At 51.2% G+C, this 213,416-nt stretch overlaps 11 protein-coding genes across 22 annotated transcripts; 3 read left to right on the top strand and 8 right to left on the bottom strand.

The window, feature by feature from the left end:
* Window positions 1–11,420: 11,420 nt before the first annotated feature.
* GALR3 (galanin receptor 3) lies at window positions 11,421–15,707 on the bottom strand. The gene is made up of 2 exons (XM_030553696.1): window positions 15,082–15,707; window positions 11,421–14,142 (listed from the first exon to the last, which is right to left on the bottom strand). Exons 1-2 carry the CDS (start codon window positions 15,429–15,431, stop codon window positions 13,845–13,847), a joined length of 648 nt encoding a protein of 215 aa, XP_030409556.1. The 5' UTR covers window positions 15,432–15,707; the 3' UTR covers window positions 11,421–13,844.
* Window positions 15,708–21,569: 5,862 nt separating this feature from the next.
* Window positions 21,570–23,061, top strand: LOC115647038 (noggin-like). Its single transcript, XM_030553682.1, has one exon. The coding sequence runs from the start codon at window positions 21,818–21,820 to the stop codon at window positions 22,625–22,627; it is 810 nt and encodes a 269-aa protein (XP_030409542.1). The 5' UTR covers window positions 21,570–21,817; the 3' UTR covers window positions 22,628–23,061.
* Window positions 23,062–27,207: 4,146 nt separating this feature from the next.
* GCAT (glycine C-acetyltransferase) lies at window positions 27,208–41,549 on the bottom strand. 3 transcript variants are annotated; one of them, XM_030545968.1, is made up of 9 exons: window positions 41,303–41,549; window positions 33,138–33,268; window positions 31,780–31,881; window positions 30,738–30,935; window positions 30,219–30,373; window positions 29,276–29,358; window positions 28,714–28,885; window positions 28,090–28,211; window positions 27,208–27,624 (listed from the first exon to the last, which is right to left on the bottom strand). In XM_030545968.1, the coding sequence occupies exons 1-9, from the start codon at window positions 41,499–41,501 to the stop codon at window positions 27,473–27,475; spliced, it is 1,314 nt and encodes a 437-aa protein (XP_030401828.1). In that variant the 5' UTR covers window positions 41,502–41,549; the 3' UTR covers window positions 27,208–27,472. The 3 variants fall into 3 exon arrangements, with proteins under 3 accessions (XP_030401828.1, XP_030401836.1, XP_030401847.1); XM_030545976.1 differs by having other exon boundaries at window positions 30,738–30,884; window positions 41,303–41,548; XM_030545987.1 differs by lacking the exon at window positions 30,738–30,935 and having other exon boundaries at window positions 30,219–30,393; window positions 31,791–31,881.
* Window positions 41,550–51,518: 9,969 nt separating this feature from the next.
* Window positions 51,519–53,908, bottom strand: LOC115642450 (histone H1.0). Its single transcript, XM_030545954.1, has one exon. It carries the CDS (start codon window positions 53,485–53,487, stop codon window positions 52,906–52,908), a length of 582 nt encoding a protein of 193 aa, XP_030401814.1. The 5' UTR covers window positions 53,488–53,908; the 3' UTR covers window positions 51,519–52,905.
* Window positions 53,909–64,529: 10,621 nt separating this feature from the next.
* TRIOBP (TRIO and F-actin binding protein) lies at window positions 64,530–101,517 on the bottom strand. 8 transcript variants are annotated; one of them, XM_030545863.1, is made up of 22 exons: window positions 101,499–101,517; window positions 100,117–100,285; window positions 97,884–98,026; window positions 97,281–97,404; window positions 96,476–96,668; window positions 95,529–95,925; window positions 94,630–94,762; window positions 92,676–93,719; window positions 92,065–92,160; window positions 79,595–79,651; window positions 79,064–79,132; window positions 78,595–78,684; window positions 76,654–76,763; window positions 75,289–75,847; window positions 74,391–74,501; window positions 70,248–70,395; window positions 68,775–68,886; window positions 68,012–68,171; window positions 67,622–67,735; window positions 67,273–67,359; window positions 66,125–66,288; window positions 64,530–65,292 (listed from the first exon to the last, which is right to left on the bottom strand). In XM_030545863.1, exons 2-21 carry the CDS (start codon window positions 100,231–100,233, stop codon window positions 66,127–66,129), a joined length of 4,026 nt encoding a protein of 1,341 aa, XP_030401723.1. In that variant the 5' UTR covers window positions 100,234–100,285; window positions 101,499–101,517; the 3' UTR covers window positions 64,530–65,292; window positions 66,125–66,126. The 8 variants fall into 8 exon arrangements, with proteins under 8 accessions (XP_030401723.1, XP_030401742.1, XP_030401733.1 ...); XM_030545882.1 differs by having other exon boundaries at window positions 64,530–65,032; XM_030545873.1 differs by having other exon boundaries at window positions 64,530–65,029.
* Window positions 101,518–105,426: 3,909 nt separating this feature from the next.
* NOL12 (nucleolar protein 12) lies at window positions 105,427–112,263 on the bottom strand. Its single transcript, XM_030545943.1, has 6 exons — window positions 112,129–112,263; window positions 111,465–111,570; window positions 110,610–110,658; window positions 109,859–110,001; window positions 108,463–108,554; window positions 105,427–107,418 (listed from the first exon to the last, which is right to left on the bottom strand). The coding sequence occupies exons 1-6, from the start codon at window positions 112,200–112,202 to the stop codon at window positions 107,247–107,249; spliced, it is 636 nt and encodes a 211-aa protein (XP_030401803.1). The 5' UTR covers window positions 112,203–112,263; the 3' UTR covers window positions 105,427–107,246.
* Window positions 112,264–118,352: 6,089 nt separating this feature from the next.
* Window positions 118,353–129,972, top strand: LOC115642410 (arf-GAP with dual PH domain-containing protein 1-like). The gene is made up of 11 exons (XM_030545851.1): window positions 118,353–120,528; window positions 121,706–121,836; window positions 122,798–122,889; window positions 122,973–123,055; window positions 123,559–123,671; window positions 124,149–124,295; window positions 124,676–124,759; window positions 125,785–125,847; window positions 127,770–127,841; window positions 128,609–128,840; window positions 128,963–129,972. Exons 1-11 carry the CDS (start codon window positions 120,438–120,440, stop codon window positions 128,989–128,991), a joined length of 1,137 nt encoding a protein of 378 aa, XP_030401711.1. The 5' UTR covers window positions 118,353–120,437; the 3' UTR covers window positions 128,992–129,972.
* Window positions 129,973–132,238: 2,266 nt separating this feature from the next.
* On the top strand, window positions 132,239–133,895 carry LOC115647037 (urotensin-2 receptor-like). Its single transcript, XM_030553668.1, has one exon. It carries the CDS (start codon window positions 132,681–132,683, stop codon window positions 133,893–133,895), a length of 1,215 nt encoding a protein of 404 aa, XP_030409528.1. The 5' UTR covers window positions 132,239–132,680.
* A 3,739-nt stretch (window positions 133,896–137,634) lies between these two features.
* Window positions 137,635–142,393, bottom strand: LGALS1 (galectin 1). Its single transcript, XM_030553652.1, has 4 exons — window positions 142,287–142,393; window positions 140,023–140,102; window positions 138,176–138,347; window positions 137,635–137,859 (listed from the first exon to the last, which is right to left on the bottom strand). Exons 1-4 carry the CDS (start codon window positions 142,293–142,295, stop codon window positions 137,713–137,715), a joined length of 408 nt encoding a protein of 135 aa, XP_030409512.1. The 5' UTR covers window positions 142,296–142,393; the 3' UTR covers window positions 137,635–137,712.
* A 10,670-nt stretch (window positions 142,394–153,063) lies between these two features.
* Window positions 153,064–183,178, bottom strand: SH3BP1 (SH3 domain binding protein 1). Its single transcript, XM_030549295.1, has 20 exons — window positions 181,987–183,178; window positions 179,504–179,546; window positions 176,618–176,722; window positions 175,507–175,583; window positions 175,070–175,181; window positions 174,764–174,840; window positions 174,007–174,142; window positions 172,927–172,995; window positions 172,546–172,636; window positions 171,884–172,026; window positions 171,690–171,801; window positions 171,225–171,306; window positions 165,206–165,286; window positions 164,623–164,739; window positions 163,523–163,620; window positions 161,720–161,852; window positions 160,692–160,792; window positions 159,102–159,508; window positions 155,036–155,786; window positions 153,064–154,194 (listed from the first exon to the last, which is right to left on the bottom strand). The coding sequence occupies exons 1-20, from the start codon at window positions 182,046–182,048 to the stop codon at window positions 153,869–153,871; spliced, it is 3,123 nt and encodes a 1,040-aa protein (XP_030405155.1). The 5' UTR covers window positions 182,049–183,178; the 3' UTR covers window positions 153,064–153,868.
* A 3,433-nt stretch (window positions 183,179–186,611) lies between these two features.
* GGA1 (golgi associated, gamma adaptin ear containing, ARF binding protein 1) lies at window positions 186,612–206,475 on the bottom strand. Of its 3 annotated transcripts, none has more exons than XM_030545790.1 (17): window positions 206,341–206,475; window positions 202,238–202,322; window positions 199,254–199,329; window positions 198,437–198,535; window positions 197,746–197,869; window positions 197,049–197,149; window positions 195,310–195,390; window positions 194,598–194,735; window positions 194,343–194,424; window positions 193,771–193,878; window positions 193,261–193,416; window positions 192,108–192,163; window positions 190,532–190,704; window positions 190,119–190,408; window positions 189,743–189,912; window positions 188,980–189,090; window positions 186,612–188,760 (listed from the first exon to the last, which is right to left on the bottom strand). In XM_030545790.1, the coding sequence occupies exons 1-17, from the start codon at window positions 206,369–206,371 to the stop codon at window positions 188,650–188,652; spliced, it is 1,992 nt and encodes a 663-aa protein (XP_030401650.1). In that variant the 5' UTR covers window positions 206,372–206,475; the 3' UTR covers window positions 186,612–188,649. The 3 variants fall into 3 exon arrangements, with proteins under 3 accessions (XP_030401650.1, XP_030401651.1, XP_030401652.1); XM_030545791.1 differs by having other exon boundaries at window positions 193,771–193,875; XM_030545792.1 differs by lacking the exon at window positions 188,980–189,090.
* Between the last annotated feature and the right edge of the window lie 6,941 nt (window positions 206,476–213,416).

Raw genomic sequence — 213,416 nt, 5'->3', positions numbered from 1 at the left:
AGGGAAGTTCAAAGACACTAGCCCTGGGGAGGTGTCAAGCCTAGCCAAGGACTCTCCTAACTCCTCCTACCACAAGGTCACCTCCACTGCTTCCCCACAGACCCTCAATTCCCTTCCTCAGGACTTGCCTCTCCAGACAAAGCACAAGCCCCTCCTTAGGGTTAATTCGCTGGGTGTCTTGTTTACGGTTTCTTCCTGGACCCGTTCCACTGTTTCTTTGAAAGCTCTCTCAGGCTCTTCCAGGGTCTTGCACTCATAAGCTCTTGTCCTTTCCTCTCTCTCTCTCTCTGTGTGTCTGTCTGTCTGTTTTCATAGAGATGCCCAGCAAGTCTTGCGCCTTCCCCAACCTCTCCCGCTTTGAAGGCAAGGCTGCTCCCCTAGCACTTATACCCTGCAGCCCTTGCCATCTCTGGGATTCCCAAACAAGTTTCAAACACCACCACTCTCTTCCGCTTCTTCTTCTTGAGCTACCCAGCTCTTTCCCTGGCTTTTTCAGCTGCTACCTCCCAGGGTCCTTGCTAGGCCAACAGATCCTGGGCCTCCCTGTCCAGACCTTCTTTTTCTGGCTAAAGAAACCCACCAGTTGCCCCTGCTAGAAGCAGGAGAGAGTCACGACCATTTCCCCTCACTGAATGGGGGAAAGAGTGCTTCTATACAACTGGCCCAGTTCCCAGGATGCCCCCATTTCCTTTTGGCCTACCAGGGAGTTAGCCCCCATGTTCTCTAGCCTAATTTCATTCTGCTCATTACATTCTGTCCATAAAGTTTCATTTTCAATTGAGTAGGGGATTCCCCTCTTCCTGTCCTGTTGTGCAATGTTCCTGTATGCTCTGGAACAGCCTTCACCGCAGAAATGGCTGCATTTCTGAGTTATAAAGCGTTCGCTATGGATTGGTATTCTGTAAAGCCAGCAGGGTGCATTGGGATCCTCGGAGGGCAGGCACTGTAGAAATCAGTCATTACTGTGGAGTGAGTATTGTGTGTAACCCCTGTTAGAATCTCTTCGCTGTGGCCTCCTGCTGCAGCCCCAAGGGCAGGTGCTCTCTGTGGGCAAAGACCCCTGCTGTTGGCGGAGAGTGTTCACTGATCTCACTCCCAGGCCTTTGATCAAAGGCTCTCTTGCTTTGGGAAGTTTTCTGGTCTCGGAATTCTCTGCTGTGCTGATCAAGGCCAGTTGTGCTGATCTGGGGCCTGAAACATCAGAGAAAGCTGGCTTAGGGCAGGGTGCTCCTGGGGCCTTGGCCATTCAAAAGGCCCTTTGCAAGAGCATGACCCCATGTGAAGGGGAGTGGGTGGGACTAAGGTTCCTGTCAGAATGTACAGCTTTCTATATGCAGGGTTTCTCCTATCTTTGATTTTCTCCTCCACTCCCTAGCCAGCTCCGCTTCCTCTCTCTCAGTGCATCCCATCGCTTGTCAGTGTGAATTAAAGCAAACTCCTCCATCCTCTAGTCTCTTTGTTGCTTTGCCTAGGAACTGCATCAAATGATTTATTTCACTCTCCCTCACCCCTCCATCAAGCCCTTGCCTCTCGCTCAGTGGTTTCCCCAGGAATTGAAATTAGGGGGGGTGTTCGAATTTACAGGGGGGGTTTCAGGTCCAATGAGAGATATAAAAGAGATATGAATAAAGTAAATGTTTTGTTAGGATTATGCAAATTTAACATAAGGAAAATGCAAGTTACACCAAAACACATAACAGATCTAGATTTCTAAAAAAAAAAAAAATTTTTTTAAATTTATTTAATTTAAATTGACTTTTGAAAAGTAAGCCATCATGGGATAAGAGGGCAGTCCTCTCATGGATCAGTAACTGGTTAAAAGATGGGAAACAAAGGGTAGGAATAAATTATCAGTTTTCAGAATGGAGAGAGATAAATAGTGGTATCCTTGAGGGGTCAGTACTGGGACCAGTACTGTTCAACATATTCATCTGGAAAAATGGGTAAACAGTGAGGTGGCAAAATTTGCAGATGATACAAAACTATTCAAGACAGTTAAGACCCAGGCAGACTGCGAAGAGCTACAAAGGGATCTCACAAAACTGGGTGACTGGGCAACAAAATGGCAAATGAAATTCAATGTTGATAAATGCAAAGTAATGCACATGGGAAAGCAATCTCCACTATACATACAAAATGATGGCATTTGAATTAGCTGTTAACACTCATGAAAGATCTTGGAGTCATTGTGGATAGTTCTCTGAAAACATCCACTCAATGTGCAGCAGCAGTCACAAAAGCAAACAATGTTGGGAATCATTAAGAAAGGGACAGATAATAAGACAGAAAATATCACATTGCCTCTATATAAATCCATGGTACGTGCACGCCTTGAATAGTGTGTGCAGATCTGGTCACCTCATCCTAAAAATATATATTTGAATTGGAAAAGGTACAGAGATGGGCAACTAAAATGATCAGGGGTATGAAACAGGAGGAGAGATTAAAATGACTGGGAATTTTCAGCTTAGAAAAGAGACGACTAATGGGGATATGATAGAGGTCTACAAAATCTTGACTGGTGCGAAGAAAGTGAATAAGGAAATTTTATTTAATCTTTCACATAACAGAAGAACTAGCAGTCACCCAATGAAATTAATAGGCAGCAGGACAAAAACAAAAGGAAGTACTTCTTCACACAATATGAAGTCAACCCAGGGAACTCTTTGCCAGGGGATGCTGTGAAGACCAAAACTATAACAGGATTATAAAAAGAACTAGATAAATTCCTGGAGAACAGGTCCACCTGTGGCTATCAGCCAGGATGGGGAGGGATGCAATACCATGCTCTGAGTGTCCCTAGCCTGTTTGCCAGAAGCTGGGAATGGGCAACAGAGGATGGTCACTTGATGATTACCTTTTCTGTTCATTCCCTCTGAAGCACCTGGCCTTGACCACTGTTGTATGGACCATTGGTCTGACCCAGTATGACCATTCTTATGTAAAAATTAATTATAATAATAAAAATGTTTAGTGCAGAAACTCCCCAATATAATGACCTCCCAAGATAGCAATAATGTGAGATAACAACCTTGGCAAATAATGCATTTTAAAAAGCTTGGCCTACTAGGAAACATATTTATATACGTTTCCATTCCCAGTCACAAATCTAGCATTCTGGAGCAAAGTGACTAAAATATAGTCCAACAAACAAATGTTTATTTAACATTGTCATAAACAGATAGCTAAGGGTTAATGTCTCTTTCACCTGTAAAGGGTTAACAAACAGTGACCTGCAACACCTGACCAAAGGACCAATCAGGAGACAAGACACTTTCAAATCTCGTGTGGAGGGAAGCCTTTGTTTGTGGCTTTGGGTTTGTGCGTTGTTCTCTCTGGGTCCTGGACGAGACTAGAGGTGCAACCAGGTTTCTGCCAATCTCCCAGCTATAGTCTCTTATCTATTCAGAATAGTAAGTACAAAGGCGGTCATAGTCTTTTAACTTGTTTTTCTTTATTTGCAGATGTGTACTTGCTGGAAGTAGCTTAAATTGTGTTTCTGCTGGAGAAAGCTTCTTTCTATTGTCTATAAGCTAAAAAACCCTGTATATTTACCATCTTGATTACAGAGACAGTTTTTATGTTTTTTCCTTCTTTATTAAAGTTTTCCTCTTTTTTTTAGAATCTAATTGATTTTTTGGTTATCTTTTGTAAGACTCCAGGGACGGGAGTCTGCACTCCCCAGGGAATTGGTGGGAGAAAGGAAAGGGAGGAGGGAAGAAAAACCTGCTCTCTGCGTTTATCTCTGTGTCTCTCTCCGGGAGAGAGGGAAGGGAGGGGAGAAGGGTGGAATCCCTTTGTTTAGATTCACGAAGCTGGAATCTGTCTCTCTCTCCTAGAGTACCCAGGGCAGGGAGAATCTGGGAGGAGGAAAGGAGGGAGAAAGGAAATGGTTATTTCCTCTCTGTTGTGAGACTCAAGGAATCTGGGTCTTGGGGGTCCCCAGGGAAGGTTTTGGGGGGACCAGAGGTTATCAGGCCCTGGAATTCCTGATTGGTGGCAGCGCTACAGAATCTAAACTGGTAATTAAGCTTAGAGGACTTTATGCTAGTACCCATATCCTGGACGCTAAGGTCCAGATTTGGGAATTATACTATGACAAACATGCCCCTCACTTTTCCCTCCACTGCACTCCACTCACCGGTGTTGTCCTTGGTCAGTGGAGACTCAGAGTTCAGAGGTGCTTTCACATGAGTACACCACATGAGTACACCTTCCAGGTGGGGGACAAGAAGGCACTTTGCTTGTTCCTCCAGCTGCTCACTGTTCGCTCTGGCCACGTCTGTTCGTTATGCCACCATTCACTCCACCACTCTGTTGCCAATGGCCCTGCACAGTGACCTCTGGCTGCCACCTGCCACTGTGACCTCTGCGAGTTGGTCTTTGAGGTTCCATCAGCTCTCAGGGTATGTCTACACCTACAATTTTGCAGCGCTGGTTGTTACAGCTGTGTTAGTACAGCTGTATAGGGCCAGCGCTGCAGAGTGGCCACACTTACAGCAACCAGCGCTGCAAGTGGTGTTAAATGTGGCCACACTGCAGCGCTGTTGGGAGTGGTGCATTGTGGGCGGCTATCCCACAGAGCACCTCGTCCCATTTCGGCGCTGTGGCTTGTGGGAAGGGGAAGGAAGTGTGATTGTCTTTCCGCTTCCTGTTCCAATGCCCCGTGGTGCTTTGGTACACATTCCGAGCAGTGTGGCAGCATTGTGATTGTACAGCGCTTTTTCTGCAATTTTTTTTATAAATGGATCCTGAGCAGCTGACGACCTTATTGATGAATGTTGCCAGCACATCGCGTTTGGCAGTGGAGCTATTCCTTCAGTTGCAAAATGAGAGCGACAGTGAGAGTGACAGTGAGAGTGAGGAGTCAGACGATGATATTGAATCGCCACATTGTGAAGACAGTAAATTGCTTGTAGCAGTAACAGACGTGCTCAGCTCTGTGGACCCGCGCGTTTGGGCTCGGGAAACCAGCACTCAGTGGTGGGATCAAATCGTCCTGCAATCCTGGGATGACAAGCAATGGCTGCAGAACTTTCGGATGAGAAAAGCCACTTTCATGGCACTGTGTGCTGAGCTCGCCCAGGGACACGAGATTTAGAGCTGCCCTGCCTGTGGAGAAGTGGGTGGCTATTGCAATCTGGAAGCTGGCAACTCCAGACTGCTTCAGATCGGTGGCGAACCAGTTTGGAGTGGGAAAGTCTACCGTTGGAATGGTGCTGATGCAAGTTTGCACAGCCATTAATCACACCCTGCTAAGAAGAACCGTGACTCTTGGGAACGTGCAGGACATTGTAGATGGCTTTGCAGAAATGGGGTTCCCTAACTAGGGAGGGGCAATAGATGGGACGCATATTCCTATTCTGTCACCACCCCACCTGGCATCAGAGTATGTTAATCGCAAGGGGTGGTTCTGCAAGCGCTTGTGGATCACCGTGGGCGTTTCACTGACATTTACTCAGGATGGCCTGGAAAGGTGCACGATGCACGCATATTTCGGAACAGTGCCCTGTTCAGGAGGCTGAGGGCCGGGACTTTTTTCCCAGACCGCAAGATCACAGTAGGGGACGTCGAAATGCCCACTGTGATCCTTGGAGACACTGCTTACCCCTTAATGCCATGGCTCATGAAACCATATACAGGGAAGTTTGACAGGAGCAAGGACCGGTTCAACTACAGGCTGAGCCGGTGCAGAATGATTGTGGAGTGTGCTTTTGGCCGTTTGAAAGCTCGCTGGCGCTGTCTTTATGGGAAGCTAGATTTGGTGGAAAGCAGCATCACCGCTGTTATATCCGCGTGCTGCACCCTCCATAATATTTGTGAAGGGAAGGGTGAAAGATTCAGTGAGGAATGGACCTCCAAGGTTCAACGCCTGGAGGATGAGTTTGCTCAGCCAGAGAGCAGGGCTAATAGGGAGGCTCAGGAAAGGGCTTCAAGGATTAGGGATGCTTTAAGGGAGCAATTTGATGCTGAGAGCCAATAATAATGTTTGATGCATTTGATGTGCTTTGCTTTACCTTGCTGTGTAATATTTACCACTTCCAGCAACAATAAAACGTAGTGAAAGAAATAGAAAAAAAAAACTTTACTCAACATATAGTACATAACAGGCAAGGGGGTAGGGGTGGTGAACTGTACATTTACAGGTTTTAATATGTCCTATTTTGATCAATATTCACTGTCTGCTGCACTTCAGGATTACTATGCTGCAGAATAATGTGGGTGGAGTGAACAGGGTAAGAATTATAGTTATCAGGGCTGGTAGGTGATCTTATAGGTGTTGGGGGAAGCTGGGGATAATACGGAACTGGCTGCTGGAGAAAGTTGTTTTGTGGAAATACTGGGGAACAAGGAAGAGGGCTTTGGGAGGGCTGTGGGTTACCACGGTACATATTTGTCTGCATGGCTACAAGAGACTCGAAAGACTCAGTTTGGCGAGACAGGAGGCTTATCATCTGCTTTGTGGTTTTTTTGGCAGACAATTCCTTTCTCCTGCTTTCTGTTTGCCTCCATTCATGTACACTCTTTCTCCATTCATGTACAGTCTTTCTCCACTCATGTTCACTGCTTCTCCATTCATAGGTCTTCTCTCTCCATTCCTCTGTCTTCCTACTTTCTCTGTTGTAGTGGCTCATTACAGACTTGATCAATTCCTCTTTTGATTTCCTAGGATTCCGTCTCAAGTTCTGCAATCTACGTGAGGCCGGTGATACGGCTGCAGTAGTCAAGGTCCCTAGAAAACAGAGAGATAGAACCACGTAATACACAGAGGCATCATTGTTCATTATCACAGTCTGAAGGACTTTTTAGACTTTTGGTAGCATCCTTCTCACATACCTCACATAACACAGGGAGGGCAGGCAAGCTAAGTCATGGCGAGCAATGGGGTGAGTGGTTTTGCCCCGATTTCCCCTTGGGAGTGGTAATTGACCGGGGGGGGGGGGGGGGAAAACGCGGTGCTGGATGCCTGCTCGGAGGGTGGGTGGGGAACACCAGAGCACACCGCGGGGCAGCATGCCTGCTTGGAGTGGGGGATCGGGAACACCTGAGCACACCGCGGGGCTGCCTACGTGCTGGGAGGGGGGGTGGGAAACACGGGAGCACACCGTGGGGCTGGATGCCTGCTTGGAGTGGGGGTCGGGGAACACCAGAGCACACCGCGGGGCTGGATGCCTGCTTGGAGGGGGGGTCGGGGAACACCAGAGCACACCACGGGGAAGGATACCTGCTTGGAGGGGGGGTCGGGGAACACCGGAGCACACCGCGTGGCTGCCTACGTGCTGGGAAGAGGGGGGTAAAAACAGAGCGCCATGGGCTGGGAAACCGCGAATCTGGCGCCCTGCACTCAATTATCCCTAAACTCTCAACAGGGTTTCCTACTGCCAGACATATCATTGCTGCGTGTTACCTGGGAAGAGAAGGAGGGTCTTCTACAGGAATGTGGATACCGCCCTGGCCCCTATGCAGCTTGCCTGTGTGCAGCCATGGTCCCCCCACCCCTCGCTGCACAGTGGATCGGACGAGTTAGCCTGACCGGGACAGGGACCACGGTGGCTCTCCCAATCAATTTGAGAAAGCAAATTGCAAACGCTCTTGCAGCAACATTTCAAGAGATTACCGAGGCAGATTACAGAGACGTTATAGATCAAATCAATGGGCTATTCCACGTTTAGGCATGCATGCAGGCAGCCATAACCAAAATCCTCCTCTCCCAAAACATTGAAATCTACTTACCACGAGCACGATCCTCAGCTTCCTCCTCAACATCAGCTTCCAGCTGCTGCGACTGGCTAGCCTCCTCCGGCCTTGAGAAGAGCTCCTGGCTGCATGTGTCCTGGGACTCCGGGGTGTCTCCCTCCACGCCAGTAGCCTCACTGTCTCCGTCCTCTACAACATCCCCCACTTCTCCCTGCTCTGAACTCTCCATCGTGCTCCTAGGATTTGCAGTGGGGTCACATCCAAGTATGGCATCCAGCTCCTTGTAAAACCGGCAGGTTGTGGGGGCAGCTCCTGAGCAGCGATTTCCCTCACGGGCTTCGCAGTACGCACTCCTCAGCTCTTTAATTTTTACCCTGCACTGCAAGGCGTCCCGTTCATGGCCCCTTCTCATCAAGGACTGCGATATCTGCCCATACGTATCATAATTTCTCCTTCTGGAGCGCAGCTGTGTTTGCACAGCCTCCTCTCCCCAAACACTAATGAGGTCCTGCAGCTCTGCATTGGTCCATGCTGGGGCTCGTTTGGTGCGTGGAGGCATGGTCGCTGAGTGATTGATAGATTAATTGCACTCCACACCTGGCTGAGCAAACAGGAAGGGGATTTTTAAAATTCCCGGGGCATTTAAAGGAGGGGTCAGGTGAGCACAGGGCAATGGAGTTTGCTTGATTACCAGAGAGGCTTCTTCAGGTATGCTGGGATACCTGCTTATGCCACGGAGGTCAACAAAACCGCTGGTGAGTGTCTACACCTGATGACCAGCGCTGTGATCCAGCGCTGGATCCTCTACACCCGAGGCTCGACCGGGTATATGGCCAGCGCTGCAAACAGGGAGTTGCAGCGCTGGTAGTGCCGTGCAGGTGTGTACACATCCTAAGTTGCAGCGCTGTAACCCCCTCACCAGCGCTGCAACTCTGTAGTGTAGACAAGCCCTCAGTTATTTCAGCTGAGCTCTCAGTGCGGGAACCTCGCTCGCTGCTAGTGCAGTCTGGGCTGTCTCTTACACAAAAACACTGTCCCCACAGGAACACTGTCCCCACAACAGGACTAAGCACTTAGACCTGATTGTCAGTGATTTCAGCTGCAGTGGTCACTTAACAGAACAAAAGATTCTCTATGGAGCCTAATCAGCTCTGTCTTTAAACAGTGGAGAGGGACAGGTCCCCACCCTATCTCTTGATGTCTTCAAATCATCACAGGCTACAGTTCTACTGCCCTTTACTCATACAATAAGAACAACATTTCATCCCCCATTCCCCCCACATTCAAGTGGTTTGTGACCCAACCCCAGCCAAAATCTATCACTTGGCCAAAACAGCTCTGTTTGCTGAATACCTAGGCAGATTAGGTGTGAAGGTAAATATAATCTGGCCCTGAAGCCTTTCCCCGCAGCCCCAGCTCATCACTAGCTGTCAGGGAGAGCTCATTTAGACTTTGCTTACAAATCATCATTTGAAATTATTAGGTTGGCCAACATCACCTAAATGAATGCACTGACATCATAAAAAACAGCTGTATAAGGAAGCAAGGAAGCTAGTCTATGTTCATACTTTTCAAATCTATTACACTTTTTCAGATACACATATTTTATCATACACTGTATAAGATTTTAAAGTGTGTATTAATGTTTCAGTTTAAATTCAGATTTCCAAACAGTCACTGAATTGGTATGTAACTAGCTCATAAAACTGGGGGGGAGGTGTTGGGGAAATTCAGGGGGGGTGCAGGGAAATCACTGCCCTCGCTCTCGTTTCTTGCATCTGGGCACAAGCAAACAATACATATTTTTATACAGCTAAATGTAAATATATACAACTAGGAACAAAGAATGCAGGCCATACTTACAGAATGGGGGTGGGGGTGGAGCTCTATCCCGGGAAGCAGTGACTGAAAAAGAGTTGGGGGTTGTGATGGATAAACAGCTGAACACGAGTTCCCTGTGTGATGCTGTGGCCAAGAGGGCTAATGCGAACCTGGGATGCATAAACACAGGAGTCTCGAGTTAGAGTAGAGATGTTATTTTACCTCTATATTTGGCACATATGTGACTGCTGCTGGAATACTGTATCCAGTTCTGGGTCCACGATTCAAGAAGGATGTTGATCATTGGAGAGGGTTCAGAAAAGAACAAGAATGATTAAAGATTTAGAAAGCATGCCTTGTAGTGAAAAACTCAAGGAGCTCAATCTACTTAGCTTAACAAAGGGTAGGTTAAGGGTTGACTTGATGTCCATCTATAAATATCTATGCGGGGAATAAATATTTGATAATGGGCTCCTCAGTCAAGCAGAGAAAGGTGTGACATGATCCAATGGCTGGAAGCTGAAGCTAGACAAATTCAGCTGGAAATAAGGTATAATTTTTTAATGGTGAGAGTAATTAATCATTGGAACAATTTACCAAGGGTCACGGTGGATTCTCCATCAGTGACCATTTTAAAATCAAGATTGGCTGTTTTTCTAAAAGATCTGCTCTAGAGGAATTATTCTAGGGAATTTTGGGGGACTTATTATTCAGGAGATCAGCTAGATGATCACAATGGTCCCTTCTGGCCTTGGACTTCATGAATCTGTCTTTCCCGTGACTCCCTATTGAATTCCAATGATGCTTTCAGCTCTTTCCTGAAATGCTCAGACCTGCCCCCTACATATAATTATGCAGTATGGGTTGGGTCAATTTTTTCACTCCCAGTTAGTAATCCAGTCTCATCAGAAAGAGGGTCAGGAAGCTCACATAATCCCTGATTGCTCCTCCCCCCTGTCCCAAATAGAGAAATAATCCCCACTGTGTTAAATGATTGTGGCTGGAACATGGAGAATAAGGAAGAACACAGACCAGGCAAAGAAGCTCACCAAGGTTTATTAATCTCACACAGGAGAGAAATCCCAGCAGCTCCTCGAAAGCAATCATCCCCTTTGCCTCAGGCCCTGCAGGTTACATCCCACCCGCACTGTGTTCTCCCTCATGGAGTCAGCACTGAGGGATGTCAGCCACTCTCTTGTCAGGGGCTAGGCAGCACTGTATGAATGGGAGTGGTCCAGCTAACTTAATGAAACATTCCATTGGGACTGCAGGACCAGGTGGGAATGCAGGGGAACAGTTGCAGGAACAAGGGAGGGTTCCAAGGTGACTGCCCTGAGGACACGGGGCTCATGCAATGGAACAGCTCTAACTTTGGATACAGTGCCAGTGATTATCAAACAAAGGGGCCCATTTCTTAAGACAGATCTTCCCTATGATTCCACCCCACTAACCAGTCCTGTTCCCATATCCGTCTTGCAGCCAATCGAGATTTCCATGAAGACAAAGACGCATTAAGACACTATTGAGGAGTAAAGATTAAACTAAACCTGCTTTGCTGCCATGGGTGCAGTTGCTTGCTGTCTTCTCCCCAGAGACTGGTCAGGACCAAGTCACCCTTTGATGCCTGTAGCCTCGTTTCACCAGCTGACTTTGCAACCTGGTTCAGTCCTCTGGTGTTGACTACTCCTACCGTGGTGTCTTCCACAAATTTGATCATAGTTATAGTTACACCAAAGAAACATCTGACAAAGAAAGACATTAAGCCGTGCATATGGGGCAGAGAGCGGCTTGGGGTACGTTAGATTAGCTGGCCAGAAGAGCCTCTGGAAACTAAAAAAAACTTCCAGACTGGCCTATAACCAGCAAATAATATCACTGAGGAGTGACGGATGCTTCATCTTTATGCCAGAAGCCGCTCCACAAAGCCTCTACATGCTTGCAAAGAGAACAGTGAGAGTACTACTCTAGAAAGGTAGGGACCCATCCTGCCCTCTGCCTTGGCTGGCTGTGGGAGGTGGACACCACCATCCAAAAGATCTTTTCCAATCTGTTACAGAGATCACATCACAGGGCAGGGAAGTGACAGTCCTCCTTATGTCAGGCACTGGCAAGATCGAACCTGAAACACTGCACTGAATTCTGGGAATCACAGTGCCCGTGAGATATTGACAGATTGGATGCAGGTCAGAGAAGGCCTGCAGCGAATGATTTATGAGAGGATATTGAAAGAATTAAATTACATATATCTTAGCTATACAGCAATCCAGGGGAGTGGAACACAATAGACTCTTAGCTATTTGAATGGTGTAAACACCAAGGAAGGAGGGGGATTATTTAGGGTGGAATAAAGGGGTGTAGCTAGGAATAATGGGATGAATTTGGAAAGGAACCAAAGACAAATATCAGGATACACTGATGGAAAGATGTATTAGCCTTAGGAAGAGTCCCAAGAGAAGTGGTGGAAGCTCCATTGCTTGGGACATGTAAAGCTAGAGTGGACAAAGCACTAGGAAGTGACCCATAGGGAATAATCCTGCTTTGCCAGGGTGGAGGGAAGAGACCGACTTAATAAACTAACAGCTTTTCCATCTGAAGCTTCTATGGGTCTATCAGCATACGTGGGAGGCTACACTGAGATGTAATAATACCAGGTTTTCCATTTTTACTTGCTGTATAATAAATAATTTTAATAACAGTGATGGTGGTAGAATTAGTATAATAAGCCATTGATATGAGCTGCTGACTTCCTTGCAATTGGGGTTTTGTGCTAGGATTGTAAACAAGGCCCTCTCTGATACAGAGCAGAGTAGCTGGGGGTGGAGGATTTGCACTGGAGCAAGGCCTAAACTTGCTGGGAATTACTAAAGAGGAGAAGACACACAGGTGTGGAACAGAATTCTGCTGACTGGGACATTAGAGACATTGCCCCCGTTTTTCCAGCAATGGAAATTTTGAACTGCCCCATTCTCACATACACACACAGAGATCCTATTCCCATCCCTAGTCCAAACAAAATGACTAACTCTCTTCACACATAGCTACACACACACACATTCTTCCAACCACTCCCCACAGTATCCTGATACCCACACTACAGCCTGTGTTTTCAAACAGGGTACGTTAATTTTGCTCGTCTCAATTTTCCAGTACCCAAGATACCATGCAAAATTAGTGGGCATTGATGAAAATGTAGGCCTAAATGTGTAGGGGGAATACCCCCTGGGTGATTGTGAGCAGTAGACACAGGCACAGGGCTTATCGAGGGTCTAGTTAATCTGGTTAACCTCAAGAGGTAAGTTCAGATCCTTGAACTCCAATGTGTGGGCAACGCCTTATACTAGATCACACAGTTAATTGTATGGCGTCATATCATACATGGTAGTAAAACTCCTTCCCCTTCTCCTCACCAGAGACTTTCAGTATAGCGCCCAGGGCACTGGGAGTCCAGTCCTTTCCCCAGTGATCATGCTGTGTCTAGTTCTCCATGTCTCTCGTTTTTATGTTAGCATGCTCCTACTTTCTGAATTTCCACTGATGGATTCCACTGCTCCCACAAGAATGGTAGAGACAAATGGGTAGGGGTGAAACAATCATAAAGAAGCCATAGCTGACACTGTTAAGATTAGCCATCACTGCAATGCAATTTCCCAGGGACTACATCGTTCCATCTGCTCGCATACTGAAGGGTGGAAGGGTGACTCCCTCACTGGTTTATGCATTTCTCCTCTTGCTTTATATTATCAGTGGACGATCAGCAGGCCCTGAGGTCTCCCTGGTGAGGTCACAGCCAGTGGATTGCCAGTTGTTACCGAACTTTCTTCAGCCAGCAGTCTTCTCTGAGCAGAGACAGTGGCATCCTGTAGCTGATGAGTCCATGCCTCAGGGAGATGGGTGTCTTCAGCGTCTTTCCGCAGCCAGCCCTGGCAGCACCTGGCATTTTCCTCCTGGATCTGGGTGACCTCGGTGTTACCTCCATACACACCAGCAGCATTGTTGGCCACATTGGTTACGTGGACTTTATTGCCAGCTCTCTTCTTCTTCCTGCTCTTGTTCTGGAAGAGGAGGCAAGTGAAGACTTGCTTGAACTTCTTGCGGAAATGCTTAGAGATGAGGGCATAGATGATGGGGTTGAGGCAGGAGTTGGCATACGATAGGCAATGGGAGGCCAGGCGGCAGGCATAGGTGGCTCGGTTGAAGGGGAAGTAGCCAAACCAAAAGCAAAGGATGACCAGGTGGTGGGGCAGCCAGCAGAGGCAGAAGATTATGGCCACAGCCACAATCATCTTGGTGACCTTGCACTTGGCCTTACGGGACTCTGAGATTCTCTAGATGGGGTCTAGGGAGGTCCACAGGAACTTGATGGTCCTGGCATAGGCCAAGCTCACAACAACCACGGGCAGGAGGTACCCAAACACAAAGGTGAGGATGTCCAGGATCTTCCGGCGTTGGTCCTCCCAGATGGGGACACAGATGGGCAGCCCATGGTAGTGGACAATCTGGTAGTAGCTGAGGTAGGGCCCTGCAAAAAGCAGTGACAGGGTCCAGATCACTATGATGGCAACCGCTGCATTCCGGGAGGTCCGGAGATCCCGGGATTTCAGTGGGTAACGAATGGCCAGGTATCTGCAGGAGGGATGGGTGAGGTGGGGTTTAAACAGCAAAACAAATGAGTCAGCAAAGGAACTTCACTGTCACTGTCCTGCTATTCCATGCAGCCCCCTCCCAGGTGCTGTCTCCAGTGAGGCCTCTCATCTTCCCTCCTCCACCCCTTGGAAGGGAGGATTAAGCAGAACCCTCTGGGCAATTTGATCTTTCTTTCTTCCACCACCCAAGCATTCTTCCCCCCAATCCCTCCTCCACCCAATAGACTCTGCTCCTCCTCAGCCAGCCACGGGAGAGATTCTAGTTTCCTCACTGGCACCCTGCTGCATTGGGCATGGAGGACTGATGGGTTTGGAGAGCAGAAATCCAGCCTCAATCCACTCCTGTCTGGACGAACAAACCAACCTCTCCCCAACGAGGAAGAGGAAGGGCTGGGTAAGCAGACTGTTGGAGAGCTTGTTTTGGGTGCTGAGAGGAGGAGATGAGGAGCAACAGAGAAGAGAGGGAAGAGAGGAAAGAGAAATGGGGGAGAGGGATGAGGAGAGAGGTTTATGGGGGGAAGGGAGAATGGAGGGAGCTGGGAGGGGAAAGCTGTGGGTTGGCTGAGAAGGGAGATTTGTGGAATGAATCAAGGTAGGGGATGGCGGTGGAAGATGAGGGAGCTCTGTGGAATGGGTCAGGGTGGATCTGCTAGGATTGTGGTTGAGGGTAACAGCACATGCATGGCCCTGTGCAACAGCCTGCCACTGGATTAGAAATGGATAGCAGTGACAAGTGACCACACACAGGGGATCAAACCCGACACAGTGAGTGACCCTGTCCTGGGTGGGTTGTGCCTGTTCCTGACAGACACAGGTGGGGTCTGCCTTTCTCCTACACTTACCTCGCCATGCCAATCCAGTCTCTTGAACTGAAGCGAGAGACGCAAAGCGTGAGTGGGGACGGGTTGGGGAGGCTCACCTGTCAACAGAGACGGCTGCCAGGGTGAAGCTGCTGGCGTACATGGTGAGGTAGATGAGGAAGTGCACAGCCTTGCAGGCAAAGGGGCCAAAGAGCCACCCATCCAGTGTGTAGATGGTGGCTTGGAAAGGGACGCAGCAGATGATAAAGCAGAGGTCTGCCATGGCCAGGTTGAGGATGAACAGGTTGGTGGTGTTGTACTTCACCTGGCCATTGCGCAGCAGCACAGCCAGCACCAGCCCATTCCCCACTGTGCCCAGGAGGAAGATGAGGAAGAAGACCACGGGCACGATGATGCCCGCAGCACGCACCTCCAGGCTGTTGGAGGAGGCATTCCAGCTCTCCGGCATCTCCCCATCAGACAGTGGGCCTGGCAAAGGAAGAGAAAAACAGCAGGTTCTCTGTGTCCACTGTGCATCTCCAGTGTGTCCGTTGGGTGTCAGCAACACAAGAATGCCTCTCAGTGGAGAACACAGCAGCTACTATCAGCCCTGCTCCTACTTAATCCGCCCAGCTGGAGCTCCGCCTTTGTGGCCCCTTTGTGGTGTCTTAGCAAGGCAAACTCATTAGTCTCTCAGTGAGAGGCTCTAGTGTGCATCTTGGCTATGCTAGTGTAAAGGAGCGGTAGTGGCTTTAGGCCTATAAAGCTGCATAGATCCCTGCCCTTCCAGGGTATCACTTCACACTCCCTGGTTCCCTGTCCGTGATCCCATTTGAGTCTGGTGCCCAAGGGCTATGGCAAGGGGTGAATTTCATAACAGCTCTTCCTACCCCCGCTTAGAAAGCTGTACTTTGGCTCCATCTCCTGGCCTGGATGAGGGAGGGTCTCCAGAAGTCACAGAGCCTCTCTTCAAGGTGAGAGGGATTTGTTACAGCCTGAGGGGATCAAAGGCAGGGAGGAGACTGGGGGTGTTGTGGATACAGGGAGGTGGGGCTTGAACCTGAGTGGGGCGGGAGCTGTCTCTTCACATAGGGCCCCACAAAACCAAGGGCCAGTTCTGGCCAGAGCAAACACATGCACAGTGAAACCCCAGTGAGGTGACTGAGGGACAGTGGCACTTGGGGTGAGACTGCAGTACATTTGCTGGGCGCTAGGAGTCGAAACCTGGCTTGCTGTCACATCAGAGCACAGCGGTGGGTTATAGCCTTTGACACCCTGCTAAACTAAGAACAAGGCCTTTCGCTGATGCCTTTGTAGCCCCTGAGGTCCAATCTCACATGAGACGTCAGCATCCAATAAGCTGATTTAACGATGACATCAAGAGATGCAGAGTCCCTTCATCAACTGTAACATAATTGGCTGGACTTCTATTGGGATCAGCCAATCAGGATTTGCTTGGCTTTAGGTCATCACAGGGACCCTAGCAGTGCTAAATCCAAGACATCTTCCTGTACCAGCCAACACTGCATGGGTGCAAGTACCAATGGTGACACCGGCCTCTGGTGGGGGGGGCCTCTGCCAGGCACCACTTGACCCTCTTTACTCCATTACATTCCCAAAGCCATTAAACCTCTTGGGATTTCGTGTTTTAGTGAGTTTTAATCTCAGCTTTCCTTTGACAGGGGATAAGCAGAGGCCCCCAGGGAAGGAGGAGGAAGCCCTTGGGGGTGGGGAGAGGGACCCTGCACCTTCTATCCCCACAGCATCACCTAACCAGCTCTGATAGCAGGGAGGTCTCCTAGGCTGAGAGGTTCTAACATCTAATTTGAAAGTGACACAGTCAGCCCTACCTTACAAGAGCAAACCAGCATGCATGGCCCCAGCGCCCCTCCAGCCCAGCTCCCTCTGCTCTGTCCCACACCAAAAAGAGGTTAGCACTCTCTCTTTCAACCCAGCGTTCCCGCTGTTCTATACAGGGGTGGGGCCAGCACCTAGAGATCACTTGGTTTCCCACACCAGGGGATGGCTGCCTCTTGCCATGTTTGAAGTAATAAGAGATCCAGGGATGAATTAGAAAAATGACCAGTTTTGTATAAGCAGAGGCAGTTTTGTCCAGTGGACGCAGCCCAGGCCTGGGCATCAGGAGACCTGGATTCTACTCTTGTCTCTGTGACAGGGCCAGCTCCAGGGTTTTTGCTGCCCCAAGAAGCAAAAAATAAATAAATAAATAAATAAATAAATAAAATAAAAAATAAATAAAAAAAAAGTGTGATCAGCTCTACCACTGCCGCTTCAGTCTTCAGCGGCAATTCGGCAGCTGGTCCTTTTGGCGGCTGGTCCTTTGCTTCGAGAGGGACCCGCCGCCAAATTGCTGCCGCAGACCCGGACGTGCTGCTCCTCTCCATTGGCTGCCCCAAGCACCTGCTTGCTGGGCTGGTGCCTGGAGCCGGCCCTGCTCTGTGACCTCAAGCAAGTCACTGTCCCACTCTGCACCCATTTCTCTTCCTCCCACCCTTTGTCTGGCCTGTCAGTTTAGATTGTGAGCTATCTGGGGCAGGGACTGTTTCTCTCTGTTTGTATAGCACATAGCAGAATGGGGTGCTGGTCTCGGCTGGCTCCTAGGCACTACCATCAGATAAAGTAATAATCATTAAGAGGCTAAGATCAACTACATGAGCAGGGAACTGGAGCATTCTGGTTAATTCCAGGACTTCGTGCACACAATGGCCTCAATCAGAGCACTGCGTGACAGCGCACGTCACCAATGAGACACGAGCATCGTAACCTATATTAGATGATCTTATTATTATTACTACAGCAGCAGAATAAATTGTCATTGGTTGATCAGTAATCGTAAGGGAAGGACACTGTTACCGAGCAACATCTGATCAACTATTTATGGATGCTATGAGCCCCTGGAGTCTCTTCTGTCTTACTTCAGCAGGGACCAGGGCTTTCCCTCTCATTCATAGAACTTCACTCCAGCAGGTTGTCTCTGCCCTCCTGGCTCTCGAGGGGCTGACTCTGTATCTCTAGGCCACAAGAGGGGAGGCCTGTCTCCACAGCTCTCCCGCCCAGCGTCCTCTCTTTCTCATGCGGAGAGGCCTGTTCCCATAGCTCTGACCCATGAGTAAACTTTGCACCACATGGAAAAACCTGTCCCCATACATCTCTCCCCCTTGAATCTTCTCTGCCCTACACAGAGAGATCTGTCCCCATAGCTCTTCAGAAACCCCTCTATCCACTATGCTCATAGATTCCTCCCCACCCCAGAGTCCCCTCTGCCCCACACGGAGCGAGCTGTCCCCATAGGTCTTCCTCCCCTGAATCTCCTCTGCCCCAAACAGAGAAACGTGTCCCTATAGCTCTCAGAATCCACTCTGCCCCACATGGAGAAATCTGTCCCCACAGCTTTCCCTCCCAGATTCCCCTCTGGCCCCCACAGAGAGATCTGTCCCTATAGATCTTCCCCCCAGCATCCCCTCTGCCCCACGCAGACACCTGTTCCCCCAGCTCCCCACCCCCAGAAGCCCCTCTGCCCCACACTGACACCTGTCCTCCCAGCTCCCCACCCCCAGAAGCCCCTCTGCCCCACACTGACACCTGTCCTCCCAGCTCCCCACCGTCAGCATCCCCTTTGTCCCACACAGACATCTATCCCCACAGCTCTCCCCCAGCCTCCCCTCTGCCCCACATCGACACCTGTTCCCCCATCTCCCCACTCTCAGCATCCCCTCTGCCCCATATCGACACCTGTTCCCCCAACTCCCCTCCCTGTATCCCCTCTGCCCCACACCAACACCTGTTCCCCTAGCACCCCACCCCCACCACCCCCTCTGCCCCACACCGACACCTGTTCCCCCAGCTCCCCACCCCCAGCACCCCCTCTGCCCCACACTGACACCTGTCCTCCCAGCTCCCCACCCCCAGCAGCCCCTCTGCCCCACACTGACACCTGTCCTCCCAGCTCCCCACTGCCAGCATCCCCTCTGCCCCACACTGACACCTGTCCCCTAATTCCCCCCCATCCCCAGCATCCCCTCTGCTCCACACAGACAGACACCTGTCCTCCCAGCTCCCCACCCCCAGAATCCCCTCTGCCCCACACTGACACCTGTCCTCCCAGCTCCCCACCCCCAGCAGCCCCTCTGCCCCACACTGACACCTGTTCTCCCCAGCTCCCCACCCCCAGCAGCCCCTCTGCCCCACATGCACATCTGTTCCCCCAGCTCCCCACCCCCAGCATCCCCTCTGCCCCACACTGACATCTGTCCTGCCAGCTCCCCACCCCCAGCATCCCGTCTGCCGGACACTGACACCTGTCCTCCCAGCTCCCCACCCCCAGCAGCCCCTCTGCCCCACACTGACACCTGTCCTCCCAGCTCCCCACCCCCAGCAGTCCCTCTGCCCCACATGCACATCTGTTCCCCCAGCTCCCCACCCCCAGCATCCCCTCTGCCCCACACTGACACCTGTCCTCCCAGCTCCCGACTCCCAGCAGCCCCTCTGCCCCACATGCACATCTGTTCCCCCAGCTCCCCGTCCCCAGCATCCCCTCTGCCCCACACTGACATCTGTCTTCCCAGCTCCCCACCCCCAGCATCCCGTCTGCCCCACACTGACACCTGTCCTCCCAGCTCCCCACCCCCAGCAGCCCCTCTGCCCCACACGGACCTGTCCCCCGGAGCCGCACGGCAGCGGACGGGCTCTGTAGCTCTCCCCGTCGAGGCCCCGGGCTCTGGCAGCGGGGGGGAGCGAGCGCGCTGCCTCCGCCAGCCCTGCCTTGCTCCGGGCGCTGCGATCCCGCTCTCGCTCCCTCCCCGCGGGCCAGAGGGATCAGGAGTTTGCCCGAGCTGCGCCTCTCCCACGTGGCGCGGGGCCCCCCGGCTCCCTCCTTCCCGGCGCTCCGCAGCGCCGCTCCGCTCTCCCAGTTAACCCCTGCGCGCCCGGCCCCCGCCCCATGCAAAGGCCGGAAGCTGCCTCGGCACAGGAGGCTGGTGGCTCACAAGAGCCAGAGCAGAAATCCTCCCGGAGCCCGCAGCTCTGCGGAGACCCACTGCTCTGGCCCGGCCCGGCCCCGCCGATCTACCCCTGGGCCCTGCACCCCGCCCTAGGGTACCGAGACTGAGCGCCCCCAGGCCAGCACCCGTCCCAGGAGCCCCGGGCACAGCCCAGCTCCCCACTCGGCCCCAATGGCCCCAGGGGAGGCCAGAGCTGCAGCACGGGTCACCTCTGCTGCTCAGCTGCCCCAGCAGGGGGCGCTGCGAGTCCTCTGTGGGACACCGCGGGTGGAGGACACCCCGCAGGCAGCCAGACACACTGGGGCTAGTGTTGGACGCTGGGACACCTGGGGAGGGGAGGTGTTGGGGTGGCACTGGAGCGAGGGGGGCGCAGGCAGAGCCAGTTGTGATCTCTGCGGGGACACTAACACACAGGCCAAAGTGCAAAGGGCATCGTGAGCCCAGCTCAGCCATGGCGCTATCCCATCAGAGGGAATGGGGTGTGCAAGGACTCCAGCCCCCTGGGGCCTGCGGCTGGGTAGGTTAGTTAAACACACAGGCTTAAACTCTAAAGCAGCAAAGGAGGGAGATGAAGGGCCCCAAAGCCTGTGTCTGGCTGACCCCAGTACTCCTGTCACCATGAGAACAGGCCACTTGGAGGCAAGTGGCCTTGTCAAGGCGCAGCTCAAGTGGGGAGTTCCTGGCTCCCCTGCTCCCCAAGGGATTTTAGATGAGAGAGATCCAAAGTCTCTCAATCGCGGCTTCTCCCCATCCCACTGTGGAACACACAATTGCTGCTGGGAGAGGCACGTGCCAGGAAGGATGAGCAACTAACTCTTGCCACCCCCCATCCACTTCTCTCCCTTCGCCAAGGGTTCAGTCCTATCCTTTAGTGCTGGACTAATGGATGCAGCGCAGCTTCATAGAGGAGGGAGCTTTCCCAGGTGGCTGGGATGCTTAACTTGTGGCAGGGCTGAGCTCCAGCACCTCTGGGCTTACCGCGTCAGTTATTAAAATTAAAAAACTGCTTGATCCCCAGCACCTATTTGCTTGAGCCCTGGCACCTGTTTCATTACAAATTAAGCAGTGCTGGGATCAGTCCTGCATAGAGGCAAGCAGCCATTCAAATTCACTCTGCATGGCTAGCGGTCCTACACTCACACACCCCTTGGAGCTGCCTGCTCTGGTAACTCTGCTCAACAGGGCTTAGCCATGAGATTTCCCCCAACACCCAGCAACAGATGGTGCCTCCAGCAGCATCTCCCTACACCCTCAGCAGCACCCATCACACCTCTACAACCAGCAGCACGTCTACATCCTCAGCCACACCCTGCCACAGCCCCACTTCCCCAGCAACCCTCATTGTCCCTCCTTGCCAAGCAGGACATAGTGCACCCCAACGGGCAGGAACATCTTTACAACCCCACTAATCCCCCCCCCCCGCCACCAAGCAGCTTCTCTACACTGCCAGCAGCACCTGTGGGACCAGCAGCATCCACAAAACCATGCAACCCCAGCAGCACCTACTGTTGCTCTACAGTCAGCAAAACTCACTCTAATCCTACCCCCCGGCACCACTCGTACTCCTGCAGCTGCACCCACTGCACTTGGCATCACCCACTGCCTCTACACCCACTCATCCATTTTGTGTGTGTGTGTGTCCCTGTGAATAGCTGGTTGTGTCTCTGTGACAGCAGCAGTGTCTGGTATCAGACTCTGTAACTAGGGGAAAGGGGAAGGATTTCTCTCAGCCAAAGGGATCCACTGATAACCAGAGAGGTAGAGGGAGGGAACTCAGAGTGCCAGCCTGCAGCAAGACACACACAAGGGGAGCCCTGAAGGAGCTGCACCCATCATGGAGATGGCCAGAGCAGGTTTCATTTGCCTGTTGCTGCTGGGGAGCTGGGCCCAGGGGCCTCTTCCCTCTGGATCGTCTCTCCTCTCCCAGGATGGAGACCTTCCCCTAAGTGAGGACCTTCTGCTGCCTGAGAAGATCAGTGAGACCACCCCACCCAATCCTGACATCCACCTCATCCGGAGCAAGCCATCTACCCATGTGAGGCCATATAGCCTGTCCCGCTCTCCCAGTGACTACCACTACTCCCCCAAGCCTAAGCATCTCAGGGCCCCTCGGTTGTTGAAGCTTCTGGGCCCCTCCTACGACCCCTTCTGGATGTCCCCGCAGGATCCACGAAGCCGCAACACCAGCCTGGAGCAGCTGGGCACCCTGAGCCAGGACCTGGCTGATGGCACCAGCCGTTACCGGAAGAAGCTGCTGCAGGAGGCTGAAAATGTGGAGCTCCCTGTCCTGCTGCCCCCTGAGGAGGGGATGGCCAGCAACCTAAGCCAAGCTGTCGCCCACCGCCTCCGTCAGTGGCTGGTGGACAGCGCCACCTGCCATCTGACCTCATCCTGGGTGGATCTGGGGCCTGTCTTCTGGCCACGCTGGGTTCGCCACACAGAGTGCGACACCTCCCACACTGGCTGCTCCTGGCCTCCTGGCATGACCTGCCGTCCTGCCCAGTTCACCCACATCAAGCTCCTGGTCTGGCACTGCTGGATAAGCAAAGATCCAGCCATAGACACGGGCAGGACTCTCCAGCAATGCACCTGGAGGCAGATCCCCTACCCAGTAGTGTCTGCTTGCAAGTGCTCCTGTCGGTAATAGGACAGTGAGGGGCAGGGGACTCTTCCCCCACTGGAGGGGTGGGGTACGGGTGCATTGCCACCTCGGTGCTCCTTCAGGGGTTTGCTATCACGTTGCAGCAGTTTGAAATCACCTGCGCAGCCAAGGCTCGAGAGGCTGAGCGAAGGATGGCATGATCCCACCCACGTTCCCTGCTGCAGATAGAGCTGGGAGTCCTCTCCAGATGTTCTCATCTCCACCTGGACCAGCAAGATATCACAGAGAGATACTCATTTGATCTCTCCACCCACTACAGCCAGGATCCAGCATCCTCCTGGTGGAAGTCCTGAGGTTGTGGAAAGCTGGGGATCCCTAGAAAATTACAGAAGAGGGGGAGTCAGAACTTGGGCTCCCCTCCCATATCCAAGGGAATAAAGCCAGAAACAGAGTGCCATGGGAACTGGGGGCACCAATAGTCATCTCAGGTTTATATTCATAATTCTATGGCTTTGGGATCCATGGGGGGAATGTGCTACCGAAACCCTGGCGACGATTATTACCAAAAGGAAGCCCTGCTGTGTGTGCAGAAATAAAGCTACAGAATAAGAACTTGTAGGAGTCTGTGGGGTTTAATATATAAATGGAGCCAAACTGATCCCTTTGCTATCCACAGTTGCTTGGCTACGTGGCACAGGCTGCTGGGCCTTTGCTTATGGGTCATAGGTTCGAATCCCCACTTCAGGACATTGGCTTGTCCCCAGCGCTACCACAGCAAGGGTAATCCCAAAGGGAAGGAAGTGCTGTGCTGCTCTGTTAAACCAAGGTCTCCGACCCCTGGTGCTGGAGGGTTCCCTGTGGTGGCAGAGCAGGCCAGTGCTGGGTCAGGAGGAGGTGGGTTCTGTACTATGGGCCTGAAACAGCCCACTGCAATCATGGGAGCCTTCCCATTAAGCTTACTAGGCACTGTCATGGACTCTCGGCAGTGGGGTCACTTCTGCTCCCCCTATCCCTTAGCCAGAGGCAAGGTGGCTAGTGCCAGGAGGAAGGGCAGTGGTTAGCTGTTTACACAGGGAGTCCTTGTGCCTGCCTGTTGTTTGAGCGATTTATCTGCTGTGAAGGACTTGGGACAGGGTCGGCTCCGTTTCCTGACACAGCCCAAACAAATGAACCCAAAGTGGGCCGGTGCTTCTCATCTCCGGGCCTGCAGCAGCCTCCGCGGCTACCTTGATTCAAGCCCTGCTCTCCCTCAGGGCTTGGTCTGTGTCTACTGACCTATACTGATTACGGTGAAATGCTTGCCTGCAGCTCAGTACTTCTTTGTGTAGAGCAGAGTTAATGGGGCTCTGGACGACTGTTCAACTGCTGCCTTGGCGTCAGTAATGAAACGAGCTCGGTGGACACTAGCCCAGTGCAGAGCACCAATGCCCTGCGAACAGTGTCTTTGCCTCTGCGCAGGATGGGAAGAGCAGGGGGGAAGCTGCAGATTCAGAGTGAGATACGCTAGCTGCACGTGTGTGCATTGCAAACAGCAGCAGGTCAGGCTCAAGGTGCACTGGTGTGGGTTGCGAGGGGTTAGACTGCATAGGAGGGAGGTAGCGGCTGATCAGCATTGAGGTGCATCAGCAGAACTGTGGAGAGCCCTAGACTAGAATAGCAGGGGATGCATGGCCTTGGCTTTGTGTAGTCTGCTGAGCAGCAAGCACCCTCTGATTTCTGTGGGGCACAGGGCAGAAGGAACGCTGTGAGAAGCTGCAGCATCTGCAGCAGTGTGACATACACCAGGAAACCATGAGAACCAGAGCTTTGCAGTGAATTAAATACTAACACAAATCCCACACTTGACGGGGCATTATTCATTTTCATTTCTCCAAACCCTTGCTTGCTCAAGAGCTCCCCATTTTGCTTACGCTGCTGCAGAAACTGCACAGTTGGGTCTTGAACCAGAGCAGCTGTTGGAAAAGACCTGGATGGAGACAAAGGGTTTGACAGCTAAAGGGGAGCGGGAGGATGGAGGGGACAGAGGAGGCAGCAAGATTGGGGAGGTTTGGGCAGCAAGCAGTAAAGTCGAGCTTTTCTCCCTGGGGCAGGTCTGGCAGCTGGGTAGTGGGGGGTTGGAGAGGCTGGCCCCTTCAGGAGGGGGTTGGTAGTTGAGGGGGAGGAGGGAAACTGGGCCACTTGGGGAAGGAGGCACAAGGATTTTGTTACTAGGGGAGAGTTTGGCAGGAGCAAAAGGGGCCCTGCCTCTCTCCTCTCCTCTCACTGGTCTGATTCTTCTTTCCACCATCAACCTGTGCACCCTGGCTCAGCAACACTCCTGGCTGATGTGGGTGTTGAATTAGAATAGCAGGGAGAGCTGCAGACCAGGACGGAGGGGCACTGGGAGAGCAGGTCTGGAGTAGTAGGGGGCTGCAAACAAGAATGGGGTACATTAGTATTTGTTAGAGCTGTGTGGGAACCCAGGACTGGAACAGAAGAGTTGCTGCAGGTTCACTCAAGTGCACCAGATGCAGGGGCAAGCCTAAGAGGAGGTGTCCCAACCATACCGGAGAGAAAAGGGCATCAGTAGATACAGGCTGTGAGAAGATAAAACTGGCTTAGATGACAAAAAATGGTGGAAGCTTTGCTCAGGGGCTCAAAGCACCCCCTGCACACCCAAGGCTTGGCCCCTCCCTGCTTATGTAATGCTACAATGGAGACCTTAAGTGGCAGGCAGCTTCCCATCATTTTCTGTGGCCATGAGACACAGCTGGCTTGTTCTGCGTATGCTGGCAGTGACACAGCTGTCCTTCTCTCAGCTAGGGGTGCCCCATGGCAGAGGGCTTGCTCTGAGTCAGCTAGTGCCAGTGCTAGCAGGCTCTGACGACTGAAGATCTTCACAAGGCTGGAACTTACCAGATGGGAAGCACTCACACAGGAGCCCTTTGGGAACTGGAGCAAGTGTTCTCCTGATCCTTTAGCCCCCTATCATTTAAAAAACAGGGCAAGTCCCATTTGTTTTCATGGTGGAGACCAAATCTGAACAGAAATTGTCTCCTGGATAGATCTCTTCCCAGGCCCCCAATCACTTCTCATCCCACCCCCGAGTGCCCAGTGGCAACTGCGCTGATTGCTTACATGGAAAAGTAACAGGAAAAAAATGACTGTTCTTGTTCCTGGTCCTGTGGTGGCTCTGCTGCCCAAGTGCTTTCTCCTGGTGCCTCTTGTTGGCAGGCAGCTACCAGTGGAGACAAACCGGGCTAGTTCTGCCTCCCTGTTCCAGCTGCTTGTTACAGGTGGCTTGGTGGCAGTTCGACAAGCACAGCCAACTAATTTTCAAGCCGCATCACTGGATAAAGAACTGCCAAGAGAGATGCCTGAGCTCTCTCTTAATAAAGACCATCTTAGAGGCTTCACCGGGGGCAAAACACAGCTGCTCAGTTCCTAAGCGAGGTGGGCTGCCTTGAGCATGCACCATCTGGCCTCCTGTTTGCTGATGGGGCTGGGGCAAATCTTATAGGCCTTGTGTAGGCCAGCACCTCCTTAACTTGGGGGCTGCCTCTTGCTCTCTAGAGGGGCAATAACACTTCCCACCTCTGCTCCCAGGGATGCAGGGAGGATTGGCTACCAACTCATGTTAGTGCTGCCCTGCCCTGCAGAGCGGTGCCAACACACGGCACCCACATGCATGCACACAAGCGGGAGGTTTCTGATTTAGAGCAGAGATGATGCCAAAAATTCTCCCGTGTGGTGTCTCGGGTTCATTTCTGGTTCCTGCAAAGTGAATCGCTCACAAAGAGTTTGAACCAACAAGTTCCAGCGCCCAGCCTCACTCCATGTTTTCTGGCATGTTATAATTGCAACAAATGAATCCAACTGCGATCATCTCCTCAACCCCTGGAGACAACACAGCCTCTGTGAACTCCCTCCCTCCCTCCTCAGCCTTCCTCTATGAACAGGCGTTGGGCAGCAGCGCCCTCTACTGGATGGTGATCGTTGTTTGTAGACTTGGTAAGAATGGTACCAAGAACCAACCCAGCTCATCTTACCTGAGGAGACACCAGAAGGCCACGAGGTACAATGCTGCTGGTCTACCTACTGAGCTGCATGTCCTCTGCCTCCTACGGAGGAACTGCAGAGACAAACACGGGAGGCGAAGTGTTCTGAAGACCGGGGCAGCAACTTGAGCATAAGGGCTTAAAATGGCCAATGCAGCATGGAAACTATTAACAGAGGGGAGAGTGGCCCCAACCCCCTAGCGACAGTGGCACCAACTTCCCAGTCAGGGCTAATGGGCCCTTTGCAGCAGTTAGAGTGAGGTGGTGCACTAATGGGGATGGCATAGAGCATGCCATCCCTGTCCCCTAGGGAATTCCCCCCCTCTGCACTGGGGGAATTCCCTAGGGAACAGATCTACTGGCTTTCCAGCCCTTTTATGCCACTGGAACTGTTCAGAGGGGCTAAGATGAACCATGCCTTTTAAGTGTACAGTGGTTACTAACAGCAGGCTCTAACCCCCCACCCTCCACAGCAGTCTTCAGGGGGAAACACCATTTCCCCACCCCTCTGGGCTCCTCAAGTCTGCAGGCAGCAGCAGGAAAGAGGGGAAGAACAGACTTGCGGGCCTCGGATGGGAGAATCACACCAAGATGCTTGTTTGTGCCATTTTGTCTCTTGTCTGAATCTTTAATGCGTGTTGTAACATGAAGAACCATTCCCAAACCATCGCCCCCACCACTGTGAATGCTACCGTGGCTAACGCCTCCCAGAGGCCAGGATCCCTTTATCTTCAACACCCTACTATCTTCTGGGCATCACTCTGGTTATGGTTCTTCCCAGGTTAGGCACGGTCTTGCTTGTGGAAAGACTGAGAAAGGCCCCATCACATCCCATGTGCTAGCTGGCTAGTCAGGGCAACGCTCCATGTTTACGCCCCACCTCTGTGAAGGCTTCCACGCAGCGGTCGATGTCATCCTCGCTGTGGACGGCTGAGATCTGCACCCGGATCCGCGCCTTTCCTTTGGGGACCACGGGGTAGCTGAAGCCGATGACATAAATGCCTGGTAATGAGAGTCATGTGTAAGGGGGAGGCAAACATTAATACTGGGGCTCGATTACTGGTGGGAGAGGGTCTTCAGAGGTTTTAGCTCCTTTTTTCTCTCCTCCCCTCCCGGTAAGCAGGGATCAGACAGCAGCACACAACTCCATGCTGGTACTGGAAGGGCGCCCCCTACAGAGCTGCAAGGGAAGCAATGGGAAGAGCGAATGGTGTATGTGCTGCCCGGCAGAGTGGCGGGATGGGGAAAATTTCTTCTCCAAAGCTCCATAGCAAAGCAGAGGCAGTGTGAAAGGGAATAACTAGAGCGGGGCGCTTCCCCATTGCTGGAGGGGCTGAGGAGGTACAGAAAATCCCCTACAGCTACCAGACATGGAGTAAGATAGCTACAGGGAAAGAGGATCAGAGGCCATCCCTTCATCTGCACATGACACTACCACCTGACAGCCCCCGCCCCCTCTGGGTTTACCTCTCTCCAGCATGTCATCAGCCATCACTGACGCTAGCCGGGCCTCACCCAGCATCACAGGGCAAATGGGGTGATCATTCCCCGAGATGCTGAATCCAGCTGCAGCCATCTTGCTTCGGAACCTGCCCGGAGGGGAGAGAGAAGAGGAGCACATCATCCCTGCTTGGGGAAGCCCTTCCCCTCAGCCACCAGCCCACTGCTCTGGCACCTGTGTGGCTTTGCACCGTGCTGGCTCCTCCATGGCCAGGACCCAACCTGCGTGCGGAAGGGGCCATTCCTCCAAGATTCCCTCCCATTTTCTGCACACCTCAAAGGCTCCATGGCAGGTTCTGCTGTGCCATTCTGGCTATCATGGCGCCTTCCGCATCCAGACTGGTGCCTGGCATGTGGGGTCATGCTGGAGCTCGCACTAGGTAATTCCACAGCTGTGATATCACAGCCATCTCTATGGAAGCCACAGGTGGTCCTATCAGCAGAGGATGGAAAATGAACCAGACAACTCACTCCTGAGCAGAAAGGAGTCTACTGGCCAAGGGGGTGAGACGGGCAGGGAAGTGACTGCATGGAGAAGGGGCTTGTTGAGGGTCTCCCCCTGAGAAAGGATCCCAGGTCCTCAGCCCTCACCGCTTGGTCTTGGCCACCATGGACTGTGTGATGGCGTTGCTCTCCATGAGCAGGTCTAGGGCCTTGGAGGCGCAGCCCACGACGGCAGGAGGCAGGCTGTTGGAGAAGAGGTATGGGCGGGAGCGCTGGCGCAGCAGGTCGATAAGGGCCTTGGGGCCGGTTGTGTAGCCACCTGCAGAGGGAACAGACAGAAAGAGAGCATCATTCAGGACAGAGGGAGGAACAGCCAACAACAGGACCCCAGGAACACCCCCCACACACACACCCGGTAACACAGGCAGCAGCGCCTGGGATCCCAGCTGGTTAGTTTCACTAATGGGTGCCCAGGTGTAACGTCTCCAAAGGGAGGTCACAGGAGGGTGCACCTGGCAGGGCTCGCTAGGCCCCCTTCACCCTTGCTGTAGTGACCCTTGTTGGGTCCAGGCCCTTTGGCTCCTGTCCACGTCTTGGTGTTCCCCATTGGTTCTGTACTGTTAAAGGGAGGGGGCAGAAAAGTTTTGGGGAGCTCTCGGGTACAGGGCCACGTAGAAAGACAAGGCCTCAGAAAGGGGAATTTCTGAACCTGCTGCTCCTCCAAGTGCTTTCCCCAGCGTTGAGTTGACAATGTCCACCTGGTCCATCACTCCCAGCAGTTCATCAGTACCCCTGCGAGGAGAGAACACGACCCCATCAGCCCCAGCAGCTCCAACCTGGGGAGCTGGGCCGTGGCAGCTGGGCAGTGGCACCACTTCATTGCCACTTTCTCTCCAGCATGGCTCTGATGTCTTCCCAGTCCTGATGGAGTAGCCACGCCTCCAGTGTCAGGTTAACCCAATGGGCACCACCACCCATTTGCATCCCCACCACCAGTTTTGTGCTAAAACAAAGGATACACAGAACCAGGACAGTAGTTATGGATGCAGGCTGTGAAATCCCAATGTGCCATGCAGTCGGAGGGGAAGGCCTTGTCCAGCCAGCGGCAGCGTAAAGCAGCAGGGAGCAGGCCAGGGAAGCATGCCTAGCCAGCCTGGCTGGCCTCCTCAGGAGAATTATCTCTCCAGATGGGGCGAGGTCACCTCCTGTAGGAGGGAGCCAGCCCTTTTAGCAATGGCAGCACTGGGGGCTCGGCACGTGGGCTCCTCATCCCTCCCCAGTGCAGGCTGCTCTTACTTCCTGCACACAGCAAACTGGTGGTTTCATAAGTCAGAGCAGAGACACGGCTCCTCTGAGTATGCTTTGAACAGGCCCCCGCCCACCCATGCCCCAAGACTGAGAATGCTACCCACAAAATCTGAGCCCACCCCCATTATGCCACTCCCTGACACAAAGACAGGTGTAGAAAGGAGGGTGCTACCATCTCGTAAAAGGGGCTGGGGGGGAGGTCAATGGCCAGGTGCGGATGCCTTCAAGGACTAGTGGCTCTAAGGATCCACAGCCCCACAAGAAGAAACCCCATATTCAAACCCATGGCTGGTCTAGTCCCAGAGAGTGAGACATGGGACTAGCAAGAAGGTCTGGTCTCGTACCGCCCATTGGGCCCAAGGAAGCCAGTGGCGTGGCACTCATCGATGAAGACGAGGGCCTGGTATTTCTGGGCCAGGCTGCAGATCTCCTTCAATGGGGCAACGTCACCATCCATGGAAAAGGCACCATCAGTAGCCACCAACCTTAGGCGGTGTTTCTGTGAAAGAGTGTGGCAGGCTGCAAAGGATCATGGGTAAAGACAACTGCTTGAGCAAATGTGTTTGGGAAGTGGGAGGAAATGGAGACTGGGGTCTAGTACTCCCGGTACATGAATATATGACCCCCACCCACCATCTCCCCTCCATCCATCCTTGAGCTCACATTCTGGCAGGCTTCCTCCCACCAATGAGCAAAGGATTGGATTCTCCCTAGAGTCTAGCAAGGCTGCTTCGAATGCTGGCCAAAGGAGGTTACTCCTCTAGGAGATGCAAGGTTATTCTCTGGGAGATGGGCACCTTGCTCCTAGACTGGCAGTGGGTCACAGACTGAGTGCACTCCCATGGGAGAGCGAGTCTTTGTACCTGTGCGTCCTGCAGCTTGGCCTCCAGGTCCTGCATGTCCATGTGCTTGTAGCGGTATTTATTGGCCTTGCACAGGCGGATCCCGTCAATGATGGAGGCGTGATTCAGCTCATCTGACAGCACTGCATCTTCTGGGGTCAGCAGTGCCTGCAGACAGCAAAACAACGGGCTGCGGTGGGTACGGGGGGAGCGGCCTTGCTAGATACATAAGCAAAATTCTGTGTCACCACAGTACTCCTGGCTTGGCAGCCTCACTAGCCTGCCACCAGAACCCTCTGCATCCTATTGGTGGTCAAGCCACTCATGGGGCAGTGCCAGGGCATCACATCTCTCCTCATCTCATGGCATACAGCACTAAGGCTTCTCAGCTCCTTTTCCCCACCATGTGGTTCCTCTCCCTTTGCATGGTTTGTTCCATAAGCCACGTTTCTGCCAACCCTATAGGATGCAATTACTTCCTCTACCAGGGCTAGGCCTAGGTTGGGGACAGTCACCTCTTGCCCCACACTTTTGGGATCCTCACCATTACCATGCTCCCACAAGGGACTACCCATCCTCCCCTGCAGGCCTCAGCCACCCTTGCCAGTATGCATGAGCCGCCTCCCCTACTTTTTAGGTGGAATGGCTGCATCCGTTTTGAATTCTCATGTGAGAGGGTCCCGAGAGCTCAGGTTGGGGATGATGGGGGCTTGCAGAAGGTGGCCAACAGTGATGGGTCGCTCTGAGGAGACAGCTGGATGAGTTCCACTGCAACGGCCCACCCAAAACCTAGGATTCATTGTGATGGTCAGTCTACTAGGAAGAAGGAGATGAAGGCTGACTAGAAAGCTCCATGGCATCTCAGCCCCCCACCCCAACAGCACACAGAGACATTGGGCCTTCTCTCTATCCTTATCCCATCTCCCTTAACTTCAGCTTGCAATCTGCTGAGGAAAATGTGATCATCAGCAGAAGTAACTGCTTTGGGAGCTTGGCTTGTTGCCTATGTAGCCCTTCCCCTTGCTGCCCCCCACAGACAAGGCACAACACATGCACTATGAACCTCAAAGATACCAGCATTGGCATCAAAGCAGCTGGCATAGAGGATAGCGTCTTCTCTCTGGTGGAAACGAGAGATCTTCTCCTCCAGGTTCTTGTGTATATTCTAGAGAGAGCCAAGACAGAGAGTGAGGGATTTCCATTAACATGGCTGAGTGGTCCAGCTAGAGTTCCCTGCTTGCCATGGTTTTCTGTGTGGGATGCCTATTTTTTTTCCAGATGAGTTTTCTCTCAAAGGAACCTAAATTGTGGTTAGAATTTTTGGTCCCATAAACTAATCACTATAACCACAAGACTCCAAACTAACACAGACAGGCAGGGCTTTGGAGCTGTGCTCCGGCTCTGCTCCAGCTCCAGGCAAAAATCTGCAGTTCCACAGCTTTGGAGCTGCTCCGTGCTCCAGCCCCGGGCTCTGCTCCAAAGCCCTGCGGACAGGGCACTTGCGCTGAGGCACTTACCATTTTTAACTGAGACGTTGCCCCAAAAAGTTTAAGTGCCACACAAAGGGCCCAGATCCTCAGCTGATGCAATACCTCAAGTTATTGTAGCTGCAGGTCTGGCCCTGGGAAATTTGGGGTGTTTATTTTATAACTAGAGATCCTCAGGGTTTGTTTGTTTGTTTGTTTTTTTACAACCTTGGGGTTTTTTTAATTGGTTTACGAGAAAGCCTATTTTATACCCTTAAACTGACAGTGCACGTAGGAGCATGTCTGTGTGGCCATGTGTACGGATAAGCATGTAGAGCTATGTCTGTGTGGACATGCATGTGCTCATCAGTGTTCAGAGAAAAGGAAGCACGCGAGAGCATGCCAGCACTGTTGTTACAGTCAACTGTGGAGGCAAAGCTGAAGGCTTCTTTCCTCGGTGATAGATATAGGATTGGTTTGAGGGAAATCAAGATCCTGGGAAGAAATTGGGGAGAATGGCAGCTAATTAATATGCAAGAGAATTGGAGTGAGGGCTTCTCCCAGGAGCCCATGTGGAGACCCGGTTATTTGTTGGAGTGGAAGGGTCAGGCTCACACAGTAAGGTGTGTGTGTGTTGGGGAAGGTGTGTGTGTGTTGTGGGGGGCAGAGTGAGGAGTAAAGGGAAGGGAGTGAGGACAGCACATCCATGGGGAAAGGGACAGGAGAAGAGATCAGATGGAGGAGGAAAGGAGAAACAAGTAGGGGAGAAGGGGAAGGAAAAGGACAGAAAAGAGGGACTAGAACAGAGAAGCCAGCCAGCCAGGAGAGGCCAAACGACAGACCTAAAGCACCCTCTTGGTTCTACCTGGGAGCAGTGTGGCTTGGTGACAGATGATTGGGTTTTAGCCCCAGGGAAAGGTGACTACTCCACTCTGGATCACGGCCCCACCCATACCTGAGTCCCGCAGATGAAACGGACAGAGCTGAGGCCAGCTCCAAACTTCTCCAGGGCCTCTAGTCCAGAGCGGATCACCTCAGGGTGGCTGGAGAGCCCTAGATAGTTATTGGCACAGAAATTCAGGATCTCTGCAAAGAGGAGGAGGGCAGGAAGGAGTGAGCAATGCACATAAATCCTACCCACCCTGTGATGCAGCAAGACAATAGAGCAAACCTCAGCCAGTAGCAGGACTGAAGCTAACACTCCAAAAGCAGCCAGGTATGTGTCCGGAACCATGGAAACATTCTTATGCCACATTTCCAGCGTGCCCCCATGGCTGATTATTGAGCAAAGGTAGATAAGTCCCACTGCTTCACAATGACCCATTACTGTAACAGTTTAGCCAGTTTCCTCTGTCTCTCTCCTCACATAAGCAGAGGCATGGCAGCAAGGATCCGTCTACCTGGGATCTCCATCCAGAGGGAGACAGGCTGCCTGTTGCTTCAGAAGGCAGTCCGAGTTTCCAGTTGAACTGGTTTTTAAATTCAGGTTCCAAAAAAAGGCTGATTCAGGGACAGTGCTAAAATCCTGTCTTTTTCTGGTCACTTTGTTTTTTGACTATAGGATGAAAATCTGAAATCTCAGATAAAAGTAGGCAAACCAATTATCAGATGACAACACGAGCAAGTATCACCTCTTCCAGGCCCTAAATAGAAAACCAATGTCACAACTGAGTTCCGCTCTCTGAACAGACACCAATCAGTTGTGACTGGCTCCAGCCACAAATCCCATGTGCTGCTAAGCTCCCTGCACCTGGGTAGCGACTGGTCACTATTCCTACCACTAGGTCTTTCAGGCTTACTCCCAGGAGCGGGCCCTACATCTGACACCGAGACTCTACAGTCCAGCCGCCTCAGAGCCAGGAACCAGTGCCCCAGCCCCAGAGCCCCCAGTTGCTTAGACACATTCCCCAGAGTCCATCTGGCTGTGGGATCGCTGGTTATTTCTAGTTAACCCCTCCCGGGACGATTAGGCAGCAAAGCAAGGACAAGCAGGCTTAGCAAAGGAATTTCTCACGCACGCTTTATTATTAAAAAGCTCAAGAACGTTACAGATCTATGGAAAACAACAAACTTCGGACACAGCCTCCTCGGTGTCCTCTCCTCCTGGTGAGTCCTGGGTTTGGTTCAAGTCCTTTAGAGGAAGCCAAGCTCCTCCTGCCTCCACTCTTCCTCTGGGGATTCGTCCAACACCCACCACCAGCTTCCAGGCAGGGAGGGAATCAGTCAACATTATTGGCCCTGCCAGTAGAACCCCCTTTGCTCCAGAAGTGGATTGCTGTGTGCTCTGTCCCAGCTTTTCAGACAGTTTCTGGACATGGGGTTGAATTCCTGCTAGAGACTGAATGCTCCAAGCCATACTAAAGATTACATTTGAAATGAAGGTTGAAATACAACAGGTGTTCACTAAACAAAAATGAGTTTCTGAAACTGACACTGGTAACCCCCTTTCAACTGTCACCATTGTGGCAGGTCCTAGTCACAAAGGGCTGGGAACGGATAAGGACCAATGCTTACTATTTCTGTTTAACATTTATACCAGGTGTCGGCAACTGTTCAGAAGTGCTGTACCAAGTCTTCATTTATTCACAGGTGGCCAGGACCCGGGCAGTGTGAGTGCCACTGAAAATCAGCTCACGTGCTGCCTTCGGCACCAGTGCCATAGATTGCCTACCCCTGATTTATACTATGGTAGAAGCCAAGGGCCTCAGTCAGTATCAGAGTCCTATTGTGCGAGGTGTTACGCGCACGCACACACACCCACCAGGAAACAGTCCTGGCCCAAAGAGCTTTCCATCCAAATAAACCCTCATTATGGCAGACAGGGTCAAACTATCTTTATTAAAAAAACAAAAAAAAACACCCACACCTTACATGTTCATTAAACTATGGAAAAAAGTGGGGGGGGGGAAGGAGGGAAGAGGATGCAGAGGGGTGTTTGTTTGTTTTAAATATGTAGAAGTCTAGCAAAATTAGGCCCTGACCACACTGGCTTGCCAAACCATAATCCCATATCCTACAAATACTTATGCACATACTTATCCTTACTCACGTGAGTAATCCCACTGAACTCAATGAGATCACTTGCATGCTTAAATTAAAGCATATGCCTATGTTTGCAGGATCAGGGTCATCCTAGGTCCTTAAAAAACAGGTTAGCAACAAGCATGTTTAAATACAGTTTCGTAATTCTGTTTGAAGAACAGAGTTAGCGCCTAAGGGCTTAAGATACACTACAAAAGACTCAGTGTCCGATGACAGAGCTGCAATATGCACAAGACACAGTCAAAAGTTAGTTCTCTCTTGCAGACAGATCCTTACCTATGTATTAACCATATCAGGGGGCAGCAGGAAGTCAGCTTCCCCAGTTCTGTCTGTTTGGTTTTTCAGTTGTGATTTAGTATAAATGGGCCAAAATACTGCCAGAAATAGGTCCTTGTCTAGACAGGGATATGCACTCACAGACACGAATCATCAACAGCCAGGTGTGGGTTAAGCTTTTTACAGAATAGGAATATCAAATGTCTAGAATATATCCCAGAGTGATACAACCAAACAGCTCATGGAAGATGGTAGTTGGCCATGTGAGTTTTTTAAGTGGGTTTTGAAATTTATATACAGTGGGGTAGAAAGGCTGCGTTTTCTCCATGGGTTCTATCAAAAAACAAGAGCTCCTACTCTCAATGTACCAGGCCAATTTTTATTCTTTGTATTACAGTAGTGCCCCAACTGTGACTGGGGTTCCATTATGCTGGGCATCATAATAAAACAGTGTGAGAGAAAGACAACATTATTAGCACTCTCATTTGAAAGGTGGGGAAACTGAGGCAGAGATTCACAATGCTGAGGCCACAAGGGACCGCTGTGATTATCTATCTGACCTCCTGCATAACACAGGACACAGGAATTAATTTGGGGAAGTAATATTTGGATAAGAGCATGTTTTATAGAAAAAACCCATCCAATCTTGATTTTAAATTTTCCAGTGATGGAGAATCCACCATCACCTTTGACCATTTGTTCCCATGATTAATTACCCTCACTGTTAAAAAGTGCACCACACACTGGAAGAAAAACAAACAGGAAAGTTACTTGGAAATGATGCATGAAATCCAAAACAACTGTCAAAAAACCCCCGAGGACAGCCATCCAACACAAAAACAAAAAGTTGAACCAACTACAACTACTCCACAACCCACAGAACAGCTCTGGGAGAGACCATGGCACCAGTACCCACCACATGGACATTACACGACACCCAAACATCATCAATTTATCAAGACTATGCCTCACTGGAGCTGAGCTCTCTGTACTCTCCAAGGGACGGAGCATCTGTCCCACTACAGAACCTGATGCCATACTAACATGCGGAAAACTAGAACAATTCTTCCACTGTCTCCTCGTCAAAGAATGACACCACCATTCACAATTAGCACGTCCGCACCACCAATCATAAGAAAAGAGAATAATCAGACTGGATACCACAGAGCGGATGAAACCACACCCATGATCATTACATTGATTGCTTCAAGGAAAAAATCTGATTGCAAAATCCTTAGCAAACATCACATCCGCCATAATCTATCCACCACTGAGAGGACAGCCATACAGTCCTGAAATCTAACCACCAGCTAGTGATCAAACCAACAGACATGACTATGTTAATGAGGCCAACTGACAACTCTCTGACACCACCTACTATAAAGAACTCAAAAAAGACCCCACATCGCAATTTACCCAGGAACTTAAGAATATAATCAAATCCTTCCCCAAACAACTCCAAGAGAAACTCTACAAACTCGTCCCCCACTAACTCATCCCAGGCACCTTCTACATCACAGGAGGGCAAACTATGGTCCGTGGGCCACATCTGGCTCGCAGGACCCTTCCCTCTGGCCCCCAAGCTCCTGCCAGGGAGTAGGGTCAGGACAGGCTTGTGGAGGAGCCAGCCCAACTCCCCGGCAGCTCAGTGAGCAGGGCAGAAGCTAGCCCCTGCCCCCTTCCCTTCTGCCCCACTCCCTCCCTCACAGTCACAGTTCCCGCAGCGCCTGGGCAGCATGGCTGCAGCTCCAGCTGGATGGCACAGCTATAGCGCTGCCAGACCTGGTGCTCCAGGGCAGGGCGGTCAGTGAGCAGGGGGAGTTCTGGGAGGGGAGATGAGGAGCAGGGGAGGTTGCAGGGGGAGCGGTCAAGGGGCCTGGGCCCTGCTGCCAGGGACAGGGGCAGAGCAAGCAAGAGCCCCCCTCCACCCCCAGCATGCTTGGCCCCTATCCCCAGCAGCCAAGCCCAGACAGGGAGCGAGCCCTGCCCAACTGCCAGGGACAGCAGGCAACTGAGCAGGGGTAACGCACAGGGAAAGGACTAAGCCCTCTTTTCCCGTATCCCACAGGTAACGTGGGGTGGGGAGAGCAGGGAGGGGATGGGGGCTAGGCCACGCCTCGCTGTTTGGGGAGGCATAGCCTCCCCCAGCCTTTCCTACCAGGCCTTTAATACAACTTCTCTACCCGATGTGGCCCTAGGGCCAAAAAGTTTGCCCACCCCTGTTCTACATGCTTCCCAAGATACACAGACAAGGGAACCCAGGCAGACTCAATATATCTGGCCACAGCACTTACTGAAGGAATACTGGAACTCATAGAAACCATCTTCAAACCACTCACCGCACAAAGGCCCAGTTTCCTCCAGGACACAACCGACTTCCTCCACAAACTCCATAACATTAACAATCTCCCTTGGAACACCATCCTCGCCACCATGCAGGTCACTTCCCTATACAACAACATCCCTCATAATGACAGCATGGCTGCCTGCCTCAAATATCCATTACATCCTTGCCAATAAAAATTTAATATTCAACAACAAAAACTTTGTCCAAACCATGGGAACAGCCCTGGTTATTAAGATGGCTCCCCAATAGGCCAACCTCTTCATGGGCTACCTTGAAGAATTTCTGGACAAGTGCACCACAAAACCAATGATATACCTGAGATACACTGATGATATTTTCATCCTCTAGACAGATGGCTCTCAGATTCCACCACAACTTCAAAAACCACTATCTGTCCATTAAACTCTCTCTGGAATACTCCCACAATAGCATCAGCTTCCTGGACACCCCATCAGTTTCAACAATAGAACCCCATAGACAAACCATATACAAGAAACTGACGGATTGCCTCACCTACCTTCCTAGGTCCAGTAATCACCTCTAACACACCAAGAAATCAGTTATTTACAGCCAGGCACTCAGGTACTACAGAATATGCTCCAAAGAGAAAGTCTGGGATATACACATTAATACACTCAAAACCAACTTCTCCAAACAAGGACACTCCACCAGAGAAGTAGATTGCATCACCTCACGCTGGAACCCATATGGGGTTTCATTAAACAACTACAATCCATACTGAGTGGAGACCTCATCCTGAAAGAAATCTTTTCTGATCCCTCACTTCTGGCCTTCAAATAACCTCCCCAAGCTCATCATCAGGAGCAAGCTCCCCATAAACCAAGACACACCAACTCAAAGCAGCACCAGACCCTGTCAGAACAACAAATGCAAAACCTGCAGACTTATATCTACTGTTATAATGATCAACACCCCCCACAACACACCTTTCAAAATCCATGCATCCTACACATGCCTTTCACATGTAGCTTACCTCAGTCGATGCACTAAATTCCCCAGCAACAACTACGTGCGTGAAACCAGACAATCATTACAGTCTCAAATGAACTCACACAGGAAAATGATAAAAGACAAAAATTGACTATTGCCTGTGGGTGAACACTTTTCACTCTCTCCCAGCACTCTGCCACGACCACACAAGCCATGTTAAAGTGCTGCATTGCCAGTGTAGACTAGCCCATAGAGCATCTTCACCAGATGCCCTACAGCAGTGCAGCTGCATCAGTGCAGGTATAGGCCTGCCCTTAGCGGTGATGCTCACAGTACCTTTCCCAGCCCTGAAGAAGAGCTCTGTGGGACGTGAAAGTTTGTCTCTCTCCCCAACAGAAGTTGGTCCAATAAAAGCTATTACCTCTCCCACCTGGTCTCCACCTTATTTCAAGTCTGAAGAGTCAGAGATTCAGGCTATGTCTACACTAGCACTTTTGTTGGAAAAACTTTTGTCTGTCAGGGGTGTGAAAAAAAAACCCACACCTCTGAGTGACATAAGTTACACTGACAGAAGCGCCAGTGTAGACAGTTCTATGTTGGCAGGAGACATAGCTACTGCCACTCGTGGGGGGTGATTTAATTATGCGGACAGGAAAGCTCTCTTCTGCCCACATAGAGCAACTACACAGGAGACCTTAGAGTTGTGACGCTAGAAGGTCTCTGGTGTAGACCCTGCCTAAGGCTATGTCTACACTACACAGCTTTTAACAACATGGCTGTGCTGCTAAAAGGCGCACAGTGTAGCCACTGTTTGTTGGCTCTCCTGCCAACAAAAAACTTCCACCCCCAACGAGCAGCGTTTGCGTTGTCGGCAGGAGAGCGCCCCTACCAATAAAGTGCTGTTCTCAGCAAAACTTTTGTCTTTGAGGGAGATTGGGGGGTGGAGGGGCACGTGGTAACACCTCTGAAAGACAGAAGTTTTGTTGTTCAATTGCCAATGTAGACATAGCCCAAGTGACTTGCCTGAGGTCACGCAAGAAATCTGCAGAGGAGCGAAGAACTCATCTTCCAAGTCCCAGTCCAGTTCTCATAAATATTACTGCCTTGCATTTGTCATCCAAAAAACCTTTAAAAAAGGAACAAATCCATTCCTAACCCCCTGCAGTGATCACTCTGCTTCTTGAAGTGTGAGTTTTGTTTGCCTTATTTTAGCTGGCATAAACACAAACGTTATTATTGGTCATAAAATCATCCAACTCTTTTAAATACTCCAGTTCGACTCTGTGACCTCCTGCAGCAAGGATTCCACAGGCTGGACTACACACGGCAAGAAGTAGTATTTCCTTTGACTGGCTTTAACCATTAGCTTCATCAACTGATCCCTAGCTCTCATATTATGGGACTTCAAAGAGGGAAGGATCTGACCATCTTTCACAGCAGTCCTCATAATAATAAATCTGTCTGTTATAGGCATAAAGACTGGTCAAATTAGGGCCAAAATGTATTTGTTTAAAAACAAACAAAAATAAATGTTGTTTTAGAAAAGCTAATGTCCACAGAATTGGGTTTTGTTTTTTAATTCAAAGAGAAAGTTTTCAAATAAAAACACAAAAACAAATGAAAAGTCCCATACTGTGTTCACAAACTGCCTTGCCACATTGGGCTTGTGCAGAACCCAAAAGATATATTGACTAGAAACAAAACAAACTGGCTAATCTAACATCATTGTCCAAGCTGAGAGACATACAAAAGATAAACAGTGTATAAAGAATGTCCATTAAACTAGATGTTCAATATTCTTTGTTTTACTTTTTAAAAAATTATTATTTTAGCCCGACAATGCTGCTTTAAATCTTCTCAAACACTTCTCCCACCTAAATTAAACAACTCTTCATTCTGCAATCTTTCGGCATATGTAACTTCTACCCAGGACCTATCAATCTTCATTGCCCACCTCTTCTGTAATCTGAAAACACATGGCACCAAAGCAGGAGTTTCCTGAAATAATACTGCATTTTCCATGTCTTTTATAAAATACACTCAATAATTATTTTCATGTTTTTACTGCATATGCACACAGGGTTCGCTATCCAGGTTCTCTACCCCCAGCACATGGGTGGGTCAGACTGCTCTGAAGTGCGAGTGTGGCTGCAGTGCCCAGCGCTGCAGGCACTCTACCTCCCCGTGGGGATTAGTTTACAGCGCTGGGAGCCGCGCTCTCAGCACTGGGGCACTGTTTACTCTGGCGCTTTACAGCGCCGTAACTTGCTGCGCTCAGGGGGGGTGTTTATTCACACCCCTGAGCGAGAAAGTTGCAGCGCTGTAAAGCGCCAGTATAACCAACAGTTTCATCGCCACAGTGCTGCATCTCCCCTAAATTGTCTTAAATTCATTTGGAGTTTCTCATAATCCTCTATGGCTTTTAGTAACTGCGCTGTGTCTCTCCTCTCCCCCTGCCTAGCCAGCACCGGAGACACGTTAAATTTCATTGATGCAATACCTACCTCCTCTGCTGCCTTCTACATGGATACGTGGCCCTTGTTTTGATGTTATAACCCTCTCACTCTTCCAGGTACCAGCGCCTCGGATGCTCTCCAGCTCAGCCTCCAGAACGTGGTTGAGTTGGGCCAGGGCAGTCCTTGCCCTGTAGGAACTGCATTGCCCCTGCGACAGGGGATAGCTCAGCAGGCGGCTGCACCACATTCCTCCAGCTCAGCTACACAGAGAGAAAGCAAGCGGCAAAGAGCCAGAACATAGACACGTGGGGGGGAGGTGGAACCTGAATCAGCCAATCAGAAAGTAGCAACAGGCGCACCAATCAGCATCAGAGTTTATTTAAGGGGACAGGGCTAACAGTATAGACTAGGGCAGGGGTTCTCAAACTGGGGGTCAGGACACCTCAGGGGGTCACAAGGTTATTACATGGGGGGGTCATAAGCTGTCAGCATCTGCCCCAAGCCCCACTTTGCCTCCAGCATTTACAATGGTGTTAAATATATTAAAAAGTGTTTTTTTAATTTATAAGGGGGGCTTGCTATGTGAAAGGGGTCACCAGTAAAAAAGTTGGAGACCCACTGGACTAGGGTGTGGAGAAAGCTGGAACAGGAGTACAATGACTAAAATGTGCCCAGCTCCAGTCAGCAACCTCAGCCTAAGGATTGAGGGGTATTGACCCAGCACGATGTGGGTCTCATAATTGTAGTAACAAGTGGGTACTGCAGGGGAGGCTTGAGATACATGGGAGATCTCAGGACTGGAACAGGACAGTTGGGACCACAGGCCAAGAGCAGTATGTAGGGATAGAGGGATGTGGATGTCCAAGGGGAATGGAAAAGCCGGAGCTGCCGCAGGTCACGACTGAAGTCCAGGCAGACAGATTTAAGGGTCAGAGTTTGGTCAGCAAACCCACTGCCTGGGGTTCAATGGTCACATCGCCTTAAGCTTATTTAAACATGAAAAGTAAAAAACAAAACACACACACACACAACACCCCTATCAAAAATCACAGGCCTAAACAAAAGTGGACTCTTAACTGTGTTGGCGTGTGTGTTTCCATTTAGTGGAACATTGCACCACAGCAACATGTTTCCTTAGCAAATTGCTCCATGATTCTGTCCAGCTCCAATCTTGCAATCTCATCTTTCTCAATTTTAAGGAGAGCAAGATCACTGAGCCATGTCTGTAATAGTGGTGAACACATAATTTTTGACACATCTTAACATGCTTTTTGCAAGTTCATCACTTGACACTGAAATTCAAGTAGCTCTGGACTCCAAGTGGCAAACTGAACACTTCTGTGTCTTTTGTAAAATAATACATCTTGAAAGACATAATCTTGTGAACCAAGTTTAAAGACAAATATGAGTATTTTCCCATGAGTTTAAGAACTTCCTCCTTTCACTTTTCTAAAGTTATTTTGAAGTTGTCTGGGATGGAGGAAACCAGATAGAATAACTACCTCTTCATCTCTCTCACACTGAGATTTTAGTTCCCCGATCATATTGTCTAAGACCTCAAATATTTCCTTTGATAGTTATATTTTGCTTCTAACAGAGAATCATGTGCAAATTCATCCCATGCAGTGTACATTTCTCTTCCTATGACTTGAATAGTTTGCACTTTCAAAACCTATTGCTTCTTACCTGTTGTGAGATTCTTTTATAATTTCCTCATACTTTTCTTCAATCTGAATTTGCATAGCTCATTCACTGTGCTCTAAAATATCCAGAAGACTTGGAACAGATCAATTTTCTTTGACCAAAGGATTCTAGAGACTGCAGCCACTATGAGTAAGATCCTATGCCGTTATAACAGATTGAGGTAGAACATCCAACCCATCAAAGACAGGTTGCTTTTTGCTCAATGTATGTCTCACGACTCTTGCATTCAATAACAGTTCCATTTTGTAGGCCAGTGTTTCCCAAACTTGGGACGCCACTTGTGTAGGGAAAGCCCCTTGTGGGCTGGGCTGGTTTGTTTACCTGCCCTGTCCGCAGGTACGGCCAATCAAGGCTCCCACTGGCCATGGTTCACTGCTCCAGGAGAATGGGAGCTGCTGGAAGTGGTGTTGGCCGAGGGACGTACTGGCCGATGCTAGTCTTGCAGACTATGTTTAGCTTTGAAGGGCTCCTTTGTTCTTCAGAAGCCTGTCCAATTTCATCTGTTGCATCAATCCTTCCAACTTCTTCAGTGCACCATCAAGTTCCTCTTCTCTTTGCAAAACTGTGCTTTCTTGAGCAAGAGTTTGAAGATACAAATTATTTTTAGACCTAATCATTAGTTTTTTCCATGGATGGTTAGAGTTAGCAAAATATTTATATATTTTCTGCAAAGTTGTGAAGAAAACCTTCAGGGCTGGGCTGGCCTTAACTTCAGCAGCATGCCCCAAAACTAGGTTAATTTGATGAGCTGGATAATGGATGTATAATGCATACATTTTGTCTCCCTTGCCTGAAAGCTGTTCTCTCATTTTTGCTTGCAATCCTCCATGAGCCCCAGCCATAACATTGGTCCCATCATATCACTGTCCAGACATATATTTGGGCTGTAATCCATAATTGAAGAATAAAACATTAGATAAATGGTCACACAAGGATGCAGCATCTGCCTCACTGCCACAAAACTAACAAAGTGATCTTTTCTATTTGCTTTTCCTTCAGTATGCTCAATACCAACACAATGAAGCAAAATGGCTATTTTATCAACACGGCTAATATCCATGGTTGCATCTGCAATGACAGTAACAAAAACCTACCTTATTTGTAGCTATTAAACATGCACCTCCTGGTTTCTGATACCAAAAGACTCTTAAGTTCATCAGTAATTGTCTTGCTCAAGTATTTGATTCTCTTGGTGTCACAGATACATTGGGCAAAAGCTGTATTACGTCTGGCAAGTAGCTTAATTATGCTCAAGTACATACTACACTTGTTGCTCTCCAACACTTCACAGTGACTGTGGAAGGGGAGATGTAAACTAGCTAAAATGTTGACCGTGTCAAGCAATATTTTTAGTATTTCTTGCCATTTCCTAATATTTTCATTGATACTGTGTCCCTTTGTGAACTGTAGAGCTGCTATATGACTGCATATGTTGTTTGCTCTTCCCATTAAGAGACATCAATGTTACCATATTCTTCCCATCATTGAAAATCTATCACCCACATTGATTTGTGAGTGTCTGTACCCCTGGACAACCAACAAATGCGACAGTATGCACAATCCAAAAGATATGGGTAGGCTAGGCAGTTGACATGTAAATCTACATGCAGTGCATTGTTCATTCTTTAAAATGAAAATGAAAAATGGTAGTTTGTAGGGAAAAAAAGGAAACTGTACAGTTGGTATATCACTTTCAGTTGACTGGCAAGAATCAATACTAATTCGTCTTTGACTACTAGCAGTAAATATGCCCAATGGCTTGTGATGGGATGGGATCTGAGTTATTACAGAGAATTCTTTCCTGGGTGTCTGGCTGGTGAGTCTTGCCCACATGCTCAGGGATTAGCTGATCGCCACATTTGGGGTTGGAAAGGAATTTTTGGTTAGGGAAGATTGGCAGAAGCCCTGGGGGGGTTTCGCCTTCCTCTGCAGTGTGGGGCACAGGTCACTTGCTGGAAGGTTCTCTGCACCTTGAAGTCTTTAAACCATGATTTGAGGACTTCAGTGGCTCAGAAACAGATTTGATACAGGAGTCGGAGGGTGAGATTCTGTGGCCTGCATTGTGCAGGAGGTCAGACTAGATGATCATAATGGTCCCTTCTGACCTTAATGTCTATGATTCTATGAATACATAAAACATACACAATAGGGCAGGTGATAATGCTGAATCTGGAAAGTGACGTTTATCAGATGAGAACTTCAAACTATTTCAGCAGGAAGACAGCTTTGACTTGCTTCATTGTTAACATGCTCATCTACATGATCTTTGTTTTGATGTTTTTGTTTTAAGATAATCTATGGTATCTTTGGCTTTGTTGGTTTGTAGCTCATCTTACAGGACCGTCAATTGTGCCTGTTCCAAGCAGAGTGTATCTGGAGATATCATCAGCTACAACTACAGGTACAACTTCAGTGGTACTGCACTACTCATTTTCCTGACTTAAACCTTGACACAATGACAGATTTCTACTTGCTGAATTGATACGAAGTTCTTGACTTTCTACTTCAGAATGCAGGGGTTGATCAGGAAGCTTATAAAAAAGCAGTTACCTACCTTTTCATCTCTGTTTAGGATGACCAGACAGCAAATGTGAAAAATCGGGGTGGGGGTGGGGGTAATAGGAGCCTACATAAGAAAAAGACCTAAAAATCATGATTGTCCCTATAAAATCAGGATATCTGGTCACCCTATATCTGTTGTTCTTCTAGATGTGCTTCTCATGGCGATTCCATGTTAGGTGTACATATGCCGCATGCACCGCTGCGGGAGATTTTTCCCCTAGTGGTATCTGTAGGGCTGGCTCTAGTGTTCCCTAAAGCTCCGGGCTCATGCGCCAGTATAAGGGGACCCACAGTCCCAGCACCATAGGCGCCAACTCCGTGGGTGCTCTGGAGCTGGAGCACCTACGAGGAAAAATTAGTGGGTGATCTGCATCCACCAGCAGCCAAAATCCCCACCCTACTTCCTCCTCTGTCTCCACCTTCTTCCTTGAGCACGCTGTGTTCGCGCTCCTCCGCCTACCTCCCAGTGCTTGCCGCCACCAAGCAGCTGTAGCAAGCTCCATGAGGGACGGGGGAGAAGCGGGAATGTGTCGCGCTCAGGGGAGGAGGCGGGGAAGAGGTGGGGATGGGGTAGGGATTTGGGAAAGGAGTTGGAATAAGGGCAGCGAGGGGGTGGAGTTGGGGTGGGGGCTTGGGGAAGGGGTTGGAATGGGGGCGGGAGGGGGCGGGACAGAGGTGGAGTTGGGGCGGGGCCAAGGGGAGAAGGGGGTCCAGCACCCACCGGCACCAGTAGAAGTCGGCGCCTGTGCCCTGCACCTCTCCAGTTTCTTCTCACTGTCCACTCAGACAGGGCGGAAGGACAGTGGATCATGGAATGGATATGAGCTACACATCTCGAAGAACAGTTATGAAAGGTAGGTAGCCATTTTTTCTTCTTCGAGTGCTTGTTCATGTCGATTCCATGTTAGGTGACTCACCAGCTAGGTGGGCTAGGAGTTCAGGGGCATGCTGACTATAACACAGCTCTCCTGAAACTGGCATTGTCTCTGGCCTGTTGGATAATGGCGTAGTGAGACGCAAACGTGTGCACTGATGACCATGTCACGGACCTGACAAGTCCTGTATTGGTATTTGTGCCAGGAAAGCCGCTGAAGATGCTTGCGCTCTTGTTGAGTGGGCCCTTACGATGGCCAGAGGCGGGGTCCCCACCTCCTCGTAGCAGGCCCGGATACAGACCGTGATCCAGGACGAGTTGCTCTGGGCTGACACCTGAAGCCTTTTTATTCTGTCTGCTACCGCAACAAAAAGCTGCGTCGATTTGCGGAGGAGTCTTGTCCTGTCAATGTAAAAGGCTAAGGCCCTTCTAATGTCCAGAGAATGCAGACACTGTTCTTCTATCTTGTGAGGTTTTCGGAAGAAGACCAGCAGAAAGATGTCTTGGTCGATGTGAAATTGCAACACCATGTTGGATAGAAAGATTGGGCGTGGAAGCAGCCAGATCTTGTCTTTGAAGAAAATGATATTTTGGGGTATGCGGCCAGAAGCCCCTGCAGATCCTGCACTTATCTTGGATGTGAGCCTCCCCCAAGTACTTTTGGCAGCTGGAATACGGGTTGCTCTCCAGCACTGGCATGGGTTAATATAGGCTGCATATGGTTTGAAGCCTGAGAATCAGGGCATGCCCCGTCCTGGGATCAACATCCCTTAAGGAGACTAGCTAACTAACAAGAACTAGAACTGACAACTACTAACTATTTACAAGAAGAGATCTGTAAACTACTAGGGGAGGCTTGTCGAAGCAAGAGAAGAGGACTGTTCTATCAGCCATCACTGGCAGTAAGAAGGAACTGGAGGAGTGCAGGGCCAGCAGCGCCCCTTATACTGGTGCATGAGTGCAGGCCACCAGGGGATGCTAGAGTTGGCCCTATGGATACAACTAGCAGGAAAATCTCTGGCGGCAGGGCATGTGGCGCACACACAGCTAACATGAAATCGACGTGAGAAAGTACTGTACTCAAAGAAGAATGATCGTTTCCGCTGCTTAGGTTCTCTGGAGGCAGTTTGTAATAAATGTCTTTTTGCTTTCTAAAACCAGACATGTATGTGTGTTTAAGGTTTTCATTTTTAGACATCTTCCAGTGTGTGAGAATAACTAAGTTGTAAGTCTAGGTCTAAATAGAGTGTATTTTTGTGCTTCTTAATTTATCCTTCAGTTGTGAGGGTAGTCCTAAAAAAATGTTGATTGTCTCTGCAGAATTTAGCAGTGACAGGCAGAACCAGAGTGGAGAACGGCTGCAGAGAGTGCTGTGGGAGAGGCTGGAACAGGCAGACACACACGCCTCTCAGTATCCCACAGCAAGAGAAGGCTATGGAAATAAAATACATTTCCCAGCAGCAGCTCCTTCAGCACTGGAGCATGCCCAGTGGCTGCAACCCCTGCTGGAAGGGTAGAAAGAATGAGTACTTGTGGCACCTTAGAGACTAACAAATTTATTTGGGCATAAGCTTTTGTGGGCTAAAACCCACTTCACTGGATGCATGCAGTGGAAAATATAGTAGGAAGATATATATACACAGAGGATATGAAAAAATGGGTGTTGCCATGCCAACTATAATGAGACTCATCAATTAAGGTGGGCTATTATCAGCAGGAGGAAAAAAAGTGTAGTGATAATCAGGATGGCCCATTTCCAACAGCTGACAAGAAGGTGTGAGTAACAGTGTGTGTGTGTGGGGGGGGGAATTGACATCCACTCCCAGTCTTTATTCAAGCCTAATTTAATGGTATCCAGTTTGAAAATTAATTCCAATTCTGCAGTTTCTCATTGGAGTCTGTTTTTGAAGTTTTTTTGTTGGAGAATTGAGACTTTGAGGTCTGTAATCGAGTGATCAGGGAGGTTGAAGTGTTCTCCAACTGGTTTTTGAATGTTATAATTCTTGACATCTGATTTGTGTCCATTTATTCTTTTGCATAGAGACTGTCCGGTTTGGCCAATGTATGTGGCAGAGGGGCATTGCTGGCACATGATGGCATATATCACATTGGTAGATGTTTTGTGTAATGACCGATTGACTCCCAGTCTTTTCATGTTCTCTGTGTATATATATCTTCCTACTGTATTTTCCACTGCATGCATCCGATGATACAGACTAACACGGCTATCACTCTGGAAAGGTTAGGAAATTCCTTCTACTCCCGGCCACTGCTGGGCATGCTCAAATGCTGTGGGAAGTTTGCAAAGGCAGAGCAGGACAGGTTGGTGGGTGGGACCCCAGGGCTAGGTGAGATGTTAAGAGTGTAGACATATGCAACTCATGCAGTTGCCCTGAAGCAGGAGGAGGACCCCTGCTCCCTTGCCATGGTGACTGACTACATTACTTGTGAGAGTGGGGCCCTAGAATCAAGTGGGAGGGGGCAGATGGCAGAGGAACAGGTGGTGCAGCTGTTCGGGATCCATGTGTAACACCAATAGACCCCGGTCATCAGTGGGCGGGATTGAACCTGGGACCTCTTGAGCCTCTACAGCAGGGGTAGGCAACCTATGGCACGCGTGCCAAAGGCAGCACACGAGCTGATTTTCAGCGGCACTCACACTGCCCGGGTCCTGGCCACCAGTCCCAGGGGCTCTGCTGCTGGCCTGGGATACTGGCCGCTCGCCCCCTGCCAGCCGGGGTTTCATCTGCTGGCCCCGCTCAGCCTGCTGCCAGTCCCGGTCACTGGTCCAGGAGGCTCTGCTGCTGGCCTGGGGTCCCAGCCGCCTGCCCAGGGCTCTGCAGTCACCCCCGGTTGTGGCCCACTAGCCCCACCCTGGGGCAGTGAGGGGTGCAGACAGAGGCAAGAGGGGGCACATCTCAGCATCACCACCTTAAAAATTGTTCCAGCGCCACTGTGCTGAGATATTTTAAGTCCTGATTTGCTGCTTACATCACTGTCACGACACGTGGAACAGGGCACTGCGTTTGACGTTGAGATTAGAATGTACATGCAAGAACAGGAATCAGAATTTCTAATAGATTTCAAGATGTCCAGCAATTTGGCCCAGTGCTTTCTTTTCTAATTAAACCTGAAAAGTTCAACAAATGCAACTTGGATTTGTCTGTATTTCAGTGGGTGGGTGTTGAAGATTTCGAAATGCAGCTCATTCAGTTAAAAAGCTCAGAATTGTGGGCATCAAAGTTTGGAGATCTGCAGAGTGCACTTGAAGCTACCAAGAGAGATCATGGGGCCTCTATTCTGACCTGCTAGATGTCCCTGCCAGTGAAATTTAACTGTTTGAAGAAAATTGTGTTTGCAATGCTTTTGGCATTTGGATCCACATACCTGTGGGAACAGGTATTTTCACACATGAAATCTGTCCTCTGTCCCTCTTGGAGCCAGTTAACAACTGAACACTCAGAAGCCTGGGTGAAGCTTAAAATATCCAAATACGTGCCAGACATTGGAAAACTCAGCAAGGAAAAGCAAGGGCAAGGATCACACTAAACTGATAAGATCTGCATTTGAATTTAATTTGAAATGAAGCTTCTTAAACATTTTAAAAACCTTATTTACTTTACATACAACAATAGTTTAGTTATATAATATAGACTCATAGAACGAGACCGTCTAAAAACGTTAAAATGTATTACTGGCACACGAAACCTTAGAGTGAATAAATGAGACTTGGCACAGCCCTTCTGAAAGGTTGCCGACCCCTGCTCTACATTTTACCTCTCTCTCTTTAAGTGGTCTCAGTGCCACTAGAGGGGACAGAACACCACACCCAGAAGGTGTGTGGATTACATATGCACTTGGAGGACCCCTGCAGGCTCAACACTGCTCAGCCACAGCCTAGGCTGCTGCCATTGTTTGCAGCCTGTGGAACCTGTAGAAAGAACAATGCGCTGGTCCCCACTGCCCACTTTTGAATTTGCCTGGGGAAGGAGGCCTCCAAAATGGTGGCTCTACCATGAATTCTGATTAGCAGGTACCACCAATGGTCAGAGGCCCCTCCTCTCCTCCAACTGACCAGGCAAATTCAAATGTGGGCAGCAGCAACCAGCAAGGCGGCTCTTTCTAGCAGCTCTAACTCCGACTCTCGTGGCAGCACCAGTGATTCATGGCTCACTGGCTCCTACGACAGCAGTTCTGGCTTTGGTGGGAGCAGTTGTCCTTGCTCTAGGAGGCAGCAGAACTGGTGGGTGCACAGTCCAGACCAGAGAGAGCAGATGGCAAAGCATAGAGCTGGGGAGGAGGGGAACGGAGGAGAGATGACTGCAGGGGTGGGGTAGGTGAGAGTTTATTTTAATGACTGTAGGACATGTGATGGCAGGTGGGGGAATACAATCTAAACCTGGACCAGGCTCCACCTTTTTGCTTCTCTGCTACTGGCAGAGCGAGATGGGGGACCCAGACTGGGAGGGGGCAGTCAGCATTTGCTGACCCTTCTTACTATTAAATCTGCCACTCTAGCCAAGATTTGGAATAGCAAAGGCTAGCACAGGTCAGGACAGAAAAGCATTGGCAAAATTGTACAAATGGTCCCCAGAAACAGAGAGCCAGAGCAATGGCCTCACAATCTGCTTTTCCACAGCCAGCTCGGATGCAGTAAAAGATTCTTTTAGTACACTGACAATATTTCAGTGGCAGAGTCCATCTGACAAATCAGGAAAGATGGAAGGTGATTTGGGCACCTTCTGTGCTCAGGGTATTCTGGCTTGGATACCTAGTTTGTCAATCTAAAAGCCAAGTGGCATTATGCTTGTGAAATGCCCCTTGTCACCACTCCTTTTTACTGAAGGAAGCTTTCCCTCCCAATCTCTTTCAATTGTTCCAACCCTGTGTGACACCCCATGCTCTAGGTCTAGGATTTATCCATAGTTCAGGCACCAGTAAGCTTTCCTTATCCCTTCAGCACCCCTTACATACCAGAGAGCTATCAGTGTTTTTACAACTTGGAAGAGGAATCACACCTTACCAGCCAAGCATGTGTGCACACATGCATAACCCTTTCTCCCCGTGTTCCCCTCTCCAGCCTGTGTATTTTTAAATACTAAAGAATACAAAGACAACAGTGAATGAGGGAAATTTCAACCTTCCTCTATTTATTTGCTGTTGTTGTTTTAAATTCTAGAATTACAAAGACAGCAAATTATTTCCTGCACAAATTACACTTACAAAATAAAATGAACAAGTGTCAATCCTATGAGATTTTCACTTGGTTTTAAACAGCAAACCCACCAAATATACTTTTTAGTTTTTTATTGGAATATTGGAAATATCCCCTCCACACTGCCCTCCCAACCACCCCTCCCTGTTCCCTCACATCTGAAGCAATAACAGTACACAGCTCCAGTTCCACAAAGCAACTTTTGACAGATTCAGTATCGGTGACGTTTCTTTTTTTCCCCACTCCCCCTCCCATCAAAAAAATCCACACCTAAAGAAACTGTCGATCGTGTGCCTTCTATTGTAGATGTATGGCTACATACCAAAGCTATGGATCAGGAAGTGGTCACTGCAGAGTTAGAAAGCACTCAGAGAACCCAGGTCAGTGGTGAAGGGATGGTTTTCTTAACCCCTTCTCTTAACCCACAAGATATTAGACTCTGGAGGGATTAGGACGATGCTTCTCACGCAGTTGGAAGCAGAACCTCTTTTTTCTCTCATTTCTTTTGAGGGGGTGGGGGAATGAGACCTCACGCCTCTGTTTCCACTTCAGTGCCATCACCCATGATTTTCTGCAAATCCATCCTTTTTAGGAAAAATCCACTTTGCAAATCCCACCAGGAAATCTCCACTGATCCCCGTTTAAAGCCTCTCAGTTAAAAGGCAACCTCCTCCCAAAAAAGCAAAGTAGGTGGACAGATGACCAACTCCAGCCCATTCCTCTCACTGGGTGGGGAAGACACACCACATGTATCATGAGCTGGTCTCCCTGTCATTAGAAATGCTGAACCATCAGACTGAGGTTAAAGAAAATGTAATTTATGCTACAGCAATTAATCCTATGTGGTCGAGATCTTCCAGCATAATTACTTTTCTCAGACCCCCTTCATTTAGGGATCTTTGTCTCCATACTCTGGCATGGGCAAATTCCATGCACAGCTAATTTACCTGTATGAAACCCTGGAGCTGGTAGGAGACTGGGGAACTCAATTCCCTTTTATCCAACATGGATTCCCTCGCTCCCAAGACACAAATAAGTATTTCATACATTAAAAAAAAGAGAGAGCTCTAAGATTACAACAGAAGAAAAAACAAACCAATAACACTTATAAGACAAGTCTCAGCACTGCTTTGTTGTTATTTTTAGTAACTGAATCATTTTAACTATTTCAGGGAAATAATAGTCCAGTCTTTTATAAAGTTGCAATAGAAAGAGAGAAGAGAATAAAGGAGAAAACTATTTACAGAAGTAGAAGTGAAGAAGAGTGTCCAAGAAAGAAGATCCCAGACTTGCACTTCACTTCTTCTTGGCTGATTTCTTCGCACTGGACTTTGCTTTGGGTTTTGATGGCTTTGCCTTTTTAGGCTTTGATGCCTTCACTGGCTTGGCCTTGACAGTCTTTGGCTTCTTGGCTTTCTTTGGCACAGCTGCTGGCTTCTTTTTGGCTTTCTTGGCGGCAGCTTTGGGCTTCTTGGCTGGGGACTTGGTGGCAGCTTTCTTGGGTTTAGCTGCTTTCCTGGGTGTCGTGGCCTTCTTGACTTCCTTCTTGGTTTTCTTAGCTGGGGGTAGCTTCTTGGGTTCATCACCCTTGGCCAGGCGGAAAGAGCCAGACGCACCGACCCCTTTGGTCTGCTTGAGGACACCAGTGGTGACCAGCCTCTTGATGGCCAACTTGATTTGGGAGTCAGCATTCTCCCCCACTTTGTAGTGGCTCTTAATGTATTTCTGGATGGACTGGCGAGAAGAGCCAGCCCGGCTCTTTTCAGCTTGAATGGCGGCCACTATCATGTCAGAGTACTTGGGGTGATCTGTTGACTTCTTGGCCACCTTGGCCCGTTTGGGCTTAGTGGCGGGGGCTGAGGCGGAATTCTCCGTCATCTTTTGCTTTCCCTCCAGGTCAAGGGAATCAGATGACCCCTGTGCACGGGGTCCTCAAGCCGCCTCGCTGCCCGCTGGCTCCCAGATGCTCTCCCCACGTGCGGTGCTTCGTCCCAGTGGCCGTGCAGAAGGCCGGCCTGTGAAACAGGCACTGGCCGGGGGTTCTCTTTGCAACGGGCAGATGGGTTCGCCCCTTGCGACCGGCGTCCCCTCTTGGCGGTGGCGGGCCCGGGTGCCTCTCTGTGGCTCGGTCCCTCGTGGGCCTGCTCTGTGCCTCTGTGTCTGTCACTCAGGGCCTGGGTCCCCGTGTCAGGCTGTGAGTGGCCGCCCCTCCCGCCGCCTGCGGGTCTCGGTCCCCCCCAGCAGGCTCGGCTCTGCCTCCTCTCCGCCTCCCGCGCGGTGTCTGGCTCTCCAGGCAGCAGCCGGCGCATCCGGGTATTTAGCGCCGCGGCGCGGACCGCGGTGAGGACAGGGCTGCTGGCTGCCTGCTCAGGGCCCCGAATGGCGCCGCGCCGCCGACATCTGTGTTTCTTCCGCCGCCCCAAGCGGCCCTTTGCCCCCTCCCCGGGCGGCCCCGCGCCCCCCCGCCGCCGCCCCCGGCTGCGCCGCTCCCTGGGCTCCCCGCCGCCGGGCCCCGCTCCCGCCGCCGCCGCCTCCCGCCCGCTCAGGCCGCCCCAAACGGCGCCGGGTGCCGCCGGGGCCCCGCCACATTTCCCCTTTGCGCCCCCATAGCCGGGCGGCCGGGGGGTCCCGGCCCGGGTCGAGCCACCGGGGGCAAGGGCCGGGTCTGGGCCGCCGGGAGACCCCGATCCCGGCCCGCTGCGGGCCCCGGGACCCCCTCGGGGGCCCCCGGAACAGACCCCAACTAACACAGGGAGCCCCGAGCCAGGCGAGGCGCAGCCCGACCTGGCCGGGGAGGGGGGGAGGGGTGGCTCCCCCAAGCCTGGGGGGGTCCCCGGGGGGAACCTCCTGCCCCCAGCCCCGGGACCCCCACTCCTGCCCCCTCCCCAAACTCCTGCTCTGCAAAACTTTCTTTGGTATTAGATGGGAAGTTTGCAGTCATCCCCCTCCCCCCGAGTCCCCCTGGCTGCCCCTTGCCTGGGGCTGGGGGCACACGGGCAGGGGACATGCCCCACCCATGCCTGAGCTATATGGGGACACCCGGGGCAGGGAGGGGGGTTCTCTCAGTTGCCCCTCTCCCCAAAACCCACTGCACTGGGCACAGGTTCCTGAACAATAACAAAGCCAGCTGCCATGGAGAAAAAATTGGGGGGCACACATCCCACACACCTCATACCTTACCCCAGCCCTCCGCACACACCCAGCCAGGTACCCTTGGGGCTGCACCTGCCCCCCCATCCCGTTTGCCCCCCAAAAACTGCTTTGGGAACTTGCACTAGGGCAACCCTGGGCTGTTTTATTTCCTCCTGCAGTTTTTAGTGAGGAATCGATCTTATCGTTTCAAAACATATTTCCACCCTCTTTGAGGGGACATGGGGAGGGGGAGACTGGGACTGGGAGAGGGGCAGATTATCGCTAGTGTAACTGTAATTTACATACATATTCTGGGAAAGTGTGTAATTGCTATTGGGAGATTAAATGTACGTGCCATCGCCATTTTGCTGGAAGGATAGGTTGTTTTTTCTTCCCCCTTTTTCTTCTATTTTTATAACATATATATAAAATAACATCGTGGACGCAAAAATTGAGGTGCGGGGCTGAAATCTGAGACCTTATGGTACCGAGTCACTTGAGATGGAGAGAATTAAAATACATGTGAAACACTTTGTAATAGCCATAAAATAACCTGGAGTCCTAACAACACGAAAACAACCACCAAACAAATATATATATATACATACTCATATGAACCCACAGGTCGGGACCCACCATTCCCAGCTCAATGACAGGGTATGACATAGGGAACAATCAGACAAATAGTTTGTCAGTTTATAAACAATGCACAGGAATAATTATTTTATTTAGATACAGGATTTAAATAATCAACCATTTGTTCTTGAAATGTCCATATCTGTTTCTCTCCAGCCCCCTCTTTGTGTGCTTGTCTACCCCATCTAATAGCTTTCTCCTTTTTAATTCAGCTGGGTGTTTATTTTAATTGGGGGGAAGGGGAGAGGTGCACGCATGGTTTATAAATAAATATATGAAGCAGAGAAAGAACCTAATAGGTGCATCTCGATAGTTTAAGGGGAGAAAAGTTATTCAGTGAGCTCTAGGCAAAAGTGAGATTATTAGGTGAGAAGAGGTAGGATCTGACCTCCTAAAATATTCTGATCCAAATTGTGGATCAGTTTCTTTACCAATAGGCACGCAGGGATTAGACGGCGGACGCTGTTGCTTCATTCAGCAACTATATTTGCATCTAGTGCCTAATGTACTTTAGCAGCAGTTTAACGCGTATGTGACAGTTTATTAAATACGAGGGGATTTTTTTTTAAAGACCAACAGATTTACACAAATAAAATAAATTTTTTTAACCCACCATTCATCTTGGAGTGGATCATGCAAATTAGTCTATATTAACATGCTGTGCTACAATGAAAATGTAGATAGAACGGCAGCAGCAAACAGAAAAGTATTACAGGGGTGGAAAAGTAGTGCATCAAATTATTTGCAAAGAACCTCAACAGAAACCATTTGAAAGGGGAAATAAACGGTGGAGAGGGATGGAAAATCCAATTTTTATGCACGAGCCGCAATGCAAAAAACTGTATCAAATGCATTGCAAACAAAAAACAAAATGCAATAAGGTATTTGCTAAACATTGAGGTAGGCAAACTTCTGGGAGGGGAGATCAATTTATACAGTATTTTCCCCATGTTTATTTATGTCTTTAGTCGTGATGGCTATGCGTACAACAGGAATTATTTCAGTGGGGGAGGGGAAATTGTAAATAGATCCTCAAGGCTTAAAGAAAAAAACTTCACCGAGATATACTTTGATATCGTTCTGTGTTATGCACTCAGGGAACAACAGCACACTACTCTCTCTCTCTAATCTTTTCAATTTAAAATCACTCACGCTAACCTATTAATAATCCTGCGTGGAAGGTAGCCATAGCCGCTGTGAAGAATTTCAGTCAGCTGATTAACATTTAAAGAGGCGAATAGATAAAGGATTCCTGAGTTTAACTACAGGCCACCGTAGGACGCCCAAGCACTGCATCGTGGGAAACGTAGTATTCTCATCAATGCGTTAAGCAACAAATCCCGTGGCCGTGCTGCTGCTTAGGGTGACCTTTCAAGGATATCGAAGGCTACTGTATGAAAAATAGAAGCTAAGCGTTATTTCTGATTAATACTGAGCCACAATATCATGTTTAGGATACAAAGATACTATATATACACAGTATATACTGTCCTTGTGTGATGTTTTCAGGCAATACTTTTGTGATCTAATGCATGGCCATTGGTTATAACTTATGGAATAGAGTTGTAGTACATAAGGCACCTGTGGTGCAAAGCTGGCATGCCCATTATTTATTAAAAATGCACAAATGCAATAAGTAATCCTACCTTCCTTTGATTGAGACTATGCTCCCATCACATTACCTGTGTTCGCACAGCAGGGGTTGTATTGGATCCCAAGCTGTTGTCTTGTTGGATGATCACATAGCAGTAGATCTATCTGGAAATTTAAGATGGTACAAAAATTAAGCAGCCGTCATCTATAAAAGCAGGGCTTCCTGTTGGCAGCTTGTGTCACTGATGATTTATGATCAGCATTGCTACCTGTTGTTTTTTAAATTGATTTAAACTGCAGGTTTTGATCTATAAAGCCCTAAATGGGCTGGAATATTGCTGCTAGAGAGACTCTCTCTCTCTCTCTGTGCCACACAACTGCAAGCCGTGAAGGCATTTGTGTGGGATCCTCCTTGATTTAAAAGAGCAGGGGCTGATGGTGGTGGTTTCTGTGAGCAGCCTCTGTGCCGCCACAGGCTTCCTCTCCGGTCTGAAATAGCCCAGGATTATTGAACTTCAGAATATACTGCAAGACATGCCTATTTGTGTGGGCTGCTATGGAGGTGGGCCTTTGAGATTCATCAGATAGGTGGGAGAAGAGTTGGGTGTTTTATACAAAATCTAATTTTGTTTATGTAGTTCATGGCAGGGACATCTGGCATCTTCTTTTTAAATAAATCTAATAATACTACTTTTCCCTTCCTACCATTGCACCCTCAGCTGTACTGAACTCTCTGTTCAAGTCTTCTTTGCCTTAGAATCATGAATATTTAATTATAGACAAAATTGACAATAGCAGGGAATTCTCTACCCTGCTGGAAGGAGTAGTAGTAGGTGATGCTCTTACTGATTTCTATTTTCTGTTTGAATGCAGAGTATTTTGATCTTGGAGGAATACTTATTTTCAAGCCTTGGCTCAATGCAGAGCCTGCTTCATGTATTCACATAGTTCACGTGATGTATTCAGATGATGTACAATTTGAGTTTTTCTATGTTTCTAGCTCTCAGGGTTGCAAAGAAAACCTTTACCAACTGGGAGCTGAGTATAACTGACACACTTGCTTTCCTCAGCCTGCAGCCCACCTGAAATAACACCCTGGCCCCTTTCTAATCTCCATGGAGAGTCAATGCCAAAGGCTAATGAAAACACTTAATATTGACATTAGCTATGTCAATATTGCTCAAAATAGTGAATGGAATGTTAGTGGGGTTGGTACAGGGAAGAACCAGGGAGCTGCACAAAAATTCAGGGTGAGCCACAAAGACCAAAGGGCTTAAACAGCAGTGCTCGTCAAAATGCCACTGTCTCCCCCACTGAGTGAGGCTGAATGACAAGAAGGTACCAAATAAATAAAGTTTAGATACCACCTAACATCCATATCTAACCTTTGATCTTTGTGTAAAGCTCCCATTGCCAGCAGAGGGAGTTGTGGTACAGCTAGTGAACAGTAGGCAGTGCGAAATTCAGACCCCAGACCATAGTTCGGAATGGAATTTTGCCATCTCCATTGAATGAGTTGAGAGCTTGGTCTTGGCAGAATCATACTGCAGGTGAAGTGCATCTAGCTGGGGCTTCTGGAGAGCAGTGTCCATTAGGGCGAGCAAGCACACAGCATCTGTATCTTCATGCGCTCAACACCAGGCTGTATAAAGAACAGCTAAAAGCAGCAGCTGAAAGGCATCAGGTGCTACCTCCTCAGCACCTTTCAGGGATATTTAATGTAAGTAAGACAAAATGCTGCTACTAAGGTTTTAGGATAACCAGCATTAGGAATCTGCCAGTGTTTTGGCTCCATGGAGTACTTCCCCCTCAACCCCTTTTACATTTTTTAGCATCTTCTGCATCGTGTCTCTTTTGACCCATGACTAAGACCAAATCTACTAACTCCCAACAGTGGCATCAAAAGAGAAGCAAGAGGTCTGTAATAAATGAGCATGTTAATTAGGGGCACATTCCCAACTAGCCTTTCATCAATTGCCTAGATAAAGGCAGTTCTACACCACCCCCCCCCCCCCCTCTGGAAATATCAGTGAGGGCACTGCTCCCAGTACTGACCATCAGCTGACGAGGAGGAGGAAGTGGGTACAAATTACCAGGGCCCGGCTTTGTTGGTCCTGTTTAGCTGGTCTGCCCTTGCTGGGGGACTCAAACCCACTCTCGGCAGCCCTGCTGACCATCCAGAGGAACCAGCCTTCCAGTCTAATAAGTCAGGCCCCAGCAGCCAGGTGGGCTACATGTCCAGCAGAAGGCCCATGCCTGGGAACTTTATCTCATCATCCCCTATGGTAGGCTTAGATATAGGGTCAAGCGCAGCCATCCCAAAGAAGCTCTTTGACCTCTCAGCTGCAATCACCACCATGTGGCAGTATGTGATTACAGGGATCAGCTCTGTTGCTTGTTCCTTGGAGCACAAAGAGGAAGAAGAGAGGGAGGTATGTGTCTCATGCCACCGATGGATCTTGTGCTTTGGTAATTCAATACCTGAAACTTCCTTGATGGCAAGAGCCTGATCATATCAGGTGTTTTAGCATCAAGAAAATGTGCATCTACTGTTTCTGTGTGGGCTGCATTGGACTTTGGTCTCGGTGTCAATGAACTGTCTAATTGTGGTAGCACAGGACCTAGGTGTGCAGTGCTGTCATCTCTGAGATAAGGAAGAATTATGTGATCTAAATGTGCATCCCCACATGTGAGGATTTCAAGGGTTGCTGGTGCTAATCTACAGTGGTTGAGAAGTCTGACATTCTTCAGCCAAAACCCTCTGGTAGACAACTCTCTAACTAATCCAAGAGACACGAGTTACATTCTTCTCCTTCCCTACACCCCTTTTTACTATATTGCCTCAGATTAAGTACTTAAAATAAGGGTATTTCCCTTTTTAAATAATTGTCACACATGGCACACTAATTGTGCTATATGAAGTCTGCAGAAGATGTGGCAGCTAGCAGCTGATGCCTTTTGAGATCAAGAGATACAAAAGGTCACTTGTTAGTGTCTGTGAGTGGATTAAGGGGAGGAAAGGGCAAGCTCATTATTAATGTCCATATCTTTGAGTGATGGGCTTTTTTTCTTTTGCTAGGATTCTAACTCATTGAAGGAACTATTTCCTCAGAAGTAGTGAGTACCCCCTCCCTCCAATTTACATTGAGGAGTGGGGTGCTAAGTGCCTTTTTCCCACATGGTTTTACTTAAAAAATTTTGTTTGGACGATGACAACTAGGCCTTTTCAATGGAGGAATGCAACTGGCCAATGACATTTGGGATCATGCCACCAAGTTGGCATAACTATATAGTTTGTTACTGCTGTGTTAATTTTGATGGAAGAAGTGGGCCTAGAGCAGAGGTCTGTTTACAGCTGGGGATGCACAGAGGTCTTCCAGGGATACATCAACTCATCTAGACAGTTGCCTAGTTTTACAACAGGCTACATAACAAGCACTAGCAAAGTCAGTACAAACTAAAATTTCATACAGACAGTGATTTGTTTATACTGCTCTATGTACTTATACACTGAAATGTAAACACAATATTTCTGTTCCAATTGATTTTATAATTATGGTAAAAATGAGAACATAAGCAATTTGTCAGTGATAGTGGCTGTGACACTTCTGTATTTTTATGTCTGATTTCACAAGCAAGTAGTTTTTACGTGAGGTGAAACCTGTGGGTATGCAAGACAAATTAAGACTCCTGGAAGGGGTACAGTAGTCTGGAAAGACTGAGAACCAATGGCCTAGAGAATCAGTTATGTTAACATGATCTGTTAATGTCCCACACTAAGCAGTTCAATGTGGTTCAGGGTTTTGAGTGCAGAGAGCTCAGGTTGCTTAGGCCTCATGCCATGCACAATTTTTTTTTGTTAAAAATGAAGTGTTCCTAAATAGGGTACAAGAGCTGCACTTTTAATAGAGAGTAGTGGTGGAATAGAGTAGTTATGACAATGACTTTAAAAAAATAAATTCTAAAGTGCATGCTTATCAGTCTGAACATTAACTTTTACAAGAACACCTTGCTAAGAGATTTGGTTGATTCTTCCTCAGCTTGGTTCCCAGAGGGAATGCGTTTCTAGAAGATAACTTGCGATTGAACTACATGATATCAGGCTCACAGAAGGAATTCTGTAGTTAAGGCCTGTGTCAGACTAGAGCAGGAGTTCTCAAACTGGGAGTTAAGACCCCTCAGGGGGTCATGAAGTTATTACGTTGGGGGCATGAGGTGTCAGCCTCCAACCCAAACCCTGCTTTGCCTCCAGCATTGATAATGGTGTTAAATATACAAACAAGTGATTTTAATTTGGGGGGGGGGGTTACACTCAGAGGCTTGCTCTGTGAAAGGGGTCGCCCGTACAAAAGTTTGAGAACCACTGGACTAAATGATCAGAATGGTCTCCTCAAGGCTGAATCTAGTGGACTTTGATAAAACTCCGTTACTCCAGGCCTCTCAGTTTCTCTCAGCACAGCAGATGGCAGCAGAGACAATCATCAATTACACTGAAAATCCACCTAGGATCTCCTTATTTAACATGCCAACATTCTTCAGGAATGACCACATTCCTGCTTAGGATGTCAGCACAGGGCCTTGGAACGATATGTTTTCTTGTTGACTTCACTGCAGAGCACTAAGGGTGGGAGCAGGGCGAGGAGAAGAGGAGTTGAGAGTCCCAACAGGATGGACCTTGGATCAGCCACTTATTTGTTGTTACTGCACTTAATAGGGCCAGCCCCCTCCAGCCAGGAAGATATACCTTGAGTTTGTGACAAAAGTTCCCCAGCATCCGCTAGACCAAGCTCTGCCTGAAACAGATCTCTCCTTCCCTGTCCCGCTCCTGCTATATAAAACCTAGTGGCAGGAAAAGATGGCTGGGTGGGGGCAGGGGAAGGAGGTGGAGGACTGGCTGAGTTGGAGTGAGATGAGCCAAGGGTGATTTTGGACACTGCTTCTGTGACTAAATAGCTTTCATTCGTTTTGAGGAGCCTGCAGCAAGAGCTGGCCCAAAACAGAAGACTGCTGCTGTTAAAGAACGTGTCACTCACAGGAGGCCCTGCTTCAACAGGAGAGGAACTGCAGAGGGTTGCTCTGAAGACCAGAGACTGGTACATGAGAGAGCAGTGCAGAGCTAATATATCAACAAGATCTAGTCCCATAAGCAAAGACATGAGAACAGGCAGAATCCAGACCTACCTTTAAGCCCCTCAAATAAGGAAGAGGATGCAGCTCAGCAGTCTTCCTCTTGCATCACTGGTTTCTATTACACAGATGTCTTTACAGGCAAAAAGGAAGTCATTAGCTAAAGCAGTTGTATTTGAGATGGGGCCCACAAAATGCTTATCACAATCTTTAGGCACCAGTTTCCATAGTCCAAGAAATCAATGACGGTACCACAGACTTTGACCACTTCAAGTGAGCATGTGCACAACTGTCCCTTGCTGCTCCCTGCACACCTGACACCCTTGGGTGAATTCACCTACAACTAAATTAGCAGATAACACACATACAACCACAATGCAAAGGGAGCTGGAGAGATCAGGGCAGCCCTGAACCCAGCTGGGGGAGGAAGCCTAGCACAAATACACCCCAAAATCATTCTATAACCAAGCAACGCATCCACTGATAGAGCACTAGATTTTCATCTCATCCTGTCCATGCCACTCCATCCTACCCTTTTAGCAAGCCGAGCACTAGAGTTGGCTCAGGGAACTTTTGGCATCAGATTTGTGCCCAGCTCCACCAACATTTTTGAGCCCCACTGACTTCAATGGATGTCCAGAACCGAGAGATCTGGGCCTGGATACCTATTTAGCTGGTTAGGGTGTCTCAGGTCTTTCAGCACGAACTGATGTAACCTCTCCCTCCAATTGTTAATGCCTTATGTTCCCTTCTTAAGCACAGTTCCAGCATGTGGCACCTCACCCCTGCAATTGATATATGGAGTCTTACATGGGGTCTCAGCACCACAGCTCTGTTTTCTGAACAACAGCCCAAGAGTTCACCTGTTGGTCAACAGGGGAGTGGGCTGAAAGTGTGAGGAGCAGTTACCAGTATCTCATCAGATCTAGCCATCAGCTTTTCACACCAATAAGTGATCTGTGGCATCCAAAGTGATTGGGCGGCAGGGAGGAGAGGAATTAAATATTTCTGGTTTGCATCCTTCAAAGGACTGGTGATGGGGAAGGGGTAGGGGGTGAACTGCCCATTCTCCCTTTTTATTGTGCCAACAGATTGAGAGACACGCCCCCCCCCCCAAAAAAAAAAAAGGTAAAAAATAAATCCAGCATCAGTTTAACAAAACAGGCGATGTTTGGACACTCAATTTAGTCAAAATACTCTTATTGGTATGGGTGGGGAGAAAGTGGACATGGGGTTTTTTGTTTTTGAGGAATCAGTGGGGTAGATCTTCCCTCTCACCACACTTGTGTGTGGAAAGATATTTATTGTCTTCTCAGGCTGGACAGAGGGGGATCCTCTCACTTCCTTAGACAACCAGATTGGGGATTTTTCTGGGGGTACGGGGTATGAAATGATCTCCTTCACTCCATCCACAAGCTCAATGCTCGTGGAGCGGAGTGGAACTGCTGGTCAGTATTCCTGCTCTGCATCCAAGTGTAAGAAAGCCCTGAGCAAGCAGAACCACCTGCTCACACCAGCAGGGCTCAAGACTCCCAGACCAGCAGTAAAATATCCTCTCCCAGGAGACAAATGTAGGTTCAAAGGCAGATCTGACTGAGAATGAGAACTGTAAGGGAATGTTGGAGGTGACCACCACTGAATGGTGTAGTTGACAGCCCTGATTTGACTACACAGATGCCTCTGTCAGAGCATCACATGGGACAACGGTATTTCAGACAGCTCAGGAAAGGAAGGGAGAACTGCACATTCTGGGACATGAGACTATTTCTATGTGTTTCTATATTCAGGGCCCCCATAGCTGATCTCCAAGTTCAATTCCTACCTAGTTTTGTTTTTCCAGCCAGCACAGGGGCTGTCATGGCAGGACCCAGGAGAAATGTCTGCAGGAAAGTGAAAACTGGTTCTTCCATCAGATAGTGCTAGGGAGCCCAAATCCACCTAGACCCCTGCCCTCCATACCATCTGCTTCTGGCTGCAGTATTTAAGGCAGAGCTGAATGGGTTAAACCACAAGAAGCAGAGCAATAACTCTCACTCACAAAGGGCTTCCTCCATTGAGGCCTGGCTGCCAAATAGGCCAACTGTGATGCCTGTTCCTGTGTAGCTGTACTAAGACTTGGGGATGCATGTGGCTTTGAAGCAGGATTTAGATGATATTAAGTAGGCGAGGGGGCCCAGGAGCAAAGTTGGGCAGGGAGTCAAGTCAACACGCACCCTCCCCCACCAGCAGCTAGCTCATGATCTAGTCACCACCTGCCTGCTGGATTCTAGGTATCCTAGAAGAGAGCCCCACTCCTCAGGCACGATCTGCAACCCAGCCTCCTACTCTGCCTGGTATGGATGGAGGCCCCCCTGTGAAGGTTAAGGGTGCTGTGGACAGGGACAGTCCTGCTCCAGGAGGGGACAACCTCCAATCCAATAATTATAATAGAGTCCCCTTGGATAGCTGAAGATTTTATTAAGTTAAACTATTAACTGTGTGGAAGGGCAGCCGCCGCCTTCATTTTTTGGCTCCAGCGGACGCAGCAGTGGTGCGTGCAGAGTCCCCTGGTCCTCCTCAGGAGTGTGTTAGCAGGAGGCAGGCTCTTCCAAAACCTCCAGGGGACTGGCCTTGCCCTGGGACATTCACATGGCCCATGGGTACCGAAACCTCCCTTCAATACAGTCCACAGAGTGAGAGCACAGTCCCCAACAGCTTGAGCAGCTCTGTCCAACATCTCTGCTTTCAGTGGTCCAGGGGAACGTGTGCAGGACGTTGGTTCTCTCGTATGGCTAGCCACAGTCTGTCTCATGGTGCATGGTCCTTCCAGCACATCCAAGCAGACTGGAGGAGTGGGAAGATAAGAGGGGTGAAGGCCATTCGCAACCCCATAGACGCACCCCACAAGGAGCACTTGAGGCAGGAGCAACAGCTGTGTTTCTTCGGTCTTCAGCTGCTGGTTAAAAGATATTGTAGATTTAAAACGCTCCCCAGCCACAAAACAAAAAAAAGTGAAGTATCTATAAAATATATCTTTTCACATATAAAATCCTGAAGAAGGTGCACATAGGAGCCAGTCCAAACGATGTGCTCAGATACGCAGGCGCATGGGATGGGGATTGGTGAAAGACATGGGAGTTGGTTTCCTTGAGGGGGTGTCAATGGATGGGATACAGCCACCACCTCCCCACAAGTGAGAAATCAAGCAAAACAAACCTAAGGAGAAAATAAGGAGAGTGTCACAGCAAATGGCTTAAAAGACTTCAGAGTCGCTGAGCCCCAGAACTCCAGGGCTTCCTCAAATCCAGGTGGTCATTTGTACCCCAAGATGCCAGCTAGTGACACTGCTTGTACTGCAGCCGTGGGGGCCTAGATCAATTCAGATCCCCTGTTAGGTACTCCTCCCACATGTGCATTTGGTCCCCTTCTCTCTGCAGCGGCCGTGCAGGCAACACTCCTGGCCCACAGGAAGGGTGACAACCACTTAGGTGTTACCACTCCCTCTCCTCGCCACTTTGTTCTCATGCCTCACATCACCCACCAATAGGCGTAAGCAGGGCCTAGAGAGCAGGGTTCCCCAGTCCTGAGAGGTCCCAGTCTCTGCCAGGGGGGCATAAGCAGGATGAGAAACCACAAAGAGGGGAAAATTTCCACTGGATTAGATCTAGTGAGCATCAAACAGGCAATAGCACTTGCTCCTGACTCACAACTGAACAGCCCCCCTGCCCCCTCTACTCCCCCTCCTCTGCCTTCACCCGTCTCCCGTCCCACTCTTTACAGTGCCCTTGTCAGGAGAGGCCCAGAGCATCTCAGTGCAGGGTGAGTGTTTGGCTGAGTGGGAACAACTTTGGCCTAGACCGAAAGGGCTCGAGGAACAACAGAGCCCATGCCTGGGGTCCCACTACAAGGACAGTCCTTCCTTGCCCTAGAGTGCCCCCTGGTACTGGAGGAACTGCAACCCCCTCCGGCCCCATAAGCTGCACTCATCCCTGCTGCAGGCGGGCTTGTGCCAACCCCACAGCGCAGCTCATGGCCCTTGGCCGCTCACCTCTACTCGCTGATGCTGTTGCGCAGCGTCTCCTTCTCCTGCAGCGCTGCCATGGCCAGGCGTAGGTGCTCCTTCAGCTGCTCAATCTCCCTCTCCGAGCGCAGCTTGATGTGGTTCAGCTCCACATAGACATCCTGGTACTTCCCTGAGGCAAATCTCTTATCCTGCAGTGGAAGGCGAGGAGTCACCACCCAGCTCTTGGTATTCATCCCAGGGGAGGGTGGCTCCCATCAGGAAAGCCAGAGAGAACAAGACCTAGGTGTCAATTTGAGCCTCAGCCAGGCAAGCAGTGAGAGCCCAGTAGAGACCCCCACAAGATGGGACAGGCATGGCATCCACAGAGATCAACTCAGACTGGCTGTTCAGAGACAGGGGGAAGGGGACAAGAGGCCGGGCAGCTAGAGAGCAACATGTCATTGCAGACTGGTAGGGCTGGTTTCTGGAAGCTATTCAGCTACAGGTGGATTAAGAGTGGGGGCTAGGGGAGTAGACAGCTGTCTACAGCCACCAAGAAGAGGACCTGTGCAGGGGTGTGTGCCTAGGAGCAACAGGAAATTTGCTCGATCTCAGGAAGGTTCCCATAATGGCAAGGGCCAGCCAGTTGTGAAAGTCTCCTAAGGCAGGAAGTGGTGGAAGCCATCTTGCTTGGGCCATTTAGAACAGACGCTGACACAGCAATGGTGAATACTGCATGTAGCAAGCCCACCCTGGCCAGGGGAAGGAGCATTAGGACCCTCAGTAGAGGTCGCCCTTCTCTAATGTCAACGCTGTGGTGAGGGAGATGGGGAGGCCTGGACGTAGGTGGGCCGACACACAGTCAAGGACAGGGGAAGGAAAGCAGACAAAATGGAGTTCTAGCCAGATTTCACTTTTTTCCCCCCACCTAGAAGGGCTCCCGACACTGGGTGCGTGCACGCCCCACCCTTGCTCCAGGGGTTAATGACCAACAGTGGCAGGAAACCAAAGTGAATCCAACAGAAATAGGAGACCCAAACCACTCCTAATCAGCATTCGTGCTCTGTATGATTTCCCAGGTCCTTGCTTTCCCCCATCATTTTCCTGCCTCCAACTTAAGGGAGGTCTTCACATCCCTCCCCTAGATAAAACGAACCCCCGGGAAGGAGAGAACAGCTCCCAGGAAATGGTACCTTTTGCATCATCTGGAGCTCATCCTTAAGACACTGAACCTCTTTTTTCAGGTACTGGAGTTCATTCTCCTTCACTCGAAGCAGCACCTGCGAAGGAGGAGGAGGAGAAGAGACACTCCAGGGACCAAGCTGAGAGATATGACATCAGTGCAGGACAGAAGGGGGCGTTGGGGGGGATGGGGAAGGAAGAGTCAGGAGCATGAGGCCAGGAAGTGCTGCAGATCTAGAGCTAGACTCAGTGGCAGAGCTGAGTGGGGGAAGCTTGCATAGCAACTTCCTGCACTGCAGCTTGTGCCATGCCTGCTGCAGAAGCGGAGCAGCAGCACACAGCACCAGCAGGCCTCTTTACCTCAAGCTCACAGGAGCTCCTCTCGCCGTTGTGCAAGGCCCCATCCCCTGTGCCCTGTGAGGTGATGAAGGTCCGTAACCTCTGGATCTCTTCTGACAGGCATGTCTGCAGCTCCTGAAGGCCAGAGCGGAGTCATCAGGGGACTGCGCATACTCCCACAAACCAGAGCCCACATGCAGGTGAGAGCCAGCCAGGCCCATGCTGCTCTCTCCTCAGATGCTCTACCCCTCCCCCAACCCCAGCTTAAAAGGGCCCCTCCATCTCTTACTTCGCTTTGGACAGCACAGCTCATTTGTTAAGGGATTTCTGGCTCCAGAGGGAACATGCCCCCTGGGATCTTCCAGCATGCTGTGCAAAAGGCTCAGCCCTCTGGGCAAGTGTGTCTCTTGCCTGGTTCTGCCGGAGCAGCTCCTTCCCCTCCTGCTGGCAGCGCTGCAGCATCTGTTCCCGCTCTTCTGCTTTCTCTGTGAGGTCACCGATTTCCAGACACTTCTGGGAGTATTGCTCGGAGAGAACCTGCAGCTCCCGCTTCAGAGAGTCCACGTCCAACCTACCACAGCCACTCAGAACATCACTTTAGAGAAGCAGGATGCCCCCATCCTCCTCCCAGGGCCCACTCTCACACCAACACCGGTCTCCACCCCGGCTATGGACAACACTTGCTGCCCCTGCCCACACTCACATGGCTGTCACCCACAGCCACCACCGTTACTCAGAAGGGTCCCTTCTTCTAAGCAGCTGGTAATCAGAGGAGGGGAACCCACTGAAGGTGGGAGAGGAAAGAAGCAAAGAATCTAATGGGAGAAAGCAGGGAGCACAGTAGCCTGTTCAGGTCTAGTGGAGACGGGATATCCTGCTCTCATCTGCATGGTTAGCATCTCAGGTCATTGCATTCTCCCCCCGCGCACCCCCTTCCCCAGAAGCAGCACTAGGAGGCAGGCTAGAAGCTAATGTTGGCTCTCTGGAAGGCAGAGAGGGATGGCATATAGAAATTCACTCTTCAGTCCAATGTTGAAGGGAATGGCACCCTTCCAACTTGCCCCACTGGGCAAGAGCTACCTAAAAGTGAGTGACCTAGCAAGCACAGAGCCTGGTCTGGGCAGCATCCACATGGAGGGAACTGGGCAGAAGGGACTGTGCAGAGACTCCTTACTGGTGCTGTCTCCGGAGGGCCTCCGAGCCTGACCCACTCTGCTGGAAACTGCGTGTCCTGCCCAGCTCCCTATTCAGCTCCTCCTTGTGCACCTTCTTCAGCGCTTCGATTGCTAGGAGGAGGAGAAAAGGAGACGTGGAGTTAAGTGTCCTGAGAGACTCGGCCGCTCTGCAGCTTGGCAGATGGGGCGGTGGGAGCTGAACAAGGGGAGCTCCTGAGGACTCCCCTCTCCCATCTACCACCAGAAACCCCAGCTCCAGGAACGGCTCAGAATTTCCCTCTTCCTCCACTCTGTCCCGGGCATCTTCCCCGGAGCTAACTCCTACCATGCCAAGCCACAGCAGGCAGCTCCAAGCACTGCTCACGGGCGATGCTACAGTCTGAAGCTTCTTGCTACAGCATCAGCGCAGAGACTCTCCTCTTTTAGCTGCGGTAAGGCCAATTCCCAACATACACACAGGTGGTGGGGAAGAAACAGGCTTCCGGGTCAGGTCTTGCTTGTTAAAAATGGAATCCCATCTCATACTCAGGAGATGGTGAAGAAGGGCACAGGGAGAAAAGTCCAGTGTGCATGGGGCACTCAGCAACATGGGCATCTATTTGGCCAACAATGGGGGCAGGGGAAGGAGATGGACACAATCTTGCCAGCCTCCGCTAGCAGAGCTGCTTGCTCACCACCTCACTTACCCAAGGAGGACACATGGGAGGGGTTTTTCCAGTCTTACTTCTGAGCCCATTAAAAGGGAGGGCAGCTGCCTATCACCCTATTCATACAGGGATAGCTAGCAGCATGGGGCTATATATACAGCACAGGCTCCTTTCAGGAGCAAGGAGGCTGCAGAAAACACTACGGATGAGGAGAGGGCAGATAGCTACAGTGTGTTTGACCCACCCGTCTTTTCAAAGAAATCTTGTTAGCTCAGATTTGGATCTCAGCCAGCAACCATCCCACTGCACAGCCTAAAGGGGAACAACTGCATCGAGAAGCAGAATGACTGCTAGTGATGCAGAAGCCCCAGCCAAGATCAGGGGCCCATTATGCTAGGTGCTGTACATACAGAGAGAGACACCCTGCCTCAAAGAGGTTATAAAGGTCAGGAGAGGACCAAAACCTGGGGGGAAAGTGACTTGCCCAAGGTCACGGGCAGAGCAATGTCTTAGCACCTGAACCACACTGCTTCCCTGCAACACCACTGCCCAACCTTGTGCTTTACAGACATGGCCTAGCCCAGAGAGGCTGCCACCCATTGAGGCCAGCAGGAGCCAAGGGTGCTCAGCACCTTGGAGGCTCACTGTTCTGGGACACATCTCAGCTTAGAGAGACCCAAGAGATATTCCAGGGAAGGCAGCACTGAGGGATTCCAGGAGAGGTGGCAAGTGGACTCGAAGGAAAGTTTGAAAGAGGAGAAAGGGGACAAGGGGCAGCAGGCAGCCATATCCCCAACCTTTAAGTGCTTGGGTTCTTGCTCCTACCCGCAGCTGTGGCCGCAGCCTCCTCAGCCAGGAGCCTCTCCTTCTCCTGCCGCAGCCGCTCCAGCTCCCGCTGATGGTGCCGCTGGAGCTCGGTCATGACCTGCTGGTGAAGAGATTCCATCTCTGCCAAGCTGCGCTCACATGCCTCCTGTCACGCAGAAGAGGGGAGAAAGAAAAACAGGTGAAGGGGAGTGGGACTGAGACACGGAGAGATGCAGCAAGATACCATACAATTTGCCTGGCATTTGCTGTGCACTACAGGAGTGAACTCCACCCAGGCCCATCACCAGCACTGAATCAGAGAGGGGAGGTGAATACCCTCAAGAGGAAAGAAAGTGTCTTAAGAAGATAAAGATGTTAAATAAAGCTTTTCATCCTTAGATCTCAAAGTGCTTGACTAAAGCATTATCCCCCATTTCTTATATGGGGAAACTGAGGCACATACAGGGAAGTGACTTGCCCAAGGCCACCCAGCACTTCAGTGGCAGAGCAGGGAACAGAGCCTAGGTCTCCCGAGTTTCAGTCCAGTGCTCTATGCACTATACCACACTGCCTAATGCAGCGAAGTGCCTGGCTTTATGACACGGATAAACATTCCCTTAACTATTGAAAGCTGAGCTGCCTCTTAAGGAAAATGAAACCAATTGCAACCTCCCTTCAATGCAGCCATTTGCTGTTAAAGGCCCTCCCCAAAGAGGCTGGATACTCAAAGCAGATTAGCAGTCTGATGTGCAGGTGGACTTAACACAGACTTCAAAATATCCTCACTGGCACTGGCGTTAGCACTCCCTAAAATTAAGTTCATGCCTCTGAGCTACTGTTCCAGGCTCTCTATAGATTCAAGCAGAGGTGCTGCATCAGTGCAGCATGGTCATTTTTTAAGGTTTCCTTTTAAACTGTAACAAGAGAATCTCATTTAGAAGAGTCCTTCAGCATCTCGGCTGATAGTAAAGAGGCCAGTCTGCTTCGCCTCCATAGTCCTTCGCCTGCTGCCCATCCACTCCCTAAACCCAAAGGAGCACACGCCACACTTTGGGAAATGCTGCTCACACTAAGGGAGTTGCTGCATCCTGGGACCTGTAGTCTGCAGCTGGTACTAGAACAAGGGCAGCTGCTCTTTGACCCACTTTGAGTTAATGCAATCCATTGACTCCAGACAAATTATCAACATGATCCTCAGTGGAGCAAAATGTGGGTGGCCTGTGATTTGCCCAGAAATTGGCTACCAAACATTGACAGGTTAATGGGAGGGAGACAAAAAGCCATCCTCTAGGGGAGGGGCAGTTTGAATTTAGAATTACAAAATATCTCATCAAGAGCTGATGACAGAAGTTGATTGGAGGCTATTTTTTACCATGTGAACTGGGTCTCATAATATTTATCAAGCTCACAGGGCAGCTTCTAGCCTGCTGTATTAGTTGCCCCACACTATGCAGGATTTTTCTGTGGCAGATATAACAGATCAGTTGCAAAATTCCAGCAACATGGAGATCTTGTCTTTTCAGCTGCTAATAAAGAAGGTACGTGACTGGGTCACTTCAATGAGATCTCCCCTTTTACTTTACATGAGTAACTGGCATCACATTAGTATGGTAAAATTAGGGTCAGACTCAGAGCAGCACTCTATGAATTCTGGCTCAGACTTGTTCAATATCTCCATTGATGAATTAGATAATGGCATAGAGAGTAAATTTTATAAAGATTGCAGATGATACCAACCTGGGAGTGGTTGCAAGTATTTTGGAGGATAGGATTAAATTTGAAAATAATCTGGAGAAATGGTCTGAAGTGAATAGGATGAAATTCAATACGGACAAATGCAAAGTGCTCCACTTAGGAAGGAACATCAGTTCCGCACATACAAAATGGGAAAGGAGTGCCTAGAAATAAGTACTGCGGAAAGGGATCTGGGGGTTATAGTGGATCACAAGGAAAATATGAGTCAAGAGTGTAATGCTGTTGCAAAAATGAGCAAACATTCTCGGAAGTATTAGTAGGAGTGTGCTGAGCAAGACATGTGAAGTAATTCTTCCGCTCCGCGCTGAGTAGACCTCAGCTGGAGTAGTGTGTCCAGTTCTGGGAGCCACATTTCAGGAAGATGTCGACAAATTGGAGAGAATCCAGAGAAGAGCAACAAATGCTGCTGGAAATGGGCCATTTTCATTACCACAAAAGTTCTTTCTCTCTCCTGCTAACAATAGCTCACCTTAACTGACCACTCTCGTTAGTGTGTGTATGGTAACACCCACTGTTTGATGTTCTCTGTGTGTATATATATGCATCTTCCTACTGTATTTCCCACTGCATGCCCACGAAAGCTTATGCTCAAATAAATGCGTTAGTCTCTCAGGTGCCACAAGTACTCCTGTTCTTTTTGCTGAAACAGACTAACAGCTGCTACTCTGAAAAAAGGATTAAAGGTCTAGAAAACATGACCCATTAGGGAAGATTGAGAAAAAATGAGTTTGTTTAGTCTAGAAAAGAGAAGACTGAGAGGGGACATGATAACAGTTTTCAAGTACATAAAGGGCTGTTACAAGGAGGAGGAAGAAAAATTGTTCTCCTTAACCTCTAAGCCCATTGCTCCTTGTCCTATCCTTAAATTGCAGCAAGGGCAGTTTAGGTTGGACACTAGGAAAAACTTCCTGTCAGGGTGGTTAAGCACTGGAATAAATAGCCCAGGGAGCTTGTGGAATCTCTGTCTTTGGAGAGTTTTAAGAGCAGGTTCGACAAACGCTTGTCAGGGATGGGTTAGACATGAGTGCAGGGGACTGGACTACACCTCTTGAGGTCTCTTGCAGCCCTATGATTCCATGCCCCTTAATGCCCACTGAAATCAACAAGAGGTTTAGAGCCTTGCAGGATTAGGCCCTTACTGCCTTTTCTTCCACTGATTGGGCTCTGCTCATAACCACAGAGATCAAAAGGTGGAGTGCAAATAACCACAGAGATCAAAAGGTGGAGTGCAATCAACTCAGTGTGCCATGATTTTTGTGTGATTTGAGGCAACTCAATTGGTTGCACCAGCAGGATTATCTCCAAGGACCCAATAACTCCAGTCGGGAAGTGTGTTGCCTAAGACTTGACTGCTTTACATACGCAATCCCTGTTCCTGAGCTGGCTGACCTCGATTACAAGAGCCTGCTGATGGGCTCCTAGTGGCATGTGGTTGATGAGTGGCACACTGGGTTTTATAGTCTTGGCTACAGCCTGACATTTGATCCATGTCCAAATAAAACCAAAGAGTTACAGCTCAGAATGGAGACACATTCATGTGTTTGAACCAAACCACCCTCTATTTAAAGAGACTGAAGAGCTGTCTACACTACCATGAAGCAGGACCCTGCTACAATATGGTGCCTCCTGGTGGGACCAAGCTAGATTTGAGCAGAGTCCTCAACCTGTGTTCTCCACGGCTTTCATGGTGTAATCATGCCCCAATCTACACAAAAGACAGCCATCCTGGGTCAGACTAAAGGTCCACCTAGCCCAGTATCCTGTCTTCCGACTGTGGCCAATGCCAGGTGCCCCAAAGGGTAAGAAAAGACAGGTTACCAAGTGATCCATCCCCTGCTGCCCATTCCCAGCTTCTGACAAACAGAGGCTAGGGACACCATCCCTACCCATCCCAGCTAATGGCCATTGATGGACCTGTCCTCCATGACCTTATCTGTAATGTGCCTGGGACCCATCAGCTTGTTTCCACCTATGGAAACCCGAATACACATTAACATCCCTTCTCTCCCAGCAAAGGGGCTCAGGCCTGAGGAGGCAGGTGGATGACTGAGCCAAGCCCACCTCCCCAGCGTTAATGGGTGTTCTGGTGGGAGAGTCCCAACCCTCCAAGCAACAGAACCCTGCTTCAGTGGTAAGGGACAGCTCCATCAGTTCCCACCCCATCATTTGCATGCATACTTGGGCAGCTGCTGCTTTAAGGACTGCCAGTGCCCATCAGTGACTAAGTAACTGATTGCAGCTGGGCTCACTTTGGATTGCCATGGCAATGCTAATCAATGAAATTCACACCTACCCTGGCTGCACTGCCAGAGTGTGCATCTCCCACTTCCCCCCTAAGCCTTGTTGGGAATGGAGTGGACTCAAAGGCAAAGTGGGGTTTCTGGCCTACTGCCAATTGACTCTCACCTGGGAGATGAATCCCTGGGGCATGTGGCCATCTCCATGGGATTTTCCTGTGTCACGAAGGCTCTCACCACGGGCACGCCAGGACTCCAGCTGTGCCCTCAGGGACTGGACCTGTGCCAGGAAACCAGAACGACATCGACTCAGCCGTGAGGAACAGCTCTGATTTGGAATGAGCAAGCTGTATCTCAGCCAGACGAGTCTCAGCCGGGGGCTTGGGGGCAAGGGACGAGCAAAGGAGACACTGGGTGCCTCAGCCAGTGTCCTTTATCCAGGGAATGGAGTGGTCACCCAATGGGACAAACCCAGTGAAAGAGGCCCCAGCACACGAACAATGGGAAGAGGTGAGGAAGAGACCCCTCCCAACCTCAAGACACACTAGGTGTAAGCCATGCTCTCCTCTGAAGGCAGAAAGGCTGGCAGTGACTGGCGTAAGGGGTTCATGGCCTTCCCCGCGGAACTAGCAACATGCTCACTGCTGCCAAGGCTAAGTTTGTCAGGTTAAACCCCCGTTATGAAGGGCAGAACAAGAGGTTTGAGTGTCCCCAGTGTAAACAGGCTCAGCTCCAGTTAAGTCAATGGCATTTCACCAGTTTATATTAAGGCTGAATTTGGCCTGGGGTCTCTGATATACAGACAAGCTGCTTCTCAAAGCACGGGTCTATGAACCTGCTACGCGAGCTAGCGTTCTCCTGACCCAGAGGTGGCAAATGGTGCTGCTTTCCCTGCCCATGGAAGACCGGCAGTGGGAGCAGATGGTGTAACAAGGGCTTCCTGTGTCCCCAGCACTTTGGCCTAGACTCCTGCTGAGCCCCTGGCCCAAAGGGGTCTGGGAATAAGGGGAGTCCCTCTCCCACCCTGGGAAGGAGGAAATGGGGCCCCAAAGACAGATGGCTCCTACCTCTTTCTCCAGTGCCTCCCTTGTGTCTCCATAGCCCCCCTTGCTCTGGTTCAGCAACGCAGTCAGAGGAAGGCGCTTAGACTCCTTCAGGGGCAGCCGTTCCAGCTCCAGCCATTTCTTCTCAATCTCTTCACTCAGCCGACTGCGCTGGTCCTCCGACAGGGCAGGCCCCAGCAGCTCCTGCTCACACGCCTTCCAGCAGAGGGCCCCTGCTGGACCGTCGCCCTGCAGGAGCCCAGTGTCAGGAGCTTCAAACCACTTCCGCCTCTCCTCAGAGCGGAGGGCTAGGTCCCGTTCCAGGTTTTCGTGCTTGGTGACTCGGTCAGAGATCCCCCTCAAACTGCCTCTCGTCCGCTGCGGGGCCCCGTGATTCAAAGGGCCCTGCTGCCAGGGGGCCAGCTCCACATAGTCAAATGTGTGGCGCGGCCCATCCGCCTTCCGGTTACTGCCCTTGGAGATAACCTCCGACCCCAAGCCCGGCCAGTGCTCCTCTGACCTGAGGGAGCCTTTCTGGGGGACGCAGCTGCGGATGGAGTTTTCCTTATTGCAGTCAGACAGCCTGAAAATCAGAGCATGAAGGCGTGAGAGAGACACGGCTGCTGGGAGTCATGCAGGCAGGCACTGTGCAAACAGCCCACGCATACTCCTGTCGATGCACCGCAAGCCTAGCCTGCAGCCACACCCCTTGCAATTCCAGTCCTAGGAAGCTCCAGAGCACAGCTAGCCTGCCACACTAAGCTTCCCAGTGGCTGTGCAATGGGAACAAACTTCCTGTAGAGTGGGGAGAACCAGGCCCAGCTCCAGGGAAACATGTTTTGATCGGAGCTTCAGCTCTCGTCTCTAGAACAGAGCCCACCAGCTGTGCGCTCTAGTGGGACTCTTCCCTGCTCCCCTTTTGCATATAGAGAGAAAGGCAAATCCAGTCTTGGTGTTGCCTGTTTCTTTCAGACTCTTGTGCTGACGTGCACTTGGTCCAGCGACTCGTGGTGAGATGATTGGAGAAAGAGAGTGGGGCACTGCAAAGCAGTCAGCCATCACCCCTAGACTCTTCAAAGGAACCCAGAAGACATTCTCTGCCCTTGGGTCACCCAGCAGGACCCCGAGTACAAATCCCCAGAAAGCTTTCTCCCACACTCACCCACTGACACGGTAAGACTGGATACCCCCGTGATACCCTCACGAGTATCACAGCCGCAAGCAAGCCTGACTGGCAAAGCATCTTCTCCCACGCCAAGGTGGGAGGGGAGGACAAGGAGACTTCTCCCGTCCCAGAAAGGATTGCCTGCTTGTGGCCAAGGTGCTGACACAAAGTGGTCTAAGCCATGGGTGGGGTGTGTGGGGGACAACACACATTCCCATACGTACTTTGTGACATCTGGTGCGCTTGCCGGGCGGACAGTCTTCCTCAGCGCCTCGATCCAGTTCCGCCGGATCCCCGAGGTCATTGCTGACAGGGTGAAGGTGGCATCCTTCGTCTGAAAGGGAGACGCCAAAGGGAACTCAGCCCACAACATGCAGTGACACCCTCACTTCTGCACAGCACAGGATAGCAGGCTACAGCCTGGGATGGAGGCAACACCCACTCGCTCTCCAGACTACAGGGTGTGCCGGTAAGCAGAGCTGGGAGAAGCCCGCCTTTGATAGAGCAGAGTCGGAAGACAGCTACCAGCAGGGTCTTAACAGTCCCTCTCTGCTCTCCTGTCACACCAATAGAAGACAGGCCCTCAAGAACCATAAGTGGAGGTTAATTCATCGCTTGGGCACCGCTAGACAGGTGCCAATTAACAGGTCAGCTTCCAAGACATCCTCCTCCCTTACAAAAGAACCCCCGGTTCCTGTGTCTCTGCTAAGGTTGTGTGTGTCCATCTGCACTCCCGGGGCGCTAGGGAGGTAGGTCCCCTGGTGGAGTACAATGTAAGAACAGCCATACTGGGTCAGATCAAAGGTCCATCTAGTCCAGTATCCGCTCTTCCAACAGTGGCCAATGCCCGGTGCCCCAGAGGGAATGAACGGAACAGTTAATCATTGAGTGATCCATCCCGTCGCCTATTCCCATCTTCTGGCAAACAGAGGCTAGTGACATAATCTGCCCATCCTGGCTAATAGCCATTGATGGACCTAACCTCCATGAACTTATCTAGTTCTTTTTTGAACCCTGTTCTAGTCTTGGCCTTCACAACATCCTCTGGCAAGGAGTTCCACAGGTTGACTGTGTGTTGTGTGAAGAAATACTGTTTGTTCCCATTATTGGAGTTTGCTCTCTCTTTTCTAAGACAGATTTCACAAGCAATGTGAAATAACCTTTGGGGTTTGCCTGTCAGCACAGTGAGCCTATGCCTAGACTCCCTCCCCCTCCTCGCCCACGAGATACCATACCATCTGCTCCCAGCCATCCCTACAGAACAACTGGGCCGAGTCAGCTGCTAGGCTAAGTTCCCTTGTAGTCATTTCATCACTAGGGAAGGTCAGCTGGAACTTCCAGCATGGCTCCATCCACCCCCACCCTGCAATATATTCCCCTCCTGCTCTGATGTAGTGCCTTCTAATCTCAAGCATCCTATATCACTTCAGAACCAAGCTACACACACAGCTCAATTCCTCTGCACAGAAATGAGTGATTGGTATTGCAGCAGCTCCTAGAGGACCTGGCCCCATTGTGCCAGGTGCTGTACAGAGAACAAGATAGATTGTAAGATCTTCAGGACGGGAACTAAGTACATTATGAGATACAACAGGTGGATCAAACAGATAGATACAGGGATGGGGGAGAATATAAGGTAACAGAGGATTACAATCAGTGAGATAAGCAGCTGGTGTGCTGTGACATCGATCACAATAGAGACAAGTTGATACTATTGGTAGCAAGTGTACTGTTAACAGCTCATGGCAACAATACCCAGCAGTTCTTCAGGACAGAAAGGGAATGAATAAGAATTCCAGCTCCATACAGTTTCAATGGGATAGCTGAAGGAGGCAAAAATCTAGTCATCCAAATTGGAATTAGCCTAGGTCTCTTGGATTAACACTCCTGCTCTTGCCAGAATTGCCATGGAATCATGGCCCACAAGCACTCAGGGTCCTGGCTTGCCACCTCATCTGAAAATGGCACACACAGTAGCAGCACAGCAGCTCCTTGCATCCTCTTGGAGGACTGCATTCGTTAGAGAGGGGTGAGCATTAGCAGCTTCCTGTGGACCCGGGTATCCTTGGAGGTTTCCCATACAAGAATTGATCAGCCCTGACTCCGCTTAGCTCGTAAGCTCCAACAGGAGCCCAGCACAAGTTTGCATGGCTCCAGGTACTCACGTGTATCTGGAAGCCATAGTTGCGTTGCACAGCATATTCTGTCACTTCTGTGCAGGAGCGCAGGTCAATCTCACCATCCAGCTCATCAGCCTGAAACAAGCCCCAGACCATCTGTGAGAGTCCCTGAGCAAACCTCATGCCATCTCCCCTATGCCGCCAGAATCCCAGTTGGAAGCATTAATTTCTCTGCACTTCATATTCAGTCTGTGCCCACCCAGAGTATCTGTCCCATCCTTGCTGGAGCTGAGGTCCTACATTCTAGTCATTAATTTTCTTGATGCCTTTTCAGACCCAGGTACTGGAATGGTTTCAGCTAAGCTATATAATAAGCCCTGCCACCTTTACAGTCCCCTTCCACCAGGAGCAAAGCATGCTCCCCTCCAGGAAGGGCATGAGGCAGCTCCAGGATCCCACCACTACCCCACCCCAAGGAAAGAACAACAGGTCAAAGTGCACTCTCCATGTTTACCTCCTCAGCGTTGGAGTCCCTGTAATATCTCAGGCTCGAGTCTGTCAGCACAAACCAGTGTTTCTTCCACTGCGGACAGAACAGCGAAGGGGAAGGGAAGGGAAGGGAACGGGAGAAATGAACAGACTAGATTACTGTGGAAACATGTTGGAGCAAGGGAGGGTATTCTTACTGACCTTTCACCCCTCTTGTCCAGAGAGCAGCTTCCAAGTCCAACTGTCCCCTTCCTCCTCCAAAGATACCTCCCCCACCCCCTTTCTGTCAATCAGCTCGGAGGAGGTCAGTGAGAGCAGTCTGATGAACTGTGTGATGGCGACTGGACTGCACACAGCAAATTAGGCACCCGAGCCAGGGAACCTCCTTGATAGAGTTCAGCCACAATGAGGAATCTATAAATCAGCAGCTCACCTCCACCTTCCCCAGCAAGGGACACAGTCACAATGGAGAAGGCAAACCTCTGTGCGCACAGGGGTCTTTGACAGGGACTAGGGAGGAGAGATCTCTGGGTGTCACATCTACCATCCATCTTACCTCTCCCAGCTCATCCAGTATGGACATCCATCCCTTCTTGAAATTGAGGAGATCCGGCTGGAGAGAGACGGACAGAGCAGGGGGTTAACAACTGGGCTGGGACTGAGACTAGGCAGAGTCTGGTGGTCAGGAATGACACAGATTCCACAACTCCAGGTCTAGCAGTAACTGGAAATGGAGCCCCATGGTACAATGTGAGCAAGCAAGGACAGTCCAGCATCCCGCCCTCCAAACCCACATGGATTTAGGACCAAGTAGCAGGCGGGGCAGGTCCTCACACTGTGACAGGCAGGTATTCCTGCAAGAAGAAGCCTGGAAAGGAGGGGTTGAAGTAGTAAAGGGAGGTATGCACCAGGGAAGTTTCCACAAGTTGCTTTGCGGACATTTATTCAGAGATTTGGGGGAGGGTGGGGGGGAGGACGGGAGCACAGAATTTTTAAAAAGCTTGCATGGCCCCTGAATAGGCTCAGTTTGGAAAGGAGTTTGGTCACAAAACTAGAGAAACCCATTCCAAATCCCACGCTCCCCTAGAGCCCGGGGCCATGCTTTGACCAACACCGATCACTTAATAAAGGCAGGAACAGCTTGACATTATCAACTCTCATCCTGGCTGTGCATGAGGTAAATATCCTTTCAGAGCAGACGAGGAAAACACGCAATGTTAAACGACTTGCCCAAGGCCACAGGGCAAGTCAGAGCCAGTACTAGAATCCAGGAACAAACTTTTCTTTCTTAAATGCAGGAGTTTGTTTCTGTGCTACAGATCACCCCCAACTGCTCCCCCAGCCTCCCCACTGCACACACCCATATGTGGATACTATTCCAGATCACCAACAGCCATGGGGGAGGTGCTGCCACCCCCTCCAAACCTCACCCTGCTGCTGCAGCGCAACCAGTTCTTCCTCCCATTTCAGGGCTGGAACTGGGAACAGCTGATACAAGGCAACTACTCTTCCCTCCTTTACCAAGCCTGGTGAGCCAAACCTGTCTCTCCTTGAACACCATGGACTTCAGGGGAGCAACATCAGGGATGAATTCGGCTCAGTGGCTGTGTTCTCAAGGCCAGTATCTCTTATCCCCCCCGCCCTGCCTCATTCAAGTCCCAGCAGCGGGGGTCAACCAGCAGTGGTGAGAGGGAGAAGAGGCAATATTAGAGCTGTACCTGAGAGTCATCTGTGCCAGGTCTGCCAGCCTGGGGTAGGCTGCTGAGTGTCCCTAACTGCCACATGCTCCACCCAGGAAGAGTCTGGTGGGGGAGACAGCTTCACCACAGCCTGGGTACTTAGTACTCCAAGTGCTTCCGATTAATCCAGGAAACATCCACCTGGTGCCAGCTGGCAGCATAAACCCAGATCTCTCACGGCCCAACTGGGTGAAGCTTTCTCCTGTTTCATCTTGCAGGGCTGAACTCTTGGGTTACACCCAAGGTTACGGCAGACAGCAGCAGAGTGTCGGCCTGCCCCAAACCCAACCAGCCTATTGGTAGGGGGCAGGGGGGGCGGGCCACCTGTTATTACAGCTGCAGGCCCATCCTATCCCTGTCTCCCTGGGCTGGGAGTGTCCGATTGCAGGGACAGAATATGCCACACGGAAGCTGAGACACATGGAAACTGGAGCCAGGTGACCCAGGCTTCCACTCTCCATCTCCAGCACCAAGGCTGCATGGTGGGCAGAGGCTGCTCAAGACAACATGCCAGCACAGGGAGTAGGTCAGTATGCTGCCCCCTCCCTTCCCACCACCAGCGTGCACCCTGCGCACATTAACAACTCCTTAACATGGGTGCTAAGTTTGTACAATGTGAGGAAGTCCCCAGCAGGTAAGGGGCAGAGCCCTTATACTTTGGGATCTGTGGGGTGAAGCTCCCCCCTCACCCACAGAGGAAACATTTGAAAATAAGGATACAAGGGAAAATCTGGTTCATATGGACTGGATCGAACTATGATGCTAAACCTGGCTACAGACAGCTCTGGCTTGGGCGGGTGGGTATGTGACCTCCCCCTGTCATCATCTGATATAAAGGTGCATGGGACCTAAGTGACTTCCTTTCAACAGCACCCACATTTTAAAGGGGATGCCCCATGCAGACAGGAGTGACTCTGACATCCCCCTCAGGTCAGTTCCCCTTTCACTGTGACAGAGTGACAAATACAGCAGCTTGTTCCTCCATAAACAGGCTTCCCGGGAAGAACTCCCCCGGGATCTTCCACCCCAAGGAGCCAACAGCCCTGCCTAGGCCCGCATTAGGAACCTATCCCCAAGAGCACCATTTGCTGGGACTCACAGCATAGGACTGCATCTGTTCCTCCCCGCTCACCCTGCCTAGATGGATTCTAGACCCCCCATCCTGAGCAAACCCCTCAATGTGAGATGAAGGGCACGCAAGGGTACATGGGGAGCTGCAACAGGCCAGAAAGGGGTCCTTGACGTAAGGCTGGAGAGAGGGACCTACACAACAGATGGGTAGAACAATGAAGGGGAAAATACAGGGGAACTGGAGTCAGGACCTTGGGTGGGGATGGAAGCTAGGACCAGGGGGAGACCAGGACACAATGGTAGACAAATGGGATGGGGGGGGCTAGGAAAACAGAGGGGCAGGGAGAAGTTCATGGGGCAGGAAGACAAGACACAGGGGCAGGATGCTTGGAGAGGGAGCCAACAGAATGGGGGAAAAAGGACTCCAGGCACAGTTTGGGGGGTGGAGGCAGCATAGTACAGTGGAGCAAGATGACTGGGGAAGGAGGCAGATCCTGGGGGTCAGGGGCACAGGTACCAGAAGGAGTGCAAGAGAGTGAGTGTGTGTGTGTTGCTCCCCCCACCCTCTCAAAGGCCCTGCCTCTTCCCACTCCTGACCTCACTCTCCTGCTGGTGAGCCAGAGGGCAGCAGGTTGGGGGCTCAGCTGCCAGAATGCCATAGAGCAGGACCTTGAAGCCGGTCAGTCAGGCCATGGCATGCTCTCTCCCAGCCAGGTTTTTGAGAGAGATGGGGTAAGGTATGGGTAGACAATGGTCCTTTTGCCTTATTCCCCCCTTCAGCGGTTGGGGGCAAATGAAGTGGGAGATAAAATGGGGGCAAGACCCTGGTTGCCAGATGTGCTAAGACACATGGGGAAGTGGGGGCAATGGAAAGGAGTGGGCATAGGACTCGGGAGACAGAGAGGCGCAGGAAGACTAGGGCATGGGACAGATGGGAGGGCATGCCACTTACCTGGTTGCCACCCACCCAGAGAGTCCCTCATCCTGAGGCTCATCCAGAGAGAGCCCACCACGGGCCCTACCAGGTGGCAGGCTTCCGCCAGGCAGCAGCTGCCTCCACCTAGACAGGCCCTCCAGACAAATAGCTCATGCTGAGGTCTGAGTGTTAATGCACACAGGGAGCACAGTTCGTTAATCCCCTTTGATCTAGGGCCCAGAAATGGCACTAGATCAAAGGGCATTAAGAAACAAATGTACAGAGGGGTCCACCTGGACAGTTAGCCGGCACCAGGGCAGGTTACTGTGTGAGAGGTCATACTTAGGTTGCCAGGAATCTGCTGTGCTAGGCAGCTGCTGGCTTGCCCTCGCCTAAAGGGGCCTCTGAGGGTGGGGTACAAGAAGGGAGACATGCACCCTTCCCCCAATCTTTTACTAGCCTGTTGATGTTATCCACCCCACAGTCACACCAGGCTTCCCTCACATGCCTTCCCCAACACTCTTCACATTATGTGGTTGCATTTATGCAGCAGCTGCTCCCCCTTCTAATCCAGCACCCCCACAGCTAGTTGTGAACTGGGGGCGGGGCAGGGAGAGAAATGGAACATAAAACCAACATGCTGCCAAACACATGTGAATCACAAACAATACACTCCCACATACTAAACCAAGGTACCCTAAGGTCACTGAGCAAAGCCAGCCCCACAGTCGCTAGCCAATCCCACCCCTTGTCCCCAGATGCAGCATGGCATCACTCTCTATTTCACCAGATGCCCATACTGCAGCTTCCCAGAACGTCATGGTGAGTAACAGATATCCCAATAAGCAGCAGGGACTTATAAATAATTGGCCAGTCAAGCCTAATTTTTTGTAATGTATAAAAAAAATCTAAATGAACACAGGGACACAGTATGTGTCAAACTTGGATTTTAATAATGCATTCGATTCAGTCTCTTTACAAAATCTTAACCAATGAACCAGTTCCAATGGCCTTGGATAAATACCACGGTCAGGCGGATTAAAACCCAAGCATGATCCTAAAAAAAAAAAAGGGGGGGGGGAACAGCAGTATACTGAGCAAGAGGTCAGATGTCTAGTGAGGTTGCCACAAGAATCAGTGCAAAGTCTTATCATCTTTGTGATTTACACTACCAGAGCATTAATCATCAAGTGAACTGATATTAGCAGAGAATATTTCATTGGGAGGAGCTGCAAACCCCAGAAGGGACACAGCAATGCCAGAGCCAGAGGACTTCAACAACATATTAGCACCATTGGACCAGATTCTGACACCCTACTCCAGCCCCCATGTCCGGTATAGGGACCATAAAGGAGGCTTCAGGAAGATTTACCCCAATACAGGAACAACCTAATGGCTGCATGTGTGGCCTTGTATTGCTTCCCTTGCAGCCGCATGTGTGGGGGTGCACCAGGGTTAGGAGGGGTCTTCCTGACTGTGGCACTTTCTTTATAGCTATTTGGGGTTGCAGAGCAGCCTATAGGCAGCCGTGGGGAGATTGCCATAAGTTTTAGGACAGCCCTGGGGCTGGTACTTCAAGAGGTGCAAGAGATGTCTTAAAGCCACCTTTGCCCCCTCTCCCCCACAAGCTGCACCTTCTGTTCCAGGAAGCACAACATGGAATCTAGTCAATGGGCAGAATGCTAAAAAGAAGATTCCACTTGGAACAGCATGGGATAGTGCGTCTAGAGAAAAATATTCTGAAACACAGATTCAGCAAGACAGAGAAGCTGGAAAGCAGGGATGTTGAGGGGTCTTGGGGTGACAGCAGACAGCAAACTAGAGACAAGTTTGCAATCGGATATGGCAGCAAAACAGAAAAAACAGCCATTTTAGGCTGCATGTCCAGAGGCTTTGGGCAAGGACTACTTAGCTTTGGTGTGGCTCCACCCAGAGCATTTCATTCACTTCTGTGTACCACACCCCTAGAAAGAGATTGACAAGTTGGAAGGGCTCTGGAGAAGAAGTGCTCAAGGGGCTGGAGTGACTGGTTTACAATAAGAGCAGAATATGCTTAGCCTCGCTAAGTGATGACTGTGGGGGACATGATAACAGTCTGCAAATATCTGAAGAATGTAAACACCAAAGAAGGAAAGGAATTAGGGTGGTACCAGGGGGTATAGCCAGAAGTAAGGAATTAAGCAAAGAAAGGAAACATTCAGAAGACACTTCCACAATTAGATCTATTAGGCTATGGAGTAGTCTATCAAGGGGCGTGGTGGTGGGGGGGAGATGGAGGAGGCCCATCTCTCAAATTTTTAAAACCAGACTGGCCAGGACCCTATGGAAGTGTCCCCGAGGGGACAATCCTACCCTGGCTGCAGGGAGAGGGACTGGGTGATCTGAGGGGTCTTTTCCAGTTCTAACTTCTGGGGACCAGTATCACCTCCTGTGTTTTCCCAGACGTTCCCCAGGGCCACCGGCCAGAACCAGCTCCATTTTCTTTACCATGCACATTGATTTTTGCAACATTTCAGCTCCAGGGAGATACCCTTCCCCCTCATCTTGTTAATATAAGGGTAGCACGTGACAGAGGACTCAGGACAGAAGGGAAGGAAAGCTGCCCCATAATCTGTTTGGTGGAAGCAGAGTTACTCCCTCTGCTGGATCAAGGGCCCACACAGCTCCCAATTTCGTTCATGCTATGAAAACAAGTGGATGTTGTGCTTTGCCTAGCCCTGTGAGAACTGCCTCCAGGCACAAGGATGCACAGCCCAGCCTGTCACCTCCATTATTCTGCTGTATGCAGCAACCTTCCCTCCAGGGCCTAGGAATGCTGGTCCCTTTCCTGTACCACCCTCAGCAGACAGAGCCAACCACTGCCTCTCCCCTAAACCACATCCTCTTTTACAGTGTGTGCTGGAGGCAGCAGCACAGCAGGGTTCAGTGCAAGGGCCTCTCACTTCTAAATAAAGGCCAAGTTCAAATCCTGAACAAGGTCATTAGCGATGCAGTTTGGCATCCTAGTTTCTGTTTGTGTGTTTCACACATCTACCCTCCTTGATGAGGACTGAAATATCTGAGGTGGGGAACAACAGGCAGAGGTGATGCAACTGAGGACTGAGATGAAGTGGGTGGGGAGAGCTGCCTCGGTTGAATTAGCAGGAGGTGCTTGGATCAGCAAATCTGGACAGAACAGAGAGGAAAAAATGGAGCTTCAGGCAGTGCATTTGTTAAGTCTTGGGTATCTAATAGGCAGGAACCCAGCTCTGCTAGAGAACTGCCATTCCACCACAGTCATGGGCACTGCCTGGCTGTTTCCCAAGACAGATCTCCTCTCCCCAAATCAGGGAAAACACAGACAAGTGAGGAGAAGGAGGGAGGGGTTAGTGATGGGGGAAGATTCACTCTATTACTGGGGGTGGGGGGGTGAAATACAACATGGCATCTCACAAGGAAGCTCCATTCCTACACCCAGGCTGGGCAAAGTTCCCATTTATGAGCCCCTCTCTGCCTGACCCCACGTGGGGGAGGAGGAAAAGGACGGGGTGTCACCAGGAAGGACAGGAAAAGCTGCAGGATGTTGTAAGGAAGCGTAGGCTGACAGCTCAGGGTCATCACATCCCGGCCTCCCTTGGTGCCTCCCCATCCAGTTCCAGCAGGACTCCATCCAGGCCTGGCCATCAGCCCACCCCCTCGCACGCCATGGGTCCCCCACTAGGCTGGCAATCTCTACTCCCTGCTCTCTTGAGACCAGGCTGTTCTCTCCCTTCTCAAGCTGGGGTGGAGGAACAACAAACAACAATAACAAAAACTCACTGCCCTGTTCACTCAGTCCTTCTCCCCTCCCTGCCCCATGTGTGCACAGCCAATGCCCTCAGACACCCGCCTCAGAGCAGCCCCTCCTGTTAGCAGTCTGAGAGCGCTGCCCCACCACTGACATGCCATCGCCTGCTGACACGTGCTGCCCCCAGAGATGGCATCATGCCTACAACCCCCTCTGCACATACCTCCTCTATCCCCCACCCCAAAGCTGACCTGCCCCTCACAGCTGCACTCACGCCACCCCGAGACCAACCCGCGGCAGGGCCCCAGCAAACAGCTGCTGCTTAACTTCCTGTAAATAATAAAAGGCAACAAACCACAAGCCCTGTGCAGTGCAAGGGGCGGTGGGGAGACCAGCCTGGGGGGGGGAGGGTCCAGGCAAGGGGGCCGGCCGCCCAGAGGCCAGTGACTGCAGAAACGGGCGCCTTCCCAAGGCGTAAGCCAGGAGCCAGCACAGCCAGGGGGTGGGTCCCGCCTACCCCAGGATCAGGCGCCCCCGAGCAGGGGAGCGCTCGGCTCCCGACCGGGCGGCCCGCAGCTGCACGGCACCGGCTCGCACATGCACCGAGCAGCCCCCACCCCCGCGCCAGGAGAGGCCCCAGGGCGGCTCCACGGTCCCCAGTGAAACCCACTCGGCCCCGGCCGGGTTGGCTCCCGGCGAACTCTCCGCGCGCCCCGGGCCGGAGCAGAGACTCACTGTCATGATGCCGGGTGCGGCCGGCGCTGGCCTGGAGCGGGGCGGGAGGGGGGAGCCCAGCCCAGCCCAGCCCAGCCCGCGCACGGGCCCGGCCTCAGCGCTCCCGCGGCGCCAGTCCCGCCATCGGCTCCTTCCCTCCGCTCGCTCCCAGCCGCCCAGAAACTTTTCCGCCCCCTCCCCCTCCGCTTTTAAACTTCCTGGGAGGGTCCCCCCCGGCCAATGGGAGGCCGCGGAACCGGGACGCGCACACGGCCGGAGCGGCCGGTAGCCAATAGGGGAGCCACGCGGAGCTGAGCAGCCAATGAGGAAGGGAGCAGGGTTAGGAGGGGCGAGGGGGAGCCAAAGGGACCAGCAGCACAGATGCAACAGAAGTGTTAAGCCAGGTGACCCCTGCCTGGAAGAGCTGCAGGGGGAAGCGGGTGCCCGCTGCAGGCAGGCCAGGATTGCTGCCCCCACCCCACATTCACACTCAGCTCCTAGCTGAGCCCACCGCCCAGGGAGGAGCTCCTCTCTCAAAAGTTGCGCACCCACAGAGGGCATCATCCACTTGGTAGCACCTGGGATCTTCTTACTGCTGCGTCCTGTCCTTCAGCAGGACTGTCAGATAGGAAAGGGCAGGAGAACGAAAATGCCCTCTTGCCTTTAGCCTCACAGAAATGTGAGCAGAAGAGCAGCCTTACAACTCTTTACAGAGATTTCATGAGATCTCTCTAGCCCCTGACTGAATGAACTGTAATTCCCAGAAGACCAGATTTGCTGCTTACCTTGTTTGCTTCTGAAATACACATCCGAACCCATTTAATATAATTCATTTAGAAATATCTTTCTTGTAACTGACTGGCAGTACAAGGGGAATAAAGACAGAGAACGTGCTCCTATCTAACCACAGCATGGCTGAAGCTGGCAAGCTGAATACAAACCCTGGATGAACCCTCCCCCCTCTGCCCACCTTCAGTGTCCCCTACCCTCTCCCAGGGCAGAGCTACCTTTACACACACAAGCCCTTCTCCCTCTGAGACATCCCCATCATCTACCATTACACTGGCTTATCTTTTGCCCCCTGCACCTGGCTCCATGAACCTCAGATACTGGGAAATTGGCACATGGTTACAGATATCTGAGAAAGGATCATATGCCCAGCAGAGCCTCTGACTGGGCCACAGCTCTGGATTTTGCCTATAGACGGACAAGGTGGGTGAGGTAACATCTTTTATTGGACCAACTTCTGTTGGTGAGAGAGAGAAGCTTTCGAGCCACATCTGAAGAAGAGCTCTCTCGAAAGTTTGTGTCTCTCACTAGCAGAAGTTGATCCAGTAAAAGATATCTCATCTACCTGGTCTCTCTCTTATCCTGGGATTGACACGATATTGCCTATGACCATTTGCAACCAGACTGAGGGTCTTTAAGGGACTGGGCATAAGAACATAAGAATGGGAATACTGGGTCCATCCAGTCCAGTATCCTGTCTACCAACTGTGGCCAATGCCAGGTGCCCCAGAGGGAGTGAACCTAACAGGATCTCTCCCTTGCTATCCATCTCCACCCTCTGACAAACAGAGGCTAGGGCCATCATTCCTTACCCATCCTAGCTAATAGCCATTAATGGATTTAATCTCCATGAATTTATCTAGTTCTCTTCTAAATGCTGTTACAGTCCTAGCCTTCACAACCTCCTCAGGCAAGGAGTTCCACAGGTTGACTGTGTGCTGTGTGAAGAACTTCCTTTTATTTGTTTTAAACCTGCTGCCCATCAATTTCATTTGGTGGGCCCTAGTTCTTATATTATGGGAACAAGTAAATAACTTTTTCTTATTCACTTTCTCCACACCAGTCATGATTTTATATATCTCTATCATATCCTCCCTTAGTCTCCTCTTTTTCAAGCTGAAAAGTCCTAGCCTCTGTAATCTCTCCTCATATGGGACCTGTTCCAAATCCCTAATCATTTTAGTTGCCCTTCTCTGAACCTTTTCTAATGCCAGTATATCTTTTTTGAGATAAGGAGACCACATCCATATGCAGTATTCAAGATGTGAGTGTACCATGGATTTATATAAGGAAAATAAGATTCTCCATCTTATTCTTTATCCCTTTTTTAACATCCTGTTTGTTTTTTGACTGCCTTTGCACACGGTGTGGATGTCTTCAGACAACTATCCACAATGACTCCAAGATCTCTTTCCTGATTAGTTGTAGCTAAATTAGCCCTCATCATATTGTATGTATAGCTGGGGTTATTTTTTCCAACATGCATTACTTTACATTTATCCACATTAAATGTCATTTGCCATTTTGTGAGAATTGAAGAGGTATATGTTGGGGTCAGGGTGAAGTGTAAGAAGGAAGGGTGGTCCCGTGGTTAAAGCAAGCATTGGACTGAGCCTCAGGAAGTCCAAGTCAAATTCCTATCTCTATCACAGGATTCCTACCGGACTTTCTGCAGGTCATTCAATCTCTCTTTACCACAGTTGCCCTGTCTGTAAAATTGAGCTAATAATCTTTCCCCAGCTCACAGAGGTGTTGTGAGGCTAAATGCACTAATGTGGGTGCTGCACCCAGATACTATGGTAACAGGGGTCCATCAAAATGGATAGAGATTGGTTACCAGTGGTCCCTAACCTTTTTCGACTGGCGGGTGCCAGACGACAAGCCACAGAGGACCGTGGCGGCGGATGAGCATCTCCCGAAATTCTGCCGACAAGCGGTAACGTCAATAGGCATCGCTGCCAAAATGCCACCGACAAGCGGCGTTATCCAGAGGTTTCGCCGCCGAAATGCCGCCATTTCCGCAGCATTTCGGTGGTGACACCTCTGGTAACGCTGCTTGTCGGCGGCATTTTGGCAGCTGCTCATCTGCTGGCCAGTAAGCAGGAGCACTTAGATGCCCCGGCGGGCGCAGGCACCGCGTTGGGGACCCAACGGTTAAACCATGTATTTAAGTACTTCAATACTATGGTGACAGGTACTATAGAAAACACTTAAAGAAGTGTGACTCTTGTGGCCCTCTACTTCCTTCTGTGTTCACCAGCCTGGCCAAGAGAGGAGGGCACTAAGAAAGAACAAACGCCAAGGAAGAAAGAGCACCCTCCCTCAGGACTCAGGGTATGGCTACATTTGGAATTTCAAAGCGCTGCCCCGGCAGCAGTGCTGGGAGAGAGCTCTCCCAGCGCTGCACGTAAACCACATCCCTTACGGGTGTAGCGTGCAGCCGCCCTGATTACACTGACGCTTTACAGCGCTGTATCTTGCAGGGCCCAGGGGGGTGTTTTTTCACACCCCTGAGCGCGAAAGTTGCAGAGCTGTAAAGTGTGAGTGTAGCCATGGCCTGAGTCTGCTTTCAGCTGCACAAGTGAGGAAAGTAAGCAACAGGAGTTCTAGGAAGGGGAGGAGAGAGTGCTGGGCCTCCCTCCAAGTGACAGCCTGGTACTCAAGAGTATTAGCATTTTAATAGCCCCTGTAGGGGAGATGAAGGGTGGGAGGGGGTAGAGAGAAGGAAAGATTTGAACCCTGGCTGCTGTTTAGCTAGAGCTAGTTCTCTCATATGGCCAGGGCCCCAGGACACTGCAGTATTGAGAAAATGCCCCCTACAAAGGAAGGAAAAACACGCCAGAAGCAAATTCAGTGTTGTTAGCAGAAATAATACAAACTTCAGAAGAGGGACATACACACAACCTCCTTGTACTGGGTGGCTGGTTCAGAGATGGGGGCTGGGATACAGAGCCTTTCAACTCTTGATCAAGAGTTTCATGGCTCAGGGGACTGGGAATGGCATGTGGGTCACCCCTTCAAATCCAACCCTGGGGGACACAAAGTTCAAGGCATTCCTGTCTGATGCTTCATGGGAAAGGAGTTGATAAGTTACAGTCCAGAGCGAATGGATGCCCACATCCCACAACAAATGTACTCTCATGATCCTCCTCCATTGGCCCCCTCCTTGACATTCTCAGCAGAAGTGCGAATGGGCCATGGAGACAACTCCCGTCTCTCCATGGAGACAACTCCCCTCTCTCGGGAGGAGATCTTTCTGGGGAGAGCTGCTGGTGTCTACACAGCACATGACCTGGGTTCAACAGAAGATTCAGGCTCCAGAATGATCAGATAGGCTGGTACCTTTCATCAGCATCAAATTCACTTGAGAGATCATCACTAAATCACAGGAGCACCAGCACAATAACTCACTTTTGATTCTATTTGTAAAATAAGCCCCTTCCCCTTATTCATATGCAATGGTCAACTACACCTTATTTATCATAGGATATGAGAGAAAGAGAGAGGTTGGGCTGAGCTTAGCACTGGGAGCCAGAAACTCTCGCATTTTAAACCCAGTTATGCCACCGACTCTCTCTGTGACCTTGGGCATATCACTTTGCCACTCTGTGCCTCAGTTTCCCCACCGGTGACATACAGGGAGTACTGTTTTCCTGCCTAATGGAGGTGTTGGAAGGATTAATTAGTGTGTATAATGCGCTAAAGAGCATGGAAAATGTATTGGGAGAGGGGAGATGCAATTGCAGATACATTTACCCACCTCTCACAAAAACCAGCAATTCAGTACCTCACAGCTGCCTTTCAAGCAGAGACTCACTCAGACACAGTGTCAGAGAGAGAGAGAGAGAGGTGCTGCATGCTGAGACAGCACCTGTGTGAGAAGCCAGCTAGCCTTTGTCACAGAGAATGGCCCACCCAATTCCTTATCATCCTACTCACTCTGGGAGCTTCTGAGAGGTTCCCTCATGCACATACACCACGCACTCTCTCCCCCCCACCCGTCCCCACTTCTTCCCCAGTTTCTTGAGTACCTTGTGGCATCGCCCGTTAGTGTTCAAATAAAGATCTTGGCTTCCCATGGAGCTGGCACTGTTGAATGGTCGGGTTGTGCCTCGATCTAGCTGGGACTACAGGGAGAGAAATCAGGATCTAAGCCCTAGGATTCTGCCCTCTTTTTCCATAAGCATGTGCCCATCTCCCAATACACTCCTGGGGAAGTTCATCCCCACAGTGCTGAGGACAAAGCACTCTTCATTCAGGCCAGTAGGGGACACCAGGGAAAAGGGAAACATGCGAGGGAAGAGCTCTATTTCTGTCCTGGACAGCAGGAGGCATCACAAGGAATGGGACAGAGCTAAACACCAGAGGAAAAGCCAACCTCTGTGCTATTCACTGGGTGGGGCTGCAAGGAGTGGGATTCTCTCTGGAAACTGAGGATTGATTGCCAGGGTTTGGATCTGCTGGGGGAGGGGTTCTCATCAGCCACTGGTTCCCTCAGGACTCACTCCTCCAAAGTTCTACTCACTTGAAGCAAGAGGGTCTCCTCTTTGCCCCTGTCATTCTCCAATTGCTTCTCTGAGCTTAGGTCTAGGGACAGCTCATGGCTCTTCCAGTCACTCTCTAACCATTGACTTGGACTCACCGGGCTTTTGGTCTCTGGTTGGTGCCCTGAGCTCACTGAGTACAGACATTCTCCTTGGCTTCTCCAGTCCCTTTCCAGCTGTTGCATTGGATTCATGTGGCACAAGCACTTCTCTTGGGTTTTCCAGTTGTCTTCTGATCTTTGAGTTTGACTCCTGGAGCACAGAGCCTCTTCCTGGCTCCTCCAGTCCCTCTCTTGCCTTCCGGTTGGGCTCCTGGGGCACAGGGTCTCTGCTTGGTTCCTCCAGCCCCTCTCCGGCTGCCTGGTTGGACTCCTGGAGCGCAGGGTCTCTGCTTGGTTTCTCCAGTCCCTCTCCGGCTGCCTGGTTGGACTCCTGGAGTGCAGGGTCTCTGCCTGGCTCCTCCAGTCCCTCTCTGGCCTCCCGGTTGGACTCCTGGGGTGCAGGGTCTCTGCTTGGTTCCTCCAGCCCCTCTCTGGCTGCCCGGTTGGACTCCTGGAGTGCAGGGTCTCTGCCTGGCTCCTCCAGTCCCTCTCCAGCTTCCTAGCTGGACTAACGGGGCGCAGTGATTTGCCCCGGCCCTTCTGATCTCGCTCTGTGCATTTCCCCAGACTCACAAGGTGGGGTTTCTCCTCTAGGCTCTGTCGCGCACTCATGCGTTTTCCAACACTCACAGGGTACAGGGGCTCTTTTGCATCCTTCCACTTTCTCTCAGTGCTCGTCACTGGACTCACAGGGTGGGTCTCCTTTGGGCTCTTCCAGTTGCTCTCTGGGTGCTTCCCAGGACTCAAGGAGCACAGGTGCCCCCCTCGGCCAGTCAAACTGTTATCGGAGCTCTTCCTGGGGTTTGTGGGGTGCAAGGAATCCCTCTGGCTTTTCCAGTTACTGTCTGTGTGTTTTCCAGGATTCGAGGGCTGAGGAGAAACCCTTTCTCTGTCCATGCACTTGTCTGTACTCACGTGGCACATGGAGCCCACTCGGCTCCTCCAGTCTCGTTCCGATCGCTGAGCCGGGCTCACCGAGCGCAGGGCCTCTCCTTGGCATCTGCCGGGCTGCTCCAGCTGCTCTCGGGGCCTCTTGTTCCCCTAGGGATGAGATCAGAGGAAGGATAAAGGAGTGAGCTCTCTAACGAGCTTGTCCACATCCTTCATGCACATTCAGGGAAAGAGGCAATTAGCACATGGAGACCATTCAGTTCAGAGGTTCACCGATTTCAAGGCTAGAAGGAACCACTATATAATATCCTAGTTGGACCTCTTGTATAACACAGGCCATAGAACTTCCCCAAAGGATTCCTGTATGAACTAGAGAAGATCTTATCGAAAAACATGCAATCTTGATTTAAAAATTGCCAGTGATGGAGAATCCACCCCGGACCATGGTAAATTGTCCCAGTGGTTAATTATCCTCCCTGTTAAAAAATTACATGTTATTTCCAGTCTGAATTTGTCTACCTTCAGCTTCCAGCCACTGGATCTTGTTACTGATGGCCTACAAAGTAAGGGGCACTACTGTATGCCAACAGAGTCATTGTATTACAATAGGGGGCAGTAATGCACAGACCTACCTGCAGCACTTAGCTCAGCCCACAGAGGGAATTTTCAAACATCAACATGTCTTATGCTCCAATAGGGGGCAGTGGCGCGCACATGCATCTGCACACAGGCAGAGCTGCCTATCCCATGCCTAAAGAAGTGGCCCCTCTCATCCAACCAGTGAAGGAGCAGTGGTCTAATTTTGCAATAGGGACAGCAGTGGGGCACACACAGACAAAGGAGATGGGGAGAGAGAAGGATCTGGGAATCAAGTGGAAAGGGAGGAGTGGAGGTGATGATAAGAGAAGACGACAGAGTTGTGTGGCACAGAGAGAGAACAGAAAAGGTGATGGGGACAAGACACAGCTTGGGAAGGTGTTTGCTGAAAGGAAGCCAGGGCTGGACCGTGTCTACGGCTCTCTGGCTAAGGAAGGGGCTGGTGATGAGTCCAGCAACTCACCTCTTTATACAGGGTGGGGCTAGACTGGCTCCTGCCTAATCGCCCTTCTTTGGCCAGCAGTGGGGTCTTGCCATCCAGCCGGTCCAGGAGGCCGTCCTCCAGGGCCTGGAACACCTCCAGCGTCTCAGACCTCCTAACAGCCACACACAAAGACAATCACAGGTGCTCTTCTGTCTGGGCTTCAGGAGGCCCCCAGCCCAGAGTCCTCACCAACCCTAACCTTCACAGACCACAGTAGGACAGAGACAGTGATACCATATTTCTGAGTTTGAGTTCCCTGCTCCATCAGAGTCTATCACAAACTGCTCTGTCTGTGCTCATGCCTGCCTCCCATCCTGAGCTCTCGTCTACATCAGCCATCCCCCCCATGCTCTGCACTCCTCAACTACCTGCATCTCCTCAGACCCAATAGACTCCCTATCTCCCCAATGATCCATAGTCATGCTCTCCACTCCCCACCATGGCTCCTTTCTCCCTCACGTTCTGTACCTCAATAATGCTTTCCATACCCCATCTACTCCTCCTATTTCCTACCCCAACCACCATACTGCCCACTCTGTTTTTACTTCCACTCGTGCTCACCATCATCTTTTCTCTCCATCTATTCTTGCTCTCCCTCCATTTCCTCACCTCGCCAGTTATGGGCACTATATCTTTAACACTCAGATATGGAAGTTCCCAGGAGGCCCCTCACAGAGAGATGGAGGCCCTGCCTCAAGCCCTGTCTACACTAATCTTTAAATTGAGTTTAAACATGGCTCTCTAACTCAGTGTGAGCACCAATGGGAGGGGCTGACTTGCAGGCACCCAGCAGAGCAGTGGGCACTTACGTACCTCTAAAAATCAGGCTTTCAGTGATACCAACCCAGCACACACCGACACCCGGCTCCATGTCTCACCTTCGCTCGTATCCAAAGATCCGCTCCACCTCTGCCCGGCCCGGGCTCCGAGTGCGGGAGCTACTGCGTTCCTGTTCAAATGCCTCCCTGTGACTGATCCGCTTGGGCTTGGGCAGATCAGCCAACACCGTGTATTCCTGCCGCACCAGGGCATGTCGCCCCTCGCCGCCGCCCCTCTTGCATCCAGGTAAGTCAAAGTCCAGTGAGCTGATGGAGGAAGTGAGATGCCGGCCAGTCCTTACTGGGTCATTGCGTGTGGGCAAGGTGCTGTTGCTGGCTCTTGGAGGGAAGGAGACCCAGTTGGGGTCAGATTTCCGGCGTTCCAGAGAGAAATAACTGGTCTCCATCTGATGCTTTGCCCAGCCATCCCCAGTGCTCTGGCTCAGAGGACTGGATTCTGGGCAGGAAACAGAAGATTGAGGTTAGGGCAGCTCCAAGAGGCAGATACATCCCCTCCCTCACACAGGAACAGCTTGGCCGAACCAGCAGTGGTCAGATCTGATACAAAGAGGATATTGGGATGAGAGCCAGAGACAATCCAGAATGACATGGATAAGACTTAGTGTCCTGCAGACACTGCATTCAGAACTGCAGGTGCCAGGCTGAGCTGAGGAGCACCAGAAACCACAAAGACTCCAAAACCAGAACTGCACGGGCATTGGGTTGAGAACTGCAGGCGAGGGTGAGAAGCACAGGGACACTGGAGCAAACCTGCACAGACCCTGGGCTCTATTATTACTATTTATCATATTTATTACAGTGGTGCCTAAGGACCAGCTGAGACTGGACCCCATTCTGCCAGGCACTGTACAGAGTAAGAGACAGTCCTTGCCCCAAAGAGGTTACAATCTAAATAGAGCTTGAATCATAGACTCCAAGACCAGCCCCACATGGAGAATGAGCCACCTATATCCAGAACTATGATCTACGGTGGGAGAAAAACAAACCTGCTTTCTGAGGGGAGATTTCTTTCATGAAGCTCTGGGACTCTGTTCTCCCCCAGGATATGGTCTGACCCCACCTGGGTCTGTCTGACTGCAGGGCTCCAATCTGCACCTCTTTCCTCTGGCCCGCATAGTTCATTGTGTCTTGTTTGTCCGATACCAAAATGCTGTCCAGCAGCCTGGTCATTTCCCAGTCCTGAAGAATGAAACAGACCACGTCAGTACACAGCTACTGTCCCAGCCTCTTCTGGCAGGAGGTGCTATGGGGAATGATGCAGATGCATGTGATGTGTGGAGCTCACAGCTGCTTCAATCTCAGGCTCTTCCAGCAGGAGGCACTGCAGGGAGCAGTACAGATCTGCTAGCTATAGCGAGTACATCACTACTCCATGGCCAACCTCCGTCTTCAGCAAGCACGATAGGGAATGGTGTAGGAATACCGGCTTGGGCGAGCAATGAGTCATTCCTGTCCCAGCCTCAGCCAATACGAGGTGCTGTGGGGAATGGACTGAGCACTGAGAATAAATGTGGACTCCCAGCATTAGCTGATGTGCTCTTTAGGGGAGTTTACTTTGTAGGTGTTAAAGGTCCCTTGGGACTGTCCCTATGACATCAGCATCTATCCCTCCCCAAACCCAATTACCCAGCACTCTGCAGTTCCCCAGAATATCTCAAAACGAGCCTATTTACCCTTTATCACTGAGGTTCAGCTCGTCTCAGAAGGAGCCCAGGGAAAGTGGTGCTGAGGGGTTAAGGCACAAGGAGAATTAAACAGCCCAATCCAAAAGACAAGATGATCCCATCTCACCCCCGAGAGCGTGGCACTGGTTCCGGTACTGGTGTCGGTGCTGATATCAGTTCGGGTGCTGGTTTCCTCATGCTCACCCTGGGCTCGGCTGCTGAGCTGGGTGTATGCCAAGCTCTCCTGCCAGCTGTGAGGCAGGGAAACATAAACAGCTGGTGGTCTCTGTACAGCTAAATGTGTTACCGTGGGCTGGCATGGAGAGCTGTGTGAGTGCAGCTCTGCTGAATTGGCCCAGCGGAGATCCAACTCCTCAATCCTCAGAGCAGGGCCAAGCTGGGCAATGCCAGCGAGAGCTCGCCACATGTCACATGCTGCCAGTGGGCCTCAGCCTGGCTCTGGAGAGGCTGAGGAAGAGGTAAGTCCATTCTCCATGGCCCATGCAGCCCTTGGCCTCTACTGAGTCTGCCAGTGAGGAGCGTCGCTAGTGGACTGGTGATGGTGGGTTTTCAGAGTTTGCCCCATCTGCCCCTTGCACGACCTGCAGGGATCAATGGTAAGACACCTGCCTCTCTTCTCCTATCATGGGATGACACCTACCCCTCCTCGCCCCTTATTATTTACCTAGCAGGGATGTGTCAGGGAATTCTCCCACGGTGCAATACTCACTCCTCAGTCCTGTCCTTGAAGCCCGCACACACATACAGCTCACACTGGGGAGCTAAGATGCACAGGGGGTCCCAAAGTCCACCTGGGTCTGGCCCACTGGTGGCATCACCGTGTGGGGCCTCCACAGCATGTTCCTCTGGCAACTGCAGGAAGCAAGGGGAAGTACTGGTGACTCCACCATTCCAAGGGCTCGTGGGGAAGTCGTCTTTCTTATCCGTCTCATCCTCCTTCCAAAGGACCTTTCATTCCTACCCTGGCTCTCAGGGCATCTCCCTAACACCAGCCTGCCTCCAGGAGTGCTGGATCCCCTCACTGTTCCATGATCTCTCACATTCAAGCTGTTCTTCTCCTTCCTCAGCAGTCCAGAGAGAGGCCTAGTGAGGCTCTGTTGGATGCTGGAGCCGTTAACTTCCATCTCCTGGGGCTGCAGTCACCCCAAGACACAGATTGAGTGAGGGAGAAGAGGGATGGGTCACTGAACCCAAGCGAACACTTCAAGGGCCTGGAAGAGGAGAGGGATATCTGGGATGTCAGGTCAGGGGGAGAAAGGGGGATCCTTCTCAGGGGAGCCCCAGGACTTAGCTTGATCAGATAAGTGCCCTCTGACATAGCTGTCTCCTGCAGGCTCACCAGACAAGTGGGAAATGCCAGAGTATGGCTTTGCTCATGAGATCAGACATTGCCCATCACACGAGAACCGATGCCCCGACTGGCAGGAGCTGCTCATCACCTGCATTCTCCTGCCCCTGGAGGATTTTTGCCAAGGCTCCATGTGCCAGAGGGCAGGGCATATGCTTTCCTGGCAAAGGAGGGTGTAGTCTGAAGGGAGGACTGGAGCCAAAGCCCCTCCCCCCAGGCTCTATAGCGGCTCTGGCATTTCCCCAGGGTGCTGGCCTCCCACTTCTCCCCAGCCCAGTTACCTTCCCGGCATAGGAGCAGCGAGGGGGAAGGTTCCTAGCAGCCTGGCTGTCAGCGCCGCTTTCCCTCCATTGTGTCGCCCTCACTGGGATTCGCTCAGAGGAGACAGTTCTGAGCAGATCGCAGGCAAGGTGGCAGTAACTCTAGAAGCCCAGGCCCAGAGAGAGTGGGAGCCTCATTACTATTTCATAATCCTGGGCTGATCACTCCCAGAGAACAATGAATGCGAAGCCCTCTGTGAACATGAAACCAGCTGGCACCCCACGCTGGAATGGAGCGTCACACTCCCCCACTAGCAGCAGGGCAAGGAGCCGGCAGGTGACACACCTGGCCCACAGTGCATTTCTAAAGTGAGTTTGGCACTGATGAAATGTGTCTGATCAACAGCCGGGGTAGGGTGACCAGATACCAAATGTGAAAAATCGGGATGGGGGTAGCAGGTAATAGGAGCCCATATTAAAAAAAGCCCCAAATATCAGGACTGTCCCTATAAAATCGGGACATCTGGTCACCCTAGCCCAGGGAGATCAAAGTCTTCTGTCCCTCAAACATGTATGGCAGGGACAGCGGTAGTGTGAGCCTCACTGGCACCAGTCCTCACTAATGCACCTCGCCCTGCCCAGGGGACTAGAGGAGAGTTTGGTCTCCATGGTCTGTTCTCACCTTGGCTTCTCTGCTGAGACTATCAGCAAGGGGACCAATCAGGGTCAGTTGTGATGTGGATACCAGAAGCCATCAGACCTTCAGTCCCTACTAACTTGGGCTGATTCAAGCAGTGACAAGGTGAAAGGCTCAGTATCCTTTCCCCATCCTGCACCAATGCCTTTCCTCAAAAGGAAGATTTTAAACATATGGCAGAACATACACACACACAGCTTTAAGCCTACAACTCCATCCTGATGCGTATCGGCTCCAATATTTCCATCCTACCTTTCCCCCATACACTTTATTCACCGTTGCCTCTCAGTCCTGACCTGCCATACCCCCCTGCTATTCCAGCCCTGAGACTCCCCACGCAGCACTGCCAATGCATCTCAACCCTGACTCGCAGCCCTCCCTCCCAGGTAATACAGCACTAGACCCCTCTTTGATCAGGGCTCAGAATTCATCAGGGCACTAGGGAGTAATGAAATGATGGATTCTGTGCACAGAGGAAATTTCAGACCCCCTCCCCCCAACCTCAGTGAAATCCAAAAAGCCTCATGGGGTGGCAGTGTTGAGAATTTGCATCCACTCAGCTCAGGCAGTCACAACCCAAAACAATGGAGCCTCTCATTAAATATTCATAGCCCTCCAGGTCACACAAAAAGCTCACCTGGTTGCTGGGCTGGTGGTGAGCACCAACTGCCCGGAAACAATTCTGGCATCGGCTCTTGGCAAACACATTGGCCTCAAAGTTCTCACAGGGGGCATGCTCTACAAAATCTGACATAGTCCATGCCAGGGGAAAGACGTTTCCTCAGGTGTGCTGCTTAGGGAGGCAACTGCAAAGGAAAGAAGCAATAAAGGATCGAGAGACAACACACTTCAATACCTAGGTATTCGGTTCATTTAGGAGGAGGAACTTTATTAACAACCTGGTGTTCACTGCCCCCAGTAGGGAATGTTTTGATCTTGGGATCCTTAGAAGGAGAAACACTATCAATATGCCAGTGTTGGCAGCCTGGGAATGTTCTTATCTGGAGCTCTTTTAGGAGGGGAACTACATCACCATCTCAGTGATTGCTGGCAGAATGGCCTGATCCGAGTCTTCTTTAAAAGGGATGGACTATATTAATACCTTCCAGCAAATGTCCTGACCTGGGGCTCCATTTGCAAGTGCTTTAGGAGCTTTAGAAACCTGCTTAGCCTTTTCCTGAGCTAATCTATTCAGACTGGAAGGATATTTACTAGCTACAATGTATCAAAAATGCAATTCCAAAGCTGGTCCTAGGAGCCATGCTTTACTTCCAAAGACTGCCTGGCTCACCACGGGCTGGGATACTCGAGATGCCACATACCCTCCCCTTCAGGGGTACTCTTCCTGTGGAGCAGCTTACCCAGTTGCTGCTCTGTAAAAACTGTCTGTCAAAGACAGCCAGCTGAAAAAGATCCCTGGTGCTAGCCTGCAGCTTCTCCTCTCATTATTGGAACTTAGAGCAGTGCTGCTGACCAGAGAGAGGTTTAATTTTCTCTCCAAAGCACCCAAACTAAAATAAGATACGGTTTTCTTAGGGTGACTGTTGCACTAATTCACTGCGTGTGCCAGATAAATCACACACAATATCCACTTCTTTGTCCCACAGGTTCACTCCCCAAACTAGCACTACATGTTTTTCCAGCTTGTTTAATCACCATGCCGTGCGTTTAGAATTGCCATGCACAGAGATTTGTTTGGAAAGGCAGGAAGAGAAAAACACTTGCATTCACTCCCAATTCCAAGCCATGATAAAACCTTTTTTTCCCTGAGGTTTTGCAGACTGGGACGAATCAACTCTCTGGGCCTGAGGCGGCCTATCTGTAAATGGGGGACGAAACCCACCCTTTGTGAAGGACTTGGAGATCACTAGCAAAAATAGCTCAACGTAAGGGCTGTGATTATTAATATAAAAAATAAAAACAATCACTTCAGAATTGCGCAACACACTCGCCCTCTAGTAGAAGGGTATAGCCTAAACCAGCCTTCCCCTGCCCACACCCCCTCGGCACTTCTGTTACCTTGCACCAGCTCAGGCCCTGCGCCGCAGCTCATCTGCCGCTGCCTTTTTTTTTAAAAAACGATGAATGTAAACTTTCCCTGGGAAGCGGAGGAAGGCCACGCCCAGGAGTCTCTTTTTGGTTGGCTGTCAGGAGGCAGCTTATTTGGATACGGCTCCCTTAGTGGCTCCCTGCAAAAGGGCGGGGAGGGGAAGATTTGGGAGTGCGAGCCCCTCCGCTTTGCTGCTGTTCTAACTTTGAGTGGGAAGGATTTGACTTTTGTTCTGTGCCCGAGTTTTGTAACCCACGTTGCAGTGACACTGGGCATCGTGTGATTGTTGGTGGGTTTTTTTGCTGCCCCCCCCCCCCTTTGCAGTATTACTCCGGTTGCCAGCTCGGCTAACGATAGAGGGAAGGATGGCCTTGATGGGAAAGTGACAAAGCAATGCAGACGTCCATTTTCCTTATTTAAAACTGCCTCCTTTTTCAATTCATCAAGTCTCCTCTCTCCAGATTCAGGGGGCCCTTGTCTCTTTTATTCCATTGGTTCAGCTGCCCCCCACCTCATCCCTTTTTTTCCCCCCTCAGGCTGGATTTAATTCAAACTCGGAGTAGGACATAAAACAATGTGATGTGCTTGAGGTAAAGTCACTCCAGAGCAGTGGCAATGCAAATTGCTGCATATCCTCTCAACAGAATTCTCCCTCCACAACAGCTTGTTCATGCAAGTGTGAAAATCTTGCTGGCACATCTGCAAACCTGTGCATACACGTGGACATAAATAAACTTGAGCATAGCTGAAGAGATGCAAAAGTCCATTGCATGTGTGCCCACATGTATAAGCCTGTGTGCACAAAAGTGCATAACCTGGGTGCATGCTTGCACCCAGCATGTAAAGCTACATGCATGCATATATAACCATGTATGCAAATACATACATGAACATCAGTTTGCAAGCATGCGAATAAGGGGGAGGATTATCACATTTCCTCTTTAGATGAGGAGCTAGACTGGCATGTTAATTTCTACAGGTAGTGGTAGATTTTGAAGAAATTTTCTCCTTAAGGGCTGAAATGCATTTATAAATGACTGAAAGAAACCCAATACTCCTACACTTGAGGGAGGCTCTGACTAACCTCTGGAAAATTTTAGTTACAGACAAATGATGCCTGCATGATACATAGGGCCAGTACTTGGCACTTGGCCGTCCTTAACCACTCACACGCAAGACCTGACCTATTTACTCTAGGGCAGTCTGATTCCAAACCCTGCACCAAGGTCCCTGGATTTTGCATGACTGTTGCAACAGACTGGGGATCATGAAGTGACAATTTACATTACAAAATGGGAGTGGGGTGGTTAATGAAATAAATATGAAAATGAATAACATTTCGTATAGTAGATCTGTGCTAGTGATTTTAATAGTGTAAACTATAAATAGATTGTAAAAGCAGCAAAGAGTCTTGTGGCACCTTATAGACTAAAAGACGTTTTGGGGCATGAGCTTTCGTGGTATAAATATATTGAATCCCCACATTTTCATTGTTTCCACATGCCATGGATTTTTGTGTGGATAACACAAAATGGTAGCAAAGAAATTGTCAGTAGCAAGAGCTGGAGTTTTCAGCAACTTTTGGGAAGGCATCAGAGGTATTTTAGAGATATTAAATAAGCACCGGTGTGGGGTGTTACTGCTAACGATTGGCTGTGAAATAGTTAACTTGGACATTTAAATGGCCATTGTTGGGTTCAGTTTTAACATTCTATTGAGACAAGTGGGGTAGTTCACAGCTCTCAGACCTATTGTTTCAGGCTGGCTGCAGACTCAGGAAGACAACATTGAGCCAAGTTTGCACTTCATTCATGCTTTTAAGACAGGAATCAGCAACCTTTGGCACTGTGGCCCATCAGGGAATCAGGCCGGGATGGTTTGTTTACCTGCAGCATCCGCCGGTTTGGCCTATTGCAGCTCCCACTGGCCGCGGTTCGCCGTTCCAGGCCAATGGGGGCTGTGGGAAGCAGCGCAGGCCGAGGGATGTGCTAGCCGTTGCTTCCCGCAACCCCCATTGGCCTGTAACGGTGAGATGAGGCCAGTGGGAGCTGCGATCGGTCGAACCTGCGGATGCTGCAGGTAAACAAACCATCCCGGCCCACTATCAGATTTCCCTGATGGGCCATGTGCCAAAGGTTGCTGATTCCTGTTTTAAGATTTTCTTCACAACTTTAGGGCCTACAAATTCAGTTGTGTTCAAATGAAAGCTCACTTTATGAAGCCTGAGTGGCTAACACTCCCACCTACATAGATTCCAAGGCCAAAAGTGACCACTGTGATCATCAAATCTGACCTCTTGTATAATGAAGGCCAGAGAACTTCCCCAAAGTAATTCCTAGAGCAGATCTTGTAGAACAAGATCAAATCTTGATCTTAAAATTGTCATTGATGGAGAATCCATATACCCCCTTGGTAATAATTTACACCTTAAATTCCAGTCTGAATTTTTGTAGCTTCAACTTCCAAACACTGGCCTGTGCTATACCTTGTTCCACTAGATTAAACAGCCCATTATTAAATATTTGTTCCCCATGTAAGTACTTACAGACTGTAATCAAGTCACCCCTTAACTTTCTCTTCGTTAGGCAAAGTAGATTGCGCTGCTTGAGTATAAGGTATGTTTTCTAATCCTTTAATTATTCTCATGGCTCTTCTTTGAGCCCTCTCCAATTTATAAGTGTCCTTCTGGGCTAGCAGACACCAGAACTCATTAAAAGTCTTCCAAGCAGCAGTTTAGCCAGTGCCAAATACAGAGGTAAAATAATCTTGCTACTCTTACCTGAGATTCCCCTGTTCATGCATCCAATGATCATATTAGCCCTTTTGGCAACAGTGCCACAGTGGGAGTTCCGGTACAGTTAATTCTCCACCACAAACCCCAAATCTTTTTCAGTCACTGCTTCCCAAGATAGAGTCCCTTCATCCACAGGTATGGCCTACACTTTGTTCCTAGATGTATACATTTAGCCACATAAAAACACATATTGTTTGCATAGGCCCAATTTACTATGTGATCCAGATTGCTGTTTCTGGTGACCTGTCCTCTTCATTATTTACCACTCCTCCAATTTTTGCATCATCTGCAAGCTTTATCAGTGACAATTTTGTTTCCTTCCAGGTCACTGATAAAAATGTTAAAATAGTGTAGGGCCAAGAACTGATCCTTACAGGACCTCACTAGAAACACACCTGCTTGATGAGGATTCCTCATTTACAGTTCCATTTTGAGACCTATCAGTTAGCCAGCTTTTAATCCATTTAATGTGTGCTCTGCTTATCTTGTTCTAGTTTTTATAAAAGTGCCATTAGTTATCTTCCAAAGGCACCCCCCCCTTCAAATCACCTACACTGCGATAGGTTTATCACCTACTGTTTTACATCCACACTGCTGTCTCTAGACCGCCTCTGGGACTGGCAGCTCATTATTTATTTGTACTAGAGTCAAGTATCAGAGGGGTAGCCGTGTTTGCTGCTTTTACAGATCCAGACTAAGAGTCCTGTGGCACCTTATAGACTAACAGACGTTTTGGAGCATGTTAAGCTCATGCTCCAAAACGTCTGTTAGTCTATAAGGTGCCACGGGACTCTTTGCTGCTTGTACTAGAGCGGTATCTAGAAGCCTTCACTGAGATCAGGGCTGCAATGTGGCAGACGCCCTATAAACATAATGCAAACAATCCTCACTCCAAAGTGTTTACAATCTAAACAGACAAGCCAGACAACAGGTGAGAGAAAGGAAGGATTATCACCCCCTTTTTACCCATGGGGAAGTGAGACAGAGGTTAAATGTCTTGCCAGTCACCCAGGGAGTCTGTGACTGAGCTAGAATTAAGCTCATGCTGCATGATTCCTACACTAGTCCTTTAACCATAAAGCCACACTTCCGCTCTCCCACTCCTGTGTGTTCCATACAGCACACGAATGGAACACAGCTGCTCCTTTATTTAACTTACTTTGTCTCAATTAAGACTAAAATTCTGTTGCGAAGAGGAGAAAAACAACAAACAACTCAAGTGCTTCTTCCCCACCCAGGCTTTTTATGCAGATCAGAACCCTTCCAGCATAGGATCACCTAATGAGGTTTCATAGATCCTGCCATAGAGAGGTTAATTTTCTAGCATAGCACTACCCCCCCATTTGGCCCTTTTCTCCTTCACTCCAGCAGAATTTTTGAGTGGTGGAATGGGGAAGAAATTATTTGGTATATTAAAGTCACCGTAAAGAGCTCACCATAAAGGTGATAGTAATTTCATTGCCCAGAGGCCTGGCAGAGCTTGTGCCATGGTGCTGCTCTCCTGGAGGGACGGATAAGAACGTCGGGTGAAAAGCTGACCGGGGCAGAGAGAATATTTTTCCAGGTCAATATGATCTTGCTGAGCAGCTCCCTCCCCTTTTAATCTTCTTTTAGACGGTTCTCCCCAAATTCCAAAATCAGGGGTCACCAACTTCTATAGACACAGGCCAGGCCTATGCTACCAAGTTTGCCAGCTTAACTATGTTGGTTAGGGGTGTGAAAAAAAAATCACATCCCTGATCAACAGAGCTATGCCAGCAACACCTCCCACGTAGACACATCTTATACCTGCAAGAAAGTCCTTTAGTCGTATTTTAGGTCATCTAGAGAGGTGGTTTAACTACAGGGTGAAGTTATACATTTGCTGCTATACACGGAGTCTCCACTAGGGGGGCTTTGTTGACACAGCTACACAGCGAAGCCCTTGTTGGGTAGACTAGCTCAAAATCTTCTAGTCAAGCCACAGGAGACCAAACAGCTCCCTCTGGCACAAACATTCAAGAGGTCAGAAGACGACCACTGCAAAGGCCTGGGGAGATCTCCGCCATCACCATGGGCACAACAACACAGTTGGGCCAGTGCACTAGGGGATTTCTTACTCTTCACAAATGTCACACTATCAGATGTAAGATAGCAGCCTTCAGTGACCAATGGAGCAATTCACTCCTGCCATGCCTATCTCAGTACTGTCACTAAAACATCTCCACATGCGTTCTCCTCGCTGAGGAGCTATGTGCTGGAGAATTCAAGGCCCTCCTCACCCCTCAACAACAGGACCCATCCCTTTCCTCCCAGCTGGAACTGGGCTTAGTCTATCTATCCCATCTGCAATAAGGCACACACATTTGCACTCTTACAAAGTGATATTTATAAAGATTTACACCAGGAAGTTACCAATCTCACCCTGGTTATCTGTATATAGGCATGTGGCTTTGTGCAAAGAGCACGAGACACTCAAAGTGGGGCCAGCTTTCTTGAGCAAGGAGGGCTGCAAAGTCAATGCAATAGAGCACGGGTGGAAGCTGCTCTCCCTCATCTTGTAAACCATCTAGATGTATTCGCTCTACACCCAACTCTTCCATTTCTATAAGGTAAGACACTAGCTTTCTTCTGCTCCCATGGGAAGAGGAAATTCCAGGGAAGAGGGACCTATGCAGAAAAGACAGGTCCAGGCTCGATTCACAGCCCCCCCAACAGAGACTGTAACAGACCTTCCACTGCATGCAATTACAATGAAAAATGATGGGCCCAGCGTTTACTGGCTCCAACCAGGAGAAGAGATAGCTGGGCTTGGCTGTACAGCTTGTTGAACAAAAATCCAAATAAGGTCCCATCCACAACAAACTAGGCAGTCACATCAGGCAGAGACTGTTGCCAAATGCAGAGCCTTGCCTTGCAGATAATTTCCACTTCAGTTTGTCTATCAGTCTTGGTTGCACTCTCTTTTGCCAGTCAGTTTCCGGCGCTGGGACTTGCTGGTTCGTCTAGCACTAGGTTTCTGGGTTTTCTTGTGTGGGTCTTGGCCACACCTGAGCTGCTTTCCCTTGGGCTTCTTCCGGATGCGTGCGTGCAGCGAGGCAGTGAGTGAAGAGATCCTGCAGAGGAAAGAGAGAGAAAGTCTGAGGCTTGGTCTACGCTACAGACTTATGCTGATATAATTATGTTGCTCAGGGGTGTGGAAAATCCACACCGCTAAGCAATGCAGTTATACTGACATAACTCCCTGTGTAGACAGCGCTATGTCGATGGGAGACCTTGTCCCACTGATATGGCTACTGCCTCTCAAGGTGGATTAAGCTCTCCCATTGGCACAGGTAGTGTCTTCACTAAGCACTACAGTGTAGATAAGCCTTAAGACCTAGCTGGGATGGAGGGTGCCTAAATGCAAGGGAATTACAGCTTCCACCACAAAGGCAGTTTGCCTGCTTATGGTGATGCAGGGCACCATGATAGGCCATTATGGTGATGCAGGGCACCATGCAGGGCACCATGATATTAATATTTGCATTGCACTAGCACCTAGGAGTCCCAATCATGGGATTAGGACCCCATTATAATCAGTCTGTACAAAACAGAACAAAAATGACCCCTATGTCAAATAACTTGCAGTCTAAGTATGCTGCATAAAGTTTTAATGCCTTTGAAAATGGAGCACAGTCCAGTTACTTTAGCATTAAATCCCACCCTGTAATGCCACCAAAGCAGCTTTGAATCCCGAACACTAGAAAATTTTGAGAATGCCACAGGTTTAAGCCTTAAAGTCACCTGATTGGCAAACCGTCTCCTTTTGCAAATCTGTTGAGGAGGGGGCGGGACTTCACCCAGACTGCACCAATATCCTTCTGCTGCCATTAGCAGGGATTAACATTACTGAGCACTCATTATCCATCAGTGCAAAACACCCCTCAAATCCAGCTTTGTAGCACCATAGTCCATCTATGCTTGTGTTCTGCCGGTGCCCTCCACTGGTAGCTGATGAGCATACCATCAGCTTAACAAAACACAGCAAGCCCAGGATGGACATCAAAACTCTATGTTGTCTCCCTACATACATACTCCAGATATCCAAGTTAGAGGATAATAGAATGCTGCAGCATTGTTTGGGGCAGGAGGAGAGAGGTGAGTAGTTTTATACCCACCTCTGGGACAGGAAGGGATCTCCAGACTTCTTGGGCAATGTGCTTGTGAATCCGCACGACGTTTCCTTTTCTTCTGATCCACTACCTCCTCCCTAACAAAACATAACAGGTCAGTCTCAGCAGCGTTAGGTGGTTCCACAGCTCTCTCATTCTGAGAACAACTTTGTAAAAAAAAGATCCTCTCATAGATGACCTCCTTCTCAAATCCTCCACTACTTGGTTCCCAATGTCTCAGTAAACCATAAAGAAGGGCTCCACAGACTAATAGGGGACCACTATCCTATTCCATACCAAGACCCAACCTGTAATTAAGGTCTAAAGCAGGGTTCGGCAACCTTTCAGAAGTGTTGTGCCAAGCCTTCATTTATTCCCTCTAATTTAAGGTTACGTGTGCCAGTAATACATTTTTAACGCTTTTAGAAGGTCTCTTTCTATAAATCGATATTATATAATTAAACTATTGTCATATGTAAAATAAGGTTTTTAAAATGTTTAAGAAACTTCATTTAAAATTAAATTAAAATATAGAGTCCCCCGGACCTGTGGCCAGGACCCAGGCATTGTGAGTGCCACTGAAAATCAGCTCGCGTTCCGCCTTTGGCACATGTGCCATAAGTTGCCTACCCCTGGTCTAAAGGGACACAGAATTGAGTTTCATTATGAATCAGAGGGTTTCATTTTTTTAAAAGACACCAGGGTGGATTTCTGGATGGGCAGATGTCCTCAGGGATTTGCAGGATTCCCTCTACCACACAGGGAACCTTTTGGTTCTACATTACTGGTTCAACTCCATAGGCTCATAGTGATCACAAGGCATTTCCAACCAATTACTGCCTGGAGGCCCTGGGGAAATGAGCTTGAGGTCTCAGTTCATTTCTGGGGTTTCCATATACCAAAAAGTCACCACAGCTGGAACTAACTGGATTCCTCATTTGCAGTCTCAGCAGAGAGACCAAGGACTAAGTGGGTCACGGAGACAAATTCCCTCTCACCATAGAGATGATCTCTTCAAGATAGGACTCAGGCCAAGTGGACAGGCCACGTAGGGAAGTCTGTACACTTGCTAGTCATGTCATACCTGCTCTGGGGATACAGCAGCCACCAGGGCTAACAATTCACTACCTTTCACCAACACTAAGTTTCTATGGAATATCAGAGAACTTAATTTTGGGCATGAAGCAGACTTTCGGGGAAAGTTTACACCCACTCATGAACCAACCATTACACTGTTCCTCAATTACCAAAGTTGCTAGTCTCCTTTCCCATCCTTGCTCCTACTGGGGGCCCCAGAAGACTCAAACTACTGTTATATTTAGGGAATGTTGGTCCCATCCAACCAGCTTTGGAGATTTTTGAGGCTGACACGATGAGGATTGGACACAGCAGAGAGTCGTACCCCAGAGGAGCTGAGTCCTAGCTGGCGTGCTCCTGAGAGGTCCAGGTCACTGATGGTAGTCACTGTTACAGTGTGGTTTGGGTGATCAATGCTCACAGACTCTGTTCGGGATGTCACCAAATGTTCCAACTCATCAGCCTCATCTGCAGAGTCAACAAAACACATCACTGACTACACAAATACAAAGCAAATGGGCTTCCTGGGTCAAATTCACCCTGACCAGCTTCTGCTCTATATGGGTAGATGCCCCAACTGCTGCACCCAGCATTACACGGCTGAGAAGGCTCTGAAGCCACAGAGGCAGAGAGTGGAGTCAATAAGAACAAACATCCTTTCCTCTCATATAGAGGATCTCACACATTGACAAAGCCTTACAGATCACCTCCCAATTGCTGCTTTCTATACCTCCCACCCCCACCACACACAGTCTCTGCCTGGAAAGATGGTGGCAGAGGGATTCCTCTCCATAGCCCATCAACATTGCTTCTCAGTCAGGCATAGGGGGCAATAAAACAATCGCTGGGCTAAGTGGGCTGCCTCTGCTTCACGCCCAACTCACATCACGCTAATGAAGGAGAGATTGGACACGTGTCTCCTAACAGCAGGACATAAAACTTAAGGCATCAGGTTGGCTCTCAGTTAAAAACTCCTCCTTGTAGCTTCAGCACCCAGTCATTTGTCCCCCCCGCCCCCATCAACTGAGTTGTTGGTCATCATGGTGTACAGATCCACTACAGGAGACAATACTCACCTAGGGCTTCTTGTCTCTCTGTCAGCATTTTCAGGTACTCCTTGCGCCGCTAGAAAGGAAACAAGTCAAGTCACTGCAGTACTTCCAGTCTTACCAGTTGTCACCCATGGCACAATCTCTGAACCTCTGCCCAAAGCATGCCCCCACCCTTCCTCCACAACTGGCCTGCAAAATAAATTTTAAGTATCAAGCTGTTCTGCATATGCAGCATTGGCTAGAGCCAGTGTGAGGACGGGGAGTGTAATCTTCCTCCACAATGTGCCAATGCACATCAATTCCACCCTAATGCATCCCATTATTATAGTATTGGAGTTACCATGCAGCTCTGCTGATACAGCCAATTGCTGCAGAACCTTCAGCTATTCAAGTCCTGTCTTGTTTCCCTCCCAGCACCCTGTCTTCTCAATACACCTTACCCTTGGCCTGAAACACCCCAGCTACTCCACAACTACTGTATAGCCCAGGGGTCAGCAACCTTTCAGAAGTGGTGTGCTGAGTCTTCATTTATTCCCTCTAATTTAAGGTTTCGCATGCCGGTAATATATTTTTATGTTTTTAGAAGGTCTCTTTCTATAATTATATATTATAGACTTAAACTATTGTTGTATATAAAGCAAATAAGGTTTTTAAAATGTTTAAGCAGCTTCATTTAAAATTAAATTAAAATGCAGAGCCCCCCCGGACTGGTGGCCAGAACGTGGGCAGTGTGAGTGCCACTGAAAATCAGTTCACGTGCCGCCCTCGGCACCCATGCCATAGGTTGCCTGCCCCTGGTATAGCCCCTTGCCACAACATACTGCCACGAACTAAACACCTCTAACCAGCTAACCACACAGATCACCTAGGCGAAAGTACCTCCTCTTTCATCTTCCTTTGCTCCTCTTTCAATTTTCGTTTGATCTCCTCCACCGCCACTTTCCGCCTCTCCACTTTCCGCTTGTGGAACCCAGTCAGGTACTCCCTGCAGTGCACATGGGGCAAGTTACAGCCATCCTGAACAGAAGAGAAGCCCTGACCCTTGCAGAAGCTCCTCCTGCCCCCAGAGAGAGGAGTGGGGAATGGGAGGAAGAAAACCAGCAGTCTGGTTATATGGCCTGCAGCTCTCCACAGAGAAGGAGGAGGGCCAGCATAAAGCAGTCCCAAAGCTGAGGCCAAAGCCAATCTCACTTCCTACCAGTTCAAGAGGCCCGCCTCACTCAGCATACAAAGAAAGAGGCAGGGAGAGAAGAAACGTCCCTATTTTGTGTTTGTGTGTCTGCTTCCCACGTGGGAAGGCGCCTCTGCAAGGGGAGCAGTCCAGCTACTCCCCCTTCCCACACACGTGGGGAGGTACGTCTGGAGGAAGTGGGGGTCCAGCTGTCTTTCCCCGACACACACACGTGGGAAGGTGACTCTGAAGCTGGGGGCAGCTGCCCCTTACACACACGTGGGGACGGTCGGCGGCGTCTCCGCCGTCGGAGCCTCGTTACAGCCGGCAGCTGCGGGCCATGGAGCCCGGCTCGGGGCCCCGCTCACTCACCGCCGACTGTCCTCATCGAAGATCACCGCCCGCCGGAGCCCCGCGCCGCTACCCCCCTTCTTCTTGCGGCCCATCCCGGCCCAGGCCAAGCAACTCTTCTCGTACCGGAGAACAACCGCCCGACAGGCCCCGCCCGCCTCTTCCGCCTCCTTCCGCTCGGCGGGTCACACGTGGCCTCCCAGCACCGCCCCCGGGGGATCGGCTCCGCTGTCCGGGGAGGGGAGCGATACAGACTGAGCTGGCAGGCCGGGGCTGAAGCGATGTCTCTCCCCTACGCCCCATCCGGGAAGGATTTGGCTTGGGGCGTGGGAGAGACTAGGGCCAGGTGGCCCTCAGCCGTAAGTGTGGCTGACAGCATGCACAATGCAAGCCCTAGCTCGCGGACCCACCCTTTACAGCCAGGCTCAGCTTTGGGCGAGGATGAGCTCCTCAGCGAGTTTCATACCCAGTATCTCTGCTTTCCTGGGGCGCATCCCCCCTTTCTCCCACCCCCCTCCCCCAATGCCTGAGGCCGTTCCCACAACAGTCTCCATACGTTAATAACAATAGCTGGAAGTTCCCGATCCTAGGTTGGCAGGGAGCAGAGATGGAGAGACTGACTTGTGATTTTTGAATGCTTAGGTTGGCTATTCTGTGGGGGTCCTTCTCTGAGGCACTGATACCTTATCTACAACAACCGAGGGAATAAAATCAGAATCAATTGACAGCCTTGCTGCCTTTCCTCTAGTTTCCTGATCTGAACTTCATTCTCCAGTGTGCAGCTTTTCTGTACCCACCTCTTGTCAATTACCTGTTCTCCTGTTAGTAGGTCAAATTCTGCCCTCAGTTACAACCATATAACCCCACAGAATAAAGTGGCACTGGGTGTAAATGAGGGATGAAAGTGGCCCTTTATCTCTGTTCCTTTAACTCATTGGAAATACTGCCACTGGGACTGAGGGCATATTCGTTCCCCAACTCTTCACGAGCCCAACTCTTTACGATGTTCCCTTCAACCCCTCAAGGACTGAGCTCACAACCCTGGATTTAGCAGGCCAATGCTCAAATCACTGAGCTATCCCTCCCCTACTTACATCAGTGCCTATCTACCATAATTTAGTAACATCGCCTTCCCAAGCAGCATAGCGTCACACTCCATGTAATTAGGTCAACCCAGTTTCAGTGTAGATACTGCATTGCTTACCTTGACCATTACTGGCTTTCAGGAGCCACAATACCTCACAGTGACAATACAATTGATACAAGTGCTCCTGGTGAAGATGCACACCACTGACACAAGGAGCCAAGTGTGCACACACACGAGTGATTTAATAATGGTGGGGGCTGTATACCAACATAAGTTAGGTTGACATAATTTTGTACTGTAGACATGGCCTTATCCAGCTTCTTGTACAGTGCTCATCACCATACTGTCAGAGCTCCTGGAAGTAGCACATCCACTCTTCCCTCTCATAACTCAGGAGTGGTGTGCCCACTCTTTACAGAAGGGCACAACAACTTACAAAATGGTTACTTACCATAATGATTATCGTTTGAGATGATTTGCCTGCATGGATCCCACTTGTAGGTGAAATGCATGCTCCTTGCATGCACAAGCTCAGGACTTTCTGGAGGGCCCATACTGTCATTACCTTCTACTATTTCAAGAATCTATCATAAAACTGAAATAGTAGAGAAGAATGTGGATCACTATAGTTACTGTGGTAAATTACTTTTTCTTCTAGCATTGCTTGCATGGATCCTCTTGCAGGCAACTGGTAAAGGGCATTAAGAAATGGTAGGTGTAATTAAGTTAATACCTGTACAGTGCTTTAAACATTTACATTGTTTATTTTTGTTATTTTATTTCCAGTGTACTGCTGAATAGAGCTGGTGGGAAAAGTTCCAAATTTACCAATTCAAAATATTTTACAGAGATGATGCAATTTCACTGACGTTCCCATGGAACCCTGTCAGTCAGCTGTTTTCCTCCCAACTTGCCTGTCTGGTGGGCTGCTGTGAACCCCAGGCTTCTAGGGTCCTTGGCTCTGGGCAGCACTAAAAGGGCACTGCTCCAGAGATGGGGCTCCATTCCCTTTCATGGAGAATTTTGAAATTTGGAATTAAACCACATTTTGAAATATTAACATCCTCCGTGAAATGGAATGACCTTTCTCCAGAACATCTCTACAGACCCAAGTGGAGAAGGGATAACATTTCTTTCTTTGGCACTATCTCATGCTAGGGATCCCTGAAAGGGATGTGGAAGAGGGATATAGGCAGCATTGAGTGAAATTGCATAAAGTTTCCCTTTGAAATGATTTTTAAGAACAATTGGTCTGAGGCAATTCTACTCCATTCAACAAGGAAATAAGAAAGGTTGTTGCCAAAGGAGCAGGAGAAGGGGAACAGTTCCACAGAGAAGACTGGTCCAAGATTCTTGAATGGACTGTCAGATATAAGACCTTGCCACAGATGACATGGTCATCCAGTTAGCAGTTGCAGATGCTGATCTCTGTGAAAATGCATCTATCTCATAAGTAACTCTCTGGACAAAGGCCCTTGGTTAGTGTGTTACCTATATAACCCCGGAGACTGAAATCTAAACTAAGGAGTTAACTTCTTTGCAGATGGAGGATAATAGTTCTAGAGACCTCAGCATGGCTCTTGAATCTTTAATAGAGAATGCAGAGAATCATTAGTTTAGGCCTGTTGGAATTATTAATAATATTTGAAATTATTAATATTAATATGGGAAATCACCAAACAACTAATTTAACCATTAATTCTTTTATTAAATCAAAAGGCCAAATGGTACTTATACAATTGCTCTAAACATGCCTAAAAAGCCTAATTAATACGCAATGTACTACATCCAAACAGTAACAAAACATTTAGAACCATTTGATCAAGATACTTACAACTGAGCTAATCCTAGGGGTACTCAGACTCATATCAGCCAGCTCCAGCGTGGTCAGGCACGTATTAGTTATGAACCCTTTAAGAGTTTACTTTTTATACCTTTTAACCAACAAGTGATGTCACTGCCAATTACTGACTTCAGCTAAAAACCAAGTGGAGACAGTTCACCCTTCTTTCCACTCTTAATCCAGATAAGATTTATAAACTCCTTTCTTCCCGAGGCCTTTCCTCCCCTCCTTCTTGGTGTGGAACAGTTTTCCCATTGCACCTGGGTTCACATAGGCTTTAACACTGGTGTGTGCGTTGGGAAAGGGCTGTGTTGGCTCATTGTAAGACAGATTCTCTATGTGATTTAAAGCCATCTGCAGTCACCCCTATTGATCAGAGGCCTTCTTTTTAGAAAAATTCCCTTATCTTATTAGTTATTCTTTGAGCCAGCCGTCCTCCCTACTTTATTCTTACAACACATATGTATTTTCTTAATCACAAACTTAAGCTAACTTTAGTTCTTTAATTTTAACGAGGCCCCTCAAAAGGGAGGTACTCAATGGTTCTTTGGACCTCTCAGGCAAACCTAAAGAGTGGACCAAGGAATATAAATGCATCATTACAGATATGGCCAATGCTCTAGCTGCTATCATCTGCACTGAAAGCTGCTTAGAAGGCATGTTTTGTCACTTGATGACCCTCTGCTATCCCTGACTTAGTTTCCTTCTTAACAGCCTCAGGAAGCTGATCCTGGTGAGACAATTTATCCCAGGTTAGCAGTGGCACTGGAACACTTTTAATAGTGGGGCTGCTGAAAGCCAGTTCCCTTACCCCTGTCTGCACCCCTGCCCCCTGAGCTGGGGCCAGGAGCAGGGCCATGTATCCGGGAGGGGGGGAACTGGAATGGGATAAGGGGGCTCAGATTGGGGCCACAGCTGGGGGAAGGTGTGCGGCTGGCAGCTGGGACCCTGGACTCAGGGCCGGGACCCTGAGCGCAGGGCTGGCAGTGGAGCCCCAGGCCCAGGGCTGGCAGCTGGGACCCTGGGCGTGGGGCTGGGAGCAGAGCTCTGTGCAAATCCTGGGGGTCCTGCAGCACCCCACACACTCCTAGTTCCCGTGCCTATGCAGGTGAGGAAGCAGTATTTAGCTAACACTGCCTGGTAGCTGGCTGTCCTCATCTGGAGGGAGGCTGAGGAGTATGCCTTTTTCCACAGAAGATCTAACCTCTTTGAATTTCTCTCCCTAGGTGTTGAACAAGAAGAATGAGATTATTGGTTTCTTTTTTGTGGGTTGGGTGGTTGCAAAAGCATTCAAACCTTCATTTGTGGGAATAGCTACCCTACTAGGGCCTGTAATATGTGGCACAAACTGAGACTTTCTCTGCTCAGCGGCCAGCTCCAGGTCTAAAGTCTCAGCAGTTCTCCCCATAGGTGTTTTTGTAGTCATTAGGCAAAGTTGCTGGAGGAGCCACAGTGTCATCTGGGGATGAATAGAAGGGATGAGGAGGTCCTGTGGCAGGATACAAATCAGTCTCTTCATCCTCCCATTCTTCGGATCAGAATTTCTGAGGGAGATGCTTTGGAGCTCTCACAGCAGAAGAAAATGTAACCATCTTGGCCTCTTTTCTGCCTTCTTGGATTTTTCACCCCCTTTCAGGTACAGGCAATGGAACCCACATGGGCCTGTGAGGCTACGATATCACTGAGCCATAAGGCTATGGAGGTGATATGCCAGGAGGAACCAGGAAGCAGGAGGCATCCAAGAGATAAAAGGAGTCTCACAAAAATGAAGATGTTGGAAGTGAGAGATCCAAGGATGAACCTTGGTCCTGTTCCTGACAACAACAAGGTTAACTCTGGGCTGCTCTGGCTCCAAAACCTGCTGCACATAGATAGCATGATGTCAGGGACAATAGAAAGGGGCAAGTGGGGGCTTCTTTATTTTGTGCTTAGGAAGTAGTAGTAAGGGCCAAGCTGAAGGGAGGTGTGGACCTCCTCAGTGCTGAAAGGTCCCAGGAAGACACAGACGCCACAGTTGATGCAGAGGGTCCTGATGCTGAAATATCCAAGGTAGAAGAGGCTGCAGCACTTGGCACTGAGGAAGCAGGATGGGCTGCTCTGCTGTCAAGGATATGGCTGATGTATCTAGAGTAATATTGAAAGAGTAATATGCCTGGGGCTTCTTTACATTTTTGTCTTCACCAGTGAGGGAGAACCCTGATACTGTAATGGGAAGCAGTCTCTGGGCCTGCTTCAAGAGCTGGACACAGAGGTAGAGGTAGCGCTTTTAGAAGGAGCTGATTCCTTATTGCCCATGACACTTGGCTTTGGAGAAGAGGACAGTCAGGTTGATTGGCTCTGAAAGGATGATTTCCCAATATCCTTGGCATGGATTCCAGGGACTTGGGGGTCTGTGTCTCTGCCCATTGGGGAACCAGTGGTGTCATAGTATAATTCCCAACTCTGGACCTTAGTGTCCAGGATATGGGTACTAGCCTAAAGTCCTCTAAGCTTAATTACCAGCTTAGATTCTGTAGTGTTGCCACCAATCAGGAATTCCAGGGCCTGATACCCTCTGGTCCCCCCCAAACCCTTCCCTGGGGACCCCCAAGACCCAGATTCCTTGAGTCTCACAACAAAGGGGAATGAATCATTTCCCTTCCCCCTCCTTTCTTCCTCCCAGCTCTTTCCCGCCCTGGGTACACTAGGAGACCACCGTGATTCAACTCCTTAAATCACCACACCGAGAGGAATGTTACCTTCTCCCTCCCTTCTTCCCTGGAGAGAGATACAGAGATAAATGCAGAGAGCGGGTTTTTCTTCCCTCCTCCCTTTCCTTTCTCCCAGCAATTCCCTAGTGAGTGCAGACTCCCGTCCCTGGAGTCTTACAAAAGATAACCAAAAAAATCAATTAGATTCTAAAAAAGAGGAAAACTTTAATAAAGAAGGAAAAACATCAAAATTGTCTCTGTAATCAAGATGGTAAATATACAGGGTTTTTATAGCTTATAGACAATAGAAAGAAGCTTTCTCCAGCAGTAACACAATTTAAGCTACTTCCAGCAAGTACACATCTGCAAATAAAGAAAAACAAGTTAAAAGACTGTAACCGCCTTTTTACTTACTTACTATTCTGAATAGATAAGAGACTGTAGCAGGGAGATTGGCAGAAACCTGGTTGCACCTCTAGTCCCGTCCAGGACCCAGAGAGAACAACGCACAAACCCAAAACCCACAAACAAAGGCTTCCCTCCACCTAGATTTGAAAGTATCTTGTTTCCTGATTGGTCCTCTGGTCAGGTGTTTGGGTCTCTGTTTGTTAACCCTTTACAGGTAAAAGAGACATTAACCCTTAACTATCTGTTTATGACAAGTGGTCCAGCATCCTGATTCAACCATGTGAGACGGAGATCTCAGTGTGGCTTTCTCTGGTGTTTCTGCCCTTGAGGATGTTGCCTTTATGATTCTCTGTAAAAGATGTAATTGAGGCAGCTACCTAGGGCTTGACAGTGTGAGAACTAAGGGATTTACAAATTGGGCTCCAGCCTGGAACATGCCCTTTTCCTTAATGGAAGAGGGATCTCATGTGGTCATCTGTGATGGATGTTAAACTACCAAACAAAAAACAGGGCTGAAGTCCACTGTCTTGGCTTTGACCATTGAAAGGGTGTGCACGTCAGCACTGGAAACACTTGATGGAGGCTAAGGAGGATGTTAAGTGCCCAGTGGATCAGGAATCTAACACAGACTCTATCTCTAACTGTATTTAAAACAAGCAGCTGCATACAGAAAAAGAGCAAATTCTCCTGAGAGGGCAAAGCAAAGATCAAAAGGGAAGTGGCATGCCCTGTCAGTGCCGACTCGCTGCCTACAGCGGTTTGAAGGAACGGAGTGGTTGTTGGATCAGCACCTCCTTTTATGCTCTCGGGGGCATGAAGAACGGGCAAGGTGCACACACAGCCCCAACAGACATGGCCCTCCAGAACGTGCTGCGCTCATGTGCCCCAGCAGGGGCGCTGGAACCATTAGTATAGTGGGTGTGCTGAGAGCCACTGAACCAAACTGTAAACCCTGGATATGATGGAAACCACTTCAAAGCAGTCAGGACCTAAACCCAAGGCACCTCTACAGTGGGGACCCACAGGGCAATCCTCCCAGGAGCTCCATTCCTCTCAGCACTCGCTTTCCCGCCTCAAAGCCCCATTGGCTGAAATCTTCTGTCACTCTTGCCTCTACTCCAGTCAGCTTCCTCAGGCTGGGGGTGGGGCTAAACGCCAACTGCCAAACCTCAGCTGCCACAGAACCTTGTGGAACCTTTCGACTCCAAGATTCCAGGTTCCTGATTGGAGCCTCTCCCTCCCAATCAGGTTCGGGCAGGGGTGGGACTTTCTCACAATCTCCATGCTTCCAGCTCAGGCTGAAGTTCACTTTCTTCTGTGGTGTTTAAAAGCGGCTGCTGGTGTGCAAGGCCCCAGATGTGTATAACATGATATCTTATGACCCCCTCTGGCAGTCAGGTCCCACATCCCTCTCTTCTGTCCCCTCAGAGATCGGATCGCATGAACTAGCTGTCTCCCCCTCCCTCACAGCTACAGATCAAGTCACACGTTCTTACCGTTTCTCTTCCATCAGTCCATACAACAAATCTCCAGACTTCCTTTAAAGGAAATGCAGTTTAGCCCATGATGGTGGGAGCAGGACACAGGCTGTTCTGATAGTTACAGGGTGGGTGCTGTGGTTGTTTTCAGCCATGTCAGCGTGCCTCAAGACAAGCTGCAAGACCCCCTGAAATATCCAATCACTATGTAGACAGTGTGGTTTGGTGGTAACAGCAGGGGAGTGGGCATTAGGACTCCTATCTGTGCCACTGACTGGTTGTATGACCTCAGGCAAGCCACTTAACCTCTCTCTGCCTCACTGTCCCCATCTGTAAAATGGGGATAATATTTACTTTTCAGGGAGCTTGCGAGGCTTCAGTAATGCTTATAAGGTGCTTTGAGATCCTCTGATGAACCCTGGCACACCATTAATTATGAGGCGGCCTGGTGGCCATTACTCCTGACACTGAGTGTCGCCTCTGAGCCATGGCTGTGTTGGCTTTAGCAACTTGCCTGCTGCTTCTGTTCTTTTCCTGGAGCTTGTCCTTTTACCAGCAGAATGCGGAAAAACCAGTTCTGTGGTTAATTGCTGCACTTCCCTTCACGCCCACACAGTCGGCCTTCTCCTCCTCCTCAGCCTGCATACACCTCTGTCTCTTTCACTCTGCTGAACTCTGTCAATCTAACAGGGTTTGCTCTCCGCTTTTATTAACCCTATTGGTCCCCTGCCCCAAGCTCCTTCTCCCTTGGGCGAGTCAGTGGGCTTGATCACAGGTAGCTGCCTTCCTGGCCCTGCCCTACCCAAGGGCAGCTATTGGAGACAATGGCTGAAAAGGATGACAAGAATATGAAAGCCCTAAAAGAGGTGTGGAGGAGAGCAGAGAATGCCTTGTGCGCAGACTGTGGGAAGCCAGGTGAGTCTCTGGGGCTCAGTAACACGGGTGGGGGAACAGGCTGCAGCGGAGAGAAGGGGACATTTAGCAGAGATGGGTCCATATTGGAGCTTGGTGTTGGGGAGAGAGTTCCACAGGAAGGGGAGCTGGAGTAGCCAGTTTTGGGGAGGAAGCCGAGGAGTAGGTGTCAGAAACTGTCTAGCCTTGGGGGAGCAGTATATCAGGTTGTGGTGGTTTGATATGGGCTGTCTGGAGGAGTTCTCCTCCATGGAGGGGAAGGTATGGTGGGGGAGTCATTGACCTAGCTGGACACTAGGTGCAGGGATTTGTTTTGTGTGTGTGGAGATGGTACCTGGGTAGAAGAGATCCTACTGTGCGCAGTGGAGGAAGAACAGGGACATCCCACCCCTTGAAGAGCAGAAAGATGGGGAGATTTTGCAACCACGCCACCTTGGGCTGCTGTCATGTCAGATCTGAGTAATTATTTGGGGTCAGGCCCAGTCAGGACTTGACAGAGAAGCTTCTAAAGAAATTGCATATGCTGCAAAAAGTGATGTGAGTGATTCAGAAAGCCATCCTTGGAGCCAGCACTGAATCAATGTCCTGCCATGGAGATATTGTTCTACTGGAAGTGCCATCTTTTGAAAGGAATAGAAATCCAAGGTCTTAATCCTGGAGGAACGTTAAAAGACCCAATGGCACTTTCAGCAAAATGAGGGCGTTAGCCCCAAATTCAATTTTTGGTAATCAATCACATTTTACCTTCCTAAATTCCTACTCGTTTCAGTTGAGTTCAGTGTTGTTCTTCACTTCTTGTGTTGAACAGTGAGGTGTGTTGCTGTGCATTGTTAAATAGCTGCCATATTCCACTCCAGAGGTGGCTGCATTTCTGTATTGGGTGGCTGATTCTGAGAGAGAGAGAATCCATAAATTTTTTGCAGATCATTCAAAATAAAAGGCACAATATAGATATAAGATAATTATCCTACTGCTTGGAACAGCAGGAAGGATAGAATGATAGTGATGTATTTTATTAGCTGGTGTCTATTCCCCAGCAAGTGACTAACTCAGCTCACATGAAATTGAGGTTATACAGCCCTCCTCATCTATTTCCCTGGGAGCCTTGACAGCACATTTCTCAGTCATGGCATATCTCCCTTGAGTATCTGCCACTGATCCCCTTTTTATTTACCTCCAGACCCTGACTGGGCATCTCACACTTTGGGTGTCTTTATCTGCCTGAGCTGCTCAGGGATCCACCGCAATATCCCTAACATTAGCAAAGTAAAATCCTTGAGGATGGACCACTGGGACGAGGCCCAGGTGCAGGTGAGAGTCTTCCTACCTGCGTCCCTGCTGCAGTGCAAGTCAAGTCGTTGTTCTTTGTCCATAACACTCAATTTCTTGGGTCCTGGGAAAGTGAAACCACATGATCAGGCCTTTTGAGTCATGCTGTTGGACATTCATTTTAATTTCATAACTAGCCTCTTTGCTAGTAGTTGGGTTTTAATACCACAGTGGAGAGGATTCCCCCCAACCCATTCCTCCCCAAGCTGATGGACGATGCACTTACCTTTGGGGGGCAGAGTGAAGCAGTGGTTCTGCATTATTCCTACACCATGTTATTTTATGACTAGGGTGGAAGTCTGCTTGAAACATACCCTGACAAGACACAGGGTCCCCTTTGTTGCACACAACTGATTCCCCACCTGGAGACCAGGCCCTAGGTCTTGCATAGGACTCAATAGTCCAAGCATGACACCTCTTCCACCTCCACCTTGGAAGACTCTACGGCACTCTGGGAAAAACTTCCAAATAGTGCTGGATCTATAGGAGCTTGACTTCTCCACCCACTGTTCCCCTGGGCATTCATCAGGACTCCCAGACAGTCATGCAAAATCATCCGTATAGCACCACTCTTTGGAGAGGAGCTGAGAACTCTGGGATATGTTCCCAAAAGGCTTTGCTGCTGCCACAGTACACGGGATGGAACAGCAAGAGCACTAAACAAATGTACAAATGTCAAGTGTATATGCATTGCCCCCATGTTAACCACTTTTAGGATAATTACATTGGGCTCAGTACAATCGATGTAAGTCTCTTATGTCAGACCAGGCCTTTGAGACTTGATAGACACCGACCCTTGTGCAGTCACTCATCCAGGGACATTTCAGTGGTTGGGAAAGGGAATCTGCTTAGATGGCTACACCCAGCCTGTGGGGGGTGGGAAAGGCCCACAGTGAAATTTGCATCAAAGGGAAGGCACTGACTCTCTTGTCTTATTTTGCAGTTCCTGGAGCAGCATGGGAACGCAGTGGCTAAAGCCACATACGAGGCTCACATCCCCATTTACTATTACCAGCCAACCCACGCCGACTGCCAGTAAGACTAATTACTTAAAAGAGGGCGATCACTTCTGGGATCCTTCAGTCTGTCACTAAGCCCCACATTGTGTCACTCCACAGAGTCCTGAGAGAGCAGTGGATACGGGCCAAGTATGAACGCAAGGAATTCACCGAGCCAGGGAGACAGCTGCCGTATTCCAACGGTAAGAGCACGGCATGGATTTATCCCTCACATTTATACTGCCCCAGCCCTGGGCTGGGTGTTGACAGGGCACTATCATGAGAAAGCTTACAGCACTGACATCTCTGCTGGCCCTGTCAGCACTACTGTGAAGGAGCTCCCATGCTGGCTTGTACTTACAGGACGTTATTTTGAGGAAGCTCATGGTGCTGGCATCTTGGCTGGGCACTGCCACAAGGAAGGTCACAGCACCACTATCCCAGCTGGCACTGATGTGCTGGTCTGGCCAGGGCCCCAGGCTAAGAAATCACTGTCTTCCTCTATCCCACTCACAATAACCACAGTGGTCATGGATAAAGTTCTCCTGTCAGTGCAGCAAAGCGAACTCCTGCACCCGAGGGCATGCAGAACGAAGCAGGCAGAGCTCTGGGTCACTGCCAAGTGTCTAAGTGTGGCAGGCTGGGAGGCTGAGGTGTACATGCAGAGAGCAAGCTCTCTCACACAGCCTGGCCTCTCTGTTCCTAGGGTTGAAGGAAGGGATCCTATGGAAACGGGGCCGGGATAACGGGCAGTTCTTACCCCGCAAGTTTCTCTTGTCTGAGCGAGATGGGTGTCTCAAGTATTTTGCCAAACCGGACGTGAGTATAGTCTACTTGAAGGACAGCTCCTGCCTTTCAGTGCATCTCAACCTGGGGAGAGTGCCCCCTGCTGGTGCCAGGGAGACATTTCTATTCTCCCCACACAGTCCTAAGGACTCCCCTTGCACCCTCAGAGTCCCCCACACTGGGACACAGCATCCCTTACTGGTAAAAGGGAGATAATTTCCATTCACTACATTCCCAGAAGGATTCTCCCTTGGTGCTGCCAGCACAGCCCAAGCTGGGGAGCAAGCCCCTATCTCGTGCCATGGACACATCACTTTTCTCCCCTTCACAGTCAATGCGCCCAAACCTCTGACACACTCCCTCTGCTGGTGCTAGAAAAGCCTTTCCACGCTCCCTGCCCTGAGCACTCCTCTCCGCTTGCCTTGTCAGTGCCTCTCAGTCTCTAGCCAATGGTTTCTATCCCATCTGTATCTTTAGGGCCAGATCTCACGATTCCATTTCCTTTCTCAGGCAAAAGAGCCCAAAATAAATATTAAAATTGACACCATCAATGCCACATTCCAGCCAGTGAAGATCAAGAACCCCAATGGCCTGCAGATCAGCTACCTCAAGGACAACAAGACCCGCAATATCTTCCTCTACCATGAGGATGGAAAGGTATTGGGGCCTGTCCTAGCCCCAGACAGCAATCCCAGCCTTCAGCAGTAGCAGGTGCTGGAGGGAATGGTGTAGGAAAATGCTGGCAGAATCACCGTACTAACTGTTGTGGAAGTGCTGCATGTGTGTGTGCGGGGGTGGGGGTGTCACTGGAGGGAAAGGGGCAGGAGGATTGGCTGGGGGATGAGTTGCTGTATAATTTAGGAGACACTGTAGAGACTGGTATATAGGCTTTTGGGAGGAAATGGAGGAATGCTGTGAGAGTGTGGGCCATGGGAGGAGCTCTTACATATTCCCAAGATGCTGTTCGGAGGGATGGATTGGGTGGGTCAGCACTGGTCAGTCTGAAGCTCTCTCTCCTGTGCTGCTTCCCTCCCCAGGAGATAGTGGACTGGTTCAATGCGATACGCGCAGTGCAGGTTCATTACCTGAAGGTGGCATTTCCTGTGGCCAGTGACAATGAGGTAAGAGATCACCTGAGAGTAATAACCAGCCCCCCCTGCTGGTATCCGTATCTAACACTACCCAGATAGAGGAATTTATCTGTTCTCTCAGAGTCCTCTGGGGAAGAACTTACTATTGTGACTTGGCTAATGTTCCCTCTAATTTTTTACATCCATGTGCGGAATGAATTTTGCTATGTGCACCAATATGGAAGTGATGTGTGGCAGGAGTGGGGCTGAGGGGTTCAGAGTGTGGGAGGGGGCTCAGAGCTGGGGCAGGGGGTTGGGGTGTGTGGGGGGATGAGGGCTCTGGCTGGGAGTGTGGGCTCTAGTGTGGGGCCGGGCATGAGGGGTTTGGGATGCAGGAGGGGACTCAGGGTTAGGGCAGAGGGTTGGAGTGTGGGGCGGTGGCAGTGATGGCTCTGCCTGGGGATGCAGGCACTGGGCTGAGGATGAGGGGTTTGGGAAGGGGCTCATGGCTAGGGCAGAGGGTTGGGGCTCTGGGGTGGGGACAGGGATGAGGGGTTTGGGATGCAGGCTGCCTCAGGGCTGTGGTGGGGAAAGAGGACTCCCCCCGGCTCTCTCTCGCTACAGCAACCCAGGGCTTGGGGAGAGTGCTTCTTCCAGCCATGGCAGCTCTGAGGCCGGGGCTGGGGGAGACATGCTTCTCCCTACGGTGGCAGCTCTGGGGCCAGCGGAGAGACACCTCTCCCTGCTGCGTGCCTGCATGGCCCTTGATAGCCTGCTGCGCGGCTGCACAGCTTAGAGGGAACTTAGGATGCCAAGCTAACAGAGGTGCAGTTAGAGGGGCCTGAGATGGGCAGAGAAGAGCTGCTCTCTGACATACCCCACGGAGACAGCCCTCTCCCCGACAAAGCAGGGAAGATGACATTAGCAGATGGAACTTAGAAGGGGATTAAGATCATGAGAAGGAGGGAGAAGAGAGGAGTTGAAGCGCTGAGGGCACAGTGAGAGGGAGGGAGTGAACAAGAAGAACCAGCTAAAGTGAAAGGTGTGCTGGGATATACCATTCTCCTTTTATGCAGATCAAAAGCCGACTAATGCAGAAATTCCTGAAGGAGGGGTACATGGAGAAGACTGGTCCCAGGGTAAGATGGGATGGCACAAGGAATCTAATTGAGGGGGAGTTGCCACAGAGGCACAAGGGTTCCTGACCTGCCCGAGTTCATTTCAGCATTCTCATGTTTGTCTTCATATCCCCAGACTTCTCAAAGATCCGTGGCAATGCTGCTTTGTGCCTCAGCTAGGGCACAGCCGGGGTCTCATTGGGGAACAGTGAGGGTGGCAATGAGGAGATGCAAAATTAGATGAACATGGAGTGAATTCCTCACTCATCCCGCAAGAGTGGGTTTATTAAGTGTATGTACATGCGTGCATGTGGACCTTGGAGACTGACCTTCCCTGTCACCTGAACTCAGGGGCCCTTTGGGTGAGAAGTCTGTATGTTGGTGGAGACGCTCAGGATTGAAAGAACATGGGTGCTGAATCCCCATCTCACCTCCGCAGAAGTGGGCTCCCTCCAGGGCAGGGATTTTGAGCCCAGTTTGTGTGTCTAGATCAGAGTTGGGCAAACTATGGCCCATGGGCCACATCCAGCCCTCGGGACTGTCCTGCCTGGCCCCCGAGCTCCTGTCCCGGGAGGCTAGCCCTGGCCCCTCCCCCTCCCCCACTGTCCCCCCTTCCCCACAGCCTCAGCTCGCTTGCTCCGCCGCAGGCGCAATGCTCTGGGCAGCAGGGCTGTGAGCTCCTGGGGCAGCACAGCTGCAGAGCTCGGTCTCTGTGCTGCGTGGTGGCAGTGGTGTGGCCTGGCCGCACTGCCAGCCACCGGTGCTCCGGGCAGTGTGGTAAGGGAACACAGAGCAGGGGGGCTGGACAGAGGGCAGGGGACTTTGGGTGGTGGTCAGGGGGCAAGGGTGTGGATGGGGTCGGGGCGGAGAACAGGGGGTTGAATGGGGGCAGGGGTTCAGGAGAGGCAGTCAGGAAGGATGGGTGGCAGGGGGCAGTCAGGGGCAGGGGGTCCAGGGGCAGTCAGGGGACAGGGAAAAGGGATGGTTGGATGCGCAGGGGTCCCGGGGGGGGGCCCATCAGGAATGAGAGGAGGGGTTGAATGGAGCAGCGGGGGTCAAGGAGTGGTCAGGGGACAGGGAGTGGGGATGTGTGGATGGGGCAGGGGTCCTGGGGGACCAGCAGGGAATGGGGGGGTTGGATGGGGCAGGAGTCCCAGGGGGGCAGATAGGAGGTGGAGGCCAGGCCACGATCCCCTCTCCTAACTGGCTCTCCATACAATTTACAAAACCTGATGTGGCTCTCAGGCCAAAAAGTTTGCCCACCCCATGTCTAAATCAGGGATAGGTAACCTATGGCATGTGTCCTGTGTCACACTGCCCAGGTCCTGGCAGGGCGGCTCCAGGCACCAGCACACCAAGCGCGTGCCTGAGGCAGCAAGCAGCGGGGGCGGCCTGCTGGTCGCAGTGAGGGCAGCAGTCAGGCAGCATTTGGCCGTGTTTTGGTGGCAGGTACGCTGAAGGCCCAGGAACGGCGGACCTCCCGCAGGCGTGCTGCTGAAAGCCACCTGAATACTGTGCTTGGAGAGCCAAAATACATAGATCTGCCCCTGGGTCCTGGCCACCGGTCCAGGGGGCTCTGCATTTTAATTTAATTTTAAATGAAACTTCTTAAACATTTTAGTATCAGAGGGGTAGCCGTGTTAGTTAGGATTCTTTGCTGTGTAAACATTTTAAAAACCTTATTTTCTTTACATACAACAACAGTTTAGTTATGCATTATAGACGTACAGAAGGAGCCTTTCTAAAAACATTAGAATGTATTACTGGCATGTGAAACCTTAAATTAGAGTGAATAAATGAAGATTCAGCACACCTCTTTTGAAAGGTTGCTGACCCCTGGTCTAGATGAAGCCCCGGATTTAAATGAAATGCAGTAGCAATTCCCCTCTCTCCCCCGCAGAGGGCACTCTCCTCCTATAAATGTTCCCTCTTCACCTCCACAGCAGAGAGAGGCCTTCAGGAAGCGCTGGTTCACCTTGGATCACCGCAGACTCATGTACTTCAAGGATCCATTGGTAAGTAGCGTGACCAGACAGCAAGTGTGAAAAATTGGGACAGGCGGTGGGGGGTAATAGGAGCCTATATAAAAAAAAGACCCAAAAATCGGGACTGTCCCTATAAAATCAGGACATCTGGTCACCCTATTGGTAAGTCAGAACTTGGATTGCATCCAGCTCTATTGTGCTGTGCTCTGGGGCAAAAAACAGCCAAAGGGTCCCTTTCCCTAGTGGGGTGGAGGCGAGACAGAACTCCCCAAATGTCCATCAACAGATGCTTGGCCTCCCCATTCCACACACTTCTCTTCCTCAGCACCCAGTCATTCCAAGCCCTGTGCTTGCATCAGTTCTGCGAGCAATGGGAACTGGGTTATAATAGCGATATGGTGGAAGTAACTCTATCTCAGGATAGTAGGAAGGGGACAGGAGACCCTTCTTATTCAGCCACCCTCTGTGTAATCCCCCTTAATGCCCTTCTAGAACCTCCAGTTCCTCACGCCATATTCTTTGGTCTCTTGTTCCAAAGATCATTGCTCATCCCCACCCCCTACTTCCCAGATCCCATCCCCTCTTAGTTGCTTCCTCCGTGTATAACTCCCCGTGGTGTTCTGAACCACCAGTTCCCTTTATCCCGTTTGTTGTCACCCCTCCTTAGACCATCAGCACTCATCTGCTCTGCCCCATCTCCCAAACTCCCCTAGCTCAGGCGCTGCTGGGACCATGTCTGTTTGGATGCCTGCGAATTCCTCCCCAGGACACATGTGCCTTTCTCTCCTGCTGTGTAGGATGCATTTGCTAAAGGCGAGGTGTTCGTGGGCAGTAGGGAGCATGGATACAGTGTCAAGCAAGGGCTGCCAGCGGGGGCTCAGGGCAGCTTCTCCTGGCAGTATGGCCTCACCATTGTCACCCCTGACCGGGAATATCTCTTCACCTGTGAGACAGAGTGCGACCAGCAGGACTGGATTGCTGCCTTCAGTTGGGTCATTGAACAGCCCATGACTCCCCAGGAGTATGCAAGTAAGTGCCAGGATGGTGTTCACTTCTCTCCTCCTGCGCCTGCCCACCAGCCTCATAACAGAGAGAACTGAGGCTGGCCTGTCTCCCTGCTCTGATATACCCTCTATTTGCCTTCCCTACAGTTGAAGCCTACTTTAAGCTCAGCTCTTAGGAACCCCCTGGAGAACTGGACTGCAACTCTACTCTGCCTTAGCCCTTTGGGAGGGTGCTATGGGAGAGAAGAGGAGCTGTGCACCTGAGAATCTACACTTTCCCAGTACCTCATGGTTTAGAGCACTTTTTCTTAAACAGATCAACCAACCTCCCTTTGTTGAGGGGGAGAGAGGGGGGGAAATCAGGCTGTACCCCTTTAAATGGAAGACACATTTCAAGACTGAACACTCAAAGCAACCAGTCACTGAGACCACTCCTAAGCAATGTTGTGATTGGACTGGAGACTAGAAGGGCCTGTCATCCAGTCAGGCTTTGAAGGTTTGAGTACCAGGAGTGGTGAAGGGTTGGGGAGGGGGTGTTGTCTTTTAAACTTCCGTTATTGCACCTTACTGGAAAAGGGAAAGCTACCATAAAAGTGGAAACAAACAGTTTTTAAGCACTCATTCAACATGGGTGGTTTGCAGGGTGGAGTGCAGCTCTGGCAGAGAGTGTAGTCTAGAAGCAATTATAACATTACAAGGAAACGGCTTCTCAGTTGCTTAGGGAGAATTGAATTTTTCTGGAAATATGATGATGTTTGACATTTTACCATCATAAATCTGGGAAGAACATGTAGAAAATTAGTTCTCCAGCCAGGGCTGGCACCTTCTTTTTCATTGACCAAGCCAGCTGCACACAATAACCCAACTCAACAACTATCAAGTCACATATTCACAGGCAACCTTCCTCCAAAATTTTCTGCAAAGATTAAAGAACTGGTGTATATTTGCATATATAAATTAGGGAATCACTGATATGAGTATGGGGAAGACACTATATGACTATCGGCATTATGGCAAAGGCTGAGACTGTTTTCATTCTGAGCTGTACATTTTAACACTTGTGTGCGTTCCATGATAATACTACTTAGCTCTTATCTAGTGCTTTTTAGCAGTAGACCCCAAAGCACTTTACAAAGGAACAAGTATCATTATCCCCAGTTTACAGATGGACTGAGGCACAGGGAGATGAAGTAACTTACTCAAGGTCACCCAGCAGACCATGACAGAGCTGAAAACAGAACCCAGGTCTCCTGAGTGCTAGTTCAATGTTCTATCCATTAGGCCACACTGCCTCCATAGAAGTGCAATACTCTGGACTGGCATGTGGGTTCATGTTCTCCTATTAGTGCCTGGCCCCAACAGTATAAACAACCTGCTACTTATACATAAAGGAGTTCTTCATTAGCTCAAGCAGAAAAGATCTGTGTTTTGGATCCTGGAAGTTGCAGGTTCAACACCTTCTGATGTCTCCATGGTTTATGACACAAGCAGCATGTGTATGTACATAGCGTCTATGAACAGAGGCTAACTGGAGTTAATGGTGCACTCAGTAATGTAATAAGCTCAGAAAGAAATGAATAAAAAATTTCATTGTAGTTTATCATTGGGTAGGTGAACTCCTGTTCTGTTAAAAGTTAACCCAAAGGACTAATTCTTGGAGGAAAGAAGATAACATGATAGCAAAATAAAGGGGGCAGTCTGTATTTTTCTACAGTGAACAGAGAGGGCCATGACTATTTCCATCAGCGTCAAGTTACACCTTACAAAGAATGACTATAGCCAGCTTCACTTCCTTCTCTGCCCCTGTTGGGGGGATCCCTTTCTGCCTTTTGGCCTGGAACCACCGTGATCTAAGGGACTTTCCATCTTCTGACGGGAGATCACCTCACATTCAGGGATGAAGACGGTGGTCGACCGCCTTGCTCCCCTGGCACGATGACACTTTCTGCCATGAGGGTAAAACTCATCTGTGCAGGAGCCAGAGCTCTCTTGGGCTGGTTTGAGATTGTGTCATGAACTCCCCCAGGAACTAAGGACCAGCACAAACCTCACCCCTTCCTCTGTAAGTGCAAGGTGCATTTCTTTGCCCTGCCTTCTCCAATAAAAACAGAGCAGCGTGTACATTAAAAAGAACAACACCCCCCCCCCAAAACAAAACCTTACCAAACCAAAACACTCCACTGCACACTTAATTCTCCCCGTGGGGAGAGGATGAGTGTGAGAGAATGCACCAAATGGAACACATATTGGTCATAGTGCTTAGTGAATCCTGGGACGGCACTCAGATACTACAGTGTTGAGGGCATTATAGACCCTGTACAGACTGCATCCCCCGCCTGCTGTTGTACACTCTAATCCCTGCAATACTGCCAATAACTAGATACAATCGGGGGGATTTGGCTCTAGAACAGACAAGCAACAATACTGAGGATGGAATCCAATGAATCAGGAGGCTCCCAAGAAGGCTCCTCAATATACACACAATGGTACATTTGATAACTCTGGGTTGCATGTAGGCCTATACTATGCAAACATAGGCTTTGCTTATGTAACCCCGGCCTCAAAGTATGGCTGTCCCCAAGTGGATAGCTAACATGGCACATGTCTGGGCAAAGGGGATGGATGTGGGAAGGTCAGTAAGATGTAGTAGAGTGTGTGGACAAGCACAATCCAGTTCATCCCATAGCTAAAGGAAGGAGCAGCTCCAGTAGCTCAGCTAGCAAAGGGAAGTTACTCTCTAGAAAGGCAGGTCTGTCATATTCCACTAGGGGGCAGTGATGCAAACAGACACCCCATTGTAGGTACACCTGGTTGAGGGGTAAGGGACAGGGTATCACACTTTGGGGGTCTAAAGATACCAGCCCTTTGGGTGTCTTGGAGTGGTGCTCACACCCCTTGAAGTGCTATTGACAGTGGGACAAGTGGTGGACTGCAGCCCCATCAGCAGCAGTGGGCAATCTTGCACCAGTGTATGACTGTTGGTGGGGCTTTACAATGCAAAGCACTACTGCATTGATTCAACCCCAAATGCCACTCCACAGTGTGTCCAGTCCACCCAGGACCCCCTTGGAGAAGGAAGCAGCACATAGGTCTCTTTTTCCATCCCCTTCCAGGTTAGGGGCAGAAAAGCAGTATGTTGGCTTCCCTGACAACTTGTTTCCTATTAACACATTTCCAACACTGACCCTGGCATTTCTAGTCTGACTCTGGGATGCAATGACTTTCCCTGACGCTCTCAGCCAGCCAACAGAGTAGGAGTGTCATCCTACGTCTAAAGCCTCCTTAAAAGGAGTGAAAGAAGTAGCAACTGCAGAGCAGAAAATTAGAGGCAGGACCAAAAGAGTGAAAAGAAAAGTGAAAAGAGGAGGAAAGAAAAGGAGAAAGATCTTAAAGTGGGTGGAGAAGGGGAAGAAATCTAACGCAATTCCTCACCTAGTGGCTAAGAGCCCAGTACAAACTCTGACAGCATTGGCACTTGGGTGTTAAGCTGTGAGTTAGACAAGTTTCTCCGCCCGGAGGGATGATGGGATAGTTTTTGGGGGGAATCACAATTTTCCTGTGGTTTTCTCTGAGCTAAGAGGAAGAAGAGATCCAGAAGAAAGAAATTACTTGCCCACTGAGGAGGAATTTCTGTTGGTCTCCAAGGGCCAGTGAACACTAGGGAGGGGAGAAGGAGATGAAGAGAGCCGAAGGCACCTCCCGGTACATGGAAGGGTATTTGGCTACCCTAGATCTGAATGCATACACCTCTTCTCAACTCCATGGGGCTGACAACTGGTAAGGAATCCTGCTGAGCTGGGCTTGTAAAGGATTGGGACAACCTAATGAGCTGTATTGTTTGGTGTGAAAAATAGACTCTCCCTGAATGTTTTGGTGTCAGGTCAGCCAAGGTCTCTTCTCACTCCTTCCTTCCCCAGCTGTCCTCACACTGAGTCTACAAGAGTACCACACACCAAGGGGAAATGCATCTTTGGAAGTGCATGCTGAAGGGCCAGTGATGGCAGGGGTGGGAGAGGAAGCTCAGTGTGGTAATTTCTCAGATGATGGTACTAACCTAGAAGAGGATAGCCCACTTACTGGGCTCTTGGGCACCATTCTGACAATCATGTGCCTTTTTGGGATAACAGGGAATGTCTACACACTAGTGGTGATATCCAGAGGTGTGTCTGGCCGCTCAGCTGGTTCCCTGTGTGTCTATGTGGTCAACCTGGCCCTGGCTGACCTGCTCTACCTCTCCACCATCCCCTTCGTGGTATGCACATACTTTGCCCAGGACTGGTTCTTTGGGGATGTGGGCTGCAGACTCTTGCTCAGCCTGGACCTCTTCACCATGCATGCCAGCATCTTCCTGCTGACAGCCATGAGCCTGGAGAGGTACTGGGCAGTGACCAGGCCACTGAGGGCCAGGCAGGCTGGGAACAGCTGCTGCAAACTCACCAGCCTGGCCCTCTGGCTCCTCTCGCTGCTGCTGACTGTGCCTATGATGGTCATGATCCAACTGCGGGACAGCAGCAGCCACAACAAGCGGATCTGCTTCCCCACCTGGACGCCTGAGGCCTTCCGCATTTATTTCACGGTGCTCTTCACCACCAGCATTCTAGCTCCTGGCTTGATCCTAGGCTTCCTGTACTGTCGCCTTGCCAGAGCCTACTGGACTTCAGTGGCAGCCATGCAGCCGTGGGTGGCAGGCCTGGCCTTGAAACAGAAGCTGTTCTCCAGGATCTTCAGCATCATCGCAGCCTACTGGGCCTGCTTTGTACCCTTCTGGGCCTGGCAGCTCGCTAAACTGTACTGGAGTGAGGGCCTGGGGCTCAGACCTACCACCCAGGCATACCTCAACTTTGGAGTGACCTGCCTGACCTATGGCAACAGCTGCATCAACCCGTTCCTCTACACTCTGCTCACCCGGAACTACCGCGAGCACCTGGCCCATAGCAGGGAGAGGAAGGCAGGGGAGCAGGTCCTCGTCCTGATGGAGAAGCAGGGTAGGGTCCAAGCAGAAGGCATGCCCATGACCTCCAAGGCACTACTAGGCAGGGGGCTTGGGAAAGGAAGGCAGGGAGGAACCTCTGGCAATTAAACTCCAAAAACAGCTGCAGTCCGGACTTAATGGAACTCTCTGCTGCAATATTAAATACAAGCAATATTAAATACATCTCTAGCTCTGCCTTCTGTACTTACCTGCAGTGTCTCCTGTTCTCTTACCAAGGAGCACTGATGGTCTCTGCCTGGCACCTTCTCCTTCCCAAATGTCTCAGAGCCCCTGCTCATTCACTGTCCTTTATAGCCCCCAGCCCTCCCACTCACTTAACCTTCTACCAGCCCTTAGTGCTCTCCAAGAAAGACACTCCTCTGAATGCTAATCCTCTTGGATCTTTACTTGGCCCTCTGCTGGTGGGAGAAAGGGAATTCAACCCTAGACTTCCTCCCCTTTTACACTCACTTACACGTCTGATGCCTCTCACCAAAAAGTGAGCAGGAGGCCCAGCTGCTGAGTCCAAACGGGCACAGACACATGTGCTGTTAGTGCCTCTAGCAGGGAAGCCTGCTCTCTCCACTCTGGCAACAGGCTGAGCCCTAGCAAGCTCTGGCTAGCAATGAGTCACAGCAGGCTCTGGGGAGATTAGACCGCAGAGTCATTTCCAGCAGTACCCAATTTAGCCAGGGCCGCCGGGGGCGGGGGAGGGGGGACATGGGGGCAATTTGCCCCAGGCCCCCACAAGAATATAGTATTCTATAATATTGCAACTTTTTTTTTATGGAAGGGGCCCCCGAAATTGCTTTGCCTCAGGCCTCCTGAATCCTCTGGGGAGCCCTGAATTTAGCATCAAGGCTGGACTAAAGGGCCTGGCTCCTGGAATCTCAGCTTTCAGGAAAATAAATGGCGCTCCAGGTGACCAACACGCTGATGTTGGCATGAGATGGCCTGAAACAAGGGCTAGGGGAAATATGAACAGCTCCCATTCATTTTAATGGAGAAGGGACTGAATTCCCCACTGCAGGGATTGGCAACCTTTGGTACGCAGCCTGCCAGGGTAAGCCCCCTGGCAGGCCGGGCTGGGTTGTTTACCTGCTGCGTCTGCAGGTTCAGCCAATCGCAGATCCCACAGGCAGTGGTTCACTGTCCGAGGCCAATGGGGGCTGCAGGAAGTGGCGGCCAGCACATCCCTTGGCCCGCACCATTTTCTGCAGCCCCCATTGCCTCGGACGGCGAACCACGGCTTGTGGGAGCTGCGATCGGCCGAACCTGTGGACGCTGCAGGTAAATAAACTGTTCCAGCCCGCCAGGGGGCTTACCCTAAAGGTTGCTGATCCGTGCCCCACTGCTTGGGGTGGGGGAAGAGAGCTGTGCACAACTCTCAGCAGAGGCACCTGAAAGTGGAGCCTCACTAACAACCAGGGCCGGCTCCAGCTTTTTTGCCGCCCCAAGTGGCGAAGAGGAAAAAAAAAAGCCGTGATCAGTGGTACTTTGGCTGCTGCTCTACCGCACCGCTTCATCCTTCAGTGGCAATTTGGCAGCCGGTCCTTCCTTCCGAGAGGGACTGAGGGACCTGCCGCCAAATTGCCGCCGAAGACTTGGACGTGCCGCCCCCTTCCATGGGCCACCAGCTTGCTGTGCTGGTGCCTAGAGCCAGCCCTGCTAACAACACCCCACTCACAGGGAGGGTCAGAGAAAGTCCTGCTCAGACAGGTGGCGATACTGTCCTACCTCCTCCTGGAGATACCTGTCTGCCTGAAGACAGAGAGTGATGGTCTAGGGAGCAGGGTGAAGCCTCCCTGGCTGAAAGAGCAGGCCCCCTGGCCAGCCCAGTAGACAGTTTTCTTGTGGGTGGTCCCTGCTGCTAAAACGTCCAAGAGGGGCATGGCTATGGCACAGGGGCAGGCTGTTTTGCCTTGGTTTGGCCCTGTTTAGAAATTAGCATGAATATGGGGACAGAGTCCCTGGCTTTCCCCTCAGATATTTTAAAAGAGAAACTTATCCCTGTTGCCCACCCTTGGCCACCCCTTGCTTCTGAGGCAGCACAGCTCCAGCAGGAGGTGGGTAGCACCAGGTGGAGGACAGGGTCAGGCTCAGTCCAGCAGACTGGCTTACCCACAGCAGGGGGAGGAATGTATCATGGGCATGTGATGATGAGGCATGTTACAAACACAAGAGGGAAGGAGCAGTGAGTCACAGTAGCCAGGACTAGCCTGAAAGAGACACCCAGTCACTGGCTCATTAACAGGGATAACCAAAGCACAGCTTGCCTTGCCATAGGCAGCAGCTCCTGGTTTTGAGCTTCTGGGAGTAGGAGTGCAGTTCACACTCTTAGTGCTGACAGTGCAGTATAATTTTGCTGTGGGAACGGGAAGGTGTGGGCAGGGGTAGAAGTATCATGCTGTAGCCCAGCTCGCACACTGCATTACTTTATCTGCACACAGGAAAGCAGTAAGCAGCACAGAGATTGGCTCTTATGGGTGCCACAAAAGAAGCAGAGCCCACTGTTGTAGCTCCTATTTTCCCCCTACCACCTACAGTCTCTGATGGGTCTGTGCAGAGTCTAGCCTCTGCTTCCACCTCCATAGTTGTTATTCTGCAAGCACTGACGGGCTCGTCCATGCTCAAAGCACTACAGCAGCACTAGGGCAGTGCACCTGGTGAAGAACCTCCAGCCACCAGGCGAGAGCTCTCTGGTCAGCATAATAAAGCCACCTCCAGGAGTGGCAGCAGTTGTCAGCGGGAGCAGCTCTCCTGACGACATAGCACTGTCCACACTGACACTGAGGTCAGTAACTAACATCGCTCAGGTGGCTTATTCACACCCCTGAACAACATAGCTATATTGGCATACGTGGTAGTGTGTACAAGCCCTAAGTGCCACACAGATTTCACACTTGGAATTCAAAGTAAATTAGTAGAGGGAAACCCTAGTGCAGTCTGTAGCATAGGCACAGTGCACATGAAGCAGAGACAATAGGTCAATTATCTTTGAGAGTCTGGCTGGCAAAGAAGTACTGCAGTGCTCCTAGTGGAACCCACCCACCTCTGGGTATGGTATTCTGTCCCATCTAGTGGCACTGAGACCACTTAGAGAGAAAGAAAATGAGTCTGCTCTACAGCCTTAACTAATAGCCGGTTGGCTTTTAGCTCATGCAGTAGAGGCTCACGCACTACGCTCCAGAAGTCTCCGGTTCGATCCTGCCTGCCACCGACCAGGGTCGGTCAGTGTTATACTAGTGCTACTTCAGGATGGCTAGCAGCTCTAAGAGACAGAACAGTTGGTGTTGAGGTAGTGAGATGGGCCTTCATCAATGAATGTAGGTAGAAGTGAGACAGCTTAGTATATCCCACTCCTGTGCCTCTATACAACTCTGTACACATTCAGTGTTGACATGGGAGCAACCACTGTTATTCTAGTCAAGGTCTTAGACCTCCTGAGCAATTCTGCAGTGTTTAGTGATATGTAGAGTCAGGGCTAGACACATTTACCAGACTCCTCTCAGTCTGAACGAGTGTGAAGCTAGATCCTATTATTACTTTTTTTTTTTTTTAGTGCAATAAGCTAAGTAGAGCAAAGACCTGCTCTTGCATTCATTAGTGCCAGGCACAGCCACCCTGCTATAAAGTTACTTTGTTATTGATATTTTGGTCACATTATCCTGGTCCTTCAGGAAGTCCACCCTCCAGTGTCCCCAGAGAGCCTATTGGACAACAAGCCAAAAGCTGGCCCAATCCCACTCAGCTACATAAGGTGCCATCAGATCTGACAGAAGGAAGTGACAGACCCAGGAATGGATGTGGAGTGCTGTAGAAAATACAGAAGACAAGAAAACGCTAGTTGGTTTAGTAGACCAAATTCAATGGTGTTTATTGTGTTTCCTTTTAAATATCCCTTTGGAGTGTGAGGAGTGGGGAGTTATTCCAACTGGATGGATTTGATTGTGAAGTCACCGTCTGCATTCAAGAAGTCGATGACCTGGAGACCCAATCGGTTAGGGAACTTGAACTGATGGTTGTTTGGCAAAGCAATTGTTAGATTACTTGGGTCATGAGTGATGAAGATCTGCAAGGGAGGAACACAGAGGACATGTCTGCCAGGGTCTGCTAGATGCCTATCTTCTCCTCCTGCCCTGCCCGAGTAGCAGGATCTTTAAGCTAGAGCATGGGACTGGAGCAGCTACTTACTGGTTGTCAGGACTCTGCCTAACCAGCATGGATATGTGGAAGGTGGGTGTGGTCTCCTGCCCAGACAGGGTCCTGCCCAACTTCTTAGACTGAGCCCCCTCTGTGTAATACTTCAGCCCTCCCTTTCAGGGACACAGCTGAGTATGTCCCATGCACAGGAACACCACCCAGATCCAGGTCATTCCAGGCCTCACCTCCACATTGGTGCACTCCTGGAAGGGGAAGGCTGATTCTCTCTGCTCAGCACCCCACTCCCCTTTGTCCATGGAGTTGCACACGATGGTCCTCACATCCCCATGAGCATCAAAACGTGGATTGAAGTGCAGCACTACGTTGGCTTGGTCTTTCCCTAGGTTCAGCACAAAGCTGCGAGACAGAAGAAATAAGTGAGACACTGGTAGCCTCATGCATGGCACCCCAGACTGCAGCAGCACCATACACTCTTATCTCTGTGGCCTTGGGGGTCACCTCAATCTAACCAGCACCAGGTCAGAATTTGTATAGGAGCCCTTCAAGAAAGGAGGAATTGAGGAGTGAGTAGGGGGTGATCTTTCCTCTGAGGCACTGCCCCAGCAGGGTGCGGTCTTTTGGCTAGAGACAGAGGCCCTGGATACTTGGTTCCACAGCAATTTTCAGAAGAGGAAGGGTGGGGCATTAGCCCTGACCAGCTTGTAGAATTGCATTCTGCACCCTGAAGTCCCCCTGGGTTTCAGTTGGATGCTACATTCTTCCCTTCCTATCCTAAATGAGTAATTGTTGCTGTTCCCTGTTAAACAGCTGCCACCTTCCACCACAGAGGCAATTGAAGCAATTACTGACTTATTAATAAGCACATCTCATCCCACAGGATCTTCCAGGGGAAAAGCCATTCTTCTCTATGGGGCTCTTCCCTCCCTCGGGGCTCTCAGTCATGCAGACAAGAGTGGACTGTTTAGGGAGAGGCAGCACAGAAGGCTGTGCGAGATGCTATCACACACTTCAAAGGGAATGGGAGAGTTGGGACATGTTGCTCCTTGGAATGCCAGTCTGTTCCCAGGGTGGGAGCCAAACTCCCCTCCCACAGGCAGGAGAGCCCTGCCAACCATACACAAAGGGGACACAGACTCGCTGGGCTTTGGTGGCCAGACAGCTGGAGAGAGTAGAGGCCCTCAGAGAGTAAGTCTACACAGCCAAAAAAACCCAGAACAAAACAAAGCAGTGAATCTCAGAGCCCGGGTCTAGAACAGGGTGACCAGATGTCCCAATTTTACAGGGACAGTCCTAATTTTTAGGTCTTTCTTATATAGGTTCCTATTACTCCCTGTCTTCTGTCCCGATATTTCACACGTGCTGTCTGGTCACCCTAGTCTAGAGACTTGGGGTCATGCTACGGTGTTGAAAGATCGCCATGTAGATATTCTAGCTCAGGCTGGATCTCAGGCTATGAAGCCCAGGGAGGAGAGTGGGTTTCAGAGCCTGAGCCATCTATATGGCTGTTTTTAGCCCCCTGTAGCACAAGCCTGAGTGTGGAGACTGGGGCTCTGGCGACAGCATTTGTGGGTTTTTTTTTTTATTTTGCTGAGTAGGGACCCCACAGGTACGTCTAGGCACCAACTCTATCAAGGCTGCCTCTGCCTGGCAGAGCTGCACCACAGGTCCGCAGCTGGAGGAGCTCCTGCAGATCTAGTTGCCCTCCTCCAGCCAAAAGCCCCACCTGCCTGCTCACCACACCCCGAGCGTTCTTCACACTGAGCTACTCCATTTCCCTTCTCTGCACTACAGGGGATGTCATTGTTACCTGGGGAGGGGACTGGTGGACTTACATCTGGTTCTACTTATCCTCTTGTCAGAAGTGGGAGGAGGGAGATTGCCTCCATGTATGTTAGGTAGTGACGCACTGGAAAGTGCTGCTTTAGGCATTAACCCTTTCAAAGCCACTCCCCTCTCCCACAGCAAGGGGGAATCCTTCCCTCCACCCAATAGTCAAAAAGGTCCTGCCATGTTCCCTAGACCGCTCTGTACATCCCATCTCTACTTCCCTCCCGCCCCCAGCATGACTTACCTCTTGGCACCTGCAGCGATTTCACCCTTCACACCAATGCGCTTTCCAGCCTTGACACCCATGTTGGTACAAACTATTCCCTGAGGAATCCAGAGAGGAACATGTTAATCCCATCAGTTCTGGTTCTGTTAGCTGCGCCCCTCCTGCACCCCACCCAGCCTGCAGTACGAAACGGGGCATAAGTACGGAAGCGAGAGACCGAGCTTTTTGGGGACAAGTGCTGGGGACAGGAGAAGGTGTTGGCACATCATTTCAGGCAGTGAGAGACAGGCTTCACCACCCCACACATTCAAGGAGAAGTGCCAAAAGACTACACCCACTAGGAGTGACCTATAACAGTTGGGACATTCACTGCTTCCCCTACGGAAATTAACTTATTCTACAAGAGGGAAATCTTACCCCACCTGGCTTCCCTCCACAAACATGAGTCCTATATGGCTCCTGAAATCTAAGCCTGACTACACACCCCATATGCAAGACAGCTCCAGCCACACTCCCCCCTCTCCTCCCCCTCCCCCTCCACTTAGTAGCTCCCAAGTCTTCACACACCAGCTTAGCTGCATTGGAGTGGAAGCCCCTTTGGTTAGGTATGAGCACAGATTCCTACCACTAGTTGCAGCCCCATTGTGGATTGGTAGCATCTGAAGCTTTTGCCCCAGGATAGCTACGTGCGTTTGTATGGTGGGGTGGTCTGAATGGTTGTCTGCATCCCCCGCGTGACCCAAATGATATTAACTGGGCTCCTTGTTGCAACCTCAGAGCTAGGATTGAGGTGGGCATGTGCAACTGAACTCACTCCTTTAGAACTGCTCAACCAGATCTGAACATGAGGTAACCGCTGACTGTGCTGGCCCTGCTCTGTGGCCAGAACCTTTTTGCCCCACCCAGTTTCCCAGTGCTTGTAGATCAGCAACTTTTTACCAGCCTAGAGTTTCTCTGAACTGCTCTTCTCCTCTGCACCACTAGGGAAGCAGAAGAAAGAGGGCAACCTGCCAATGATCAGAGCCTCAGCAGGAGAGAGTCGTGGCCACACCCAGGGGCAGCTCCGGGCACCAGCATACCAAGTGCGTGCCTGGGGTGGCAAGTCATGGGGGGCGCTCTGCCGGTCACTGTGAGGACGACAGGCAGGTTGCCTTTGGCGGCATGCCTGCGGAGGATCCATTGGTCCTGCAGCTTCGGCAGACCTCCCGCAGGCTTCCACCAAATCCGTGGGACCGGGGTCCTCCCGCAGGCAAGCCACCAAAGGCAGCCTGTCTGGCGTGCTTGGGGCAGCAAAATACCTAGAGGCGCCCCTGCCCACACCCATTCTAGAACCACATGGTGCCACAGGGTTCAGCTTAGGACTGCAAGGCACTTTCACTGTGGCTCAGGCATTTCACCCACTCCTAGGCCCAGCCTTCTAGCTGTGGACTCATTTTGCAGCTTCCAACATACCCAGGGTCACAGCCCCACACCCCTCTCTGCCCCCAGCAGCCAATGAGCAAACAATACCAACTATCTGGAACAGAGTCCCTGGGCACAATCTATGCATTCCTCCTCCCACCACTCTTGGGAAAAGACAGGAGAGAGAGTGGGTATTTCCTAGTCATCCCCTTAAGGTAGGAGGGGGAAGACTAGTAGGTACAACAACCCCTCTGGTATTAGCACCTTCAAGCAACTCCCTTGCAGCCACTCCCTGTTGCAACTCCACCCTGCTGGTCCTTTCACTCCCCAACAGATGCCTTTGAAAATAGTTTAAAAAAAAATCAAATTTTTTTTGACAGCTTCATGCCACAAGCAAGTACAAGTAGTGGGGCGAGGTATTCTGGGCATAGGATGTTCAGAAAGAGCCAGCTGCTGTTACAACAGTATCCCATTTGTGGGTAGGAAAGGGGGAAGTCATTAGAGGAAGAGGCATCTAGGCATTGAAACAACTGCAAACTATTCCCCACCCCAAAAACCCCACCCCATCCCCATGAAAGGAGCAGAGAAGAGCCTTCCTGGGGAGCAGAGACAGACCTCACTGCTCTCATCGGAGCTCAGTTCTTGTAAAACCTCACTGCTCCACTAGTCTCCTGGATTACAGGACATTAAAAGGAGACAGCACAGCCCACTTCATATCACACCACCCTTTCATCCCTTCTAGGCAGCACAGATAACCCACAGCTAAGCCCCCCCAACTCCCTCCAGCTTGCCAGCACAGTCACCCTTTGCAACACACCGCTGATATCACCCCTCTGTTCCTGCAGCCAACACCCCAGGCACAAGCCACCCCATTCACTCACACGAGACATGATGGTTGTGGTGCTGCTCTTTTAACTCTCTCTCCAGCTGCTGAGATCTAATAGACAGATGTGGGCAAGGGCTGGGCTGCTCCCATGCCCTTAAATAGTTGGGCAGCTGATGAGTCACCCCCTGAGTCACCCCTCCCTTCAGCCAATCAGAAATAGCAATTGGGGGTGGGATGGGGTGGGATTTTGAAGATAGGTCACACCCTCCCCAAAGCTATCAAGGCAGAGCTTTCTCCCCAGCCCCTGGATGCTAAACCCCACCTCCCCCAAGCAGCCAGCCAGTCATTGGAGTCAGATCCTGCTCCAGTGGCCACAGAGCCAATGGAAAATAGTTTTAGGATGAGAGTGTTTTAAACAAAAATCCAAGATTTTCAAAGAAAAAAATCCCAAACCATTAAACTGAATGAGAATTGGCTGGGTGGAGTGGGGCAGAGCTAGACCCTTCATTCCAGACAGCCTAGGGTGGCTAGAAGCACCACACCCAAAGTGGTGCATACATGAGGGACTGGAAGTGGTCCATGCAAAATGAAATGGGAGCTTCTCTGCCTATCCAGAGAGGATTGGGACAGGATTCTTGGGATCTGAGCTCCATTCTCAGCTCCTGACATTGTGGCCACCAGTGCACACCCAACTGCTGGCCAGCCCACCACCTGATACAGCCCAGATCCATACAGCCCCCTGTCAAGTCACTCAGGGCAGAGAGGCATAACAGCTGGGAGGCAAATGACTCCAACTCAGCTGTCCTACATGGTGCATGCCCACAACCATTCTGGGGGGAGGTGGGTGAAGCTTTCTGGGGCACCCAGTGCTTGTGCAGATCTGTCCCGAATTTCAAATCCACCACTGAGTAGACAGTGTGGGTAGCATTGTGCTCAGTCACAATGGACCATTCCCATAGGTTCTGCATATTATTTACCGCATTGGGTTAGGTCCATGTGAGGGTGATTCATTGTGGAGTGAAAGGGTTGCTCTGGAAAAAGTTACTTCATTGCAAAACGGCTCAACTATAATTAAATCTAAAGAACAGAGTGAATCCAGGCAGTGAGCCAAGCCTCTGCTCTTGTGGCTTATGGCTTTGCATGTCTTTTTTTTTTTTTTCTAAATCACAAGGCAGGCTGAGAGGCTCCTTCAAGAGTCCCAGAAATGAAATGCATGTGCGCTCATTCTCTGAGAGGCACGCCATGCCCGCATTTACTGTGTGGGGCTCCCATCCCCCCCAAGGGTAAAACTAACTCTAGAGTCCATTTAATTCCTTGATAGTACGGTTCAGGACAGAGGATCAGCAGCAGAGCTGGGAGGGAGAACTCAGGATCGGGATAGCAGGAGGGGCTGCAGGTCAGGAATCGGGCGCATGGGCAGAGCTGTGATGTGGTGCAGGGCAGGATTGGTACAGCAGGAGGTATTGTAGTGCAGGAGAAAGGCACCTTGGCAAAGATGTGGGGGTGCTGCAGGTCAGGGCTGTGGTGCATTGGCAGAGATCTGCATAGGTGTAGGTGCTTGAGCAGGGGGACCTCAGACATGCTGCAGGGCAATAGACACTCCCAGCCCCGAAATAATCAGCTACTCCTGGGCCAAAAGGGTGGGAATGCTGTTGCCTTTTATATTCAGTCACAAGCTCCTCTTTGCTGACCCCCCCCCCCAACTCACCGAGTCAAATAGGAGAGCTCTTAGCAGATGCCTGTGATGAAAATCAGTCCCCGGCTGCATCTCCTTGGGGTGACTCATCCGAATATGACTGCCCATAGAAATTGAATTAGCAGCTGCTGGAGAGCCTGGTTGACTCTATGCCATGGACACAATCAGTCAGACTCATTAATAGAAACAGTGTTACCAGAGAATGAAAGAGAGAGGCATGAGTTCTGCAGTGTGGCTGGGGAAAGAATAGGTCCAATTCAGTGAGGCTGCACGAGCATGCCAAGCTACACACGCGTTGCCATAGTGTAAGAAAAAGACAGGCCTCCTCAGTGATCGCCCTTAACTCCAGGGTGTCACCCCAGGACTGGCCTGGGACCAGTGTGTTTGGGAGAGAGGCTCAAGAAAGAGCAGAGGGTGTGCCATTCCCCTTCCCAGCCAACACTGGGCAGAGCTCCCTTCCCACCCCCAAGACAGAGCGGATGACAACATGCTCTTGAAAATGCACCACTTCTGGGAGATGGCACTTCCCGTGGGCAGGGGACTGATTTGTGTCTCATTTTCTCCAAAGCTCTAAAACCTCCGTTTACAGATGTAAATGTCAGGACCCAGCTGCTCAACAGCTGGATTTTGCCCTGCTCTTTCCTGGAAGGGGCTCAGGAGGGCTGATTTGCACGGTTCTTTCCTGGAAGGGGCTTGGCAAGGTTGATGGAGGGAAGGCTGTGGCTGCACATGAAATAGCTGCACACAGGTTCCTGGACATTAGATACATTGCATGTGCCTCCCACCCCTCCCCACAGTCATCTAGTCAAACCCCATCTAGTTCCCCAAAGTCTCAGCCATGCCCATTTGTTGTTCTTGGAAGGGTTCCTTGGTTTTACCCTCTCACCCCCCACCCCACGGAGGACTCTCTGCATGTCACCCCTCCTTTCATCAGCCAGAGGGAGAGTGTTCCTGGGATGTGTTGCTAAGCCTTGCCACTCCCAATCTGCCTGCACAGCACCCCCAACCCAGAAGAACAGCATGGGGCCCTTCACTCCCTTCGGATGTAGTTTGCAGATTGAAAGATGCTGAAAAAACCATCTGCCCAGATGTTGTCACAACCACCACTGTTGCGGTGTGAAGTGTCCCGCCTCTTCTTCAGCGAGGGCTTGTCCTCAGTGCCAATGGCCATGCTGCCCTGGTTACCAAAGTATGGGAGACCACTCGACACCTGGGAGAGACCGGCAGGTGAGGCTGCCTACTCCTCGGGAGGCCGTATTCTCTAATCGCTTGGCAAACCCACCCCAGCCCTGCGTTCTCAGGGGTCTAAACTGAGCTCAGCACTTGTAAAAGGTGCTGCCCTAGTGCCTGGGCTGTTGTATAAACACACAACAAATAGGGCCAGTGGAAGCTTCCCCTGCACACCACCCTGCCCATATGCCTCAGTCCTGCTGAGAAGGAACGTCCTTTGAGATGAGCAGGGAGTTTCCCCCCTGTGCTCCATTCTGCCCTGGGCTTGGGAGGTAGGAATGTTGACAAGGGGGCCGACTGTTGGACACAAGTCTCCCTAGGATGTGAACATTGCAGCTCATTGCCGTCCTGATGGCTGAAGTTCTCCATTCCTATCAGCTGAACCAGTGGAGCCAAAGAAGGCCAATGCCAGCTCAGGATTGCACTTTAATACGTACAGACAGATGGAGAATAGCAGAGGCAACTCACAGGAGTAAAGGGATGAACACAACTGTATGATCCCCCATAGACAGGGGCTATTCTAAGCCGATAAAAGCTGACTGCAGCTGTGCATCTGCCTCAGTTAAGTCAAGGGTGGGTGTGCGAGTGCATCATTGGAAAGAGATGGGTAAATGCACCAACATAGAACAGCAAACTGGGGCCTTATCTCATGTCATCTAATTTCGTGCAGCCTCTAGCAACTGCAGGATGCTTTTAAGATCAACAATAGCTGATAAGTCACATGACCACAGGGTGGCAAAGCAGCTACATTTGGGTGAAGAAGCCTCCTCCAGCAATGGAAAGTCCCCAGCGCCTGGGGGCAGGGTGACCCTGTTGCCAGGCAGCCGGAGGAGATGGCAAGAGGCCCAGCTGGATGCAGTGACTGCCCCGTCTCCACCAGCTGTATTCTCAGATCCCCAGCTTACTTTTGGTAGGTCTGCCCCATCCCCACAGTGAGCTCAGTCTTGGCAAGAGGCACCAGTTCAGTGGTCCGGGTGACTTGATAGCCCTCTCTATGCACGGGACAAACAGCAGGACTACCGGCTTCCCACATATATCACCCCTTGGCAACCCCACTGTAGGGGACATGTACAGGCTAGAATGGGGAATTCACTTGAGCTCCGGCCACCTTTAGCATTTCTGCTCAGACTGTCACCAAGGGAGGCAAGTGTGCCAAGATTTTGAAAAAGTGACTAGCGATTTTGTGTGCCTTGGTTAAGAGGAACCCAACTTGAGACAACTTTAGGGGGCCTGATTTTCAGAAAGTGCTGAGCATTCAGCCTCTGCAAATCAGGCCCTGCTAAGGTGCCACAGGTCCCTAATTAGGTACTCAGAATCACAAATAACGTTGGCAGATCTTGGCCTTAGCCAGTGAATGGGGTTTACATGGCATAGCCACCCTTTGGAGGTGGACTGAGACCACTGACAGCCTTGACAACAGAGGTTGTGCATCAGGTCCCACAACTAGTCCAGTGCAAACAAAAGAGGCAAATATGAGGCAGAAAGAGAGGGAAAGCTGCACTTCCTAATTCATTCTCTACATAGGACACCGCCCCAAGGGGTGAGGGAGCCACAGGACCCCTTCTTTACCCCATCGCCACACGGTCCTGCAACCACACAGACAAGCTCGACACAGCTCCCTCAGGTATCTATGCCATACCCCTCACCAGAGCTCCTTCCCATTGAGCAAGAACAGAGAGATGGGTCTGGTCCAGCAAAGCCTCTCTTGAGGCACCTTCCCTAGCTAGAGGATGCTTTGCAATTTGAAAACAGCTGAAACATCGTTTAGGCAGCAGCAATTGTCATAAGCACTACATTTGGCTTTCCTTTAGCAGTGGAAAGTCCTCCATGCCTGGGGCCAGGGTGTCCCGGGTACTCCAGAATGAGAGGAGACAGCACAACCTCCAGCAGGAGGAGGTGGCCCCACCCTCTTGCTGGATTGCACTCTCCTAGCCACCCTTGCACATAGCTTGGCAAATGCACACCAACCCCGGATTCTCAGCCTCCTACATTGATCTCCGCACTTACGAAACTTGCCAGACTGTCAGCACGACTGCCTGGACGGCTCTTTTAACACACAAAACAGGTAGTGGCAGTGCAAGTTTCCCACACACACTGTCCTCTGCCGGCCAAGGTGCCTCACCCCTGTTCTGGAGGAACCATCCATCGGGAGGAACAGAGAGTTCACCCTTCATGGTCCACGCTGCTGTTGGCTTTGTGGCTGATGCGGCCAATGAGGGGGCCTCTTAGGCCCAGACCCTCAAAGGTATTTAGGTGCTTAATATCCTGATTTCACATGGAAGTGAGGTGCCGATATACCTTTGAGGATCTGGACCTTAGTACCTACTAAAGGGCACAAGTGTTACTGAAATGGCTGCAGCTCATTGCAGTCTCAGTGACCGAGATCTTTCATGTATACACCCTGCCCCATGGAAACTAACCAGATGGCCCAGTAAAGAAAGCTAATTTCTGCCTAAGATCCCATTTTACTCTGTATAGACAGAGGAACGTCACCTCATGGGCTTCTAGGGGCGTGTATTGGATTAGATGCCCCCAGTTCATTCTCCTGTATATGCCCATGGCTTAAAGCAACACAGGCTGGATTCTGCTCCCCAGATGCTTCAGCTGAGTGCAGGTATGTGTGTGCGCTGTCTGCATGCATTACTGCAAACGATGCTGCAAGACCCTCTGCATGTATAGACCCCACCAGCACCGGAGAGAACACTGAGGCCCCTACCTCATGGCCCAGACTCAGAGGTGGGCAAAAGACAGACCGCGGGTGACACCCTGGAGTCAAGGGTGATCACTGAGGAGGTCACATCTAGCCTGCTGGACCATCCTGCCCAGCCCCTGAGCGCCTGTCTCAGGAGGCTAGCCCTGGCCCCTCCCCTGCTGCTCCCCCATCCCCTGCAGCCTCAGCTCACTTGCTCTGCTCCCAGCGCAATGCACTGGGCAGCAGAGCTGTGAGCTCCTGGAGCAGCGCAGCTGCAGAGCCCGGCCTGACCTGGTCTCTGTGCTGCGTGGCGGCAGTGGCGTGGCCTGGCTCCAGCACCACCAGCCACTGGTGCTCAAGGCAGCACGGTAAGGGTGCAGGTTGGGGGGGTTGGATAGAGGGCAGGGGAGTTCGGGGTGGTGGTTAGGGGGCAGGGGTGTGGATAGGGGATGGGGCAGGAACAGGGGATTGAATGGGGGCAGGGGTCACGGAGGGGCAGTCAGGAAAGAGCAGGGGTTGGATGGGGTGGCAGGGGATAGTCAGGGGACAGGGAGAAGGGATGGTTGGATGGGGCAGCGGGGGTCTGGGGATGGTCATGGGACAGGAAGCGGGGGTGTGTGGATGGGGCAGGGGTCCTGGGGGACCCATCAGGGAACAGGGGGGTTGGATGGGGCAGGAGTCCTGAGGAGGGGGGCAGATAGGAGGTGGGGGCCTGGCCCTGACCTCCTCCCCTAACCGGCCCTCCATACAATTTACAAATCCTGATGCGGCCCTCAGGCCAAAAGTTTGCCCACCCCTGCTGTAGTTGCTAGTAGGACTGGTACTCCTTGGTGCTAAGCAGTCCTTTTCTTGGTAGACTTAGTACCAAAGCTACCACCAGTGCCCTAGAGAGAAGGGACTCCTTTCTCTTCCTGAAAGGTGTTGGTTCCAGACCCCAGGAGTGGTGTGTGTAGGATGCTTGCCCTATTCCAGTGCAGGGGAAGACTAGCGGGCTGGGAGCACAATGCGTCATGCTGCCCTCTGCTGGTCTGCAGTAATGAGAATGGTGTGGCCAGGGCCATTGCAGCCTTTCCACTGTTGAAGGAGGAAGGTGATTCTTGAAACGCAAATCTGGTGGTTGTGACCACTGTTGTTGAGATGAGGTGTCTGATATTTGCAATCTGCAAAGCATCCTCTTGCTGTGGGGCTGTGTGTGAAAGAATCCAGTTTGCTCTGCTGGCTCAGTGGGAGCTGTGCATGCAGGGGGGGAGCCTCCTGTGGCTTTCCACAGACAAACCCTCCTTTGGCCAACTGAAGGAGCAGCGTGAGTGAGGCCATGAGGGAGTTGCATCAAGTCTCCAAGGGCTGGGGTACGGGAAGATGGATAAGAGACTGAGTCCTTTGGTCACACGTACCCTGTACTTTGGCTCTCCATGCAGAGGATACAGCAGGCGGTATCCTCCTGCTATCTCCTGTGTTTACACGGGGATAGTTGTGGAAGGAGAAGGGGGAGTGGTGTTAGCAAGGCTAATGCATTTACCACAAGCCTCTGCACTTTCCACTCCAAGCAGAACGTGCACTGCTGCTTTAACCCTGCCTTTCATCACCCTCACGCACAGCTCGGACTAATAGAATAGGTTATTTTAAATCTACCCACAACTTCCCCCTGGGGAAAGGAAGAGAGGCAGAGGGAAATCAGCCTGCGTGACAGCTGGCAGTAACCTCACCAAGTGCATTGCTGCAAGGCGTGCAGCTGCTATGGTTAGGAGTGTGGTACAGTTACTGGACTAGGGTAATGAGATGGGGATCTTAGGCCAGTTCATAACGAGACACACAAACCCTGCTCACACTAGTGTTCCCCTGGCAGTCAGGCTCAGCAGAAAGGAAACAGAGGGAGGGGACATTTCTTTCCCTCATTTTTATTCTTGCAGCACAGGGGTGGGCAAACTTTTTGGCCTGAAGGCTGCATCAAGTTTCGTAAATTGTATGGAGGGCCGGCCCCACCTCCTATCTGTCCCCCCCCCCCCGGACTTCTGCCCCATCCAACCCCCCTGTTTCCTGATGGCCCCATCCACACACCCCTGCTCCCTGTCCCTTTACCGCCCCTTGACTCCATCACCTCCTCCAACCACCCCTTCTCCCTGTCCCCTGACTACCCCTCCCCCCCAACCACCATCCACACCCTCACCCCCTGACCACCAACTCAAACTCTCCTGCCCTCTAGCCAACCCCCCTGCTCCCTGCCCCTTTACGGCGCTGCCTGCAGCACTGGTGGCTATGGAACCAGGCTGTGCCACTGCCACCACATAGCACAGAGACTGGGTCAGCCGCTGCCCCAGGAGCTCACAGCCCTGCTGCCCAGAGCATTGCGCTGGCAGCGGAGCGAGCGAAAGAGCTGAGGCTGCGGGGGAACGGCAGGGGAGGGGCAGGGGGTAGCCTCCAGGGACAGGAGCTTAGGGGCTGGCCAGGATGGTCCCATAGGCCAGATGTGGCCCACAGGCCATAGTTTGCCCACCTCTGAACTACACCAAAGCTGTCAGCTCATGTCACTTCTGAAATGTAAATCCTCCATGTGCCCACATAACTGTCCCTTCAGAAAGCCCCGTGATGGCAGAATAGGAGACCAAGGTCTGACAGTCACCCTTATTGTGTACAGAAAGATGGTGTCAGAAAACAAGCACCAAAACAGAGGTTTGAAGGCAGCTGGGCGAGCCTTGACTTCATTCCTCATCTCCTCCTTCCCCACCATACATATCCCTGCCCTGGAAGCTGAATGCAGACCCCTGAAGGCTTCATGAACAGTGCAGCTGCCAATGCCTGGGGATGGGTAACTGGAAAGCCCTCTTACTGTAGCTGCATGTGCAGCAGATGTGATGAGCCCTGGGAGAGCAGTGCAAGGCATCACCCGCCTGCATGGCTCCAGCCCATCACCTCAGCAGTCCAAGCGCTGTCCCAGAATCTTAAGAGTAAAAGCTTCACAGCAAGAGACTGCTTAGTGAAGCAAAAGTAGCTGTAAAGCCGTGGGATGTGCTGGTGGCCCAGCAACCACAGGCAATGGACATATTCACACCTGGGAGCAAGGCACCCCTGTCACTGCAGGGGAGGGAGACATCAGTAGCTCCAGGGAGTTTCAGCCACTCCCTTTACACTCCTTGCGTTTCCTTCTCCCCTTTGTTGCTAGCAGCAACTTTGCCCCTCTCATTTACAGAACACAGAGTGCAGGCTAAGGCCATGGCTACACTGGCACTTTACAGCGCTGCAATTTTCATGCTCAGGGGTGTGAAAAAACACCCCCCGAGCGCTGCAAGATAGTGCTGCAGCGCTGGGAGCGCAGCTCGCAGTGCTGCAAGCTACACCTGTAAGGGATGTGGTTTACGTGCAGCGCTGGGAGAGCTCTCTCCCAGCGCTGGCGCTCTGACTACACTCACACTTCAAAGCGCTGCCGTGGCAGCGCTTTGAAATTTGAAGTGTAGCCATACCCTAAATGCCAGATACCTGTTTATCCACTGAAGAGGTGCAGCACACAGGGCATCCTATGACAATGCTGAAGAGGCTGCCTCCCCTCGAGGGGAAAGATGGAGGTTCACACTTCATGTCCTCTCCAGTGCTTGAGATTTAGAGTAGAGAAGCATAAAATGTTAAAAGCTTTATGTGATGAAGTCGGGGGAGGGTGTTTCTTGGGGTGTTCTGTGTTTTCCAGTGGTTTGCATGCACAGGGGGTGGGACTCAGTGTCCCTAGGTGGCCTGGAGGATGGAGACCCCAGCGACTCGTGACCTGGTGACCCGGAGCCCCGGCTCAGGAGACGCAGCCGGTTCTGGCCAGTGGGAGGACAATGGGCTGCAGAGAGAGGACCCCGGTGACCTGACCAGCCGGTTCCAGCCAGAGGAGAGCTGAGAAGAGACCCAGGCCTTTCTATTTAGGACCCTGTTTACCTGGAGAGAAGACAATGGACAGAGGCAGAGCATGGGGCTGGGAATATTGGAGGCCCAGCCGGGAAGCAGGGGCTCCAGCCTGGTGAAGGGAAGTAGGCAGAGCCCACCTGGCTGCAGGGGAGACTGGGATGTGCTGTGCTGTGCTGGGAGAGGCCAGGCCTGAGGCCCTGAAAGTTTCCTGTGCTGTGTTCAACTCTCAATAAACCCTCCTGTTTTATGCTGGCTGAGAGTCATTCCAGTCTAGAGAACAGGGTTGCAGCAAGCCCTTCGGGGGTGAGGAGGCCGGGGTGTCCAGAGCGCGTGGAATCCCTGAGGGAGCCCACGGCAAGAGATAGACATGCTAAGGTTCAGAGAGGTGCGGCTCCAGGTGGAGGGGACTAACCCTGAGAATGGACCCCTGAGAAGGGCTGTCACACTGAAAGGAGAACCCCCAACGAAACACACAGGGCCAAGAGTGGGCACAATCTGTGAGTCAGTGACACGTTATTCAAATGGTGCTTTAAGTCTTTCCTTGAGATAGATCAGTGCTTCCGAGCAGTGGTTCTCAACCCACAGGCTGCATGCAGCCCAATCAGCATACAGCTGCAGCCCATGTGACATTCTCAGGGCCATACAGGTAGTATATATAGTGTGGATGCAGCCCACATAACAGAGAGCACTGCACAAGTGACCCACAATGGTAAATAGGTTGAGAAGCACTTCTTCAGAGTTATGCTCCATTCATCTTAGTTCTCAGCGCACAAGAGCTGGGAGCAATTTGGGAGATTGTGATGAGTTGCTAAAGATGCCTGACAGATACAAAACCATTTGACTAGCAGCTGGCACAGCATCCACGCATGTGAGGCAGAGTCACGCTTCCTCAGCCAGAGCTCTGAAGATCTGTGGCCAAGACATCACTCTTTCTCCAGAGTGGGAAGGAACAGGCAGTGTAATCACATGGCCAACGCACTGAGCTTGGGTTGTATTCTTGTAGCCATCCTCAGATGCAAGCCAACCAAGCCTGATTCAGACACCTAGCATGCGTGGGTGCAGTGCTATTAAAGGTTCCTGATAGCCCCACCAACCAGAGGCCTTCATCATGCCAGTAGCAGTAGCATAAGCTTCCAATATGGCCCCCTGCCCATGTCTTAGAGCAAGAAAGGGTTCCCACTGCATAATCCACTCAGTTCTTAAAGGGGGAAGGACCAACAACTCCTGCTCCCTAAAAACTCAACTAAGACCTCCTAATTTCAGTCCTATGTGTCGTGTTTCTCTCCCTCCCACCCCTCCACCCACCAGAGATAGGGGAATGAAGGAGGCCAATTCCAGCTCACGCTCGCACTTTATTATATACTGAAAAATGGCGAGTGTCAAAGAATCACAACAATATGGGACAGAAGCAGTGAGTGGGGCCCAAAGGCACTGTCCCCACCCCCAGCACAGCCAATCAGCAATAATTTATACAAACACTTCCATAAATAAGTTAATTCATAAATAAAATTGTAAAAAGACAAAGCAGCAAGGAATGATTTCCGGGGCTGTGGCACGTTCACAGTACTGACAATACCAACACTATCTTGTGCACAGCCACACAACAGCAGTGAAGTATGGACACAGATCCCTTTCCCACTGTAGTAGTGGGATCACAACCCATCAGACACAGGCAAAAGCTACACAGTTCAGTACTGATACACTTCACTGGTCTGGCCAGAAGAGCCTTTTCCCTACACTTTCTTCCACAGAGAGTGGAGGGCATAGCAGTAAAAGGCCGCCACTGGTTATATACAAAAGAAAAATAAGACAGCCTGCCCTCACCCCACCGGGGAGCAAACAGACAGTGATTTGGCTTGCACATGCCCCCGCCCTGCTTTTAAGACAAGGCTTCCAGTGCTCCTTTTGAGTCAGTGGTAGCAGGTTTAACTGAAGGGGAAGGGTTCTATCAGGCAAGTTTTGTTCTTGGCAGGATAAAGGAGGAAAGACAACTACTCACACCCTGCCCCCCTGCAAAATAAATGCATAAATACTGGACTGGGTAGAGCTAGAAATTGAGAAAGAAGGAAAAGAAGAATGGGAATGGGTGGAAGTCTGGACTGGGAATGGGAACCCCCCCCACACTCCACCCCACCCCCTACTCATCCAGGCCTGCTATCAAGTCTGCAATGCTATCCACATAGTAGTTGGGCACCAGGTCCTTTGCAGCAGGGCTCTCGCTGGCCATGTAGGCCTGTGCCTCCTCCAGGCGGGACACACCAGTCAGGGTCAGGACCGTGGCAAGCCCACAGTTCTTGCCGAACAGGATATCTGTCTCCAGCCGATCGCCCACCATGAGGGTGCTGGAAGGGTCCACACCAAAGCGCTCTACAATGCAGTCAAACATATACGTGTTCGGCTTCCCCACCACCACTGCCTTGCGCCCTGAGGCTGTTTCCACTGCAGCCATGAGACTCCCTGTCCCTGGGAAGGAGAGAAACAGGCATTCACAAACCAATATGAGATTTTAGCTACTATGGGACGCAGCCATGAGGGAGAAACTCAGAACAAATGCTTGTTATCCAAGGACAGACAGGGAGTTAGCATCCCTACCAGTCAGTGGAATTCAAAGGTCTGCCTACCTCTTTGGAGGTTCAGTGCACTTTATACCCAGAGTTTAAGGGGTAGCACTGTCCCTCTTATTTGAGATGGGCCTTACTGTCAGGGGCAGGCACCACCAAGCACCTTGGGGTCTTGGTTCATGAATGGCACTTCTAGGCACTACCCCTATTACAAATAATAACTACTGGTGGTTCAGTGAAGTTTAAGGATTAGATGTGTCTTTTCTAGACAGAGAGAGAGCCACCATCAGTCATCACCATCTGAAGGGGCTACTAGGGATGAGGCATGGCTCCTCTCATATAGGTCCCTGGCCCAGTCCTGCTAGTGGCTGTGGGAAGTGAATTAAAGCTCTTGGTGCAGTTTCTAGTGGGATAGGTGTTTTTTGGTAACAAGGCCCCATCACCATAGATACCAAGCCTCCTTGGTGGTCACTCTCAGGAAGGGACTGAGCCATTTGACTCCCTTCTGGCCCACAGGGCTAGTCCCAGAGATCAGGGCAACTGCCAGAGCTGCATCTGCCCAGGGAACACCCTGGGGTTCAGCCCAGCAGCTTCAGTGTGCCAAGAGAAGCAGCAGCACCCAGGCAGAGCGGGGGTCCCCAGACCCAGCAGGGGGCAAGCCTGAGTCTCTGGGCGCCCGGAGGCCGCAGCGGTGGGACCGACAGACCTCCCCAACTGGAGATCGCAGCTCCCGGGCCTCTCACCCGGGGTGCACTGCCCGTCGCTGAGCAGGTGCCAGGGGTCAGGGTCGGTGGCCACCAGCAGGCACTGTGGGTCGCGCAGGTAGCCGCAGGCCTCGGACAGCTTAGCGAAGGTGAACTGATCATCGTAGCCGACCAGCACGGCGCGCACCGGCGGCTCGTCCTTCCCGCCGGCCGGGTCGCCCTCCCCGGCCAGGCGCAGCCCGGCCTCCCGCAGCTCCCCGCGCAGCCCCTCCCCGCCCAGCACGAAGACCCGGCCGGGCCCGGGGCAGGCGCCGTCGCCGGCCCCCAGCAGCCGCTGGCGCAGGAGGAGCGCGGAGCAGAGCGCGGAGCTGAAGACCTGCTCGGCCCGCACGCCGCGGAAGCCCAGGCGGCTGAAGCGCTGCTCCAGCTCGGAGACCGAGCGCCGGCTGTTGTTGCTGACGAAGAACGTGGCCTTGCCGCTGCGGCTCAGCCGCTCCAGCAGCTCGGGCGCGCCGGGCACCGCCTGCTCGCCGGCCCACAGCACCCCGTCGCAATCGAACAGCAGCCCCCGCGCCGGGCCCAGCACCTCCCGCGCGCTCGCCCCGCTCAGCCGCCTGCAGGCCGCCATGCCGCTTTCTCCCGCGGGAATGACGTCACCGCTAGCTGGAGCGCCGCCGCCTATCAGCACGCGCACTCGGCCTGATGGGCAGGCCCGCGGCTGGAAGGGGCTGGCCAGTGCCTTCCAATCACCGCGGGAGGTGGGGGAAGCGTGACGGATAAATGCGATAGCCTACCGCAATCGGGGGCGAGGTCTCAGCATCCAATCACTGCTGCGGACAGATTAGATGGGCAGGGTAAATTAGCCACGCCCATGCAAGAGGAAAAGCGACTCGGGGACAGCAAGGCGGGATTGTGAATGAGTTTCCTCAAAGACCAATGAGAGGAAAGATAGGGAAGAATTGATAGGTGTTCAGAGCCAATCAGCGTCCGTCCACACGCCGCTACGACCGAGAAGCCGGAAAGAACCCCAGCCGCCATAGCCTATTACAGGGGGAGAAAGCTGTAGGGAGGCGGGCAAAACAAAAATGGCGACTACCTTAGCTTCTCAAATATCAGGAAATAAACGAGAAGGCGCGGGCCGTAAAGATTGACAGACTCATTAGCCTATCAAATATTGTAAAATGCTCAGCAGGCGGCGAATGGGTGAAACGACAGCTACCGGTGGGGCTTTCAGTGACGAGTGGCCAATGAGATGCTCGTAAAATTGAATGGGGTGGGGCTAAGAGAGTGACAGACCCTCGGGCCTAGAAAATAGAGAGGCGGGGCAAAGGAAGATGATTGGCAGGCGGATAGCGCGGCCGAAGCGGGAGTCGAGGCTAGACGCCCGCCGCAGCCAATAGGGCTGGGCTCGGGGGGCGGGGCCACGCGCTATCCTTCCTTGCGGTCAGCGGCCCAGCAGGAGCTTGTCTGCAGCCTAGCGCTTGGGGACCTGCCCGCGCACCCTCCTGACTGCAGCAGGGCGGCCGGGAGTGGGGACTCGTGTGCCAGGCGCTGTACAAACACCATGGGGGCAGCCCGTGCCCCGGAATAGCCAAGTCAGCCGAGCAAGGGGGTGGGTGTACTACACGGTAGCAGCTGTGACCTCCATCCCACCCCACCCCACCCCAGCTCATTACAGCCCCTGGTGGGCCGCAGGGTGCTCAGAGCTACTACAAGGAGGGCCGTGGAAGTAGCTAGATGTGGGGTTGTACAGATATGCTCCTGCAGGCGGGGGCTGCTTGGCCATGGTGGGGCAAGCACAAGTGGTAAAATTCATAGACTAAATTGGCCAGTTCCCTTGGCCAGGCATATAGGAAAAGCAGCTGGAAGGAAACAAGTGCTCTTTGGGGGCGGAGAAAGTGTTGCCAGAGAACTCAAACCAGGGAGACCAGGCAGCCCTACAGAAGGGATGCAGTTAACCACCTTATGGACCCACTAAACCAGGGGTAGGCAACCTATGGCATGTGTGCCAAAGGGAGCACGGAGGCTGATTTTCAGTGCACTCACACTGCCCAGGTCCTGGCCACCAGTCCGAGGGGCTCTGCATTTTAATTTAATTTTAAATGAAGCTGCTTAAACACCTTAAAAACCTTATTGACTTTACATACAACAATAGTTTAGTTATATATTATAGACTTATAGAAAGAGACCTTCAAAAAACATTAAAATGTATTACTGATGCGTGAAACCTTAAATCAGAGTGAATAAATGAAGGGTTGGCACACCGCTCCTGAAAGGTTACCAACCCCTGCACTAAACGGTCACCTCTCACCTTTTTTTCCCCTCCCTCCATGGACCAAGTACCCACACAATGTGATTTTCCACCCCCTAGAACCATAGGCCCTCTCAGAGGTGATGGCTGCTGGCTCATATACAAAAAGGCAGGGAGAAACGTGTTAGAAGTGGGGAATGGGAGGTCATAGGAGGCTGGGACCTGCCCCCATTAGTCATCTAACAGTTCTAACCCATGGTGACTGTAATAGTACTCAAGCTGCCCAGCTCGTACCTTCCAGATCCATATTTAGGGTGCACTGCCTATCCCAATTCTTATGGGTCAGTCATGTATCCTGCACTTTAAACAGGATTTTCCACCACCACCCCGTCTACCCCAAGAGTTGTAATAATTTCTGGCTTGCCTGAGAGAAGAAAAAACCCTGAGCTTATGTGATTTTCATGCACTGTAGAGAACAAAATGCTGTTGTATTTCCAGAGGCTAGGGGAAAACTGCAGGTGGGGATGGGGGAACCCATTGTTAACTCAGCACTGGGATGGTCCCCTACCTCCTAGTATTCTCTGTGAAGAGTGGTGGAAAAACAAAGGGAAGGAAGGGATCAGTCCTGCAAGCATTCAGTGTGACAAAGTTGAGACTTTTTCTCTAAAATATTTGTACATATATATTTGTAAAAGAACATTACCAGAGGAAACTGTGAGATATCGCAAAACACAACAGACAGAAAGCAGCATTTATTTCACAGGGTTTTCTCACGTACAATCCCAGGACCAAATGCAGCCTTGATCCACCCACTAAAGTTAGTTCAGTCGTGCTTGCTTACACCAACTATAAATTTGGCCCCAAGCCTTTAAATAATTTATCAGCAACACATTAAAAAAAAATAGTCCTACCCCAAACCTCACCATGTCAATGTCTGAGATTCTTAGTGGGAGGAGTTTATCAGAACTCATTTGAAGGCAAAGTTGGTCCCAAAGGTAGAGAATTATTGCATTGCATATGTAGAAAACATCAGAACAACCCTGTGTATCCAAACCTTATTCATTAGAGACTCATCTCAGTTATGGCCTCTGCTGTGTGAATTAATTGCAATTCAGTGCATACACTCCACTTCTCTGAATATGCTTTGAATGGCTCCAAACCATTCTGGATACAGATGAGTTTCCTGTAACTGAAATCCAGTCTTTAAAAAGAAGAAAGAGCCGTGAACTCCTTGCTCTCTAGAGTCTGTAGGGTCCTTTGAAAGTGCGAGAGGGGATTTATGAAATGTGAGATTAGTTGAATGAAGCAGAATCATTTGGGAAGGCTCAGGGGGAATGCTGGATAAGCATCTAATGATCCCTTATCTCCTTAGATTGTGGCAGAATCCTAGAACTCCAGGAGCTGGAGTTTGTGTCTCCCTATGGAAAGTTTCTGGTAGCTGGAGAGGAAAGAGCAAGTTCATTGGTCCTTTTATGAAGGCATAGGCAATGAGGTGCCAATAAAGAGAGATGAGGGAAGCAGTGTGAAGAGTGGGGTTCCCAATTTCAAGGGAGAGCTTGGAAAGCACAGACACGCACAGGCAGGGAGTGTTGGGAAGAGAGAGAAGGGAAGCACATGGAGGAGAGGGGAACACTTTCAAGGCTGGAGACGTGTGAACTACCTTCCCAGGAAACATAGTCCCAAGGGTCATCCTGGTCCATCTTCACAAGATCCTCTCAGCTGAGCTGCTAGATAGATTTTTGACGTAGGTGGTATGCTGGACTCTGGAAGAGCACCAGTCTCTCTTCCCTCCTCCTCCCTGGTTCCTTGGCATACAGGCAGAACTGATGCCTTCAAAGCTTCCACTGGGTCTCAGTCATTTTCTGGGGACTGGACCGTTGGCTGGGGTATGGCTGAAGAGCTTGGCCCTCCTGTATATGATGGCTCCTTCGGCCCTTCTATCTCTGGGGTGCAGTCTGCAGTGGTTTCTGTACTGTCACTATGTGCAGGAGGTTGGCCAGCTGCAGAGGCCTCATCCCTCATGGTGTCTGGAGGCAACTTGGGGGACAGTGGAGCACCTCGACTCTGGCGTCTGGCAGGCTGGGGTGGAAGTGGAGGTGGGATAGCGGGAGCTCGCACAGACCCACTCACTGTTCGGCGAGGGAAGACTTTGGGGATGGCAGTACTCTCAGGCACAGGTGGGTTTTGAGGTGTGGGGGTTTGGATTCGAGGCTGCACCTGTGGTGGGGCCACCATGGGTCGGACTGGGGCAGCTCGCTTCACTGCAAAGCAAACAGGGAAACAAAACTCCTTTTACCAGCTTGTTTTCCATCCATATGGTCCCTACATGGCAGGCCTGCAGCCTGACTCCTGGCTCTCCCATCCTGTACTCCCATGCCCAAGTCCCATGGCGCAGCTCCTCTTCTTCCAGCCAGGCTGAACTGGACAAGGCAGGGTCCAGCTCTCCATGATGTATTCATACAGTGCCCAGCCCAATGGGGTCCTAATCCCTGACAGGGACCCCACATATAATTAGGGGACTGCCTGTAGCAGCTTTGGCCAGAGGCACCAGTGCAGAATGCCAAGACCTTCCCCACGGCCAGGGGAGGAGCTTGCTGCCTCCACAGAAGGGGCAGGATGGGTAAATTGAGAGGCTTATAGTCATTAATGCCCCACAATGGTGTTCTGTTTGCACTAATTGGGCTACAAGTCAAACTGCATTAGGGACATCTGAGGCATGACAGAGGCTGGTCCCATGGCAGGGGAGAAGCCCAACATCCAGAGAGGCCAGAGCTCACCTGCCCCAGCTCAATAAATGCTCCCAGTTCCATATTGCCTGTTACATCCCAATATGCCCAGCCAGAACCAGCTCAAGTCCCCAGCCAGTGCCCCTTTCCCCACATCTCTGGGTCATAGCCTTGCTTAGAGACAATCCCCGACATTACCACCTGCAGGGCCGGCTCCAGCCTTTTAGCTGCCCCAAGCGGCAAAAAAAAGAAAGAAGAAAAACAAGAAAAACCCAATTGAGCTGCTGCTGAAGTGCCACTGAAAAGGAAGAGAGGGACTGAAGGAACTGCCGCTGAATTGCCGCCGAAGACCTGGACGTGCCGCCCCAATAATGGACGAAGTGCCGCCCCTTTCTATTGGCCGCCCCAGGCACCTGCTTCCTTCGCTGGTGGCTGGAGCCGGCCCTGATCACTTGCCAGCAACCCCTTCACTCCCAGAACAAGCAGGGCTGGTGAGGGGAAGCCAACCTTGGAACAGGGCAAGATGGGGGTCAGCACTGGTGGTGCCACTCAGGCAGGACCCTCATACCAACGTACCCCAGTGTGGACCTCGTCCAGCTGAGGCATATCCCTCAGCAGACTGGTGAGCTTACTGAACTGCAGCTCCATCAGCACCGGGTCATGCACCGGAAGCGAGACAGACCATACGCATTGAGGTGTGTCAGCCTGCCAGACTTACTTTTGCGTGTGGTGTCATCAGCCGAGGGGCCCACAGCCACAGGAGAAGTTCTGGTCGCCTTTGGGGAGACTGGACCAGAGGACGTCTCGGGGTCTCTTCTGCTGTGGGGAAAGGGCAAGTCAGGTCTCTTTAATCACATCTGCTGGAGACCTGAACTATGGGCCTCAAATACGTGTGTCTCCAGAGAGATATCGTGTGAATGTGGCCGGCACATGGGGTGACACACCTAGCATCTGATCATGCTGTTAGCTGCATGGGGTTGTAAATGCACATGTGCAGAGTTCCAGGATTAGTTGTACAGAGTGGGAGGTGGAATGGGGCGAGCAGTTACTGGTACTGGGTGACCGTGCTAAAGATGCGTGTCACTGGGGAAGCAGATGGAGCTCTCCTCTTGTGACACTGGTGGCAAGGGGTTCTCCTCTCAGACACTCAAGTGGGATATAACTAGGAGACAATGGTGTGGGATGCGGAGACAGCTATACAACTGACTTAGCTCAGCAGTGCAGCTTATTCAGGACGCTGAGGGAGGGGGACAGAGAGAAAAAGAGAAGATACTGAACACCACTATCATAGGACCTATTCATATGGCCTCCTTTACCATAGCATTTGAGTGCCTTTGTAATCATCAATGTGGTGCGCCTCCGTGCACCCTTATGAGATAGGGCACTACCATTTTCCCTGTTTTGGGGACAGACTAAATGAGGTGCCCATGGTCATACAGGGAGTTGTCTATGGCAGAACCAAGAATTGAACCCACATTTCCTGAATCCCAGGCTAGAACACTAATGCTGGACCATCCTTCCTCTTGCCCTGCCTCTAGAGGAAGCACATATCGAGGCACTGTGAAGCATTCTCTCTTCTGGTGGGGTGCTGTGAGTGCCGAACCTCCAGGTAAGGGAGGAAGAGTCAGTTCGTATCTAGAGTCGCCTACAGAAGATGCCACTGGCTATGACGGGAGGACCCCATCTCTCTGCAGCAGGCCCGGGACAGACAGAACAGCACAGCCTCACTCACGACCAGACACTTACGCTTCTTCTCCAGGTGTTAGAGAGGGAGCGCTGGCAGGAAGGGGCTGAGGTGAGGGCTCTTCCACTGAAGGGGCTTCGCTGGGTTTGATCTCTGGGGGGGGAGTGAACATGCCCGAAACATTGAAGTCTATCTCTTTAAAAAATAAAGAAATAAAGTGAATTAATGCACTACAGAAGCACCCTCCTCAGTGTCTGCACAGATACTCCCCACACCCAAAGCAAAGCCACCACATGCAGAGCACTAGGGGCCTGATCCAAAGGTCACTGGGAGAATCCTATTGACTCCAATGGGCTTTGGATTATGTCTCGGGAGAGCGCAGCCAACACAGACTATCCTGCAGAACCCACTCACCTACCCACAGGGACCCCTCACTCTCTTCTTCTTGAGTTACTCATGGGAGAATTCTGCGACACTGCACACATGTAGAATTCATGACCCCCGCAGAAAATGCATTTTGCCAGGGAGGCACTGCAATTACACCTTTTGCCCACTAGTGGCTGCATCTGAGGAAGTGGGTATTCACCCACGAAAGCTCATGCTCCAAAACGTCTGTTAGTCTATAAGGTGCCACAGGATTCTTTGCTGCTTTTACAGATCCAGACTAACACGGCTACCCTCTGATAGTGGCTGCTGTGACACCAGAAGAGAGGGCAGCTGGCTCAGAGCTAGAGCAGCCAGCTATGGAGAGGGTGTGGGAAGTGGCTGCTTCCTCACAGTGCCCTGCCCGCGGGCCTAGGTGAGGAAGCACGGGATATGGGCTGGGGGGAAGTGCAGGGCTCACGGGGCTGCTGGGATGGTCACATAGATTGGGGTTCAGAAGGACTAGTGTGAGGACAGAATGGGACTGGGACACAGGAGCTAGTAGCGTGACAGCATTGAGCTGGAATGGGACTAGGGGTGCTGGGACAGATGGGGTCAGCTGGTAGAGGGGTGCAGAGCCACATGGGGACGGGGGAAGGAGGGGTGGCTGACAGGTGTTTTGAAACAAATTATGAAAATAATTGAAACTGGTGTGATTACATTGTATTATTGTGACAAATAAGATATACAGAATTTTAAAATATTGTGAGCAGAATTTTTAATTTTTTGGTGCAGAATTCCCTCAGGAGTATTGAGTGTATTGGCCTCAAGTCTGGGAGTGGAGAACAACTACCCCCTTATCTTCCTGCAGCCTGGAGACAGACAGTGCCCATCAGTATAGACTCTCCAGACCCTGCACAACATCATTCCCCAAGAGCCCCTCAGCCCCCCAAGAGCATGCACAGCAGGTCCTGGGGACTGGTGCCTTGAGTGCAGAGTGGGTGAGAAAAGGACGCCATTGTCCAGAAGACAGGTGACTACCAATGTCACTACGTTAGCTTGGAGCCCCTGGGCAGCCTTTTATCACTATATGAGGCTCCCAAGTGTTTCTCCTGGTTCTTCTCACCTGTCCAATTCTGAAATCAGGACCTCAAATTTCACAGTGAGCCTGAGGGGAGGGCTGGGTGGGGAGCCCAGCTGTACCGCCTCGGAGATCTCCCTCCCACTTGCAAGGCTTTAAACCGCTCTTCATGTTCAGCACTGCAGCCGCCAGCCTACCAGTGAGGGCAGGGGAGGAGAAGGGAACTGCCCTGGACAGGACACCCCTTCATGTCAGTGTGGCTCACTCGTTTGGCTTTGTACCCTTCTTATCTCGGACTCTGAGCACGCAGGGCCTGATTCTGAATAGCACTCACTCCCACCTGTTAGACACTGGCATCACAGCACTGGCCCCACTGGACTTGCCCTAAGAGAAGCCAGGATCTAGACCAGCATTGGCTTACCTCCAGGGAAGAGAGTGTCGGCATTCTGTATCAGGGCCTCCACGATGCCCACCACCTGGATGGAGGACACAGAGGCCAGGTCTAGCTGTAACGGGTCTCTGAGGGACAGAGAGAGAGAAGCCATTAGGATGGAGCTAGAAATGGACAGTTAATGAGGCTGTTGCTTCTCCTCTGGCAACAGCGCTTGCGACTGTCTCTCTGCTGAACACGGGGCCTGTTTGGAGGGGAATCATAGAAGCCAGCAGGATGAACCCATTTTATAGCTAGTCAAAAACGCGTGGGGTTCTATTAGCACCAGGGGTTCACAGCAGAAAGCACAGCTGAGGAGTACAGCTCTGAGGTGGGGGCTATGTGGCACTGTGTGCAATAAGCATACTGCCCCTTTCACCTTGAAAAACCTGGATTCAAGCCCTGTCGTAGGTCACATGTGCCACAAGCGTGCTGGGTCTCAGCCACTGCCTAATAGACATTTGCCCCCCTTGCACAAACCCCCTGTGGATTGGCAGAGCGATGTGCTGGGGGGCCAGGCTTGGCAGAGGGACACACAGGTCAGCAGGGACTTGAAGTGGTAGAGCTGAGGGAGAGAGGGCCAATCCTCGCACTAGAACAGCAGGGGGTGTTTGCAGGTCAGGACAGGTGAAGAGGCTGAGGTGTGTGTTGGGGGCAGGACAATGAAAGGCCAGGAGTGAGGTACATTAGTACAGCTGGCTGGTGGGGCAGGACTGGAACAGAAAGAGGTGCATCCAGTGAGGATTGGGGTGCATTTGCAGAGCTGGGGCAGGGGCCTAGGACTGGAACAGCGGGGTATGGGTGAGATCAGGAGTGTGGTACATTAGTGGAGTTTAGGATGGGAATAGCAGCAGGTGCTGCTGGTCAGTACTGAGCTCTATGGACCATTGGTATTGAAAAAAAATCCTTTTAAAAGTTCTCAAACTGCCCTTGATGGTTAATAAATCCCAGACAGGGCTGGTGCTGCTTCCTGGCCACAGCACTTGTTTTGTGGGGAGGCTGGTAGAGGAAACATTCAGAGATGGTGGTGGAGAGGTTCGTGCCCTGGATCATCCCCAGCTGCTGACCCCCTGAGGAGTCCCATACATTACCCTTTGCTCTGCTGTGACCACAGCAGGTTGGGGCCTAGGACGATGGCGATGTTGGTAGGGGTCATTTTATTCACTTCCTGATGTTCAGCCAGCTTAGCTAAAAACTTGATCAAATACCTGTTGAAAAAGGCAGGGTGTTAGTAAATATCAGGGAATGCTGCCCCTCCTGGCCGCAGGAGTCAGTGCTCTGCATAGCCACACAGGGAGACTAGGATTCCCAACTGTTTGTGTCTCTCTCTCTCCCTCAGAACAAGTAGGGCTGCCAAAAGCATGGAGACCAGGCCCTGGTCTCAGTGTGACTACCATGCAGGAGACCAGGGTTCTACTCCTGGGGTTGGCAGGGGTCATAGCAATGGCTGTGCTGATTCTCTGAGGGGTTGGCATTGTGCACTGTAACGCACCAAACTTGAGCTTTAGATCCCCTTCCCCCCTGGTTTCTGGGAGCCATGCAGAAGCTGAGGCCAGGATGCTTTGGGAACTGTAGCCCCTAGTCTCAGAAGACAGGGGATCACTCACCAGCTGAGGCACTGTGATACCATGGAGATGGGCAGAGTGCAAAGCCTAGAGACTGATGGATTCCTACCTCAGGTTGTTGTAGTTGTCTTGGGGGAGCTGGCTGCAGGTGTCTTGGAGGCTCTGTAGACGTCCCTCTGGATCCTTGAAACTGAGAGAGGAGAGGGAAAAGAAGAGATTTAATGTGTCCTGAGAAAAGGAAGGACAGGGCAGTGTCAGAGGGAGAGGCAAGAACCCCCTTTCCCTCTCCATTCCAGTACAGGCTGAAGAACAGCGGATCATACTCATTTGGGGAGAGGGCTGATCTTATTCCTATGTGCTCCCCACAAAGCCCTCTGGTGTTAGCAGGGGCTTGCAAAGGGATCAAGGGGAGAATCCAGCTATTTATTATTTATTCAGTGCCTTCTTGTTGCAGTCACTATGGAGAAAATCTGCTTCTATTTAGATCACTGCTATTCCTACCCTTTGTCTTTCATCCTTCCCCATCGCCTTTCTCTCTCTCTCTCTCTCTCCCTTTCCTGTCTTTGTGAGTCTCCTCTGTTCCTTCCTCTGCATTTCCTTTCCTGCAGCAATTCCCAAATGCCAACCCAACTGGCTTCACTCTTACCACCCTACCCACATTCCATTCCCTAAAATGACCAGCCATTAAATAGCTAATGTTGACAAAAGCATCATCATCACTGGACTTTAAAATTGATACTCCAATCAGATGAGTAGGGGCCAGAAGATTTCACCCTCGAGTCTTTGTTTCAGGCTCTCTGCACACTCAGGCAGACAGCACTGCATGCCTTCAACTCAATTCACATGTGGAACATTCTCTCCACAATTAAGGGGGCTAGAAACATATTTTTCTTTCTTAAAAGGAAAGCTTAGATTTTGGGCAATGGAAATATAGTGCTGCCCCCTTTCAACCTGAGCAGCTAATCAAGTTTGGGGCCCTGGGGACGTTCCAGCTGAGAGCAGAAACGGGCATGTGCAGTGATGTTGCAGCCCTGTCAGTCCCAGGGTATTAGAGGGATGAGGTGGGTGAGGAGCTATAGTGTTTCTGATGAAGACGCCTCGTGGAGGTGGACTTATTAAGCCAATGGCAGAACTGTGCTGCTGCAAGTCTGTAGTGTGGGCCTGTCCTGTCAGTAAGTTTTCCAGCCCTGAAGAAGCGCTCTGTGTAAGCTGGAGAGCTGGTCTCTCTCACCAACAGAAGTTGGTCCAATAAAAGCTATTACCTCTCCCACCTTGTCTCTCTAATATCCTGGGACTGACACAGCTACAACATAACTGCACCCTTCCGAGTCACATGGAGGAAAGGAAGGTGGGGTGGGAGGAGAAAAAAGCAGCTGGGGTGTATGTTAGTGGGTTCCAGATTGTTGCAGTAATTCAGTGTCTCTGTTCAGTCCATGATTTTTTGTGTCTAGCAGAGTAGTGAATTTAAGCTCCCAGGGTTGTCTCTTGAAGGTGTTGGGCAGGTTTCCTTTGAGAGTGAGGACTGATAGGTCAGATATTGAGTGACCTCTCTGAGAAAAGTGTTCACTCACTGGTGATGTGGTGTTTTTATCCTTTATCATTTTCCTGTGTGAGTTCATTACAGAGCGGAGCGATTGTCTGGTATCACCCACATAATTGTTATTGGGGCAGTTAGTGCACTGGGTGAGATATACCACATATTGTGATAGGCATGTGTAGGACCCATGGATCTTGATAGGTGTGTTATGAGGGGTGTTGATCGTTATAGCAGTGGATATATGTCTGCAGGTTTTGCATCTGTGGTTCTGGCAGGGTCTGATACCACTTTGAGTTGGTGTGTCCTGGTCTGAGGGGTGCTTGCTTCTGATGATGAGCTTGGAGAGGTAGGGGGGATTGTTTGAAGGCCAGAAGAAGGGGTTCAGGAAAGATTTCTGTCAGGATGGGGTCTCCATCAAGTATGGTTATAGTTGTTTATTGATACCCTGTATGGTTTCCTCTAGTGTGGGGTGATAGGTGACACTTAGGGGTGTGCGGTGGGAGGGGATTTTATTTCTGTATTGAAGCAGGTTCTCTCAAGGTATTTAGGTGGCTTGTTCCATGATGTGATTTACTTCTCTAGTGCAGTGTCCTTGTTTGGTGTAGGAGGTTTCGAGTGTATTAAGATGCATATCCCGGATCATATTCTGCGGTATGTGAGTGCCTGGCTGTAGATAACCTTCTTGGTATGTTTGGGGTGGTTATTGGATCTATGAAGGTAGGTGTGGCGATCCGTGCATTTCTTGTATATAGCTGTCTGTACGGTTCCATTGCTGAAGCCGATCGGGGTGTCTAGCATGTTGATCCTAGGGTGGGAGCATTCCAGAGAGAGTTTAATGGATTGGTGATGGTAGTTGTAGCTGTGGTGGAAATCTGTGAGAAAGTTTAAATTGTCTGTCCAGAGGATGAAAATATCATCCATGTAGAAATCAGTGACAGTCAGGGATTTCTTTGGTGCAGTTTTGCTTATTTACAAAGAATGTACAAAGTTCTGTGTCTCTGAACACAGAAGGAATCAGATAGCAGGACACAGCTTCTTTTGCTCACAGCACCAAGAACATTCTTTTCAGACTGCCCCTCCTCCCCCCAAAGTCCTCCACTCAGTCCAACTCCCAGGTGGGTTCACGAACCCCTTTTTGTGTTAGGTGGGGGAGCTTCTGATTAACTCATCCTGACAGTTATGTTAACTGAAAAGCATTTTCACATTCAAAGAGGTTTGTGACGGAAGCCACCAGTACCTCTCAGCATAACACTCCCCTCATTTTAGCTCTGCCCATCATCCTGGTGATGCCCCAAAATGGTGACACCCTGTATGACCCATCCCAAACAGAAAGCAAATAAACAGTTTAGCAAATTAAAAATGATACAAGGTTAAATGATTTATATAGATATAGTGGCCTTCTGTCCAGATGTTTTCACATCACCAGTCCAAATTGCTTTTCATTCCCATCCAGCATCCCACTCAGATTTTTCCCCCTCCCGCTCCCCCACTGTGGTCTTTCTTTAAACCACCAGGGAGAGGACCCCTTTCAGTCAGCCCCGGGGGGATGCCTGTTGTTTCTGTGTAATTTTCTGGTGGAACCAGCCCTTGCTTATTTTGTTTGAATGGGGGATTCACCTCTATAAAAACTTTTCCAGCCTCAACTTCCACAGCTACATTCTCAGACCCAGGGGGGAGGGAGGAGGGGAAGGAGAGAAGAGCCAAACTGAAGCTCTCTCCCCCATACCATAAGCACTAGCATCTGTGTCCAGCATAAGAGGGGTTTTGAAACATGGATAGGCCAAGACAGAAGCAGTCATCACCAGAGCCTTTCTCAGCTCTGAACATGCTAAATCACATCCTGAGGGCCAGTTAAACAGTTTCCCTTCTTCACTATTTGCTGCTTGTCAGAAACATTCAGCAAATGAACAGAAATCAGTTCCTGGCTGTTTGAGGAGCTTGAGCAGCTAAGAATTCACTGAGACTCAGAACACATTTCAACCACTCCCTTGCTGGAAAGCTACTACGGCATGTGCCTGTTATAATAGTTTCTGGCCCTGGGGGCAGGATAGTTCACTCACTGCAAACCAACTGCCTGCACATCATTTGTCTCACCTGCCTGGCCCATATCTTTAAAGGGCAATTTCCACAGACTGACTCTGTAAGTCACCTTTCCCGGCACTGGATTCCGCAGGCATTAGCCATAATGAAATCCAAGCCAATCATGAGCTCACGCACTATGGCAGCCACCCAGACTTCTTGCTCGAATTCCAGAGGTCCATTCTTCAAACCTAGTTTGGGACAGCTGCCCTTGCCCCAGTCACTGTCTCCACTTGAAACTGGTTAGGTGGTTCGGTTTTAGAACTCTGATTCCCAAAACATTTTAATGTATCTGGTTTAATAAACGGCTGTGTCTGAGCCAGTGTCAATCAACACTGTGCATTTTGCAGATCCTACTGTAGTCAAACACCCACGTTGTTCAAATGCCCACATCTAAACAAAAATGGTGGGGCTGATCCTGGTACCTCCAGCTTGGGGTACCTTCATTCTCCAAACTGGGAGCGAGAGAGAGACTTTCACTAGCCACTTGTGGCAGTCTGTGTTGGTCTGCCTGGCATTTATAACAATCCTTTCTGTGGCCAGTTTTGTCACACTATCAGCGTTTATCTGAACTATTTCCTTTAATTTTTGCATACATGTCAATTTATCTTCATTTACAAACCAAATGTATCAGTTTTTATCATCATTCAATATGGTCACAAACCAGATTAAAATCCTCTCTTTCATCAGACACATCAGATGCAGAGCTGTACTTACAGGGCTCATGGCAAGCAGTTTGCCTCTTCCTCACTAGCAGATGCTTCCTTCCTTGTCTGGTGAACTGCTGCAAGAAAATATTCAAATTCTGCGGCCAATTCCCCCAAACTCTCGGTGTGTCTTAGGCTTCTTTTCGCTGATCTTGATCTGAAAGTCCAAGTCCCGCTGAAGATCTATAAACTGGTCCATTGCCAGCCCATCCTAAAAGCCTTGGTGTTATCTGGATATGCCATGAACACAAGTCTCTGCAGGCCCTCTGCCAGTTCAGATGGGGTTTCTTCTTTCCCTCTCTTTCTAGCTCTTAGCTGTGTCCTGGCCAGCTCAGGTTGATGGCTATCTCCAAACCACATGTCAAGGGCTTGTACCAGGTCTGGATGACACAGTCTGTTTTTTAGGAGTAAGATCTGCAGCACAATCAGGGCTGGGCCATTTATGTTGTGAGAAACGCCCCTTCCTGTCCTTCCTCCCAGCCATACATTGGTGCTATAATGTTGAGTTGAACCACATAAGCTTCCCAGGGAGTTTTTCCCTCAACGATAGGGGTTTTTTGCCTCATCTGAGCTGGGACAGACCAACCTCTCCCCTCTGGGCCGCTGTGGATTACAAACCGGGTAGAAAACTTGTAAATGTCTGGCCTTCCCCACATCCTCTGGCTGGCTCAATTCCTCATTCAGGCGGCAGACTTTCTCTGTGGTCAGCAACCCTTTGAATTCCTCTGGACCTGAATTTTCAGCTCCTTAAGTCCTTGCGGCAGCTCATCTCAGCTAGCCCCTTCCCAGTTGGCTAAAGCTTGCTTGGCTTCGCTGTCTTGTGGGAAACCTTCTGGATCATGGCAGTCCGATTGTTGGTCACCTCATCAATCTGTTTTATTCCAGCCGGGTGTGTTGCAGCTGGTTTTGCCAACCTGCCCGGGCACTTCATCATTGGTGTTCCAACAAGGATCTCCTCTCGGCCTTCAAGTCGTCTCTGAGCCCTTTCTGGGAAACCTTCAGCTCTTGTCTTAATGCCTTTTGCGACGTCTCCAGCTCCTGTTTGAGGGCTTGTTTTAAATCCTGCTGGCCATTTTTGATTTCTGCAAGCCCTTCCGGGATTTGTTCCATCATGGGTTCCAAGCTCACCAGCTCTCTCCTTGGAAACCAGATCCCACTCCTGACATGAGTGTTGCCCCTTTTCAACCCAAAATGTGAGGCCATGGGCATGGGCCAGTTGAAAGCAGAAGCTGGTGGTAGTCAAGTATTTCTCTGAGGTAGTTTTGTTAGTTACAACAAAGAACGTACAAAATCCTGTGCCTCCGAAACCAGAAGGAATCAAATGGCAGGAAACAGCAACTTTTGCTCACCGTACTAAGAACACCCTTTCCAGCCTGCTGCCTGACCCAAAAAACCTCTCCCCAGGCTTCTTCCAGGGTCAGACTGTCTAGACACTGTGCTTTCAGTTGCTCTTTTCCTCACTGACATGCACAAAACACAACAGTACTCAGCAAAAGCCCTCTGCCCACTCAATCCAAACTCCTGGGGCTGATTCACAATGCCCATTTGTGTTGGTGGGGGGCTTCAGATTAACTCCTCCTGCCAGTCATGTTAATAGAAGAGTGCATTCCGTCCAGTCTCAGAGAGGTTTGTGACCGATGCAGTCATCAGTACCTCTCGGCAGAACGCTATCAATACATCACGCGGGCCAGATCTAGCCTGGGGACCCCTATGTTTGACACCCCTGCTGAAGAGTCCATAATCAGAGAGGTCCTTTTGATAATTTAGCCTGCCTAAGAATGTCCATCTCTCTGGTTCTTTCTTACCAGGCTACTTTAAACCAGTCATCATAGAGTTCAAAGGTCATCAAGGGTTGGGGCAGCTCTCGCAGGTAGGATTTCAGTGCACCTGAGACGGAGGCAAAGGGTCATGCTTTAGAGAAGGGGTTCTCAAACTTTTTTTTGCTCAGAACCCCTTTGAAATTATTTCAGGCTTTGCTGACTCCCCTATACCATGCTGCCCTTACTTCTGCACTGCTGCTGGGGGCTGTGCTGCCTTCAGAGCTGGGCACCCGGCCAGCAGCCACTGATTTCTGGCCACCCAGCTCTGAAGGGCTCTGGCTGACAGTCAGAGCCCCAGCATGCGCGGGGGCTGACAGCTTGCCACCTCCTCATAATAACCTCATGACCCCACTCCCAGTTTGAGAACTGCCGTTTTAAAGCATGCTTCTGAGGCTGCTACTTGTCCAGTCAGCGTCTCCGGGGCCCTTACCTAGGGCCTCTAGCATGTACCTGCAACAGCGTGTGGGTCGGAGTAGAATTCCTCTAGTGCATTGGAGCCGCTGGCCAAGCTGCACTTCAGCTTCCTCAGCACCGAGGCCCCCGCTGCCAACCTGAAGAGTCCCTAGAGGAGGGAGGTGAGAGACAGCATGACAGCAGGACGGACTGGCTGTGGTGGGGGGAAGGAAGCAGCAAGCAGCACCTACCTCCTCCTTCATGCCCGACGCTAGCAGCATCATGACACAGGCTTCAATGGGGAGGGCAATCTCCCGACCCAAAGTCCTCAGGTGCGTTTCCAAAGGCACCCCAAAATACCCTGACACTGGGGAATCCATGGGGAAAGGGGACTCTGGAAAAGAGGAGAGAGATCAGGAGGGGGTGGAGGACAAACCCCAATTGGAGAGGGCGCTTGGAGTCTCTCGTCACCGTCCAACAACCAGCTCGTGGTAAATGAGCTGAGAGGTGTCAGCCCATTTCCTAGCAGGACAGAGGCTCCATATCACCAAACCGCCATCACCATGCCTGGCTGTAAATTGCCCTCCGATTGGCAGATCCAGCAGGGAGGCCGAGGACCAAATGAGCCGTGAGAGACTAACTCTTCTCTCACTCCTAGCTTTGGTCTCTTCAGTGAGGGCTGAGATACGTCAGCAGGGGTCAGTTTGGTGAGCAAAGCTTGCCCTGCTGCGTTCGTACAATCCCAGTGTAACAGGGCGAGGAAGAGAGCTGCCCAGCAAGCAGGCTCAGTGGGAGCTTAGAGAGACCCTGAGGAAGCAGTAGAGAGAATCGACCCCCTCTGCCTACATGCCATGTGTAGCTACTCACACTGCCACCCACAAAACCCTGCCCCGGCCCAGCTTGTCCTACCCACCTGCCTGGCTGTGGGTCTCCTTCAGCTCTGCCAAGACTGTGTCCAGAGATTCAAGAGACTTCCGGTGGTACTGAGCTTGGATTTCCATCAGCTGTCAGACAGATCACAGGCAAACACAGCTTTACTCTGCACAGCGTCTCTCAGAGACACCGGGTCCCGGGGCATTTGACAGGGATGGGTGCTTTCAGATGGAACATGGGATGCAAAGGAAAGTGGTGAAGACGGAACGGGAGCAGCAGGGGAGAAGCCTCTTTTGCCAGCAGCGCCGGGGCGGTGAGATGGGACCGAGAAGATGCCAGAGCAACATGGAGACCCTAGGGGACTTGTACACAATGGGAACGAGCTGGGGGTGAGAGAACAGCACGGGGAGGCGCGACTTACTTTGATGAAGTAGTTAGCATAGCTGTCCTCCTTGGTGGAGAAGTGATAGAGGTCAGCCATGTACTCATCCTGGAGAGGAGATAGAGCGAACATTAACCTTCTCCTCAGCACTACCACAATGAAGGGTCCCCCCCATCAGCCCTCATCATTAACCCCGCCAGTCCCCCAGACAATGCTCCCATAGCCAGATCTGGGCCACGAACACACGGCAGGCTACAGCAAGAGATGCAGGGGGTCTTACTGGTGTTTGGAGCAGAGGCAAATGAAGACAGCACCCCAGAGGAGCTGGCTTGTTAGATTTGGGGTTACACGGGTCAGTGTTCACATTGTCCCTTCAGCCCCCCAGGAAATAAGTCTCTATGCTTTTCTTTGTTATTATGATTGAGGTTGAGACCCCAGCGAATATCAGGATCCCGCTGTGCTGGGTGCTGCATAAGAGACAGTCCTCACGTGGAGGAGCTCACCATCTGGGTCGACAAGACAGACGTAGGCAGAGAGGAAGGCAGGGGTGTCACCGCTAGGGACCAGAGGCACAGAGAACTGAAGCGACTTACCCAAGGTCCCACAAGGAGTCTGTGGCAGAGCTGGGAGCTGAATTCTGATCTGTGGAGTGCCAGGCCTGTCCCTGAGCCACAAGATGGATGTTCCGTTCTACAGTATGTTCCTCTTTGCTGCAGGTTTCTCTGTTCTGTGGTGAGCACCCCACCAACTCTCTTGCAGCAGCTTTAATCTCTGACCACCACACTGCTGCTCTAAAGCCTTTACTACTCTATTACACTGGGGGGTGGAGCTGGCACTGGGGTCCGCTGGCTGTCTACCCCCTCTGGAGTCTGGGACACAGCCATCTTACCAAGGCCAGCACACCACTGGTGCTGGCTGCATCTGGAACAACCCTCTCACTCTAGACAGAGCTCTAGCCTGTAACTAGTGATTGGCTCCTGGGGCCTCCTGGGACACAATCGCTGGAGGTGAGTGGGTCATTGCCTAGCTCTCAGAACGAACCCAGACCTGGCCTCCTTTCCCCCACTTGGTATCATCAGCTTGCCCTCCCTAAAGAGGGCAGACTCGTTTTCCACTCGCCTTACACTGCTCCACCCTTCGCTTCACCTCCTCTTCCTCTTCCTTCAGGTTCTCCAGTTTGATGGCAGCGGACGACCCCCCAGGGCTGGGGCCAGCACCAGTGCTGTTACTGGAGTTCTTGACAGCTTGGTTCAGCCTTTGGGTTGCAAAAGAAGAATCAGAGCCACACCCTGGAAGCCTGATGGTATTTAACACCAGGGATGCGGACACTTGGCTGGAGGGTCTGTGCCTCTCCATTTGCTCTCCTCCATCCACATCAGAACTCTGGCCGATATGTAAATATGCCTAGAAGCAGCAGGGTTGCCCTTCTCTTTCCCCTTGACAGAGCATTTACTTGTGGGTTAAACCCTCCATTTCTGCCCCTGGCACAGGATTTGCTCATTCAGAATGTGTGAACATAGAGAATCCCCACCCCACCACCACCATTCCTGGAACCAGGACCTGTCCTGCTAGGGGCATGGACATAGCCCCTGCACCAGCTGGGCTCACCCATACAAAGAAGGGCTGAACATTTTGCTGTCCCAGGCGACTGCCTGTTCTGATTGTATAGCAGAATCCACAATGTCTTTAACAGGAAGGGACTTCACAAGTGCACACTGCACGCACCTCGACTCATCCTTGTGTGTCAGAGACTTAGCTGCACCCTCAGATCAGTGAGGGTCTGTCAGCTCCAGCCCCTCAATCCCCACTCTCCACTCTCAGGGGGCAATCATCTGGATCACAGCTGCAACCCACCACTCTCCCCCTTGCTCAGTACCTGCCCTTGATGGAGTTCCAGTCCAAGATCAGCTTCTGAAGATTCTTCTTGTGTTTCAGGATGACAGGCAGCTCCTCCTAGCCAAGATTGGATGAGGGAGTTAGTTACTGATCCTACCTCTGTGCTGCCAGGAATGGCTGCGTTTGTGCTGCATTTTGTACAGTCACTAAGAGAGAGAGGCGAGAAGGTGGGGGGAGAGCAGAGGTGGGCCAGTGAGCACAAGCAGGCAGGAGAGATGGAGGGAGAGTGAGCAAAGAAGGGATGGGGAAAGCAAAGATAAGAGAGAGAGAGAGAGATCAGGGCTACCTCACTCAGTTTATTCAGAGGCTGTAGGACATCTCTCTCTAAGGTGATTTCAAACTCAGACAGGACTTTGGCTAGCATGCTTTGTATGAAGCAGCTCATCTCTAGAGCTCTCCTGCAGGAATGGAAGGGGAGAATCACAGCAGGCCCCAAACACCCTATCCCTCTCCCCCCAGGGGTAGTGCACCAGGGAGGCAGGCAGTGCCAATCCCAGCACTAGTTCCCAGATCCTGGTGCACTCGGAGGTCAAGAGCACAAATCCCCCAGCGAGCATGCTCAGAGGCGGGGTGCTGCCCTGTGGCTGGCAGTGTTAACCTTGACACAAGTACTCAGAGGATCTGTCTGGGAGCATGAACCCCTGAACCAGTGCCCTGGGAAGTGTGCACTGATTGTTCCATATGCACTAATACTTTTCAGGGCTTTTCCCTGTGGGCACTTACCCAAGGCTGGAATCGGTGTCCAGTTCTTTGAAACTCTCAGCCATAGTGATGGAAAGAGCCATCAAGGGCAGCTTCTTCTGCACAGAGCCAAGGAGAGAGGGGGCGGGTGGGGGGGAGGAGGAAACAATGAGCAGACATGTCAGATCCTCCCTCCCACTTCCAGTGTGGGAGTGACACCTTCAGCACCACAACCTGATGATGGCAGGGCCAGCCAAGGAAGTGCCACCTCACACAGGACACATTTTACATCTGTCCCCACCTCACAGTCCCTCCTCAGAATCCTCCTCACCAGCATGAGAATCAAAGCAGAAGCCAAGGAGATACACGGGAGGGGTTATGATGCAAACAGCTACTATGGTCTTTAACGCTCCATAACCCTGCCTCGCTCTCTCCAACTAATCCCCACTCTGCAGCGGTCCCGCTAGTGCAGAGTCCTTCAACAGCTAGTCTGGATCTGTGTGCCCCACTCCAGAATGCTGGAGTCTAGGGAGCTGTACCATGGAGGAGGAGATTACCCTGAGTGGAGTGTGATTATTCAGGGTCAGGACCCCTTCACTCTAGGACAGGCATACTACATGGGATGTCAAAGTACTGTCACATCTGAGGTGAAAGGTTCTGCATCTTATTCCTCCGTGCATACAGTCTCCCAAACCAGCTCAAAACCCATGGCAATTTAGAGGAGAAAAGGTCTTTTATTCATTCCCCAGCCCTCTAAGCGCTGTAGTTCCAATCTGGGAGCAGATCAGAACCAGTGACTTAGAGGAGAAACATTCTCCATTCCCTTCCTAGCCCCCGGTAACAGCCAGTCTCACCCCAAGGCTCTAGCAGAAGCAGTGACCTAGCTGTGAAAGCTCAGCATTCCACTTCCCCATTGCCACCACCTCCTGATCTCTCCAGAGCACAGACCAGACCCTCCACGCTGGAGGGGAATAAATGTGACACTGTAACACTCAGGTCTCAGGCGTTTTGCACCCTTGAAGCATCTTCCACCCAGCAGAGTCTCGCATGGAGCGGCTGGGAAGGGCTGCTGGGGGACGGGCTGACATCCTCTTCATGCGTAGGCTGAAGAGGCAGCTTGCCGGGGAGCAGAGTGTGGGGCAGAGGCACTTACCACTCGTTTTTCCATGTCTGCACCGCACTGCCCCTGCAGGCACGCCTGGAGCCTCTTGGACACATTGTGCGCTGCCCGTTTGGCTGGCTCGATTCTCTGCTCAATCTGGAGAGAGGGAAGAGACTGGGAAGCGGGTGGGGCTGGGCTGGGAGATTCCCTTCCCCAGTCACCCCTCAATGTATCAGGTTCCAGGGTCGCCTTGGGATCTCTCTGCTGAGGTTTCCAAGATGAGAAGGCAACTGTGAATTGAGGGAAGAGAACTTCCCTTCTTCCGGAGGGCACAGGGTGACCCCCTCTGCCTATTGACATCTATCCATGTCCCTCTGGTGCCTCCCCTGTGTGTGGGGGATCTGGTGAGGTGTTGTGTCCCCATCCCACACCACCGCCAGAGAGGGATGGAGGGATGGACTCTGAAGTCTTGCCTACACTACAGGTACAGCCTGTTTGCATGGTGACCCTGTTCTACCACTGCTTGATCTTGGTAGATGTTACATAGTTTCCTTAATGTGGTTATAACATGGTTTTGTCTGATCAACACAGGAAAAACCAACCCATGGTCCAGCGTGGCCAGGCTATGTTGTAACGGGGGTCCCTAATGTGGCTAGAAACAAGGCCTCAGCAGCAGAGCTAGCATGGGAGGCAGGGCTCGGGCTTGAGGTTAGCTCTGTCCCCCGCTGATGTAATCAAGGAGGCTTGTTAGATGTGAAAATTGCTTTGCTACTGTAACTTGACCCCTCTGTCTTCAGGCAAAGAAAGAAAAAACTCTAACAAGAAACATTTGTCCTTTTAAAATTCTGCTGTGCTTTTAGTTCAAAAATGATCCCACCACTCTGCCACCATGTCAGGGTTCCTTCCCCACTCTGAACTCTAGGGTACAGATGTGGGGACCTGCATGAAAGCCCCCTAAGCTTATTTCTACCAGCTTAGGTTAAAACCTGGTATGCTGCCACCACCAAGTGATTTAACAAGAAACAGGGAAAGGACCACTTGGAGTTCCTCTTCCCCCAAAATATCCCCCCAAGCCCTTATACCCCCTTTCCTTGGGAGGCTTGAGAATAATATCCTAACCAATTGGTTACAAAGTAATCAAAGACCCAAACCCCTGGGTCTTCGGAGAATGGAAGAATCTGTCAGGTTCTTAAAAGAAGGATTTTATTAAAAAGAAAAGGTAAAAATCATCTCTGTAAAATCAGGATGGAAAATAACTTTACAGGGTGATCAGATTCAAAGAGCCCAGAGGAACCCCCTCTAGCCTTAGTTTCAAAGTTACAACAAAACAGGGATAAACCTCCCTCTAGCAAAGGGAACATTCACAAGTTGAGAAAACAAAGATAAACTAATACGCCTTGCCTGGCTGTTCTTTACAAGTTTGAAACAGAAGAGACTTGTTCAGAAAGATTTGGAGAACATGGGTTGATGTCTGGTCCCTTTTAGTCCCAAGAGCGAACACCCCCAAAACAAAGAGCACAAACAAAAGCCTTCCTGCCTCCCACCCAAGATTTGAAAGTATCTTGTCCCCTTATAGGTCCTTTGGGTCAGGTGTCAGCCAGGTTACCTGAGCTTCTTAACCCTTTACAGGTAAAAGGATTTTGGTGCCTCTGGCCAGGAGGGATTTTATAGTATTGTACACAGGAGGGTTATTACCAGGGCCGATGCAACCATTTAGGTGACTAGGCGGTAACCTAGGGCACTAGTATTTGGGGGGCGGCATTTTTTTCAGCAGTGACCACGACGTCTGGATCTTCGGCCGCTCCGGTCGCGGCCGGCATTTAGGAAGAGGGATCTGGGGCTGGGGTGCGCAGGGAGGGCCGCCTGCAGCAAGTAAGGGAAGTGGGGGGCAGCACACAGGGGAACTCCCCGACTCCAGCTCATCCCTGCTCCATGCACAAGCACTCCGAGCACGCCATCACTGCTTCACGTCTCCCGCCTCCCAGGCTTGCGGTGCCTAAGCTGATTGGCCCTGCAAGCCTGGGAGGTAGGAGAAGTGAAGCAGCGACGGCGTGCTCAGGGAGAAGGCGGAGCAGGGGTGAACTGCTTCACTTCTCCCACCTCCCAGGCTTGCAGTGCCAATCAGCTTAGGCGCTGCAAGCCTGGGAGGCGGGAGAAGTGAAGCAGTGATGGCGTGCTCGGAGTGCTTGTGCATGGAGCAGGGGTGAGCTGGAGTCGGGGAGTTCCCCTGTGTGCTGCCCCCCACTCCCCTTACTTGCTGCAGGCGGCCCTCCCTGCGCTCCCCAGCCCCAGCTCCCTCTTCCTAAATGCCAGCCGCGACCGGAGCGGCCGAAGATCCAGCCGTCGTGGTCACTGCTGAAAAAAATGCCGCCCCCCAAATACTAGTGCCCTAGGTTACCGCCTAGGTCACCTAAATGGTTGCACCGGCCCTGGTAACAACCCTCCTGTGTACAATACTATAAAATCCCTCCTGGCCAGAGGCACCAAAATCCTTTTACCTGTAAAGGGTTAAGAAGCTCAGGTAACCTGGCTGACACCTGAACCAAAGGACCTATAAGGGGACAAGATACCAGGGCAGAGGGTGGGGGATAGGGAGCTGCCATGGGGGGGGGGGGTCACCTCAGGGCGGAAGCTGCCGCGGGGAGGGGGCATCTCATGGCCGGGGCTCGGGGACGGGGGAAGGCACAAGGTGGAAGTTTCGCCTACGGCGCGAAACATCCTTGCACCGACCCTGGTTGTTACCCTTCCCTTTCTAGTTATGACAGAGGCCTATCACCCACTGCTCCATTCCAGGATGCAGAAAAATCCAGGCTGAGGCTGCCCTGTGACTTTGATATAAACACAGAGAGAGAGGAACTCTCATGCAGACACACCAGATGTTCGCCTGACATGCAGGCACAGGCCCACACATGCCCACGGACCAAACCCAGGCCTTACCTGCAGCAAGTCTTCAGTCAGGAACTCGGCTGTTTCTTGGGCTCTGGGGAAGAGGGTGTGGGAGGGAGAGAGAGACTCATTACACTTGGTGACCTCCAGCCAGCCTCCTCAGGAGGGAGGGCACTGAACCACAGCTGCTCTGGGTCAGTCCAGGGGGATGGGAGATGGTGGATCCTGGGTCACCTCATCTAAAGCTGGGCTTGACTAAGAGGAGCTTTCAGGTGGGCCCACAGGAAGCGGATGTGAGGTGTGGGAATGGCTCCCACCCTGAGAGCAGAGGGGGCTGGGACCAGGGCCGGCTCCAGATACCAGCTTATCAAACAGGTGCTTGGGGCGGCCACTCCAGAGCAGGGCAGCACTTTCAGGTATTTGGCAGCAATTCAGGCAGGAGGCATAGCTTAGTGGTTTGAGCATTGGCCTGCTAAACCCAGGCTTGTGAGCTCAATCCTTGAGGGGCCCACTTACGGATCTGGGGTAAAAATCTGGGGATTGGTCCTGCTTTGAGCAGGGGGTTGGATTAGATGACCTCCTGAGGTCCCTTCATATTCTATGAATTTGGCAGAGAATCCCTCATTTTTGCTGGGAGCAAAGGGCCTGCCACAGATTGTGATCACAGGGTTGTTTTTTTTTGGCTGCTTGGGGCAGCAAAACCCCTGGAGCTGGCCTTGGCTGGGACTCAGGGACGGGGTAGACTGATAGCACTGGAGGTCCATGCTGGCTCCTTCTCAGCTGAACGAGGGATCTAGGCCAAGATTTTCAGAAGTGTCTAGTGATTTGGGGCACCCCACCAGAGACACTTGATTGTCAGGAGGTGCTGAGCTCCCAGCCCCTAGTGATCAGGGCCCTACAAGACCTGTCGGGGTTGGACACCCAAAATCACTAGGCACTTGGGCAGCTCTTGGTTCTTCTCTTCCTCCTCCTCCCAGGGGCTGCCCCCAGAGTCCATCCAATCCAGGGTTTTCTTCTTTCAGGGACTGTGCCCAGAGTGAAGGGCAGGTGAAGCGGAGAAGCAGCAGTGAGAGGGTGGGGTGCCAGTGGTTAAAGAGGGCTGACAATTAAAGAGGGATGTCAGTGGGATCCCACAGCAGGTTGAAGAGGGGAGGTGCTGAGGTAGATCTGTAGCCTCTGAGGGGGCCTTGTAGCTGGGTTGAACAAGCTGATGCTCTGTCAGGCCCTAATGAAATCTCCTGGCTGGACACAGCTGGGAACCCCTTTAATGCAGAGAATGTGTGGAGAAGAGAGGCACTGCAAGTGCCCTAGTCCTTACACAGGGGGAGGGGGAATTGAGGGAGGGGACTGCTTTGGGCTAAGGGGAGAGGGAAGAGCCTGCAGCAGTATAACCTACTGCTCCCAGTGAAAGACCCACTCGCCTGGCCTGGGGGTTCAGAGAAACAGTGAAATGAGTTTAAGCCATTCTCAGCCTCTTGACATTTAAAAAAACAATGTGTGTATGTGTGTGTGGGAGTGAGAACCGAGACGGGAGAGCCCAGCCCTGCCAGGGCTTTTCAAGATTTTGCAAGAGGAACAATTGGACAGAGAGAAAAACAATCTAGCAGAGGTGGCACTGGGCTGGGGAACAGCAGGAATGGAAATACAGTTGGAGACCCAGAGAGGAAAGGAGAGCAGGGCATATGCCCGAAGCCCCCTCCCTTCTCATCAGCCTACTGAGACACTCCCCGTTCCCCTCTCCACCTCAGGCAGGCTTTTCTGAGACACTGGGGGATACAAGAGGAAGCTCCCATAGCACCATGTGGAGGATTCAGCTCCAAAGTGGGCCTACAGCCCAGGAGGGAGAGAAGCCCTGGTAGGGAATGTTCCTTTCTCTTGTTACTCCTTTTCCTGCATCCCTGTTCCTCTTTGCCCCAATGGGGCCTGGGGGATTCCCTCTGCTGCCAACTTCTACACTTCCCTGGTCTCACCCCCTGGCTGCCATCCTGCTGCACAGAGGGGCACAATGCGACAGGATCTCCCTGCCTAGCCTTCAGGCTTAGGGTCACCACCTGGCCTGATAATCATGGGGCTGAACCACACCATTGAAGCTGAGGTTACAGGGCAATTTGGGGTTTGACTGGATGGAGGGGCCCTGCTGCTTGGTCCAGCAGGAGAAGTGGAGCCAGCCAGCAGCTCTTTGTTAACCTGGCTTTATAAATGACCAGAGGGAGTCGCTACTGAGCAACATCGCTGCATCCCTCCGGCTCTTCCAGCTAAGAGGGCCGAGTTAACCAAGTCTCCCTGGGGGTTAGCTAAAGCTTCCCCACAACTGGGGCTGCTCTAAGCAACCCCGGCCCCCTTCCACAGTCTCTCAGTCACAGGGCCTCAGTGGCCATCACAGCTTCTTCCCCGGCTCCGGGCCAGGTGCGCGTCCGGCCTTCGACCTGCTGGAAGGCTGGGTGGTGGTGGTGCAATGCTCTCCGGTGCAGCTTCCTGCCCTCCCTGGCAGCCCTGCCAGTGGAAAGCTGAAGGGCTCGAGGCTGGGTCCTTACCGTCCTGTGATGCCGGGATAGGAGAGCTGCTGCCGCATCCGATTAAACTGCCTCTTCATCATCTTGGGAGCAGAGAAGAGAGCGCAGCACTGACCGCCCCCACGAGTGGCTTCCCCTACTCAGCACCAGCCAGCTGCACTTGTCATCGGAGGAGCCAGAGCCCGCTGCCTCTTCCTCCCCGCTGCGCTTCTCGTTACTTCCCTCTCTCCTCTCCTCCCTCCCCACTCGCTGTTTTCTCTCCTCCTTTCTCTCTGTTCTGACTTCGCTTCAGACTCCCGCCCTTTTCTCTCCTCCCTCCTCCGGTTCTCTCACTCCTTGCTCATTGGTGTCCTGCCTCCCTTTTCTCCTCTAGCTCCTTCTCTCACTTCTCCTTCCTTCTCATTCTCTCCTTGGTTTCCTCTCTAGTCTGGTTCCCACCCTCACCCACCCCCTGTCATTGCTGAGCAGGTAAGAGCAGTCAGCACTCCTGTTGCTGCTCTCTGTTCCTGTCACCACCCCGCAAGTATAAATAACTTCAGCCAAGCCTTAAAGGGGAAATATTTTTACAGCAAACACGTAACAAGGCAGAACAAGCATCCGTCACCGCCTAACCAGAGCGCAGGGCCCACACGCTCTTCCTCTTGTTTCCCACTCGCTGTCTCTACTGGTGCTTCCTTTGCCTTCCTTACGCCTTGTCAACTCACTTGGGGACTCAGGCAATTGATCCCACTAGCTAGAGACAGGCACAGAGTGGGCAGGAGGCAGGTTAGCTTCCCAGCAGCTCTGCCAATGCACCTCAGTTGGGACCCACAGCCTCCCAGCTGTACCTTGAATCCCTGGCCAGCTCTGCCAATGCCCTTCATTCCTGGCTTTTGGTCAGATGAAGAGTTTATTTGCCAAAAAATGCAGTTTTGGTTGATCCCAAACCATTTGTGAATTTGACACAAATTCACCAAATTGGTTTGGCCATTTTGGTGCTATTCATAAAGTGGGGGAACCTCAGTCTCTTCTAGCCCTGTGGTCAAGGTGCTTCCCTGGGATATGGGAAGTTCAACCCCTCCTTGGCCTGAGGTGAAGAAGGGCTTCAAAAATAGGGCTCCCACCCTGCAAGTGAACACCCTTACTGCAGGGCTATGGGATAGTCTGGGGTAGTCTCTGCTCCTGCTCGCCTATTGAAGCTGTTCCACTTTGTATAAATAATTAGCCATTGGAGCATGGACTTGATTCTCCCATTACCTAGGTGAGTGCCCTTACCCCCATGCTGTTCCCTCCCCCTCCCACATGACTATCCATTGTTATTCATTATGGCAACTCATGGTCATGCCTAATGACCATGAGTATCCATACCAAGGGAGGATGACTTTGTAATCTGGTGGTTAGGGTCTTCCTGCAGGATATGGGAGACCCAAATTCAAATCCCTTCTCCATGTTAGGAAGAGGGGGAATTGAACCCGGCTCTCTCATCTCCCAGGTAGATGCCCTCACCCCTGAATGTTATAAACGGGTGAAAGTTATAAGGAGTGCACTTTCTTCTGTTTTGTGAAGCTTTCTAAAGGCCTGAACCAAAACGTGTTGGGTCCAACACCGTGTGTCATGCACCCCAAATGGATTTGTTTTCAGTTTGCTGACTTTTTCCTGTGATTGCTATTTTCAGATTTGATTCAAGCCAAACCATCATTTCCCCTGAAACTATCAGCAAACCATCATATCAGTTATGCACCCAGCTCCACTCCTAACCTGCTGCACTTCCTACTATTCAAGTCCAGTCCAGCCCCACACCACACCCACAGGTCTTTCGGTGCGTCGCCCTCCTGCCCTGAACTAGCTGCTATTCCTGTCCTGCCCTTGCAGCACCTCCACTCTGCCAATACGCCCCCGTCCTGGCCAGCAGCAGTCCCTTCTGTTACAGCCATGATCTCCTCCCCTCCTCACTCCTGTTGTATGGCCCATCTAACAAGGCAAGGATGGTCATTTTCTATGTACAGCACCTTGCACAATGAGGCACCAGCTAGGTGCAGCTGTAGTAATAAATGATAGCCCATTGCAGTCCTGGGAGATCTCCCCCAACAGCTGTCAGTGTACCTTATGCCTGATCTGCAGCTCCTGATAGGGTGACCAGACAGCAAGTGTGAAAAAATCAGGACAAGCAGTGGAGGGTAATAGGAACCTATATAAGAAAAAGACCAAAAAATTGGGACTGTTCCTATAAAATTGAGACATCTGTCACCCTAGCTCCTTGTGCTATTCCTGTCCTGAGACCCCCACCCCAGTCCTGATCTGCAAACCCCTTGCCATTGCAGCAAGGGGACTGTATTCTGTACCCCCAGAGTGATAATAGTGGTGCTGTAGGTTTAGGCTGGGTTCCTAGGTGTTGCATGTGCACCCTGTAGAGAGGCTGTGGCAGTGAGCTCACCACCGCTTCATCTGTAAGGTGCACTGCAGCACTTCCCACTCGCATGTCTGCAGCAAACCAATGGCAGGGGACCGCAGTGTTGCAAACACCCTGCTCCAAGCGCAGTGGGCAGCTCAGCACTCAAGCTGTCAACTGCAAACTCCCTTGGTGCCTTCCTCTGCAGAGCCCAGCCTCCCTAGCCACAGCCCGCAGCTGCAGGGCTCTGGGACAGGCGGCAACCGGGCCCAGCTCTTACCCTCCCATTCACTTGATTTGCATGCTAGAGAGAGACACAATCTGCTAGACCAGGGATTTCTTTCTCTGCTGCAAGATCATTCCCAAGCCCCCCAACAGCCAGGAGCAGCCCGGCCATAAAGAGAACTTAGGGAGGAGCTGTGGCCAGCCTGCATGGTCAGTGAGAAAGCACAAAAGCTGGGACAGGAAGTAGTCAGTGTGTGTGTGTGTGTGTGTGTATATAAAGAAATACACTGTGTAATTGTCAAGGAGGGAGAGAGGCAGGAAGTTGTGGCCCACCTGACACCATCCCCATGCATGGCTCAGGGCTAAAATAAATAGCAACCCCTGAGCCCTTATATGGTACTATGTGCCCAGAGATCTCATTGAAGTAGTCATCATCATCCCCATTTCCCAGAGGAGAAAACTGAGGGGTGGTCACCCAGTACCCCAGAGCAGAGCTAGGAGCAGAACCCAGGGTTCCTCGCTTGCAATCCAGTGCCCTACAGCCCAGACCATACTTGATCCACAGAGGTTAGACTACAGTCGAACAAGAGTGAGGTTTACGGACAACAGTGGCCAAAGACACCAAGTCAAGGCAACCCCAAGAGGGAGTCTCTGTGCTACTCTGTGGGACCACTGTGACTGCCCCTTCCCTCCCCGACTCCTTAGCCAGACTCCACAGGGATCAAACCCAGTGCCCAAGAAGCTGCTAGCTGAGCTTCAGCACTCAGAGGCCCTAGGTGTAGGGGCAGTAGGGGAAGCCAGTGCATAGAGGGTGAAAACCCCCAGCAGGGGGCACTCCTGCCTGCTATGGGATCCATTTAATGAGGCCTCCCTGCCACTCCTGGACTGGGAATGAGGATCCAAACCACCTGTGCACCATGGACTTTGGTAGCCACCCTAGCTGGCATTTAACGGTGGGAGTTGGCAATAGGGACACAGCCCTCAGACCAGCCCCACTATCTCAGAGACACAGGGCTACAGCAGGAATGGGGATGGGAAAACCCCACCCTCAAGTTGCAGCCGACCGTTACTGCTACTTCCCCAAACCAACCATCTTCCCAGCCCCCTTGGGAGGCCAGCGGGGCCTCACAGCACAGCGTGTGACAAGACGCGCTGCGGCAGCTGCTGCAGAGGCTCCCACAGAACACCCCAGGGGAAGAGGAAGTGGGGACAGTTACCAACAGCCAGCCAAGCCGCTTGGCTGCAAACAGCACTTGAACCTGGACTAAGACTGTTCAGTCAGGGGGCTTGACAGTCAGGGTTAACCCCGGCACCAGGAGTTCCTAGCAATCCTCTCCAGGGTGGGAATGCTCAGCCCTGCAGAGCGCAGTCCCCTTCCTCCATCCTCCTTCAACCTGGGGAGCAGCAGGGGTGACAGGCAGCTCTTCCTGACATCAGCCTTGCACAGAAAAAGGAATTGAGAAACCGGGGAGAGGCATTCCAGCCCAAAACAGGAGCAGGTGCTGCTCCCAGTCCAGTGATCCAAGACCATGAAACCCAGAGCAGCTCCAGCTAGCCAGCAAGTGGATTCACAGCTCTTGTTTGCACTGGCATGTGGTTCCCGCAGGGCAGGGCAGTGAACAAAGTCCAGGGAGGCTCCTGAGTTTCATGGCTAGGCTAAATGAGCTAGGGTGAGTGTCCAGGCCAGGTTTGGGTTTGAACTCAGGTTTGGCTGCTGTAGACAGAGCTCAAGGTGGGTGGAAGGCACCATCCAGCCCCTGCCTCCCCGTCACTGGGGATCCATGCTGTATTTGTCTAGGCTGCAGCATGCTGACATGGGCAGAGGGAACGGGGACACTTCCAGCACGTGAGTACAGCCTTCTCCCCAGGTCTGGCTGCACTGAGAGGAATCCCCACATCAGGGATGGAAGTCTCCCTGGCACCAACGGGAGCACTCACCTTAGCTGGGAGGGCGTAGGGACACCGACAGTGAGTTTCCATGGCTTACAGGTGTGGGGCTCACTGGTGACAGCAGGGGGAGCTCTGCCCAAGTCTGACTCAGGAAACACAGACATCAGGAAAGAACACTCTTTATTTCCCATAAATACAGCAGATTTCGCGCCGGGCGGTTTTTTAAATCCTTTTCCATGTACAGAATTTGTACCGAAAATATATACAAGTCTGTTCGAGAACCAACAAGATCTGCAAAGAAAATCCCTACAAAAACCCTGAAAGAGACCAGAAAAGAAAATAAGATGCAGTAGAGCCCCACCTCACAGAGGCCTTCCCTCCAACCCCTCCTCCCACTCCATGCTCTAGGCCCCCACCCCCAGAGCAATTCTGATTCCCCCAAGACAGGAGCACAGCCCCACTGGTTGGCCTTCGACACATGGATCGAGCCCTCACTTGTGGGCAAGGCCCCTATGCCAGCACCCTCTCTCCAACGCATCTTGAGGGAGACGTTTTTCCCATGACATGCAGGTCAGTTGCAAATAGACGGAGCCCTCTCAGCACAGAGCCTGAAACCTGCCTAGGGGTGGGCAGGGGAAGAGGGGTTAGTGCAGCCTTCGACATAATCAGCAAAATGAAGGTATAGTGGGGAAGGACGCAGCTTGCAGCTCAACCATTAATCCATCTGTTCCCCTCCCTACCGGCATCATGGTCCAACAGATACCAGTTTTACGTCACAGTGATTGAACTGCTGGAATCCCAGATGCACGGAGAAAGACCTGCCCTTATGTCAGTCAGATGGAGCATCAGGAGTTTCCTATGTCCCTCCAAAGAGCCCTCTGGAATCTGGGCTCCCTCATCGCTAACCTGCACTGAGTCAGCTCCTCCGGGAACAGTGCCGAGAAATGCCCCCTTCCCCTGTACCAACATGTGGGGCTCTACCAGCAGGGTTCCCCTTTGAAGTCCTCAGGCAGCTGCCTGCACTCTCCTGGGTGGCAGGTGGGGTGGGGTGGGGGGGACTCCTCTGCTGGCCCATCCTCACAAGAGGAAGGACATAAACCCCCCAAACCAAGGAGTTCAAATGGTGAGATGGAAGAAGGGCTTTTAGCTGCTTCTCATCACAGGCTCCTGCAACAGATGGGGAGGGGAGGGGAGGAGCCTGCAAGTTGGAACAGCCTCATCCGAGCCCAGGAGTGGAGACATGCTGAATACCTGCTCCTCTTCCTCACTGTTGCCCAAGGAGGCCACGCTGCTTTCTTGCTAGTCCTTCTTGCATACGGCATGTTGTCCCCCACCCCCACCGTGACCCTGACCGCTTGCTGCAATGGGACATGGTCTGACAGGGCATGGCCAGTTCCAGACCCCCCCTCCCCCTGCCTGAGTCAGCGGCTGGGAGCCAGGATGCAGCCTGGGTGCCATGGAACTGAAGAGCTCCCTGCTGGCATTACACAGGCTCGGTGTCACAGAGCAGCCAGTCTCCCCAGCACTGCTCTGCCCCGGGGCGGGAGCCAAGGACTCTGGGAAACCTGCCCCCAGCAGGGACGGATACCTGCTCTGCGGTGAAGGGAGGTCAAGGCCCCTCGCCCAGCCCGTTCAGCCTTGCTCCACACGGTTTCTCGGGGTGATCCCACCGTGGGTAGGGAATCATGACGGGGTGGGGAGAGATGACTTGAGGCTGCAAAGGGGGAGCCCCCAAAGTTACCCCCAGAGGTCCCAGAGTGGAGTTTGCTAGGAGTAGGGACTGGATGGGGAGTCTGAAGCAGATCGAGGGTCAGGAGCAGCAAAGGCCCTACATCAGGAGAGGAAGGAGGATCCCCAGATTCTGCCCCCAGGCCAGTGTTTGTTAGTGTTGCTCTCAGCTGATCATTACGCCTAATGCTGAAGGGGAAGCAGGGTTAGAAGAGAAGCGGGAGGGGAGGCTGGATTACAAGAGCAGGGAAGACGGTCAGAGCAGCTTCTTGCTCAATCCCGGTCCCCCACCCTGCACTGAGCCGACACCCTCCTTCCCTGGGCTCAGCTCTCATCCGCAGGCCTTCACACACACTGCTGCTGCTCCCTGGCCCCAGTGGCTAGTTTCAGAGTCCACGCGCCGGCCCCAGGAGACTCCAGTCCTGCAGGCATGCAGAGTCCTTGGGATTTGGGAACAGCACCCTTCCCTGGCCCTAGAGGCTGCCCCAGGACTCTGGAGGGGGGAACTGGTCCACATCCCCCATTTCATTGTAGGTTTGCTCCCCCATGGTGAAGGTCAGCTTGTATCGCAGTCTCACTTTCTCCTGGGAAGAGAAGGGAAATGCGATCAGGAGGTGGGGCAGGGGGATGTGGTTTGAGAGACTCACACACAGGAGGGCAGAAGGGGCTTGGGAAAGCTGGCATGAGCATGGGAACGAGAGAGGGAGTTGCAGGTCAGGGAGAGAGGCGCCAGCCCCATCCTAGAGCAGCACAGGGAGACGCTTGCCCCAGGGGGCTCTGTGCAGCAAGGGAGGTGCCCTTACCTTCTGCGGGTTGGCAAGCAGCAGGACTTGTGTGATGGCAGTCGGGTGGACGATGGGGTTAAACGCCGGGAGCTCTGTCCCTGAGGGCGGCTGTAGCTTGACCTTCATCACCTGTGGTGAGAGGCCGGGGCATCACCATCTGATACCTCCAGAGGAGGGTGATAGGGCCCAGTTGTCTAAATTTGAGCATAGACTCTGCCCCATGAGGGCAGGCATCCCCATCCAGTCACCCGAGTCAGAAACTCCCCAGAGGGTGCTCAGTCACTCCCAGCCCTCGCTACTAGCCTAGCTCTCCCACAGCCCTCCCTGCCTGCTGATCTCAAAGCACTTCCCAGAGGCCAGTGACATATAGTTGCCCTGCTTTACAGGGAGAGATGCTGAGGGGAAGTGACTTGCCAAGGTCACCCAGCAGGTCAGTGGCACAGCTGGGACTAGAGCCCGTACCTCCTGGCACTCTCCACTGGATCATGCTTGGCCCCTGGACCAGAGATTTCCATCCACCAGGTGCGGAGGAACACAGCTATTAGCAGTGGGGTGGGGAGAAGAGAAGGAATGAACTCAGCCCCCAGCTTGGAGCCCTCCCCACCCCAAATCTGCCTTCACTGCAGTGTGCATAAATAGACTGAGGATCTGGGGTTTGTGTGGGGGGAAAAAGAAACACAACCGTTGCAAGCTCCCAAGATCGGGTCAGGAGCAGTAAACACCTCCCCAATCCCACCCCCCAAGAGGATCCAGCCTTCTCTCCCAGTCCTGGGGACACTACCTTGGGGACGGCAGACTGAAAGACGATGTTGCGGATGGGCAGCGGGGCTGTGCTGAGCATGGAGATCACTACCACCAGTATGTCAGGCCGCTCGGGCAAAGAGTCTCGGGCAAAGTGGAAGAGGACCCGGAAGCCATGCTGGTCGTAGACAGTCACCGGGAGGATGCTGCCTGCAAGGAGGGGAGACCAGGGAACAGCATCAGTAGGAGCAGAGAGATGGGCACTGGGTGGAGCCTATCATGCTACATAGACATGGGACTGATGGAAACTCCCAGACGGGACAACCAGCCCCGTGGGCCCTCTCCTAGACCCAGTCAGGTGAGGATTCCTTATAACCCTGCCGCCCCCAGCCAGCGGTCTCTTCCCCCTCACTCACTGGGTTTGATAGACTCCAGAGGGACTGTGATGTTTGCCAGCGAGATCTCCTGGGGGGACGTGGGAGTGGGGAGCCCCAGCGCGGGCGGCATAGCTCCAGCTGGCGTGGGGGTGGTTCTCGGAAGTGTGGCAGGGGCAGACTGCTCCAAAGGAGGTGGTAGGGGGGCCGCAGGGCTCGAGGAGATGCTCCGGAGCAGGGTGGGGGTGCTACTGGTGGCAGTCACTGAGGTGCCAGAGCTTGTCTTGTTCTGGAGGTCCCGTAATGTGAGCCGGGGGGGCGGCTGCTTCTCCCTGGGAGTGGAAGAGATAAGGGAGCAGGCCATCGGACCAAGCACATGGTGCTTGGAACAGGGCTAAGGAAAGGCCGGCTGATCCCGTCCGTTCCTCACCCCCGATCCTGGCCCTGGCTCTTACCATCGGACTTGCTGTGACTCTGGAGGCAGGGACTGTTGTAACAGAGTCTTCCCCAGCAGATCCAGGTCATCCAGGCCACTGGTGACAGGGGAAGGGCCAGGGGCGGGTGTTCCTGCCTCTGCTTTAAGTGCTGGAGCAGTGGCGACGGAGGGCAGGCTGGGCTCACTGCTATCCTGCAATGACAGCCAGAGGGCACTACAGCAAGGGACACACCTAGCTCAACAGCCAGCCTGCGCCTGGGGTTTGTACAACACTGCTCCTCAGCACTCTGTGTGCCGCTGCTACCTGCACAGGTCCTCTGCCCCACACACCGCCGTCCCCGTCACGCGCGCCGCACCCCCCTCTGCCCAACACACTGCCGTCCCTGTCACGCATGTCATTTCTCCCTCTGCCCCACACACCGCCGTCCCCGTCACGCACGCCGCACAGGTTCTCTGCCCCACACACCGCCGTCCCCGTCACGCGCGCCAAACCCCACTCTGCCCGACACACCACCGTCCCCATCACGCGCGCTGCACCCCCCTCTGCCCCACACACCGCCGTCCCCGTCACGCAGGTCCTCTGCCTGACACACTGCCGTCCCCGTCACGCGCGCTGCACAGGTCCTCTGCCCACACACCGCCGTCCCCACCACGCGTGCCGCATCCCCCTCTGCCCCACACACCGCCGTCCCTGTCATGCGCGCCGCACAGGTCCTCTGCCCCACAACCGCCATCCCCGTCACGCACGCCACACAGGTCCTCTGCCCCACACACTGCCATCCCCGTCACACGCACCGCACCCCCCTCTGCCCCACACACCGCCGTCCCCGTCACGCACGCCGCACCCCGCTCTGCCCCACACGCCACCGTCCCCGTCACGCACGCTGCAGCCCCCTCTGCCCCACACACCGCCGTCCCCGTCACAAGCGCCACACCCCCCTCTGCCCGACACACCGTCATCCAGTCACACATGGCACACCCCTCTGCCCCCCCCACACACACCTCCGTCCACATCACACGCCACACCTGTGCCCCACACCGCCATCCATGTCACATATGCCGCTCCCCCCTCTGCCCCACAGCACAGTTACCGTCACAGACGCCGCACACCCCTCTGCCCCACACACCACAGTCCACGTCATACACGCCGCTCCGCTCTGCCCCACATGCCACCATTTCTGTTGCACACACCGCTCCCCTCTGCTCCAAATGCCACCATCCCTGGCACGCACTCCGCACTCCCCGTGCCCCACACACCGCCGTCCATGTCACATGCGCTGCCATCTCCGTCACACATGCCACACCCCCGTGCCCCATATACTTCCATCCCCACCACACACGCAGCTCCCCCCTCTGCCCCACGCTCACCGCCGTCTGTGCCACATGCCACAACCCCTGTGCCCCAGACACCGCACTCCCTGTCACATACACTCCTCACATCCCCATCACATATGTAGCACCACCCCTCTATCCCACGCGCTGCCCCACCATTCCCAGTGCGTATACACCACCGCCCCTAGTAACCATGATGCCTCATCTTCAGAGTCTCTTCCTCCCTCTCACAAACTACTGCCCTTCTGCTCTGAGGTTGTTACCTGGAAACTGTTCCAGCCGCTGCTGTCCCCAGCCTGGGGGGCCGGGTCATTCAGTCCTGTGAGAAGAAAAGAGCCGACATGAGAAAAGAGCCCTGCGGTTAACTGAAGCGGGGACTGACAGCCTGCGAGGTGAGCAGGTGCCAATCAGACCTGGGTGGGGTGGGGAAGACATGCAGGGATGGAGGGCTGGGAAGAAAGCAAAGTGCCCCTAGTTTCCACTCCATCAGGTCTGGTCACTCCCCACTCTCCATCAGCTTCTTTCTCTGGTTCCAGGCTACTCAGTTGCCCTTCAGCACACAGGGGACAGGCAGGGACCCAAGAGAGTCAATGGCACAAGGTGGCCCCTCAAAACATCCATCAACGATCCTACCCCCCCGAGGCAGACAGAGGACAATCACTAAAGGGAACATCTTCCAAAGCCCCTAAGTGATTTAGGAGCCTATTTCCCATAATAGCCTCCTTGGGAGCTGCATTCCCTGGGATCTACTCTGCATCGGCAGCCCGCAGTGTGTGTTGGCAACATATCTGTACAAGGCAGCTCCCCGGGACATCAGCAGCCCCAGTAACAGAGTGGAGGCCCCCGGGGCGGAGATCCCCACCCCTCTGTGTTCGTAACCATTAGCTCCTGTGCTACGTTGTGTCTGCGCACAAGAGGTTTACTGCACTCTAGGAAACGAGAGCTGCTTGCGAAGGGCCCAGGTGCTCGCAAGGCACGAAGACGCAGAAGCGAATGGGGTTTCCCGCGTGGCAGTGCGGAGCAGTAACCTCTCGGCCTGCCAGGACGTGTCTATGCTCCCAGCCTGGGTAGACAGACTGGTGCTAGCGGGACCGAGCTCAGGTGCTAACAGTAGCAGTGTGGATGTTGCCGCTCAGGCTCTCATGCCCACGTGACCCCTGGCTCTGAGCTCGGGGCACCAGCCTGAGTCTCCGCCAGAGCCACAACGTCCCCACTGCTATTTGCAGCACGATAGCTTGAGCCCCCCTAGCGCCAGTCTGACTGCCCTGCCCAGGCGGGGAGGCTCGTTGCCAGCTGCAGTGCAGACATACCCCCCTCAAGACACCGTCAGCCTTTCCCAGCAGCAGCTATCCCCCTTCAAGACGCCGCTCGCCTGCAAACCATGCAGTAACAGACGAGCGTTTTCTCCCTCCTCACCAAGAGACATGAGCTCGTCATCCAGCAGGGAGATGGAGCTGCCTGGGTCAGGCACAGGGAGCATGGAGCCACCCAACAGGGTGGGTAAGGCTGGGTAGGAGGGGCCCGGCACTGGCATGTCCAGTCCCGACAGGTCCAGGAGGGCTGAGGTGCTGCCTGTAGGGAAGACACAGAGGCTTTGATCACTGAGCAGCTGTAAAGAGAGAAGTCCCTTCCTTAATCTTCTCACTCTGCTGGGAGCTGGCTTGGTCACCAATCTGCCTTCTTACCCCCACGCCCCTCTCTGCTCCCCCTTCTGGCTTCAGCCTCACCCACAGTCTCTGATCACCCCTCCCAAAGCATCTTTCGCATGTCATCTGGCTCACCAAGTGTCTTCCTCATCTCAGCCTCCCAGTTACCCTGCTCCAGGCCCCCAACTGCACCTTTCCACCTCCCCTGGGGCTGCCTGGCTGCCACCTCCCCTGGCTGAATCTCCCCCTTAACTCCCCTCCCCCATTGAGGGCTCCTCACCTCGGAGGGGGCCAGCCACAGTCTCTCCATTGATCTCCTCTCCTCTCACAAGCTGCTTGTACAGGTTGATCACCTGGGTCAGGTTGTCATTGGCCTGCAGGATTTCTGCTGCAATAGAAGGGGCAGGGGATTTGAAGGCAGAAGAGGAGGTGGGGTGTCAAGTGGCAGCCCGGCCACGTGCAGCCCCTGGCATTCCCTGTCCCCCTACAGACTGGGGCAGAGGAGAGCCAGGGAACTGACTCTTTGCTCTGGCAAAGACATCTTTGTTATCGCAGCTCCATGCCCCAGAGCAATCGCTCATTGCCCGGGTTATCCTCTGATCTGCCACACACCCCTCCACCATTGCACTTTCAATGGCATGTTGAACATAGTTCCCCTGATTCACTGTCTGGCCACGCACGACACACAGCTGGGCTTCCCCCAGCACCCACTTACCGATCAGCCCCAGGGGGATGGCCCAGCGGGCAGGGTTGAGGTGGGGTGCATAGCAATGCAATGTCGGACGCAGCTGAAGGGCAGGCGGAGGGGGTAGCGAGTGGGGCTGTGCTGTGGTGGCGGGCAGCTCGGCTTACCTAGCGCCTCGTCGTTGTCCTCTGTGTCACTGGCGAGCCGGAACAGCATGGGCCTCAGGCGCTCGCAGCGCTGGCACAGCTCCTGGGGGAGAGAAAGGGGGCGGAGGTGGGCGGCAGGGAAGCGCTCAGGAGAGGATGGGGAAAGGGAGGTGGCAGGAGCTGCAGAGTAAAAACCCACTGAACCCTAGGGCCCCTCTACCTCACCCTGGTGTGGGAGACAGAGGGAAGTGACTCGGGGGCAGTCCCCGCCCTCACCTTCATGAGGTCCTCGCTGCTCTCCGTTGTTTCCCCCTTGCTGTAGTTGGTTACCATCTCCGTCAGCAGCTTCACGTTGTTGTTCACCTCCTCGATGGCGTTCGTACGCTTGGAGATCTTCTCCATTCGCTTCTGGTCCTGGAGCAGGAGAAGCAGAGGGGTGAGAGGGGGTCTGATGTCCTCCCTCCCCACAAGTTGGGACTGGGACGGCTACGCCAGCGGGCACAGAGCGGCCTCCCCCTTTGAATGACATCTGGAGAGAGCAGGGCAGGGATGGGCTCCTCCTGGAATGGTTTCGGCTTGGGTGGAGAGATTCAGTTTACACTGGTGACCATCCTGCACCCACTGCATGACACAAGGGCTAGGATTGCACCAGCAAAGGGTGCCACAGCAGGGTATGTGCTCCAAGAACGCCTTCTGTGCCTATGTCCCATGTCTCCCTCCACCTCCACCTGACTGGGGAGAGCAGAATTTACTTCCAAATCCCAGGGATCTCTCTCCTCACCCCCCTATTGGCCCCTCCCCTGATGTCATGGGAAGTGGGCTCCCTTGTTTGCGAGGTCAATACGGTGATGCAAGCACACTAGCCATATGCTCCACCCCATCCCAGGGCCTCTCTGCATCCTGTGCCAGGCTTCTCCTCCCCAGGGGGTTGTGGTGGATAAATCCTCAGTGCTCCTTCCCTGCTGACAGACTGTATGAGCAAATTCACCTCCTGAACCATTTCCTTGATCAGCTTGTTGGCAGCCCGGAGGTCCTCAGAATGGGAGCTTTTCAGCAGGCGAGCCAGCATCTGCAAGAGAGACAGGGAGGCACGTGGACTGGGGCAGAGGAGGCAATTCCAAGCCTGGGTGGCTGGAAGAAGGAGTCACTCTAAAGCAGATGGTTCCCAGAAAGACTGTTCTGTTAACACAGAACTAAGGCTGGGGCATCGCTGATGAACGGAACACCCACGCCCTCAGCACAGGGAAGAGCCTGAACGTTTGAGAGTCCAGTTAAAGGGCCACAAATGACCTCAAAGGTGAGAGGCAAAGGGAAACATAACTGGGCTTGTGCCTTTGTTTGCCTTTGTGCCTTTAGTATGTATCTTTCTGATACATACTAAAGAACCTCAAAGGTCCCCCAACATGCCACACAGACATGATTTTTTCTGGCTTGTTTTATTACATTAGAAATTCCGGCCTTGTCTGACGTATAGGGAGCTGGAGACCAACTTCTCCAGCACAGAGGAAGCAAAACCTGATTAACAGAGAAAAGCGACACCTGACAGAAGGCATTTTTCCTCAGGCCCAGTCTACACACAGTTTTTGGTCCTAGTATAGCTATGTTGGCTGGGGGAGTGACTTTTCGCTTGTACCAGGAATGGCAGCACAACCCCCTAGAGTGGCTGCATTTATACCCTGATAGAGGCTCTTACACTGGCCTACCTTATTCCCCATCCCATACGAGAATAGCTATACAGGTCAGCACACATCGCAGTTACACTGGTATAACTATGTCCACGCTGGAGGGTGGAGGAGTGGGTAGGGTTCAGCTTCAATTCTACCAGTATCGTCCAAGTGCCACAACTCGTGTGTTTAGCCATGCCCCAGACTCGTTAAAGCGTTGCCTTTGTTAATGGTAATGAATAACCCCTGGGAGTAAAGCTCTCTCTGTTAGCTTCAGACCCAGTGCCCTTCCTACACACTCATCCACTCACCCTCACAGCCACACTCACCCTTTGGAGTCATCACTAAGGAGTTGTTCCAACAAGAGGTGACTTTTTCCAGACGCTTCTCTACAAACACTTTGTCCAATTAACATTGGACCCTCCCGCCAAGTCTCCTGTGCAGAGCTAGAAACAGCTGGATAGCCTTGACTATGGAGCTGCTGCCACGGGAGCCTCATTCCAGCTTTCCCCATTTTAAGAGCATCAGCACTGCCAGAGCGGAAGAGAGCGGTGGCTTATCCATCTGGTATCCCAGCTGTGAGGGAGGCCGATGCTGGATGGTTCAAGGGAGGGTTAAACAATTGGGCCATATGTGTCCTGGGGGGAGGGAGAGGAAGAGCATCTGCGCTCTGAGCTGCAATCAGTTTATGCCACGTGGCAAGAGGAGCCATCGCCCCGGTAATATTCCGGCAGCTGCAATTCATTCATACGAGTGTCAATGCTAGGTCATACTAGTCCCCATGCTATCACCCTAATCAGTATCCGGCAGCATCAAGTTCAACAGGTCAAATAGCAAGTTTCTCTCTAAGGGCCCAATTCAGAGCCCACTGAAATCAGTGGGAATCTCTCTACTGGTTTGCTTTGGATCACGCCCTAAGCACATCCCCTTCCTGAGCACAGCACACAGCAGGCAAATGAACTCCTGGTTATGTTGCTGCGCCAGCCAGCCCCACGGACGGAGATGAGAGAGCACAGACGCAGGAAGGCCAGGCCTTCTGCTCCTCCTCCCACAGAGCCCTCACCTTGGACTTCTCTTCGTCATCAAAGATGATGTTCTTGGGCCGGGGGGGAGGCAGGGGCAAGGGAGCCTCGTCCGGCAGCTTCGGGTCGCTCTTCACGATTCCTGCAGGGGAGAGGAGCAGAAACATCACCGGGCCCGGCCCTCACCTCACTGGAGCGGTGCTGGGGTTACCAGATGGCTCTTCTGCTAACCCCGCTCCAGGAAGCCCTGATCTAGGCCTCACACAATGGACATCATCTTTCCCTCTGGCCAGTCCAATTCCTCTCTGCGTCAGGGTTGGGGTTGGAATTGGGGGGCATGCTCCACCCACCCCCTGCTCCAGCCGTGCATCGTCTGCAGCGTCTCCAAATCCCCACTAGCAGGAAATCATCCCAGTCATTCCATGAATCACATGTCCTGGTCTGTTATAACCCTATTATTCCTATGGCCCCACCTCTTATGAAGCCACATCTGCGGGGAGCTGGTGAGGAAGATAGATATCACCCCTTCACCCCACACACTGGTCAGACCACTAGAGACTCTCCCCCTCTTGCCTGGATTGCTAAAGTTCCCATTTGCTCCCTCTGGCCTCTGAATTGTGCAACCCATACAGAGGCTAGACCTGACCTGAGCATGGAGAAGGCCAGAATCCAGTCTGGACCCAGCTTCTGCCACAGCAGAGGAAGGCCCTTGCCCCAAAGGAGATACCTGGCTCTCACCTTGTTTCTTCAGCATGTGATAGGCCTCTGCGATCTTCACTTCCTGAGGTAGCCCCAGTGTCCAGCTGTACATCAGCTCCAGGATTTTCAACTTCACTTTCTCAGGAGTTCGGCTGCCTAGATACTGAGGGGAGAGGTGGGCAGAGCTGATCCATACACGGCCAACCTCTCAGGGAGAAGTGAGATGGCTCCCAACGGACAATGGAAGGGAAGGAGGAAGTTAGTAACGGCCCTTGCAACATGCCCCTTACTGTGGTTGGCCTCCAGCATACGGGGGCTGGGAGGGTGGGTGAGGCCCTGAGGGCCAGAGTTTATATGAGATTCCAGGCAGTAACTGTCAGTGTGAGGCAGCCCTCAGACACCCTGAGATGAAGGGCCAGTTTATGTCCCATTTGCTCAGCAGGGGGAAGGTGCATAAGGGGAAATTCCTCTGTAGAGGAGTTTACAGTGGCCAACGAGAAGCTGCCTTGCTATGTCCCAGTGGAACACAGAGGGAAGCAAACCTAGTCCTCCTCCCCCAAAACTTTCACTCCCAGCAATGGCCTCCTTTGGGAGTACACAGAGAGCAGGTAATGTAGATCTGCACAGGTTAGGGAGGGGAGTGGGGAAATCCCTACCCCAGCTCCACCTCTCTCTATATCCCTCACTGGCGCCTGACAGCCTGCCCTGCCAACGGGGCGCTGGCACCCACCTTAGGGGACACCACCTTGATGAGCTCGTTGAGGAAGCGGAACTTGCCCACCTCGTCGTGGAAGCGCTTGCCGCAGTTCTTCATGCAGGTCTCCAGCACCTGAGAGAGCAGAGGCCGAGTCAGGGTCAGCAGGCGGAGGAGCCGGCTCCCCTTGGCAGGACTGACCCCGCAGCATGAGGGAAAGGGAAAGCAGGCCCCACATCCTGGCTCGTGGGGTCAGGGTCACCAGGGAGGGACCCTGGGAGCCTCTGTTGCAGCCAGGCTGGTTCCCCCCTTCCATTTCATATCACAGGTGCCAGCCTTCTGACTAGAGAACAATCTGGCCCTACACAGGGCGGGCGCAGAGGCAGACGTGGTTACCTGAAACACACAGAAGACCACGGGAGGGGAGAAACAGCTGGTGGGAATGTCCTCTGGGCTCCCTCCCCCACCCTAGAGACAGGCAGTGAACCCTCGTGCTCATGTTAGTGTGTGTTGTGGTGGTTGGGGGGTAAATCCATCAGAGACACAGAAAACAGGGGAGCTCACAGCAGAGGCATTCATAGCACTAGCTCGGACTAGATTATGAGGGGCCTGATCCAAGGCCCATTCAAGCCACTCCCACTGATTCCCTCTGGGGTAAGATCCTCCACTTCAACTGAGATGGAACAACCTTCAGCCCAGGGGCAGTACTCTATCAGCCCTTCCCGACAGCCTGGGTGCACCAGGGCTTTAGCTGAGCAATATGGGAGAGTCCTCATAGTCCAAAGAGCAAAACTGGGCATTCCCCACCCTGGCTTTTAATCTGTCTAACCCGTCTGGAGAGTCTCTCCCTTACCGTTAAGGCCTGGATGGCTTCCCATTCCTGCGGAGACTGGATCTTGTGAGCTAAAAGTCGGGTGGCAAGTGGAGGACTGGAAGGGGAAAAAGCACAGTGGTTGTAGGGAGACAGTGTAACCTAAGAGATACAGCACTGGACTGGGACTCAGGAGATTGGGTTAATTTCCTGGCTGTGCCACTGGCCTGTTAGGTGACCTTGGGGAAAGTCACTTCCCCAGTCAGTGCCTCAGTTTCCCCATCTATAAAATGGGGACAATAATACTGATTTCCATTGCAAAGCACTTTGAGATCTTTTTTGATGAAAAACCTCTATATAAGGGCTAGATATTATTAATAACGAGAAATGGACCCGCATCTCTCCAGGGGACACAAGTCTTGCTCATACCTCTGGGTATGCACAAAGTCCTTACGGGGCTTGGGGCAAAGGGGCTAGTTTCAATAGCACATGGCAACTTCATTAATTAACTGATGGGGCTTTAGAGCATCTCTAATCCCAAAGGATCTCAAAGTCCTGTACAAATCTCTGTAGGAATCCTTCACTGCCCCACTAATGCAGCTGCCTCTGGGGTGGAATGTAGCTGTGATTCTGCACAAGCAAAGCTACACAGCAAAGTCATAAGGGGAGTGGGGGAAGAGAAGAGTGATCTTCCAGTGTGAAACTTTAGAGGTTGGCAGAGTGTTGTTATTCTTGTAGGAATTTGGCCAGGACTCCTGTTCTTGCAAAAAGAGCCGTGGGTCAGAAACAACCAGGACCTCAGTTTTACATCTCCTCGAGTAGCAACATCCTCCCTCTCCTCCCCCAAACACCATGTGAGGGCAGTGGAAGAGCCTGAAAGACATACTGAAAGTGCACCTTAAAAAGGGAGGCATCAACCCAACAAACTAGGAAGACTCGGCACAGAAAAGAACACAGCGGTGCCACACCATACTCCGAGCCACAGCTCACTTTGAGGAGAACAGACGTCCTTATGAGACAGAGAAGGGACAAAGAAAGAAAGAACAACTATGTCTACTCCAAAATTACACCTGTCACTTCTGTGGGAAAATCTGCAGGGCACCACTTGGGCTCCACAGCCACCTAAAAATCCACCAACGAACCCCCTTGGCATTGAGGCATAGCCGAAGAGGAGCAGGGCACAGTACTGCCTTAGAGAGAAGAAAGAGTGCCACCCACTGGGCTTTTATGCCATTTCCTGAAGCAGAAGGACTTTTCCCTGAGAGGTTCTCCCTGATTCAAGCACAGACTCAGAACGACCCTGCTTAGCTTACAAGATCGTGCATTTGGAATTCAGATATGTAACCTGGAGCTGTTAGAGCAGTGGTTCTCAACCAGGGGTACGTGTACCCCTGGAGGTTTGCCAAGATCTTTCAGGGGTACATCAACTAATCTAGATATTCGTCTAAGTTTACAACAGGCTATATAGAGAGCTAGGAACTTCCCTAGGGCAGTGCGGGGCCCGGGGTAGAAGTGATGAATCCGTCACTTCCAGGACCGACCGCTCTGGCCAATCACACCAGACCACGGGGTCCCGCAAAGCGCAGGTCGCCAAAGAACGGTCGCCCTGATTCGCCATACCCAAGGGACGGCTCTGTAGAGAGCACTAGCAAAGTCAGTACAAACTAAAATTTCATACAGACAATGACTTGTTTATACACGCTGATTTTCAGTGGCACTCACACTGCCCAGGTCCTGGCCAATGGTCTGGGGGGCTCTGCATTTTAATTTATTTTTAAATGAAGCTTCTTAAACATTTTAAAAACATTATTTACTATACATATGTCATAAACAGATGGTTAAGGGTTAATGTCTCTTTTACCTGTAAAGGGTTAAGAAGCTCAGTAAATCTGGCTGACACCTGACCAGAGGACCAATAGGGGGACAAAATACTTTCAAATCTTGGTGGAGGGAAGTCTTTGTGCTTTTTGTTTGGTTCGTTGTTCGCTCTCGGGACTGAGAGGGACGGGACATAATTCCAGGTTCTCCAAATCTTTCTGAATCAGTCTTTCATGTTTCAAAATTGTAAGTAGTAGCCAGGCAAGGCGGATTAGTCTTATGTTTGTTTTCTCAACTTGTAAATGTCTCTTTTTGCTGGATTTTTACCTCTGTTTGCTGTAACTCTGAATCTAAGGCTGGGGGGGGGGGCGGGGTCCCCCTCTGGTCTATATGAATCTAAGTACCCTGTAAAGCATTTTCCATCCTGATTTTACAGAGATAACTTTTACTTTTTTTCTTTCTTTAATTAAAAGCTTTCTTTTTAAGAACCCGATTGATTTTTCCTTGTTTAAAGATCCAAGGAGTTTGGATCGGTGAGAAGCCTCTCAAGGCAACCCAGGGAGGGGAAAGTCTGGGAGGAAAAGGAAGGGGATAGTTAATTTCACCTTGTTTTAAGACCCATGGGGTTTGGGTCTGGGTTCCCCAGGGAAGGTTTTGGGGGAACAGAAAGTGTGCCAGACACTAAATTCTGGCTGGTGGCAGCGTACCAGACCTAAGCTAGTAATTAAGCTTAGAAGCGTTCATGCAGGTCCCCACTTCTTGTACTCTAAAGTTCAAAGTGGGGAAAAAACCTTGACAACATACAGCAATAGTTTAGTTATATATTATAGACTTACAGAAAGAGACTTCTAAAAATGTTAAAATGTATTACTGGCACGCGAAACCTTAAACGAGAGTGAATAAATGAAGACTCGGCACAGCACTTCTGAAAGGTTGCCGACCCCTGTGCTATACACTGAAATGTAAATACAACATTTATATTCCATCTGAGTTATTTTATAATTACATGGTAAACATGAGAAAATCAGCAATTTTTCAGTAATAGTGGCTGTGACACTTTTGTATTTTTATGTCTGATTTTGTAAGCAAGTAGTTTGTAAGTGAGGTGTAACTCGTGGGTACCCAAGACAAATCAGACTCCAGAAAGGGGTACAGTGGTCTGAAAGGTTGAGAGCCGCTGTATTAGAGGGAGGAAGGAGTGTACTCACCCTTCTAGCTCCTTATTCAGCTGCTCACAGAAAGCATTGATGCTGTCCCAGTCCAGATCCTTGTTGAGAGGATTCGTAGCCCTGTCTGGATGTGAGAGAGAAGAAAAGAGAGTATCCTGTCAGAAACAGAATCTCCCACCCAGCGAGAATCAGCCACACAGGTTGTAAGGGTGGGGTGTAATACCAAGGCCACTCACTAACTCAGGAGTCTGGCCTTTCACAAGCTGCATTAACAGAGGTTCACACTGAGGGGAGAGCAGACCCTCCACATGCCTCCCCCAAAGGGGTCAAAACTGGAACTGAGATGGAAGCTAATGAAATACCATGGCAGGAAGTTTGCAAACATTACCAGCAGGTGAAGTTGGGAAGGGGATCAGAGCCACCCCAAAGAGAATCACTGAAATGTAGGGCTAGAAAGAACCTTGAGAAGTCATCAACTTCAGCCCCCTGCACTGAGGCAGGACCAAGTAAACCTAGACCAGGGGTCGGCAACCTACAGCACGGGTGCCAAACACAGCACACAAGCCGATTTTGAGTGGCACGCTGCTGCCTGCCGCGGTCCTGGCCCCCAGCCCCACTCAGACCCCCAGCCCACTGCTCTCCCCTGTGAGGGCAAGAGGCAGAAGCTTGGTCCTGCGGCAGCCAAACTTCCCCCCTCCCCCGCTTCTTCCCCCAGCTGTGCTGCTTTCCTGCCCCTCCTCCTCTCCTTCCCTGCTCAGATCAGCTGATGGCCCTTGCGAGGGGAAGGGGGAAGAGTGGCTCCCTGCTCCATAGAGGGAGAGAAGAGCCCTTGGGGAAGGGGGTGGAACAGGGCATATCCCTTCCAGCCCCCTGCCGTGAGCTGCTCAGGACAGGGCTGGGAACACCCCCAAGAGCCAAGCACCCCAGCCTTCTTGCCTGACTCCTGAACCCTGCCCCCCACACCCAGGCTTCTGCCCTGCACCCCCCCACCCCTCTGCCCTGACCCTTGAACCTCCCTGCACCCAGCCTTTTGCCTTGCATGCCCCACACCTCTCAGCCATGGCCCCTGAACTCCCCCCCCCAGCCTTCTGCCCTGACCCCCCCCCCAGCCTTCTGCCCTGCACTCCCCACACCCGAGCCCTGACCCCTGAACCCCACATACCCCCAGCCTTCTGCCCTACACCCCGAGACACACCCCCAGCCCTCTGCCCTGACCCTTGAAGCCCCCCACATCCAGTCTTCTGCCCTGCACCCCCCACATCCCCACTGCCCTCTGCCTTGAACCCCCCCACACACCCAGCCTTCTGCCCTACACCCCCTAGCCCTCTGCCCTGACCCTGAGCCCCCACACATCCAGCCTTCTGCCCTACACCCCCCACACACCCCCAGCCCTCTACCGACCCTTGAAACCCCCCATACCCAGTCTTTTGCCCTGTATGCCCCATACCCCCCAGCCCTCTTCCCTGACCCCTGCACCCCCCACTGCCCTCTGCCCTGCACCCCCCCACACACCCAGCCCTCTGCCCTGAACCCTCCCCACACACCCAGCCTTCTGCCCTACACCCCCTAGCCCTCTGCCCTGACCCTGAGCCCCCACACATCCAGCCTTCTGCCCTACACCCCCCACACACCCCCAGCCCTCTACCGACCCTTGAAACCCCCCATACCCAGTCTTTTGCCCTGTATGCCCCATACCCCCCAGCCCTCTGCCCTGACCCCTGCACTCCCCACTGCCCTCTGCCCTGCACCCCCCACCCCCAGCTCTCTGCCCTGAACCCCCCTACATCCCCAGCCTTCTGACCTACACCTCCCACACACCCCAGCCTCCTGCTCTGACCCCTGGACCCCCCCCCCCAGTCTGGAGTCTTGCTGCCAGCCCCTTGACAGCTGGCGTCCTGGCCGCAGGCCCCACTAAGCCAGCTGTCGGCCTAGGTGAACAGAACCCCAGGCTGGCAGCGAGTTGAGCAGGCTGGCGGTGTAAGATCAGCATTTTAATTTAATTTTAAATGAAGCTTCTTAAACATTTTGGAAACCTTGTTTACTTTACATACAACAATAGTTTAGTTATATATTTTAGACTTATAGAAAGAGACCTTCTAAAAACGTTAAAATGTATTACTGGCACGTGAAACTTTAAATTAGAGTGAATAAATGAAGACTTGGCACACCACTTCAGAAAGGCTGCCAACCCCTGACCTAGACCACCCCGACAAGTGTTTGTCCAGCCTGTTCTTAAACCTCCAATGGTGGGGATTTCACAACCTCCCTTGGAAACCTGTTCCAGAGCTCAACTACCTTTCCAGTTAGAAAGTTTTTCCTATTATCTAACCTAAATCTCCCTTGCTGCAGATTAAGCCCATTGCTTCTTGTCCTACCTTCAGTGGACATGGAGAACAATTGATCACCATCCGCTTTATAACAGCCCTTAATATATTGGAAGACTGTTATCAGGTCCCCCCTCGGTCTTCTTTTCTCAAGTATAAACATGCCCAGTTTCTTTAACCTTTCCTCACAGGCCAGGTTTTCAAAACCTTTTATAATTTTTGTTGCTGTCTTCTGGGGGCTATCCAATTGGTCTACATCCTTCCTAAAGTATGGCACCCAAAATTGGACACAGTACTCCAGCTGGGGCCTCACCTGCGCAGAGTACAGCAGTACAATTACTTCCTGTGTCTAAGGGCTTGTCTACACTAACTGATGTGTGGCAATCGATGCATCGCCGGTCGATTTAACGGGTCTAGTGAATGAGAAGCGCAAGGGGAGTCGTCTCCCGTTGACATAGGGTAGCATGAACCCCGCAGTAAGTAGATCTAAATACATCAACTTCAGCTACGTTATTCATGTAACTTAGATCGAACTCCCCCGGTAGTGTAGACGAGGCCTTACATATGACACTCCTATTCATACACCCCAAATGACATTAGCTCTTTGCACAACTGCATCATTGAGTCACATTCAATTTGTGATCCACTAAGCCCGCTAGATCCTTTTCAGTAGTGCTACCACCTAGTCAGTTTCTCCCTATTTTGTAGTTGTACATTTGATTTTTCCTTCCTGAGGTACTTTGCATTTGTCTTTATGGAATTTCATCATGTTGATTTCAGACCAATTCTCTACTTTGCCATAGTCCTTTTGAATTCTAATCCTGTCCTGCAACCTGCTTGGAACCCCTCCCAGTTTGGTGTAATCCACAAATTTTATAAGCATACTGTCCACTCCATTATCCTTCATTAACGAGAGCATAAATGAATGATGGGACTGGATCTGGATCAGAGTGTGAGTGGCAGGTGGATCTGTATAGCGGTAGTACCAAGGCCCCAACCAGATATCAAGGGCCGACTTCACTAGGCACTGCACACACATATTAAAGGAGAGTCCATGCCCAAAACGTTTATAATCTAAAATGTATGATTGAGAGACAACAGGTGCACACAACAAAGAGACAGAGGAGCACAAGTTAACATCAGCAGGATAACAAACTGCTTATGAGGGTGCAGTGGCTTGAGAACAAGCCTAAAAGCGAAGGATACTGACACCCACAGATCAGAGCTGGGGGTGGAACTGATCACGGCAGGGGTAGGTGCATGGGGGGCAGGGGTAGGAGCCAGGCGGCTGGGGGCCAGGCAGTGAGGTGGGCTCTCTGGTCTAGCAGGGGTGGACAGCCCAGCAGATCTGGAACGTGCCGTGGAAGCAATCAGGGAGGGGGAGGGGGTTGATCCGGTTCACACTGTAGCGCTGACAAGGGAGTGCTGAGGGGAGCTGATCCGGATCACACTGGAGCTGACGGAGGGATAGTGAGGGGGGATGATCCGGATCACATTGGCGCTGACGGAGGGACAGTGAGGGGGGATGATCCGGATCACATTGGCGCTGACGGAGGGACAGTGAGGGGGGGATGATCCGGATCACATTGGCGCTGACGGAGGGACAGTGAGCGGGGTTGATCCGGATCACACTGGCGCTGACGGAGGGACAGTGAGGGGGGTTGATCCGGATCACACTGGCGCTGACGGAGGGACAGTGAGCGGGGTTGATCCGGATCACACTGGCGCTGACGAGGGGGGTTGATCCGGATCCCCGGGCGGCAGGGCCGCGGGTGTCCGCGCGCGCGGAGGGCCCCGCTGCCCCCCAGCCCCACTCACTGATCCACGACTCCAGCGTGTCCGGCTCCATGGCGGCTCGTGCGGCCCCTGCCGCCCCTTGGCTTAAAAGGGCAACGTCCCTTCCGCTTTCCCGGCCCGGCGGCGCGGAGCCATCGAGATCGGGGAGAACCGTCTAGAGCGCCGCTATGGAGACCATAGAGCTCCCCATGTCCGCATAGAGCGTCTCGAGAATCACTAAAGCCGCTCAGCCTTCCGCTAGAGCGCCGCCTCCCCTAGCGCGTCAGCGCTGAAAACCATAGAGTTCGGGACGGGACACGTCCGCCGCGCCACGGGCCAGCAGACGAGACGAAGCGGAAGAACTGTCTAGAAGCCATTGCGTAGGTGCCATAGAGACCATCAGGCAGCGCTAGAGCGTCGAGAACAGGGTAGCGCCATAGAGCCAACTTCCGAGAGGGCCTTTGTCCCGGTGGGTGGCTGCCTGTGATTGGGGCAGGAAGGGTATTTCCGGTGGCGAGAAACCGGAGAAGAAGGGGAACTTCCGCCTTTGGGGCGCGTGTCCTTTCAAAAGGGCGTTTGGGGGTAGGGGGTGGTGCTGTAGCGCGTGGGTGCCCTTGGTACCGGTCCTCCCCAACCCCGTCGGGGAATGGAACCTCCCAGCTGTCTGGGCCTGGCGAGGGGTGGCGGCTCTTGGGGGATTCCGAGCTGGTGAACTGCGCCCCTCCCCCGAAGCGCCAGCCTGCGGAACTACCCGCCACAAGGCGGATCCGAGTCAAGCGCTGGGGTTGGCCAGTGCTAACACTGAAACAAGGGGCTGATGGGCCTGGCACATTCTTGTGCTTTGGGGGTCTAGCTTGTGTGTGGCTGTTGTGGGGGTAGGGGCCCTATTACTGCCTGCAGGGAAGGGCCTCACATCTTCACCAGGATGGCCCTGGTCTCCTTATAAATATCCTCCCTCTCGACTCATATGATGTTGTTGGAGCTCAGTGATAGCCATGTGGCAGAGAGTTCCACAGGCTATGGTTCTCTGGTATTTGGCAAAAAGAAAATAATTATTTGTCTTTCCATTGAATGTCCCACATTTTAATTTCAGTGAATGGCCCCTTGTGTTATAAGACAGGGATGATAGAAGCTTTCAATCCAATCCACCTTTGCTATACCATTCATTATTTGACATACTTCTGTCACATCTCCTTTCTAAGGAGAACATCCTCAAGCTTTTCATTCTCTTTATATGGAATTTGTCCAGGCGTTTGATCATTCTATTGCTCTTCTCTGAAACCTTTCCAGCTTTGCACTATCCTTTGTGACATAAGGTGACCAGCACTGCATGCACTATTCAAGGTGAGGTTGACTTATATAAAGGCATCATAATGATTTTTGGTAGTACTTTCCATCCCATTCCTTATTAACCCTGTTAGCTGTTTTTGACCACAGTTATGCATTGGGCAGAAGTTTTCATTGAGTTGTCTGTGATAATGCCCAGTCCCTTTCTTGGGTTGATAAGTGAATTTCAAACCTTGTGAGGTATATTTCCCCTGCAATGTGCGCCTTTTAACACCAGAGTTTGTTTGCTCATTCATCTAGTTTGGTTAGGGCTCTCTGATCCTGACTAACTGAAATAACTGTCAACTGCCAGTGTTGCAACCTCACTACTCATCCCCTTTCTAGACCAATAAATATGTTAAACAATAAAGGACTTAGTACAGAATCTTGAGGTGCCCTCATAGTTAACCTTCTGCCATGATGAAAACTGATCATTTAATCCTAATTCTTGCTGTCTGGCTTTTAGCCAGTTTTTTAACCAGGACTATATTTTACCCCTTACACCATGACTGCTTTGCTTCTTCAATGGCCTCTTGCTTACATCTAAATAAATTGACAACTGGTTCTCCTTTTTTCACTGCCTTATTAAGAAGAATTCTGGTAAAAATTTTAGAGCCAAGGTATTGGTGTGGTTTGACATCATATTTGATCCTGTAGGAAAATTCCAACATTTGTTCTCAATATCTCTGGTTGCTGATGAGCTAATCTTTTCAGTGGTGTGTGCCGCAGGTGTAGCTGTGTGGCACTTCCACAGGCAACATACAGAAGCAAAATGGCATTCTCCATATGGCTTGACCTGTGAGGTCACAGTTTGCAGAGGATGCCATTTTGGTTTACAAAATGGTGTCCTCCATACAGCATGATCATGCAGTACAGTGTGTGTGTGAGGTCATGCTGCATGGAGGATCCCATCTTGTAGAGCAAAATTGTGTGGGGCTGGACAGAATCATCCGATGGGCTGGATTTGGACCACAGGCCGCCAGTTGAACCACTTATAGCTAATGCACCCCCCCCCCCTTGGTCTCAGTAACATTCTGTGTTATTGCACAGATCAGAAATGATGCAGGTGCAACTTTAGCATTTCCTTCCTCTGATTTATTTAAAGTACACGCTCCAGCAGCAATGCCAACTTGGCCACACCAAGCCTGTATATTAAGATATTAAAGTTCACACCTTCTGCAGGGCTGTAAAATGACATCTACTGTAATGTATGTGCAAGGGGCTGAGTCACAGATGTTGCTGGAACCTTAAAGGGATACTGACCTGAAATCTAATCACTTAAAATGAGTCAGCAGTAATTTCAGCTACTAAATTTGCCCGAGTTCCCCTAGAAACTGGCTTTCTGAGGACATTTTCCTATCTCAGTATTTTTCTTCTGTTGCTGTGGAGACACACAAGTAAGTTAAATCCACAACTGATTGAAAATAGAGAGGGAAAACTGAAACTGGCTGCCCACAAGTGCTGCCAAAAGAAAACAGAATGAGGGAGAAATTCTTTTCTCCTTCCCTTTATCCTTAACAAAAATTATTTGTAACAATATTAAGTATAAGATTTTCAGACTGAGCTTTTTAAGTGGATGTTTTCCCTTTCCCTTTGAATTCAATCTTACTGCAGTTCTCTTGCATTTAATTTATTGTAAAGAGAGAGCTCATTATAGGAAACAAAGGTTTAAAAATATAAAAACCAGAATGTGAGCTGCTTCCCATCCTGGCTTACTTTAAAGTGGCTTGATACATCGTTAAATAGCGTTCCTTTCTTTTTTAATTTGGAACGTACTTTTCCTCCTTGTTTGAACAGCTGCTGGAAAAAATCCTGGAAAAAAAAAATCAAATTCAATGTGTCCTCTTTCTCCTTACTGCTTCAATAATCCAGTCTGGCTCTAATTATGACACTTAGTAAGCGCTGGTTGTATTTTCTGTGCTCTAGTGGTCTTGGAGGGAACATTATGTGTTCTCTGCACAGTGCCTTTTGAAAAAAATGTAATGCTGGCGAAAGGTGCCAACTTGACAACTTTGGAAACTAAAGACCTCTGCTTATTTGTAGAATGGATACTGCACAGTATGGGCTGGGGCACTCCAAGCATCAGCTCTGCCCACCAGCATGTCTTGACTTGAAGGACCACCTGTAGCACTAAGAAGGATCCAGTAATCCTACGGGGTCCATTCAGTCATAGAAATCCAATCCCGGAGGCTCCCACGGAACTCGTGTATGAGATTACAGCTGGGTAGAGTTATTCACGTGTAAGTGCCTGCAGAATTGGGCCCATGAGCGTAAAAGAGGGAAATGACCTATTAGGTCACGTCTAGTGTGTCTCACCGCACAGTCCAACGTGTGTTCTCTCACAGTCTGTCAGGCTGATCTTAAATGCCTCTGGCCATGAAAGAGACTGATCTGCCTTATTGTTGAGAAGTATTTCCTGTGTTCAACCTTCATATTCTTTTCTTACTTTTATTCCATTACTCCATTGTACCATGTCTGGCCATTTCCCTTTCTCCCTTATTATGCCCTTCACAGATACGTGACAGCTGCCGTATCCTCCCCCAACTGGGTTCCAGTACATTATACATTAGCTAGTGTAATCTTTCCTTATGAGTCAGTCTTTTTGGCTCCTTATGCCTCTTGTTGCATTTCTGAGAATCTTTAACATCATCATGGTACCCAGAGTGGAACCTGGTATTCTAGGTGTCTCATAACGTCACACTAGGTACAGTCACATTGGAGCTTTATAGAAAGAGTGTATCCTTCCTGCTCCATGAGGTGATGCTTCTGTGTCTGCAACTCAAATTTACTGACACACTTGGTGTGGGCACCACATCAGTTCAAGCCCATATCTAATAAGCTATTGATTGTGTCTAGCTTTAGCATTTGGCATTACTGCTTTTCTCAAGTGTCTCCCGTTAAATACCAGTTTAGATTGTCTCCCTTCCCCACACCAGATATTGTCAGTTGCATTGTCCTGATTGGATCACTGAACTTCAGCTCCTATTTCTTGTCATTCTGGGTCCCCTTGTGTTCTTTTTCTGTCCTCCCTAGGGTTTGCAGCTCCTCCCAATTTAGTGGCATATGCAAATTGAGTTAGAACACTGTCTGGGCCTTCTGGATCACCACTGAAGATGCTGGATGAACCCAGACACAGCACCAATATGTGTGGCCTACTACTGAACACCTTCTGTTCCTTCCCACAAACCTAACACAGGGCCTTTCCTCCGTACCCGTTTGAATCCATTCCATGTCACACTGATGCCATCCCCATCAATGGGCTTCAGTAAAATTAAGAGAGCTTTGGTTTGCAGCTGGGAGCTCATTTGCGCTGTGCTTACAGTGGTGGTTTATGTCATGTGCGACATTGTCCTCTGGGTTGAAAACGTGACCTCACTGTACACAGGTAGTTAGGACGGCCATGCCTCTCAGCCAACACTTTCCTGGACCAGATTTGAACTGATGATGAGCTGAAAAGCTCCATATTATTACTAACTCCAACCTAGAAAACATTCCCTCTTACATACTAGTATTATGATGTATAGCCATTGGCTTGTACAGGGGCAGCTCTAGCTGTTTTGCCGCCCCAAGCACGGCAGGCAGGCAGCCTTTGGCGGCGTGCCTGCGGGAGGTCCCCGGTCTCATTGCTTCGGTGGCTTGCCTGCGGGAGGTTCGCCGTCCTGTGGCTTCGGCGTACCTGCCGCCGAATTTCCACTGAATCCACAGGACCGGTGGACCTCCCGCAGGCAAGCCGCCAAAGGCTGCCTGACTGCTGTGCTTGCAGGGATCAGCAGGGCGCACCCCGCAGCTTGCAGCCCCAGGCATGCGCTTGGAGCGCTGGTCCCTGGAGCCGCTGCTGGGCTTGTTGCTAGCTGGGGATGTCACCACACGCAAACTGGAGTAATTCATTGTTTGTGCGCTAGTAATAACAGCGAATATACTTCAGAGTTAGGACTGAGAGGGAGGTGTGCGCACACGTTTGAGCAGCTCTGAGGCTTTCCATCCAGCAGAGGGCGGTGGTGGGAAGGCAGGAGAAAGGCTATTGAATATTCGTCAGTTTCGAAAGATCTGTTAAGCTGTGCACTTGAATCACAGACACACAGAATTACATGCACAGTAATCAGAAAGAAAGAGACTGTTTGCATCTGGGATTTCCTCAGCTGACTCCAAAGATCATGTGGAAGAAAGTTCTAGCAGCCAGGGCTCAGCTGTGTTTATCTGTGCATCTCCCCTGGAAAACATCAGTCCTTCCTCTCCCTCCGGCACCACAGGCTTGTTTGGTTTTGAATAATTGTCTATGTACGATCCAAGCAGTATTGCTTGTCGCCATCTTCTGACACCTCTTACCGAGCATTTCACCGTATTGGGTGCTGCTAGATCTTCAGATGTAGCCTGCAAGGGTGGGTTCTGTTTCCCCAGCTAGGTTACTCCTTGATCCGGGATGCGTTATGCTGTACCGCTCACTTTTGCAGACTCTGTACTGCAGTGCCTTTGTTCTCTTCCCATGTGCCTCCTTTAGCTGACTGCAGCAGACAGTTCCTGGATCTTTGGCTGAATTGCTACTTTCCCTTGCAACAGAGCCATTATCTCCTCTCCTGACATCACCTCTATCCATGCATCTTACACAGTCTTCTGATCTGAAGCCTCGCTATTCCCTGACCTCGTCTGTCCCTCGCCTCTGGAAGAGTTTTCAATGCTTTTCCCCATGGAATGTTGCTATTTAAGAGCCAGCGACAGAGTTGAAAGTTTCAAACTTTTCCTCATTAGTCTAATAGGAATTTCTGTTGGCAGTTCCTAGGGGACTGATGTGCAATCAGGAGCATGTTCACGAGCTGTCCAGTCCCTTTTCTTCCACACTGTAAATTCTTAATGCAGCAGGTTTCTTTTTACTGTAGGATGATGGGTCCCTTGTGATCAGGGAAACCATGCTGCAGCCATGCTAGCGTGAGTCTGCCGAGGCGCTAGGGAACTGGACTGGGAATCAGGAGCTGCCACTGTCCTGCTGGGTGACTTTGGACAAGGCATTTCCCTTCTCTGTGCCTAGATGGGATAATTACACTTATTGCCTTTCTTAAAGTGCTTTCAGATCTCTGGATTGAAAACCTTTTTCAGAGTTGTTTCCTAGTAGCAGATGGGTCAGAGAGACAGGGGAGCAGAGGAAGTGAATGTTATGGGCATTTGGAGATGAATATCAGCATCTATTCTCCCCCTCTCCTGTGCAAATCCTCCCGCTGAATCATCCGTCCAAGGGGTCCCCTGGTGCCTTTGAAGAATCCCTGGCAGTCCCCCTCTTTCTGCCTGCCTCTCAGCCACGGATGCTAGGAGAAGATGGTGCATACAGTGGGAAAGAGGACAATTGAATTTACTCTCGCAGAGGGGTGGGAGTTAGTGAGCTTTACGAAGGGTAGACTTTAACATGACGACGAAGATATCCAGTAACAGGCTGAAGAGTACAGCAAGGAGACTTGTTGAAAGCCCAGATCAGACTCGGCCTGGAGACTGAGGAGCCGGGATGGGTTGTGTTCCTCTAAACCGGAAATGAAACGGGGAGAGTAAAACTCTGTCAGGTTAAGCGGCGAAGCACGGGAGTTCATTAGGGCTAAGTGAGCCTCTTTTAAGAGTGGAAATCCTGTGTACAAAGCCGGGCCTGGATCTGGCTGGGGGAGCCTCACTGAAGTTGCTGAAGCTCGGAGCAGCCTTCAGGATTGGAGGCCCAGGATGGGACAAATGCTCTGCTGGTGAACAGCCCACTCAAATGATAAAGGCAGAAAGAGGCTATTGAAAAGGTAAATGGACTCTGTTAGAAACCAGAT

The sequence above is a fragment of the Gopherus evgoodei genome, chromosome 1 (assembly GCF_007399415.2).
Source record: "Gopherus evgoodei ecotype Sinaloan lineage chromosome 1, rGopEvg1_v1.p, whole genome shotgun sequence".
NCBI classification, from domain to species: domain Eukaryota; kingdom Metazoa; phylum Chordata; order Testudines; family Testudinidae; genus Gopherus; species Gopherus evgoodei.
This window is presented reverse-complemented; position numbering and strand designations above follow the sequence as displayed.

What these genes read in the sequence shown, in the direction of transcription:
- LOC115642450 (XM_030545954.1), bottom strand. Translation starts at nt 53,487, where the DNA reads ATGACGGAGAATTCCGCCTCAGCCCCCGCCACTAAGCCCAAACGGGCC.
- GCAT (XM_030545968.1), bottom strand. Translation starts at nt 41,501, where the DNA reads ATGTGGTGCAGCCGCCTGCTGAGCTATCCCCTGTCGCAGGGGCAATGC. An exon ending in CCAATGCTGGTATCTTTGAG is followed by an intron (nt 30,936 to 31,779) that starts GTTCATAGTGCA and finishes TTATGTATCTAG; the next exon opens with CAAGGCCGCTCCCCCCGTAC. An exon ending in CCAAGCTGCAGGACGCACAG is followed by an intron (nt 30,374 to 30,737) that starts GTACAAAGACTC and finishes ACTCTTTCACAG; the next exon opens with AAACACCGCCTAAGGTTGGT.
- NOL12 (XM_030545943.1), bottom strand. Translation starts at nt 112,202, where the DNA reads ATGGGCCGCAAGAAGAAGGGGGGTAGCGGCGCGGGGCTCCGGCGGGCG. An exon ending in AGAGAGACAAGAAGCCCTAG is followed by an intron (nt 110,002 to 110,609) that starts GTGAGTATTGTC and finishes TTGACTCTGCAG; the next exon opens with ATGAGGCTGATGAGTTGGAA. An exon ending in GATCCCTTCCTGTCCCAGAG is followed by an intron (nt 107,419 to 108,462) that starts GTGGGTATAAAA and finishes TTTCCTCTGCAG; the next exon opens with GATCTCTTCACTCACTGCCT.
- TRIOBP (XM_030545863.1), bottom strand. Translation starts at nt 100,233, where the DNA reads ATGTCAGATTTTGTAGAGCATGCCCCCTGTGAGAACTTTGAGGCCAAT. An exon ending in TTCAAGGACAGGACTGAGGA is followed by an intron (nt 97,405 to 97,883) that starts GTGAGTATTGCA and finishes CCTGCCTCACAG; the next exon opens with CTGGCAGGAGAGCTTGGCAT. An exon ending in GCCCTCCGGAGACAGCACCA is followed by an intron (nt 68,172 to 68,774) that starts GTAAGGAGTCTC and finishes TGGCTGTGGTAG; the next exon opens with GTTGGACGTGGACTCTCTGA.
- LOC115642410 (XM_030545851.1), top strand. Translation starts at nt 120,438, where the DNA reads ATGGCTGAAAAGGATGACAAGAATATGAAAGCCCTAAAAGAGGTGTGG. An exon ending in CCAACCCACGCCGACTGCCA is followed by an intron (nt 122,890 to 122,972) that starts GTAAGACTAATT and finishes GTCACTCCACAG; the next exon opens with AGTCCTGAGAGAGCAGTGGA. An exon ending in TGGAGAAGACTGGTCCCAGG is followed by an intron (nt 125,848 to 127,769) that starts GTAAGATGGGAT and finishes TCACCTCCACAG; the next exon opens with CAGAGAGAGGCCTTCAGGAA.
- LOC115647037 (XM_030553668.1), top strand. Translation starts at nt 132,681, where the DNA reads ATGTTTTGGTGTCAGGTCAGCCAAGGTCTCTTCTCACTCCTTCCTTCC.
- GALR3 (XM_030553696.1), bottom strand. Translation starts at nt 15,431, where the DNA reads ATGCCGGAGAGCTGGAATGCCTCCTCCAACAGCCTGGAGGTGCGTGCT. An exon ending in GCAGCCGTCTCTGTTGACAG is followed by an intron (nt 14,143 to 15,081) that starts GTGAGCCTCCCC and finishes TCCCTCCTGCAG; the next exon opens with ATACCTGGCCATTCGTTACC.
- LOC115647038 (XM_030553682.1), top strand. Translation starts at nt 21,818, where the DNA reads ATGGAGATGGCCAGAGCAGGTTTCATTTGCCTGTTGCTGCTGGGGAGC.
- GGA1 (XM_030545790.1), bottom strand. Translation starts at nt 206,371, where the DNA reads ATGGAGCCGGACACGCTGGAGTCGTGGATCA. An exon ending in TCAAGGTGGTGTCCCCTAAG is followed by an intron (nt 197,870 to 198,436) that starts GTGGGTGCCAGC and finishes CTCTCCCCTCAG; the next exon opens with TATCTAGGCAGCCGAACTCC. An exon ending in ATGACGAAGAGAAGTCCAAG is followed by an intron (nt 195,391 to 197,048) that starts GTGAGGGCTCTG and finishes TCTCTCTTGCAG; the next exon opens with ATGCTGGCTCGCCTGCTGAA.
- SH3BP1 (XM_030549295.1), bottom strand. Translation starts at nt 182,048, where the DNA reads ATGATGAAGAGGCAGTTTAATCGGATGCGGCAGCAGCTCTCCTATCCC. An exon ending in TGACTGAAGACTTGCTGCAG is followed by an intron (nt 176,723 to 179,503) that starts GTAAGGCCTGGG and finishes CCCTCTCTCCAG; the next exon opens with ATTGAGCAGAGAATCGAGCC. An exon ending in ATGCTAACTACTTCATCAAA is followed by an intron (nt 172,637 to 172,926) that starts GTAAGTCGCGCC and finishes TCTGTCTGACAG; the next exon opens with CTGATGGAAATCCAAGCTCA.
- LGALS1 (XM_030553652.1), bottom strand. An exon ending in ATCGCTGCAGGTGCCAAGAG is followed by an intron (nt 138,348 to 140,022) that starts GTAAGTCATGCT and finishes TCTGTCTCGCAG; the next exon opens with CTTTGTGCTGAACCTAGGGA. An exon ending in AGGAGTGCACCAATGTGGAG is followed by an intron (nt 137,860 to 138,175) that starts GTGAGGCCTGGA and finishes CCTCCCTTGCAG; the next exon opens with ATCTTCATCACTCATGACCC.